The following is a 226,088-nucleotide window of genomic DNA, read 5'->3' as shown; positions in this document are numbered from 1 at the left end:
CCTGAACCACAACAGCATAAAGCAAGAAGTGACAAGAGGAAAAGTCATCTGTGACAGTGAAAAATGCACAGCTGTCAGGACACAGCTGCCTCTGGAGAGTTTAGCTTCAACGTGGCAGCTGTGACAGAGTCCTGAGTGCCCTAACAAGCCCCATCTGGGACGTCCACCACCCATTCACACCCACCCATGGCCAGGGCTCCATTTAAGCTCAGGCTCCTGTACCTCCTCCTTCTTTTGGGCCATGCTGTAGCTGCTTTTGGATCTGTCTTTCAGAGGGCCTTCAGGTGCACTTCGCAACCTCGTCTCTGGCTGGATATCCTGAGCCTGAGTTACTGCCTTGTGTAGAACTTTGCTCACCCTGTTCAGGTATGGTGGGGCTGCACCCTGACTGGTGAGGGTTCTGCTTGCACTGTGGTCACTTGGTTTCTGGCTTGCCCCTCTTCTGCTCTTGCTGCTTCCTTGGTGCTTGGTTGGAGCAGCCCTCTGAGGACTCTTCTGTAGCTCCTATCCCCAAAGAAAGACAGGTACCCAGTGTCCTCCTGGGAAGGAGACATTTGTTGAGTCCCCTTCACTGCACTTTTTCTTGCAATGCTTCATAGTTGAACAGAGCCTGCAGTGGGGCTGGGCAGAGCAGGGGCCTGCTCCTAAGCAAACCTTAAGGTAATACATGAAGATCTTTCCTTCAAAAACAGAAGCTAGAAGAGGAGTGTCCTGAGGTCACTCAGGAAGTCTATGACAGAGAAAATCAGTGGTTAGCTGTTAAGATGCAGCTTGAACTTAAGGTAGGGTTTTAGGCTGTAAAAATCTTGCACTCTGTTATGATGGGGCACTATTTTGAATATGTAGATGGAAGATCATAGCCTCTTTTCACAAATGTGGGAAGCCCTAAGGACTGGTCTGTGCAAAGCATGAAGCATGGGTCTTACATCTCCTGGGCAGCTTTGCTTGCCACTTCTGCATGCTCGATAGCTTTGTGAGGCCAGTTGATGTCTGGGTGTTGTCTTCAGCATGGACAGGCAGGATCCCAGCATGGCTGTGAGGTGGGGACCATCTCAGTGTCAGCAGGCTGAGATGTTGGCTGTCACCAGGGACTGAGCTTCTGAATCCCTTTCCTAGCAGCCTGCTGGCACAGGACCCTTCCCCCTGCATCCTGCAGACAGGCTGTGAGCACAACCCTCAGTGTTTTTCTTGAGGACATGTCCCCTGGATTTCTGTGAGTGCCCAGCCCTAGCATGGAGTATCCCTCCTGGCAGGGGAGGGAATCCCGCTCCTCTGCATGGGAGGAGGGAGGCTGCTGTTTTTCTATACCTCCACCATGTATGCAGGGAAAGAAATCCACTCCAGCAGCTTGTCACTGCGCCAGGACCAATAGTAGGTGGCAGAGGGAATCCCCTTGCAGGGGAAAGCACGGCTAAGCCCAGCCTGCTCCTGACAGGGAGCCTCTACAGAGCCCCTGTGAGCAGTATCCTACCCACCCCTCCTCTCTGGAGGAGCCCTGTGAGCTTCCCCTCTTCTGTTCTTTTCCATCTCCCCCAGCACAGCCACCTCCCTCTCCTGCATTTCTTCTGCCTCACTCCACACTGCTCTGCAGCTTTCTCTGCTCAAAATAATTTCTGCTCAGGGAATTCCTCTCCCTCCCTCTCCACTCTCCTGCAGTATTTCTCCCTGGCCTTTGCCCTGGGATATGTAGCTGAGCATTAGCACAAACATCATCTCTCACTGGTGATCTGGAGCAGACAAGATGACTTTAAAGCCTAGTGAAAAAACCCTCTTGCAAAAATATCTTGTTGCAAAAACAGGACATAGGAGAGGAAGGCTCTGCTCTCCAGGTGGGGTGTTTGTTAATGAATTATTCTAAGCATTGGTCATCTTAGAAAAGTGCTGTGTTCACCTGGGGCTCTCCCAGTCCAAGCAGGAACAAATGTGATCCTGGGAGCAGCAGCCCTGGCTGCCAGCATCCATCTCCTCTCCAGCCACAGGGAGGTGTAAGCCCCCAGCGGCATGCCCACCTGTGGTACTGTAGGGAGCCCCTGGATCCACCCCACAGACTGCAGTAAATCTGCAGTCAATCACCTGCTGACCACAATTGGAGATCTTACTTGATTGTATGGTGGTACTATGTTATTTTTTTGTTTTTGTGGGAGGTGTCAGGCTGGATTTAGTTTCTTTGTGGTGGGCCTGTGGAATAAGGAGGAGTACACCTAGACCTGGATTGAGGGACCCTGTGTCAGCAGTGCAGCTACATATCCTCAGAGGCAGGTGTCTGCACTGCAGAGCCTGGTTTTAGCCTTTGCTCTAGCTAGGTGCTGTTCCTTGCTTCTGCTTTTCATTTTAGACTTCTTCCTTCTGCAGTGAATCAAGCTTTGTGGTTCCCCTGCAAAGTGCTGAGGGGACCTGAGCTATTAGTGCCCCATAGCAGATGTATTATGTCTGAGCTAAACCTAAATTTTGACTGAGCCCTAAAGGCAGAATTGCTATGGTGTTGTGTATGCACAGCAGCTGCTGATCAGGAATTCGGTGAGGTGAGGGAAGGAAGCTGTATGTATAGCCTTTCTTTTAAAATTCTCCAACAGTCTAACCTAAGTATCTGATGGGGTTAGGGAAGCTATTTTTAGCAAAATGCTTCAGGTGAGTTGAAACCTTCCCCTTTGTGTCTTCAAAGCACTACTTTCAGCCTGAAGAAACAGGGCTAATATGCATCTTGCTTTTTCAGTTCTCCTGGCAGTGAGTCTGTCTGAGATGCAGCTGAAAATTTGAGCATGGTGTTCCAGCTACAGGCTGTGTTGCTTTGTGTCATGATGCTAGGTACTAAAATGAAGAGGAAATTATCATGGATATAAGAAAGCTGGCAAACCCTGTATGTGGCCTTTCCTTGAAAACAGGCTGGGATGTGCTAGCAGCTGTTCCTTGGGGTTTCTATGGAGAGTGACCTGGATTAGTTTGACATATTGCAAAGCAAGGGGATACTGAAGCTGTAGCTGCTGTGGAGGTGTGGGCTGTGGCAGGGGAGCAAGGAGGGCAGTAGCCTTTTCTTGTGGTGTGCCCCCACTCACCCTAGGAAAAAACATGGGTCTGAGGGTGCCATCTGCCAAGCTGGTGCTCCTGGCCAAGGAGGGAAGCTGGGTTAGTAGAGGGCTGTGATTTTAAAAATGCAGTGGGTAACTGAGAATTATTGAGTTATATCTAAAAGATACTTCCCCCAGGTGACTGGCAGAGCCAGCTCCTTAGGGAGAACAGTCCTGTCTAACCCAGTTTTATACCATGCATTTAAGGCAATGAATCTCCTTGCTTTCCCAAAGATCCTCACTTAAAACAAGCTCTCTTGGCACATCCCTGGGTCAGATGTAATGTATCTCTACGGAAAGTCTTGCTGCTGTGCCTTTATTGGGCTGCTCTTAAACCTGGCACAGATAAGCAGCATGGATAAGAGCTGTTATGCAGTTTGCCTTCAGTTAGTAAATATTAATGCACTTTTAAGGTGAGTGTCTTCCTATGTTGTTGGTAGTTAGTCTGGTAAAAGGAATTGCTTAGCAGCTCAACTCTTGATAAGAGTGCAAGGCTTGAGCTCTTGGAGCTTGAGGCCAGAGGTGATTGGATAAGTTCTATTTAGTGGGTCCTTAAATTTCAGATTAACACTCATCAGCTGAGACCAATAACTTCATGTGGATGAAGGTAGAGTATGTTTGGCAAGGACAGTTTAGATTTGCAGACCTCTCATAAACACAAACTCATGCAATCAGGTAAATAGGGAATGCAGTTGCAGTGAATGCAACACTTAATTATCCTTGCCATTAAAAATGCTGGCTTTTTTTTTCCTTGTCTAATTTCAAACTATGAAGGCTAGTTTTGACTTCAGAAATGAGGCAAGCAAGTATTGTTTCTCTGTGGGGAACTAGAGGAACAAACTAAGTTCACTGCTAAATTTAGAGGGCTCTGAATTTGAAACTTAGCTTTACATGATGGTGAGTACCTGTGGTCTAGCACAGGTGCAAGGTGTGGGAGCAGCTTAGCTGGGAGAGCAGGTCTGTAACTCATGGAGTGTTTATTTGGCACTTAAGCTCTCCTCAGTGGTAGCTGATAAGGATGTCCTGTGTTGGACTTGAAGTCCAAGGGATTACAAATGATCCTGTGGGAGACCTAGGGTGAATGCCAAGTAGTCTGTGCTGTCAGAGTGATGGGATATTACAAATGCAGCTTATCCTCACTCTGACTGTCTGGGGCATGATGGGTCAGGTAAGCATAAAGGGGCTGAGGAAATCTGTAGCTAAAGCTCTAACCAGAAGGCAGGTGCTAACTGTCAAGGCTGCCACAGAAGCAGGCCCTGACCTACAGCAATCCTGGGGCCTCTTTGCGGTGTCCTTGCCCTACCTGGGCTGGTTCTGTGCAGCCAGAGCCTCTCAGGGCTGTGAAATAAGGCTGCAGGAAACTGTCCTGTCTGTTAGCAGGGCAGCTCTGCCTGCTGGGGTGCAGCAAATCTCCCCGGGTCCTTGGGCTCTGTGTCACTGCACAGCTGCTGCTGCTAAAGCTTTTCTGAACCAAGCACTGGGCTTGCTCTGTGAACACTAGAGCATATCCTCTGTATGTTATTAATAAATATATGTGCACTCAAGGCTTGTCTGCTGCTGTGTTGCCTCTGCTTGAATGCAGTGGTTATATTTGTGAGGCAATGTACTTCCCTTCATGTCTTGTGCCAGCTTTTAGTTTTGAAAGGTCACCTAAAATACAGCTTCAAATTGTCTTGTACTGTCTGTTCTGTGTGAGGGAAAGTTGGGGTGTTGCATGCCTGGTGTCTTCCTTTGAATCATTAACTTAAACTGTCCAGACAGATTGAAGATTTAAGCCAAAGTCATGAAACTGAAAGCACTGGTTGTTGCACTGGTTAGGTGTGTTCTGACCTAATTATGCTTTGCCAGCAGTGCAAATTGGACAAAAGCCTCTCCAGTTAAACAGCTGGGTGTTCTCTTATCCTAAGATAAGGGTCTTGGATCAGTAGGGTCATAGGAGACACCTTCCCCAGGCACTGTTTGTCTGCAGCAAAGTTGTGCTGTGTGTGGCTGAGGGATAGAGGCCCTGGCAGTTGCCTGGAGGAGGTACAGGCTCTATCAACTTGAAGAATAGGGGGTTTATCTCACTAGAGAATCAAAACAAAACCCACTTTTGCTGTATATTACCAATGTGCCTAGGTCAGATAGCTTGTTTATGGTAGGGCATTAAGATGGAAGAACTTGAGTATTGATGGGATTTGTGGTTTCTGCTATTAAGAACCTTGCATATTTCTAGGGTGCCTCTGGGAGATGAGGGCAGGAGCTCATGTAGCACTTCTGGGACATGGAACTGATTTTGTGGAGCTGGAGAGCCATGTAGACTAAGAAGACTGGGAAATAGGGTCAGAAAAGGCTTTCCTTTAACAGACTAACTTCTGCTTTCTTCCCTCCCTCCTACTCAACTGAGCACACTAACAAAGACCAAAATCTGTTTCTTTTCAGCTAAAGAATTTGATTTGCTGTTCAACAGGACACTGAGGTGAACACAGACCTTCTACAATTTTCCCTAAATTCCTGACCCTTGTCTGAAGGGGTTTTCATGGCAAGTTCAGTGCAAGGCTGCCAGGCAGGTGTAAAAGGTTTCTTAGTCCTTCTTTGCAATCCACCTGCCTCTGCAGGAACCGCTGTTACTCAGACCAATCAAACTGTAGTGAACAAAAAAGCTGGGCTTGTCTGAGATGTTGTGACACTTTCCATGGAAATATATATAATGAAGGCAATTTATGCACCTCTATCATACCTGGTAAAGTATATATACATTTGACACAGGAGAAATTGCCAGCTCCGTGGGGACTGAGGGCTATGTTTGGCAAAGTAACCACTCTGCCATCAAATGAAGAGATCAGCTCTGCTTGCTGGAGCCAGCAATCCTCCGTTATATTTAACCCAGCAGTTTTCACACTGAGAGTAAGTACACTCTTTATACCTCATTTCTGTGCTGGGTGCCCTGTTGCACTGCAGCTGTGACAGAGGTGATACATTCTCCATTAACACCTTCACAGGCTGCTTAGCACATCTGATGCTCCTGGAGTGGGGGAGAGGGAGATAACAAAGCAGCTGTGGAACTTGGAGCCTCTAGTCCTGGCTTACAACCAAGCTCTCCTCCCCTCCCTCACTGGCTTTCTGACCTCCTTTCAGCCCTGCAGGTAATGTAACAGCAAAAAGTTGAGTTCACTCTTGGACTTGAAGAGTGGGTGGAGAGACTAAGAAACTGAGGAGGAAGAGGTGTGACATCCCTGGATAAGAAATCTGGCAGCACTCTGAGGAAGTGCTGTCCTGCCCCTTGGCTTCAGCCAAGCAGTTGATCTCCTCTCAACCCACCTAGTTCACTTTGGGAGTGACCTTGTGCAAACAAAGAGCAAAGAAGCAAGCAGAGCAGCAAGCTCTTACTTATGCAGTTGCCTCCCTCTCCTGCACTAAGTGCTGCTCAGCTGACATGGTGCTCCCAGCATAGCAGGGCTGGAGACAGTGCTGCTCCTCTGAGGAGTGTCTGGCTCTGCTCAAGGGCTGCTTTTCTGAGAGCAGAAGGGCAAGAAGAGGGGTGTGATGCCTTGGCTTGCAGGAGGGTTTGTTCCAGGCCCAGAGCAGGAAAAGGCAAGAAGTGAAGGCAGGGGGATGCTGAATCTACCTCACCCCAGAGGTGAGCTATCCCCTCAGGTACACTGCTCTAACAGCATAGGCAAAGGGGTTCTCAAATATACTAGTTACTTCTCTGTACACTGGGGGGAAGATGTAGTGTCTCAAGTCTTCATTTGACGTTAATCAACACCCCCTTCTCATGGAGAGAGCAGAAGTAGAAGCTGACAGGGAATTATGAGCAGACCTGGGGTGTGGAGAGGGCCAAGACTTTCACATGCCTCCTGCCTCTCTCAGTCCTGTGGGATATCTGGGATGAGCAGCTTGGTGTACAGGTGTGTATGGTCAGATCAGTCCTTTATAGGAGCAAGCCTGTAGCATCAGTCCCCTAAAACAAAAAAAGGGAGGAAGACAGGCATTCTCTTATAGCAACATGTTTAATATATTAGGAAGTCTGACAGCCAAAAAAAAGCATGGACTTCATATGCTTTCCACACTAAGCTATGTTGGAGTGGCAGTGGCTGTGAGCAGAGTCTTTTAGAGCTTGTTGGAGCAGGGCAAAAGGAGCGAGTAGGGAATAAACATGCCATCTATACCACAAAGGCAGTGTGTGTGTACTGAGGCCTCGGAAGGGGTGTGAATGCAGGTGCGGAGGAGGCAAAGTAGCAAGGTCTAGAAGCCCTGGTAAATGGGATGCTGCCCAGATACATGTTGCAAACAACAGCATGTGTCCTGGCTGACAAGGAATTGCTATCTGAGAAATGGGATTTGGGGCATGGGGTGGAAATGGCGGGGTGGGAAGCAGGGAAGGCTGGCAATTTCATTTCAGGTTAATGAAAATATGATTAACAGTTGTAATTAACTGAAATGGTGGCCAGATCTCTGCCCCCTCCTGATGATTTATGAGGTGCAGAGGCTGCCTGTGTCTGTGGTTTCTGCTTATGGCAGCACTTTACAACATCTCAAACTTTTTGCCTTAAATCCCCTTCAGGCATAAGTTATTGTGGCTCTAGCTGCTGAGGTGTGTGTGGAGCTCCCCTGCATCCCTGGGCTTATTGTCCCTGCTCCCAGCCTTGTTGGGAGGCTTGACAGCAATGATAGAGGCGCTGTGAGTGCTGAGGGAAGAACTGAGATGGGACATCAATCTGACAGCTGCTCAATGGCAAGGCTGAGAGAAGTGCAGACTTGGCCTTGGGTCACTGGGGACTGAGCTGATGTGACATCTGAGTGAGGTGGTATTTCCCAACCACAAGGAGGTGCCTTTCAATCTCATGCCCTGGAACTGTGAAAATTGACAAGCCTCAGATCAGAAGAGCTTGGGGTGTGCTCATGGGCTGGAGTTGATGTCTCAGGCTCCCTTTGTGGGCTGGTCTGGCAGAGTGTAAGCAGCTGCATCCTCAACAGATCTTACAGGCCCTCTGCTTCACTTTCCCAGTGCTAAGGTTATACTGCCTGATGGGGAGGATGTGTGACCCAGCACGTGTAAGTATCACCTCACCAGTTCAGCACTTGGTGTCTAATGCTGCTGCTTCTGCTCAGTTACACTTTCTCTCCTTTCACTGGCACACCAGTGGCAAAGTTACCCCTGCAAAGTGCCAAGAGATCCTAACCATCCCTGTGCCATGTCCAGGCAGTGGTTAACAGGCAGTATGGAACAAGAATAAAAGAATGAAGGAGCTGGACCAATTTAATCATCTAGGTGGTCTTGTACAAATGCGAGGACCTTACTTAGGGAAAAGGGAAACAGGAAAGCACTGTATGACCTAATATGAATAGGGCAAACATAGCGGCAGGGAGACAACTTCCTTTGGCTTATTTCAGTATGAGTATAGCATTCTTCCCTACAATGAAGACAGATGGCACTTCTGGTGTGTGTGCCCAAGGCAGATCAGAAAGTGATCCCCTGTCCGATCTGACTGCTCCAAAGAAAGTAATAGCTAATTGTTAAGGATGTGGTTTTGGCTGTGGAGAGCAGGTGAGCTATGTATTGTTTGTCTGATTGCATATGTATGATCTAAAAAAAAAGTGACTATCCATTTCTCAAAGGATACCTGATGAGCATTAAAAATACAATTGCAAGAATAATCAGGTCAGACTTCAAACAAATGCAGGGAAGCAGATCTGCTGAAGAAATAGATGCTCTGTTATGCCATTTTCTGAGTAGTTCTTAAAAACTGATCTTCCTCTTGGACATCAAACTAAGGTTCTTCAAATGAGGGATTGAACCCAGTGGTTTTACCTGCAAGTTGTGAGTAGTAATTAAAGTCCTAATATGAAAAAAAAAAAAGCAAAACCAATGGTCTTATACAAACTCTGGAGAGGTCCTGGTAATAAGCACAGAAGAAGCAGGCTTTTAGAGAGGGCCTCTGTGGCTTATGGTGGGCACAGACAAAGGTTAGGGCCAGAGTGGGATGGGGGAACTACCCATGTGCTGGGCTGGGGGGGCGATCAGCAGTTCTGATGGCTTTAGCATTTTTGCTACTGGGCTGATTTACAGGCTGAGGTCTGCCCTGTCTAGGTTAGTGGAGCTTGTAAGTTAAACACTGACTGTCCCTGAAAAATGCTAACAAGCTACCAGTTAGCTGATCAAGATCAGCTTTAAAAACCCTGGATACAAAAATAGCATCTTATGGTCATTTTACTGATAGAGGGACACTTGCATGCATCACTGGCATGTAAATGTTTGAATAAGCTTCGCTTTAAAATGGAATTTAATCCAGGAAAGCAGAGGTCTCCCAGAGATGTTTCCAGTTACCAGAAATGCACTGTCTGACCTGAATGGCTGTGGCACGTGTCTGCAGGTGATGCTATTATTGTTCTACAGTTTTTCTTCGCTTTGGAGCAAGTGGCTGGTGCCAAGATATTCTGGGAAGCGTGTATAAAGAGCTGCCAGAGGAGCTATGTAAAAAGAGAGGGGTGTGTGTGGGGAGGTAGTCTTAGAGAGAAGTTGGACTGTCTGTTTAACTGGAGAACTGGGGCTTTGCTGGATTCTGGAGAGCAAGCAGTTCTCAAACAAATCTCATCCCTGTTAGGCAATGACTTCCAGGGAACAACCTGTCTGCTTGTTCTTTGGTCACTTCACTGCAGGAATAAATATGCATAAATAAAAATAAAACGAACTGTGCCTTTGTACACCCACATCCCTGCTGCTTTTGTTCTTTGGTGCTCATCTGGTAACCTGCTATCACCAGGGGACCTGTCAAGGTTTCTGTTAAACAAGTGCCTTACTCTTAGCACTGGATGGGTGTTTTGTGGCCTGGCTGATATGGTGGTTCTTTGAGCGGGTTCTCTTGCGGGGCGGATGGGGAGGGACGAAGGTCTTCCTGCTGGATGCTGCTTTGGGAGTCTGTTCTGGCATAGGGCTGGCTGTTCCCCCTAAAGTGTCCGGAGAGCACCGGTTCTCCCCGGCCCCGCCGCAGCCGCGCACTTCCCCGCGGTGGCTGGCAGGGGGCAGCAGAAGCCGCGGAACGGCGGCGGAGCCCGAAGGGGTCGGGGCGGGGCGGGCAGCACCGCGCCCCCTGCGCCCTGCCCGGCGGGGACGCCGCTGCCCGCCCGGCCCGGGTGCGGGGGAGCTTTGCCCGGTGGGGGCCGCCAGACGGTTGCTGGCAGAGCCTGCTGCGGGGAGCCCGGCTGTTTGCTGAGCTCCTCCGCTGTTATCCCGTGTCCCTCTGGGCTCCTTCCATATGCAGGCCCGCGGGCGGGTGCTATTGGTACCGGTGATGCCCCTTGTCCTGGTCTCTGTGCTTGTTTAAAGGGTTGGTGCTATCTGCAGGAGGCGTTCTGCTCGTGCGGGAAGTGACACGGTCTAGCGCTTCTGTCCCGTGTTAGGAACTGGCTTCATGGTAATGTCCTTCCCCAGCGGGGCAGTAGCCTGGCTGGCTCATTGAGGCTGTTACTGCAGTGGCTCCTGATACAGCTGTAATTTAGGGGGCTTTCCTTGCATGACTACAACTTCCCCTCTCCAGCCTTCTCAAGGAACTGGGGGGAAGAGGCTGTTTTTCAAGCAAAACAAACTTCCCAAACCCTGTCAGCCTGTGCTGTGATATCCAGGAGGAGGTCTGCTGCTTCCTTGCAGATGACACTATGTCTTTCTGATCATGGGCTACTCGGACCAGGACACAGACCAGTCCCTAAGAATAGGGGTGAAAGGCTGTGGGTAGAGCCTAAGTGAAGCAAGGAAGAGAGCAGAAGGCAGGTAAACAGGGGGAAAACTCAGTGCTGTGGTGAAGGGAAATATGGAGCAGCCCCTCTGGGTTCCCTTTGGTGTGCTGCTCCCTCCCCACAAGCCATCAGGGGCCCTGGGACACTGCTTCTTAGCCCAAGATGGTACACAGAGGTTGTCCTGTGCTTGGCTCTGGATAGAGCTTTTCCTCTCCAGAGTAGTTGACTCCAGCCTTGCATTGATTTCCATTTGAGTCAGACACTACTTAAAAGCCCCAGAGGGAGCTTGCACAGCGTCTGTATCTGCGGTTTCCAGAGAGCATCTTGCCAAGTATCTCAGTGCCTCAATAGCTGAGGGAATCCCTCAGTAACCTTCTCGTGGATGCTTCTCTCTAGGTCTCCTGAAACAAGGCACTCTGGTGCCAGTCACTTCCAAAGGATGGCAGTCCTGCTTGGAAAAAAGCCATGATCAGCACACCCCAAAGCCACTCCAGTTGTCTTTCCTTCCCTTTTTGTGTTAGGAAGGCTGTTCTCATACAGGCTATACTCTCACAATCTCTTGGTAGCTTTTATTGGTGTTTAACCCCTCTGTGAAACACCTTGTGCAGTTGGTGTTGCTCTTTAGCCCTGTCCTCCTGGCCAGGACAAGGGCTGGAGCTGTTCTTTGCAGTGTAGCCGTCAGTGTGTAGTACTGCCTGGTTCCTGGGGCTCTGAGTTCCTGTGAGGTGGTGAAGACAGATTTACTGTCTCTGTACATCATAAGGCTTCGTTTTACAAGGTTTTACAGATTTAATTGATATTGGCCCAGGTTAAAAGTATTTTTAGCAGCAAGTACTAAACCCTCTTCTTTAGGAGAATGCCTTAGATAAAGAGCTGAAGATGTTTTAAGTGAGTGGCTTCTTGATGAGAAATAGGTTGCTTTCTTTGAATTTTCTCATCTCTTTTCACCTGATAAAAATTTTTTTATTCTGATTTATTTATTTATTCTCATTGGCGGTCTGATCAGGCCTTTCAACTTTCTCAGTGATGGGAAACACCACATTACTTTTGGTAAAGTGAGAGTGGGGAAAGGGGCTAAGGCAGTAGTTACTCAGAAAATATTCTGACTTCCTTGTGGCTCAGGTGGAGACAGAATGATGAAAAGGAAGAAAATTGTTTCCTCTGAAAAATGTTTTACTGCTGTTGTAGCTCTGGGAGACAGCTTAAACTAGAAATGTAAGGCATTAAACAAAAATGTTTTTTTGGAAACTTTCATTTTATATTTCTAAAGCCACTGAGATGTCAGTTTTTTAAAAGGATAGAAGATCCCACAGAATCTAGTGTAGTGTGAAGAAGCTGCCAGCAACACATCCTTTTAACTCTGGTTCTTGCTAGCAGGGCAGTGCTGAAGCCCATTGCAGCTGATGTGCAGTGAAGTCTGTTTGGTTCCTGGCAGTGACTCCTCAGCTACATTGCTCCTTTGCAGAATGTCTTGCCCTTCCAATCCTTTCTCAATGTCCTTACAAGGGATTAGGAGCACCTGAATATAGGAAATAGTCTTTCTGGCCCAACTTTTCCTTTTTCTTAACTTCATTTTTAACCTTCTTTTTAGCAACCCTTTTATACTTTGCATGCTGATGTTACTGAGAAGTTCAGGGAGTGAGTCCTAATGTTTGGGAGTTGAAACAACTTTCTTTTTACCTTACCCCCACCCTACGGTGTGCATATATATCAATATAGGCCAATTACCTGACCTCCCCATAGGTTTTCTCTGAAGCACCTCTGCCTCGCTAAGGATTCCCAGTACTTGTGCTCAGTGTGGTTAAGTCTCTTCTTTCCCCTGTTATAAGATCTGCTTCTTTGCCTGTTCAAGTGCTGAGCAGTAGTACTCATCCCTGTTGCATCACACATGGTACTGAACTTAATTTCACACTGCTACAACTAGAAGTCAGGTTATTTTTTTTACATTTGAAAACTGACATGCAAAACTTAGAGCGAAAAAAAAAAAAAGTGAATGCTTTTGGCTGTCAAACAGAAGATACGTAGGGTCATGACTTTGGAATACTTAAGGTTCTCTGCAGTGAAGCTTCTCCTGACTTACGGTAGTGACTGTAAGGCAGACCCAGGAGATCTTATGCCTCTGGAGACCAAAGAGCACGGTAACTGTATTTGAGTGGCTCCCCTAGTAATCTACAATGGGCAAAGGCAGAACCTGTTCCTCTAATGTCCCTTCACTAGATGAACATCTACTATCTTTTCTGCAGCTTTATGGCTACCTGCTATTTATACCTCATTATCTGTATTAAATAACAGTTCCATGTAAACAGGAACTGCTGTACTTCATTGTGCTAATTCAGTCTGGGATAGATGCATCTGGCTGAAAGAGCTGGAGGTCCGGTAGTGAAGTAAATAGGATTACATAAGAGCAGCAAATTATGGACAGTTTAATTATGTCTGTATGAGGGCAGCAGGGCTGCTCTGAATTCTGGCACTGCTAATTGAGTGCTTGACTCTGCACCTTTGTGGGTATTGTTTCTGGAGAGACTTCACAGACTGTTGGCATCAGGCACTTGTGGCCACAGCAGTTCATGGAATCTGATCTCTTCCCTTCATGCCCTGGCTGCTTTTTACAGACTAGGGTCTTATGTCTTCTGCCAAGCATTTTTTTCTATGTATTCTTGTCACAGTTGTTCCTAGCTCCCCATCCCTGACCTCATGGGTAGAGCTGTTGGCCTACTTGACCTCCCTCTTGTTCCCTTTAATCTGAAATTAGGCATGTTCAGGATGTGCTTAAGCCTTTGTTTTTTATAGGGGACTCAGGAATGTTGCTTGGGGGATGAGTGGAGTCCACTTCTTTGCAGCAACATGGGAAGTGTTTGTCCTTCACCTTTTCACTTCTGCTAATACAGATATTGGCCAATGCTCCATCACCAATAAGGATGTGCAAGACAGATATGGACTTCAATACCATGGGATTACTTTTCCTGTGGATAGATGGTTGGGCTCGCTCAGCGTCAGAGCTATGGAGCATGCATATGAGCAAGAAGTGGGAGAGGAATGCAAAAGAAGGTAGGAAGGTAGCATTAACTTTCACGGCTTTCTAAAAGGGCAATTTAGTCAAAGTGGACAGCGGTTTCCCATCTTATTTTGGACAGTGCTTCCATCATTCCCTCCTGATCGTGCTGATGCTAAAAAAACACACTATCTTGGGAGGCCTATGTTACTACAGGGGTGTGTGCAAGCTCTTTCTGACAGGGAGCTGCTTAGGCTTTGGGAAGAAGGTGAAGATGAGCAAGGGGCTTCTGGAGACTATTAGAGTGAAGTCAGGTTGAACCTGCCTCCTCTCCAGCCTCCCCTAAGTGTCTTTTCCTTTGCTGATGGGTTGTTCTACTTTCTTGTCACCTGGTTATTTTTTTCTTGAAGCCTTTCCTAGTCTGTTACGGGCAACTCCTTTCAGATCCTCATCAGATTTAATGTGCTGCTAATTTCCTCTTCCAGATCAGTAATTATGATATTTCATAAGGCTAGATCTAGTCATGATTTGTGCATTACTTCCTCTCAATATTTCCCAGTTCTCAGTGTGCTGTTACGTTACAGCTTATAGTGATGCAATAGCTCATCTTTCCTTGTGAGGAAGTCCCTACCAATTTGGTCAGAATTGCTTTCTTTTCAAGTAGAGAACAAAAGGATATTGGACCTAGACAAGGAGGCCTTTGCTTGTACTGCTAAACAGCAGGTGGAGAAAAGCTGCTGTAGTGATTACTGTTCCCACTGCAGCTTCTGGCATCTTCAGATCTGCAATCCACTGAGCAAGATCTGTTGGGCTTCTGGAAAAATGTGAACCTGCTCCTTCTATGTAAGTTGATTGTGGGCTCTTAGAATTTAGCGAAGCTTTCTTTCCTGCCTTTCTAATAATCTCCACATCTGCAAATTATTAGGTTTTCATCAAAATCTTGGCGTTTCATATGTGAAGAAATTTCTGCTTATGAAAGGATGTCCTATTGAAAACCTTTGGGTGGAGACCTTTCAGGCTTCCTCCTAAACACCACCTCCACATCCTGCCTCCAGACGACTGAAGTTATCTGGGGGCTGTGTATCTAATGTCTAATGCTTCCCACTGATCACTTACCCATTTGTACAAGAAATGTAACAAAGTAGCCTGATTAACTAGGATTGAGGGAATTAAGCCTGTGTTTGTGGAGATAACGATCAATGAGGTCTCTTAGCACACTTGTTACTCTGGGCTTCCTTTGATTGGCATATCAGCAGCTACACACCATAAATTACCTTGATGGATTCCCCTGTGCATCTGAATTTAAAAGAGATGAGGCAGAAGGTTATTTTAGTTAATATTCTGGTGTGTGATTTTTCCAGGTGCTGTACAGCTTCTGTCTTGATTCATAACCTCTGTTCTTCCAAATCTAAAGTCCTGTCCATGCTAATAGCACTACAGGCCATCCTTGAACCTGTCCCCAGGTTTTCTGTAGCTCCCATATTCCTTGACAAAGATTTTTCTTTAAACTGTGTACGCTCATGATGCCTTGGGGTAGTAAGAGCTGAGACTGAGGTGGTTTAATTACTGACACGATCTCTTGGCAGGACCTAGCAGGTTCTCCCAGGTGACAGACTGGGGCTGCTGGCATGAATCCTGGAGAGAATTAGCTAAAGAGGTGTTCCTGGATGCCTGTGGGTCCACAGCAGAAATTTTGGTACTCCCCACTGCAGCCCATTAGCAGCAAAGTGAGAGGCTGCATGCCTTGGATTAGAAAACACTTGAGGATGTCATTTACTCAGGCAGATTTCCCAGCTGACTGAGCATTCCTATTCCACTAATTACAAATCAAGAGGGTGTTGTGTGCAGTGGCTCCCAGACAAGAGGAGCTTTCATCCTTAATGGGGGCAGGTTGGGAAAAGCAGAATGGATCCTGCTAATTCTGTTATCCTTTCCCATTCTATGCAATCAGTTGAAACAAAATAAAGCTTGCTCTGGTAAATCCTGAGAAATTTGGTGCTCAGATGCTGCAGCTGGCTCCTAACAGCTGGGATCCAAGTCAGCACTGTAGATGAAGTGTATCAGAACTGGGGACAGCTCAGAGCCAGGATTCTCGCTCAAGCTATCAGCTTTTTTTTTTGAAGTCATCTTAATGCTATTTAGTCCCCGTAATAGCCAAGGACCTGGGACTAGGGGGCGTATGAAGGAAATGACTACCCTAGATCCTTGCTAGGTTTTTGACCAAGCTAATATAGGATCATTTAGTTCTGTTTCCAGCTGTTGTAGGAGGGAGAAGACTTAAAACTTGCTCTTTCAAATTTCCTGGAATTGAAGGGTGAGGTGTGGGGCTGAGTGGAAGCAGTGACCCACACTGCAGTCCCACCAACCTCAGGGCTTCCCTCTGTAGGCTCATGCAACCTCATCTCAGTACCACTGCTTTGGGGCAGTTAGAGCATCCCTTTTCTCATATCGAGTGTCCTTTGAATCCCTGGGTCCATGTGTTCCTATTTGGCTCAGGCTGACAGGCATTTCCAGAGGCTCTGCATCCCACTGCCAGACAGCTGATAGCAGCAGCACAACATCTGCCTGCCTCAGTGCCCTGTGGCTCTTCCTCCTGTGCATAGCTGCTGTGCTCTGCCGTGTCTTCCTGTCATCAAATGCACGACTCCTTTTGCTGCTTGTCTCTGATCTGTTCACACTAAAAAACCTGAAGGAGACAGGCCGTGGGAGAGCACTGCCTGTTGGTGGTACGTTTGGGAGAGCCACAGGCAGCTGGATACTCCGAAGCACTGTGCCAGGAGGAGTCCCAGCTGCCTGCCCTGGGACCTGCAGCCTGATGCTGTCTGCTGGCATGGCAGACTGGCAGGGGGTCAGGGTGAAGGGGTCCCAGAGGGCTCTGATTGACAGAACCCTGTTCTTGCAGCCCATCAGGCTTATCTAAGCCTTGGTGTTGCCCCAGTTCTTTTGGGCAACTGGTGCAGTGGTTTCTATCATGTATATACATGAAGGTATTTCTGAGAGTGAATGTTCACTGTCAGTGGTGATGTAGTTATGGACAGAGGAGACTTGAACTGGTGGCCAAGCCAGTGCTTCTTCATGCTTCCACCCCTGGCAGCAGCACTGCAGATAGTGTATGTGTGAGAAGCTGTGTGAGTGACAGGGAGACAGCCCTTGAGCATGCTTTGACTGTCCCTTTTTTGGTTTGTTCATCCTATGCCAGGAGAAGGCTATCATGCAAGCCTTTCTGAGCAGTTCTTTCTTTCACTAAGTGCTGAGCTTCTGGCTCAACATCGGCTTCCCATGTGGCTGCCTCCAGGAGGCAGAGATTGGAATGTCCTGTCTCCTGCAGCCACCACTCACCTTAATATCATGAAGAGCTCTTATTACCTGGGTCTCTGCTGTTTTGTTTCAGCTAATTAGCACTGATGAGATCCACTCGGTGCTAGGCGGTCTCCCGTCCCTCGGCTTCCTGCAGTCCTTGTAAAGTTTACCAAACATGGCAAGATATTAATCCTTTCAGGGACCATAGCACAAGCAATGTGGTGACATTTAGAGCCCTTGTTAAAATAGCAGATTCAGCTGATGTCTTTAGGAAACTTCTGCTCTCCTGCTGACAGGCTTTATCTACAACCATATCGTGTGGCTAACTATCTTGCTTGATGGAGAGGATCCTAAAATTGCTGTTTCAATGAAAGTACAGCCAGTCTCCAAATGCAGTAAGTTCTGGTGTACACAGAGTTCATACTTCCCTCGGAATTTATTGATGTAATGGCCTTTGCACCCAAAGCCCAGCCATGTCTTTCAGCCAGGAGCTTTGCTGTTTGGTGTCCAGCTGTGAAATAGCTTATTTCTATCAAGCTGTAATGAGATCAGGATTTCCTTCAAAGGAGAGGCTCAAGCTGATATACAAGGCTGAGGAAGGTACCTATGAAGGGAAGGGGAGACCTGGAATAATATTGTATGTAATACAAACATAGGGTATTTTCCAAAGACCTTAGCTGATGCTATCAACTCCTGCAATTTGGTGTGAATCTTCTGTTGTTTGGCCCTGCTTCAAGCTCCAGGTTTTGTCTTCATACCAGTCTCCAAGTTTTTTGAAACAAAAAATGAGTTCAGTTTTGTAGGTGCAGAGAGAAACAGGAATCCAGAAGGATCCAGATGAGAAAAACAAAAAAGCCAGCCCCTCCCTAAATCTAGCCTTCCCATAGAGATGATTTAGATGAGTATTTAGGTACCTAAAATGCTTAAGTAATTTGGATTTCACAAGCATGTGTGGTGTTAGAAATAGAAATGCTGAAGCATCTAAAACCTCATGACTCCACAGGGGGATTTTTGAACTGATGCTGCTATTGTAACTGCAAGAGAGATGAAAGTCTGTGACTAGGTCTCTCTCCAGGTTTAGTTTTGCCCTTGCCAAGGGACTGCAGGACAAATACAGTCTCTTTCAGGCCCATTAGTTTTTATGAATTTGTTCTACTGCCAGCTTATAGTTCTTGAAATTCAAGACGGTGAGCTAGCCCTGCTAAAAGAGCTCTGGTACTTCTCCATGGAGTTGGGTCTGCCTTCTGGAGATATGGATGGGCACACTTTGTCGTAGAGACAAGAGTCTAGCTCTTTTGTTCTGTCAGCATCTGCTAGGACACAGACAAGGAGTTCAACAAAGTGCTGTGAAGTTTTTTGGGGTCTTTGATTTGTTGGATGGATATATGAGCTGAGCATCTATATAAACTGAAGGTATATGGCCATCCCAACGGCCTCTTTGGATGTCTGGCCACTTCTAGGCATGTCTGAGCTTGGGTAAAACCCCAGATCTTATCTAAAGGAGCAAGGACTGTGATGCTGTGTACAAACATTGTGTTGTACCTCAAGCATCCCTTGGGATTATGGAAAAGTGAGGGGAAAAACAACCATCTTCTTGCTAAACCTATCTATTTTGTCACGGATTATCTTCAATCTCAAGTGAATTGCTAGAAAACTCTGCCCTGGCCCATTGCCCTCCTTTTTCCCACCAGCAGTGCTGCAATGCACCAACATCTACAGATGATGCTTCCTTTCTTGTCTGCTTTGCCAGTTTTCTGCAAACTAAACTCCTGGTGGTGGAAACTACCTTTGTGTTTATTTCCAAGATTTATTCCCAACATCAGGTGCTTGAGATGTATGGGTGAAGTCACAGACTGCATAATATATTATGTGGGGTGTAGAGATAGCTGTCTCCTTTCCTAAGGTCTGATATTTAGGGTTGGAGAGTTTCAGCAGCAGGGATGTGTTTTCTCTGCTAGAGAGGATGGAAAGATCAGTGTGTCCTGCAATCCCTTTTTAGGGCCACAGGGAACAAGTGTGTGGGAAAGTCTGCTTCTGGCAGGGACAAGCAAATTCCTGCCTCCCACCAACTCCTAACTGCCCAGCAGAAACAAGATGTCAGGCAGTGGGTTTGCTGGAAAAGTGGTACCCTAAGGGCAGTGCTGATGAGAGCATGCTTTGAAGGGGAGCCTCCGCTTTGCATAGGCTGCTTTTGCTCTGTTTCTGGAGACCAGAGTGAGCATAGCATTGCAGGTGGCTTTTTGTCCCCTTTGGGGGCTTTACCCTGGATATGGGGAGTTCTGTGCCCTTGCTGGCGTGGAAGAGGTAGGAGGCTTTCTTACACTGAGGGAAGGAGATGCTGCCTTTCTGCCTCAGCCCAGTGCTGTGCTTGCTTCTTAGGGAATGGCCTTCCTGCATGCTGTAGGAACTGGACCCCAGTTCTGCATGACTGCACCTGGCCCTAACCCAAGGCTCTTCCTCCTGTCCAAAGGAGAACGAGTACCAGATCAGTGCTGGTTTGCATGGGAGGTTCCAATTTGCTTGCAAGCTGGGAAAGCCACCATCTTCTTGGTGCTGCTTTGTCTCACGGCTAGACTCTGCCTGAGGGCTGCAAACGTGGTGCAGAGCAGCTCTGCTGTGCTCACTGCCTGCGTGGGGCAGCCCCAGCGGGGAGGCTGGGAGGGCAGCAGCGGGGCCGGGCAGTGTGCGGGGTGAGCGGTGACCCCCGTCCCCGACCGAGGCTGCAGGCGGGTGGCTGATTTATGGCTGTGGTGAGATAGGGGTCTCTCGGAGTTAAGCTGTAGGCGAGTTGCCATGGAGACAAGCTAATAAAGCACCAGGCAGCAGCTGGCTCCGATGGCGGCCCTGCTACGGGTGCAAGGAGCGGGCGAGCGGGTGGGTGGGGAGAAGGGGCAGCTGATTTGGTGGGGAAGGAGGCGAGCACTGGGATAGCAGGACACCAGGAGGGTTTTTGAGAGGGTCTTGGGTGCTTTGAGAGGGAAGGAGGTGAAGGAAGGAAGATCCTCCCTCTTCCAGTCCTTTGGGGAGGGGGATTTCAACATGGTGCTCCTTAGGGATGTGTGGGACTGGCAGCCTTCGGTGGAGGAGCTGGCCCCATGTGCAGCTCGAGCACTCTGTTATGGCCTCCTGCCTGCATCAGCAGCCTGCTCCCTTAATGCCTAGGGCTCGGTGCTTCTCCCACAGCACGAGTGGGCCTCAAGGTGGCTGGGAATGTCAGCTGGTAGAGGCTGCCTGGTGCAGTGCTGGCACATAGGACTCATAGCTGTGATTAGGGTTGGGTTACATGTGGGGTTATGTGTGGAGCTGTGTGTCACTGGGCCATGTCTCCATCACACACTGCTGCTTCTGCCTCGCAGCACTGGGGAACATCACCCGTTCCCTGGATCAGCCACCTGCCCTGGCTGCTGCAATGTGACTGCTCCCATGGGTGCTGGGCCTGGGTGTGAGCTGGGATCAATGGGGATGGCACAAGATTGCCTCCAAGGAGCTGAGGACATCTCGAATCCCTTGCTCCAGCCTGCACCTACAGAAAGACCTGTCCAGTCTAACAGCTTCACTGGGCTGGCGGTTATTAAATCTGCAGCTCCATTCAGTTCAAGGGCACTGTAGCATGGACCTAAAACTAAGCACACTTTTATTCTGGCTGGTTGAGCAGGGTGGCAGGAGGAAAAGGCTTAGCTAATTATTAGCAAGATATTCCCAGGCTGCTGTACTCCCATTTTGAGAGATTACTCTTCAGCAATATGGTGACAGCCTTAAGGTTTAACCTTGATCACTTTAAGAAGGGTTTTGCCTCAAAGCAGTCTCCTCCTGGAGTGTGCCAGAGTTCAGGTAGACATTCCAACAAGTAAAGGAGGATTTGAGGGTGTGTATAATATTTTAAGGAAATAAATACACCAAATACTGATTATTGAGGCATGCATTAAAAGATGACTGCTTACTGGTTTCACAGGATGTTTTTATAACTCTTACATGGATGGATGTTCCCCACAGAGACTGATGCTCTCAGGTCAGGGTTACATATCTTCCAAACAGGGTGAAGATCAAGACAATTCTGGCTAGCTAAGGCCAGCTATTGATAAGGCTGCTTTCCCTCTGTCTCCCAGAAAAGGTCTCCTGTAGCTGGACTTCCTAAGCTAACTAATGACTTCTTCCCTTTCTAGGGCCTCCTGTGATGTCCCTGCAGGGCTAGCTGGCAGGAAGGACTGGCCAGCCCTTATCGCTGCAGCCAAACCAGAAGGGGCACAGGTCATACAAAGCTCTGGAGCCTGCCCAGGAAGGGTGATGGCTGGGATTTGGCTGGTGGAGATTTTGATTGTTGCTGTTTGGCTGGCTAGAAGCAGGCCTTGCTGTGGAGCACAAGTGCCTGCTCTGCCAAGGATTTGTGTGAGCCAATATGGCCTGAATCCAGCACATCTGGGGGAGTAGGGAGGGCTGCAGTGTGCCAATCCACTGACCTTCTAATTTAGGGTGCTTTTAGGTATGGTACCTCTTGCTCTGCTGGCAGCAGCTCACTGTTCGTATGGCTACATCCCTGTAATTTTTCAGCTTGTACTTTTGCCTGACCCAGTCACAGCCACTTCTCTCTGCCTTCGCAAGAACTTGCTGCATGGTATGGCTCCAAGGGGAGGGACTTCAATTGATTTTGGACTGATAGAAAAAAAAAACTGCAACAACTTTCACTAAAGGGCCTCATGCCCAAGACTATTTCAGGCTGCTGGCAGTGTCAGAGGAGACCTCTGAGTGAGCTGAGGAGGCATGTCAGAGTGGTGTGAGCTATGGTGTTCCTGGGGCAGTCTGTATTGCTGTTGGTTGTGGATGAACAGGCCTCAAGAGAACCATGGTTTCCATTGCCTGTGACTATTGTTAGCACTACTTAAACCTGTAAATCTTGGAATGTTCTTCAATATGAGCCATTTAAAATCCTGAGTCACTTGTCTCCGGATATGCTTGTCTCGCTGATTCTGTTTCATGCCTGTTCTCCTACCCAAGGCAGCTCATGCCAGCAGCTGAGTCAGTTTGGAAAGGAGGGAGAGTGAGTATTAGGGCCTCCTCTGCTCTGATCCCCTAGGCAATAAATGTTCTTGAGTTAGCCAGGTCCTATGCATGGTCCTACTTCTGGGCATGGTTATCTCAGCAGCGTTCTCCAATTGTTCTCCAATGGAGCCAGTAGGAAGGTGGTTGACCAGGTCCTTGGGGTTTTTTATTAAGTGAATGGCTGTGCCTTGGGTCTTCCTCTGAGCTTTCCCTGTTCCCTTGCCAACGCTTGTTTGCAAGCCTATAAATCGGGAACAGAAGGAGATGTGCCTTTGAAAAAGCCTTGAAGTAAACAGAAACTTGGTGTGAATAAGTATGGCCAGCTTGTGTTGCTCCCCGGGCTCTTCCTTCGCTGAGTGTGCTTTGAGTAGCAGATTAGACTGGATGATCTCTTGAGATCTCTTCCGATGTGAATTTTCCTGTGATCCTATGATTTGCCACAATTGTGGAGAACAGCAAAAGCGCCTCTGCTGGCATGCACGCATAGCTCACTCTTCTCTGGAGTGATGCTTTAGATAATTGTAGGAGGACTCCAATGCAGAAAAAAGATTTTTTAAAATGGGAACAGCCCCGCACCATGCACTGGTTGCTGTCATTCATGCAGAAGTAGTCTAAGGACAATGAAATGTTAGCTGTCTGCATGGGATCTCAAAGGCAAAGGTCCCTGCAGCTCAGACAAAATACATATCAGACCAGAACATAAGTTGGAGGCCTATTTGCTTCAAAATTGTCTGCTTCTGTTGGCTAGGGCTGGGTGTGGTGTTGAGGGCTGGAGAAACTTGATTGCTTATGGCTTGTGGTAGCTGGAAGGCCCTGTAGGAGATCCAAGTGTTGCAATAACACTAAGGGCTCTCCATCCTCTGGTCCAAGAGGTGTCACACTTGATTGTGGGGGCACTGTGCTGGTGCAACCTGAAGTCCTTGGTCAAGATTTTGGTCTTCAGATCTGTGTCGTGAGGCTTGTCAAATCTTGCTTATGGCCCCTATCTAGTAGAGGAAAGCTGAACTCTGATGGCATTTGAACTGCTGCTAACAGATGTATAGATAGGTACAGGCATATACGGACTAGCAAAAACTGCTCAGATCACAGGGAACTGACTCTTTGCTTTAAAAGAGTCTGTTTTCTTCCTGCTGCTCAGGAGCACATAAGAACAAATGCTGCTATCTTACTGAAGTCGGGATGGTCTTTAGGAACAGGGTAAAACAGTGATTGTGTCTAACTTCTGGGTAGCAAGGGCTGGGTCACTTTCTGATACAGAAATGCAGAGAACTGACTCCTAGACTGGATTTAATTGTTCTTGTGCCCTCTTTCAGGGCTCTTGCTGTGAAGGATGTTTGCACGTTACTTTTGATATTCAAAAATAAGTGCTAGAGGTATTTCTGAGGTTGTCAGTGGTGCTTGCAGTTATGAACCTTTATCTCATCCCAGCTCCTCCGCGCTGGGTGGAGGTTATGTACCAGGCACAGCTGCAGCTGAGTCCTGCAGAGTGCTTCACAAGGAGAGCTCTGCAGGGACAATATATTTTGAGTGCGCTTTACTGTCAGCTCTCGTCTGCCCAGCTTCAGTCGCGGGGCTCCACAAAACCTCCCGAGCCCAGCCAGCCCTGGCCAGTGCGTCTTGTACCGAGCCTCCTCGGGGACACTGCCACCCTATTCTTTTTTTTTTTTTTTTTTTTTTTTTCTGCCTACTTCTTGCAGCATTTTAACCTCTCTTCCTCCTCCTCCTCCCTTCCTCTGCGTTTGTTTTCCTCCGCATGCTGTTTTATTGCGATATAAACCTCCGCAATCCCAACTTGTGCTCCAAACTTCCCTGCCCCGCCGGCAGACCGGGGCTTTTGGCCGGGCCTTGCAGCGAAGAGGCATTTTGGCAGGGTTTGGGTTGCGGTGCCCTTTGGGGTGCGGTGCCTTTTAGGGTGCCGGCCCCCTCCTCGCAGAGCAGCAGCGCCTTGGGGAGCTCCCACCCTTCAACAGGTAGACGCTGCGAGCAGCCAGCCGCGCTCTGCTCATCCGCCGGTGCAGAAAGGATGGCGGGGACCGGGGCCGTGCCGAGCTTCGGCGGAGAGCTCCGGGGCACCGCTCGGGGCAGGGAGGGCGGCAGGGTTGGGCTGGGGTGGGGGAATCCGCCGCCCGCGCCGCGGGGTGGGCAGCTCGGCACAAAGCGGGTGGTTAAACCCTCCTCCGGGGCGCGGGGAGGAGGAGGAGGAGGAAGGCGGGGGGATGCTGCTTCCCTCCCTCCATCCGTCTCTCCCTCCCTCGCCGCGGCCGGAGGAGCGCGCAGGCGGCGGCTGGCAGCCCCGGCCGGGGGGCTCGGGGGTGCGGAGCGGTGCGGAGCCGGGCGGGCTCCGTCCCCCCCCGCTGGGGCAGCCGGCGGCGGCGGTGAGTGCGTGCGGGGCGCGGCGGCTCCCCCCCCCAAAAAAAAATCCCGGGGCTCCCCCCTTGAGATGGGTGGCAACCCCCCGGCAGGCATCGGGATGCTGGGGGCGGTGCGGAGCCCCCCAGCTGGGGGAGACCCTCGGAGCTGCACCCTCCCCCCCATCGGTTTTCGGTTTAAGGGGTGGGGGGAGAGCGATGGTGGGGGCTCGGGGGGGGTGGCTGGGGGGTCGGAGCCGCTCTGCTCCCGCAGCAAGTCCGGAGCGTGGTGGTCCGGGGCGAGCCGAGCCGAGCCGAGCCGTGCCTCGGCACCCGCCTGGGGAGCGGGGAGAGGGGCAAGAGGCAGCGGGGGGAATGTCTGCAAAAGGACGGTGTCGAGCTCGGTTCGGAGAGTCGGACGGCAGATGTAGGGGAAGGGCTGATCGGGGAGGACGGCGTAGTAAAAGCAAAGTCAAATTTCCCCCTGAATCCTGCAGCCAGGCCTAATGGGTACTGATGCTGACTTGGGGTGGGGAGGGAAGGTGGGAGGGCGAAAGGAGTTTTGTGGGGCTGCGGTCTCTAAGGCTGCTACGGGAGGAAGGGGAAAAGAGCTCCAGATCCTTCCCCCTCCCCCCCGAGTTACTGGGACTGAGATACGGATCATTTAAAGGGAGTAGCGTAATGCAATTAAGCATTAGAGAGTCCCCACTGCAACGTTTATCCATTGTTCTTCGCTTTGCCTTCTGCCAGAATGATTCTAGTCTGGATGAGGGAAGCATAATTGAGCAAATAGTTCATTTCCCTGGCCAATTGCATCCATAGTCTCTCTCCTGAATCCGCTGGCTGCCTGCATACACAGCAGCATCCTCGGGCAGAACGGGGGATCCGGGACCCTCTGGTGAGACTGCCGCTGTCGTGGGCCAACTGGTAAGAGCAGCTCTCATCCCTGCTCACCTGAGGTGTTCTGACAGTGGCAGCAGGGCACGCTTGTTCCCTCACCTCTTGATCCTTGGGGGAGGTGTGAAGAAGAAAAATAACAGGTGGAGAGGCAGGTCCAGCCTACAACTACGAGATGCTGCGTGTGGTTCAGGCAAGTCATCTGTTTTGTCTAGTCTTTCTTAACTTTCTCTTTACCCCGGCGGATAAAGGATCTCCGGCTGTTTTGAGGTGATGCTGTTGTTCTGGTGGAGTTTGTCTGCCTGTCCTTCAGCCTGGGTCTGTGGTGGCTGGGTGCCCTGCAACGCGTGCGCACACAAGTGCGGCGGCAAGGGAACGCAAATGCTCTGCTCCTGCTCTTTTTTTCCAGAGATGCAAGCAGCTGGAGCAGTTGTGGCTGCACCTGGGCCAATGGCACACACTTGGCTGGGGGCTGCAACCTTTTCCCTATCACCTCCTCCTGGTTCACAGCAGAGCTCTGTGTTAGGGGTATGCACACACGCATTTGCTGCACCGCTGCGAGACCTCCTCAGCACTGGGAGGCTGCTGCCTTTCCTCGCTTCTGGAGCTTTATCAGTCTGCATCACGCGGCTTTCCTCCTTCTGTTCTCTTCTCTCCTCTCCTTTCTTCTTTGTCTGTAGACTGCCACCTGTCCCACTTCGCTGTCAGCTTCCCCTTCGCCTTTTTCTGCTTAATCCATTCTTTCACCTACATTTCTTTTTCTTGAAGTAGACCTCGTCCTCTTCACTTTGCTCCCTCTCAACACTAGAGAAGAAGCCCAGCTCCTCATCTCAGTAGGAGCATTCCTGCCAACTGTTTACAAAAAGTAGCACAATACCCAGGCTGAATGCTGACATAATTGCATACCCAGCCAGAGAGTGTAGTAAATAATCCTGCCTTTCAAGCTTTTGCCCAGTGGTGAGTCTTTTGCCATCTCCTTCACCCCTGGGCTAAATGTATTATACTTGGTTTGCTTTTACTTATATTATGGAAACACAAAGTCAGCACAGTTAGCACACACATATGGTATCGAAGTAGACATACACTGATGTCTTGCACTGTATGCACTGTGCACGCATGCATTGTGTGTGTGTGAGTGTGCATCACACAGCTCTGCTCCTGGGTCCAGCCTTTGACAATACTGCTTGGCAAGCAGGAGGTCAGAGAGGAACAACAGAGCCGTAGATATCCTTCCACTGGGGAAGGAGAGATGGCTGTGGGGTGAAGGTCAAGAGCACCAGCAAAAAGCAAAGGGTTTGCCTAGCTCTTTGCTTTGGTTAGGGTGCGAGCTAGTTCTCCAGGGGTTTGTGTACATACAACACGATTGCTGACTGTGGATATTGTCAGCGTGGTTGTATTTCCAGTAGTGCTCGGGAGCTGGAGTCTGTCTGCAGTTGCTCTGATTGTGAGTCAGTCTGTCTGCAGTTGCAGTAGCCGTGAATCAGTGTCTGCCTGTAATTATGTGGGTGAATCAGTGTTGGCTTGTTACACTTGTGAGTGCAAGCGGTTTCCTGTAGCGGTTGTGGGTGTGAGTCACTCTACAGTCCCTCTGGATGTGTTTTCAAGCAGAGAGCTGCAATACTGGGATTAGTTTTGTTTTGAGAAATTGTCAAGCGGCTTCCCATTTTGAAAAAATTAAAGCTGGGCTGAGAGTTGGGCATGGAGCTTGCTCAACATCACCAACCTTCTGCAGGAGAGTCCCAATTTAAGGCTTGCTTTCAAAATTTCTGTGTTGATTTGAACCTTTACATTTCCTTCCCTTGTGCATCTGGATTTGTGTCCTCTTAAGCTGGTGTCTCCTGCAGAGCTGCAGACAATGCGTTTGGTAACCATCACGTGTGCCTTGTACCTTGTGTGGCAGATTGATGGGAAGGTGATTTATGGCTTGTGCAGTGTGTGTTTATAGGACTGCTCAATGTGCACCTCTCGGGTGCATTTTCACGTTTGAGTCAAAGCCTGGTTCCTCTGCCATGAGCTGCCTGCTGTGTGCCAGCGCTGGCTCTCTAAGATGGCAAACAGCAAGTTTGATTCAGGTAGGCAGGGGCACCGCTGCCTTATTCTTGTTCTCACATTCTTATAAATGCTGTGGTAGCTTTTGGTCTTCTGGTGGTATATCTATTTAGCACAGAGCTGAACTGAGAGCCAAGTTGGATGGAAGCAGAGTCCAGGCTGACAAACCAAGCCTTCCTCTGCACTAGCTGGTGCAGGTAGAGCGCGCTGCTAGTGGGGCTGGACTGCTTCCAGTACAGGCTGGCTTGGTGTCTGCACCATGCAGCACATGTGTGCATCCCAGCGAGCTCATCTTGCAACAAAGGGATGTGAAGAGCCTGTGGGACCAAGGTCTTGTGAAACACCACAGTGTTATTCTACTGTTTCCAGTAGAATACTGTTTCCAGGCTCCAAGACAAAATATGTCTGCTCACTGCTAGCCCTGCACCCCAAAAAAGGAGAGAGTTTTATTCCAAGGAATCCTCCTTTTTAGCTGAAATGATTGAGAACTGAAGCAAACCCACCCCAGCAGGGACACAGGGCAGCGTGTGCATCATCTGCATTTTTTCTGCTGCACCGAGTGCTTGCTGGCTGCCCATCGCTGCAGGAGGGCTCGGAGCTGTACCCAGAGCAGTGCTGGAAGAGGCATGGCAGCGACGATTTCAAGGCTGGGGTGTCTGCAGAGGATCAGGGACAGCACAGCCTGTGCAGGCTGGATGCTTCTGGAGTCCATAAAGGACGTCAGAGGACCTCTCCTGAATACCCAGGACCTGGTCTGTGAAGGCTGCGGTGCAATGAGGGAGGGAGCAGCTCTGAGGAGCTGCTTGTGCACCTGATCTGGGGGTAAACCTGCAGGTGCTGAGGTCGCATACAGCACTATGCTCAGTTGTGCAGGTGGGCGGATGGTTCAGCACCAACTGGGGCTGGATCACCCCCTTCCTCCTGTGCTTGTATCTGAGCCATCGAACTGCGGCTGCCTCTGCTTCCCAGCTGGCTTCCCAGCACCAGCCCTTCTCTGCTCACATGCCCCTGAGATACCTGATTTGGCAAAGATGCCAAGCAGCTGCAGGTCCTGGGGGCTGGGGGGGAGCTGTAAGCGTTCAGCACTCCTCTGGCTGATGCCACCGCTATGGGTGCGCGGCACGGCACGTGGGCACGCCAGCGGTGATGCTGCAGGCACGCTGCCTCCTGGTGTGTAACAGGGGCAGATGTATCCTCTGGGCTGCTGCTTCACAAGTGCCACCTGCATGATGAGACTATTGCTAAGTGAATCAAATTGCTCCCTTGGCTGCGCGTGTTTCAAGGAGGCAGTAATTTGGGAGAGATACTAATGTGACTCTCATAAATGTACCCATGTGGGTTTTTGGGACCCTTTTCTTCATTTACTTTCCTTCGCCTGCATTCTCCTTCTCTGAGCTCTACTCTTTTTTTTTTTTTTTTTTTTTTTAAGCTTTACCTCTTTCTCCACCTCCAGAGCTTTCTTTTCCTTGTCAGCACTAAGCCTGTGTTAATCACTCTTTCCTAGGAAGGCATTTCAGAATATTTAATGGCTCCTACAGTAAGGATTGCTGAAAGGATCAGACCTGGTATACAAAGTCAGGAGAGCCCCAATGTTAACATCAGTACTAGGGGACCTTGCTGATCCAAAAGATACCAGCATGTTTTTGATTCCCAAACCCACCTCAGGAGGAACAGGAGCTGAAGGATGTTTTGGGGAAGCTTTTCCAGTTCCTCTTTCCAAAACTGCACAGCCAGGAGGAAAGCTGTTTCTTGGGAGTCTTGTTTCGCTGTGGTGCTCTGGAGATTGGACAGACAGCATGTGCTGGAGAGGAGTGGGTATATTTACAATGCCTTTAGGTATCTGGTTGTAAAGAAACCTGCCAAAATCCAGAGTGTACTGAATTGTAAACTTCAAGTGTTGCTTAATCCCAGCTGCAAAATGTTAGCAGGGCTCCTTAGAAAATCTGCATTTGATTCAGCTGGGGAGGTTACCAGCAACTGCAGAATTAGTGATGAATGCATTTGCTAAGTGTGCCATTAAGAAATGAGCCATGGGCAGATGGAATAGAGAAATGAAGAGCAGCTTTGAGCATACACCATCCTTACAGAGGTGATGCTGGGAGCTGCAGTGCTATGGGAACCAACAATACTGGGCTCTGGCTAAGGTGGATGTACAAAGGAGCTTTGAAAGAGCCCCAGAACTGTATGCCTTATGGAAAGGAGTGAAAACCTCCCCTGCAGTGGCTTCCTTGCATCCTCCAGAGATGGTGCTTGTCTAGTAATGGGGTGATGAGCAACAGTGCTGGGGGGGAACTGCTCCTTCTGTAGCTGTCCTAGTGCTGCCTGGCCAGCCCTGGCTCTGTCTCAGTGCTACCAGGGTTCATCACCAACAGTTACAGACCCTGTGTTAGTCAGGAATGTCAGTCATGATCCTCAGGACTGGGTCTGTTTTACAATCCATCTAAGTGTAACAGACAAAGAGCAAGGAAAATGCAGCAGAGCCTCTTCTCTCCAACTCCCCCAGGCAAATATGGAACAAGAACCAAAGGAAAGAGGTAGAAAGCAGTGCCAAGCTATTTTTTATGCTGCACAGTCCTTCCTGAGTCCATAAGAGCATCCATAGCAAAACAGGCATGTCTGGCAAAGTAGTCACTCAGAAAAGTGGTGAAAACAGAATTTGTCCCAATGCAGGTATGCAGAATTGGTCCTGATGCTTAAAATGAGACCAGAGCATGCATTTAACTTCTTTTCAGGCAGCCCTGTTATTCTTGGCTCACACCTTCAACAGAACTATCCAAAATACAAAATTAGCCATTCATCTTCACATAATAATGAAGGAAAACTGCACGAACAAGGTCTGGTGGAAACATGGCTGTCGTGAGCTTCTTGGCTCAGACACTAAGAAGTGGCTTTTGTCACTGTTCCTGGCCAGATCTCTTTCTGCATTACCTCAGTGCCTCATTTTCTGGTCCTCTTTTCTTCAGCTGCTCTGTCCCACACTTGGTGTATGATCTTCCCAGCCTGTGGTCTCACCAAATATGAGTTCCTGCAGAACCAGGAGGCACTGCTGAAAAATTGGAGGGTCCTGGTTCATGTGGATAGTACTGGTCAAAAACTGCTGGCAGTGCGAATCCTGCCAAAACAAACCATTAATTTAAATCCACATTTGAATGGGCAAGTGTTGATTTCAATGAGTCTTTTCAGTGGTGGTGTGGGGAAGGGAGGGGGAAGAGAGCACTGGATTTCTGCTTTTGGCTACTGCTTGAAGCTGTCTCAGAAAGAAGTGTTTAAATCCTATTGTATAATATGCAAGTTTAAGAAAATTGAAACGAAATCTGTTGAGCTGCTAATTTAAGGACTTCTGGATTTGCCTCGTAAGAAACATCAACATTTTAGCTGTCCTTGTTCTGACTTGGAACACGCTTCCCTAAACTGTTGGAATTTCCCACGGAGCAGATGTTCAATCCCTAATTTGTGCTTCGTCAGCAAATACTTGGATTCCAAGTCCATCCCTCCCACCCTGCTCGGTCTGTATAGGATGTCTGCTGGGGGATCCCATGTCTGCACACCCCTGGTGTTCAGTACCTCTCACAGCTCAGCTGTCCCCTTCACCTTCGGGCACCTTGGCTGCTCTGGGAGCTCATGGTCGTGCCTGGCTGCTGCGGCACTGACCAGCCTGTGCCAAGTGGAGGTGTTATTTCGGGCAGGCATCACAACAAGCTGTATTTATACAGGCTGCTGCTCCAAGGTGCATCAACATAATGGGGTACATAAAAGGGGAAAGGTGGTTAAATGTGTAATAACATCACAATAGAAGGAAAACTGAGCATTAATGAAAAATCTGCGTGTGCTACGCGTGGTACAGTTGAACACTCCCACTGCTTGGGCCTCAATACCCAAACTTTATAATAGTTTCTGGTGGCGTCATTACCAGAATTAAATGAGGACCTAACTGTCCAGAAAGACATTTGGGGAAAAAATGGGTCTTAAGACTTGTTTCTGCTGTACATGTGTCTCCAAGCAGCATGAGGTGAGGGAGCTGCTGCAAGGGGGCATGGTGGTTGGGTGTATGGGGTGAGGAGGGGAAATAAATGGGTGTAAAAAGAGGTGTTGGAAGTGAAACTGTGCAGTGACTGGAAGGTGTCAAAGCCCCTGGAGAGCTCTATGTATGGACACCCCTGGCTCTGACCCCACACAAGGTTCTCCAGGGCCAGCAGTGCTGCAGGCAGTGCTGCTGGTCCCTGTGGGGCCTTTGGGACTTCACGTTGGAGACCCCAGAAATACTGAATTCTGGCCAACAGGCATGAACCGCTGGGAAAAACAGAATTAACATGATCGTTTTCCTGCCAATAAATAACATCTTTCCTCTTCTCTCCTTCCCCTCTGTGCCCAGGTTGTGAAGACCCAGTGGCTGTGTGCCGAGACCATGGCTCCCAGGCTCCCAGGAAGGGGGTCTGTCTGTCTCACTGGCCTTGGAGTCCTGGTCCTGCTTGCTGCTCTCCCTGCCGATGCTGGGTAAGGTGGTGAGAGCCAAGGCCCTTGGCTAAGGCTGCAGTCTCCTTGCTATGCTTGAATATATCTGAGTTGGTGCCTGGATGAAGCAGTCCAGGGTAAAATACTAAGAAATCTGTTTCCTTGGGTGCCCTAGTATAAATGCAGAGCCTTGCCCCTGGTTCCTCCGAGACCTTCTGGCTTTGGACACTGCCACCAGCCTTTCTTCTTGGCCTCTAGGGATGGGTGAAAGGCTGTTAGACTGTGACAAGCCTGGCAACCCTCCTCCTGTCCTGCCTGAGCCTCTGCTGAGACTTGGGGAGCCTGGAGAGCCCTTTGAGGAAGTGTGGCAGGTCCCTCCGTGGCACAGCTGAGGGGGAGAGATGCAAATAATTTGTGGCTTCTATAAAAGAACTAGAAAATTATCTTCAGAGTGTACAGACACAAATGTCTGCTCTGTACAAGTCCAACAGCACTCAAGGACTTTCATGCAGGAACAAATGTCCTGGTTCAGTGCTCTGCCCGTGCCCCCTCTGCATGCAGCTGTTTGCCCAGCTGCAGGCTCTTACCACTTCAGCTGCTTGCACCCAATTTTGCATAAACAAATGCATCCCGTGTATGCCTGGACGTGCAGATGCTGACCTTGGTATCGTGGTGCTGGCCGCTGGGGGACAGCTGCAGTCACTGCCTCCCCCTTCCCTCCTGCTGACCTTTCGCTTCCAGTCGTCTGATGGCTGCTGCTGTTCCCTTGTCACCTGCCATCCCTGCTGCAGGATTCATTTCCTAAATCACATACGAGGGGCCCCTTCTTCAGACACTAACCTGCCAGCGTGGCAGCCAGCTCTCAAGAGAGCATGTGCACGGGGATGAGCGGTGAGGCAATGACTTTTCCTCGAGCCTCTCCTAATTAAATTTGCTGTAAAACTGTCTTCTCTGCCTAAAGGCTTTTAATTGGTTTTAAACCATGAGCCACACACCTCTGCACAGCTCCTCTGAGTTTTTCAGTGGGGCTGGTGGCTCTCCCCTGCCGGAGCCCCTCGATCCTCTCCTTGCCTGCACCGTGCTCCCACGGTGCCTCCCCAGCTGATCCCACGCTGCTCGCGTTCAAGTCAAAGCCTCAAATGTCAGGCTAAGCTAAAGTGGCTTTGAAATTTGTAAACTCACTTTTCCCATCGCTGCTGAGCCTCTGCCAGGAGTTCCTTCACAAAAATCTGTCCTCTCCCTCTTTATATTATGGGTAATTTTTAAAGATAGCTTATAAAACATTAATGAATGAGCTTTCATGAGCATGCTAGCTATTCATAAGTTATAGATGGTTATATACCCATCAGCATACTCTGGTACAGATTGCTTTTAACCATGACATCTAGTGAAAGCTGACACAATTGAAACCTCACTAATTACTGTAGACATTTGTTAAATTCCTTAAAATCCTCCTTACCTTCAGGGAGTGCAGATCCTTCAATTCTGCTTTATGATCAACTTCAGGTGCAAAGCCAAAACCGTGTTTTGATTCAAGTGAGTCTAAAAAGGCTGCAATGCAGTTCATAATAGCAGGGGTGTTTTGATGTTTCAGAACTGATTTGGTTGCACTGGGGCTGGGGGATGTTTCCCCACCCTGCCCCGTGCTTATGGGAGCTGCAGTTCGAGCACTTCACGCCTGCTTCTGGAGGCTGAGCTTCCTGGCTTGGCCACTTCTCAACATGAGAACAGATAGTGGTTTGCCAAAAATTACAGACTGAGAAGCCTCAGGAGAAGAGGGATCTGGTCCCCAGAGAAATAAACCTCAAACACTTGGAAAGCAATTTCCCACAGTGTTTGGTCATTGACTGATTAATGTCAAAATCGCCCCAAATGAAATATTCAGCACGTTGTCACTAATTGAAATAACATTAATTCAGCCTGACTCTAAAATTACCCACACCCTTCCCTCCTCCATTTTCTTTTTTAAAAACATTTTTTTAGTCCCTTATCTAACAGAAGCTTGGTTTTCTGTTAGAACATTTTGACAGAGAACTCCAATCCAGCTTTGCTTCTTGTCACCCTCTCAGCCCTCTGCAGAGTATTTGCAGATGGACCCAGAGTGTCAGGGGTGGTTGGTCTAACCAGATGGGATGCTGCAGGATTAAGCTCTGAACTGGTTCACTGACATTCTCACCCCCACCCCCTTTTCTTTTCTCTCCATAATTACTTCTCGGTCCCTGCTTTTTCCTGCTTAAACCCGTGGCAGCACCCCACAAGCTGCCAGGGGATGCTGAGGCAGCCTCGTGGGCTGGAGTGAGCTCTGTGCTCTGGGGCTGCTCATGCCTCCCATACAGAAAAATGGAGAGCAAAATCTATACCTGGGGGTTGGCTGGGCTTCTTCCATTGTCATGTAGGTTTCTGCCTTTTTTTTATTTCTTTTTTATTTCTTTTTTTTTTTCTTTCTTGTTTTTATTAATCGGTGTCTGTTTTATTCCCTTCTCCATCTTCCCTGCAATCTCTGCATCTCTATAGATTTTTACTTCTTTCGGTTTTCTGTTGCTTAATTTTCTGCCTTTCCATTAGTTTTAGTCCCAAAAGCTACTTCTGCTGGGAAAAGCTGTGCTTGGAGCTGCAGCACTGATACCCTGTGCTGTCCAAAATCTTTTTTAGAAGCAGCTGTTTTCACTAGGCTCCATGGGCTCCTTTTCCGTTGATTGAGAGGGAGACACAAAATGCAAATTTACTATTTGAGCCCTTTGGGCTTGCAAAATTGCATTGGATATTTTGTTTGGTGATATGAGTTTTGTTTGAGAAATTTGCTGCTTATTTTATTCCACCCGGGGCAGAAAATGCCCCAAGGAAATCATCTTATTTGGGGCTCCTGGGCTTCTTGGGCTGAGTGGAGATAGGTACATGAGAACTCATTTGATTTTATAAACAGGGAAAGTTCAACAAACTGCAGAAACGGTTCACAGTTTTAATGATGGACTCAGCCTCCCATCCTGCTTTACCGATTTCAATTTTTCTGCCTCCCTTCCCTCTTCCCAGGAGCAGAGTACTTGGAAGTGGGCTGATAGGGTAAATTACTGGCACCTCTTACTCTGCCTCCTACAAGGAGAAACCAGGACTCGGGTAACCCTGAGGTTTTGGAGCCTCTGTTCCTACAACATCCTTCTTAGGGGCAGCCTAAGGCTGGGCAGGTTGGTTTGAGGAGCCCTGCAGAGGGTCCTGTGCATGTGGTCCTATCAACAGATGTGCCACATCCTGCAATTTGGGGCTGTTGCGGTGCAGGCTGGGGAACAGATAAGTGTCTTTTCATTTCTATAAGTGCTCGGAGAATATAAAGAACGTTTCTCTTCTGATCATGGCTTTTTTCTCTCTCCTCTTTTTTTCCCCAAATGCACCAGGCTTTCTCAGAAGCATGTTTCCGACGTCATTGATGACAGCAAAGATAACATCACCATTTTCACCCGCATCCTGGACAGGCTGCTGGATGGCTACGACAACCGCCTCAGGCCTGGACTCGGAGGTCAGTTGGGTGGAGCGATGCCGTGCTCTGCAGCCACATAGCTTCAGGACAGATGCCCAGGGGGCTTGAACAGGTCTGCCCCTGTTGGGAGAAGAGTCTGGTTCAGTGCTAGAGCCAGTCTGTTGCTGGTTTCCCCAATTTCGGTCTGTGCTATCTCACTGGTGTTTTGTGAGAAGAGTGGTGCAAGTCTCCATGCATGTTGTGGCCTGCTATGACATTACATTGATAGGCCTGTAGATGGAGCAAATAGGATTTTATTTATTTCCACTAATTTAATAGATATTGTGATGTCCTAAATTATGACACTACTAGTCTCTAGAACCTTTGACTCGTGTTGGTATTACGTTTTAGACCGTAGGCTTTGCTGCACAGCCTCTTTTGATGTCCTTTCAGGTGTTTCCTATGTAGCCACTCTCTAGGGAGCTCTTTGGTGTGCTGTGCTTTAGAAAGCAAAAACATTGGTGGTTAACTTCTAATGCTTATGGCACGCACCTAGCATAGCATATGGAGCGAAAAGCTATGGGAAGATGTTGCTCCCGGTGCATTGCTGGGCTGCGATTCCCACACAGAGCTGGACTTGCAATGTGTTTGCCATTCCCTGAAGGCCAGGTTGCCAAGGGGGGTTGGGAATGAGCTTTCTCTCTCCCTTGCATACTGATGGGGGCTCTGGTGATGTAGTAACAGGCTGGAATTGCACCAGCTGCACCTCTGCCCAGTCCCCTCTCCTGCCCTTGCCTTGTCCCTCTGCTCACATCTCTCCAGGATGGCTATGGCCCCAAGCAGCAACCATGCATAATCTGGGGAAGAAGGGTTTTTTCCAGTGAGCATCCTTACCTCTGACAGGCTGCCATGCTGCAGAGCCCAGCCAGGAAAGGGTTACAGCATCTGCATAGGCCATCCATCAGCTTTATTGCTTTTGTTGCTTGTTTCTTTCCCCCAGAATTAACTGCGGTCCCACTAATAGCTTTGCTTCCTCAAGTCTCCCCGATGGCTGTATTGATTTAACTGAAACGAGTTCTGAGAGGGGACTGAGGGGGCATTTATGTTCACTGTAGGCTTGGTTGCAGACAACCCTGTGCAAAGTATTAACAAGAGGACTCCCAGGAGCCCCCTTGCTGGGAAAGTTAAAACCTTTCTTGGAATATCTCTGCTCTGTTGCTTTAGATCCTTTAATAATGTGCTTAACATAATAAATTGCCTTTGCCTGAACCAGACATTGCACGCTCAAAGAGTGCTTTCACCTCTGATTTCCCCTCACGGAGCACTCTGGCAGACCCAGGTGGGAAGTTTTGACAAAGGTTACAGGCCTGGGGGGCTCTGGAGGCCAGAAGGGCAGAAAGTATCTTGCTGCAGGCTTAGGGGTCAATTGGCAGTTCTAGGGTGATTGTTAGCATGAGGTGAGTTTCTGTTGTCCAAGGTTATGTGAAAACTGGGAAAGGGACTGCTTTCCTCCAGATTAGCACAACTAGCATTGTGTTGCTGGGTGGTTTGGTGACTTGCACAGTTCCTTGGCTTGCCTGTAGATAGCAGGGGGCAACCCATGTTGACCCAGCACCAGGCTCTTGCTGTTTCCCTTGGGAATATCTTCCACTTGCTTTTCTTTGTGAGGACTTCAGGAGGAAGCATCTCTTAACACCATGCAGTCTTGCTTTGGTATTTGAAAAGGGCAGATATGGTGGGGTTGTGCCGGGGCCAGGCTAATGGAAGGATGGACTGGCCTAAATAGCGGGTAACAGGGCAGCAGGACATGCAGGCTCACTTCTTGGCCCCATTTTCCCTGCTTCCTGTCACAGACCTCCCTGTGAAAAGGTCAGGATATGAGCAGGCTGTGGGGCTGGGTGTGCCCAGGCACCTGCCCCCGCACCCAGCAGAGCCTCCTCCACGCACGCCGGGAACTGAGCAATGTTTGTTTAGGCTTTGGGAGAAGTCTGTGTAAGCAACAGAGTGTTGATGTGGTGACTTCTCCCCTCAAGATAGCCTCTTTGTATTTATTTTCCTATCCCCTCTGTTCTCACCATCTGCTGCCACCCACTCTAATAGCTGCCATGCCAGCGCTCCCCTGCCTACCGGGATGCCGCCGGCACGGAGCGCAGCGCAGCGGCGCTGAGCCTGCTCGGAGCACCCGGGGCTGCAGGAGGGTGTCCCCGTGCCTCTGTGCTGTGCCTGGCCCTGGGATGGGGCTCAGGGCATCCTCTCGAACCAGCAGTCCTCGCAGTCTTGATGGCACGCTGAGGTTTGTGAGCACACACTGAGGTTAGAAGAAGAGGGATGCTTTTCCTGGCCAGGAGGGAGAAGGTATCTGTCAGCCCCCTCCTTCTGCTGGACAACCCTGTAGCAGTGGGGACACCACCACTTGTGTCACCAGGAGGTCTTATATGGCTGGTAGAAAGTTTCTTCCCTGTTTCTGCCTGGTGGCTTGCTCTGATCAGGGCCGAGTCCTGTGCTGAGTTTGGTCCCACAACCACTGAACTACAGCCTGGGTTTGGGAAAGGGGCAGCTTTATAAACAGGTCACATTATGGGGCTTGGAGAGGAAGGAACTTTCAGCAGATAACCTGTCTTTCCCCTGAGAAAACACAGTGCAGATGGGCTATTAAGTCAGAAGGGGAACAGACAAGGACCCCGAGGGGATGCAGACATCTGCTGTCACGGCCAACCTTGCAGGAGAAGAAAATCTCCTGCTGAGAGAGTTTCTGTGGGCAGCCTTGGCCTCCCCTCCTGGTCCGGATCTGTGCGTTCATGTGGATCCTGTCCTGGCCCTGCGGGGCCGTGGCGAGGGGCATCTATTTATAGCCCACAAATTCTCTTTGCTGCTGGGGCTCCCTGCAGAGCCGGCGTGCAGAGAGGTCTCTGCTTTGAACCCAGAGCTCGCCTTGCTTGTGAGGGTTGGAGGCAGGAGATGTGGCCAGGAGGAATAGGTAGAAATGGCAGACAAAGGGAGAGGCATCCTATAGCTGAAAATAAAGGGTGCTCAGGGAGTGGGATGTGAGTGATGAGGCACTGGGTGATCCACTGAGAACGATGCACAGAAAACCCTTTATGCTCCTGTGCTGCTTTCTGCAAGGAGTGATGTGCAACCCTTACACAGCCAGATGGATACCTGGCACCATGAGAGGGGATGTAGTGCTTGTGGTTGGGTGGTTTGGGGTTCAGCGATGATCCCTGTGCAGCTCTCACCTCCTGCAGCCTTATTTCCTAACTGGTGGAGTTTGGGTATGCTGTGTTGTAACCTAAACACACCTACCTTGTGTGTGTCTAGCTCTTTGCAAAGCAGGGTAGGGATTTCTCTTCTCTCAGCCAGAGGATCTCTGCTTTGGAGAGGGTGTCAGTGTCTGCGGTGTTTGGTGTGAGGCTGAGGTCCTGAGAACATGTGGAGCAGCGCTGGACAAAATCTCCATACTGGTGACCAGGGAAGCCTCGACTCTAGAAAGCTGTTGGCCTTTTCCAGGGGCTGCCAAGGAGGAAAAGGTTCTGCCACAAGGAGAGAGTGGCTGGTCATTTTCTTGGAAAAGATAGGCTTCAAACGTTCTAGATGAGCCAGTTTCTTTGCTGCAATTAAACGGCAATTTGTAGCAGCTGAGCTGCTACTGATGATTGTTGTTCCTTCTGGATGCAGCATCACCTGCAGCATAACTCTCAGTATTTGCCTGAAAAGCTTCCACATCTTTCTGGGGCCTGCAAATGGCTGGCCTGGTCCTGCTGGAGGAGCAATGGCAGGACAAGCATCCTGCTGCCCTGTGTCCCAGTGCTGTGACAAGGGTTAGGAGCCTTCTGAAGATCGTGGGGTTTACCAGGACCAGCAAACATGGGCAACTGGATTAAAGCAATGCACCTGCAAGGAGAACAAGGCATGTGGCCCCCTTGGTCCCTTCTCTCTTGGGGACAGGGCACGGCACCCCTTCCTTGGCCTCAGGGTTGGCAGCGAGTGGGTCCCCCAGCAGAGGGGAAGCCCCACGTTGTGTCTTCACATCTGGGTATACCAGGATGAGAGAGTAGCCTGGGCTCATGGCTGCCGCCTTTTCCTTTTTCTCACCTCCACCAGGCTGCTTTTCATGGCACTGTGTCAGCATTTCCCTGCCCTTGCTGGGCTCAGCACAGACACCCTTTGGGTAAGGCAGGATTTGGGCTCTGCCAGTAGGACTCAGATCAGGGCTGCCCACCACGGGCCTCTGGTGCCTTTTATCTGGGTTTGTTTCGTCAGCTCTGCCCTGTGAGTGGTTTTGATCTGTAGCCACCTGTTAATATTTATCCTGCTGATGTATTCCCTTTATTCTTCTGTAACTGAAGTGCACTTCAACTGTTTTTTTTTTTCCTGTTTTCTTTCCGTGGTGTGGTGTCTTCTCTTCTTTTGATGATGGTGTAGTTTGCATGACGGCCTCTAAGCAAGCAAGAAACATCTGGATCCATGTTCTGCCACCTGTGTTTCCCTGATTCAAGTGCTGACAGCCAAAAAGTTTTGGTCTTGGGTTGAGAGTGGCTCTCTTTAGGTTGAGAGACACCTGAGTGACGTTTGGTGCTCAGTGTGTTGCATCCTCATGCCTCTGTTATTTTGTCCTGACCTGCAGGTAGGAGCTTGTCAGCTGTGTGACCATCAAAGAGGAGGGGTTGAGACAGAGTAGGAAAATTCCCAAACTGCTCCTTGTTGATGCAGAGCTGATCCCCAGTAACCAAGGCCCTCTGGCTCCTCTGCTCACCAGGATGCTGTCTTTTCACCTGTGTTGTGAACTTACATACGGTTTGCATCATAAACAGTTTCCTGATCTGCTGTTTGTGCAAGAGAAACACCAGATGACAAACCCAGTGTGTTTCGTTGTGATTTCCAGGATTTCAGGACTGTGTTTACCCTGTTTTTCTCTCCAAGTGTTCACCTCTCCGAACTTCTCATCTTTTCTCTCTGATCTGACTTCATGCCTTGCACTGATTACTCCAGGGAGGAATTGGATTTTCTCTAAGAAAGAGTCAATGTCTTATCTCAGATTTTTGTCTTTGGCTGAGATTCCTTGATGAGTTTTAATTTGAAGCCAAGGCATAGCCTGAACAGCAATTTCTTCTATTTACCTTTCTGGGCAATGGGGACCCTGCTCTGTCTTGTCGAACTTCTGAAGTTAAGATCTATGAACAAATACAAAAAAAAAGAAAGGTTGTCTTCCCCTCGAGTGCAGTTCTCTGAAGGCAGCTTTGCTGTGGATTTGCGCAGCCCCTGATGCTCTCCTTTCTCATGTAGAAATCCCTGGTGCTGCTGCTTAAATCCACAGAGCAGAGGGAGAGGGAGCTCCGCGCGTAAAGGCATGTACACATCAGAGGGCGAGTGAGGAGTACAGGCTTGACAGCTACGCCTAAGGGTGAAAGTCTTCTTTTAAATAAGTTATGAATTTGCTTAGGGCAACAAGCTTGTATCAGAGCTTCAGGGATATCACAAACATTCTGGAGGGGTCAGAAATCCGTTGTGAAAAGATTGATCATTTCTAGCATGAAATGGCACCTGAGCCTCAGGTCAGCGCCGTGTCCCTCAGGACCATCAGAGCCATCGCCAGGTGGAGGGGACAAGCACGGCATCAGGTCCCTGAAGGAGCTGTGCAGCCGAAGCTGAGCATCGTAGTGAAGCTGTCCTTGGGCTCCTGGGTTCTCCGGAGGGGAAATAACCAAGTCCTTGGGCTGCAGGGACTGGGGAGGGAAAGATGTTTATCACTCTGCTTTGTGTGCCGCTCTTTAGGTAGTGCCTTAGCTTGCTGTGTGTTTTCAGTGAGGAGTCCATCCCACTAACCCCTCCATATATCCATGTATGTGGGCAAGAAGAAAGATTTCCACAAAGGGTGAGAGTTTTATAGGAGGATGAACCCCTATGGAGGACTTCTAATGCCAGAAATTTGTACTGGAGTAACTCAGAGCTTCAGTCCTACATCAGGCACCTGCACCGAGCCATTGCCAACGTCAGGCAGCTCATCCCTGCCCTGAGGGAAGCTGGTGGGTATGTGCTGGAGACAGGATGATGCTATTTGTTTGTAATGACTCCGGAAGGCGTGAGCCGACATTTAAGCATGTTGAACATGTGTTAGATGGCTCTAAGAACATTAGTAGATGGTGTTATAGATGGCCATAAACTGCCTGCAAGGATGTCTTTATTGATCTGTTGGACTATGGCAGCAAGTCATTTATTTGAATTTCCATCCGTTTAGTCAAATGTAAAGGATTTATAATGTGTCTTTAATTCAGAGTGTGAAGTAAGGTTTTCTATTAGGTATTACTGGGTTTAAAAACAACTTTAATTGTTTTATTCAGGGAAGCCGATGGAGAAACAACTGGTCAAATATTGAGAAAACAGCAGGTATTTTATTCATTGAGCTAGAAAATAGTATGTCTGCAGCCATTCATGTACCTATACAGAGGCACTGATGGCGTCTGTTGGAGGATGTTTTGTCATTGATTGTGTTGGTGGATTTCAGACTGGTTCCATCTGGAAGGAGAGATCAAATCACATCTATGTGGGCCTCCTGTGGCGGGGGGATTAACGCTGCTGATTCAGACCAGTTTGTGGTAATGCTGTTTCATTTATTTAAAGGTTATTGTTGGATTAAATAAAAGTATTGGAACGGTCGTGAGGCTCTGGAAGATGCAGGGGACTTTGGGGAGCGCATTGCTGTTAAGGCTGTGCAGGCTGAATGGTACAGGGTCCCTTGGCCAAACACTGCTAAAAGTCAGAGTGAAATTCTCACCTTGTTGAGGGTAAATGGCAAGCCTTACGGACTCTGGTGGGGCCAAGAATGTAATGATTTGTCTGTGCATACTAACCTGTAGTTTACTTTAAAAGCGTGTCTCTGAAAGACATACAGTTAATATTCTTTTTTTTTTTTTTTTTTTAAGCATGTTTTGTGGAGTACTGGGAATTACAAGCACAGAGTATAGCCTAGAGAGTTTTCAATCTACAATTTGCATTGTGAGAAAGGGACAGCCTGTTCACTTTACCTTTTGGGAGAACATAATTCAAACCAAAACGATGAGAACAACAGGCTTGGAAAAAACAAGTGATTTTTTTCCCAAGCCTACTGGAAGATCCTATTTCTGACAAAGTTCAGACTGAATCAGTGGATGGGATGATTCATGACTGGAGGAAAATAAATTGAGAATTCTGCAGACACTATTTCAACCCTGTAAAAGTCATTTCAGGTGCCTCTTTTCTAGAGGATCAGTTGCAATTCTGATAGAAGAAACTTGTCAAGGAAAGGAGCTGATGACCATAAAGAAGACACTGCAATTTGCAAAGGGGTAGGAGGCAAAGGCTTTGCACAAGGCTTACTGCACCCATCTGAACTCTTGTCAAGGAAGTTATTTGTATCCATACAGACCAGATAAGGTTTTTGCAGTCCTGAATTCCTATTTACATGCAGACACATTGCCTGTAGAGCTGTGAGTGTCACTTTAGCCAGATAAAGCCCCTGTCATGCAAAAAATGAAGGTGCAAACTTCTCTTTCCACAAGTTGCCCTTTCTGTAAAGGGACTGTGTGTATGTGTGAATTGAATTACAGGTATTTGTTTGAACGATTAGAGCCCTTTCTGTTGGACAGATTCACCTGTTCACATGTTGAGAATTTGGTAAAGTCTTTTCCTAGGAAGGGGTTCTTTCTGCTTGTAGAAGGGTTAAAGAACGAAAGCATGAAACCTTGTCTCTTCTTTCCTCATTGATCTTGCTGTCATTATGAGAGAGGCTTTCTGATTGCTTCCCTTTGTCATGTAACACTAATACCATTAAGTCCACTTTGGCAAAGAAAGGTAAGCATAATTAATTTGCAAATCAGGAAAGTAGATGTGATTTCTGTACAAATGAGATGGGCCTGAACTGCAGAAGGCACTGCCTGGGCATGGGCATAGTGCAGGTGGGACCAGGGGTTTGCAGGTGCCTGTGACTATGTGTGGAGAGAGTTGCTTGAGCCAGGTGAAGGTATTTTAAGCCTCTGCCTCCAACTGGTCTTTTTTTTTTTTTTTTTTTTTTTTTGTGAGCTGCAGCTCTATCAGAATTATTATTTTGATGCACGATGCATTAAAAAGGGAAAGAATAAAACCCCTGAACCCTATCCTGACTGATTTGTTCCCAGAAAGATGTTTAATTTTGTATGTACAATTGAAAGGGGCTAAATATAGCTGTATTAATATTTATGGGCCTTCTGTTGGAGTCAATACAAGAGTTGCTGTTCAAGGCAATTAAGCTTTACCTTTTCACATCCAGGATTTCAGTGTTTAGAGATGACATTAGTTGTGTGACCTGCATCCAAGAGCGAATAAACTAAAAGCATGCCATTATCTGTTGAATATGATACCCTATATTTAATGCTGTTTGCTGACAGGCAGTTTGTCTCCAGCAAGGATGATCTCCCAGAAGAAGGACTGCTGCTTTAACAGGGGCGAAATCAGAGAGATCGGAGGGCTCGGAGGTTTGCAGGAGAGCTGTCCATGTAGCAGATGTGGTTTTGGAGGAACTAAGTGACTAGATTATCTCATGGGACTAAGTGAGTAGACTGTCTCATGCCCACCTCTGCCCCAGCAGTAGCTGCTGGGATGAGGGGAAGGAGTTGTGGTGGTTCTTCATGGGCTGTGTTCATCTTTGTGTCATCTCCAGCCTGGAGCTGGGCCATAGGAAACGTGACTGTCACTAGCTCATGAGGATGTGTACAGGGCAGGAATGCTCTCTGCACCTTTTTCTTGGTCTTAGACTTTCTGTGCACATCTCTGGGGCTAGTCACAATCTTCATGTCATTAAAGCCCAGGGAAAGCAAATCCTGTCCAGAGATCTGAGCTGCTGTAGGGAACGTGTGCACAGGGAATTAGGTCGAGGCTGTAACGATGAAAACAAGTCAGTTTGTGTTAATAACAAAGGCAAAATGATGATGCATTTGATTTCTAAAGCACTGCCTTTCAAGAGAAGGGTATCACTAGGATAACATGACAGGAGTCCTGGCAGCGCTTGAATTGCCCTGCATTGCCGCTTTTTGGAAGCCACAGCTCCTCACTGCTCCAGTTAACAATGAAGCTGTTAGAAGCTGTAAAATCTCTTGCTGATAAGGGCTGTCTGAATCCTGCCTTTCTACTAAATTTGATCAGTGTGTCAGACTTTACTTTCTTCCGTCTGGACACTAATAGCTGCCTTTGAGGAGAACTGCAGAGAAGAGCCTTGGTCACTGCTGCTGTCCTGGCTCTGCAGGCAATGAGGGCCAAATCCAGAGCAGATGTTTCCCTCAGAGGCTGCAGAAGGGAGATCCTCTCCGTGAGGGTGAGCCTGGTGCTCAGATCTTCTCCTGGGACTCATATCCCATGCATTTCAAAGCTTTGTGTGGGTGTATTTCAGTCCTTTCACTGGCCTGTTAGATATTTTGGTTGGTGGAAGCTCCTTAATCTCCTTCAATAAGCATCAGGAAAAAGCATTTCCCATGGTGTCCATTTATTTGCTTTTGGAGCGCATGAGGTTCTTAAACAGTGAGAGAAAAGCAGAAATCAGATGGTGCACATCCGGAGGTTGCCACATACTCTTAGGGGCTGGAAGTGAGGTTTGAACTCCAGGTGGACATCTGAATTCTGCTGTGGTGCTGGGGTTGCAGTGAGCCCAGCAGACTCCTATTTCCAATTACAGATGACAGCATCCTTGCCAAAAGGTGTTGGCCAGAGAGCAAGGGATTGTTCCTTGGTGTGCTTGAGAGTGAGCCAGCGCAGGGCCATGTCCCACCTCGCGTTATTCCTGAGCGTCCTGACCAAGGGCAAGCCAAGCTGTATAGCTTGGAACAAGGAAATTGCACAAGTTAAATTTAAAAAACTCATTTAGCTAAAGCAGCACAAGTCCCCATGAATATTTATCCGGTGTTATGGAAGCATGTGGACTCCCACCTACTTTATTAAATTGATTTCCAATAAAAACGCCAGTGGAAGACATTTGATTAATGGCTGGTGGGATGGTACAATTAACATGAAGTCTGGAGTCAGCAAGAAGTGTCCCCTGGGCCTGTGTGTCCCTTCTGGAAGCTGGGCTAAGAAAACATGTAGAAACTTCTCTGAGGGACGACGGGACTGTTTATCTGCATGGTGTCTGCAATGGGGTGAACAGGAGGTGCAGCTTTGGTGCTCTTTGGCTTGTGTGCAGGTTCATTGAGGGCCAGTGTCTTGGCCTTGAAGCTGTTGCTCCCAGTTCTCTGCCTTATTCTGTGTTTTCCATGCAGGCTGCACCTGAGAATCAGGCAGAGCAGCGAGCTTTAGTGATCACGTAGGGTTTGAGTGAGACTCCCTGGGCCTTTGCATTTAAACATGCCTGGGATTAGCTCCATCAGCCTCCGGATCCGCTCAGCTCCCAGCAATTAGCTTGCTTGGATTTGTCTCCTGAAGGAAGGCAATTTGAAGCTGTGATGTTACAGCTCTATTAGGGAGCACTAGCATGGTTTCCAGCCGGGGCTGGCGCTGCCTCTCTCTGATCTGGTGGGAGAGGTTCAACACGGCACAAGGGAGGTACCCAGGCAGCAGCACTGCCACCAGCTCCTCTCCCCTCTCCTATCCCTACCCCAGTGGGACAGGGATACCCCAGAGGCCCTGCAGGTACCTCCAGAGTGTGTGGAACTGGGCAGGCACCCCCCAGGCTAACAGAGAGCTGGGCTGAGCCTGGGCATGAGGAGCAAAGGGAACAAGGAATTGAGGGAGAAGAGGAAAAAAATGCAAAAGAGTATCTTCTAACTAATATTTATGTGGCAGAAAAAAAGGGAGAGTTCTGGCTGAAGACAGAGGCTGAGAAAAGGCAGCTTGGCAGCCAGCATATTCTGGAGACAGCTTCTCCTCTGTAGGCTGTGAATTGCCTAAGAAACGTGTCAGCAAAGCACACTTGTACGCTCTGACTCTAATAAATATATATTTGAGAGACATTTCTTCAAAACTTCTGCTAGGAGATGTCTAATTCCGAAGGGATGGGATGAAAGATGACATCTAAATGGAAGCAGGGAGTTGCCATGGGAACTGGAATGCTTTGAGTGCATGTCGCTGAAACAAGAAAACATTCCCCCCAGCAAAGGAAATTAAAAATCACATCTGGAGGTATCTGCCCTCTGCTCATCTCTGATGGGAGTGTCAGAGTACGGTGCAGCATGTCGTAATTCATGTAGTGGGTAGGACAGAGAACTTGCTATTTATTGCCTTGTGTAAGTGGTAAACGAAGAGCCTCCCTGTCCGTGGGACAAACAACGCTATTAGCTGGAAACTGCTGTGGAGTGAAAGATTTACAGTCATCATAGAACTTACTCCAAGAAGGTTTTCTTCATGTGGGGATGAAGCAGCAGCCCGAGCACACAAACAAGCCTGCTGTGGAGCACCTCAGTGCTCCTTGCACAGGCAGCACTGGGAGGCAGTGGGCTGGACTCCAGCATCAGGGAAAAAGCTCCAGTGAGCAGCGCAAAGCAGTGCGAATTAGAGATTATTTGCACTGCATATCGGCGTTGCTGCAAACTAAATGAGCAGTGACCATGCAGCCAAGTGACCCATGCATCACGGCCGGGAGACAGCTCGGTGGAGGCCTTGGCTGTGTGCACAGCCCAGCTTTCCAAATGGCACAGAAAGCATCGGGGTGCGCGCAGACAGGAGCGCGCCGTCTGCCATTGCCCTGGGGGTGGTGATGGATGCCAGTGGTGTCACCAGAGGCACGCCGCTGCAGGAGCTGATAAAGTTCTCCTGCTGATGGACATGCCAGGCAGGAGCTAGCAGGCGAGATAAGGGAACCGGTGTGCAAATTACTGTGTTGCTCCCTGCTACGGTTTTCTTGTATCTTCGTCTCACTACCTGGCATTGGCCTCAGGGGACAGGCTTGAGAATTAAATGGACTCTTGCTCTCAGCTGTACAGCAAGCCCCAGGAGCCGCCTTTATTTTTATGTTTTTAACTTCTTTTTGCATGCTACTGTCCATCATGCAGCCTGGCAGTCCCCAGCCTTCAGAGCAGTCTGGGACACAGTACATCCAGAGGCATGGGAAGGTGGTGCTGAGGCTGAGAGACAGGGAAACTGAGGCACAGCAGAGCTGCACTGTGCTCTCAGGGCAGGTTGGCGCTGATGAGGTTGGAGCTCAGGGCTCAGCCTGCAATCCACATGCTCTAGTGGGCTTGTTTATTCTGTCTTTCTCTGCAATGACATAAAATTAATGTAATGCAGCAAGTCTCTCTGATTTTTCTTGCATTTCCCCGCTTGTTTTCCAGTGTTTCAGTGATTTTCTATGTATCAATGATTATCAGGTTAGAAACAGCAGTTTTGTATTGCACCCTAGTGTTATCTTTTCTCCTGGAGATCTGCCTTGAGCTCTGATGAATTACAGAGCTCTGTAATTGCTTTACAAAGCGAAGGATTTTGCTGGCAATGATCTGTAGCTTTGCAGCTCCTATTCAAGCATGTGAGTGGCCTGTTGGGACTTCAGAGGTGATAGTTTGTGTTAAAGAAAGATTCACTGAGACCGAGTTAGGAAGGGAGTGTGTGATAACCTGCCAGGGCTGGTCTGCACGCTCCCTGATGGAGGAACCCGAGCTGTGTCTGCACGGGGGTTGTCTTCCCCAAGCGCCTCTGGCTTAGCTGTCATGGGCAGACATCAATACTGAGTACGCTTAATTATGTATGCTAATTTATATTCACACATCTTCTCATCGTATTTATAATATATAACAAACATGTTTACGTAGCATCTCTTCCATTACCACAGGGTCTCAAAGAGCTGTAGCTCTCAAAGCACGCTCGCACATACGTATTCTTCCTCTGTCTTTACAGCATCTGAGGGTGTCCTAAGTCCTTAAAATAGTAACTACAGTAGCTTTGTTCATTCTTTTTTTCATCTCTGTCTGTAGCAAAAATAGCTCAACTAATTTGTAGTCTCTGTTTGTAGTCTGGATGTGTGAGAACGAGGGGTGTGTGTGAAGCCTCCATGACTGCACATCCTCGCGCAGTTGCTGCTTCTGACTCTCTCATCTCCTCTGCCTGGACTTTGTTTATCAATAGCTTGCACCACATACTGCTTTTAGCCTCTGGATGTGTATTTAATGTCACTCACTTAACCCAGTAATAAGAATATGTGTATGTCTGCATGGAGCAATGAGGGAAAGCTAAATTAAATTACCTGAGCTGTAAGCATGGTTTTGTTGAGTCGTGTGGTAGATTCTTTTTTTTTTTCTCCTGGGCTCCTAATGGGGCGAGGCTTATGTCTTTCCTTCTGCCTTTTGTATTCTAAAAGCTCTTGAGCTGGTTTCCTGATCTGAACAAAGGCTGACTGAAAAGTGGATATCAAAGATTTTAAGTCCCTGCAAGATTTGTGAAATTATGCAGACGAGTGGGAAAAGATCTAAAGTAGAGAGAGGGTTGCTGGGTGAGATCAACTGGTGTTAGGCATCAGGAAAAAACAGGCAGGAAAAGCTGATCTGCAGGCAAGCAAGGTTTGTTGGTCCCACCGCTGGTGGAGCAGAATTGCTCCTAGGCTGGTTGGAGCCCCTGTCTGTTCGGGGAGGCTGCTGGAGCTTCTCCAAACTCTGCAGCCAACATTGCACAGGTACAGGGAGAGCTCAGAGCCACGAGCATTTGGAGACCACTTGGTGATTTCTGTCCCGAAGACTGAGCTGATCCTCCCCACATAGCCTGAGGAGTTTGATCCCCAGGTGGCAGCAGGGGTTGCTTGGGAATGAGACAACCACCTAGGCATGGTGGTGTCATTAATCCCGGACAAGCCATGCTCAAGGGGTGACTGGGTCACTTCTTGGTCCCATGTCTAGCTCCTGCAGAGGACACTAGGTGCAGCTGGGTCACAAAGCTGCCTACACCATGAGCTGTGTGTGACAGGACATAAATCTCTTTGTTGCATCAGCTCTCCTCTGGCCCTGCTAAGCAGGAGAGCCAGGGCAGCAGGCTGTCTCCTTGAGGGATGTGACAGGCACCACCTTGCTTCATCTGGGCTGAAAAACTGAACGCTTGTAATTGCAGGCTGCGCTGGCTTCATTGTTGTCTGTTTCTTGAGAGGTTCCCTGAAATTCTTCTTAACTTCTTGCCCCTCCTGTGCTGAAATATCTAAGCTGGGGGGTAGAAAGGAGAGAACGCTGCTGGCAGTGGCACCACGTGCAGATCTGTGCTTACAGATGCAGTGGTTTGTCTCGAGCCTGGCTGGAGGACGTGCAGCTGCCATCGCACCCGGGCACAATTTGTCACCGCAGCTCAGGGAGCAGCATCTTTGTAAGGAGATGTGCAGGAACTGCTGGTGGTCCCGGGGGATTCGAGCAACAGCTGTGGGTGATAAGGCATCCCTGTGAGAAGATGCCTCGGCACCCCAGGACAGAGGGACAGGCCTGATGTTTTCAAGGAGAGCAGCAATTTTTCTCGTTTTCTCTACAATTGCAGTGCCTTTTTGATCACAAGGCTTCAGAAGACCCTGGGAGCGTAATGGAGGGGTGTCAGATCTGTTACGCAGGCTGTTATCTCAGCTTGGTGAGACGGGGAGACCACTTCTGAAAACAAGCAAATAGCTGAGCAAAACTGCATTAAATAAATAGTTCATGACATATAGGCAGAGCCAGATACGGATCTGATCCAAAGGTCTCATTGGCAATCCCCTGCAGGCTCTTACTCACCCCTGCTTTTGCTGAGATAAGGCATTTGTTTCAGACATTTATATTGTGTCTTTCCTTGCTCTGTGGTTTATTCTGCAGGGTACAAATTTCCCCATGCTCGGTCCTTGGCTGACCCACTCTCAGTGGACAAGCATCCCATTATCTTTAACCCCATGCCCACTTGCTTTTTGCAGGTGGGAGCATGAGGCTAAGTCCAGCCTTGATCAGCAGGACCCTACTCACCCTCATGTCCCCCCCTGCTCACTAGAGAGAGGCAGATGCCACCAGAGGGTGTGAGGTCTGGGTGGCCTTCAGGATTACCATCCCTCCATGGACAACACGGAGTCAGCAGGGTCTCTGTTGTCTCTTGATGTTGTCTCCTCCACCCAAGTGAGATTTCCTGTGCGTCTGATGGTGTTTTAGGTAGCTCAGGGAATTAAACTTGACGCTGCTGTTAGCTCTGTCCGGTCAGCAAAGCACGGGCCAGCTGCCAGCCCTGCTGGTGACACTCTTGGCTGTGATGGCTGCTGTTCTGCATGGGCTGTGCAGGCTGTGTGCTGTGCTGCTGAGCACCTTGCTGATTTCAGACGGCTCAATTCTATTGAACGTCTCCTGTGATGTTCTTGTAAGAGATAATAAACCTGCCCCATCCTCTCCATATCCCTCTGTGACCCATTGCTGGCTATGGCCAGTGTTGGTGTCTGCTGGGCTCTGCAGGCAGTGGGAGGGAGCCCCAGGGGACCTGCCCTGGGCTGAGGCTAAAACTGAAAGGAAATTAAATCCCTGCAGTGGGAGACTGAGAAAACGAAGTCTGAGACACCCAAAAAGTTTGCGTGCAGCTGCAAAAATTAGATAGTGTGGCAAGTGACTGGGGGAAGGCAGGCAGTGGGGGCTGGCTGTACAAACTCCTCTTCTGTGGTTCCCTTCCTGAGGATGTTGTGGTGGCTCTGATGCCCCATCCTGTCCCATATGCTCACTCTGGATTGCCTGATGTGGGACAGCTGTGCTGTGTCCCCTCTCTCTGCATGGTGATGCTGCCCTCGCCACAGGCTGGTGGGAGTCCCTCCTGGAGGATTTTGTGTGTTTGAGGGGACACTGCACAGGTACTTGGAGGAAGATCACTGAATAAGGGACCTCATCAAGCTGAGAAAGTCTTGAGCCAAGGATAAATGCAGCCTAGGAGAGCATTAAGGGGCATTGCCAGCCTGTCACTACTTTTCAGGTTGTGGCAGTTCGTAGGAGCCTGGTGCAGAAACATCAGCATCCAGACACTGCTCTGGAGCGGATTTAGGGTTCATACCCCTGGGTGCTGCAGAGCAGGGACAGCACCATCCTCCTCTCCAGCCCCATCCGTGCCATCATGCTCAGAAACACGGCTACCGCCAGGCTCGCAGCCTCTGCAGCCCATGGAGATCCCCGTCCCCTCGCTCACCCAGCTCGGCTGCGAGACAGGGCTGCGAGCCTCCCCTACGTCAGCGCCGCAGCCAGGAATCCCCGGCACGGAGCCGCAGCAGCTTTGCTTTGCCCCTGTTTCAGCAGCACGCAGCAGCAGGGAACCTCCAGTGCTTCTGCGAGCCTGCGGCACAGCCTCTGGGAAGCCCCGGCTGGGAAAACGTGACCGCGTTCGGCACACCCGCAAACCTCAAGAGCTGAAACACAACCGACCGAGTCGATTATATTCCGGCCCAGAATCTTAAATAAACAGCGCTTGATGAGTGCAGCGGGATGTTTAATAAGAGCTTTCTCGGTCTCCCCCGCCCCGTGCCCCCCTGCCTCCTGTAATCACTTGTCGAGGCAGCCCTGCAATCGACAGCCGGGCTGGGAGAGGCGGCGTAATTTGTATTCCAGCACCGCCGCTGCTTCCAAGAAGAGAGTAAAAATAGCACTCGGTCGTTTTGTAAATAATAACGATCTCCTCGCAGGCCTAGGGAGTCATGAGCACTTAAAAGGGGGATTGGAGGAAGGGGGGTTCTGCCTCTCCGCTTGCAGAGGACTGCAGGGAGCCAGCGCCAGCAGGAGGGGACAGGGGACTCTGGGCAGCAGCAGAGGATAGGGGGGAGTGTGTACTGTGAAATGGGAACCCCAAAGCACCCCCGCAGCAGCCTGCACGTGAAAGGGAGGCAACCCACCCTGCTGGCATGGGGTGGCAGAATCCAGCCCTCTGTGCAATGCTAATAGGGATATTTATTGCCTGCACAAGCAGCTAGATGCGGTGTGGCAAATTCCTGGAGAAGGAGAGGAGCAGCTTTTAAGGAGCAGGCAGGTGTAGGGAATGCCATGGTAACACTGTGGGAAGGGATGTTGCAGCTTTTGTTTTACATTTGCATTGCAGATCTGTCTGGCAGTGGGGGATTTCTGCAGCAGGAACAAGCACGGTGCTCGGCAGGCAGGGGCCAGGCTTTGTGCCCTGTGAGCAAAGGGGCAGCTCCGAGGGACCTGCAGAGCCTCACTCCTGCTCACACACTTTTGGAAACCCAGGTGTGCCAAGGCTTGGGAATAAGCCGAGCCTACAAGTGGGCAAAGGCACAAACAAGGGAACCAGCCTTGAACGGCTTGGGAACAGGATACACCACCTGGGTATTGTTATAAATTAGACCACACAATTTACTGGTCTATTGAAATTATTTTATTAATCAAGTAAGCAGACACAAGCAAAACAGCGCTGGGCGGCTGGGGAGTCTCCGCTCCGCAACAGCACGCAACTTCCCTTTCCAGTGTTGCTGTTTTATAGCAGTTGAATTCCGGCTTATCAGGACTTGTTGAACTGGCTGAGGCTGCGCAGTGTATTGTTGAGAGGGGGGGTCGTTATTCCTCTGCTTTGTGTTCAGGTGGGGGTAGTGAAGCAGCAAAAAGGATGTCTTGTGATAAGGAATTTCACAGAGTCTGGTTTAACTCAAGGATGTTCACCTAACACACCCTCCTGCTTCCTCCCTTATCAAGGCCATTAAATTTTACAACCTTCTCTCCCCAGCAGATTCTCCAAATTCCTCAAAGACAATGAACAAACCCCCACTAATTTATCACAATCCCTCCTTTTTCTTTTTCAAACATATTTTGTTCATTGAATTTTTGCAATATCTGCTTATTGAGCATCAAAGTTTCTGCGTTGTCCTCCTCCTGCTCAAGAGATTCATACTTAGCACGCACAAGCATAAGATGAGCAGCTTCTAATGGACTTTTCACAATTGCAATTACTTGATTGAATATACATGGTCCAAAAGTCAGCGTTAATATAAGTAACAACAAGGGGGCCCTGCTATGGTTGATAGCAGGGTAGTAAGCCAAGGTGAGTAATTAAACCAGGATTCATACCAATTCTGATGAGCCTCATTTTCCCTTTTGCGTTTTTCTAATCCTTCCCGCAATTTAGTCATTGTATCCCTTACCACCCCAGTATGATCTTTACCAGATGGTATTCAGCCACTGTGTGATGGGTATACATATACTCTTCAGTGTGGTATAGAATCCTTGGTATAATGACCACCTGTACACAAAAATCATGAGATATGCTAAACAATTTTAAAGATAGGCAAGGAGTGACTCCCAACAATGAACATACCCACCTAGTATTATTTGCAGGAATTAACCATTTGTGTGTTTGGTCCATTTTTTCAGTGGCATGGCATAGATCATTTTTATCTCTTGGAACTGTGCCGATACATCTACCTTTTCCCGTAACTTGAGTCAAAGTTATCCCGATTTCCTGACTCCAATTGCACTTGGAAGAATTTGAATATGGGGGCTTAACACTTACACATAGCCAGTACCCTTCGGTTATCTCCTTGGGTACAACCCCTTTCTTTTTTTCACAATGCTTGGAAGCAGTGTGGGAAAGGATAACTCTGTCAACTTATTAGAAAACACTGTAGTAGGTTGGGCAGTCCCAGGTATATTTACAGTCTGGACAACCAAACCTTCCCCTAGTAACTCTTTATTAGGCCCGACTACCTTGGAAGTCTCGGGTTTTCCCTTCTTTATTAGGATGAGTCCTCCCCTATCTGTTCCGTGTTCGTAAAATCTGACATTTTTCCTAGTACCCAGCTAGTATCGTCCGAGTTTGTTATATTTATATATAGAACCTTGCAAATTTCTTTATTTCCGTGGAAGGTTCCTGTATACCCTATACCATGGCCTCACCACCTGTAACGGGGATCCAATTGTCGGTTACAACTTTGCAGCCCATATCCCACTTGTAAGAATTTATCCCGACCAGCCCCAAGTGTCCAGTCTGTAGCAATGGTTTCACACCCCCGGTATGCACAGTAATACACGTTCAGGCATTTACAGTACCCCTTTCCCGGGTTAGAACTTGGGCAGAAATAAAATCCCATATATTCCCAGCATCGGGGCCTCGAGATCAGCTGACATAGTGTAGAAGTAAAGCTTGGCCCCCCCCCGATGTTATCTGGGTTGCAATAACCTGTTGATCTTCGAATCAACTTAAAGTCCATTTAAAAGGTTGGTGGGAGTGGTGTTGAGTCGCTATGCAGGATGAAATCAGTGCGAGAACCCCCAAATACCGATAGGAATGGCTGAGGCCCATTTCTTTCCCCACTTATTCACTCCTCTGCCTCACTCGTCAGTTGGGTTGCAGCCAACTACGAGGTTTTAGTTCTTCTCGGCAGCAGTAGTGTTCTTCAGGGGAGAGCCTCTACCTTAACCCACGGTACCTATCGAGTTTGTCGCAATGTGAGCTCCAGGTCTTTGTTTCCTGGAGCGATCTCCCACTTCTCGTCACAGATGGGTCCTTTAACACGGCTGGCATGTGTCCATCCTTTCTCCGCAGTCCAAAGGGCTGTTTCTGTAGTAAGCAAAACAACATAGGGGCCTTCCCCATTGTGGTGTTAAAAAGAGTCTCTTTCAAAGTCTTCATTAGAATTGAGGGTGATCAAGTGGCAATTCCAAGTCATAGGGCATACCATATAGCATTTCAAAAGGAGAAATTCCTACATCAGTTCTGGGCTGCATCCATATGTTTAACAGTGCAAGGGGTAAGCATTTTACCCAAGAAGCCTTAATTTCCAGCATAAGTTTTGTTAGTTGTTTCTTAATTTCACCATTCATTCGCTCTACCTTTCCAGAAGAAGAGGGGTGCCAGGGGCTGTGAAAATCCCACTCAATCTCTAAGGCCTGCTTTAATCCTTGCAGTAAAGCTTTACACTCATTCAGTCACATGGTCAATTAGGACAAACAAGTAACTCAGTAAAGTCTACCTGTATACTTTGGAAAGGTCAAAGCCCTGGCTCCCGTCCCCCTCTAGATAGGTTACAGAAGACCTTTTTATTTACCTTTTGACATATAGTACATCCTCTGCATGTGTGCTTCCCTAAAGTATATATTTCTACACAGACATGCTTTCTTAGCACAACATCACACATTGCTTGCACCTCCCAATGACTCTTCTGATGTAAAACAGTTAATATTTGCCTCATTATCACTTTATTCAGCATTTCACTCCCATTGGGGAGTATCCATTTTCCTTAAAATGATCCACATATTTGTAAGATTAATACCTCCTTGGGAGGTTGTAATTGCTCCAAAACCTTTTTTAGAATTTACCCAAATAGATAGGTGGCCCTGTAAACCCCTGAGGTAAAATTGTCCACCTATATTGTTGCTTCCACCCCCATTTCAGAGTCTTTCCAGTCAGAGGTGAATATACGTTTGCTCTCAGGGCCTGAGAGCACTCCATTAATAACACTGTTATTCCAGTCTAACAATTTACTATTTGAATGCCCAATTTAATCATCAAATCCCTTCCCAACAAGTTAGTTTCTGCCTTGGATACATACAATAATTGCCCAGTGATCATTTTATCCCCTGGTCTCAGCTTAGTATTCCCCAAAAGTGGCACTGTTATCCCAGTACCTTCTACCCCCATCACATTTAGGGTTTCATTAGTTAATTTAATCCCTGAAGCTTTACAAGTCAGTAATGACTTAGCTGCCCCAGTGTATTGGGTTTGCTGGCAAGGTTCGGGGGGGGGTGGGAGTGGGAAACTGCAGTGGCAGCCCCCGTGAGAAAAACCCAGAAACCTCCCCGTGGTAGGTAAGGGACAATTTCATCTGGCCCCAAAGGGGCCCACTGCTGCCCAGAGCCAAGCCATAGCAACACAGTCCGTGCCTCTGTGAGAGCACATCCACGAAAACAAACAGACAAACAAACGAACAAAACCCTGCTGCTCAACAGCAGTTGGGAGAGCGAGAAACCCCCCCGCAGACACCAAAGTCAGTGCAGAAGGAGGGGGAGGAGGCGCTCCAGGCGCTGGAGCTGAAGCCCCCCTGCGGCTGCTGGAGAGGCCCCTGGTGGAGCAGGCTGTTCCCCCCCTCCCCGATGCTTGGGAAACTGAACAAACATCACAGCAAATATGCAAATATACCAAAACTTCTAGACTGTTACTTAGATAATGCCTACATCACCTTTCCCTGCTCATTCAATTTCAAACAGCTCTGTTAAATACTACATGCCACACCTTTAACACCTTCAGCAACCCTTTTAACACTTCCTTTATCTTTCTCAAGCCCGTACTTTTCTAATACCAACACCAAAGGCTCAGTCAGAGTCCAACTTAATTCCATACCTTTTCCCTCCAAGATACTGAAACAACATATCAATCAATATACCATATTTCATCCCATTTTCCTTCTTTCCACAAAAAACAACATTAACTGTAATATGGTGTTATAATTAATAGTTCCATTTAGGGGCCACTCCGCTCCATCCTCTAGTTTATAAAGTGGCCACCATTGATTACAATATTTGATAAGAGTTCTTTTACTTTCTGTACACTCTCACCCCACTATATCCCTCCAATGTGTTAGTATACACCCTAGGGGGCTTTTCCTCGAGGTTTCTTTGCTTTGAACATTTCCTATTGTAATCTACAGTGGTTAATATTCCACTGTTTTCCTAGAAGCTCTTTACTAGTCAATCCCAATCCCTCCAAAATTCACAATATATAGATACACAAATAAAATCAAACCACTGTAAATTAACTGCCTGTTGACAATTACACTGAGGACATTTAAACCTGATGAGCCGATAATATGTATGGGCAAATTTTGTTCCCTTAGACATACACCTCAATGGCAGTTCTTATATTTACATATTTACATATTAACATATGAATAAAAGAATACTTTAACAAAAATGCCCGGGCTTTTATATATACAATATACAATGTACAGTTATTATTCCAGTTAGAATTATTCCTCAGCAGCTGCAAACACTATGCCAGTTGCCATTAAAGCTTGCTTACCCTCCTCCTGTCCTTTTCTTAAAATCTCGGACATCCCCAGAGTTAATGGGGATGGCCACATATTCCATTCCTGGCTGGGGTCCCCCCATCGCTATTTCTCGTAGAGGATATAATCCCTCCCTTAAAGCAGATTTCTGATTTCTTGCCCTGCTTCTGGTTACTGGCCCCTGTGTTTCATGATCCGATTCCGATTCTCCTGGATTAGCTAATTCGGGGAGTCCATTAAGGACAGGAGCCGTTGGTGTGGGCGGTGGAATATAGGGCGGGGGTGATGTCAGGACTTCCAAGTCCTTTCTCTTTTTATCCCGCCCTCCTTTTTCTTTTAGAGGATATAGATGCGTCCTCGTATCTGAATTTATCCAGAGGTGCGCATACTCACTTTCTTCCAGACTAAAGGGTTCCTTTGACTTTACATAAATATTTAGGCCTGACAAACCCAATCTTCAAAAGACCCAAATACAGGCCAGTAAAGGTGGTCTCCTCGAATCTGTTTACCACCCCAAACTTCAACACAATAATGTATCATTTTTACTTTATTCCTTCCCCGCCTAAAAGGGGAATCCTCCCAATTTTTAATCATTAATCCCGGGGTAACCTAACATCAGACGTTACCCCACCCATGGGACCAGAAGGCTTACTCTTCTTCTGTCCCATCTTCCAGAGTGCCCTCACACGCACACACACATGCTCCCCCTTTTCGTGGCCCAGTCCCTCGCGGGATGTGGGAACCGCACTACCGAGGGGTCCGCTCTCGCTTCGTCCGCAATTGGACGTCTCAGTTGTCACACTCTGGGAAACCCAACCCCAACCGAACGGAACACCGGCCTATACTTACCCACCCCGTGGGTCTTCGTTCGGGCTTCGTGCACAAAGGTTGCCTGGGGTTTACCGGTTTTATTTGCTTGTGTCTAATTTTGGGTTCGTCGGTGAAGGGTTTGATTGAAAGTAGTCCTAGCGAAGGCCGCTGAAATCAGCGGGGCGCCCCCTCCGAAGGTCTTTCAATCAGATTGCCTTCATCCGAGTCACGGCACCAAATTGTTATAAATTAGACCACACAATTTACTGGTCTATTGAAATTATTTTATTAATCAAGTAAGCAGACACAAGCAAAACAGCGCTGGGCGGCTGGGGAGTCTCCGCTCCGCAACAGCACGCAACTTCCCTTTCCAGTGTTGCTGTTTTATAGCAGTTGAATTCCGGCTTATCAGGACTTGTTGAACTGGCTGAGGCTGCGCAGTGTATTGTTGAGAGGGGGGGTCGTTATTCCTCTGCTTTGTGTTCAGGTGGGGGTAGTGAAGCAGCAAAAAGGATGTCTTGTGATAAGGAATTTCACAGAGTCTGGTTTAACTCAAGGATGTTCACCTAACACACCCTCCTGCTTCCTCCCTTATCAAGGCCATTAAATTTTACAACCTTCTCTCCCCAGCAGATTCTCCAAATTCCTCAAAGACAATGAACAAACCCCCACTAATTTATCACAGGTATCTAAACTCTGCCAATGTTCAAATGCTGAACCTGAAAATCCCTTGTTCTTCTTGTTTCATATCTGCTTCGAGGCATTTTCTTTCATTCCCAGTCCCCAGGTGTCAGCTGCAGGGCCATCATGGGGCTTGGCCGTGGGGCTTGAGGGTGCGAGTGCCAAGAGGCACAGCGCACCCTGTGCTGGGCAGTGGTGCGGCCCCCAGGGTTCTGCTCTGTGCTCTGCTCCAGCTTCCCACCTGAGCCAATCCTCTCCTTTTTTTTTTTTTTTTTGTTTCCCCAGCGATAAAATAGGGCTGGCAGCATCTACCTGCCTCCCAGCGGGCTTGAAGGCTCAATTCACCCTGCATATAAAAAACTTCAAGCGGTAAGGAATAGCAGTGCTAGGAAAGGAAAAACACCACTTAACGTTCTGCAGCAGGCCCAGGGAATGCACCTAACTACAGCACAGCCCTTAGTTATCACATCTTTGGTGGGAATTGCAAAAAGCAGCCAGGCTGGGGATTAGGGTGTCCCTGAACTGAGGCAGGTGATGCTCTTCTCTCTGCTGCCGCAAAATAAGTGAGGTTTCCCCTTGTTGGGGCTGAGGGGGGAACATGCTAGGGCAAGGAGGAGAGGCTGGCTGAGCAGCTCCCCATCGCTGCAGCAGAAGGCATCACCATCATGGGCTGAGGTGCTCAGAGCAGTGTGGGAGCTCCTGGGTTGCAGCACCACTCAGGAAGGGGAGCTCTGCTGGTGTTTTACCGATCTCAGGATTTCCCTGCTCTGTTGAAATCCCTGCTTGCTCAGGGACGATTTAATTTCAGAAATCCCTCTGGATCCCGGCCAGTCCATGCCCTGCTTTAGGAGCACATATTAATGGGGAAGTTCTGTGAGGCTTTTGCCACAAAGGGTGCAGGCATCCTGCTGGGCAGGAGAACATCCGTGACAGTCTGGGTGAGCTGTCTGTCTGTCTGTCAGTCCTAGGTAATGTTTTTTTTTTTTTTTTTTAACACAAGATCTTAATAAATATCATCTTAGATTGGGTTTGCCAGATTGATGGGGTGGGAAAGGGTCTGTGGGCTCTGTGACAGCCAGGTTACAGTATGATAAGGACATCATCATCGTATGTAAAGGTGCCCCAAACTAGTCCTGCCTTTTCACCTCATTGTTGCTCCCCAAATCCCTTCCACAGAGCTTGGATCCTGAGGGTCCCTTTGTAGAGTGGGGGTCCTTTCACCTCTCTGCCCAGCTCAGTTCCCCTTGGCTGCATGGGCAGCCATGGGTCTGCTCTGAGAGCCGTGACTACAAATTATTTATTGTAGATAAGCTGAATGCTAGGAAGGGAGGAGGGGACGGGAGGGGAGAGAGATCGAGTTTTCTCTAAAATATAATTAGTTTTCTCGCTGCATGTGTTAAAGAGCCTTGCTTCACTAGAGTTTTCTTCTGTGTATCTCATTTGAGGACTTGCTTGGTGGGAGATGGAGAGAATACCCTGAGTCTTACAGAAGTAGCTCATTTTGCTCAGGATGCTGTCTCATTGCTTTCTGAGTGTTTCAGAAAGTGTACCACATACATATTTCTCTTTAACCTTCTTTTTATCACATCGAGACAAGATCAAGGGTTACTTATATAGCACAGCAATATCAGCCACAGGCTGCATCAGATGCTTTCCAGCCATAATAACTAAGGACATGTATATGTATATTTTAGCCATTAAGGAGAAAACTCTGCCAGAATGCATTATCTTATTTTTGGATACAAAACTTTGAAGCATAAGACTAAGCTTCGTAATACTGCAAAATAACTGTCAGGGGATGGAAGGATTTCCATAACTGAATTGAGCAATGGGCCATCCAGGCTACCTGCGAACTGCTGCGGTGGCCAGAATGGGATACTACAGATAAAACATGAGCTCTTACTTGTGGCTCTAATTTGATTATTCAAAAAGCAGCTCCGAGCCAGCTAATGCCACACAAAAGGAGCACAATTGCATGATCTATCCCTAAAGCAATGGGGATTTATGGTAGCATAGTGCTAAGCTCATCTCATTCATCATTTTGCAGCATAACCCAGTGGGCAGAGAGCGTGGGGCTGTAAACCTGGAAAATGACCCACTCTCTGTGCCTTCATTTCCCTGCAAACAGAGATATTTTGGGGGGGAAACACACTGAGATCATAATGAAGGAAGCTAGAATGAGAGCTGTGTGTGCTGTTTTGGCCATGTTCTGGGCAGCACTTTGGTCCGTCTCCACCTGAATGCATATGAGTAAGATTGCCCTGAGTTTCAGGGCTCTGGGCAGGAACTGGGGCTCAGGGCTCTTGCTGGGCAGTGTCTGGAGGTCAGCACCCATGGGGGCAGTGTGTGTCGGCATGTTGGTGTTTGTGTGATGCACGGGAGCAGCAGCTTTGCAACAGCAGCTGCTCATCAGGAAAACAAGCGCAATGGGAGTAAAAGGCAATCAGAATATTGATTCTTTTTATGTACAGATAAGCCTGGAGCTGTAACAAAACCAGGGTTTCCTAAAACCAGTGGAACATTGCTAGGCTATTTATCAGGCTGGGAGACACAAAGGGATTGCAGATTAAAAGGAGTTTCAGAACATCAGGGCTTTACCTCTACATTGAAAATGTGTGGATCTGCACCACGTTATGTACTGCATAGCTGTATGCATTTTGCAAATACACGTCGTCTGTCTGCGTGGGACCTACTCATCCTTGGTGTAAAAGTGGAAAGCAGCAGAGCTGCTCAGAGATGAATTTGCCCAATTACAAGTGATAAAATCAGCCCTTGTTCAGGGTACAGCAGAAAGTGTGATGCCAGCTCACCAAGGGCTTCACTAGGGTGGCATTTGTCATGAAAGTGCACCGTGTCAAAACCTTTCCTGGATAAATGAATTCTGTTCTCTAATTACTTTTTAAACATGCCCTTCCTCCTCCCCCCCATCCCCCCCCTTTTTTTTTTCATTCCAGACAGCGTAACTGAAGTCAAGACAGACATTTATGTGACAAGTTTTGGCCCCGTCTCGGACACAGACATGGTAAGTGCTGCTGGCTGGTTGCCTCACATGGTTTGTCCCATCAGATGTTGATAATGGCAAATGCAAACTTGAAGAGCTGATGTCATTGCACTATTCAAGAACACTGCAAGGGTCTTTTTATCTCCTGTAAACACAGTTTTCTTCAGCCTGACGGTGTGCGGAGGAAGGAAGGTGCTCCATGTGAAGAAGGGAGGATGCCAGAACCTTGCTTGTTTTGATGGCAATGCCAGGAGAGAACAGGTTCCACCAAGAAATGGTCCTTAGTGCTTGAACCAGAAAGGAGGCAAAATAGGAAAAAGACCGAACTGATTGCAGTATTTTGACATGTTCAGGGAAAATTATTAATGAAAAGGCCTGAGGTCTGAATCTAGGCTTGTATTCCCACAACAGTTTGTCTTCTAATTAAAACAGGACTGTGGAGCATAATTAATAGTGAGCTTTCTCCACAGTGCTTCTTGCAGCTTGTACTCCACACGCACCCAGCCGCTCAGGGAGGAGCTGGCTGTTGGTGGCTGCCCAACATTTCGGGGCTGCCCCACGAGGACGGTCTCAGGCTTGGTGCTGAGCCACTTCTGCACGCTGGTCCCAGAGGGACTTGGTGCTGGGGTGACCCAGGTGGGAGGTGGGCAGCGCTGAGACTGGGGGGAGCCCACCACAGGAGGGGGAGCAGACAGTGCTCTCAACAGCTAGGGCAAGTAGAAGCAATGTCCTGCAGCTCTTGGAGCCCCTCGGAAGCCAGGAGGGTTTCATTTTCTGCGCCCACAAGGTTGTGAACCTGGGGCTTCCCTCACTGACTGTCCGGTGCTAGGAAGTGGAGGAGCTAGTGGAGGATTACATCTCGTTGCAGTGCTAGCCCCACCGCACAGCCTCATGTGGCTTTGGAAGGAGCACTCCTTCCAGGGTGAGAAGTTAATGTCAATGTAGCCGAGAGTATTAATCTCATCTGAGTTCTCTCTCTATCTCACTTGCTTTTCTACTGCAGCGGAGACCCATAATATATTCAGCAATCTCAGCCCTTGGGGAGTATCTGATAATTACTTCCAAGGTGGAGCATATTTGATTAAGGGAGCGTGTATAATGAACTGTGAAGAAGAAATATGAGGTATTGGAAAGAGGAAGGTATTCTCTGCAATGTGATTTGACAAAATGAATTTAAAATTAGGAAGACAGTTAAAGAATAATAAATTATTTCCCCCTTGCATGCTTTAGGTCCGTGTATTTTGCAAATGCATAGCGAATGTGTTTTAGCGTGCCATTCCGGTGTTAAATGCACTCGGATGTGTGAGAGAGAAACCCCATCTCCTAGGGAAGCGTGGGGAGAGCCTGCTCCTCTGCGGTGGTTCCTTTCATCTCGGAGTGGGGAAGTCCCTCCCTCCCTGCTCGCATCTGCCTGCTGATCTGGCTCCTGTCCCTCCCACAGCCCTTCCTCACTGCCATGGAGAGCTGCTTGTGCGTCCTGGTGCAGGCAGAGGCTGTGATGATGGTGATGGAGCAGAGGCAGGTAAAGCTGCTGTGCAGCATGGAGGAGAGCAGCTGCTTACAGAGCACGGAGGAGGACATGAGCGCCTTCTCCCTGAGATGCTCCAAGGGCCTTCTAGACTCAGTTTGGTTAGGAAAGAGCCTGATGGGACCTGACATGTTCCTGAATCTGCAGTAGTGAGCTCTTGCAGTTTTGTCTTAGTCCCCAGGAAATAAAAATAAATAAATCCCGGGAGTTTTAAGCTTTGATGGATGGACTCAGTCTTCATGTTTTCAGCCACTTCTAGAAGGTGGAGGAGAGCACAGCCTAGAACTAAGCGTGTTCCTTAGAAGGGGTGACCTGGAAATGATGCTCTCATGGAAATAAGGATAGAAAAGAGGGGAAGAATCTGTACACAGTTTATCTTTTTTTTAGGAATCTTTCCTTAGCATAAAAGAAGACCTGCAGGAATGTATCAGAAAAGTATTTTATTTATTTATTTATTTCCTTTTATAAGTAGGAACAGAGAGTTCTGAATAAGATAGCTTTTCTCCTGATCAGGGCTTTTCCCAAACCTACCTCCTGGAACTAGACACAGGCTCACTCCCTTGGGTTTGTTTTTTCACTGAGCTTAAAACCACTAAGGGATAATTGCCTTCTGTGAAGGGACAGAATATCCTCACAGGGCAGAGCCTGTGGGACCACGGGGTCTTTTCTCTTTCCTTCCCCAAGCCAGGCTCCAGAAACCCCACATTTGGGCAGAAGTGGCTCTGTGGTCAGGGAGCAGGGAGGAATTTCTTTACCGAGATGCTTTCGCTTAGCTGCCATCTGCTGCAAAACCTGCAGGAATTTCTATGACCTATAGGAAACTGATGTGCAGCAGCTTTTAAATGCTGCTGAGAAGAGCTGCAGGAAAGAAATCACTCACAATGATAAGTTTAGTTGGTTCTGCAGCCTCCAGGAGCCCATAAATAAAGACTGTGAAACTGCAACGGCAGGGGAAGAACAGCTGGGACAGCTTTTCCAAAGTCCCTGTCTCTCTCCACAAACCTTGGGAGCTAACGAGATCCTTTGTTAGCCAGATAAGGTGTGTGCCACAGAGGTGAGCAGTGGAGCAGCTCACGCTGACGGGGTCAGGCAGTTTTCTCAAGGGCCGTGAGCCCCAAGAGCACGCCGAGTGGCTTGGGTCAGAGGCCCCACGTGCCAGGCACCAGAGACTAATTTAATTTTACCTCGGGGTGGCTGTTGAGCCGCAGTGCCTTTTCTGCTCTGTCAGGTGGCTGCCGAGGCTGAGGACACTGTGAGCCTGGCCTTGGGGACGTGAGTCTGCCACCTCGGTGAGGTGATATTTGCTGGGGTGCATCCCGCTACCTTGCATAACTGCTAATAAAATGGTCACGAGGAGCATCCTTGTGAGGTGAAACCTGCTCATCACCACAGAGCCCTGCCTCCTGCACAAAGTGCCCTGCTCTGGCTTCGTATGGCTTTGCACCTCTTCCTGTCCTTCTGCACCCAACTTGAAAATAATCTCCCCAGTTTTTCCCCTCTCCTCTCAGAAGGACTTGAAGACAGTCCTTGTCTTGTGCTCAGAAGCATAGGGACAGGGCTGACCCTTCAGCCTCTGCACACTTGATTCCACCTTGCCACCGTTTCCGTGGTACAAGAGCTGCAGATAAGTGAATGCCCCGCCACTGGGAGAGGGGCTGAGGCATGGAGGTAACTGCTGAAGTTATATTTCTCCAGCACCCCCTTCAACATTACGTTGTTACTGAAGGCTGAGGTGTGTTTGGTGTTTATTTTTCTGGCTTTCTCCTTGGATGGCAAAAATCCATTTTGTCAGTAACACTGAGAAACTGTGAGCTGTCTCTAGCTGCAGGATTTCAAAGAAATAGCTTCTAATTGCCCCAGCTGGAAATAAGCCTAGGAAATGGGTTTCTACATTAGAAAGAAAAAAAAGGAAAAAAAAAAAAGGAAAGAAAGAAAACAGAAGTCACTGAATCTTGTATAATGACAAGTTTATGTGGTCTTTGATTCAATGTTTTGCTGGAGATGTTCTGGGGAACAATAGAACATTAAAATGATGTCCTGAAACTTTATTTGTATGTTTGTTTTAGGAATAGGAGTAGAATTACAGGCATCCTTGCCCACTTGCACATCATGGAACTTCATTTTTGCCTGTTCAAACTCCCACACAGCAGCACACAATGGTCCCCTCTCCTGTGACATCTAGATAGAAGTGCAGCAGTGCGTCCCCAGGACTAACTGCTTTGTGCTGCAGGCTGAATTGCAGCTTGTCTGCAGTCTGTCACAAACACTGAGACGCAGGTTTTGGCATCACATGTAAAACACTTTCCAAAACGCAGCAAGCGCCTGTGATCCTTCACAGTTTTCCCCCCTTCTCGTTGCATCAGGCTTCTTATCAACCGAGGACTGCCCAAACAGAACCTGCTCAACGATCGAAGTTGTTCACCATTTCTTGAAGCACTTCGATGAGAAGTTAAGTAAAATGAGACTTATTTTTCTCTCCTTTCTCCACAAAGGAATACACCATTGATGTCTTTTTCCGGCAGTCCTGGAGAGACGAGAGGCTGAAGTTCGACGGTCCCATGAAGATACTCCCCCTGAACAACCTGCTGGCCAGTAAGATCTGGACCCCTGACACCTTCTTCCACAACGGGAAAAAATCTGTTGCCCACAACATGACAACACCCAACAAGCTGCTGCGCCTGGTGGACAACGGCACCCTCCTGTACACCATGAGGTAAGCTCGTGCCATGGCCTTCCAGGTCCCCGCACACACGACAGTCCCACGCAGGCAGGTTTGGATCTGTACTTTATGCAATTTCTTTGCCACCAAAGTGATTTTTGTTCCTGATCTCTGATGGGATATGAAGTCAGGTCGTTGGTAATGGCAGAAAAACTTTAGGATGGAAGAATTTGGCATTCTCCAGCAGCTTGAGAGCAGCTCTGAATTTGTTAGCATATATATATACTCCAGAACCCTCCGAAAGATCTAACAAGATCTAACAAGCTGGGGCCTTCCTTCCAGTCACAGGTTGCTGTTGGGGAACCATGCCTGGGGGATCATGGATTTTTCAAGAACAGCCCTGGTACATACACTTGCCACTAAACTGCAACAGGCAGAGAACATGGAGGAATAACTTTGGGTTAATTGTATGTTAATTCAGGAATTACTGAGTTGTTCCTGTATGCTTGGAAGCTATTCACCCATGTAACTAAAGTTTGCCACCTGGGGTTGATGTACTAATCTGCCTTCCAAGGTAAATGGACCTATAAATGAAACAGCAAGATACTCAGAGATGCAGAAGAATGGTACTGAGTTGTTTATGGGAAGGTGTAAATCCTTGTTTTCAAAAATTATTTTCTGTGCCTCCATCTTCAAGCCAACCCAAACTAATAACACGCTTCATTGTGGATGCTGTGTGCCGAGATGCTGCACTTTCACCTCTGCTGTTCGAGGACCAGACAGGATTTCATCTCTTCATAGCTGAGCTGGCTGTGAATCTACACAGTGTCAGCAAGTTTTACAGCCTACATTGATAAACAATGCTCTGCTCTTGTGCAGCACTTCTCAAATATGAGCTAATCCTGCCAGTGCCCTGGGGGTGGAGGTCTCTGAACATCAGTGATCTCACGTTACTGAGGCAGATGGGGTAAATGAAGGGAGAAGCCCAATTTGACTTAAGGGCTCAGCTCTGCTCCTGGCTGTCTGACCTGCATGTCAGATGACTAACACTCCCCCAGTTTGTATCCCTGTCTGACTGCAAAGCATTATAGGAGCTACTGGCATAAAGCAGCAAAAAAGGACCCAATTTCAGGGCATTTATATCATTTCACTTGCTCTTTATTTAGCAAATAACCATTACCTTCTTCAGCAAGTTTTGTGTGACTGGGGAAGTATTGAATTTGCTCTTTCGTTTAGAGCTGGGAAGGTGCCAGGGTGCCAGCATCACGAGGCTCTTGGGAATGAGCTTCTCAGAGGGAGTGGAGTCACAGGGGGTTTTACATAAATTCAACACATCCTTCAGTGTAGCCGTCTCCCAGGGAAGGAGGGGGGACAATGGTGACCACAAAGGGACCTACCTTTGTTTCTGCTTTTGCCCCCCGTAAATGTACTTCCAAGTCTTTGCAGGAGGTGAAGAGCCCACTCAGAGATACCCAAAGGTGAGGACTGGATATGTCATGTTGCATTGCTCAGTACCAGGAGGCACAGTGCATGTAGACTTTTTGCTTGTCCAGCAGAGCTTGTCACTTGCAAACTTTCCTGATAGCATGTGTGAAACTATTCCAGTGCGGCCCCAAGCAGTGTTGGACCAGCCTGGTGCTGGAGATGTGGTCACAGCTGGCCAGAAAGGCATCTGGAAAGCACAGCTCTGTACAGGACAGTGTCTTAGGGATGAAAGAGGTTTTACATGTATATCATTTTTTGGTTTGCTGTTTGATACATGCAGGACAGGATCTCTGTCACAGCACAGCTGACGGTTGTTCTTCTCCCTGCTGCTGGAGAAAAAGCTCACTCAGGGCCACGCAGGGTCTTTTGGGTGGGAGCTCAGAAAGAAGAAGATGTAAGGGCACAGGCTGCGCAGCGTGTGATCAGGCTGAGGCTCAGAGACCAGACCTGGCTTTGCCATGGGCTTGTAGATACTCATAGGCACCTCAGTTCCTCTGTAAAATGATGGTGATGGCATTGCCCTCCCTCGTTAGGTGCTTTGAAACCTCCTCCCAGGAAAGGGCTGGAAGAAGACTCATTTTATGTTGTGCTTCCTTCATCCCAGACTAGCTCCAAGTGGCACACATGCGTGTCCTTCTGAAAGGAGGGAGCAGGAAGGCAGTCTCAGCCACAGAGAGCTGCCATCCAGCCAGGTGCAAATCCCCAAGGCCCACACTGTGCTGCTGGCTGGGGAGTGAGTTTTGACCTCCATCAGCTTTTCCCAGCACTGTCAGGGCTGCGTGCTGCCTGTCCCATGCAGTCCCTTGCAGGCTCAGTCAAGGCTGGTGCATTGCCATGCAGTTTGACTCCTGAGACGTATCTTCCTCCTTTACCTTGTACCAGCCAATATCCTTGAGGGATCAGCTCTGCTGATGTGCAATTAGAGGCATGTCTCTTGCTATTTATCCTGCCGTGAAAGCCCACTTCTCTTAGTCAAGGCTTACATTTATAGATGAAGTTGCTCTGGTGGAACAGCAACTCTGACACATGCATCCAGCAAAATTACACCGGTGTGACAATATTTATGGCTCCTGGAGAGAGCCTCTTTATCACTGGCCTGAGCTTCAAGGAGCTGCACACCAGCTGTAGCTGGGCGTCCAGAGATTTCCCTTAGTCACATCACAGCGCAGATCCCTTAGGCACCATGGTTCAGACATCTGATCCCTGAGTCAGGCCTTGGCACCTGGGTGACAAGATGGCCTTTGTGACCGCAGCACAAAATTGTATTTCTCTCTTCCCTTCCTTCTGGCTGCTGAGCAACGGACAGGATTACTGATCCTCCTGCCTCTTCCCTGCTGCTCTGGCTGCCGTAGAGAGTGCGGGGAACACAGCTTTGTCATGTAGCCCTGCCTCTGCTGTCTTGTTTTTGGAGCTCCTACAAGATCTAAGTAGCTCACAAAAGCCCAGTTAAGGCCTCAAAGCTCTGGTGTCTGAGCTGAACACAACAAACCAGGGATTGCACGTGGATTTACATAAGGTACAGACAAAAACTCAGCTGCTGCAGCAATCTCTGGATGTAATCTCTGGCTCAAATTGTGTGGGGCACATCGATAATGTTCTGGTTCTTCCTGGCCTTGAAACATGAAAATAGCAAAAGCTTGATGCTGTGCCAATGGGATTCAACTTTGTGAATCCAGGTTTTAAAGAGCTCTTCTACTTTTCACGGGCACTGTCAGAGTGGCGTGTTGAGGCTTTGTGGTTATTGTCAGAGTGTTTCCCAGACAATATGTGCTCAAGTTATGCACTCAGAGGATGTTTTCTTTAACTGCCAGGCTGACACATTCAACTGCATGCCCAAAGACTTTGCCTCAAGAACCAGTATTGCTGAAGACAATGTAAAGTCTTCAGCTGCAGTGCACGAGCACCTGGAAAGGACAAGTGCAGCCCCATGTGAGGTGGAGGAAGAGCGTTAGGGAAAGATGGGCACAAAGGCACCCAGGGCATGTGGAGCCCCAACGAGGTGGCTGAGCCCTAGATAACAAGCCCCATACCTGCTGCAGCATGCTTAGGGGGTTGTGACTCCCAGGCTGCTGTTTGAAATTGCAGTCTTGCAGGATCTCTCCCAGCAAAAGCTTTGGGTTGCTTTACCGCCTGTTTTTTGTTTTAACCCCTGGGTAATTTGTGATAACTGGAGGCTGCATCTTGCAAAACCCTCCTGTACGGTGGAGGTGCAACCATATTTCTCCCTTCTGCAAGAGGAGCAGCTCAGGCATCTCAGAACCAGCTCCTCTGCATAGTAGAGTGCTGCAGCTATTTGGCTTCATCCTACCTTGTGCTTGGTGTAGGCAACAGCATAAAGGGACCCAGGCAGACCAAGTTACACTGCTAGCACACAAGCCCCTGAATAGATGAGGTGAGATGTTATGAGTCAGTTTGAAGCTTCTCCCTTCCATACAGTTTCCTGAGTGGATCCAAAGGCAGAAACGACCTATTTTCCAAGTTTGCTTTTATGCAGGCACACTTTCGTAAAGAAGCTGTCCCAGGAGGGAGAAATCTTCAGGGATCGCCTTATCTCCCTGCATTTCTGCCATCATGGGCTGAAATCTCCGGGGGATGGCTGCAAAGTGAATTCTGTGTTTTCAGATCCAGCACAAGGATCCTAGAAAAAACTTGGCTTTCAAACTCAAACCCCAGCAATTAAACCTAACCTAGATTTGCACACAGCCCAAACCGCAAACACTACCTATTCATCCTGACTGTGGTTATTAACAAACCTCCTGGAGGAGAAATCAGGACAAAACTCAAGCAATCTCCCCGGCATAAACAAAGTTGGCTCCGCTGTGCGGGGTGCTGTCATGTTTTTGGAGCACACGTACACCGAGGGATTATTGCGTTTTGCGTCCCAGAAATTGGACCGAGGCTCTCCCTCATCCTGCAGCACGAGGCAGAGGCAGGTAGCGACGGGGGCTCTAATGACACATCAAAGGCTCTGCTAAGCTGCCGGTAACCATGAGAACGCAGCTGAAGAGGTTTGTTGTACCGCCAGCCCTGGGAGAGGTATGTTTAGCCTGATTCACGCTTCTTGCCATTGTGTTGAGCAGTTCAAAGGGCTCCCCGTGACTTTAAAGAGGAAAAACATGGCTTCTCCACTGGATGTTCTACTTTTGGTGCTGCCGTGGCAGCAAAGCAGAGGAAAGCACGAGGAGTTGGCAGTTTGATTCCAAGACAGGTCTGCAGAAGTTGTTGTTAGTGACTGGGATGGACGAGCCAAAGGATACAGCAGCTGGATGATGTGTTTGCTGGCAGTTTGGCTATTTTTTCACATGCTGCCGAGGCTTTGCAATGGCATTTCAGGGCTCAGATGTCCAGACCTGAACAGGACACCAGGGCAATGAAGCAAACCTCTGTGGCTATCTGGCCATGAGCTCTCTTGTACAAGGTCAGGGGCAAAGATGAGAATTTCTGTAACAGGCTCTTTAGCACGAACGCCGCAGAGGCAGTGGTAATTGTCTGGGAAGCGAGGTACATTCCTCTTAGCCTGACATTTTGATGTTTCATTAGGCAAAGCATATGGTGCTGAGGAGCCCTCTTCCAGCAACAGGAGGCTGTGGGGAGAGCTGGGGGGATGAAAGAGGAATACAGGCACTTCCTCAGCGGTGATTGATGCCACAGCTCACCTAATGCTGCTGCTAATTAGTGCTCTGAACGATGAGTGTGTGCGAGAGAGGCTGCAGGAGAAGAGGGCACAGCAAAGGGGAGTGAAGGATAGCTGAGGGACGTGGGGGGTAAGGAGGAGCAATAGTGCGTGGGACAGAGCACCTTGGGGCTAGCACACACGGGGCAAAGGCAAAGAGGTTTCAGGCCAAGGAGAATAGCTGTGAGGGGGAATGCCCGTGCTCCATTTCTTTTCAGCAAGGAAGCTGACTGCCTTCACGTGTTATCCGTGAATGTGCTGACTTCAGGCTGGTTGAAATTGCTGAACCACGCTCATCTCGCTGGGATGATACGGCATTTTGCTTTTATTTAATTTCAGGAGACTTAAAAAAAAAAAAAAAAGATAAAAAAAGACCCAGCTTCTTCAGTTGTGGGTGGAGGAGGTGGTGGATTAGGTTGCTTTTTTCAGTAGTTTGTTGATATATTTATTGTGTTCTGTTGTTGCTTACTGGCTCAGCTAATAAGACACACTTCAGATATAAAATGTGACTGCTGCTTTCCCACACAGCCACGGAGTCATCTGGCATTGTTATAAAGTTGTGTCCTTCTCTTGATGACAGTTGCTCTTGTTGGCCATGGCCTGGAGTGGGCAGTTGGGTATGGCCAAGGCCAGCTTGTGCCCAGCTGGTCTCTGCTGCTGTCCTGGCCCCCTCTGAGGCTCTTTCTGGCTGCTCTAAATGGCACTCAGCAACCGGACCCACAATCTGTGGTCCCTTGAGCTGTCCATGTTCAGCTTTATCCCTAGTAGCTGTTAATCACAGCCAAAATTTGCAGCCAGAACAGTGGATGAAAAAGGCCATTCTGGTTTGGGGGAGTTCAGGATAAATCAGAAGGAAAGCACTGACTAGGAGAAGGCTTTTGGAAAAGCCGACTTTGTGAACACCCTTTCAAAAAGAGCTTTTTGAAATGATAAAGCAGTTAGTGAAGCCAAGGCAGCAATGGGAAGGTTAAAAGGAAGAGTCTTGTGTGGCCTCCTGAGGGAAACAGGTGGAATGCTAAATTTTGCATGCAGAGGCATCAACATTTCCTTTATGCAAGTGACAGTGACAAATACTAGAAGCAAAAAGTCCACTGCAGTTGGAAAGGAAACAGAAATAATTGAGTGGTAAAATCAGTGAGGATATGCTTGACATGCTTACAAACAACAAAGCTCCCCAGGTAAATTCCAAGCTGGAAAAAAGAAAGCATCACTCAAGAAACAGAACAGGAGGAGCAAGACTGTTTAACTTACGCCTTGCTACCAGGTTTTTATACCCACTTCTTGAAACCTTAATCTTCACCCACATTATAAAAAAGCAACATCAAAGTGAAAGAGCAGTTGGTGGTGGCATGTGGTCCCCAGCAGAAAGTCATTGCAGCAATGTGCTCATAGGCTTGTTGAAACTAGTAAGTCTTGGCTGACGTCCTAAAGCTCAGCCCTGCTTTTCTCTCATGTAAGGGCACGTATGTTCAGCCCAGAGGTGAAAATGCGATCAGCAGGTCAGATAAAGTGATTTGCTTTCAAGGAAGTAATGTTGTCCACACAGTGGTTGTGGGGTAGGCTGAGGAAGCTAAGCTGGGGTCAGACAAAATGAAAGTAGGAATGTCATTATCAGCTCTTTCAGTAGAACAATTACCACAGACATGGTGTTCACCAGCCCCTACTCAGCAAGGATTCACAGACAAGGTAAGGTCCTTGGTCTTTTGTGCACTCAAAAGCCTAAATGCAGCCTCTGAAGCATGGTAGCTGTAAACCACCAGCTCTGGGAGAGGACAGCAAGGAGAGACTTGCTCAGAACGCACACGGGTTTTGTACTTCCCCATAAGCACCTCCTGGCCTCCTCTACTAGACATGGAGTCTGTCTGTGCAGACACGTTAAACCCCTTCTGACTAACATGGCCAGAGTATGGAGCATCGTATCAGTCATGGCTGGGCTGAGAGCCCTTGAGACCCAGCAGCAAATGTGACCTTAACAATCCACACGGGGTGTATGGGGCCACATCCTGCTGAGACCTGTTTACCAGAACTGAGCCCGTCCTGCCTGGGGGAGCTGCTGTTTTTATAGTTGCCCCTGGCTGGATGTGCCTGGTGGAGATAGGGCAGTTGTACCTGGCCCTGGAAAACGTCAGAAAAAAATATTTGCTGCTGTTGCATTACAGAGCAGGGAGGTATCACTGAAACACGGTGGGGATGGATGCAGAAGACCTGCAGGAAACCACTTTCCTCACCTGTTTCCTTTGCAATCTCATGCAAGAAAACCCAAAGGCTGGGTTTGCAGGGTTTGAAACCCCTGCTGTGGGGGCTTCTGGTCACACAGGAGGGTTTTGGCCACCCAGCCCTACCCCATTGAGGTTATGCCAGCTTCCAGCTCTGCTTCTTGATTTAACACCTCTGCCTGGCTGAGGATGCCAGCTTTTGCAGCTCCTCGAAAAGGAACTGAACTGATGATACTGGATGTGGCTCCAAAATCATGAGGTTCGTTCCCTCATGGTGGCAGAGCAAACTTCCTCGCTGGAGGGGAGTTTCCAGGATACAGCCGCTGACGCGGAGCAGCTCTGCAGGAATCTGCTGCTGCTGCCCTCCCTGGCACAAAGCTCGTGTCCTGCCTGCCGCAGCACCATCTGCTGCCTGCGGCCACCATCGCCGCCGCCTCCATCCTCTCTGGAGGCCCCAAGCCATGCTGCCACTCTTATGCTTCCTTACAGAGGTACTTGGAGTGATTTGGGAAGCGTTTGCTGTCATCCAGCAGGACTCTTTGATGATAACTTTAAAAAAGTCCTTCTTTTTTTTTTCCTTTTTTTTTCTTTCTTTTTTATTTTTTTATTTTTTTTTCCCCCAGAATCATTTAAGGCTTGCTCCTATGAAAACAAAATCCCCCTTTTTTTTAAACTTTCTTTTTTCTCTCTCTCTCTCTCTTTTTTTTTTTTTTTTCCTCTCTTTTTTTCTTTTTTTCTTTTATTTTTTTGCTAGGAAAAATCTGAACCCACTATTATTTTTGAGGTTTGTCTTGCATTTGACAAATCCTTAATATTTCCTGTGGAGAATAACTGACCTGAACATATCCCATTGGTTAAAAGGCCATTTTCCAGCTAAAGGAAAATGTCTTGATAGAAGGTTTCCACCATGCCTCCTGACCTGTGTTTTCCACAAGCCACCTTCAGCCTTCAGTCTGTGCACTTGCCCTTTGCACTCACCCCTTGCTCCCATCACGGATTATTTGTTCCTTGTTATTTTTCTGAGCCATCAGAAGTGGGTCCATTTTGACAAAACTGTTCCTCCAGAGGAGATCATATTAGAAGTCCCCGGGGAAGCCATCTGTTCTGGCTCTCCCTCCTAGTCCGCAGGCTTTTTGGTACTTCAAGGAGGAAGAAGAAGAGCTCAGAGCTTCCTTTTTTAGAGCCTTTTATAACGGATCCTTTCATGCCTGGCCCCATGTTCTGCAGCGTGCTGTGATTATGCCTGCGCCTCCCTGATGAAACCACTTAGTGATGAGGCATCCCGCTGGGATTTGGTGGATGCACAGAGCACAAAAGCAGTCCAGCACTCCTGCCAGCATCCCCGGGATGGGCACTTCTACATCTGCCTGTGTGCATTCTCTGCAATGCCACCACCACGGGAGGTGGGCTGTGGTGCCCCACACGCGCTGCGGCCTTGTGCCCTGCAGTGCCAACTGCGATCTCCTGGCTCTCACTTTGCTCAGCATGCCCCTTAATTCTTTGGCTTTGGTGAATAATCTGCCAGGCCTTGGCTCCTCCCAGCCCATCGGGAAGAAATGGACGTGTTAGGTGTCCCTGGAAGCTCTTCCTTCTGCTTTCCAGCACCATCCGTGAGGTGTCCCCTGGCACCTGGCGTTAATGAGCTCTCTGCACAGCACAGAAGCAAACACACATCCTGGCCTTTGGCAGATTTTCTGATTGCACTGAGTGGATAAAGATGAACTCAGTCAATAGTGCTGAGTTCAAAAAGTGGGAAAGGCGGCCAGATCTGCATGCCTTCTGCTCTCTCCACAGCTGATGGCCTTCTGCCTGAAGACCTAGGAGTTAGGGACCACGTTAAGGCCTTTGATGGATGCGGTGTAAAGATGTCATGGCAGAAGGGCCAGGTGGGAGCCTCTGCAGCCGTGTGTTTCTGATCATGCCCTGTGTTTTGTCTTGTAGGCTAACGATTCATGCCGAGTGCCCCATGCACCTGGAGGACTTCCCAATGGATGTGCATGCTTGTCCACTGAAATTTGGGAGCTGTAAGTACCTTGATCAGTCCCTGTAAGGTGGTAGCTTCAGAGATAAAGAACAGTCCTTTGCGTGGCCAGTGTCTTCCATGATTTTATTAATGGTGTTATTAATTGTAGCATAGTTGCTAATGGTAACATGACTAAAAATTTGTTTCTGGTATCTCAAATGCAATTCCTGCCATCATCACAAATGAGCAGGGAGCAAATCTGTGGTTAAATCTGTGGAAAGTGGAAGAATTTGATAGACACCAGAAAAAATCATGTTTATCATGTGCATCTGCCCCTCTGTCTTCTGACAAAATGCATCCATGAAGCTGGATTGTTCAAAACTTCTAAAAAGAAGTATTTTCTTGGGTAGCTTCTATTAAATGTAGAACTCATTGCCACAAGACATAACTAAGTCCAGTAAATTAGCAAGCCTTAGAGAAGGATGAATTATTAATGTTAATTGACCTTGTGAGGAGGGATATAAAATCTCATACCTCAGGCCTAAACTTTGGGATTATTACAAGACTTTCAGGAAGGCAGATTACTCTATATCTAATTACTTTCTTGGTGAGGAAAAGAGACTAATGTGCATATTCCTGCTGGAACACCCTTTGGGGTTCTTCTGGGCATTTTTTTACTGATTTGCCCTTTAAATGATGGGAGTTTTGACACAAGCAGCTCAGAAAGCTGCCCTTGATTAATGTTACTATGAATATTTCTAAAGCACCCATTTGCATAGCATGTGAGTTCACCTCTCTTATGTTGGAGTAGGATTAAATCACTGTTTGCACCAAAAAGCTGCCCACAGCTGGAAGCTGCTCGTTTGCAAGAAGCTTAATGTGGTTCAGATTCTGTAAGTACAAGGGCAGTGCTAGTGCCAGATGTGCTGTTCAAAGGATAGCCAAATTTGCCTTGGTGACAAGTGATCCCTCAAGCTGAATGGCTTATCAGAGGCCTCCTGTCCCTGTGCCACAGTGGCATGCACCCCGAGTGGGAAAGCAGAGAGCTTGCAGGAGAAGTAGGGTGATCAGCCACTTCAGAGAGCCACAGTTGCCCAAGTGCACACCGTGTGCTCACTTCATTCCTTGGGCCAGAAGTGTAGTGAAGGTGATGGCTTTACCTCTCCCCACGCTCCCTAAAGATAGATGAGCACAGCAAAGAACAACTGTTTCTAAGCCAGTCATAGGAGATTTGTATAGCAGCTGAGACTAGGAAAGCAGAAGATGTTGCTAGACTTATCAGCTCCACTAAGTGTTACAGAACTGTCCTTGGATTGGACTAGACTGCATTGCAAGTGGGTCATTGAACAGAACTAAAACAGATTCCTGGCATTAAATAGGTTCCAATTATCCGTGCCGTGGCTACATGACAGCAGGTATCACAGGACAACTAGGTGAGAAGAAACCTGCACTTTCACGTATGAAGCAAAGTGGATGGTGCTGAAGATGTGGACAGGTTTCCTCTGCAGACTGAGAGTGGTGGTGGGAGAACCGTGACTGCCAGAGCAGAAGGTGCCGTCCACCAAGGCAGAGGAGCACTGGCAGAGCTGTACAGAGCTAAACCTGAAGGAGGAAGGTGCTCTCCAGAAGCATGTGGAGAGCTGGAAGGAGGGGCTGGAAAAGCAGTGTTGCACATCAGATGAGAAGTGCCAGTCTGCATCTGAAGTGCTTAAGCAGCACCGTGGCATGCTGAGAAACATTGGCTGATCATCAAAACCATGCCCCCTGCTTCACACAGTGCCTGCTTAGTGTTTAGCAGGTTTGCCAAAACCCACAGTGCAGGGATAACAATGGTTGTTTTTAAAAGATCAGGGAGATCTAGCTGATTTAGGACACAATCATCCACAAAGCATGAGCTGAGAAATTTCCATAGTAGACTTGACCCAATGCTTGGCCTGACCCTAGCCGGAGATGTCTTAATATCTTAATACAAGAAGCTGGTGGTAAAAATGAATGAAAAACACATGTTAAAATGGCTTTGCAGATAGTGAACATTGTTTTTGCCTAGAAAATTACTGCAGAGTGGGCCTGGACAGGAAGCTTGAGCATTACAGAGAGTTGTAGCACCTAGTAGAACCTGGAGAAACTTAATTTCTAGATACTGGAGGGCTGGCGACACTGAGAGAACAAGTGGGAAAGAGAGCAGTTATGGGAACAAGCAGGGTTTTGGTCACAAAGGCTTGTGATGGTGATGGTGACCATGTGTTTTAGGGAGGTGTTGGGCAAGGATGGAGAGGGGAGCTTGCAAGTCACTGGAAGGCTGCCCTGGCTGCGAGCCTGGCACTGCCCCTTGCAGCAGCTCAGCAGCACTTGCCTGCTGTCTTCTGCAACGTGCAGGCAGGCTCTTCCCAGCACTGCCCTGCAGGCATGGGGTCGCACAGTGCACAGAACACACTGGTGGGAGGGCACACCACCTCCAGGGCTGTGAGGCTGGGGACAGCTGTGCCTGAAGGTAAAGATTTACATTTATTTATTTTAAACTAAACAACCTGAAATTCAACCCCGTTTGTGTGTAACCCCTCTTGTCAGCCGCTGACAGAGTAACTGTCCCAGCCCCTGGCATTGCAGGGTGGTGTTCGTCCTGCTGCCCCAGCACCATGCTGGCCTGGATGCCTTCCTATTTTGCCTCTGCTTGGAGCCAGCCCTTGCAGAGCCACTGTGTCAAGGCGACAGCATTTTTCAGAGACATTGCTCTGCCCCTATATTCCTTCCAGCTCCCTTCCCAAAACCCTTGTTCCCTTTTGCTCATTCAATTAGCAGTTGCTGAGCTGCCTTTGTCTCTGGCCATGCTTGGCTGTGCTCAGCCATGTGGCTCTGAGGAATGTACAGCAAGGAGGCTGCAGGCTACAGGCTAATTTTGGTATATTTTAGGTCAGCCAGAAGCACGAACCTCATTTTTCTTTCTCCTCTGCAGATGCCTACACAAAGACAGAGGTGATCTACACCTGGACTCTGGGGAAGGATAAATCAGTGGAAGTAGCAAAGGGTGGATCTCGCCTGAACCAGTATGACCTGCTGGGCCATGTTGTTGGGACAGAGATGGTTCGATCCAGCACAGGTACGTGTGGGACTATGACGAGATGTATGGGCTGAGCACACTGTCAGGCAAGACAGACCCATGGACTTTGAGTACCATGATTTTGCGTAATTATGCAGGCAGTACATGGAGGCGATGAGGACCATGGTGCTTCTCAAGTCCTGTGATGTTGGAGAATATGGCTGAGGACATCTGGGGCTGTGACCTTCAGGCACTGAGATGTTTAGCTTCTAGTGGGTTCTACCGAGAGAACCTTATTACCTGTACCTTCTAGAAAACTGATCTCAAGCATCTAAAATGACCTGATGTGCAGAAAATTTGCCCCATCTTGCCCAGCTGGTCCTTGGTACTGTAGACTCATTTGTCTTGGATCCCTTTTCAGCCTGTCAGGACAGCACTGTGGGCAGGGGAGGTGAATGCAACATGATGTTGTGTGATTTTCACTGCATCTGCTTACACAAATATTATCACAGCTAATAGAAGATTCTTCCAAACAAATGTTTCCTCTGATTAATGACCAATATTAATCATCTTTCTCTCCCATCTGCTGCTCCTCCCTTTCTTTCTGAATTCAGGTACTGATAGCTTCTGTTATCTCGTGTGTTTCTCTCATCTTTCTTTTCTTCTTTGCTTTTTTTTTTTTTTTTTTTTTTTTCTTTTTCCTTCTGTATGCACCAGTAATTCTCTCATTTGAGAATATTTCCTCTCTGGTGCACTTGATTTTAATAGTGTCTGTCTGTAACAACTCATATCACCTCCCTTGGGGAAATGTAGGGAGTCCAGAGGACTAAATGTCATAATATCTGGCCCATCTCTCTACTTAAGTTGTAGTAAAATGTACAGATGAATAACCTGAAATGGCAAGAAAGCTGCTAAAGGCTCCTGCGTGTAATGACTTAGCAGAGCAACGCTCACAACAAAAAGGCACAATAACCCAGCGAAATATCCAAAGCTTTGGTGCATTGCTTTGAGTGGAGGAATAGGGTACTGGAGGAAAATAGAGACGGCTGCTCCTTTGGTCTACAGCCCAGACCTTTAATAACAGAACTTGCCCTGATTTTTTTTTTGAGATGGTTAAAGTGAGGAGAAGCAAAATATTGTCAGGATTGTCAGAAAAAACAAAATCGTGCCATCCAGCACCAATACAACTCACAGACTGGAATTTCATCTTGGAGTTTGCAAGTTTGCTCAGGACAGACCGTTGGTGTTTTGTAGAGGGACTGGTGCTCAGTCGGTGCCATCCTGGAGCACAGTGGTGGCTCTGTGTCTCTAACCGGCTGTCTCTGCAGGGGAGTACGTCGTCATGACCACACACTTCCACCTCAAGAGGAAGATCGGGTATTTCGTCATCCAGACCTACCTGCCCTGCATTATGACTGTCATCCTGTCCCAGGTCTCCTTCTGGCTCAACAGGGAGTCCGTCCCTGCCCGAACGGTTTTTGGTGAGTCTGGGAGCATGTGGGGTTTGTGGTCAGGTCAGGGGAGAAAGGCAAGCAATGGGAAATTGCTGCTTTGTCCAGATTCACAGCGCAGAGCAATTTGATGTATGCAATGAGCTCTTCGCCTCCCCATCCCATCCATGCCTCCACCATCCCTTTGGTGGACAAGTTCACCATGCTCCAGAGCCAGCTCCCCTTGCCCTGGTGGCCTGGGGGTTTGCAAGGCAGCTGGCACCAGGCTGATGGAGCTGGTGAGGTCTGGGGCCCAAACACCAATGTCCATGCCCCATGCAAGGAGAGGAGCTGAGGCAGTGTAGGCTGCTGCCTTACAGAGAGTTTCTGGCTCGTGACCCCAGTGGACAATTTCTCCTTTCCTGGGATGCCTTATTAATACATAGCTGGCAGAAAAAGCTAAATTATCAAGAATCCTGATCTCCAGCACACATAGGCTGCCACAAGTTGAGTCAGCGTGTCCTGCTTGGAGCACAGCTCAGAGGGGAAAATGATTCTTTGGGAAGAGAAAGGCTACAGAAAGAGGCAGGCTTCAGGGCTGGCTGGGAAACAAGGGGAGGAAGGACCAGCCATCAGAGCTGGTCTTCTCCAGCCTTGACTGGCATCAGTGAAGCCGCTGGCCATTTCCCATAATAGCTCTCAGTGTCTTTCCAGTGCTCCGATTTCCACGGAATCTCTGTAAAAATACTTCTGTCCATGTTTCTGCTACAAGCCAAGCCATAAATATTAACAGTAATCAAGGTATTGATCATCTAATTATATGCATTTGGCTGTGTCTGCTTATCTGTATGAGCTTTTGAGTTGAGAAGAGGGTGGGTACATGGGGAGGCATTTAATGCTCTACCTTTGAAGTTGCTAATGTGCCCCTGGTCAGACTCCACGGAACAGGATCCTGAGCTGCAGCAGTTTAACTGCACAGTAAATATTTTGTTATTATTTTCTTCAGCTGGTTTCAGACCTTCTCTCTGAAGCAAAGCGTCAGGCTGGCGTTGCACATGTATTAATAGCTTCAGCAAATACATAATAACAGAATTTCTCCGTGCTTTCCTGCCAAGACCTGGAGTTCAGGATCTATACTCCCAAACCATCACCCCACCATACCGCACTGCCAAGGGGCAGACAGAGCCTTGCAGAGCCTTGGCACTGCAACAGGGAAAGGCTGGAGGGGAGGATGCAGACCTGCACATCATAAAGTGAAGGATGTGAAGCTCTGTACCACCTCAAAGAGCGTTTCTCGAAAGAAACTCCTGCACCAGCTCTGGAGCACCTCTGCTCTCCCGATGCCTGGGCTGAGCCCTTCTATGAGGTTATTTGATTCCCTCTCATGTTACCCTGATATTTGCAATTAGACAGGTTTCCTCAAGTAGCAGCACAGATTCGTCAGGAAAAAGCTGATTGAAAAATTAAAAGCTACCTTTGTGAAAAATGTCTTCGCTCCCAAATTGCTTTGCTTTGCTATTAAGAGAATAATGAGAACTCCAATTGTTTATTCTTTTTTTTTTTTCCCTCTCAGAAAGTATTACCAACAATATTACTGAAACTCTTCAATTACCAGGAGTATAGCTTAAGGGAAGTGAAAATTAGTCAATATTTTTATAATGTTTTTAATGCATTTTTAATTGAAAAGCATATTATTGAGGAAAATGGATAGCAAGGGTTGCTTGCTTTAATGAAAAAAGCTTTAATAGGCATTTTGCTACAGATTATTTTAAAAGATAAATCCTTGTGACACTTTTTCTGGCAGCATGGGCCACTGATGGGTGCCTGGCCATGCAGGCAGGGCCTGCGGTCCCACAGTTCATCCATGTAGCCCACAAAACACTTCTTCCAGAATATTCTGAGATCTGCATTGTGAGAGTGGCCAGCTCCTGCTCCTCCATTAAATCCTAACTATTTAGCTGTACCTTATTATTGTTATTGTTGTTGTTTTATTTTATCACAGTAGCAACAAGAGGCTTCTCCACACCAGCCTCCATGTGAGGGAGCTAGGCCTAGTGTCAGGGAATTCACAAATGAGGAATTAAACTCCCTGAATTAATGTGGGTGCCCAGCTTTGAGCTAGGACTCTCTTATAGTGAGCAGAAATATATTCAGTAGAGTTTGGGTCAGATTCCTCTTACCCTAATGTGTGTGCCATTGTTTATATGAATTAGAGATATTTGGAACTGGCCCACAGAAGGCCTTGCAGTTGGCCCGACTCAAGCAGGGGATGGACTAGTTGAGTTCCCTTTCAACCCAAACTTGTTTGTTATTCTGCAAATTGCACCATGGACTGGTGTGGCTAGGGGTCCCTTAATTACAGCACATTGTGCTGGCTAGGGGTCCCTTAATTGCAGTGGGAACCTGGGCCACATAGCTTAGAGGACAGCTCCCAAAAGAATGTGATGGAAATGCCAGCTGTGTGTTTTGTGGGGAAAGTGAAGCACAAAGATGTGAAGTGGTTCACCAAAGCCTGGTTTAACGTCAGTGGCAGAGAGGGGAGCAAATTTCACTTCTTAAGCCTGCTCTGCTCCCTGCCCTCTGGGCAGTGGGGATATTTTTCTGATATATCCCTTTTGTGGCCAAATCACTTTTGATATTGGTAGATCCATATGCAATGGAAGCACCTCGGGCAGGAGCCTGCTTTCTTCAATTCTTGTATCCCTGTCCATGTGTGTGGTGGACAAGTTGCCACCCTTTCTCAAGGGGCCAGTACATCTGTGGGCCAGGCTGGTGTGACCCGTGACAAGGTTTCTTGCAGGCTTTTCCCCTGAAAGGGCAGGGCACAAAGATGATGGGGGTGGGTGAGTGCAAATGTACGGTCTGACAGCATCCTTGCCTCCTGCTGTGTTCCCACAGGTGTCACTACCGTCCTCACCATGACCACACTAAGCATCAGCGCAAGAAATTCATTGCCTAAGGTGGCGTACGCGACGGCCATGGACTGGTTCATAGCCGTCTGTTACGCCTTTGTGTTTTCTGCGCTGATTGAATTTGCCACCGTCAACTACTTCACCAAGCGCAGCTGGGCTTGGGATGGCAAGAAGGTGCTGGAGGCCCAAGAGATGAAGGTGAGCCCCATGGCCAAGGCCGGGGATGGTGAAGAAACGTTGCACGAGAGAGCTGCGCTGGGACCAGGAGTGGGTAGCATGCAGCCCCACAGCACTCCGGGAGGCTGGGTGCTACTTACTGGGGTTCCCAGCTCAGGTATCTACTGCAGCGGTTCTTGGGGAACGAGGGTAGGAGGGCTGGTCACTGTGCTCAGCTGGAGAAAAACACCCCGATCAGACTGCTCACCCTTTCCTGTGCCTTTCTGCATGACTGTTTGCAGGTGGGAATGAGAATGCGTGCATGTTTTGCTCTTACTCTGGTGGTGGTCTCCTTTCTTCTTCTCCCTCAAACCCATAAATGCCCCGCTCCATCTTTCCTGCATGCTACCCAAGCCCAAATACACCATGGGATGCCAGCCTCACCAATGGAGATGGTTGCACCCTGCTGCAAGTACCTCCCCAGCACGGGCAAGCATGGTGCAGCGAGGGGCAGGCCCTAGGGCTGGTGCTGTTGCCCACGGCTGCTGGCAGCTGCTGCTTTGTATGCTCGGGCAAAGAGGATGGGTGGGAAGCAAGCAAACAGAAACGGCACCTGGCAGTAAATTAGTGCCTGGCATCACCCACATTTCTCCTTCTACTCAGGATCAGCCTCTCTGGCAGCATCCTTCCTGACAGCCATCACTAGCCCTGCCTGTGCCCCCTCCCTCCTGACTGATTTAATCTGGGCTGCGCAGAGAAATCGCTTACTGTAGCATGCTGCTCCTTGTTTATATTTATTGAATCAATTTGAAAATCACATTTGTCCTTGTTCTCGGTTCTGGAGCTTCTATATTTTTCTCCTTTGCATTTCAATGTGTTGTTTAAAATTGTTGTGGGGCTCTATGCAAATACCTGGCAGAACTGCAGTAACTTTTAGGAGGACGACAGCCAGCCATTTCTCTGGTATGGAGGTCACAGCAGAAGAACGGAGGCCTTGTGGAAAACCACAGCCATCACTGGATGCTGAATGCCTCTGTCTTGTGATTCTTGGACTCTTTCTATCCATTTGCTTTTGCAGCTGTGGTCTGAGTACCAGGCTCATAGCAGAAGGGCTCCAGAGGAGGACTGTTGGTTGTCTTCCACATCCATCATGAGCAATAGCACTAGCTGGGCCTCTAGAGATGAGAGGAATCTTTCTCAGGTCATTGGCATGAACAAAAAATCAGAGCAGGTCCTCAAAGCAACCCTATCCCTTTCAGGGATGGGTAAATCAGCACAAAGTCAGGATTCACAAAGCCTTGGGCAGTTATGTGAACTGAGCACAGCCAAAGAAGCAACAAAGGCTTAAAAGCTTCAATTTATGATAAAAGAAGCAGTTTCCTCGATTTATTTATTGACCCAGCACTGCAAAACCAACCATGCTGAAGCAATAGGGTAAAAACAGGCAGAACGTTTGCACACATGGTAATTGAACAAGAAAACAAAGCAGGACTGGAAATGTTTCAGAGAAAGCGCTCCTTAGGAGAGTTTGCTGCAATTGGTGTCAGCCTGAAGAATTGCAATGGACTCCAGATTTGTGGATTCTTTTTCAAGCCAACCCTCTTCCTTATCTGATGCAAACTCAAAAGGCTAACCCACCCTGGTCTCTGCAGCTCAGAAGCTCTCACTCTACCTCATTTTCTCTATTTTGCTTTTATATATGCTGCAAACAATCACATCTGAAATCACATATTCAAGGATAACATCCTGAACAGTCATGGACTTTCAGGGAGCTTGTGAATATGATGCGTCACCATATTTGCTTTCATCTCTATTCCACCGAATATTTCCAAGCAGTGAATTTGCTACGCAAGAAAGGTGCCACATTGGCTCAGTTCCAGCCTTTAATTAGCTCTTCTTGAAACAATTGACAAGCCAGGTGGTTGAAACCACTAAAGAAAGAGGAGGCAAAAGAATAACTATCGGCATTTTAAAGTGTTGATACCAGGAGAGTAAAACTGCCAGTGACAAGCCCAGGCTGAGCCTTGGTCTCTGGAGAGCCTTCCCCCAAGCCAAAAAGATTGTTCTTTATTGATGTGATGGCAAGGACCCTCATTCCAGGTTTGATTGTTTCCTTGCATGAACAAGAAAAAAAAAATAAATCAATAAGTGTCAGCCCTGCCCTCACCTCAAATTCAGGCAGCAGCAATGCTTCCCATCCTATTTAAAAGAAATCCCTATTTTGCAAAAGCTGCGGGTTGCTGACAGGCACTCCCAGCATGTTCACTCTCTCATGGCAGGTTCTATTCTTCCTTTGTCCCCTTCATCCATTCTACCAATTTAGATGGAGGATTCTGGGAGGCAAAGCAGTTTTTGGGTAGAACCATGATGGGTAGATCTTGGTGAAAATGTTAGGCCCAAACTTTCTATATTTTTTTTTCATATGTCTTTTTACTGAGGAAAAGTCACCAAGGAGCATCCTTCAAACCTCTGTGTTGATACTATCATCCTTGAGTTTTCTTCCTTGTTTTTTGGAGGTGTCTGACATGCTTGCCATTTGCACCAGGTAATGTATAGCATCTTAGTTTCAGTCCCCTCCTTCCAACAGAGAGGAGCTAGAACCAACCTTCATAGACCACAATTTTCAATCAAAGACTCACAGGGTGATTCAGACCCTTTTTTTCTGCCTCACTATGGTAAATATGTTTTAATGTGACTCTTTCCTTTGCTGACCATGCTCTGCAACCCAGTCTTCTTTGTCCTGCTGCATTCACATTCACCTGTGGCTCCCCGTAGCACTGCAAAGGATTTATGCTTTCAACATCTTCACTAGGTTCCATGTAACATTCATTGACTCCATTTCGCCCTCTTTCTCTCCACGCTGTCCAAATGGTGTCTGGGGGTGATACAACCTCTGAGTTTTTGTCTGGAGATACAGAGAGTGTAAAATCATTGAGGTCAGCTCCACATAAGCAGAATGAAGAAGAGATGGGAGGGGTGAGTGGTGCACTTGGAATACTGGGTTCGGTTGGGGCCTCTCACTACAAGAAAGATACTGAGCTCCCAGGGAGGAGGTGCAGAGAGCTCAGTCTCCAACAAACCATCAGCAGAACCAGTAGGTCCCCTAATTTCAGATGTTCAGCCTTTAGCACCTCAACAGAGAGTCTGGGCACAAGAATATTTAATGAAATGCTATTGTACTCCACAATGTGTGTCTATGGAAGAACTTGTCAGACTCCAGTATCTATCCAGGGACCGTATTTATCTTCAGACCAGATTTCATAGCTTTTCCCTCGGGAGAGCAGCTCAGGAAGATAACTTTCTGCAGCAGCTTCAGTCTCCCTGAGCCTAAACTGGGACATAAAAACAAGAATAGCTTTTCAACATAGACATTTTAACTAGGCCAGTTTTTCTGGTGTAAATATGGGGTTTCCTCTTGTTTTTCTGCTCTTTCTTTCTGATTCAATACAACATGGAACTCCTCATAGATAAGCGTGCCGGGTTATTAAAGCTGAGGGCTACTTTGCAGCTGACAGCAATAAGCAAGTTCTGCTTTATTTGATTGTCAAAACCTTGCCTAAAACATTTATTTATAAAGCATAGTCTAGTATCTTCAGGCTGAACCATTTTTTTTGACATCTCAGGAGCCTGTTTTCTTGCACGTGTGTGCTCTGATGAGAAACATGTACTTTGCTTGTTTAGCAAAGACTGCCCAGGCTCCCAGCACTGACCAGGGCAACTGTGGACAGCTAAAAAATGTCTCTGGTTGTAGGCTCCCAAGCCTCAGCACTACCTGAACAGCCTGATCGGAGGTCCAGAGAAGCAGTGCAGAATGTTGGGGGCCTCTGAATCACATTAATAGGAGCAGTTGCTTTCTGTCAACACCCACAACATTCACGTTAGCCTGTATTTCCTCAATTTCAGCCTTCTGTTTTCAAATGCCATTGGCTAGACAAGACAGATCCACTTTGCAAGCTCTGGGGCAGAAAAGCTAGCCAGGTTGAAAATGTCATGTCACTAATAGTCATCTTATTCACATAACATGGCTGATTAATACTCAAATAATCACAGTGCACTTCAAATTACATTCTGCAAACAACAAACAACGTTTTTCATTTCATTGCGTACTATTAATTATTTTATTACCTCCTGTAGCTATGTTAATAACTAATCATTCTAAAGCACATTTGAATGTTTTAGAAGGTGAAACATCTTTAGTCCTTTGTTTGCTTCTTATCAGCTCTTTAGCAGGAAAAGTTCACCTGTGCAGGTGGTACCAGCTAACATGGCTCTAATGATTGCAGAAATCAGTCACACAGTTTATCGTTAAAGATCATAACAATCTCTCCCACATTATCCATAGAGGACTATGAATATGGTCTGATCAGTGGTTTAGTCAGATCTGGACTTTTCTAGACATTTAGACCTCCTTCTAAGAGCAGGTTAATTTCTGTAATTGCTGGAGTTGCTATGAGGCTGCATTCAGAGCACTGATGTTACTGGAGAGGGGCTGAAAGATTGTGCAGAAGTCTGTTTTTTTAACATCCCACTGAAAATTGCTGTGTAAAATGCATTTCCTAAGGTAACCAGAAATATCCCTGATGATTGTGGGCACATTTACAACGGAAGTACAGCCTGAAATCTAAAGCCCTTGGAGTATCTCTGCAGGTCAGATGGTCAATCCAGCCTTTCTGGTTCTCAGGCTAGGATGCAGAGATGAACACATCCTGCTGGCTGTGCACTCTCCCTTTCTCCCAGCCCTTACTTTGCACGTGGTGTCTGCATGCCTACGTACATAGAAGACAGTGCCAAGCACCATTGGGAAATGACTGAATGAACGTTATTTTGTGTTTCAGTTGCTTTTGAATGGGAAATGAGATAAGAAGTCACACCTTGTTCTGAGTTTAGATTTTAGATTCCCACTGTGAGTGATTGCTGTGTCTAGCTCTGACTCCTGGTGTAATTACAGCGGACACCACACAGACACACACAGGTGCTGGGCTATGCCGGGTGTCTGATAGCTGCACAGGAAGAGATTTAATTCAACAGGCATCTCCTGGTAGACCTAGATTGCTTCATACAATATGGCCTATGGTGCAGCTGGTCTCAAGTCCCTGACAACAGGAAGATCCCCGGGGTGGGGGAAACATCCATCATGACTCTCTAGCTCTGTCTTCCCATCCACTCATCTTCATTAACATCAGAACTGTCTGTCTTAAGCATCCTCCTTCATCCTTTAGTGCACCATGTCAAACACAAGTGTGTCTTTTCCATTTCCTGTGCAAGCTCTCCACCCTCAGCAAGGACAGCTCTGCTCTCCCTGGAGCCCTGGGGGAGGGCTGCACTTTTCTCCCTTGATTTGCAGCAACCCTTAGATATGAAGGCAAGATGAAAGGCTCCCCTCTGCCCTTATAGCATCTGGAGTTCTGAAAACCAGAGCTACTGCAAATCTTTTCTGTCTGTTCTGTATCTTACCTGGGTAGGTCATGAGATGAACTAAAATATCCCAGAGGCGTTGTGGACTTCGTGACGTTAAATTCTGAGGTATTCCATGTGAGACGTTCAGGGCACTGAGGCAGTGTAAGATATGGCCTTTCAGTATCATGGTTCAAAAGCATTGCAGTGCTGTCACCCACATTCTTAAGGCCACTGGTTTTCTGCCTAAAAAAAAATATAAAAAAAATCATCTGTGATGTCTCCTCCTCTCACCTGATTCAGGAAATGGACCAGCTAAGCATAAAATCAAGTTCTTCCCCTAAGATGACCACACTGGGTCTCATGCTTTTCTAAAGAACACGTTCCTGCTTCGTCTCTCCGTGGCTGAACCTTACATACAACAGAAAACAGAACGAGCTGAGGGAGAAGTCAAGGAGTCCATGTGTAGTTTGAGCTTGCATTCGCTTGTACTGGCCTAGCAATATACAGCACAAACTTGGTAGCACTCAGCAAGTCAAGGAGTCACCCATCTTGGGCAGCTACTGCTCAAGTGCAGCTGCACGCACCATTTTATACCTCTGCTCTCATCTAAGAGGTTGCAAGGAGGCTAAACCCAGCTGTGTGGCTTCAGTTGTTTGACTTGCAGCCATGCCTAACAACTAGCTGCCAGTCCAGGATCTCTGTGCCCCGTGCCAAGCTTACACGGAGCAGCCGGTGTACTTGAAGGAGACCCTAGACCTGCACATCCCACTGCTCCAGCTGCCCTCATGTGGCAGATGTCATGGGTTCTGGCCATCTTCTCACCACATCTTCCTTCCCTTCCACAATGCTGCCTTCTCGGTCTCTTGCTCCTCGCACCCTTTTCCATCTTCTCATCCAGACAGGCAGGTAAACTCAGAGGACAAAATATTCTCTGTGCAATTCTACAGTCACTTCATCTCTGTTGTGTTTTTCTTCCACCTTCCCTAGAAAAAAGAACCGGTGGCACTAGCGAAGAAAACCAACAACACCTACAACATAGTTGGCACCACATATGCCCTCAACATTGCCAAGGACCCTGGCCTGCCCACCATCTCCAAGAGTGCTGCTGCCACCGCGACGGCCACCAACGTGCCCCCCAAGATGCCCCGCTTAGAGGAGAAGCTCCCAGAGAGTAAGAAGACATACAACAGCGTCAGCAAGGTAGACAAGATGTCCCGCATCGTCTTTCCAGTCCTCTTTGCCATTTTCAACTTAGTCTACTGGGCTACCTATGTAAACCGGGAGTCAGCTATCAAAGGAATGATCCCCAAACAATAAAACCGGTCCAATAAACCTTCCATCAGTGAGCACCACCCAGGCAGGAATTCTCCAGGGCTTTCTTCTTTCCTGTTTTGTTTAATTATTGTTCATTTGAAATTACTATTAGATCGTTCTTTTATAATGTAAACAAAACTGTGATTTTAATTTAATCCCGTATGCATTTAGTTTTGTTTTATTTTGGTTTGGTTTTTCTTTGATGATGAAAGGAAAAAAAAAGGATCATAACAAGTTGTGCCTCTAACATCGTGAATCTGATGTCCCCACCCACCCAAGTCACCCTGTGCTTCCATCTCTCCTCCTCCACGGTCTGCATGCCACTGCCATCTCACGCTCCTCTCCGCTGGGGGCTGCCTCCCTCCTCCTCCTCTGCGATGGACTGCCCTAGCGTGGTGGATACTCCTGGTGGCATGGGCTCAAGGATGTGGAGGCCTCCAGAGTCAGTCTCTGGGCTGGTCTTCAGTGCTTGGCACTTGTGCTAGGCTGTGCTCCCCTAGGGGCAGGGAGCTGCTCTGGAGAGGGAGTGGTGCTGCATGGGCCAGCTCCTAGCCCACTGCCTGCTGGGGTGAGCCCCTAGCTGCCAGGGGCTGGTAGAACCACGGCAGGTGTGGAACAGGGTGACAGCACCTTGTAGGTATCTACCAGGCTTCCTCCTCTGTCTTCACCAGCTGCTTCAACCAAGCCCAGCTGCTGGTTTCCTCTATGCTTCTCCCCAGATGAGAACAGGTGAGAAAGGTCTTGTCTGTCTGACATCCTGCACTCTTGGGGCAATTCATGTTAGAGGATGGGGTATTTCCTACCAGAGAAATCATTTTTCTCAGGGTCAGTGAGTGACTGAGGTCAAGACTGGAGCTTTCTAATGCCTAGGAGGAGATAGGAGCTGTGAGGCTACATGCATTCAGCATCAGGAAGCCATAGAGCTCAGACAGATGGTTTATCACTTTCTCTTGGCCCCATCCACTTCTCCTTGACTTCTCTGCTCCCCAATTCATCTTCCTTTGGCTCCTGTGCAGCCCCCAGTAACAAAGATCTTGTTGCTTGTGGGTGGATTTAGGCAGAGAAGCCCCTGCCTCCCAGGGGAGCCATGCTGCCAGGGAGGAGCACAACCCCAGGACATCCAGCTCATGGTGTGTTCCTGCTCTCATGCACCTGAGCAGCAGCAGTGCTGGTTCAGGCCCTTTCCTGCCCCAGCACATCGGGAACCATTCTGACACCTGTGGGGGTGCCTGGGGCTCCAGTCGGTCCCCAAGAACCCCCCTGTCCCCTGTGAATGCAGCTGAGCATCCTCATCACCAAGGGAAAACAGAAGAAGGGGATCTTTGAAATGGGGTGGTGGTGGTGATACTGCTGTCCCAGGGAGATGTGTGACCAGATGTCATCTCACAAACCCACAGAGATGAGACACAGCTCTAATACCTGCAAACTCATCCAAGAAAGCCCTCCAGCGCCTCGGAGAGAGGCTTTTTCTCTCTTCATGGCCCTTCAGTCAGGGTCCCAAACCAGCAGCTGCCCACTTCCCAGCAGCAGCACAAGTTGGTGGCATCCAAACCCTGTCCCTCCTACCCCTCCCTGGTGCCTGGACCCCTGGACACACTGACCTGCTGCAAGGAGCAATGTCCTCTGTCTGAGTGCCCATCCCCATCCCACAAGTGGCACTGATCCTGCCAGCAGCCCTGCTCCTGGGGCGGGATGCGCCACCTCTTTCCTTGGTCACTGGCTGCCCCCTCCACCTGCCCCCTGCACATTTTGGGTGCACACAGCCAGCTCGGGGCCCCAGCATCCCCAGCTTGATGTCTTCAGCATTGCTTTGAGCCTCTGCGCCGAGCTCGGCACCCCCTGCCAGCGCAGGAGCGGGGCTGAGCATGAGGCGCAGGACTCGCCCCACCTGGAATATCCATGGGGACGGCAGGATGGAGCGGGGCAGGGCAGGATGCTTCATCCTGCAGCGTGTGTGTTGTTGGTGCAGGTCCTGCCTGTCCCTCACCTCTCTTGCTGGCTCAGCAGCAGCGCACAAGGAGAGGAGCTCGGAGACATTCAGCTCAACCCCCGGCGTGTCCCGTCCACCAGCAGGCAGCGTGGGGCGAGACGTGGCACATCCCCCAAGCAGATGGGAAGGAAACCAGCTCTAGCCATGCCATCCACACCCCAAACCGCCTGCGACATTTCTACAGTGCCTTTCATCCCCAGGGCTCCCCGCCAGGCAGCGAGGAGGGGAAAACCCCAGCATTGTGCTGGAGGAGCAGAGGGAAGATGCGCTGTCCCCAAATCTGCTGGGCAGGGGGGGCATCCCCTCCACTTTTGCATTGCCCCAGCACTGCCCTGCACCCCTGTGCCCTTTTTGCTCCCCCCATGCCAGCACTGTCCCCTCCAGCAGTGGGTCCCCCTGCTGCCACCCCACAGCTCCCCGGCTGTAACCGCTGAGCTAACCGGCCGTCAGGCTGTCTGTTTGGGAGACTACTTGGATGTCATTTTCTTAAATCAGCTAGATGAAGTGTATCTCATAAAACATTCATGTCACTATAATACTCAGGCCTAAGTGAATGAAATAGAAACCCTATAAAAAGCAAAACAAACACAATAAAATGGTAACAAAGAGGATATTGTGTTTACTAACGGAATTATGTTAAAGCCAAGCTTAAATATGGGATCCAGTGACTTCGCTGACTTGAGTCTCCTCCTCAGCCCCCTCCACTAGCCTGGGCATTCCCCAAAATCCCCTCTGCCTGAGGACAGCCCTACCTGCTGCACAGTCAGGGTGAGCCTCCTGCCTGTCTTCTTCACTTCTCCTTCCCTCCTGCTGGCCCCAGACCCTTGTTCCTCTGCAGGACACAGTCCGCCAGGCTGGCTTGCCGGTGGCACCCACCTGCTGGCCCATCTTTGCTCTCCCCAGCTCTGAAAACTCTGCTCCCTGCCGGATAAAAGGCTCCCTCCCTGGATCAGTGTTAGCACGCCTTGAAAGCCAAGTCTATTCCCACCAAAGCCTGGCACTGGCCCCGAGTCTTTTTGCCAGCTGGAAGCAGAAATACCGGCATCCTTTGGTTAAAGACAACAAACCAAACAGGATTTGTAGTTTGGCTTCCAATCAGGGAAGCATTTCGGGAAGATAGTTATAAATAAATGGTTTAGCATCTCCTGCCAGCAGACATCACAGAGAAGATAATGTTCTTTTTTTAAAATCTGTCAGAGGCTCAAACTGGGACATTTCCCTCCCAGCTAACACGAGGCTGCTCATGGGCCCTTCTTCTATGGGGCCCTTCTTTTATAACTGGGCTGTACACAGCCATCGACAGTTTACAGAAAGCCAGTTGTGCACCGAGTGGGCTCTGCATTTCACTGTGAACCTCGATGCTTCAATATTTCTTTTATTTTTGCAAGGCCCAAAGCCCCCTGACTTGATGAGAGTCTCCCAGGAAGGAATTAGAAGGCGTTAAGAGTGACCAAAACAATCTGTTAGCCTGTGCTCCTGCTTTGTAGTCCCAACCTGCAGTTGCAGTCCTCCTGACAATGTCAGGTGGGTGTTTTGGCACTGGCACCCTGCCCCTGCTCTCCTCTGAGACCACACATGGGCCAAATCGGTGTGTTTTTGGGATGCTCTGCACACTTGGGAAGGCAGGCGATGGTTGAGTTGAGGTCCTCCAGGTGGTCAGGGGAGCCAGCTTGTGGTGGCTGCAAGCACCAGGTCAGTGCTGCAGTGTGAGGGACAGGGAGAAGGGGTCACTGGGTGCCACCCGTGCTTCTAAAGGGCTGATGGGGCTATCCCCATATGACTTCTCTAAAAACGCTCCTTGAACATCACCAGCCAGGGCCATGACACCCGGGGCACAGCTGCCCAGCTCTTCTCCACACACCAGGCTCTCTGTGAGCAAAGGCAGCTTCACTGCTCCCTAAGTCCTACAACAAGTTGTTGAAGCCAACACAGCTCATCCCCTCCTGATCTCCACCAGCTCAGTGGCACTGGTAGGGACCCTGTTCATTTTCTGTAGGACCACCCCGTGTGAGCAGCCCCCATGCTTGCTGACCCCAGACACAAGCCTGGCATGCCAACAAGGGTCCGACCAGCCTGTTTCTGCAAGCAGCCATCCTGTGGATACAAGGTACATCCATTTCTCATCTGCTGCCTTGATTTCTTTTATCCACATCTTAGATTCCTCTCAGCTGCCCCCTGGGGGAGAGTTATAGGGCTGCATCACAGGTCAGGAAGGTATTTCTCTTGCTGCAGGTCATCTTGTCTGGGAGGACCCTCTGTTCTGCTGAGAAGCTCTCTGAGACCTTCTAAAACCCAGAGCTGTTGCCTCTCCCAGAGGCTGCTATAAAAACAGCCTCTTTGCAGTGCTCCTTTGCAACAGCTGGGGGAACAGAGCAATCTAGCACACGTTAACCCACCCCGCCAAGTATCCACCTGGGCTTTGCAGACCTCCTTGGTGGTGGGGAGGGCTCAGCCAGGGCGAGAGGCACACTCGTGCAGTGTAAATGCTCTATTGATGCTGAAGTAGGGGGAAAAACTTTGAACGGTTCACCAAGCCTCTCTCTGTATCAAGCTAAACTACCCCTGAAGGCATTTTTGGCTAGATGCCACGGCGCAGATGAGATTGATAGCTTCAAGGTATAAATATTTACGGTTTGACCTTGTAATTGTTCAGTCAGCCAAGGTTTTTACATATATATGTGGGAGTGTGTGTATATTTATGCCCACAAAGTCTATCTAAAAGTCAAGCTTTTTCTCTTTGAAAGAGAAAATGGCAGCTTTAAATTGTTTCACTTCCCTCTCGTTCTCTTTGCTAAATCTTCTGCGAAGAGGTTCATCCACCTCTGCTGGTCCTCATGTGGCTCTGGGAGGTCTGGGGGACACAGGGAACAAGAGGAACAAAGGAGAAGAGTTTCTCTCTTGGGACCTGGGACCAAGGTCACTGCTGGCAGCACCACCCAGCACCTTTTGGGAAAACTTTGTGCCACACATCACAAATTCTCCAATCCAGCCCTTTTATGCCTGCCCCAGACACTAGGATGTTCCCAGGGAGGCAGCTTTGTTTTTTCAACAGCTGAATCCCACGAGCCATTAGCCCCACACAACAGCGCAACCAGGGGGTGTGTGGCCGAGCATCGTGAGGGGTTTTGAGGTCCCCACCCTGAGCCTGCTTCAGGAGGGAACACAAAACCTGGCTGGATCCTGATGGCCAGAGGAAATATGCAGGTAGGAGCCTCTTCTGCAGAGCAGCTTTTAAGATCCTGTCTGCCTGGAGAGGGAAACCCGGTCCTCAGTTTGCTACGTGAGTCAGGATGCTCTCGCTGTCTTCGACGGCTCTTGGCTCTTTTCTCCCCTGCTGCTTGAAGGTCCTGTCAACTTTATAAGTCCATTGGCTCACGTTACACTGCTGGCAGCTCTCTGTTTCCTCTGAAAAGTCTGTCAGTTCCTCCTGTCTCTTTGCAGGGAACCCAGCAAACATAAAGGCAATCATATATAGAACAATTTTGGTTTTTGCAACCGCGAAAAAGAGCAGAGCTGGGAAACCTGAGCAGCTGTCACATTGCCTTTGTGAGGATGTGTTTGGAGTCGAAGGGCTCCTCACAAGTATCCCCATGTCAAGAACTTCCCTGTCAGCTGGCTCTGGGTCAGTGAAGGTGCCTGCTGCTTCTCTTGCTGGAGCCCTGGCATCCACCGCTGGGGAGAATTGCATTAACATCACACTAGGGCAGCCCATCGAAAGAAAGAACACGTTGCAACAAAATGCCAGAAAATACGCTCATTTTCACTGCCTCAGGTTGAATCCGTGCCCCTCGTACGTCTTCTGTTTTGTTTGCCATCTTGTGAGACTCTCTTCACTTCACTATGAGAAAGAATCTAGCTGGCAGCAGTTTGATGCATGACAATCCTGTTATTACAGCTGTAAATAATTAACGACTAGAAAAAAAATACAGTTTTTAATTTTTTGTTGACTTTATTTTCTCTATTGACTAGCTGGTAGCCACTTTCTTAAGGGATTTCTCATGGAAACTGTGACCTTCCTCTTTCTCTCTTTCTCTCTCAGTGTTTTCCCTTTCTTTCCCTCTCTCTTTCTGAGATTTGTGTTTCAAATGCTTTTTGGTGCACTGTTCAATGCCTGTTTGTATTTTTGAATCGTATTTTTCAACCTTTGCTGGAAAAAAAAAAAAAAAAAAGCCCATTCTAACTGGCAGGATTTTGAGTCCTGCAATTTTTTTCAGCTTTTAGCTTTTTCAGTGAGTTAAAGCAACAGAAAAATGTCTCAAAAATTTACAGTGAAGTTCTGAAGAGAGATTAGAAAACATCAGAAACCAGAACAACATGAACAACATCGACAAGCTGAGTGGATGAGGAGGACTCTTCTGACCACCTACCAGCCTCCTGGCCTAACACACCAGGCAGGACTAGACCTTTTCACTGAACTAAATCACTCCGCTTTTCCACTCTACCCACTCTCTTGAACTCTGATCAAAACAAATAAAAAAATCATATTTTAAAAAAGCACTGCACTATTGTTTGTTTTTTTCCAGAGTCTGTTTCTCAAAGGCAAGTGATGGGGAGCAAGCTCTCTGGGCGTCAGGTACCTGCACAGCTGGAGAGTTTGTCCCAGTGGTGAGCAGGAAAGCTACCTGGGAAAAAAATAAGTATTCCTGGAGAAAATATTCCCTAATTTCCATCATATCATGTTTAAAATATTTCCTTTCCAAAGGCAGGGGAGCGGTGGGCACAAGATATGGTTGAGGCCGGTTGGATGGGGAGCTGGGGGTCTGCCCTGAAGCTCAGATGATGGTGTGAGAGGTGGGCAGGGGGAGAGCTGGGGGTGTGCTTCTTCCCCCCAGTGCTGCCTGTGGTTAGACTTTGTGTTTTTTGTTTTTTTTTTTTTTTAAGTAAAATTCTCTGGCATTTCTCTGTGTACAACATGAACAAAGCTTTCTGCCACTCTAGGGGTGACCAGAAGAGGTCTTGCCCAAAACCCAGGCTTATGCCACCCACCACGTACACTTCTTCAGCTGAATCATCCCTTACAGAGACCCTGGTGGGAAGAAGGACATGGGAGGCCCTCAACCCAAATGTCAGTGGCCATGTGGTAGAGGGAACACGTGGCAAGGACAGGTTGGGGGCAGCTCAACCCACACTACTGCGCTGCTCAGCTGCTACAACGACTGCCAGCATCGCTTTGATCACCCACACAGCTTCCAGGCATGACTTAGGATTCACCCTGATCCAGACACCTTTGCAGCAGGGAGTTTTGGTTGTGGCAATCCTGGTTCTGGAGATTTAATAGCACCTAGCTGACCGTGCCATGGCACTCAGCCAGCAGCTGTGTGTGTCCAGGGGGCTGTGCTGTTTGCTAGCGAGGAAGTTTAATGTGTAGGGACTTCATTTGGACCTCCAATTACCAGTGGGAAATAGCAGGAGAAGGAAATAATGTCAGTGCCATAGACAGCTGTTTTTCACTCCTGAAGGAGTGAAACTCCTTCCCCTCTTCCCTGGGTTCCCTGAGCACCAGCTGGAAGCTGCACCAGGGACTTGCCGGCAGGACAATACCTCCAAACATACTGCAACCTTGAGCAGGAAAGTTGCACGCTTGAATTTGCTGTTTTCAGCTGAATCCTCCCTCTCGCTTAGAGACTCAGAAGACAGAGGAGGCTTGGGAGCAGCAGCTCGCAGCTGCCGTGGCAGATGGATGGTTATCACGGGTCTTGGCGGTACAGGCTGCATACTTATGTCTTCCTGAGGAAGGGGCATATCCTGTGACCTCGTCGAGAGCATGCGAGGAAGAATCCCACTATGTTTTCAATGACAAAAGCTGGGACCTGAAGCCTTCACCCCTTTCCCCGAGTCCTCCCTCCACCAGAACTGCACAGGGTTGGACCCAGCCTGAAAAGATCTTCCTGACTCAGGAGACAAAAATAAACAGCGATGTAAAAAGCTTCCCTGCATTATCACTTCTCTATTTGAACCTGGAACAAGGGCCCTGAAGAGGAACAGAGTGTAATTGCAGTGTCCACAGAAAAGAAATACTAATGAAAACAGGCAGAGCCAGGAGAATTCGCAAAGAAGAGGCATAGCAGAGCAAGTATTTATTACCCTGGCACTTAACACTCCGGCTGACAGGTGTCTTAGTGAAGCAATAGCCAGCTTTTATTATTAGGTGCTTATACCACAGCAGTGCTCAGAGGGGGAACTGTTGATGTACGGCTCCTGCAGTGAAGGACATTTGGGAGCAGATAAATGTGTCCCCTGTGCCCGGACAGCCACACAGCCCCACTCAGCCGGATGAAGGAAAATGTCCCCTGGGATGCAGTGCTCTTCCTCTGCCCTTCAAGGGTCCTCAGCCTCTGTAGCTATTCCAGAAGCCTCCTCCTGGGGTGGAGTAAGAGCCCCAAAGCCAGCCGGGAGTTAGCATTCATGCATTTGGGTGATGGGATCAAAAATCCCAACATCAGCTTGGGGTTCCCCCTGTGAAAGGAGCTCTCAGCTCTGCTTCCCTCTCCCCATAATGTGAGTAGGTCTGACACCGCAGGATTCCCACTCGTGGGGCTCTTCCATCGCTGTGCTGCTGCCTGCGAGTGAATGGCACTTCTTCCTGCAAAGCCCAGTTCCTCCTGACCGAGCTCATCCATCAGCAGCTTGTCAGCAGGAACATGATTTGAGACTTTGCGGTCGCCCCACTCCACAGAGAAAGTTTGCGCTTGATGGATTTGTGGCTTGCTGGGATTCACTCTCCCTTAAGCTTTCACACGTTGGCAGGCTGCGGGGGCCCTGTGGGGGGTCCCGGGCTTTGGCACCTGAAGCACACGCTCCTGAGACCTGGAGGTGGCAAAAAGTGGCTGGGGCTTCTCTCCTGCCTGCCCCCAGCACCTTCCCTTTTCATGTTAGGGGTACAGGTGCAGCAGCTCGAGGAGCAAGACAGGCTGCTTCCCAGCACAGACTTGCTCAGGTCCATTTGTGGATGCTCACATCCCTTTGTCAGGTGATCTGCCCGGAGCTGTGGGCATGGGTTTCGACCACACGAAAGCTCCTGGTAGTGGGAAAGCCACCCTTTCAGCTCCCAGAGAGAAAATGTTTGAAAAACAGCACTGGGTGGTTTCCTTTGGAAGGGAAGAGGCGTTGGAGCTAGCTGAGCATTAGGCATTTTATAAAAGCACTTTGGAATCCCTGATAAATAGCAATCTAGGAATTGACAGGAGTGGTTTCAGCAGAGGTGGTATTGCAGCCGTGATAGTCTAAGGACGTAAGTGAGGCAAGGCTGGTAGGAAGAAGTATTTTTTTTATTACCCAGATAGCACAGCCAGGGAAAAGAAGCCAGGCTTTCAAGACCACAAACTCCTCTTCTGATCTGGTGCCATAAACTTCAGGCTTAGGCCTGTGAAGGGCTGGGCTGGGCTGGCTTCGTAATGAGGCAATCGGGGAGAAAAAGCTCCTTGCTCCATGCTGCCTAGCGAGCCGCTTATGGGGGAAAAGGTATTTCTTAGGCTTTTGTGAGGAATGGGGGAGAACAGGAAACATAATAGAACTGCTGAGTTTATTCAGAAAAAGAAAAAAATCGTGCAATGTTCATGATTTAAAAAAATAAATAAAAGAGGGAGATAAAAATACATAGGGTACAGACAGAAACCTCCTCTAAAGTTAATGTGCAATTTTTTCAGCACACATGGGTTTTGCATTTGCACAAGGAGCAGTAAGTCTCTGGTCGGATCCCAGCTCAGCTATACATCAGCACAGCCCTGTGCTGGAAAGGACTGTAACTCATCAGCCTATCTCTGGCACTTGAGGGCGGTTGTTTAGGCTCCTCTTACAATTCCTCCTTGCTGTTGTGAATCTTTAAGTATCTGCGCCAGACTGTAATCCCCAGTTTGACCGTAAAGCTGGCCTTTACCTTCACACTGCCTTATTACATCCAGTTTAAATTATGAGGGGCATTGAGACAGGGTTGATAAGGAGGATTTATTAAGCTTGAATGACCATCTATAGCGATGCAGCACTGAGTGACTCCCACTCCAATTCCAACTCCAATTCCTTTTTCTTCTCCCTCTCCTGGAGAACAGCTGCTGCCAGAATACACTCGTTACCAAGTGTGACCCCTCAAGCAACTGGTGTTGGAAGGCTTCACTCAGGGAGGAGAGGATTGGGTTCAGCTGACTGTGGTTATAAAGGGAGGCATCTCTCCAAGTAACTGGCTTGGGAGAGCTCTGCTCCAGAGGTGTGGGGTTTGTAAATGGTCCTGGGCAGGGGAATTCCTGGAGGTTTGTCACCTCATGGAGGTGGTGTGGTGGCCTGGGTGAGGAGTAGAGATGTGCAAAGTCTGGGTACTGGGGTAGGAACATTGGGTGGGTTATGTGGTGGTCACAGGAGCTCAGGGTGGTGAGGAGCAGCAAAACAAAAACCAGCTCCTGAGTACTGGGAACACCAGTGGCTGTCTGCTGGGATGTGCAGGTAGCTGTGCCACATCCCAGGGTGGCAAGCCTGTGGCAGAGCAAAGCTACTCCTCTTCTGCACCCCATCAGGGGTGCTGGGAGGAGGTCGGCCTCCTCCATAGGGTTTTTAAAGAATTAATGAGTAGGATTTGGGTGACATTTCCCTTCCTGTGCTAAGTTTGGAGTGTAATTGTTCTGCTGCTTGTTTGGGCTTTTTGCAGCCCTGCTGTCTGGGGAGCTCGTTTGCGTAATTTTGTTGGGTCCCAGCTAATAATGACGTCACTTAAAAACAATTCATTTTGCTGGACCGAGAGTGGGCTTCGTTGTCATGGCAACCTTTGATTCGGAGACTTGCAGGAAGGAGACAGGTAAGTGCTTGAAATTGCCATATTTCAGCATGGTTTCAAATGCCTCAGAAGTCTAAGACCGGTTTTCCATAAATGAAATTTCAAGTCGTGTTGAAATACTTTGTAAACAAAATTCATTTATTGCCTGAGGAAAATGGGGCGGAATTTAGTTGGAGAAAACACTTTTCTAAAAATGAAGGTTTCATGAAGCATTCTGCCAACTAACGGGAGTTTAATGCAATCAGGGTGTGCTAATGCTGCTTTGCTCCCCAAAACAGCTTGGTAAAGATGCCCTTTCCCTGCAAGGGGTGACAGTCCCCCCTACAGCTGCTCAGGGAAAGGGATTTACCCTGTGTGATGTGGTGGGCAGCACCTGCAGAGGTCATGGAGAGGGATGGATGCAGATCTGATGAGAGAAATCTTTAATTGCTTTCAAAAGCAGCCCCATGTTTGTTGTGCATTATATTATCTGGATCAAAGAAACAATTTGTTCCCAAAAATTGGATCAAAGTGTGTTACCTTAGCCAAAATACTTTGGAAGGCTCCCTCATAGCTAGATATCTACGTGCTTATTACATATTATTCTGATCATGAGTGCTCATGGTTTCTGTGAAAATCAGACCTGGACGATGTAAGCCCCTGTGGATATCAGAAAGCCTGAACTGGGGTTTTAGAGAGACATTCCAGCCTGGGAAGGGCTGGGCTTCTGGCGAGAGACTCCCAGTTTGGAGATGCCATGTGCCATCAGGGAAAGCTGTGTTGTGCTGACTTCATTTCAAAGTGAAAATCATGTTGGCAACTTGGTTGGGGGCTTTGATTCTGCAAACTCCTAAATATTGTCTATGGGGGCACCCAAAGGTCTGCGAGTGGAGTTGTTTGTGTAAGGAGAAGCTGGTGCACTGCCACCACCAGGATGTGGGTTGAATGCTTATCTGGACCCTGACACCTGCCTGAAATCCTGCATCCCTTTCTTTGCCTGGAATAAGGTGGTCATTTGGGGTTGACTTTCCTTCAGAGGTGAAAGAATCAATTGGCACCTAAACTCGGGCACAGAAAGTCAGCCTTTAAGGCACAGGGCAAAGGCACAAGGTGCTATTTCAGCTGGCATCCCCAGGGAGCAGAAGCCACTGAATGCAATGTCAGAGCTGGCATCAGCTCCTGCCTGTTCAAGACCCTTCCCCAACCGGATGGATGCTCAGGGCAGCTCCGGAGAACTGCACTGGCCACAGCAGGATGAGAGCAGGTCCTGCGGCAGTGGTGAGGAGGGAGCTGTGGGGGCACGTAACCCCAGGGAGGGCAGGGAACTGGGTCTGCACTTCTCATGCTTGCAGGGAGTCTCTTGCTGGCGTATATAGACAGTGCCTGAAATAGAAGCTTTTTTGGAAATAGAAAAAAAAAAAGCATTTCGGAAGGACTCCAACCCTTTTCCATGTGATTTGCCCAACCCTTCAGAGCGGTGGTTGCTTTTTTTTTGGTGGTGAAAGCTATTCAGGGAATTTGACCTGGATTTTTGCATCACTTTGGGTGCCTGGAAATTGCATGTATATAAAGTAAATAAGTCATTTGCTGAGAAGTTATTGCCCAGCTATGTGTGGGGGGAAGGCAGGTATTTCAAAACTTAGCTCAGCTTTAGTGCAGGTGATTCCTGTGCTCACAATTTACGGGCACAGAAGAGCTGATATACTGGGAGAGCCAAAATGCTTGTTGCAAGAGTATCCAGTTTCTGATAGCAGTCAAACAGCAGATGCATGACAGTGAAAGCCTAAGATTATAGGAAGCATCTTGCAGAGCTTCCCTGGGGTTCTTTCTCAGCTTCCAGCAATCTGTGGCTCAGGGATTTGCCAGTAAAAGATGTGTCCTTGTGCTTAATAGTTCTCACTGGATTTCCTGCTGCTGTGCTGTGAGTTGGCCCAGTAGCTTTGTAAACTCGTAACAGCCATGTCCACGTCCTGCAGAAAGGAGTTTTCCTGCTGCTTTGTGGCATGAAGAACTTTCAGTTAGGCTTTGGGTCTGTTTTTCCCCCTTTCATTGCATGTCCACTGGTGAGTTTGTGTTAGAAAAGAAGGTGAGCCCTGGATCCTTGTCCATCCTTTCCCTACCTCATGCAATTATACACTTGGACTTGGGGCCCTTCATCCCCACGTAAGAGCTCTTCCAGCTGGAAGAGTCATGGCTCTGGGGGCTGAGGGAGCTGCGAAGCCACGGCTGCAGGATGTGACCTGGCATGGACAAGCTGTGCTGAGCATGGCAGGCAAAGGCACGATGTGTTTTCGTCTCTTCATACCTCCATGTACAGCTGCTCCTGAGCAGAAGCTGAGAGGTGTGGAGCAGCAACATGACGTACATGTGCCCAGAAAGGTGGGGTTAATGTGGTACATCTGTGCCCTTCAGATGTGTGCCTGTTGCTCAGTGTCTGACTTAGGGCTTCCCGGAGTGCCCTTGGTGATGTTTGCTCCACGCAGAGCACCTGGGTGCTGCCATGCCAGGACCCTCTTGTGACCAGTGGGGTGTGCAGTGCACCTGAGCATGGGTTCTGTGAGCGGCAACATTTCCAAAAATCAGACTGGATGACTCCAGAGTGTACTGAGACATCTCATGTGGCACATGAGCTCAGTCCACAGGCTGCAGGAGCTGTGCCTGTAGCACCTCGGTGCTCTCCACCCCAGAAGGAGCTATAGGAGCCTGTTCTGCAGAGTGCTGCTTTTCGCAGAAGCTGACTGAGAGTGCTGTCAGGCTGCAGCTCTCAGTTAGCAGCACTTGAAGTAAATGAGATTTACATAAAGGAAGGACCGATGAAAGCTCCATGGGGGCAGCAGGGTGCTTGGAGCTGCCATCTCCGAGCCTCCCTCTGCAGCTCTGCCCTGACCCCAGCTTCCCTGCTGTCCTGGCTGGGGCTGCTAATGGTGCTGTCAGGGCTGTCAGGCCCCTCCGTCCCCATCAACACCCAGCTCTTCCCATCCTCCCTTGCCCTTGCTCTGCTCAGCGGGGGCACTTCCATCTCACACCAGAGGGTTTTTATGGTTTTGCTCCCAGCTGCTGGCTGCCAGTTGTGCCCAACAATAGCAGGGAGTTTTAATGATGTAGATAAATATTTCTTGAGAGCAGAGAATTCACTTTATTAGTGATCAGGACAGCTTTTCAGGGACAAAACATGGATTTAGAGCTTAATCCCTGGCTCTTGCTGTGTTGCGAGCGCTCTCTAAAACCTTTGTGGACACCAAGGCCATTTTGGAGTTTCAAAGTTAAACAATCCCTCTCTCTCCTCCTTGTAATCACCAGGAGGAGGATTGGAGAATCAAAGCCTCAGATGTGAATATATTCAGCTCTTAAGGTGTCTCTCTGCCTTGAACCTGCTTGTATGGCCCGTCTCCAAATCTTCCTAGCTTATTTCCTGCGCAAAGGGCTTGAGCCGGTCAGAGAAGTTCAATCTCTCTGATGCATGGTTATGTTGCAAATAAAAGTAATGATGCATTTTAGCATAAATAAATATTAATTTGTTTTTTTCACCATTTCATTTATTTGCCATCTGTGATTCTCCTGATTAGAAAATCATAGCGTCATCTAATCAAGGACAGGAAAGGATGAGCTGGGGCTTCACTGGCCCATCCTGCAGCACAGAGATCACCTTGCAGATGGATGAACCTGGTGGCTAATCAGTGGCTGAACATCGGTTATCCCAAGTACTGGGCAAAGAGTTAAAAATTTGCCCCGATGAATTCCAGTGATGTGGTCCAGCTCCAGGGCAAAGAGAAGTGGGGGTTCAGCTCCAGAAAGCCCTGGCTTTGAATGGCCCTCTCCTGGCCAGCCCTAAAATTCTGGAAACCTCCACAAAACTTAGTAATGAGATGCTTGGGAAGAGAAGGGAAAACACAGAAGGTAACCAAAAAGTAATCTGCAAGGAAAAAAAATAAAAATCAGTGGACAAAAGGCTTTGTTGTGCCAGCAGTGGAGCCACTCAGGCAGCTACAATAGCATGCTCCCTCCTCATTCTTTGTGCCCCAGCTCTGTACTTTTGTGGTTATTATCTCGCCTGGACCAGATGGGTGTTGACAAACAATAGACCAGGTAGCTCTGATTTTTCCTTGTATGCATGGTCAAAGGGAAGGAGTCATCTGCCCTTCGGAGTCTGATTTGTCATTGTCCTCACACTGCTTTACTCTCTCCGCTCCACAGTGCGGAACAAAGACCTGAATTATGGCAGAAGATGAATGGGGGCTTTGGGAAACTATTAGAACAATTAGGCACCAAAGCACAGCATGGAGGGAGGGCAGAGGGTTGCCACTGTAAGAGCCTGAGTCTTTTGAGATCTGGGAAGGTTTGGAGCTGCTCCTCCAGAGGGAAAGCAGGAGAGGGAAGCAGAGGAAGGTCTGCAGTGGTGGCAGCAGCTACATCGGCTGTCCTGTGACCAGATGGATGGATCAGGGAGCCTGAGGGCAGCCTGACTGTGCTGGGTGCTGCCCTGAGATATTTTTGGCTCTGTACCTCCATCCTGGGTGACCTGAGCCATGGTGGGAAACATGGCATGGGGGGGAAGCAGAAAGAAGGAGGCAATTTGCTGCTTGAAAAAAAAGCAGTGATGATGAAAAGCTAGAAAAGGGAATAAATCCCATCATAGCTCTGCCATTAATTTTTCTCTGATGTGACAGGAGATGGAGTGGTGTACACGTTTCCCTTCTGCGCTATCCGCAGGATGTAGCCTTCACCTACTAGTCCCAGATTGGAGAAGAGGTTTTATTCCCCCCCAAATTGAACTTTGTGACAATGGAAAATGAGCTCACGACTCTCTGGCTGGCAGGATGGTGTGAAAAAAATAGTGATATAAAAAAAAAAACAACAGTAATCTCTTTAGAAAAGAAAGGCCTGGTCTCGCTTGGCAGGTGTTATTTATTTTTCCTAGCAGAGGGAGCAAGGAGTTGCAGCTGGAATCTCTGGTTGGCTTCCCAAGATACTGCTGTGACATTTTAATGATCCAATTCCCCTCAAAGGTGGCATTTTCACTTGTTCTCCTGACCTATCGCTGTACATTTGGTGTGAAACAAACTGCGCCGCTATCAGCCCTGACATCTCAGGCCCAGAGAAAAAAAAAATAAGGCTGCGATACTAATGCGGTGGATGGACTCTTCACCCTGCTAATCCCTCCGAGGATGTCTTCTCACCGTGCTCGGCAGCCACGGGCTCTTCAGGAGCACATCGGTGCGATGCTGCTTGCCCTTGCAGCTTCCACTGGCAGGGGCTGTGGCTCGGTGCATCCAAGTGGTGTTTCCTGGCCCATTTACACCCTGCTCCTGCAGGGCTAGTGGTGATGTTTGTGCTGGTGAGACCCTTTTCTCGCTCTGTAGCATGGCTACAGAGGATGAAGATCTGGGACTTGCAGGACATCCTACAGCCAGCCTTCACTTTCCACTCTCCTGAGATAAACTGGTTCACACGGGTGTAAAGTGCGTGCAATGAATAACACAACTGCAGCAAAATAGTTTATGTAAAGCACCGACGTGGGAGAAATTTCATAAGAGGTTTCATACCTCAGAAAGTCCTTTTGTCAAAAATAGAAGCATTTTCTCTAAGGAAAAAAAAAAAAAAAAACAACACTCAAGTTTCTTGCACAGTCTTCCTGTTGTGCTGGTGCTCTTCTGACTGCTGTAGGGATCCTTTTTGGGAGTGCGAGCCACTGTCACTGCTCTTTTCTGGGAGCAAACAGGAGCACAGCAGAGCTCTAGGATGGGGTTGTGGTGCTCCCGCTCTGGAGGCATGGGGCGGTGGTGGGGACCGGGAGAATCCAGGCGGAGAATCCAGGCCATGGAAATCAATGCAAATGACTCTGCTTGCTGAGTTGCAAGCCCATTTGCTCTGTAGGAAGCACGGCTGTCAGCAGGGACAGGCGGCGAGAGGGGTGGGATCTCACAGCTTGTGAGATGAGATGGGGAAGGCAGCAGATGCAGGTTTTTCTGGCTTCAGGGAGGGCAGCAGCTCCAAGCGGGCAGGCTGGGTGCAGGGGAACACGAGCAAGGACACGATGGGTCCCGCTGTGAACAGCAGTCAGCCCTGTGGGCAGGGGGACCAGTGCCTGCAGGCGGGCTCTATGCCCTGATAACTCCCCTTGTGCTGGGAAAAACTCTGCTTGTGTTGCAAATTAACATTTCTAGGTGTTTTTAACAAGAAATCCCTTTTAGGAGGGGCTTTGTTTTCATCTGGAGATGCATGTGACGGGGTGTGTGCCTCAGTCCTCAATGTTGTTATAGGTTAATTATTGTTAGCAATCAGTGATTACCGCTCTCAGAAAGGCTTTTCCCTGCTGGTCAGGGTGCACACGAGGCATTCACAGCTTTTTACTCAGGGACTTCTCTGGGTCCAGCAAGTGCCTTGGATTGCGGCAGGTGGTCTGAGCAGTCCTGTGTGGTGTCTTTTAAAATTTATAATCTAAATACAGCTAGCTAACATCTCTCCATACTCATGTGAAGCTTTGTGCAGGATCTTCTAGACTAAGTCTTGTGGGTTTTCTCCTTTTTGTAAGTTTCTCATGCAGTGAGGCAGCTGGAACAAGCCCAGTGAGGTGTCCAGTGGTAACACATCAGTTTTCAAAGATGCAGCTGAAAAACCTAACACCTGTAGCTATTGCCTTTGCTATGCTTACAAAAATGAAGAAGAGGGGGAAGGAGGCATCAGGAGGTCCCTGGTGAGGCCACTGCAAGGATGGAGAGCCCCCAGGAGACCTGCTGGCCTCAGAGCCAGGCAGACTTGGGCATGGCCATGAGCATCCCCTCCTGCCAGGAGACACTTCCAGCATTGGCCTCTCCACAGTATTTTTTTCCCCTTTTTTTCCTTTCCTGGCAGATCCAGTCGCCAGCTCCTAAAATGGGGTCAGGCATATGGGATCGTGGCAGGAACGAATCCGCCTGGCTCGAGTTCAAGTTCATAAGAAACTCAGTTGCCTTTTCATCTTTTTTCAAACCAAATCCCAAGCATAAATGACGTGGACTAGGCGCTTCCTGGCACCTGCAGCTGCTCCCCAAAATTGACTTTCCTGTCCCCATTCCTGCTGGTGGTGCAGAGCTGCCAGCTGAGCGCCGGCCCCCGCCGCAGCCCCGCGTTGGCACCCAACAAAAGTTCAGCCAGCTCCGAGCACTTCAGACTCAGCGAATTATTTTCTGACAAAATGTTGGTTTATTGGGAAATTTCTGGCTGGCTCTAATTGGGACAGCTGTTGAGGCGGCAGTTTTCCCGAGAACTAAAAGTCGCTTTCAGATGAGCGCAGCTCTTAAAACGGCTGCTGCTTTGATAACTGCTCATTGCCTTTCTTGTCTGATTATTGAGCTTAGTATCTTTCTGCAAGCTTAAAAAAAAATCCACTTTGCCTGTTTGATCTTTTTTCTTTTGTAAATATTATCTTCAGCCCCCCCTCCTCCTTCAAGGAGAATGTGTCAGTTCAGATTTTACCCTAAACTTGAGCTTTGCAAAAATTAATGTATGTAGCATTTCAGATTAAGAGCTTTTTTAACCCCAAGCTTCCCAGTGTTCATAAACACTGTGGGGGGGGGAAAAAAAGTCAAACCAAACATTTTCCTTGTAGTCTTAGCATGGGAGATCCTGCCAAGGAAATTAACGGGGCCTGTCTCCACAAAGGGAACAAGCCCATCTCGGTCTGTTGGTGGTACTGAGATGCGCAGCCTGCTAGTTTTCTGTAATGACATTTTTTTAACGTAATTGTTTTTCCTTTCTAATTCTACATGCATTTTTACCACCAAACTGAAGAAGTTGGTTAGAGCATGCAGAGGTTCCCAAATAGCTTGTACAGTCCCGGAGTCTATGAGCTGGAAACTTGGTATTCTCTGGGAGTTGGGAGGTGCAAGGCTCGATTAAAGCCCTTGATAAAAGAGTATTATGAGTCTTGCTCTGATCTGCCAGCTCTCCCCGAGCTCATGCCAGGGACCAGATTGCCCCAGGCACTCTGCCGAGTCGCTCAGCTGTCCCCTTCATTCTCACACCAAGGGGCTGCAGTGAGCGGCTCCCTGGGGAATACCCATTACGGATGTGGAAATTGCTCCAGAGCAGAGTGAGGGATGGAGTGAATTTGGTTCAGATTGATTCAAAAGCTTTTTCTTTCTTTCCTTTTTTTTTTTTTTCCTTCCCCCCTACATGGCTTTCCAGTGAAATGGGAAAAAATGAAAAAAATTCATCTTGTCATCTTGATATTTTGTTCAAACCTAAACAGTGGTTCCTTTTCTCCCCTTTTTATTTAAAGAAGGTCACGTTTTAAATGAATAATGGTGTGCTGATGTGGAAAAACTTGAAGCAATTCATTTAGAAAAAGGATTGGTGAAACGTTTTGGTATTCTTAGAATGTTTCATTTCGAAACAGATTGGGAAAAAAAAAAATGTTTTGCTGCTCTTTTCTCTTGGATTGTGGTTCTGTTTGTTTTGCTTTTAGCTTAAACTAATTGCCAAATTCTGCTTAAGTTTGCTAATTGTTCAAATGCTGCAAGCCTCTGTTGTGCACCAGAGCTGTGGTTCTTTTAAAACCACGGAAATGTCTGACTGCAAACCACATGTATGCAAGGAGCTAAGAGGAGCCTCCTTACTTTTGGGTCCCTTGTGTTGCTTGCACAGAGAATCATTACCTGACAGTACTGCAACCTTTAATTCCCCTACAGGCAATGCGCAACGTCGCCCTTGTTCCTAAGCAGGCTGCTAGAAGCCCGTGCGATGCCATCGCCACCTCCCTGAGCCCCATGCTGATGCCCCTGCTGCTGTGTTTCTGTTTTCCATGTGGAAAGAGCCCAGCAGCCTCCCTGGGGTCCCCAGCTGGTGGGAGACCCTTCTGCATGACCCCAGGACCTATGGGACACACACAGCACCTTGTGCCCAGCTGCTGAGCACCGTCCCACCGTTGGTGGCAGAGGGAAGGGATTTAAATGAAGAGGAGGGAAGTTTATATTTAGAGCCGGAGGATGCTCCTTCATCAGATTACGACAGTTTTAAGTAGGTCAGGCTGGAGACCCGAGATACCCGAGTCCCCTTCAAAGGCATCCGTCCGTCACTTATTATTCCAGGCATTTCCCTTTCGCTCTGCCTTCCTTTCACAGCCCTTTGTCGCTGCTTCTGGGCTGTGCCAGCCCTTGCCGTGCGTCCCTACACTTGCTCCTTTCATTGCCTTTCCTGTCCCTGTGTCCCCCTTGGCCCTGGGGCCTGGGACTTCAATTCAACAAAGATGAGAAGGGTTTGCGGGGGTCGCATTGCAAAGCTCCTAACCCCATCCCTATTGCTCTCATTTCTTGAAAAACCTGAAATCCCCTCTGCTTTGGCAATTGCAGGTCTCACACGGGTGCATGGCTCTGACCCTTCTGTTCTGGCACCACAACCAGCAGTGAGCAGCACCCGCTTGTTTTCATTGAGCCCTTCCCTCTATCTCAGCCTGTTACATTTTTCAACTCTCGGTGGGATTTATTTTTTTTAATTTTATTTTTTTTTAAACTCAAGGCCTCCTTCGAGCTGATCACAAGGGAACGCTGAGTGCTTGTTTTTTAATATTCTGACAGGTGCTATTTTGCTATTTGCTTGTGATGATTCAGGACATTTGCATCTCTTTGTCCTTAATTAAAAAGCGCTTCACCCTTGCTGCAGGGATATGGCAGATTTCTCTTGATCTATTCATTTTTGGGGATTTTTAATCAACATATCCACTCCATCAGTGCGGGTGCATTTCTGACAGGGGGGTGAAGCTTAGCGCAGTGTGTGGAGAGCTGTGTGGGTGTAATTATGGCTTGCTTTTTTTTTTTTTTTTTTTTTTTTGGGGTGGATTTGACTGCTGTTGAAAGGCGTTCTCTAACAGCCTCCTGGAAGGCAGGAGTCCCCTGTCCACCAAACCCATGTCTGAAGACAAGGGGGAAATTTGCTGCCAAGCTCCCCCAGGAGCTGATGGTTTCCCTTCCCAGGCTTCCCAAAGTACCCGTGGCAGGTGATGAGTACCTGGCTCTGGAATCCACCTCTGCTGCAGAGCACTGGCTGTTTGGAAATACCCAGAGGGGAGGCACCCCAGCACTGCACCCCATGGGGAGCCTGCCGTGTGCTCCCACACCTACTTCTCCACCCCATAACCCCACTGCCCGGCCCGGCGTGCTTGGTTCCCAGTGCTGCTTTCCCATTCCAGCCTCAAATCATCTCTCTTACAAAATATCAGGCTAAGAAACAAGCCCTGCTAGGCTCCGGCTGCTTTTGCAGTGTTTATCTGTGCAGCTCATGCAGGTCAGGGTGTGCGGGCTCGTGGGAACCTTTGAAGATTATTTCTCTTCATTTTTTGAAGAGACTTCAGTTTCCTCTCGAATCTTTTAACTTCACCTCCTTTCAGCGCATCGGCCCAGTTTCCCTGAGACTTAACAGCGACGAACAAGATTAAGATTGGAGCTTAGCGAGTATTAGGGGAAGATCTCTCATTGCCGACGTGCTGGCAATTACCAGGTCCAGCAGCCAGGCAGCAAAGGGCAGCCACCTCCCCGGAGAGCTTTCACGAACCCCTGTTGGGGTGGCTCTGTGAACGCCACCAACCCAAACACTGCCTTAAGGCATGACAAAATCCAGCCCCTCCTAAAAGCATCCCTCAGGTTCAGGCACTTGAGAGAAAAGGGCATCAGGACATTTCCCTCCTGCTGGTGTGATACCAGAGCTTCTCAGGGAAGGGAAGCAAAGAGACCCTGCAATCCCTCGGAGCTTCCAAGAGGAAAAGAGGTGTGAGAACATGGGCTCGCTGCGGGCAGCTGAACCCTGCCACAAGTGAGCATTATTTACTACTGGATAAACATTCCTGAGGCAGTGTGGAAAGAAATTCCCACATCTCTGGGCAGAAATGCCCTAAAGGTATTAACAAAAAATGTAACTGTGACTCCCTCTGCCTTTCTCAAAGCCTGCCAGGCTGGCGGATGATGGTGTGCCTCAGCTTCCCAGCAGGCATGGAGAGAGTTGGTTAGGGTTAGGGACTGCATGGGATTTGGTCCTGAGCACCATCTTCTGTCCTTGACCTTCCTGGTTCCTTTTCCCCTCCCCTGAACTGATGTTGACAAGGAGCTAGCTTGTCTTGATCCAGAGGCAGAAGTGTTTCTGCAGTGATGAGGAGCAATCACTCCTGTTCCTGCAGCTGCTTGTCCCCAAGGTTTGTGTCAGGAGTTGCAGACCGTTTGGAATATCCTTCCTGGGAGTGATGCTGGTGGTTGCTCATCAAACTACCAGCTCGTGGTCCTGTGCTGGACATCTGATGGATGGATGGCATAGCTGCAAATTCCTCTTTGAAACTGCATTGAGGCACCTCGTGCTCAATTTGCTGAGATTTTTTCCTTTTTTATTTTTTTGCTAAGTACTGCCAACTCTCTCCCCCTCCCCACCCTCTCCTATGTGCATTTTCTCTTCTCACGTATTGATCCCGAGGAGGAATGTAACATTTTAAGCCCTGAGCTGGGGAGCCTGCCAAAAGAGCAGAGCCATAAAGAAAAAGCAGGCAATGGCATCTTTCCCATCCAGGGATGACAGCGAGAACCGTTTTGACACCCAGGATCAGATCACATATCCATTTGGTGATCTCTTCTAACAAAGTAGCTTGAATGAGGGACTGTCCGTGGTGGAAGGGGATGTGGAGGCTCCTTCAGGCCCGGCCTGATGTAGCAGTCAAGGCTGAAAGCAAAGCTCTTGCTCCCATTAGCGCTCCCATCGCCCTCCAGGACAGCGTGCAGCAGCTCTTGCTATGACCTGGGCTGTCCTCCCACTCCTTTCATTCTCCTTGGAAAACATTCACATCACATTTGTTCAGGATCCAAGCACTTCTTTTTTATCCGCAAGCACTGCCAGCTCACTCCTGCACCCAAAAATCAAACCGTGTCCTGTCTGCTTCATACATCATCGCTGTCCATGTTGGTGGGAAGCCAGAGCCCAGCTGGAGTGGTTATTGATGTCGTGTGAGCCCAGATGAGCATCTGCTGCTGTGCGTGGTGAGCCTGAACAGACAAAACCTCAGCGGTGTCGAACAAATGCCCTGGTAGAGTAAACAAATGTTTCTGGTGTACAGGATGTGCCCCAGTTCAGAGGAGAGAGTTTAGGCTTATGCGTGGGGTTTTATCATAGAAGTTTTCCAAAGAGGCCCTGTAGCCAGCTTCTCCTGGGACTTCTCCCATAACAGAGGGAGGAGACCCACTGGAAGTCCTGGTGTGGGAACCTGCGTGGCTCCAAGAGGACAGCACACGATGGCCAGGTCACAGCACAGCCCCGTTTTGTTACCATGAGGAGAGCGAGCACCAAGGACAGTGGCTGGGACTGTCCAACAGCACCAGAAGGGACAAAAAGTATTTTGAATGAAATATTTCATCTCCTGTTTAAGTTTGGAGAATCCTGTGACAAGACCTTGAAACAAATGTCTCTTCAAAGTGGAAAACAGGGACTCTTTCCTCCCCAAACACTGGTGTAGGACATCTTGTGCTTCTCAGTGTTCAGACTGAGGGTGGTTCGTTCCTGTCCAAAATAATTTGCTGAATTTGAAAAGGCTTTCTTCCTGCCTCAGCCTACACTGTTGGTACATAAGGTGTTTGTCTGAAAAGCAGCGCCCTCCTTTTGCTTTCCTCCAAGCCCCATCGATGTGTTTCCTTCTTCCATTTGGTGCAAGTGAAAACCGAAGTGGTGCAGTGAATTTCCCCACGTGCCACTTCACATCCTGCGTCTTGAGGGGGAGCTGAGAGCACATGTACAAACCCCTGGGTTTTCTGTGATCCGTTCAGGACCACAACCTTCCAACAGCTACATCCTCCCCGCGGCTACCGGTGCATCTCTCCCAACTTCAGCTTCATCCAGATCCCCGCAGAACTTCTGGGGCAATCGGGTGCCTCGCTTTGAAGTTTAAAGGGTTCTTTCACCTTCGCCGTTGCTTTGATTTCGTTATTTACTCTTTTGACATGTGCTTCCTATAAACCCACCATCCCAGAGCGGCTCCTGTGCTTGCACTAAAAAGAAACATCATCTGCAGCTGCTCCGCTACAAGGAAATTCCATCTCGGAGCGGCGCTGCCTGCAGCTGGCTCCTACGGCTTTGATGCTGCTCAGATCTCATGCTCGAGGGCTTGAGGTGATCATTGCTAGAATCGGCAAGGGAGAGCCTGTGTAGGAAGAGCCTTGAAAAATCACCCAGGTGTGCTGCTGTTATTTACTGTTTGTGCTGCTGTAGCCCCCTCGTCCCCACCGAGACCAGCCCTAGCTATTAGACACTGAATGCGTGTGGGGAAGGGACATCTCCCTGTCCTGCTGAGCAAATGAGGCAGTGGTTAGAGGCACAATGCAGAGAAAAGGGAGCGATTTGCTTGTGCTTGTGTGAGAAAGGCTGTGGTGGGGCCAGGAGAGCCACTTGTCCATGGTGCCACTGCAATACATCCGATGGCATCAAGTCCCAAGCTGTGATCGATGGTACCAGGTCCTCTGGGAGAGGCAGGACCGTGCCCCTCAGGGGACAGGCTCCTGCAAAGCACGGGCTGTAACCAGATGGTGAAGGGAAATTCTTGCTCCTGCATGTAGCTGTAACAAAGTTGGGTCCCAGTAACTCTCACCCAAAACGTGCCAAGGAGGAATCTGCTATCCCTGTTTACAAGCCGGATGCCAGCAGTGAAAAGAACTGCCCAAGGCTGCTTGGCAAACCGGGGAAAGCAGCAGCAGAGAGCTCAAAAACTCACAACCCACCCTCAGCCCCCTGCAGCCCCAGCCACCCCCTGCTCCTACCCACACACTCCCACCCTTTTCCCACGGGCCAGCGGCCCTACAGGTGGGAGAGGACCCGCTGCCGGCTGCAGCTCCTCGGCAGCTCAGCGGGGACCGCTGCCTTGCGTGCTGTAACAATAATTACCCTCAATTATTTCTTTAATTAGCCTTCTTTCGTACGTATCGATGGCAAACGACGACTCCTGGCTCCGCAGAGGGGCAGGGCGAGCACCGTGCCACCCGCCGCTGCTCGCTCCCGGGGGCGCAGCGCTGGCAGATTTTTTGGGAGGGGGAGGCTCAGCGCTGCGCACCCCCCCCTCTAAGCTGCTGCCCGGCCCTCCGGGGGCGGGCACGGGCCCCCGAGCGTGGAGCTAGGACCCTGCACGGAGCCCCTCCTCCCCTCGCCGAAGAGATGCCCAACTTTCCCCTGCCTCCCCGGCGGCGCCGAGCGCGGAGCCGGGCGGGAGGCGGCGGGGCTGGAGCGCGGCGCAGCGGGCACAGGGGGGGCCCCGCCGCCGCCTCCGCCGCTCCCCCCCCCCCCGCCCGGGACCGGCCTTTTCCTCGCCGAGATGTCCGGGACGGTGCTGCTGCTCTGCCTGGCCCTCGGGCCGGCTCTGCGCCCCTCCAGGTGAGCACCCCGCCGGCCGCGGTGCGCCCCGCTCCCTGCCTCAGTTTCCCCGTCGCGGAGATTTGGGGGGGGGGTCTCCGGGCTCCGTGCCCCCGGCCGCTCCATCCTGCCCGCCCCCGAGGCTCTGCGCCTCGCCCGGGGGATGCTTTGCACTTCGGGTCCCCGCTTTGCGTGCCCAGAAGCGAGGGGACGCCCCTTTTCCAGCACCCCGTTTCCAGCACCCCGCCGCCCCCTCGCCGGCCCAATGCTGCCGGGGGCTGAGCCTCGTCTGGGGGCAGCCGGGACACGGCCGGGGGCGGCTCGGCACCGCGCACCGCCGGGGCATCCCCACGCGGAGCTGCGCTGGGTGGGAAGGAGCCCGTAGCCCCCCACTCGCGGCACCCCAGCCCTCGACACCTCAAAAGCCCACCCCAAAGCCGAGGCTCCTGCCCTGCTCCACAGGTTGGCCCCGGGGCGAGCGGCAGCGTGGGGCTGGCACGTTACGGTGCTCGCCCAGGGCCAGCGGCTCGGAGCGCTGTAATGCAACCGGTGATGAAGGGCCCCACGCACAAGGGTTTTTTTCAAGTTTCGGTGTTGTTTGTTTTTTTTGTTTGTTTGTTTGTTTATATATATATATATATATATATATATATTTTTTTTTTTTTTTAACAATTGCCAGCCCTGCTGGTGAGTTTAATGGCTGGATCGGGGAAAGAACATGTTGTCAGCAGATTGTTGCCCCCGGGGCTCCGGGGAAGAGGGATTTCACTGGCTGAAGCTAATTGGCAGAATAAGCCGCCTTAAAACCGATCAAATCCCATTACAAATGCAGGCAGGGGCAGGGAGCATGAATCCTGCTACTAACGGTCTGCTCTGCCAAGGCTTCCCCGAACTCGGGTGCGAGGAGCCCCGTCCCTACCACTGTCCTCCAGGGCACAGCCTCGCCAGCGTGGAGGCAGCGAGAGCTGCCCTGTGGCTCACACCCTGGTCCCCAGCCTCTCCATCATGCAGGATTTGGGGGATTGAGGGCAGCGAGGGGTTCATGGTGGTCCCGGCTCCTGTGCCCTGCTGTCCCTGCAGCACAGTGCCACCTGCACTGTGTTTTGATGGGGTGAGTTGTAAGCGGTAAAATCACCTGGAGGTGCCCTTAAGTTCTGGGTTCGCATGCCTTTGAGTGGGAAGCTTTGCCCCATAACCAGCCCAGGTTCCCTTCTGCCCTGTCCCTTGTGCCTGCTTCTTCACCGAGCTGCCAGGAGCAGCGTCTGTGTGTGGCGTGGGGGTGATGGAGCAGCAGAGGAAGCCTGGGGGAGAAAAAGGAGAAAAGGAGCGAGTTGTACCACGGTCCTGTCCTGGATTCGCTGCCTTTTCCTGCGTGCAGGCTGCTCTGCACTTGGGTGGGTGCCTGGGTGAGGAGTGTGGTGCAGGTGCCACACCGAAGCAGTGTGTGCAAGCTCTTCTCCAGCATGTGCTGCAAGACCTGTCCCTGGTGCTGGGGTGGGCTGCACGCTCTGTGCTGGGTGACTCAGCACTCCCCAGATGATTTCCCCACCACAGAGGCTAATTCACCAGCGTTTCCAAGAGCTCTGCCTCGGCTGGGACCCAGGCACCCAGCTCAGAGCCCTGAAGGCAGGATCCTGCACAGCATCACACCACCAAAAAGCTGGGCTTGATGGATGGCTGGGGCTGTGCAGACTTGACCAACAGGGCTTCACTGAGCGAGCTGTGGAAGGAGAGGTACACTGACATGTGAAACAGGTAGAGTACTCTTTAGTGAGCCCTCTGTCCCTAATTTTTCTGCCTGCTTCTAATTTAGATTAATTTGCCTGAGCATTCCTGTGTCTGCAAGCCCTCGGAGGCATTGGTATGGGTGACAAGGACACATTAGCATGCAGTAATTGGGATTGAGCACCGTGCTTTTCACCCAGGTGAAATGTCCTTGCTTTTTGTCGCTGTCTGTTCCTGTGGAGCAGGTGAGGCTTTGAGCTGTTTGCAGAGGGGCGGCACAGTCACAGCCCGAGGTCAGCATCTCCTCCCAGACCTTCCTGCCAGGAGGAGGCTGCCAGCAGGGACAACTTCTCTGGCCCTGCTTTTAATCTGCCCATCGGTGTGCTCGAAGCCCTCAGTAAAACAGGTGCCTGCTCGAGTGAAACACAGTTCAGGAGGCAAGGCAAACAGTGATGTCTTGTAGAAAAGCCCAGGGCTGCCCAAGGAGGGTTGTCCAACCCCATCTGTGTACCTGGGCACATCCAAAAGGACACCTCTGTGCCATGCTGCCTCGGCCAGAGGCAGTCCCCAGCCCTGCCCTGCGGTGCCCCAGCCCTCCCGTGCCTGCTCTCCTCCCAGCTGCATCCCAGCCCCGGGGCTGCGTGCAGCAGCAATGCAAGGTGTCTGTTTTGACATTTCCACAAGCAGAGGTGAGGAAACACTGCTCTGCCTCGCCTCCTGACTGCACGGAGACATATGGAAGCTGGCTTTCCCCTGTCACCTAGCCAGTTGCTTTGTGCAAGGGGACAGAGCCACCCAGACAGCAAGTGTTCACAGGGCATCGCTGTGGGTTTGCAGTGTGACATTCCCAGATGCAGCTGGAGAGGCATGCACAGCCCTCTGTCCCTCACTTCTTTTCTCTGCAATAGCTCCTGGACTCTTCTCTTCCTGATTTGAACTGGGGAGGAGGCAGGAGACTGTGTAGGGTGGCACGAGAGTTGCTCCTGACCATCAAGAGTTGCTCTCTGTGTGTCTGTGCGTACACCCAGAAAAGCATATCTTCTCCAGCAAAAGCTGGCTTGCTTATGCTAAAATGGCTTAGTGTGGTTTAGTAGCCCAGGATTAGCTGCATTAGCAAAAAAAAAAAAAAAAAAAAAAAAAAAAAAGCATATCTTTGGTAGTGTCACTGCATCTGTAATGGGGATGTGACTCCCTGAAAATGCTACTTCAAACCTCAAGGTGTTCAGCAGCAACGAGAAATTGAGGGAAATCCAGAAGGCTGAGGTCAGAGTAACCAGTGCATTTTTTTTTCAGTTCCAGGGGATATTTAGAGCTCTGCCACCGCCTTAGGGCTGCAGGAGCTGGATTTTGGTGGGACGGCAGGACAGGCAGAGTTCAGTGCTGGCAGGTAACATGCCCTGGGCTGGCTTCCAGTAGGGTCAAGCAACCATTAAAATGAGGTTTAGTTGTAATTGTTCCCACTCTTCTAGAGGCAGCGAGGAAACGGAGCTAGGCTGGCTTTCCCCTGCTGGGCTGGGGGCAGAGACGTGTCCCTCCTGTCCCTGGAAGCCAGCTCTGGCCAGGTTTGGGGTGGGCACAGCAGTGGTCCCTGTGCCTCCTGCTGCCCCTGGGCACAACGGAGCTGTTGGCTCGGCTGCATCCTGAAGGCAGTGAGCCCGCACTGCCACTCAGATAGGGAAGTGCATCCTGACAGCCTTGCTTAAGACTCCTTAAGCCTCGTTAGGAAGTGCAGCACGCAATCAGAGGGGAAACAAGAGGCTGATGTACCAACACCTAACGTGCAGCGGCGGGCGGGCAGCTGTGCGCAGCCCAGCCCTTGCCAGGAGCCATGTCCCAGCGCCTGAAAGCTGGGGAGATGCAAAGAGTCTTAAAGTGGCTGTGAAAGCAACTTCCATCTGGGGGTTTAGAAGAGGAGCTTCTGATAAATTAACTGCAACGTGTCAATTTAATGCTCGCTTCCTCTCTCCCAGCGCCTTTGCCAGGCTCTGCCTCCCCTGGTGCCAAAGGGAGCCGTGCACCCGCGGTGCCTGCTCGGTGCTGCAAGGCTCCAGCTGGGACGTGGCAGCTCCCGCTGCCAGCCCCTTGCAGGCACTGCAGCAGGCGACACGTCGGCACAGCAGACGTTGAGGGGGGTGCCGGGTGCAGGATTGCTCGGCATCCTCTGCCCCATATGGCTGTGTCTTTCCAGGGACGATCCTGTGAATGAGCTGCCCAGATCGGCTGCAGGTGGTTGGAGTTTCCCCTGTGACCATGTGGACCTAATTTAATTAGGGGGTGTAGGAAGACTTCTTTAGGAAAACTGGAGGCACAAATGGCTTGGAGAGGGTGTGTTTAAAAGGCAGTGGGAGAAGCTGTTGCTCAGTATGTTGCATCCGAAGGAGGACGCAATTTTTCTGGCCTGGAACTGGATGATCAGAAAGGTGGAGCATCTTTAATTGGGAGCTGGCTGTGGAGGAAGGGTTGGTGAGCACGGGAATGGGTTGTGGCAGATCATGGCCCAAGGGCAGAGGAGTTTGCATAAGGCTTTAATTTCCCAGGATCTGCGCAGGGCAGATGGCTAGGTGCCTGGCGAGCCAGACGTGCCTGCTGTCTGCTTGGTAGTTTTAGGACCCCTTTTCTCTGAAGTGCCTCTATTATAAACGCTTTGCTCCCCCAAAATGCTATTTGGTCACTGACAAGAATCCCGCTTCAGGTGCAGCAGCAGTGAGAGCAGCTGAGGTTTTGGAGCTAACAGGCGGCCCCCGTCTGGGGGGCTGTGAAGTGAGCAAAGGTGCCAGGTAAGGTCTTAGAGCATCGCTGTGAGGAGATCCCTGAGCTCCTCACGCTCAGCTCCTCCTCCCCCCTTCAGGATCTCTGAAAGCCAGCTGTGCCCCCACTCCCACAGTGCACCGCAGAGATGTCACGGTGATGTCTCTCTCCTTTTGTCTCTCTGCTCCAGGTGTGAGAGCACAGAGGAGTATGATTACGATTACCTCAGCATCAATAAAACCTGGGTCCTCACCCCCAAGACACAGGAGACTGATGCCACGCAGATCCTCAACTCACTGCTGAAGAACTATGACAACAAGCTGAGGCCCGACATTGGCAGTAAGTGTCCCCACTGATGACCTGTCCAGGCTTTGTCCCACATTTTCCATACTTTTGTGGCTGCTGTAGGTGGGATTTTTGGTCAGGTGGAGCCCCTCTGCTCCCTGATGCTCACCTCCATCTCCCCTGGCCCTCCACCCTTCACTAGCCAGTGATCCTGGCCCTGAGCTCATCCACATCTTTTTTATTTTCTCTGCAGTCAAGCCCACGTTCATCGATGTGGATATCTACGTGAACAGCATCGGGCCGGTGTCTGTCATCCAGATGGTGAGTGGTGGCACCCCTGCTGCGGGGTCGGAGCGCGGGCTGTGGGGGCAGCTGGCCCGCCACTGGTGCCGTGTCCTGGTGGTGGCGTCACAAGGAAAGGTGGATTTATTTGCTTCCCTCGGGAAGAGGTGCAGCTGATAGCTGGAGCTAGGAAGGCTTGGCGGACGTCCCGGGTTAGGGGCAAGGTCCCTGAGTGCCCTTGGTGAGCTCAGTGACCGTCCATCCCCAAAGGCCTGGGGAAGAGATGCTCTGTGTCCTCCCCCAGCGACACCTCTGCCTGCTGGCTCTGTATTGCCCAGGTAGTGCACTGGGTGATGCTGTGATAATTGGGAGAGAGGGAGCAGTGGTTGCTGTGGCAATGGTCGGAAGGTGCAATATTTGGGTGTCCAGGCCAGCCCGTAGTGCTGGGAGGTGCAGGCAGGGTGCCTCAGGTGCAAGAGCTCTGCTTCTGCTCCTGCTACCCTAGACTGATGCCACCATGCCTGTGATGGCTTCTGCATGTGGCTCAGGCCCCTGCTGCACTGGGAGCACTGGAAATAACCAACAGAGGCACTCTTTGCTCTGCAGAGCCTCCAGGCCATGACAGCAACTATTGTTTGCCTTTTTTTTTTTCTTTTTTTACAGGAAACTTCCATTATTGTTTTCAGTGTGAAGTCATTTTTCATGTTTTCTAGCAGGAAACAAAGCTGACTTCTGTCAGCTTTGGCTCACAGGACAGTGGGGTAGGGAGGCTCTCTTTCCTAGCAAGATGGAGCAGAAAAAAAAACAGCCTCTGTTAAGCCAAAAAAAAAAAAAAAAAAGAAAAAGTGAAAACCTGATAGGTATATCTTTGTTTATTTTACTTTCCCAAGTAGAAAATTTCCACTGAGCAAAGTTCTCTGGGGACGGAGGAATGGTGCTGTAGACGTAGTGCCACTTTTGCTCCAAAAAGCATTTGAAGCAGCCCTTGTTGTCTTTGTTCCTGGGGGCCTGGTCTCTGAGAGAAGACCCACAGCATGCGGGTGTAGCCCAGGCTGGGTGGGTGCCATCCCTGGTGCCCGCAGACACCTGCTTTGCACCGCCCAAGGATGTGCTGAGAAAACCAAGCCAAAGCACAGTGCACATCCTCATGCCTCCTCTTTCCTCCTCATCTGTTTCCCTTCCCCTCTTCCACCCCTCCTGGAAACTCCGCTCCTCCTGGAGCTCCTCACGACTGTGCAGGGGGGCAGAGAGTGGCTTAGAAATCCCATCCTTGCATCTGGAGCTTATCCCTTCTCCTAAGCGGGGCTACCAGACACTGCTGCTATGCTGGTTTCCTAAGAAACAAAGCTTATGCCATGGTGATGCATATGTGAGAACGTATGTACATCCATCCCAGCCCTTCAGTGGTTTTTGATCCACCGGGCTAATACCAGTCGTATGTGGCAGCGGGGTTTTCAAGCGTATTCAGTTTCTCCAGTATTTTGTGAAAACAGGTGGAGAGAGCAGCCATTCCCTCCGAGGACTCAACCCTTACTAGACACCAGAGAATCGCAGCAGAGTGCTGCTGCCCAGATTTACCCAATTTACCCAGCCGCAGCCTCCCCACCTGGGGAAGGTGTCAGTGCACCCAGCACGGCAAGGAGCTGCTGGGCAGGGCAGGAAACTGCTGGGCACGGGCACTGAGGGCTTGTGGGGTCCTGTGGTGCTGGTCACAACTGGCTGCAGTCGTGGCAATGCACATTTCCATGGGAAGGGAACCCGAATTTGACTCGGAGCTATATCTCTCCAGAGCCCACGGTGAGATTTCTTTTAGGTGCGTTGCCTGAGCATCTGTGGTGCCTTCCCCAGGTACAGAGCCTTGGGAAAGCTGTAGGTCCATTGGAGGGCACGTGTCCCATTGATCTTTTTCAGGTCACACTTAGCCAGGCCACAAAGAAGATAAAAATCCAGTTCTCCCTTTAAGAAATACGTCACCATGGCTGTGGCTACTGTTTTAGGTTAGTGTAGTCCAAAGCTGAATGCTGCGGGAGAGTCCTGATGCCCAGGTGAAGGGAAGGCTCCAATCCAAGCAGTGTAGTTTAGATATTGGTGTCCTGCCATCTTCTGCTCACCCCTCAAACAGTTAACCACTCGCGGCTGCCTTCGTGCTGGTGATGCTCTGTCAGTGCTTGGAAGCTGGTCCTGCGTAGCCACTGCTCAACCTCCCCATGATAAATCACGTCAGGATGCAAAACTGATTCCAGTCCTTAAAAATGAATAGGTGATTTGAAAATGTCCTGTGCCGGGTGTGGATTCTGCATCCCCATCATCAATCACTTGTCATAAATAACATTAACATTCAGGAGTCAGCAGAACACGGGCAGGTTTGGAGGGGGGAGAAACAAAGTGATTTCCTGGTATCTCTTGTAGATGAGAACAGTAGTCTTGTTCCCCATTTAGGTAGCCAAGTAAATTTTACGTTCCCTCCTCCCTGTGTAAAGGACTTTCTGTGCCAGCCCTGGGGCGGTTATCAGATAGGAGGCACAGAGATGGTTAAATGGCAGGAGAGTGTTTTAGGAGCTTGTGGTCTATGGAGGGATAGGGCTTGGCTGAGCAGAGAGGATGGGCTGAGAGCAAAGGGCTGTAGAAAAGCTGATGTTTCCTCCAGGTTCCAGTCACTGCATGGGCTGGGGCTTGCAAAGGGGCATACACAGCTTTCCTGTGCCCTTGAACCCGCTGTGGTTGGGTGGCACTGGGGAACCTGGGGATACTTGGGGCGATGGGGAGCTGTACTTGTGCCCTTGGGGAAAGGAGGTGCGTGGCCACAAGCTCTTCCAGGGCTGCCTGCAGCCTCTGGGTGCCGGCCAGCAGCACCTCAAGCCAAAAGAGTTATCCCCCACAGCGCCGCAGCTTTCCAAGCTGTGCCGCGGGTTTGGATGCCCAATTAGATTCCCATTAATGCAGGCAGGTTTTAGGTGTCCTTGGTGTATCGCTAAGCCTGGTACAAAAACCCGCCGTGGTTCTCCGAGCGTGTTTGCGGGAAGAGGCGCCAGGGAGGGCTGCGGTAGCAGGGACCAAGGGAGGAGGCTCTGGGTTCAGGTTTTTTGCTGACTGGTTGTTTGCTGGAGGGATTTACTCCTGGTTTTGTTTTGTGATGGCATTATGGCCATGTCAAGGGCACCTAGAGTTCTTCCTCTGGGGATGACTCTCAGGAAATGACTCTGTAGAAACAGGGCAGTTGCCAAATGCTGGGGCTGTGTCTTTCAGTCCCGAGGACGTCCGTGAAGTGTCCGTGAGAGTCAGCACGGGTGGGATTGAAGAAGTGCCTCTTTTCCTCGCTTGAGGATGGAGCAAGTCCTGCTCGGAGCTTCTCCCATTCCTCCCAGAGCCCTGACTGCAGTTGTCCTTTTCTTCCTTTCTTGCACAAATCCAAGTGTGAGGCTCAAGGACTGCAACACAGAGAAGCGTGGTGCCTCCTGGCCCATGCGAAGGGACACGTGCTTCTCAGCTAGGGACTGACCTTTGTCACTGCTTCGAGTGTCCAGGATCAGAGGTAGTTTCAGGACTAGAAACTCCTCTGTGGTATGTGTGGGGGTGTTAGAAGCAGAGGAGATGCCCTAGTGTGCCAAATCCTGTAGCCAGACTTGATGACAGCCCCTCTGCTGGGGTTGTGCACCACCTCAATCCCATTACTTGGTGATACCAAAGACAGAAAAGTCTCTGGCATTCACCAAGGGCCAGGTTCTGTTGCCCTGTGATTTCCACAGGGTTAGACTAAGCTCCTGTCCCCACTACTGCAACATACGACCTTCACAGCCCCCCCTCCGAGGGGATGCCTGGAGCCCGAGGAGGGCGAGACGTCCAAGTGCACGTGTTGAACATCCCCCCCCTTCCTTCCCCGGGAAGGAGAAGCTGCGCACTGCTAAATTCATGCTGCTGAGCCTGGCTGCAGTAGTTACCATGCAACACGCTAACGAAATCGAGAACGAAGAACGTATTTTCCCGTGACTGAAGTATCGCAGGGTAGATTTAATAGATGTGCATGTGTGGTGCAGTTGTGAAAACCCTGGGAAATAAGGGCGAGGAGGGGGCGAGGAAAGGGGGAATGTTTATTCGTTATCAGCTGATGAATAATTAATTTACAAACGTTGTCTTGTTAAATATAAATTAAACCCTCGTTTGACACACTTTATAATTTAGAAGTGTAAGCACAGCGTGAATGAGGAGAACTCCCCACTGACTGCTTTCATGTAAATCCCGAGGAGCCGGTGAGGGGCAGCGCTGTGCGGGGGGCTGCTGCCACCGTGCCTCCCTGGGGACCCGGGGCTCTTTGTCGAGGTGCTCTCCATGCAGGGCTGCTTTAGTGGAGTGGGAAGGCTGGGGCTGTCCACACAACCCCTTCCAAGGACGGCTCCCTCCCCGCTTGGAGCTGCGGGTGGTTGAGAGGCTGGCTCGCAGCTCTTTGAGCAAAATCCCCGGTGGTGCCGCGTTATCGGAGCGTGCGGCACGTTGGCAGCTGCCTGTGAGCGGCTGAGCTGTCCCAGCAAAGATCTCCGAGAGGGGAGCTGGGCTCTGCAGGGCTAAGCCACCCTTGCTGAGAGCCCTTAGGCACTTAGCAGCAGCTCCACGCCAAAGCAGAGCCGCATCCCGAGGAGTGGCAGCCGGGCTTTGTTGGAAGGCAGCGAGGGTAGGAGCTGCCGCAGGAAGCCCCGGGTTACAGCCCTGCTGTCCCGCTGCAAGGCTTGGGTTAATATCTTCATTTCTTCTTAATAGATGGGGAAACCGAGACCGGTAATAATTGTCTGGCTCTGAGGAACACTTAAGTCTTGATTATACTTAGCTTCGGCTGCTTTGGAATAAGTAGGGAGGAAATGAAATGAAAATGGCTCACTTTTTAAGATGCTTGAATGTGTTGCTCTGGAGCACGAGATAAGCCTATAGGTAAAGGAAATTTGTTACCTCCCCCCTCCTTCCTCGATAATAATAGACTCCAGCAGTTGCACAGCACTTCTCAACTGAAAGGACTTAAACACGCTTCGCAATTCATCTGTTTAGGAGGCAATAGCCCAGAAGCACCCACGTCTGGGATGGATGGCAATGCCTGAAGCACGCAGCAGTGTTGTGCCGAGGGCTGTGCGCTCCCCTCGGCCTGCCCAGCACACAGCGAGGGCCGGGTGTCAGCATAAATCCCCCGGAGTCGCACGGGATGTGCACTCGTGTAATGAGCACGGTCGGGTTTTGGTCCGTGATGAAGATGTATATCACGGAAATTTAAAGTGGTGGGAAATGGCTGTGAAGGGCCCCGGGGCTTTTTCTGGCCATTGGTTTCCACGCCTGAGTGATGGCCCCGCGCAGCTCCCAGCCAGAGCTGGAGGAACATTTATAGCGGCTCCACAAATACTCGTGCTTGGAGAGGGCTCGTCTCTCTTGACTCCTTGACATTTGGGAATGGTCACCTGAGCCCAGTCCTGCATGCCCAGGTGTCAGGAGAAGGGACCATTCCCCATGTAGCTGCTCGTATTCATGTGGTGAGGCCAGGCATGCAGAGAAGGGCAGCATCCCTCCTGTAGCCAGCGTTTGGCATTGCCTTCAGAAAAAGAAAAAAACAAACAACCATGAGGCCAGTGAGGAATAGCACTGATCATGTATGACCTGTGGGACAAACCAAGAGCCACACAGTAGGTCTAATGAAATAAATGAGTTTCTCCCATCCTGAATGTACCCCAAGAGCTTCCACAAGTTTCAGGGTCTGCTCCCAAACCAGAGAAGAGCTGATTTATTCACTATGAATAATTCAACTGGCTCCATTTATTATCCAGAACATACACTAATCCCCTCCAGATATTTTCTGTGTGACATCCATGTTGGTATTTTATTTATAGGCTGTTTATTGTGCAGAAGACACAAGGAGTCTGTTATCAGGAAGATGAACAAAAAGCTATTTTTTTCCCCTCTAAAATTTGGAGCAAAATAAAATAAGAGAATGTGGACAGCTTGCTCCTGGGGGGAAAAGTGCTGTTCTTCAGAGGCATTTCTGGAGAGCAAAGCCCCAAAGTTAATTAACATCTGTGCTCCCCAAGCAGGTGCTAAATGGGGATGGTGGCTGTTCTCAGCCAGGTTCCTTACACTGCAGCATCAGCCCTGGCAAAGAGGTGCCTCGCACAGCCCCTCACTCCAGTGGCCTCCGGACCTCGGGCAATGTGGGGTAACTCAACACATGTAATTAAGTGAGTGGCTTCTGTAAAGTCTTCCATGGATATGATTTCTGGCCTTCTGCTGGCAGCAATGGCTCATTTCCACATTTATTCAGTGCCAGCCTCTGGATGAAACTCCCATTTCTTCAGCCAGTCTTAATATAAGTTTTTTTTTGCCCGGAGCCCTCGCAGGCAGGGAAGGATGCTCGCTGCGGTCAGCCTGAGTGCTCACAGGCACGACCTGGGAGTGTTGTGATATGTGATTCCTCACCCTTTCCCCCAGAAAACCTTTCTAACTGAGGTTGTGACTGCAGCAGCTGCATCTGGGTCTTCTTTTCCAGAGGTCCCCACCCACACTTTGGTTTATCTTCTTACTGTAGCCAGGGCAGGGGGCTGCAGGGACATCCCCTGTGCTGGCACCCGAGCTGCAGTGTGACCTGTCTCTCGGTTCAGTAGGAGCTTTGCCCTCTGCCAGAACATCAGAAGAGGCTTTGCCAGGCTGCACAGGCATGGGTGATGGCCCCCATGTCCGGGAGGTGGGAATGCCACCTGCATGTGCCTGGGGGACATGGGCTCAGGGCAGCCACGCAGCCGCAGCTCATGGAGGAGAGCACAGATGCAGCCATCATCATTGCAAACACACCAGTGTCAGCTGATGGAGTTGCTCTTCAGCATCTCAGCACCGAGACGTGTATTTGTGGCCAGGCCAGGAAGGATGTGTTTGATTCTGGTACTGATCTGTGCTCTGAACCTCATTAAATTGATTCCTCCAAGTCAAAGGGAAAGTGCTACTGCGTCAAATTTGAAAGATATAGGCTCTGAGCTGTACCAATAGTTGTCAGTTGGTGGGCTGAATTATTTTTAAGGCAGGGTTGATTTATCTGAGCTGAAGGCTTTAGATCTCTGCACAGGAGAGCTCTGGGTATTTAAGGTGTAGGAGGTAAGAGCAAAGTCAGAGTGCTGCTGAGAGGCCAGGGTTTCTGGTAGGGGGTGCACAGCCACCATCTGGGGAGTATCACTTGCTTTCTTCCCCCAGTTGGGACAAATGACCAAAGCTCCTCAGCATTTCTGGGGGAAAATGGGTTTATGGACAATCAAAACATTTACGTCGTATCCTCAGATTGTTCTGATTTGATCTCCGTATATTGATAAATGGTGTCCTCTAACTAAAGCATCAAAATGAGTGTTTGAAAATAGAAGTTGACATGAACCAGGTAAGGGCAAAATATTAGTTTAATGAAGGGGAAGAAAAAAAAAAAAAAAAAAAAAAGCTTCTAAATGAAATGATACGGTTGAGGTAATTCATTTTAGGTTTTGACGCTTTTAGTTTATTTTCAGCAAAACTTTTTTCAGTAGATGAAGCCGTCCTACCATCTCCCCTAAAAGGCTGGTGTGAAATCTGCCTGCAAGAAACGTGCAGGAGAGGCTGTTCCTCGGGATTCAGTGTCTGTGGGTGACCAGAGGCAACACGCATCAAGAACCTCTCTGTGCCTTGGTGCCAAACACTGAATATTGTGCCTGTTACATCCCATCTCCGTGCGCAGGAAGGGCCGTGATTCTGCGGTAGCTTGAAAAGAAGAACTGAGAAAGGACAAACTAAATGAAGCAGGGAGAAGGAGCTAAATCGAGGAACTGGCAGGGCCAGAAGAGAAAGCTGGCAAGCACAGCAAGGGGGCATGAGAGACAACATGAAACAGGTTTCCTTGAAAGAGTCAGTGGAGCAGAACACGCTGCCTCTTCATCCTGGGCCAGCAGAGAACAGCGTCAGGAGTGACGCTCTGTGCAGAGGGCACAACCCCTCCCGTTTTGTGAAAGCAGAACTTCCACAGATATTTTTTTGATTTATTTATTTTTACCTGGAGGGTGAGGGGTAGGAAGGGATTTTTACAGGCCAACACTCTTTTTCCTCCTGGCCAGCACAGGTGTTTCTGTACAAAGAACAGCATCCCAGGGACGTGGGCAGCAGGGGTGCACGGTGCTCTCCAAGGCCTCTTTTGGTGAGAGGACAGTGCAGCATCAGGGTTTGGGACATGCACCTCTCTCTTGGGTGCCCGACATTGCCCACCCATCCTTACCCCCACTGGTTTTGCACCCTACTGTGCCATGTCATGCAACTCCTGTGCTGGGAGAATGTTCCCAGCTCTGATCCACAAAGCCCTTACAGCTCCCTTTCCCTGCCACCCTTTCCTTCTGTCTTGGCCTCAAAGCACGGCTTCTGAAGGGATTTCTCATCACTAAGCCTGGAGTGGGAGGGACTGCTCTTTTTGCATGACAATTGGCATCCAGCTGAGATCATTAGGCATGTTTCAGTCCACAGAGAGAGCTGTCCCTGCTCTGGAGAGCCTGCAGCCTTACAAGATGAAGCAAAGTCCCATAAGAAGATAGGAAGGGGGTGGGAAACTGTGTGATGCTTGAATAGGACCGTTATAATTTGTGCTGTTTCTGTTCGTGGTGGAGCACGGGCAGGGTGGAAATGCCTTCTTGCTGAGGCAGGGTGGTGAGCTACTGGCTGAGGGGGGCCTGGAGAGGAGGAAGGAGCAAGAAGAGTAGGATGGGGCATAAAGGGACAAGAGGGAAAACCCAAGAAGCCCTGGGAAGATGAAATAACAGCAATGGGAACTGGACAGCAGGTTTGGGCCACTAAGTCTCTGACCAGACAAGGGAAAGGTGCTGAGACCTTTACAGAGGTCTGTAGTGGACTTCTCCACCTCTATAAATTTTTAAGACAGGACACCCCGGAGGATTCACGGGACCTCCGCCCTTCCTTGGCTTGGGGAGGCAGCGCTGCAGCAGCTGCTCCCCCATCCTGGGCAGTACCAGGCAGCTGTTTGGGTGTTTCTTTTTTATCATGGTAGGTGGCATGAGGATAGGAGGTGCTGTTAAAGGAATTCCAGCTTCTCGGCTGAATTTTGCCAAGCTGTGCTGAAGGAGCAGCCTCGGGGAGTCGATAGCATGCAGTGAGGTTTCTCTTCTAGCCCTTTCAAAGGAAATGTTTTTGTCTTGTCAAACACCTCATCAGCATAAAGGACAAATAAACAGGAGCACTTGCTCAAAGTGCTAGGTATTCTCTTCCCATTATCCTAGCTGCCTCTGTCCTCACCTCTTCTCCCCCCACACCTGCTTTCTTCTCTGGCACGCAGTTGCCTCAAGCAACCTCATCGTGGGGAACATTTCAGCATTTATCAGCAAGGTTTGATGGGCAGACAAGACTTTGGGTATGTGTGGCATTGCTTTGCAAGCAGCCCAGGCATTTTCTGGAGATCACAGTAACTGGACTGCGTCCTGGTGTGCATCAGGAGGTGTTCACACAGAACTTTCCACCCAGACCATGTTCTGTCCTGAGGGTGGTGGGAAAAAATTGAAAGGAGGCAGCTCCTTCCCTGTGGTGCTTTGCATAATACTTCACTGAAGTGTTCAGTATCTTCCCCTGTAATTAATTCTGCCCCATCTGCATACAGCATCCCGTGTCTGTGCCTCTGCCTTTTCAATAATAACCTCGTCAGGGACAGTGCAGACAGACCGTGCTTCTATAAACCCGAGTCTGGCTGATGTCATGTCTCGACTCAAGGACTTTCCTTGATCCTTTGGGTAATGACTGTTAATCAGATGCTAAAACGCACACGTCTAGGTCACACGCCCCTGGGGCTCACGGTGCCGGGCTCCGTGTGCCAGGCTGTGCTCCCACAAAAAGAGGAACAGGCACCACGGAGTTCAGCAGCTGTCTTGGGGGTTTCACGTGAGGAGACAGCATTGCTGAAGGACAGTAAGTGGCGTTACAGGGGAACAGCTCAGGAGGAAGGGTTTGGGGGAAAGAAAAACTCTGGGGTTGTTGGCTGTTGGTACAAAAACCTGCTTTTCCTGGTTAGCACTCCAAAGCAGGATGGCCAGCAAGCAGCTAGCGTTCAAACATGCTCAGAGCACTCTGTGCCAGGGAAACGATTAATCTGCCAGCCCTGGATGCCCTACAGCACCACAGAATGTCAGAACCCCAGTTACGTGTTGTGGAGTTGGTACCTCTATGGTTCATCCTCACCTTCTTTGCTAGTTTTATGTGAAGGAAGCTTTAACAGGACAGGGAGCTGTGCCATGGAAAGGGTGTCTCAACATGTAGGTCTCTCTGTGTCGAGCAGTGACTGGGAATGCTGTCCCTGCCTGCACGTGTGTGGGAGCAGCACGAGCAGAGGTGTGGGGGGCCTGGCAGGCAGAAATCTCAGAGGGCAGCCCTTGGATGTGAGAGCCCGGTCCGGTTCCCATCTGCAGAGACTCCAAGGGTGAGCAAGCCATGACCATGGAATATGCAGTCAGCAGCATAGCATGTGCAGCAAGTCCTGTTTGAAGGCTCCTGGCAAGAGCGCAGGACATGGTGATGTTTTTTTAACAGCAAGTAGGTATTATAAAAAGAACAGTGTCTCAACTGAGATTCCCTGGGCAGAGGCGAAAGACATTCAGACAAGGACAGCACTGCCAGTGTTGCTGCAGAAGTGAAACAGATGGGAAGTTCAGCGTGTCACCTTGAAAACACAGACCAGCAGAGCTCTGCTCCTTTTGTCCTTGTGAGCTCCCCCAGTCACCATGGCGTCACGGTCAGAAAGCTCTCCGGGGTGTCAGTTGGAGGGAGGAGGATCTTGCAGGCATAATGGAACTTCGACTCTCATTCTTTTGCTCTTTGTGTTGGGAAGACAAAACTCAGCCTCCCTGCATGCTGAGGTTTGTACAGCCCTGTTGCCCCAGAGGCTGATTCCTTCCTTTCCAGCACACCCTGCATTGAGGAGCAGCACCTGTCCCAGAGCTGGGAAAGGGATGCTTTCTAGGGTGTCCTACATCTCTGGCGGGTCTGTGGCAGGACTGAGAGAAGCCTGACACTGCCTCTTGCTGAAGAGCTCAGTGGCAGGCATTACCTGTGCTGTTAGCATATGTACTTTGTGCTCACTGCCTTTTACCAGTGCTTGCATGTGTCATGCCAGAAGCACGCGTCTGCCCACACCCTGCATGGACAAGAAGTTGTGCACCAGATTCGAAGAGTTTTCTGAAGTGAGGTTATTTTATTTAGTTCTCAGGGCGTGGAGAGTTTCTCTAGACCATTTGAGTGTTCCCTGTGACGTGGAGCTGGCTGCGGCGAGCAGCCCAGGTGCCGTTAGATCTGTTTGCAGGCAGGGAGGGATGCGTGGGATGTCGTGGAGAGGAAAACGCTCGCCTGCACAAGGCTGTGTGGGTGGGGAGCTGCTCAGTGTGGTTCGGCCCAAAAGAGAAGCTTCCTCGCTTGCCTTGAGCTGCTCAGGGACACCCACCAGCCCTTGAAGGAAATATATCCCATTCCTGGGTCTCCTCCAGTAACTCCTGAGATATCAGTGAACTGCAGCATCCCGAGGGGTTTACATGAAATAGTTGCTTTGTTTAGCAAGTGTTTTATCAAGTGACAGCACGGACCCACCAGGTTCACATCAGCCCACCAAAACACTCGCCGTGCTTCCCAGGCAAGCAGCCTGCTTTATTGCACTGCAACCAGGGATTTGCTTGGAGGTGCAGAGGGAACTGGGTGCCATGAACAGAGAAAAATATCAGAACAATAAAAGCTAGAATGAGACTGGCTAGGGTATTAATCTCTCATCCTGGCTGGTATTTAGGATTTTTTCAAGGTTTCTCTCAAGTAGAGGAAAATGAAAGAACCTGTTTCCAGATTTCTGTCTCCTCTATTTGGAGGTTTTCTTGTTGCTATTAAATGAAAGTACAGTAGAAAAAAAAAATCTTTAAATCCTTAACTTTATCCTTATTTAGGAAGACATCTTCATCTTGTGGCTTTCCTGTTCTCTTTGGCATTTCTCATAAAGTTGAGCTCTTAAAGAAAACAGAAGAATCTCATAGATTAATACAGGGGGACTTTGTGGTGCCAATTTCTCTGCACCCCATTAATTGCACCCTTGAGGGGTGGCAGCTGGATCACACACACAAACTTCCTTTGAGCCATTTGCAAATTACACAACACAGGGATCTTCTGGCACTGTGCAGCTCTGTTTATTTGGTGTACGAGGTAACCTGAAAAAACAAAACACGGATTTCAGGTTGTGTCGTGCTAACCCTGTGAGTTGAAGCTCTTAGTCTGAAACTGGATGGCCTTAACTCACATCATCCCTGAACGCAGGGTGGGACTTGATCCCAAGTAGAACTGCTGGGAATGAAAATGTCAGGTTTTTCTCTTAAATGGCTTTTCACAATTAAATTCCATAGCTTTTCACTTAGACTTTTTTTTTTTCTTTCCCAGATTAAATATTCCTGTATTTATGTGACACCCCCTTATGTCCCCAAATGCTCTTTTTCAGGACTGATTTTTTCCGTTGAATGTTTTTGAAATTTTACCTTTTAGTTTTGAAACTGGGCTTCCATCAGCATCTGTGCCGTCCACATGAGGAAAACGAGGACTGATCAGTGATGTGCGGCAGTGCCAGGTGATGAGGGTGCCCAAGATCCAGCAGGGACATGCTGTAAGGCTGAGCTGGATCCAGGCCCGCACAACCAGCAATGCTGATGCTGCAGGGTGTTCCTTGGCTTCAGATAAACTCACGTGATAGTATTCAGGGTAGGCAGTCTTCAGTGTTTGCCTTACTGGCAATTTGTGTTATTTATGACTGAAGTTTGGTGTAAGATGGCATGCATGCCAACGTGTGCATGCTACTACACACGTGATCCATATGGCACAGCCTAACTCCAAAAATGATCCCTCTTCTTTCTCTAGTTCCTTCTGTTGAAAGAACTAAAAAGCCCATGCTGTTACAGAGAAGTTAACAGCCTCCATGTGCCACACAGCAGATGGTATGGTAATGTTGGGGGCGTATTTGACAATAACCTTTTTCCACATGGGGAAATTGAGGCATAGAGAAGTGTCCTTCTGATGCCTGAGAATGAAGCAGTGCCAGAGAGAACTCGCAGGTGCAGGAGTTCAACAAACAGCACCTCTGTAAGTTTTAGGGCTGAGCTCATCCTGCCCTTGAGTCCCTAGGAGAGCAGCAGGTTGCTTTCTGGGTGCGTAGCTCTGTGGAGTGCATCTCACCGAAACAGTGTGCGAGATCTCTGAGGCAGGATCTGTGCAAAGGAAAAGCATCTCTCCAAACTGTTTTTGTTGCCCAGGGCTGGTGCTTTGGGCAGTTTGCAGCCAGCCATGTAAGTGATAGACTTCTGATAACACGGAGATAAAGTCAGAAGGTCCTCATACGACCGTAGAGTGCCCCCCTCAATAGCCAAGGTGTCCACAGAGGCCTCCTCAGAAGGAGGAGGAATATGGCAAGCACGTTATCCGTGGGTCAGAGATCTGGCCATCCAGGGAAGGCAATGAATTATGAATAATAATAGCTAGAAGGAATTACTGCCAAAAGCCAGGGCATGCATGTATAAATTTTGCCTTGGCTAATTCTGAATGAAAATCCATTTGTAAATACCAACATCTCCCAAAGGATTCCTCACATAAAGGCAAGGCACCTACCTCAGCCAATAACTTCTTCCTCGTGTATAACTGTGCTTATAATAGCCACCAAAATTAGATCAAACGACAGGACAGTGACAATAACAGCTCAGATTTTACAGAGGAGCTGAATGACTTGTGTGCTGTGCTTTTTGCAAAGGCAGGCTATCAATGGCACAAGAGGAGCTCTTTAATGCTGATCCCTTCTGAAAGCCTGGGCTTGACAGCAAGTGCTAAAACCCTGGGATATCTGACCCTCAGCTCTCCCAGGACTTTAGCACTGGTTATCCTGGACCTGACTACTGAATTTCACAGCAGGGCCTCTGACCTGAGCAGCCAGCTCTGAATTGAGCTCTCACAGGTTGTTCCAGTTAAGAGGTGAAAATGATGGTGGCGTCTAACCTGGATTTATCGTTGCAGTTTTCGATGCTTTCTCCTACACCAGAGGTGTTCCTGAGGAGGAGTGATGTAAGCTTATACTGGCTCAAGCAGGGTTTGCCCAGGTAGGGGAGAATATGTCAGGTGTTGTGTTATTTTGGCCCCCACAGCTGGCAAGAAAAAGAAAATGCCCATAAGCAGAATGAAGTCAGGTTTCACCTTCAATGTCATGCTCTTGGGCTCCTACTATGCGATCTTGTCCCTGCTGTTCCAGTGTTTCTTTGCCCACCTTTGGGCTCTATCTCACTGTTTCACATCTTAAGACATGCCTCCGTGTCCAAGTAGCACCCAGGACAACCCAGAGCACTCAAATGCAGGAGTGGGCTCTCCCCACCTCCTGTGTTTGGAGGGTGGATGTGCGCCTGGCTTTGAGGGCTGTCGTTATCCTAGCTCTGTGCCTCAGAAAGGGAGTGCTGTGCCTCCTCACGTCTGTTTTGAATCATTTGTGGAGACAATGCCGTCACTTTTATTATGCTTTAGCTTAATGTGCAGCATCTGTTCCTGTTTAGAGCTACATTAGGACCTCATCCCCATCACCTTGGCTCATCCCTATGTCTAACCAGGGTGAAGTATCAGCCTAGAGAGTGAATTGACCGCCTGATGGCAAATATTATTTTCTCATGATCTCATTTCTATGCAAGGGACGTTTTTGGTAGCAATCACTCATCACCGGTTGGCTGACAGTGGAACGAGGGCAAGGAAAATGAAGCAGGAGTCGTGCGCTGCCCTGCTCTGCCTCCCCCAAGCAGGACACGATGTCCAGGGGAGCGTCCTAAGAGCACCACATCTATTTTAATGGCATGGTTTGAGAAAGCCAGCTCCGAACCAGCAGTGAGGGCAGCGGAGGGAGGACATGCTGCAGTCATAAAAATTCCGCGGAGATAAATCAATAGAGGGTCGAGGAGAGTGGGAGGGAGATGGCAAGTCAGGCTTTGTTCGTCTTTGCACACAGGAGAGAGGAAAATGATGCCTCTGTGGTCATGGCTGTTTAACAGGGGTGAAAGGGAGCAAAGTCCAAGTCAGAGAGGAGCTGGCAGAAGCAGGTGAAAACCTTCAGTATGGGCTGGTGGACCTGGATTTGGGGGTCTGCTTCAGACAGTCACTGAGTGCCAGACATGCTCCTGCACGGCACTAATTAGCACCTTCTCAGGCAGGCTGGAAAAGAGGGGAAGGAGCAAATTGACTCGCAGCGGCCGCAAGCAGCAGAACAGTGGGCTAATGATGTGGACCAGTGCCAGTCCAATCCAGACGGGAACTAGTGAGCCAGTGCTAGCTAGGTGAGCTCAGACACCCTGCCTCTCACCAAAACCAAAGGTTCTCAGTCTGGTGGAAACTCTCTTTTCTGCCTGCAAAATACTCAAGCAAATTTTGAACTGGTTGCACCAAAAAAAAAAGAGCTGGGTCCATAGCAGCTCCTCCCCAGCTTTCTTTTCTAATCTTTAGCAAGGGGTATCTGCCCAGGATCCCTTAGTGCTTCAGATTTATATAAAAATGATTTACACTATAAACTCTGTAAGCCGTGACTCCAAACCGGTGGCCTGTGACTCCAAACCAGTGGCCTCCAGACCAGGGGACAAGGCCCTGCTTTGCCTGAATCCCTCTCAGAAATGTGTTTTTTTTCCTTCTCTTCCACAGGAATACACCATTGATATATTCTTTGCTCAGACATGGTACGACCGGCGTCTCCGTTTCAACAGCACCTTGAAGGCCCTCACGCTGAACACCAACATGGTGAGCCGCATCTGGATCCCAGACACCTTTTTTAGGAACTCCAAGCGGGCTGATTCCCACTGGATAACCACTCCTAATCAGCTCCTCCGCATTTGGAATGATGGCAAAGTGCTCTACACACTCAGGTAGGTGCAGCAGGCACCTCATCTGGCTGTGGAGGTGAGGAACCAGGGAGATGATCAAGGCAGAGGAGAGATCCAGCTGTCCTGGGGCAGAGTAGTGGAGATGCCTCCCAGGGCTGATGTTCTCATACATTTAGCACTGCTCACAGAATGGGCCTCCTCTTCCAAGACAAAGGGTCCCCCCCAAAAAAATCAAACTATTTTTCTGTATCGTACCAACAAAGAGGTCAAAAGTATTACAGGTTTCCCAAACCAAAATCCTTTAAATATTTGTGTTGGTCACTCCAGCTATTTTGGTTTGATGATAAACTTTTGGCTTTAGTTCCCATAATTTTCCACTCTTGTAAATGAATCTGAAAAGCTCACTAAACAAAAAGCCTTTTTGAATGTGAAAATTGGATGTTTTTCCTCACTTTGAAAATATCCAAACATATGCTTGGTTTTGCTGCTGTTTTGAAATGTTCCTGCAAACAGACTGATCTTCAACAAATTAGTGTCTCTCTTTCAAGGAAGCGAGAATCCCTTTGTCACATTATGGTGTTGAAATCAAACCACCTTCACCAGCACGAAATCTCAGCCTTCTTCTCCCTCTCTCTCCTTCTTTTCTCTCTCAGGCTGACGATCGAGGCTGAATGCCTGCTCCAGCTGCAGAATTTCCCAATGGACACTCACTCCTGCCCTTTGGTTTTCTCTAGTTGTGAGTATCCATATTTCAGAAATAGTTTTAGAAGGCAAGTAGAGAAATTTGAGTAGAGTAAAACTCTCGTCAGAGGAAACCAACTTCCCTTTTAGCTACATTTTCACCTGATCTCTATGTCCCTCTTCCTAGGCCATTGCCCACCTTTCCCTGGAGCATCCCCACAGTCCTGGGCCAGCAGTTATTCAGGTGCAGATTCACAGACCTCTGAGTTTCTTCTTAATTAGGACGGACAGTTGGAGGTGTTTATTTCACTGACCTTCTGGTCACTCTGACCTCCTAAACGTGATATATCCCTTCAGCTGGCAGACCAACAACACAAGTGCTACATTGCATCATCACTCCTCTGCTCCCCAAGGGAACAGCTTGGCTTTCCAGACCAAGGGAGACACCACCCTCAGAGAGAAGCCCACTTGCTGTACCAAAGGCAATTAAAAGGAGGAGTACTCACACACACACACACCCCCTCAGTCCCCATTTGTATGTTCTCATCAGTAGACAGGGCTGCTGATGTTGGCGCATCTCCACTGGTAATTTTGCCTTTCTGCACCAAGAGATTCCTGCCTTCATGCGTTGGCTGGAAATCTGATTTAGTCACTGTGGCCCTGTTTTGGCCACTCCTGCTTCCCCTGCCACTGAAGCGATGTAGCTCACATGGCACTGAGGTGCTTCAGAGGGAGGCAGCATGCTGAGGAGATAACACCACCGCATCTCCCGCCACCCCTCATTCTTCGCTAATTAACAGTGCATGCCATCCATTCTTGATAATTAGAAGCACACTTTTAGTTAGCTGCCAAGCTTTGCTCCTTCCCTCCTCTGAGAAGCCTGCTTGTAGGTGTTGAGGTCCCTGCCTGACAGTAGGTTCGTGTCTTTGCCAAGAAAGCCAAAGCCAAGCTCCATCCCACAGGAGCCAGGTTTCTTTCCCCATGGAGCAAATCCAGGGTGCATTACCTCTTCTTCACCTTACAAAGATCAGCTCCCAGGGGGAGAGGTGCAGAGACTGTTGGAGCAGACCCAGCCATGCTTCTTCTCATGTTGGCAGCTTTGTATTCTTGATGTGCTCATGCCTGGGAAGGAAGGGTAGCCATGAGGACTGGCAGCCCCTTGCTGCCTCAAGATGCAGAAACTCTTAAAGATCTCAGGCTGGGAGTCCTTTTACACAGCCCGAGTCTACTTCCCACCATTGCAGTCCTTAGAAAGGCTCAGTTTCTAGCATTGCTTCATTCTTAGGAGTAACCTAGGAATCAAAGTGGCCCCCAAAGGGAGCTGCAGTCCCTGCTTCCATTGCACGTGGGGATGCCTAAGGTAATCTGACCAAAGAAACACCTGCCTGAAAACTTCATGTTAGCAAAGCATCTGGAATGAGATGCAAGTGCTCGTGTAATCAGGGTTTGACTCGAACTTTGAACTTTTATGGTTGGACTCGAAGATCTCAGAGGTCTTTTCCAACCTACATGATTCTATTCTATGATTCTATAATGCACTCTGTGTCCTTGCCCCTTTTCCCAGACGGCTACCCACGGGAGGAGATTGTCTATCGCTGGCGGCGCTATTCCATTGAGGTCTCTGACCAGCGCACCTGGAGGCTCTACCAGTTTGACTTCACGGGGCTGAGGAACACCTCGGAAGTTCTTCGGACTGGGGCAGGTGAGGCAAAGGGAGACAGCCCACAGAAACAGCACTGTGTCAGAGACCTCGCGGGATGCAGAGGAGTCACCAGACAGCTCTGTGGGTGGGAAGAGAGGTCACAAGAGCACAGTTAGAGGAACATGGGAATGAAAAGACGGACCTTTGCTAGGAGGAGCAGAAGTAACGGAGATGAAAGGTGAGGGGAAGCTGAAGCAAGTGTAGGTCGGAACTACAGACGTCTGTGAACTGTAGGGTGACGATGCTTATGTGAATTAATCCCAATCAAAGGGTCAGAATGGAGAGGAGATGGAGTTCAGGTCCCCTCTAGCTGGAGTATGGGCATGCTATGTAGATCCCTGGGTGCCTGTAACTGGAACATGGATGGAGAAATCAGAACTTGCAGGTCTTAATCCTGTCTCAGTCTTTCCTTATGTAAAGTGGTGTGGGGCTGATAAACCCCTGAATTTTAATTTAAGAGCCAGAAACACTGTTGTGTGGGTTAAGAAATGAGGGGATGGGGGCTCTTCAGCTCCTCCTCACAGTAGCTCACATCCCCTTTCCTTCCCACAGACAACTGAGGAAAGCCTCTTTGGGTTCCTTCAGGTGGGCTCGTATTTTGGCTTATATTTTTCAGCCTTCTGAAGGAGCAACTTCAAGTTTCTCCCATCCAGAGAATGTTGCTATTGCCAACACTGGCAGCCAGCCTTTAACTTGGGCAGCACAAACAGAGACTAGGAGTGGTGCAGTGAAAGCGTCTTGAATGCATTAGTGTTTGTCTGATGTTTGTAATTCTCTTTCTTGGTAATTGCTTGCAAGCTCCATCTTAACTCCAGAGCTGTCGGGTTGCTTTCTTTCAATACACACTATGAGCCTCTGAAAAAGAGGAAGAACCTCAGCTGTAAGTTGCCAAATGAGCAATTAGGATGTGTAGCACCATATGTCTTTTCCAAGGGTAGAACCAGAGTCAGTGGAAGTGATTGAAGGACGTCTCCTTTGTCGCAGCTCAGGTAGTTAGTTGACAAGTCAGGCCATGTAGTCTGCTACAGCTAAATAGCTTTCTATAAAAAAAGAAGCCCTTGCAGCGATCAGCTGAGGTTGAGTACTCTCTTCAATTTCTTCCCTGAAACTTTCCCAGACAGTGTGCTGTTCAGTGTGCTTGGATACACAGCAAGGCCAGCACAAATGCAGCCTTGTGGCCACTTAACCAGACAGTTAGGCAAGCACAAAATCAGTTCTTAAACTGGTCACAAAGCCAGAAAGTCAGGCAGGCACAGAGCCAGCCTGCCAGACAGGTGGCCACTGCAAATTCTGAAGTGTTCTTATTCCTGTGTTTTAGGAAGCCACGTGGTATGATTCCAATGTCTCTGTCACTTTTTCCTAGGGGAGTACATGGTGATGACAGTTTCTTTTGACCTAAGTAGACGTATGGGTTATTTTGCCATTCAGACCTATATTCCCTGCATCCTGACTGTTGTTCTCTCCTGGGTTTCCTTCTGGATCAAGAGAGACTCTACACCAGCCAGGACATCTCTGGGTAAGAGACAGACTTTTGCATGCTGACTGCTGCAAGGCTAGCAGACTGACAGTGTTGGAGTACGGAAACTCCTAAAACACTTGAGCATTATTCAGCTTAATAAAGGGTACCGCTCCTGCATCTTTCTGTTTGTAGCAATGTCCTCTAATTATATATTAAATAATGACTCCCATTTCTCGATCTGAGACCTGAGCACAGCCTTTTCCAAGTTGACAACGTGGTGTTCTCATGCTCCAAAAGGGAGAGGGAAGGAGTGTGCTGTGGCATTACAATGCTGGCCCCTGACACATGCATGTGTTCTGTGTCTCCTTGTGACTTCCCAAGGGCTCAGTAGGTCCAGTGACATGAAGGTTGTAGGGTAATGAGCAAAGCTGCTCTGCCATATCCACAGAGTCCCAAGCTCTGGCATGAGCTGCAAGCCTGGTAGGAAGATCTACCTATTGCTTAAATCTGCTCTGCAATCTGCTCTTTGAGGTAGAATAAAGCTTATGTTGATTGAATCCTGCTCTGATAGGAGCCAGAGAGGGCTTTACAAATCTTTAAAGCGCTTTGGCTGTATCTGAATTTTGCAGCAAGCTCTGCTTCCCAGCGCTGCCCTTCCCACCAGCCCTGCTGACTTTCCCTTTAATTGGAGGTTGTATTCCCATCCCGCCTGCAGGCTTCTGCAGGGAGGGAGAGGGGCTGTCAGCATCAGGCAGGGCTATTCAGAGTCCATCCATTCTGACCAGCCCTCCCCACCTCCCCATCAAAACCAATTCATTTTGTGTCCATGAATAGGGCAGGAGAGGATCTGGGGTGTTGTTTCCAATGGAGGTGAAGGTATGTCATGGTCCTTGGCTGGGGAAGGAACGAACAGCAAGAGGCAAAAAGACGCCACTGTGGTGCCCGTCTCAAAAATCAGAGGCAGGCTCCCCCAGAAGGCAGGCCCTCTCGGTGAGAAGTGACCTCCGCACATCAAGAGTAAGGTATTCTCTCAGCAGCCCCTGTTGTACTTTATACAAATGATCCCCAGCACATTTGAAGCCCGTCAGCCTGCATTAGGGAGACATAAACCGGACCAGTTCCATTGGCATTTCAAATGTATGGGAAGTCACAGCGCAGCTGCTAATGCAAATACCTCATGAAAATACAGAAAGCTCTTGCTGTGCTCCGACCCAGAGCCAATGGGGTGAGCACAGAAATGGGTGGCAGATGGATTTAGAGGAGTGCTAGAGTTCAGGAAGAGTTACTGCTGCTCCTCCACATCCTAAAAACAGTGGAGCCTGGTCAGAGGTCACTGCAGGACCACAGTCTGGTTAAGCAGAGCAAAAAAAAAAAAGGGACAAGATAACCAGAAGCATTTCTCTCCCCCAGGAGAAGGGAAACAGAGGTGTCCTGGGGACTGGGTGCATGCAGAAGACAGAAGTGCTCTTCTTCATTACCCAAACCAGCTCGTTTTTCCTCTTAGGTATTACCACTGTGCTAACGATGACCACTCTGAGTACCATCTCCCGCAAGCATCTTCCCCGTGTTTCCTACATCACAGCCATGGACCTCTTTGTCTCTGTGTGCTTCATCTTCGTCTTCGCAGCTCTCATGGAGTACGCTACACTCAACTACTTGGTGGGAAACAAGAAACCACTGGAGCACAACAGCAGGAAAGCCAGGCTGGTAGGTTGAAGGGGCTAGCAGAGCTGCTTATTGTTATAACCCCAAGCCATTTAGCAATATCCCTCCTGAGCCTGTGCTGGAAACTGATGAAGTTGTTTAGTGCGTGGGCTCTGTTGTGTTCATAGAGTCCTCAGACCAACCTGTGTGAGGGGTCAGAGCCCCTGAAAGTGAGACACAACAACAACAAAAAGCAACACCAAAACAACAGCGAGGCTCCCAAAAAACAAGGAGGTGCCCCCAAGCAGGTGAGAGCAACCAGAAGATATCTGCACTGTGTGCTCTGCCTTCAGAGATAGCTGAGATCAGAGGAATGAAGGAGGAGGCTAGCACAGCTGAAAACAAACAGCCCCTTTGCTGACTATCAGTGGCAGAGCTGGGGAATCAGAGCAAGTAGCTCTTTGCTGTCTAAAGCCATGCCCTAGGATGCCAGGAAGGAAACTCCTGTTCATGCAGGGAGCTGCCACGTCTTCACAGCATGCCAAGGTGGTTATCTGCAACCAGGTGCGGAGATGGGGGGTGATCAGTCACCTCCCTCCATTGAACTGTGCCTATGTTATGAACTGACTAATTGCGAGTTGGATAAATTTGGGTGTCTAAAATGTGATCTTTTGCCTTTTTCTTTAACCCACTTATCTGTCTTCATTACAGCCACCTGCTGGCGCACAGGTGATGCCATCCTTCACTGCCATCAACATCAACAACATCATGCACTGGCCCCCAGAGATAGAGGATGATGAAGATGAAGACCCTGGCTCCCCATGCCTGGAAGGGAAGGAATGTGAGAGGTTCTTCTGCTGCATTGAGGACTGTCAGACAGGGATGTGGCGGGAGGGGAGGGTCCGCATCCATATCTCTCGCCTGGACTCCTATTCCCGTGTCTTCTTCCCCACCGCCTTCCTGCTCTTCAACATTGTCTACTGGATTGCATATCTCTATCTCTAGCTGTCCTTTCTTCTCAGCTGGGATGGACTAGAAGCCAGAAGACAGGCTTTTCAAGGAGCATAGAGAACAGTGTCTCTTCCATGTAGTCGATTGTCATTCTGAACAATCCAACCTGGTGAATTCCTTCATCCTGCTCTCTCATCTCTTCTGAGAAGAACCAGATGGCTTTTTTTTTTTAGCCCCCGATTATATCTTTTTAGATAATCTTCCCTTCCCCAAAACCCTCTCTCCAGCACCACCAGCATTTTACTCCTTGTAAGATTGCCCAGAAAGTTCTATTCCCCAAAACAGTAGGGATTTTGTCAAGAACTAAATCCTTAATGTTTAATTTTTTCATCCACTCCCACTGCAAAAATTCATGGGAAATGATTATAAATGGAGTTTTCTGCATAGCTAAGTCTGCAAAGGAAATAAAGCAGATTTTACAACTTCTGAACCATCTCAACCAGAATAGACTTTGTGTTAGAGGTTTGCCTGGGGGCTTCTAGGTCAGAAGGAGAGAAGGGTGAACAAGGGTGGCAACACAGCTTTCCCACAGTAGCTGGGCTTGGTGAAAATGTTTTGAACCTGCCCATAAAGCTGACAGTGGCACAGACAAGAATGGTGTAGCTGAAAGCCTCCACCAGCTCCCCAGAGGATATCTGTGGAGCACTGCTTGTGGATCGCTTCACTTGTTGTACCAAGTGGCAACCAAGGCATCCACTCGGTGAGGCATTTTCCTCAGACAGTGGTGAAAAGCACCTCGTAAGTTTGGAGTGCCTATCCACCTTACCGGAGCAGACTTTTACCGGAGCAGGGCCCATGGTGGTATTCTGCTTTGTGATCAGGACTTTGAGCAGGGGGTATGCCACTTACGTTCAGCGTAGCCAAAACATGTAGAAAATTCCTTATGCTGTGAAGACCAGAAGCCGTCTCATAAGTCCATTGAGTGGTAGCTGTCTTTGGCCTGTCTAGTGTGAGCAGGGCCCTATTCTACCATGCATCACGGAGAGGCAGTGCTCTCTTTCACAAGGACACTTGTTGAAACCATCAGATCTGTGCATGATAATAGGTGCTAACCTGAGAAAGCAGTACTAGAGAAGGGAACGCTATCAGCAGTGCTGCACCTACTAGTGGCGGGGAGAGAGAGTTCCTGCAGCTCAGATATCTTCTTTTTTTTTTCTCTCTCTCTCTTTTTTTTTTTTTTTATATATATATATTTAAAAGAAAAGATAGACTTCACTAAAACTATATGGCTCCTTCCACTTGGAGGGTTACCAATTCCTACACCTTTTTTTTTCCCAAAGTCAGGAAGGAGAGCAAGTGTTAATGTGGTAGTTCTCAGGAAGGTCAGACAGAAAGAGATGGTTCCTAGTGGTCTCGCTTGCTTGTCAGGACCCTGTCCACTGCAATAGGATTCATCAGCAACCCTGAGGAAAAGGGCTAGAAAAATGCAAAATACTGACTCAACTGTATTTTGAAGCTGTATAATGTGGAAAGGCAAATCCAGGTCCAAGGTCCATAATGTGTACATCAGCTGCCTCCCCATTGATACCAACTGCTGATGTGGCCCACAGCAAGATTGTGAAAAGCAATGTGACATTAATATTTACTAACTGTGTAAATTGCAAACAAAAACATTCTTTTTAAAACACACATATTAGAAACAATTGCTACTTAAAAAGCTTGTCGTGAGAAGAAAGCAGGCATGGCTGCAGAGAAAAGTTAGGAGTGGCTCGCTTGCAGGACATCTAACAGGGGCAGGAGGTTTTATGTATTCTTAGACAGCAATTTGATCTGTTTTAAAGATGGATTTTGACACTGTTAAATCTGATCTGAATAATGAAGTGTCATGTTTAATTCATTCATAAATACAGCTTTACCTTGGTTGCAGAGGAACAGCTAGAACGCCTAATTAAGTATACAATAGTACAACACTCAGCTAAGTATAACCTAATGGGGTCAGACCAGCATAGCTCTGGAAAGGGAAATTGTGCCTGTCTAACCTGTTACAGTTCTTTTAAAATACCGAGTAAGAGATAAAGGTTACCCAGAAGCATAATTTGCTTAGCTACTCCGACAGCTTTTGAAAGGATGGAAAGAAATTATGGCGGGTGGTTCTAACTGAGGAAATTGATTTAGCAAAAGAATTATTAAGGAGGTTCTAATTAGAGGAAATTAACTGAGGAGAGGGGGAAAAAGAATTGTTAAGGAGGTTCTAATTAGAGGAAATTAATGTTTTAGAGAGAGAGACACAGAGAGGGAGAAGTCTAAGAAAAGAATCAAAACAACTTCCAGACAAGGAGGGCTGCTGGGTGACAGTGCCGACTCCCAGCCAGGCGGGTTGATGTTCTGCTCCTGATAGCAAAGTGCTATTAGATGTGGCAATAGAAAAGCCTCCTATGACTCAACTGTACACTGACAGGGAGCTGGATTAGAGAGGGACCTGTGATCTCTATGGGGAGCCAAAAGGAAAGAGCATCCTAGATTAAAATTGGCTCACATGACAGCCTCTGAGTGAAGCGTGTCTCCACATGTAAGAAGGCAGCTGCTGGTGTGTGTGTGGGAGGGGACGCCCTGGCGGTAAACCAGGGCCTGTGCCAAGTATGCTCATTAACAGTACTATGGCATAAAAGGTGTGCAGGCAATGTAGGCTGCAGTGAATGCAGACAGCAAAATCTGGAAAGGTAACATGCAAGAAGGGACTGCTGTAGGGGAAATTCAATGTACATGTCCAAAAGAGTCCAAACATCTCCAATTCGTTGGAGCCTTAGAGCACTTGGGAGCCTTGATGGATAGAGATGATCGTCGTGGACACCAGAGGAAAGACTTCAGCCTTGAGAGCAGCCTCACGTTGAAATTAGACCTTTAACAAAATGAGTCAGGAGAGAAGCACAGTGTACAAGCAACCTAAGAGGATGACAGGGACTTGGGCAAAGTAGACTTGAAAGATTATAAGATTTCACCCAAAAAAAAGATAAAGCCAACACACACCTAGGTAATTTAACCAATGATGGAGGCTTTGACAGAGGAAAATAGCCTAGCGTGGGCTGAAGCACAAGGAAGCTGATTACTAAGGCTGAGGAAGGAGGAGGGAGGGGGCTTTTTGGCTTAGGGAAATCTGTGCCCATCATAAATAGCTCAATAAATAAAGGCATGCACGAATTCAAGCATGTTGTTAAGTTTTAACAATACCTCAAAAAAGGAAAGCCAAGAAAAGACAGAAAGAAAAATCCACCATTTTTTGAAATTACTTTGCAAAGCCCCAGTCTTCTGAAAACAGGTGTAGGGAATTCAGGGCACAGAGACACTCAGCAGCCACACATGACCCTGCTCAGCCAGGCAGGGGGAGCCGAGCTCCACTGCTGCCTTCCCAAAACTGCATCAGCCACCTGCCTTTCCCTGCATGCTGTAGCTTCTGCCATCACAGTGGGGTGGGTTGTGGTATTGTAGCATCTTTCAGACCGGGACAGATGTTGCCTTTTTACCAGAGTCTGACTAGCTCGCTCCAGGGGACACAGCCTGAGAACATCTGGCTAATGAGGGGAACTGGAAATGATTATCTCAGCATTTATGTTTTATGGCTTTTGTTTAGAAGAAGAAATAAGTCAGGGGAAAAAAAAAAAAAAAAAAAAAAAAAAAAAAGTTGATTTCTCACATCTCTGTCTTCAATTCCTATCCTTCCCTCCAAATTATACCAGATAAGGGACCATTTTTAGACTGTAAGCTCTTCAGGGCAGGGACTCTCTTATTGTATGTTTGTACAGGGCCTAGTACTCTAGGGCTTGATCCTTAACTGAGTTTTTGGGACGATATTTATTATAGATAATAAACAACAGTATGGACTATCTGTCTCCAAGAATACTGTCTATCCACATGGTGCAAGAAGACTACAGGTTGTTCCCCATTCCCTCCCATTGTGATTACAGGAGCTGATTAATATTTTAATTTCCCCGGGTGTGGGGGTGTGGGGGGATAAAAAAATAATAATTAAAAAAAAAAAAGTTCTTACTCTAAATTGGGGAAAAATGTTGGTTTTGGGGGGAATTTTGAAAGAAAGGGAGTGTTGATGCTAATCGAAAAGCTCTCCCCCCAAAACACTACAGTAAAATCATCCTAACACAGAAAGCATCACATGGGGCCTGCCTAGGGATGGGTCTTGTTTTCTGGCTTCCTTCCTGCCCCACACTGCTCCCGGGCTGCCCGGAGTTTTCCTGGTACGTCAGTGTGCATTTTGCCATCCCCAGGACAATTTCTCCCACACGCGGAGCAGGGCCACGGCAGGGCCTCCCCATCGTCATGGAAACCATTAGGCCCAGGAGCTGCTGCCACTGCTCAAACTATAAAATCATTGTGTTTCTAACGTATTTTTTTTTAATTCTTTTTTTTTTTTTTTTTTTTTCCACCTTTTGAGTGCTAACAGGAGGTGTTGTTATTTTTACTTGAATTGCAGCAAGGGAGTGCTGAGTCTCTGAGCAAGGCCAGGCTGCCCACGTGCCCTGGCACTTGCCAGCGGCCTGCTTGCCCCAGCCAGGCCCACGTAGGACAAAGGGTCCCACAGCTCTTGGCCACTTCTCAAGTGAATTTCTTTTTCCCCTTAATTCCAGGCCAGCATGGCAGGGCTGCACAGACGGTGCCTCATACAAAGGGAGGTCAATGATAAAACAAGATGTTCTTCTCTTTCTGCTGAAATGCACCATTTTTCTGCCCAGCCCTAGAAAAAGTAGAGCAGGCACAGCACATGGTCCTTACTTGCCAGTGGTCTTTAGCTACGTCTGTTCATGATCTAGCAGGACTGAGAAGAAGGGGAGAAACTCTCTGCAACCTCAGTTCTCACCATCCCAGAAGGGGAAAACCTCCTTTCTCTCACCCTGGCACACATTACATGACTTCAGAACTTCAAGCTTTGACAGTTCTCTAAATGTTAAAAACATGAGATTATGGGGGGGAATCTATATTAAGTCGTTACTTTTTATATTGCTAAAATATATTCGTAATGTCTTCCTCTTAATATCTCAGATTTATGGGCTCTGGGAAGATTGGATTTAGGAGAATGAGCACAGCCAAAATTTTTCAAGCTCTGTACTGCAGGGCAAGAAGGCAGACAGAAACAATTCCACCTCTGCAATCCCAGCAGGGTTTGGGATGGGTGCTGCCAACCCAGACCTGTGTCCAGATGACTGTTACACCAAAGCATTATATTGGTTTTCTCTGCTGCTATGTGTCAGTGGAGAGAGGTGGCATGACCTCTTCTTCCCAGCAAGAGGAACTCCTCTTGGAGAAATGGCATTCATTGCCTGACAGCACCACACAACCTACACCAGCCCATTAGGAGCAGGAGGTGCACTCTGAAGTTGCAGGGAACATGTCCAAGCTCCCAGTGTTCCCATCACACTGGGTGAAGAAACCAGGAGGAATGCTTTATTGCCTGCATACCTTCAGTGAAGATGTGCATTTAGGAAAAAAAAATGGTTTTTTGAAAAACTTGTGCATGAGAAAATTGACCCATTTTTTTTTTTCCAGAGGAATCTCAGTTCTATGCAGCTTTTTTTTTTTTCCTCCTCCTGTTGCAGATTCTTTATCTCACTGTCTGCCATGACTTTTCGCCTCTTACTTTTTTTGTCCCACTTTCTCCCCACATCTTCCCAAAAAAAAAAAAGTAAATAACAGAGGCCAGGTCTCATCCATCCCAGCCACACTTCTGGCATCATCTGAGCCCATATGACAGTAACAACACTCCAGGATGGGAGAGAGCAACCGAAACCTTAATAGTCGCTGTAAGCAGGTCGGCATAGCAACATCTCCAGAGAGAGCTCTCCATGGGGTCATTTCCATTCACTTTAAAGCCCACTTGGGCTGCTAGAGTGGTATAAAATGGACTCAGAAAAGCTGTTAATTAGGATTAGCAGCTTCAGGAACATCAAGCCACAGTGCTCCAAGCTGAGCCATTTATCTGAGAGGACTAAGGCCTCTTGAGTGCCTTCTAAATCAAGGCACAGGACACCACGTGTCAAGGCAGACAACTTTGGCATGAAATGGCAGAGCCATCTGGTTAACCACAGCAGAAGGTTCCTACCTTGGCTCCTGAATGACACTGCAGCACATCTGCAATCAGATCATTTTGCTGAAGGCCATCAGGTCTAAGATGTTCCAGCTAGCTGTACAGGGGCAGGGGGAAAAGCATGGGCTTTTATCAATGCATATTGCACAAGGTGTGAAATCCACAGGGCATATGGTGGGTAACCCCAAATGAAGTTTCTAGATGATACATATGTCATAACAGGTCTGTAGGGCTCCAAGAGAAAGCAACCACTGTGGACAAGAGAGTGCACCCATGGTTGTCAGCATGTTCTTTCAAGCCCAGTCACAGACTCCAGGGAGAAACCAGGTAGTGACTTGTGTTTCACAACTGCTGGAAAATGTCTTTTTTTTTTTTTTTCCATAAGCTTCTTGCTCTTCATCAATCTGCACCAGGAAAGGCCCAAGGAAGGTGATACGTGCCTTATGTGCAACGATAACACAGAAAGCCAGCTTTGCAATAGCTTCTGTCACACATCACACACACGAGTAAAACAGGTTGTGGGGAAAGTGAGCCATTCCCAGGCTGTCGCTGGGCTGGTTTGTGCCTCTTATGTGTTACTGGCCCTGACAAACATCCTAAGGCATTCTATTCTGACACTTCCTCTTTCCAGATGCAAGGTGAAACACAGACATTTCCCTCACATTATTCTGCTTTTCTTGGTGTTTACATCCCCTGCAGGGTAAATCACTACCTAAGTCAGAGCTGAGCTGTAGACAAAACTTCCCAATTGGGAGAGCAGTACCAGCTGCCTTGCATACGTCACTCTTCCCGGAGAAATACATGAGGTCTGGTCAAAGACATACCCATGGCACCAAGTCAGGCATTCACACTGCAACCTGTCCTTGCCATAATGGAGATCTTCTGTTGTTCCTCTCACGTAAATGTCCTTCACCAATCATTTTATCACAGTTTCAGCCAGCCCCCAGCAGCATCCAACAGAGATCAACAGCTCAGGGAAGAAAGCCAAGGCAAGGTGTAAGAACAAAAAGCTGCAGGAGGAGTTTTGTGAGCTAGAACTATCACACCTTAAAAAAGGAACATGTACAATGCAAGGTGACTACATCTGTGAGTCAGACCAGGTGTGAGTGCTTTGGCCAAGTGGGTACTAAACCAAAAAGCAAAACAAACCACATAACTCTTGTGGAACCATCTCAAAGTCCCTGCATGCTTCCTCTGACACCTCTGACACTGTGATACAAAAGCCTACAGCCCAGTGGAGAAACATGCTAAGCTTATTCAGGTATTTCCCATTAGTTTCCCAAGATCTCTCGATATTCTGTTTTCAATATATTCATCTAGCAACAAATTATAGATGAGGGAAAAGCATCTCTCCCTAAACCATCCAGAGAACACAAAACAACAAAACAAAATTAGACAGGGAAACCTTTGTGAGTCATCAGCTTTCCTTTCCCTCTCCCATTCCAACACTGCTGATAGCCCCAGGACTCTTGCATGCAGCCTAGAGCCAGAAGGTACCTATTTCTGCCGCAGGCACAAGCCATTTCATTCCAGAGGAGAAAAGAGATTTAAAAAAAAAAAAAAAAAAGTTAGAATTTACTTTCATTTTATGTAAGTAACAGAAGAAAAGAGCAATTGCATACTTGTATCTCTCTACTTATCCACCTTGTATATGCTCTTCTGAGTTTGATGGCCCACTTATGCCAAGTGCATGAATTAAAATAACTATCCCTTTCCCTAAACATTTGCTGTTGTGCCCAATGTTAAACAGACAAACACCACACAAGTGAATACAGCAAAGAGAATACAAAAGCAGTTGTCAGCAGTGCAAAGCAAGCCAGGGTGGCTACATATATATGAAGTCAAATGAAGAACAGTGCAATATCTGCAGAACAGACAGCATGCTTTTGTCAGAACTTCAGATCCATGTGTCTAAACTGCAAGGCATTTTCTGCAGCATTGATTTTACTATACCCTATCATATATTTCAAATTTTGGCTTGGTCACCATGTTTTACTGATCAAAAAGGAAGATAAAAACTTACTCTGGGCTGATACATTTTAAAGAAATATTTCTGATTTCTTTAGCCAAGTTTTTGGAACAAATACATTTGTCCTTGAGGTAAGTTTTATTTGATCTGCATTGATATTCACAAAGTAGCCCACTTCTCTCTGGCTGAAGAGACTGAATTGTTTGCCACGGAGACTGCAGATAAGTCATTAATTCATGTTGCTGGTTTCAGGGGTTACAGAGTCACCATTCTATGTGGACTATACATAGCCAATATTTTTTCAGTGCTTAGGAGTTGAATTTAAATTCAGCACCTGTCCACATGTTTATATTAGGTGAAAACTTGGCAAGCTGAAATATAGTTCAGCATATTTCTAACATGGTTTCCTCACTAGGTTTGTTGTCTCCCAGGAAACCTCCAACTTTGGTCTAAGGGCAGGATGAATGTACCTCATCTGAGGAAGTTCTGCTATTCCACTTCCACTGAGTGCATAGAGACTTCAGGCCCATGTTAAGGAATTACTTGGTGGCTCCTACAGCTCCCCAAGTCCTTATAGGTGTTGGTATTCAAGAATCAGATAAAAACAGATTTTATATTGGATTAATTTCAGTGATAGGTCTGTGTGCCAACATCATTATCAGACTCAATAGCATGAGTCTCCACAGCCATAAAAAGCAAGATCATGAACTGTCACCTTGTAAGCTGAGCTAGCGGTATAAAGCCCTGCCACTTTATGTTATAAAGTCTCATAACCAAACTTTTATTGACTTTGTAGGATCACAGCTCCAGGTGTGACACACAGTGATCCCTTTTCTTCATTAGCTCAAGCAATAGACACAACCAGTTTGGAAGTCTTGGCTTCCAAATGTACAGAAAACTGGGTCCACATACACTGTCCCACTAGTGAAAAGATAGGAAAAAGCAACAGGTTCCATGCACAGCATTCCAGATAAGGAAGCCCATAAATTCAGCCTGTCCCTAGTGCCTGTCTTCTTTCTCAAGGGAACAGAAATGTATGTAAGTTATACATCAATTAAAGGAAGAGCAAAATATGAGTTCAGAAGTTTAACCCCAAAAGGCCTCTGGTAAAAGCAGTTAAAGCATCTGCTCTTACAGGTAGTTTATGACTTTGGGTGAAGCACACGGAGAAAAAAAAATACCCCAAAATAAAGTAAAATTTTAACCATCTAAAAACATGTCAGAAGAGAAGCAATTTCTCACTGTGATCTGATTCTAGGGCAAATCCAGGCCTCTCTTTGGAAGACCAAACTCTTTGTAGGCTTCTTAAAACAGACTTGTGAGTGTGAAGAATGGGGACCTCACTTTCAAACAAGTAAAGAGCCTGCTGACCCTAGGCTGCACAAACTAGCATGCTGTGATATTTCCTGGACACCTGGACAGAAGAAGGCAGCAAATACTACCCCATCCCGCTGCACGCAGGCAATTGAAATTTGTTCCAGAGACCACAAGCACCTCAGAGCAGGTGTTTTGTTTTGTTTTATTTTGTTTTGTTTTTTCCCCAGCAATAGTAGCACAGGTCCACACTGTGCTCCAGGGCAAATCTCTTAATCTGTACACTGTATTCAGGCAACCTGACCCAAAGCAATTAGATTGTCTGCAAAGGGTCTAGATTGAAGAGAAAATATTAGATTTGGGCTTTGAGACCCTGCGTTAGGTCATCCAGGCATAGTACTTCCTCTTCCTCCATACAAATAGCATCTAACTTCTGTCGGGCAGCCAGAGGTGGGACACGGTCCTTAGCAGGACCTGCTCAGTGCCTTCTCTCCTCATCCCAGTGACTGCTGCATCGTAAAGGCAGATTACTATATTGCAAAATTTATTTTAGCTATAACTGGGAAAAAGTAATCAAAGCAAATGCAACAGCTCAGGAGGAATCAGAGTAGGATTAGACATTTGTATGAATAAGAATAGCTTCTGTACTTTGACTTGCTGTGATAAAAATAATAAGAACCTCAGTGTTCATGCTGCAGGGCAAAAACCTGATCTCTGAACAACATGTTTGAAAGAAATTAAAGAAAATTCCTCTCCCAGTAGTAGTTCCCAACTGCCCAGGCCACTGCACTGGCTGCTGCCTCACTAGCCACTGTTAGTGGCCATGGCTAGGGGCAAAGCTGGCTGGGTAGCCAGCCTCCCCACCAGTGAGTCTTCAGTGGATTGCAGGGATCTCCTTGCTTTGTTTGGTTTGTTTCTGTGTGGAGATGGATCACTGCTGCCCCTCTGCCCCTTTGCAAGCTGAGCCATTAAGCTATAATGGCCTTAGCCCCAGCTGATTAATAAACTGGCTTGAGACTGCTGATCTCTTTGGACCATTAAACCTTTCCCCAGCGACTAGTCATTAATCCCCCAAAGAGTCATCCTAGATGAGGTTGTTGTTAGCCCCATCAATCCTTTTTAAGGCTTCAATTTGCAGCAGAAAGGAGCAGGGAAGAGGGGGGGACAGTCTGCATTTGTCAGGCCAAGCCATCTGTTCCCTCAGGTTACAGACAGCTACACCAGCCCCTGCATGCTGGAGCTTAGCAGTTCCACTGGGGCGAGGGCTGTCACTGTGCAGCACAGACCATCTACCAAAGAGCAAGACACGGCCGCACCAGACATCTGGAGTATTAAGGAAGACCAGGAGAAAAAGACAGCATTTGTTTCCTTAATTGCAATGCCTCTGGCTGGGGCCAGAAGGCACCATAACATATGGTTACCATAGGAATACCTGCCGTATCAATTTCAGCAGAGTTGCTTTCCAACAAACAGGTTTAGGACACGAATTACCCAGAGCATTGCTACTTATAGTCATGAGCAAGTCCTCTTGCTTTCCCAGCTTCTGTTTCTAATCCCAGTGTCTTCATTATAAAACAGCTCACATCTTCAGTCGGAAGACTGGATTTGCTTTATTGATGACTCTGGAAGTGGCACTTCCTCCATCCTGGGCATAGTCCCTGCACACTTTTTCAGCCTCATCCCTGAGTGTCAGCACAGTGTCCACAATTATCTTTCCTTACCTCTTCTGGGACTTTTTGCTATCCCCAAATGTTGTTACCACAAGCCATGCTTGCAAGTTTGGTAAGGGAGTAGTAGGAGCAGAGGTGTCAAACTTCACATTGCAACCTCCAATGCTCATCCTGGATGCAGCACAGAAATCACACCTGCAAAACCACAGTCAAATGTTTTTGGCTTTTCACCTACAAAATCACAGCTGTTTTTTCCTCTCCTGTTTTTGGGAAATCACGGCTCTTGAACTCTGGATTTTATGTCATTGTGGGATTTTGAATAAATGAATGGAGTATGCTTAAGATCAGATTTTACAGAGATGCAGGTGGAACCAAGCTCCATTTGTAGGACCCCAAACAGAGCAAACCATGCCCCAGTCTGGTAAGTGCTACTGCACATCGTGCTGCTGTTAATGGCCTGCAGGAGCAATCACAGAAGTGGAGGGAGGGAGGGATGGTGCTGGTACAAAATTTATTCTCTGCAACTAGTTGTGTCAAGGATGGGAGCTGCTGAAGCCTAGCATTCAGGCAACATCAGAGAGGACAGATTGACAGAAGAGAGAAGAAAGTTTAGAATGGCAGCTTGAGTTAACCATGCCAGTTCTGTCATTTCAGTATCAAACTTCTTAGGCTGTGAAATACATCTTACCATCAGCAAGCAAAACCTTTACATGTTCTCATCAGAGGTCTCGGTATGCTCCTTTACTACCAGCACAGACTATGATTTGGCTCTCTAGCCAGCACTCACCAGCTTAATGTGAACACGAGTCTGCAGAAATCGTTTGGGCTTTAGCAATGACTTGGCTGGTGCTAAGTGCACCATACACAGCCAGCAACAGCTGGGCTCCGTGGGGAGTGAGGAGAAAAGAAAAATAACCACACACACATGTAAAAACCATCAGTTGAGCTCCTGTTAAATGATTAATGTGGTGCACAGAGGAAAGCTTTTCAGCTCTCAGTTCTTCACATGGTTATATAAACCTTAACTCATCCAGCTACCGAGGGCCTGTGTGTGTTTGTGGGCATTAATAGCTGCCGTGGTGCTACAATTAGACCAGGGAATGAAGAGTCCCACAGGAAAATGGATGAAACCCCACATTGCTCAAATCATTTAGACATTCACAGAGATAAAACACCATGGAGAAGTTCTGAAGGGAGGGAGCAGTGCTTGGGGGAGGGAGGACTTACAGCCACCACAAAAATTGTTTCCACCCCTCTTGTGTCCATGCAATTAACTATGACCATTAATTATTTAGGATGCTACAGTAATAATAAGTGCAAAATAATCTTCTCAGCCACTGAAATAGCCTCTGAAGATCTTACAGGGCCTCACAGATTTCCCATGCAGGACAGAGGGACCCTGAGGGACTGCGAAACCAAAGCCCCTCTGGGAGCAATGGGGAGCTGTGGCCTGGTCCTGCCAGCCCTGTCCCCCAGCCCTCTGTTGGGCACCTGTCCAGAAGATCTTGCCTGTGATCCCAAAATCATCCCCGGAGAGTGGCTCTCCCCAAATCCACCATCCATTTTTATGCTGGTGACTCCCATGGCCTGTCCTAGGAGGGCTCACATCAGTAGCATGTTGCTGTGAGCTCTCACTCTGTCACCCCTAGCCATGGGCCAGGGAATGCCAGTGGGCATTGTGCTGATGAGAGTTTTTGCACCATCTCAGGGCCTTGTCAGCAGCTGTATTCCTCAGCAGGCAGCCAAGGGCTGGAGGTCATGTCCCAGCCCCAAACCTCCCACCCAGAGCTTCCATTAACTGGGCCCTACAAGTACAGATTTAACTCCACACAAAATTAAAAAAGAATCACAACGCCCACACCCTGAAGAAACACTGGTGGGCCCACAGCATCAAAGAAAGTACTCTGAAAACCAAGAATCCCCTCTTTTTCTCCACATCCAGCCTCTCCATCCTCCCCCAGGACAGGTCCCAGCTGCTGCTCAGAGCACCCGCAGTGCTCGGAGCGAGCCCACAGGCCTCCTCGCCCAGCCTCCCCGGGACTTGCGTAATGGGAAAGTGTCAGAGATTAGAGACAAGAGAGCAGCGACTGCAATATAAAAGCAAACTGAATAATTAAAGAGAGGAGCTGTTCCTCGCAGAGAACAAAATGAAAGAGTTGTGTGATTTGAGCAGAAGTGACCTTTACACTTCATTACAAGGAGGTGGCGTCCTTATAGGGTTATTAATATTTCCAGCTGAATTAGCTTAGGTTAAAAATGGCTCAAAGGAATGAAGAGGGAGAGGGAGAGTGTGCACAAAAATACATCATTCTGTCTTTTTCTCCTCCTCTTTGCTTTTTACCTCTTTTGTAATTTGTTGGATTGAAAGCAGAAGGGCTGAGTGGCCATCAGGAACAAGGGTTCATTAGTAAGGGTGAGAGCCACAGGATGACCTGGCTGAGAGCTTTTCCCTCCCTGCTGGCTGTGCTCCAGCAAGCAGTCTGTGCGATGCCTCTTGGCTGTTTCCCCACATTCTCACCTAGGTTGCAGAGCACATCTTCATTTACCAAGGTGCAAACATCGTGGGCCTGATGGCCAGGGTTCTTCTGAGCCACTGGTGGACCTTGGTGCTGCTGCGGTTGGGTCCATGTGGAAGATCCCCAGGATCATCTAGGGCATTGCAGGTCTCTTGCCTGCTCTCAAGGTTACTGTTCACTTCCCTCTGGACCAACTGATTTACCATATTGCTGTCCCATGAGACACCTTCCCACCTTCATCAGTGGGAAAACAGACAACTCTGCTGGGCAAGCTTTACCTCATCAGACTCTGGGGGTATTTACTCTCTGACATAAGGAAGGGATGCATATCCTCCCTCCCAAATGGAGATGCTATAGCTGACGGAAGGTCATACACACACAGACACTTTTTCTCCCCAGTGTGAGCACAGAAAAGGACCTTTTCTTCAGCACATCCCAGCAGACAGAGGCCCGTACAGCTTTACAAAAGCGTGACTGTCAATAATGTCCCAAAGCACTGAGTGAATTAGATAAGCAAAGCTGAACTCAGCAATCTGAACTTAAATCCAAGCTGCAATTTTGCTGCTTGGAGCCTCGAGATGTACACAGTTCTGCTTTTTGCTCAGATCACTCGCTTTCGCACTAAACCCATCCTTGTCATTGCAGACACAACAGTGCTGCTACCTCCAAAGCCCATCCAGATACCTGTTTGCTCCTCCCCAAGCCTGACCTAAACAATTTCTTTTAGTGCCTCTCTCTGCCCAGCAATCAGAGGCATCAGGAAAACCCATCTTGGCAAACAAGAAGAAAGAAACATGAAAGCAGGTGCACATCAATAAGGAATGAGGATGCTGTGGTGGGCCTGCAATCAGTCCCATGGGCTGCATCGTTATGTCAGTGGTTACCTCCACACCGTCCTCCCTGGAGTCACAGCAGACCTCCTTCCCTGCCCCACATCAAAAAAATCATTTAGGGTTTTGAAGTAATCATGAAACGGACATGGTGGCAGCTGCTGCTTCTCCAGCTGCTGAATCACAGCCCCTCACTTATTTATAGGTCTCCCCTGGGTGCTTGCAGCGGAGTAGATGACAAATGCCAATGAACATCTACTTTCACCCCCACAAGGTGTTGTGATCCTGGCTGTAAGAGAGATGCAGAGCGACTAAATGGCACGCCGTCAGACACACCAGACAGGTGTAGCAGAGGCAGGCAGCAGACCCAAGACAGACCAGGCAGTCCTTCCAGCATCATCTGAGTGATGCACAGCAAATGCTTAGGCTCTGGTCTCTCACACCACAAGATTTAGCTGGTGCCAGTTCCTGCAGCTAAGCCCCACAGTTTTTAAAATTAATTTCATTCTGATGAAGAGCAATGTATTTGCAGCAAGGGAAAAGAGGATGCAGAACAAGCAGAGAACTTACATGAGCTCTGAACCAAGCAGGGAAAAATCCCAGGGATGGAGACCAAGATGCTGATGATGCAGAGGGACAAGCAGAAGGAGATACTGAAGCCCCAAAACAGCCAAAGTTTTCCACTTTTAGCTTGAGACAATTGCACTTAGGCCAGGCAGTGAACACTTCTGAAGGCAAGAGGGGAGAAAAATCAGCTGGTCTTGGCACCAGGAGAAAGCATGAATGTTTAAGAAGGGAAAGAGAGAGGCCAATTACTCCCCAGGCTGGGACAGGGAGGCAGGAATGCCTTCCAGGCACAGGAAAGGGAGTTGTACCACCCTGCTGTCCATAAGAGCATCCCTCCAGCAATCTGTGCTCCACAAGGAAGAGACCTTTTCCATTGCCTGAGCACCAGGGAGCTCTCCCTGCCTCACTCTTCCTCAGGCTGTTCTTGCAGTCTTGAGCATACGGGGAGCACAGCATCCATGTAAAAACAGCCTCACCTTCTTCAGAAGCTGTGCCCCCAGCACAAGCATGGGTGGATCCCCAGCTCCTGCTGGTAGCAGCATACTACATACGCCCATATTCCCACTATTTGCCTGCCCTACATATATTAAAAGAGGAAGGTAAATGCTCTCCAGACTTCTGCCACAGCCCCAGAACTGTTATCCAGACCCCAGTTAGAGGAGAAGTAGGTGTGAGGTGTATCCACCACCTCTGGTGCTGTGCAGTTGGCAAAAGTCGGAGTCAGCCAGCAGGATCGCCATTATCAGTGATGATTCACAGGACATGGAGATCACAGCTTGACTTGGAGATGTCACTGGGACATAGCAGTCAAGGAAAAATATCTTATTTGTAAACTGGGGTGAACTAAGATTGCTGAGGTATAGCCCACATGGGCGCTGGTACCTGCTTCTCAGAGCAGAATGACTCTGAACCACACAGGAGGCTGCAGGACCCCTCTGTAGGGTTGAGAGCTGGCACAGGGCCACCGGGGCAGGGTGTGCAGAGCCCCATCTCCCAGACCAGGTCTGGCCTCTCTGATCAGCTCCCTGGGGTTGGCTGGGACGTGCTTCTGTAGCTGGTGTTTGTCTGCCTTCTCTCGTGTAATAAAACTGAAGTGGCTATTTGGACTAGGCATGTTTTCTGTAAGAACTTTCTCAAGGGCTGAAAAAGCAATGCGTTCTATAGGAAAAAAAACATGGACTTGTTCCAGGGAAACATAACTGTGGAGCAGTGGGAAGAAAAAAAGAAGAAAGGGTTAGGATAGGGAGATATGAGGTGCAGAAGACCCCTTGTTCATCTCAATATCCAAGCCAATAACTTTAACTCCACTAACAGAGAAAATATTAACAGCAGTAGCTCATCATCTGAAAAAAATGTGACATGAAACTTATCTTTTCTCCTTGCTTTCACAGCAATTTTGCACAATGTTTGATAGCTGATGTGCTTACCCAAATTCATGCAGCCCTCCCATCCCTCTCTCTCTGCCTACTCACACTCACCCACACGCCTTCCATGTGTGAATCAGGATGAAAAGGGATTTAGAAAAACGCAGGGAACGTTTACAAGCCACCCACTACCTCACCCTTAACCTGGATGGCCACATTAGCACCTCCAGTTTGCATTTAGAGGCCAGGCTGGCCAGCATTTGGGATGAGACCCTGGGACAGGCACTTCCCCTCTCCCCAGCCCAGGCAGGCACAGAGCAAAGACACACAAACTGTGTTTGCTGGGCATTGCAAGGTTGGATTTGCCTCCAGACAAGGCAAGTGTTGTGACTTCTGGCTGCACTGTCCATAGGCTGCATTGCAATACTCATTCAAGAGTGGTCACTGCAGCAGACCCAGTACATCTCCTGAATATGGTCTCAGGATAAGGAGGTACCTCTGTCACCCTGGGAACTGTAGGAGGGTGAGAGACATACAGCTCTGGAGAGCCACAGCCTGTGCCTTTCAGTAAAGCTGGGATTGTGTAAACATCTGCAGTTTTTTTCTGGGCTGCCTGAGCGAGGTGTGAAGACCCGATTCTGTGAACTCACCAGGAAAATACCTGCAGCACAGGAGCTTGGTGCAGGTGTCACCGGCACAGAACAGGCAGCAAAAACTCCCCTGGCAGCAGCCGTCAGGGGCTGACGGGGGACAAGCTAATCAGATTTGGGTGAAAAACTAAAGCAAGGCTCCCCCCTCTCAGAGGGCTGCCAAGCAGCCGTGCAGGGAAGCGCGTCACCGCTAACATCACCGTGTTTCCATGGGGACCAGATTAACAGCACGGCGAGAGAAACCGCACGCCTAATCTCTTCCAGAGAAAAGAGCTTGCTGATACAAGAGATTTTCAAATGTCTTTAATCCAAACTCGGGGTTCTCACTTCCATGTTCTCTTTGATCCTGCTGGAGGTTACCACCCCCTTGCAGCTCCCAGCCCAGCTCAATGGCACCAAGCAGCCCAAGTATCCCCAGCCTCCACAGTCCCATGCTACAGTAAAATCTGCCCTCCATCTCTGCAGAAGTTCAGCTGTCTTAAAAAATGGCACATAAGTACCCCAGCTCATCATGGACAAGTGGCCTGCAAAAAGATGTGTGTGTTGGTGCACTCAGTGCACATTCTGGTGATGGGATAAGGCACTGAGGGCAAAGAGATGAATGCACCACCTCCATCAACAAAAAGAAAAGGAAAAAAAAAAAAAAAAAAAAAAAAAAAGGAAAAGGAAAAGGAAAAAGAAAAAGAAAGAAAAAAAAAAAAAAAAAAAAAAAAAAAGAAAAATGAAAGAAAAAGAAAGACCCAGCTCCTGTCTTCTGTATAGCATCAGGCACCTTTGATTGACTTTCTTCCCCTGAGCTTTAGCCCTAGCTGTGCAGCATCCCAGGTAAGAGCAGATCCCACCAGAGTGCCAGACAGTTTGCCCAGTGTAGTTTGCCCAGTGCAATGGTACACAGCAATTTTAGACTCATAAAATCAAGTAGGTTGGAAAAGACCTCTAAGATCATCAAGTCTAACCTTTTAGCTAAAGACTTGCTGATAATGACTTCCACAAAGCTACGTTTGATCAGTGTCTCTACAAAAAAGCACCCTACTATACCTATAGTCACACATGCGCTTTGGTTGTGTTTTCTGGGGGACTGGGGCGGTTCCCAGCCCAAGCATTAAGAAGACAAAGCCTCTGATGAGATGTCAGGGCTGGAATAGTGAGGGCTCCTAGGCCCAGCCTACATGGGCCAGGAAATCCTCCTTCCTAAGCCCTAACCTTCCCCAGAGGAACACCCACACCCCAAATTTAATTCCAGTTTGGGAGGTTGGAAGATAGTTACCGTGTCCTCTTCTTCTAGTGGCCCTTCAAATTTAAGTACAGCAGAATGAAGTCTGCTTCCCTTCATCTGTTTTTGGTTTGGTCCAACCTTTTCCTGACAGATAGCTTCATATCTCCAAATTCTTTGGGAGTTCTTCCCAGCCCTCCCTCCCCAGCCAAGGCAGGCACACACATTTTCAAGCCACCAGGAAGGGTCTTTGCCACACAGGTTTTGATGATTTTATTTATTTTTTTTCCAATGGGTTACATGGTGTTTTAGCCTCAGCTACTTCTCTAAAACCCCACGCAGGTAGGACATTGCACACCTTTTTGCTTTTCATCATGGGCTGCACTGAGCAGATGTGGCCCATACTCTGCTCCAGCTGTGTTCAGTCAGAGCCGTGCAGAACAGCTCTGGCTGCTGAGCTGACCAAGACATTGAAGGCTCTGCCCCCTTGCTGTTGCCTTCAAAAGTTAAGAGGAATTTGACTACTTGCTTTCTCTTCCCTTCACCCCAGTACCTTGTCAGGAAGTTCCTGACAAAGTCTGACAGTGACAGAAAGAGATAAAGGAGCGAGTGTGACCAGGAAAGTTCAGTTCAATCTCAATTTCATTGTCATTCCCCTCGCCAGAGGGGTTGATGGTGTTCTGCACATCCAGAGGTATCGTCATGGTTATGTGTTTACACAGCCTTGTCCCAGAGGGCTGGAGCTTGTAAGTCAGCTGTAATACAAGGTCTCACCTGAGTCAGCCCTCTGGCCTTCCCCTGAGATCCCGTAGGTGCTGAAGTTTCTCTTTGCAGACAACCTATAAGCAAGCCCAAAGCTTCCCAAAAGCAGAGCTCTGACATAGGCACAATGCCTTTGGAAAGGGCCAGGCATCAGCAGCTGTGTCCTACAGCTGTGGGCAATGAAGGCTTGTTTTCCTCTCCAGCCTCAGTGGTAGCACATCACAGAAGCACCAGACTACTTCTGATGAGCATCTTTGATTACAGATGAGAGCTGCTGTGGGGTACCGCTGGCTTGCAGGACACGAAGTAGCAAAGTTAAATGCAGCATATTTTGGGGCAGGGTTTAATCTTTCTACTTCCACAAATCCTTTGTCTTAAGGGCCCCTGCAGTTTAGCTCATGCCTGGGCATGGTGGCTGGAGTGCAGCAGATGTGGAAGCAAGGGGCGAGTCAACGCAGACAGCTGCAAAGGCTGTGTTTGTGGCAGCTACATCCACAGGTGATTCTTATTTTTGGCTGGCCAGATGATGGGCCCCTGGGCTCTGCCTTGTATCCGCAGCCCCTCTGGATCTGACAACCAAGACTATTTCATCTGAACATGGCTTCAAACTCCTCCAGCTCATCCCCTTGGCCAGTCTCTGGCAAAAGCCCTGATGCCCAGCACAGAAGACAAAAATGCAAAATGTTCCTGTTTGTGTACAAACGGGTTGTACCATCACCACCAAGGCTGCGTGTAGAGGCCCATGGGCCACAACTGAGGACTTCCAGGAGGATGATCTGCAGCCTGATGGTGTCCAGCGTGGCCAGCACCACCCTGTGATCTGCCCCTTCAATCCTTCAGTGCAGGCAGGACATCTGATGTGTCCGAGGAGCTGGCAGGGGCCGGGCACCTCGGAGCTCCCTCCCATGCCCCGTCCGGGTGCTGGGGGAGCGTGAGCGGGGACCGGCTTTGCTGACTCGGTCCCGGCTGTCGGGTCCGATGTGTCTCCAGCGGGGTCTGTCACGCTCCGCCGCCGAGGCTTGTTTTTGCTGGCGGGCAGGAGCTCAGCAATGGACAGGCAACCAGAGGCAGGAAAGCGGGGAGAAGAGGGGGCAGATGAGATAAATAGGTACTGTGAGGATAATAAAGGAGGACAGCTGGCCTAGAAAGCTCAAAAGAGAAATCGGCAAGAAAAAAAAAAAAAACGAAGCTAATTCCGTAGTGAGAGGCTCCTGCTGAGCCCACAGGAGAGAGGCTCCCGCTGTGCCTCCCTGCTGCCCAGCGGAACCACGGCCTGTGCCTGGCCATGGCTGGCAGCTGCCGAAGCCCCCCATGTCAGCATGGTTTGCGGCCAAGGGAAGCAGGTGGCTGCACGGCCTTCCTCACGAGCAAGGGACCTTCTCTGCGGGACAGAGGTGGCTGCTGGACAGGCAACGTGCTCCCAGGGCACGCTCAGGGATCTGGGCTGTACCAAGCCTCTGCATGCCAGCAAACAAGGCGAAATTGGGCTTCAGGGTCTTGTGGCTTCTGTACTCCAGCCCTTTCCTTACAGTGTCATTATCTGAGACACTCGGCTCCTCCAAAGGAGATAGGATGGAGTCTTGGTACTACCTCAGTGCAGCACTAAGCCCCACAAAGCCCCACAGAGGCCAGAGATGAAGGCTTGCCACCCTCATCAGGGCCGGTGTGGCTGCATGAAGCACTGAAGCAATTCACCAGCAGTCACCCAAACAATTTGGGCTAAAGGATTTATTATCACTCAGGCCCCCTGATGCACCACGGCACCAGAGGCAGGCACCAGAGGCTGTGGTGCCGAGACAGCCGTGTCAGTGCTCCCTAGGATCCCACAGGGAGGTGAGCCCACATCTCGGCTCAGTGGTTTCCCTGTCCGGGTGAGTTTTGCTCATAAACACAGAGCACTGGCACTTTCACCGATAGCATCGGCAAGCTAGGTCGTTTTGCAAGGTTCCAGACAAAGATGAGGGAAAGTTAGGGAAGAAACAAGGGAGCGGGGAACAGGCTGTGCTCCCCAGATTGGTGGAAAAGGGGCGGAGGGGCTAACAAAGCAACCAGAGCCTTGCTTTAATTCCCTGCCAGCCACCACGTCCACAAGCCTTTCTCTCCCAGCACAGGAAAGGCTGCTCACACTTAATCCTCCCCACACGTATTCACACCCCTCCCCTCAGAGCCTGGAGCCTGACTTGGAGAAGTGAAAACAGCCACTGCAAAGTCAAAACTAAGTGGCAGCTTCCCATTTAACCAGCTCTAATTGCCAGCTGAGCAGACGGTTAATCTCCGAGAACGTGCTGTGGTACGGGTGTTGCTGAGTCCCCGTAATTGCTTAAGAGCAGCCATTGAGGACGCCGGGAATCGGCCAATTATTCTGCCTAGTTTCTTTTTTTTTTTTTTTTTTAGTTTGTTATTTTTTCACAATGTTGTGAATTTGCAAAGAACTTTTTTTGCCCAAAAGCAGCCAGCGCAGGATCTCTCAGCAGTTCAGCGAGGATGAAGAGATTATATCTGGGCTGGCTAATCCTGTGTGGGCAGGAAATGGGGGCAGCAGTGGGGACCCCACTCTCAGCTGTACCCACCACAGGGAAGGGGGGGTCTGCTGTGAAACCCTTCCATACCATTACTCTGGAAGTGAAGGGGAGGGAAGGCGGCAGTCACAGAGGTGACTCCCTGAGCAGAATTCATCCCAGCAAGCCACTGCTGGCCCTGAGTACAAATCACATCCAATTTCCAGTTCCTCAATGGCTCTATTGAGCAATAAATCAGCTTGGCGTCCAAGCTGGCTGAAACACTCGAGCTTGCGCAGTTATCTTATTCAGCCCTGAGAAGCTAAAGCCTTCTTTCTTGCCAAGGCCAGCAGGCTGGGGAGAGTCAACCATCCAAATCCCTTCAGAGCTCACCAATAAAAAATAAAACAAAACAAAACAAGCCAAAAAAAAAAAAAAAAAGACAGAAAGCAAGTCCCTGAACTGCAGATCACCTGCACATCTCCATTTGTTCAGCTCTTTTTCTCCACACCAGAAGAAGAGATGTGTTTGCCAACCCCTTTCCCAGCAGCAGCCAGTGTGACTTTCCTGTTCCTGCTGTGAGCAGTGGTACAGACACGTGGCACTCAGCTGCCCAGGGCGCCCTTTGCCTGTCCCTGGCCAGATGTAAAATTCAGCATCAAGTGATTTTCTCCACATCCTACAAGGGTCTCACAGTGAAACCCAGGCACACATCCTAACCCAGCTGCAAGCTACAGCAACCACAGCATCTGCAGCTCCACCACCTTATATCTATATGCGGCTCTCCATCTTGCAGCCCATCCCTCCTATTATTTTCACCCTTGAAGACACCAAGTGGAATCTGTCACTGGCTTAGTGTAGGGAATTTCTTGGTGTCCCCCCTCAGCTGGGATGGGACTGGGGAGCTAGCACTGACCCCCAGAACACAAATCCACCCCACCCTACTCATGGCAGGCAGGAAAGCTCCCTGAGAGCTGAAACAAGAGAGGATGTGGAATGTCAGCGAAGGAAAAAAAAAACAAAGCAGAGCAGGAGAACAGATGACTTAAAATCCCCCGGTGCACCTTCAACTCAAAGAATGCCAGCTATGGTCCTAAAGCCATTATCACAGCAAATCAAGGAAGGCACCTTCGGTAGCACGTCTGATCTCTAAGCAACATTAAAACGTGCCCTACAGATGCTGCCAAACCTTCTAGGCAGAGATGGGGGAGGTCCACCCTGCCAGGGCTGGGCTCTGCTCGTACCCCCCAGCCAGCCTCCCAGCAGGGGCTCTGGGGAGCGAGGCTGCCCTGGGCATGGGTCTGTGAGTGACCAGGGCTTGTGAGCAGCCACAAGCACATCTCCATCCCGCCTTGCATATGGATGCAGCAGAGACAGCATCAAATGATGGACCATGAGCACAACAGCAAGTGACAGCCTTCCTACGGGAGGATTTTGTGCTTACCCAGCACGGCCTCTGTTGTGTTGGAAAGTGACAGTCCTGGGGCTTCCCAGAAGCTCTCTGAGGACAAGAGAGAAAACAGGGGAACATGAGAGCAAAGGTCTGGAGGGCTCCCATCCCCCAAAAAAGGCTCTCTTTACCCACAGCACGCCCCTAATCTCTGCATCCCCTCCTGGGCAGCCCTCTCCTCCTCCTGCATGTCCCTGGCACCCACCTTGCTGTGGGGCTGCTCACTTCACCCTGCAGACGTGATGCTGCATGAGCCCTAATCAGCCCTGAGACACCTCGTGCATCCAAGCCCAGTGCAAGGAGGAGGGAAATCATACATCACAGAAATGAAATAACAGAGGGGTGGTTTTCCATCTGAAGTCAAATTGATCCCATCTGTTAAGTCTCTCTCCTCCTGGGGAAGAGCCGAGGGGAACCGGCCCAGGGCATGTGCTTGCCGCACAGCCTGGGGAGCAGTGACTTCTCCTTTCTCCACTGCACACATTCACAATTTTCATGCTGACACGGGGACTAAACACCCTTGCAGGTGCAGGTCCCAGCCCCACTAGTTACTCTGTGGTCTGTGCAATAGCCCCATGATGTCTTTCACTTGACACCTCCCCTTGGCTCCAGAGAAACCAAGGACAAGCTGTTCGGGCAGGGTTGAAAGGCTCACAGCACTTTCATTTTGCACAAACACGAAGCCGAGCCCAGCAGTGAGGCCTCCTCCTCCCCCTGCCTTGCCCAGCCCTGTGCCCATGCCACCTTGCTGCCACCCTCCTCCCCAGAGGCAGCTGCACTCCGACACCATCGCACCTGGACAAATAGTGGCAGCCACACTGGGGCTGCAGCAACGCTTCCACGAGCTGCCCCTGCCCTCCTGCTGCCTCTTCGTGCCAGCTGTCCAGCTGCGGATATCACATTTGGCTGTCCAGGGGGAGAACCGCTAAGCCTTCTCACAGCTGCTCCTCGTGCAGAAACCTTTGCACGGGGCAGCGGTAAGGCAGGCGACCATATGCTCCAGCACGGGGGACAACGAGCCACTCGCTGCGATTAGCAGCACCATGATGAACCGTTGTCATGACTGATGGCATGAGTACTCTGGGGGAGCGGGGAAGGAGCAGATTTTCACAGCAGATAAGGCCTAATGAGCAGGGAAATAACCTCAGCGTGCTGTGGGAGATTTACAGAGCTCCGACAGACATGTCCAGCCTTGCAAGGAAGGAAACAGTTCATTGCAAGCAAGAGCTGGGGCGGAACAGCCAGGGGTGTGAGAAAGAACACTTTTCCCTGGGTTTGGGAGTGGGGGAAGAAGCAAACCCTTGCATGGAGGAGTGGAAGTGAAGGAGGATGCTGCAGGGCATGACGGGTGTGCTGGGAGCAGGATGGGGTCTCCAGGTCTGGCCAGGCACCTCAGCCACCCTGCTGCAGGGAGAGCAAGAAAACCGTGCGGTTAAAACACATCCACACAGCACCCAGACCACCTTACAGAGGGGAAACCAAGGCACGGAGGGATACAAAGCCAAGCAGTCATCCCTCCAGGGCACAGCACCCTTGTGCTGGGGAGAAAGGAAACTTCAAACCTCAATATTGGCCTTTGTACCTTGCAAGCCCGTTCCCAACAGGAACCTGTGTTGCCTATTACTGGCTCAAGTGCACGGCACAGCCGTCCCCACCGCCTCGGGGGAGCTTCGCCATGGGAACTGCTGCCGAGCCACCTTGGATTAGAAGTTACTACAGCTCTGCCAGGAAGCCTGCCCCGTGCTTTCTATTTTTAGCTGCAGGCAGACCTATTCATATCAGTCACTGCTGAAACACAGGTCTTTACGCACACATTTGGTGCAGTAATTCAGGACCATGAAGTCAGTTCCTCGGCTTTGAACACATCTCACCGAGATAAATAATAAACCTACGAGCCGAGTGCTCCCCAGCCCGGGGGCGATGCGGGGGGAGCAGGGCTGCACATCGCTGAAGGTGCTCCCATCACACACATTTCTTCCACGGGATCACACCACTGCTTACGTGCAGAGTGAGGCACAGGTCTGAATGTGATTTACCAGCTCAGGGCCGTAAACTGCAAGGGAAGCGGGAGAAATGGGATGAGAGACAGGACGGGTCCTGAGGGAAGCATAAAGAGATTCACAAGGCTCCAAACTGGTGGTTGTTTTCCTGCTTTTTAATTATTTCATCTTAAAATGCTTTTAGAAGGGAAGTGCTTCATTTGTGCTTAACACAGTACAAGTGAAAAAGATGTCTGCTTTTACAGCTATTCACTGTAAAAATATGGAGAGCAAATCTCAGAGGTCCGCAATAAGTCAGAGTTTCTTGAGTAAACCAAGGCAGGGAGAAGATGTACGCGCCTGGTGCTGGAGCTCCCAGTCAGCCAGCCCTTGTTCTGATGATGCTTTATCGTGCTTCCCCCTTTCACATGCACGATAGCACTTGCCAAATCTAGGCAGGTAACATGATTTAAAAAAATGAAGAAGCCTTCAGCAGTGAGACTGCACACCTCCTTCCCAGGAACACTGCCTCTGCCCGCCATCACCCTGCCCTCTGCCAGGGGAGGGGCTGCAGAGCCCCCAAAAAACAGTGGCACCCACATCCCTCCACTGAGGGGGTGCTCCCCCAAAACTGTCCCTATTTCTTCCTATATAGCTTTCTGCTTCTCTACCTTCTTCTCACCCTGAGTGGGACATCTCACCCTCTGAGCCCCTGGGCACATCACCATGGGCAGGCAGTCACTGCAGGAGCACTGGGTTAAGCAGCACGGCACCCCACGCCTCCCAGGGCAGAGCCCTCAAGTCAAGAAGCCTCTGAGTGAAAATCTACAGATATTCATAATTAACATCCTTAATTCATAATTAACGTGCTGAAAGTCTCAACAGGTCTAGAAGCCCCTGCAGAGCCAGGGGCCGCAGCCCTGGTGCAAACCTGGGGGAAATGCGAGAAGCCCTGTGAAGGGGAATGGGACAACACCGACTCCAAATCCCCATATTTACGGTGCTGACTTCTCTGTAGCTGCCTTGCAGCTGGTGACAAGATGCTGGTTAGCAGCGTCTCTCCTTCTCTTCCCCAATTGTTTTCTGAGTGACAAACCAGAACATGTAAGTACTCCCATGAGCTCCTAACTATAACTCTGTACTTGGGGAGATTTAATCAAGAAATCTTCTGTCTGATTTGATTCAATTTTTGCAGAAAATGTTACCTGGAGCTTGCTAGCTATTTTGGGGATGAAACGGGCTTTCTTGTTACACTTTTACAAAGGAAACCTGAGCATGTTGCTCAGCCCAGAGAGAGCTCTTCACCCTGCAGTGCCCTGGGAGGAGGAGAGCCCCAGCCAGAAATCACCCATCGCCCAGCCGACAGGCATTTACGTGGTCCGTCCCTGCAGATTTCACCCTACCACTTTCCATGTGAAGGAAACACTGCCTAGAACAGCTCGTTGGGACTCATCCTACCTGGCCACGCTGCCAGCTCGCTGCTGGCTGTAGCAGGCAAGAGCCCGAGGCACTTTGCTGCAGGGTCCTGCAGTCAGGAGGTGGCAGGAGAGGGTCTCCTGCTTGCATAGCCAGCCCCATCCCCACTGGGGCCCTGGGTCACTCAGCATGGGAATTGCTGCCAGCAGCCCCAGCCCTGCTGACCCGAGGTGTGAGCAGAGCAGATGGGACAAACGGACAAAATCTCCTCCCATCGGCGCGTTTTCCAGGAGGAGCACTGGCAAATAAATGGACAAAAAAAGCCCCAAAGCAAAACAAGAAGGAGTGCGAGCTTATTAAGTCTTTTTCCATCCCCAGTTTATGCTTCAGCTGCTACCTTGAGACCGGCACAGAAAGCAACGTGCTGTTTGCTTCACGCAGCTCCTGGGACCTGCGTGGCACACTTTCTGCTTGGGTACCTTCACTTCTGGAGGCCATTAGACAGGGTAATTTCACCAGTTCCTGAGCAAATGCCTGGAGGGGTCCTTGCAAAGCCAGTTCAGCACAGCTGAAATATGGAGGAAATGTTCGTTTGAATCCTAAAGAGAAATGTAATGACTGCTTTGTAGTAAAGCGCATTAAAATCAGGCCCATTTTGGCTGATCGAGGCATGATCTCATCAGCACTCTCCAAGAAGAAATACTTCTGATCCAGCCAGTGAGCTTAACACCTTTACAGAAGAGTTTTCATCAGCTGACAACACCCAATTTGGGAAGAATTAGCTCACAGCATCGTTCAATCTCAGACTATAAAAACAAGTGCATTTAATCTCTTTTTTCTTTTTTTTGTTTTGTTTGTTTTTGGGAGAGGTACTTGCGGTTTGATGGGCCCGGCTCCGCTGAGATGACATCTGGCTGAACTCCCCAGCAGAGGTTTGCCCTGCCGCTTCGCTTCGCTGGGGGCTGTGACCCGCTTGCTCGCTGGCACGTTGGTGCAAATAACTGCTGGTGCAGGTGCTGTGTCCTGAGCAGGGTGGCCAGGAGTGAAATGAGACCTTGGTAACACTGCTTGGGGAGCTGGAATGAGCCCCTGGAAAGGCAGCAGCACAGCCCTGAGGCACCCAAGCCCACCAATACACCACAGAGGGAAAGGACATAGAGCAACCTTTTTGGGGAATGAGCACCAGGGCAAAATCATACCAAGCACTTGCAAAGGCTTCTTTCCTCTTGCCCTGTCTCATTCCAGACCATAACACTGCCACCTGTGCTGAAAGAAAACATTGTAGGGAGGAGAGGTTAGCAGACTGTTAGAAGCTGGTTTGGCAACATGCAGGCTTGTGAATACCCAACTGCATTTTGTTAGGGTCTGGTGGTCTTACTCATTAAAAGGAGGGAGGCAGGACTTCCACTGGGACAAGCACGCAAAAGGTGCTTGTGGAGCAGGCTGCTGTTACACAGAATGCGTCAGCAAAGGGAAGGAAACGGCGAGCTGTCAGCCCTCCCCAGCGCTGCTGGATGCAGGCACAGCCTCAGCCTTGGCAGCTGCAAGCACTTGCCTGTGCTCATCTGTGGTTGTGTTCCTGTGTGGGATGGTATAGAGATGTTAGGCTATCAAGGGATTATGTATTAGCAAGCATTTGCCCTGAAACATGCTTGTGCTCCTGCAGAAACATATGCTGGCAGAGCAAGAAACAAACCCCAAGAAACGCAGCTCCCTCTGGCCGCGTGACGGAGCACGGGGCTGCCTCCTGCGGGGCTGTCCCCAGTGCTGGGAGGCTGTCCCTGGGCACAGCACCCCTGTGTGTGCCATTGGCACGGCGAGGGGGAGCTGGAGCAGGGGTCCCTGTGGATGAACCTGTTCAGAGGGCAGGCACGGTGCCAGTATGTGAGATCGGGGGAAACTCAAAACCTCAGCTGGTCTCCTCCAGGAAGGAGGTTCCTTCACCGTCTGCCCCAGGCTGATCCTAAGAAGCCCAATATTTGTTAGTGAGGAGCAAATGAGGAAAAAGGACTTGGCCCCTGGCTTCCACCTCCTCTCCCAGGTATCAGTGCCATGCCACAACCATCCACCATTTCGGCATCCCGACAGGGAGGGGGTGCTTATAGGGCTGTTATAGGGATGTATTCTGCTCCCACATGCTGCTCCAAACGCAGCACTGCAGCTGATTTCCCTTCAGTGATTCCCACCTGGTGTCCCCTGGTGTTTAGGGACATGAGCTGCTTCATCTACATGATTTTTTCATCCCTAGCACTGACAATCCTCTGATACTGCTTGGGTTTTGTTGTTGTTGCTGTTGTTTTCAAACTAATCAGAGCCCTGGTGTTGTTTCTCATATCAAAAGTTCCCAGTCAATCTGATTTTCAGAAAACATCGCGTGTCTGGGGAGAAACCTGTAAAATATGGAGCATGCTCTCCATTTGCATCCAAATGTTGAAAAACCTCGTTGCTCCTCTATGATACATCATATCAGTGCTACTCCTGCCATGAAATATTCATGGCCATTTATTATGATGTGCTTTATTATCCCTGTAAAACTCTCCAGTGATCAGTGTCTCTGTTTGCCCAGCCTCCAGCCTGGATCGGTGCTCCTGTCCCTCCCTCAGTGCCAGCAGGGGCTGGATTCATCCCCGTCCCCACCAGCTTTAAGGCTGGTCTTGCTGTGTGCCGGGGGCTCTGGGCATCCTGGCTGCTTCCCTCCCTGTGGCATCAGGAGGGAGACCAGGACACACTCTGCCTGCAGTAAGTTGAAGGAAAGGAATGAAATTAAAACCAAGATTGACACCCTGAGCCCAGTGTGACAGTGAATTAAATGGCTTTGCAGCTCCTGCCTGTGTTGGGCCGGCAGCAGGGAGTGCAGCAGGTCTCGCTACCCCTGCACCCACCGTGTGATGCTAAAAAATAAAAAATAAAGGGAAACGCTCCATCAGGACAGTTCTCAAATGGTTTATGGCAACTGCTAGACTCATTTTGTCATTATCTACTAGATGCTTTTCAAACGGGTGTCTCTCCATTTCCTCCCACTCCCTTGCAGGGTCTGGTGCCGGGAGAGCGGCGCTGAATTGTTCACACCCACCAAGCTGCCCCCGGCAATAAAGCAGAGGCAAAGGCTGAACCCAGAGGGAAGGTGGGAGAAAGGCAGGGACAGTTTCTGGAGCAGATGCAGCTTGTGATTCAGAGCAGCCCTTTATAGCAGGACACTTTATAAGAGTCCCATTCTGCAAACCTTTTATTCTTCCTGCAAGAGCTTGCTAGACCTGCCTTTTACGTGCAGAGGGGAGTAAAAAAGATCTACGAGGACGCTGAGAGCTCTGCTTTCATAGAGGCTGCAAAGCTGGATCTCAGTGGGGTGACCTTGATACAACCTCTTGCTTCAAACACAGCAAACAGTTCTGCGTCGAGCAAACTGCTGCAAGAGGACTCGGGCTCCCCGCTTGCCAGCATCCTGGCACTGCTTTTCCCCAGAGCAGCGCCTTCCAAAAGCGAGCTGCATCAGCCTCAGAAAAATAAATAAATCTACTTTCCACATCATTTCATCTTCTGATAACAGTAATGAACTCAGTCCAAGGCATTACTGGGAATTAATGACTGGCTGCCTCCTGACTCACCAGCTCGTCCCATGATCGCATAAATTCCGAGGAGCCGTTATGAACCACGCATCAAAGAGGAAGCCGAAAATAAAGCAATTGAGCAAAGCCCTGGGATAGATATACAACATGCCAGTCCCACCTGGAAGCCTGAGAATTGAGATGGGCTCCGAGAGGCACGTGCTTGCTCTGCCCACATGGGGACGGGACCCCACCAGCAGCTGCAGGGCAGCTGGGGCTCCCATGCGACACATATCCAAGCTGCGTCACTTTCCCAAAATGAGTCGAAAGCAGCAGACATCGCCCTTAGAGAACCGCTCCTCTGGCTAATTAAACTCACATCGCACGCTTTACCTTTAACCTTTCTTTGTGGCCAGCTCTCCGGTTTCACCGTGCTCTTGTCTGAGAGATTAAAGAGCCTCCCAAAGGCTCCCCCTGGATGTGGGTACTTCTGGACCATTATCACATCACCTCTAACCTTCTCTTAATAAACTAAAAGAAGATGCCTCATTACTGAAATTAAGCTTTGCAGCTTTTACCTGCTTGGCAATTAGAAAGCTGGGTACCTCCTGTATGCAAGGTCACTCGGACTTGTCCTCCCACCTCACAGGGCTCTCTGCAGGGAGAAGAAGGGTTAACAAAATTGACAAATGCTTGTTTAAATACCTAGATTTCTTGCTTTCCTAGTTGCAAATGTAAATTTGGATGTCACTAGCTCCAGTAATTAGATTTAATGACTAAAGAGCATTCGGAGATTATGCAATTCATGAAGTTCTCCATCAGAAAGGACAGATTAGATTTGCTGCTCTTTTTGAAAATATGAGTTATCGTCATCATCTTTGCGTTGAACATGTCAATCCTGCCTGCTTGTCTCAAGAAATTTAACAAAATTAATACGTCATTTTGTTACCATTTTTTAAGTACAGTCCATGTGCAGGTCTTTATGTACCAGAGCATTCAGCTGGTTGAAGAGGCAGGCAGAGGTATGGCTGATAACAGAATACATTTTAATTTGGAAAAAAAAATACAGCTGTTACATTAAACCGAAAGGCTGAGCAGACCCACTCCAGACCACAGCCGCATTCATTTACTGTTGGGGCTCACTGCTGCTGGAGTCACACACCCAAACTACTCAGGCTCCAAGGACAATCACTGTAAAATACAGCCCAGTGCAGGAAAGAGACTTGTCTTGTGATAGATTATCCCCAGGCGGAACTAGCACCACGCTCCAGGTGCTTGAGAAGACAAGCCCTGAAAAACAATCCTGCACTAGAGATGTGTCCTTCTGCTCTGCCAGGCACCGGCCTTGCCCTTGGGACCCTCAGGGCAGAGTGGGACACATGGGTGTCCTGGGACAGCAGTCATCCCGCGTTGGGAGCCAGGCCACAGATGCTGCAGAGGCATCTCTCACTAGCCCAGTAGCTGCGTCCCTCCAGGTCTTTAATTAAGGCAGCTTGGGCTTCCCAAGCCGTAGGGTGTGAAAGCAGCACCTCGTAAAAACGTCCCAGCCCCAATAACACTTCTAAATCAGCTTCTTGGGACGCAGCCGTAACAAGCCACATGGAGAAGCCACAGCAGCAAGGGGAAGGTTTTACTGGCTCTTAATTACGAGGTTTGGCACCAGTGTCTGCAGCTGGTGCTCTGGAAAACAGCGAGGAGGAGCGCTCCGGCACCATCCCTCCGCCTGTGGCAGCTCCCCATGCTCCTGCACCTTCTCCGTAGCAGACCTGGAAGGAAGGACAGAGGGCCCAGGTCCCCAAGAATTTGGGTGGGATGGATGTGCACCCACCTCTGGGGCAGATGGGCTGTTACACCACAGAGCACACATCCCAGGCTCTGTGCACCAAACATATTTCGCACACAGCTGTGTGTTGGCACGTCTAGGACTGCACACTACAGAGATGGGGACCGGCAGGGTCCCTGAGAAGCTGGATGAGACCCATCCCAGCACACAGCCACCCTGCTCTGCCTTTTTCCCTCCAGAAACTCACTCCTTCATCCCCTGAGTAACACATAGGCGCAGATGCTGCAACACCAGCATCCCATTATTAGCTCTCCAAAGCCCCACAAGCCGGCAGCGCCGACTTTTTCTCTTTAGCAGACCTCTGATATTTTCCTGGTGGTGACCTACGTGTAATTAACTGAAACCTCCTGACAGGCCGGCCTCTCCCAGGTTCCTCGCTGAGACCGTCTGAGAAAGGCCCCGCAGGTCAGCAGACTAAAAGCTGCTGATGTGAACAAGTCCCCAGACGGCGAACCTCACGATTAAGAGCTCTTTAACCCAGCTGAATCCCTGCCTGCAGGATCAAAGGCTGCAGCTGGAAGGCTGGATGCGTTCAGAAAGACATGGTTAATTGTGAGAGCAATTAGCCTCTGCGAGAATTCACCAAGTACGTGACAGATTCTCTGTGCCTGGAAGTGTTTAAACCTCAGAGGAGATCCTTCCGAAAGATACGGCTGTGTTCAGCTGGGGTGGAAGGGCCTGATACAGAAACGGCCCACTTTGTGCAAGAAGCCAGAAGAGACGAACAGAATGGTCCTTTGAGCTGGAAAATCTCTAAAATCTATGAAACTATTAATAGGGTGAGACGTTTCCAGTGGGTTTGACAGCTAGATGACAAATCTGTGTTAAATTCCACAGGATCCAAAGAAACTCTGCTCGGCCTCATTTTCTGATATCCTCCAAGGGCTTTCCCAATAGGGGATTTTAGTTTTCTATTTTTTAGCTTCAAAATGTTCTTCTGAACTGGAAAACTTCTACAGCTCCAGTCCGCTTACCTCCTTCTGCTGCTCCATCCTCTCCTGTGTCCCAGCAAGTATGTGGGCAAACCCCCGGAGAGGTGGCAGCAGGGAGCTGCTGTAGGAGCTGCCCTCCTACCCATGGCACAGTCCTCCCAGGAGTTTCCCTTGGCCACTCTTGCATCAATGATTTTATTTTGTTCCTGTGAATGTTGCAGATGAAAGCCCCAGGAGCTCTTTTGTGCTGCCCACCAGCTGTGGAGCCACCCACCACGTCAGCCCCTCATGAGCATCTTCGGTTCCCCTTGCAGGTGCTGTTGCCCATCCCAGCCACCGGCAGACCTCTCTTGCTCACCTCTGTGGTTTCTGCAAGCCACCATCACACCTCAACATCCAGATCAGTCAAATTTGGAGAAGGAGGTCTGAAGGATATCAATATCCCACTTGTGTGATGAGCATGGGTGGCTGGGTAGAAGGAGGAGACCCTACCTTGCACTTTCCCATCTCCAAGCCAGGGCACGACCACATTTGCAGACCCTGGAGAATCCCCCTGGCTTGCACATGTTCTGCTGATCCCAGAACAGCTTGATTTAGCATCTCTTTTAACTGCTCTGCAGCTTCATCCTCCCAAATTCAGCGGGGTTGCTGCAGCTCTCGGTGTCTGCTGCTGGGGCCGTGCTTCTCATGCTGCCTGCTCTCTCATCTGCCTCGAACAGTACAAGCAGTCGTGAGGCACAGTACATGATGCAAATGATTAAGAATTAATAACTGCTTCTCAGACCAATCATTTCAGCCAAGACTACTGAGAGTTTATTATTTTATATGTATGTTTTGAGCAAGATGACAGATAATTGAAAATGTAGTATTACTCCCAGTTGTTCATCATCTTCAGTGAACTTACACACACACCCCCAAACATAAAAAACCTCGTTTCAGAATGCTGCATCCTCCCCTCGCCTTCCTTTGCCATGCTTGCTTAGCAGGGAAGTTCTTCAGGGAAGTCTGACTTACAAGCTTGTGCTGTGCCAAGATAACAGCCAAAAGGCGTAACGGGAAGGAGACTGACAATGCCTTGTTTGCTGGCAAGGAGACTGCACTCGTGTGCGATCACACCTGCTCCTTCAGCAAGATCTGGGAGGGGAAAGCAAAACCAAACCAAAACACCATCCCTGTGTGAACAGGTATAACCATAAGTATACAAGCACTAAAAATGAGAGTAAGCCTGAAGCATGGCAAGACTGGCAGGGCTGTCAGGGAAGAACGAGCTATAGGTAAGTGAGAGAGGTGCCAGCCACTGCCTGAGCAAAGGAAACCACAGAGCAAATACTCAGAGAGACCCTGCAGAGGTTAGTGGGGGTGCTGCAAGTCTGTTGGGGGTCACAGATCAGGAACCAGAGGATTTCCTTGTGGGTATTTCTTCAGTAGGAAACAGCAACTGAAAATGGAAGAAATGCATGAAAAGCTGGGTAGGTTTACCAGTAATAACAACAACAATAATAATAATGTTTAGGATGTGGAAAGTAGAAGCAGGCAGACTCTGAAGCCCTGAATTCTGGTAGGGCTTCCTGACAGGCATGAAAACAGTACCCTGCACTGTGGAAATCTGCTCCCTTATGAGGCTGCCAGTCCTTCAGAAAGCAAAGAGGTTAACAAAACAGAGGCAGGAGAGATTAAAAGGTTTTCTGCACTTTTGCATCATTTAAATGTGTGCAGGGGACTGCATTCTTCCAGAAGTCCCACTTGGCAGAAGGAAAATAAAAACCACTTGGAGGATTTAACCCAGCAGTCCCCAGTTCAATGCATATTTATAATATGAAGTTTGTATAAGGCTGTAGAAAGCTTGGGAAAAAAAATACAACAACAGCAACCAATTTACTGGAAGAGAAGTAATTGGCAGAAGGATCCCAGGCTTGTTTAAACCCTGGACATGCTTTTTGAAGATTTCTCTCTTCCTTCTCACAAAAGGGGCTTCCCCTTGTGCTCATCCTCCATGCACAATTCAATGCGTCACAGGGTGGGCAATGATGGCAAAGGGCTCTCTGCGGCACAGGGCAGGATTTCAAAAGCGTGCTGGCAAGGAAGATGCAATCTGGTGCCTGAGGATCGACAAAATCTGAGAGATCTCCAAGCAGCATCAGGGCTCAAGGTTCTCAGACGGGTCTGATCGCTGCCTGGGGGAGCAATCAGCACCTGCTATTCTGTCCCCAGCCATCCTCATGATGGTGCAAAGCCTTTGGAGAAGAGGCCCTCTGCTAGTCCTGGGTTTTCCCCAGTGCCTTCTCCGTGCAGACAGTCACCACCCAGAGGGGGCTGTCACTGCCCATCTCCTCTTCCTCCCAGCGCCTGCAGATGGCAAAGCATGGAGCTGCCAGGCAGAAGCTTGCCTTGCCTACTAGCCCAGCCAGTAGTGCTGCCCTCCAGAAACCTTGCCTTCCTCCTGCAGGAGATGTGTTTTGTCAGAGTTTCTCTCCCTCATTTCATAGGATCAGTTCCTGCCCCAAGGAAGAGCAGAGAGGAGAGCTGAGCACCAAGACACAGTGGTCCAGAAGTGAGAAAACCACACACACACAGCTCCCTGCATGCTCAGACTGCAGCTGAGATGCTGGTTGTTCCTTGCTAACATCGTCCCCTCATGCCACTTGATTTCCTGGCCCTGATAGCCCTTGCAAGATGCTCAGGGCCCAGATGTGCTGTTCCCAGATCCTAAAAAGTGCAAACACCTTTCCTTTCTTCTCCTTCCCCCTTGTGCCTCCTTCTCTTGGCTCCTACACGGTACTGAGCACAACCAGGAGTCTGCAGGGGGGGGGCAGGCTGCAGCTGGTACAAATCAACGCAGCATCCCTGATTCAGAGTGACCGAGCATCTGATACGAGTCCTCCTGCATCAACGACACGTTCCTGGGGACTACAGGCACTGCAGAGGAGGAGGCTGCACGGAAGGACCCTCCCGTCACTTTCCATCTCTCATCCCTCTCCGTGCAACGCGTGGCCCGGAGCCCCAGCGGCAGCCAGCCTTGCCCAATGCTCCCAAACACCTCGAGGACAGGGTCTGGTCGGGCAGAGGGAGAGGCAGAGGTGGCACCCTGCCCTGGCAGAAGCACAGCACCCTGTCCCAAAGGCAGCAAGAGATCCAGGACCAAAGGAGCCTGGAGAAAACCATGGTGAAGGCTGTGTCCATCCATCCACTGCAGTGTTGTTTCCACATCCATCTGCCTGTCTGCCCTCTCCCTGGGCCAGCCAGTGCTGAGCTTGCAGGAAAACATGAAATTTCACGTGTGCTAAGTGACACCTGTAATCCAGGGCTTTCCCCAGCAGATCCTCCTCATCCTTCTCCTCCTGCAGGAACAAGGGGGGTGGTGGAGGTCAGGCCTTTCAAGCCAGAGGACGGTAAATCCGTGTAGCACTCACTCCATTGTCCAAAGATTCATGGCTTTGTTCTCTGAAGGTCAGCTCCGTTTGTTCTAGTCAATTAAGGCTAATCTATGGCTTCTCCCTCTGCTCCTTCCCTGTCCTTATGCTCCTTGTCTGCAGGAGACCATTGGTCACAGGAAAGCTGGAGATGTTCAGAGTCCCTGAGAGCCACAGCAGGAGGAGGCAGATAGCTCTTCATCTCACAAGGGGCTCCCGGGGACCCCAGAAAAGCTGGAGACTGGCAGAGAGGAAAATCCCAGTGATGTAAAGGCCCAGGAGCCACCTGCAGCCTGGGGATAGATGAGGGTCCCTGCTGCAGCAGGTCCATTTACCCCTGTAGGGCAGGGACCAGGAACGGGGGCACGTTCTCCATCCACGTTTTCCATAGGAGAAGGTGGAAGAGTTCCTTTCCTCTTGGCCCTGGTTGTCCTTGTTTGCTTTGTCAGCCAGCTTTGTTTGTCTGCCTTGTTTCTGAGCAGCCCTCGGGGCTGTGTTTTGGAGAGAGGGTTTCATCAGGCAAAAGTAAGGTACAAAGATGAGTTAATGAGAACGATTATTCAGTGACAGCTGCTGCCGCTCACCTCCTAACAAGCGTAAGGCACAGCCTTGCAAAAACAAGGCTTTCTCTGATGATTATGTGCAGGGGGATTAACTTAGGAAACTTTGCTTAAGACCTGCAGTGATCTTATTGAAAATCTAGTCGATGAGCAGACAACTACAGGGGAAAAATACCTTGTTTGGAGTGCAGCTGCTGGGAGCAGAGAGAGCCCGAGGCTGGGCTAGAGGCAGACGGGAGATGTGCAGCCCTTGTGCTGCCATCCTGGGTTTGCACACCCTCATCCCCAGCACACACCGCTGAAGGCGATGGCCCACCTGGGGCTTGGCAAGGCAGAGCCCACTTCCAGAAGCATTTTCTCCCCTGACTGCTGCAGCTCACAGATCAAGCCCTCGGTCTCACACCCAAACTTCCCCTGCCACGAGCTCCCGCGACGAGCACGGGCTGTTTCTCACCGCAGACAGTCTCCTCGATGACTACAGTCAGCTCCGCTAATGATTATAGATGTGTTCATGCCCGAGAACTACTCTTCATCAGCTTCTCCACACAGGCATGAAATGCCCAAGCCTGGCACGTAACACCTGCCATTTAGTGTCCCCATCAAGCCACAGGGGAACCAAATGGAGTGGAAAACTGGCCCAGGATCCACGCTTTCCTTCCAAACTGGCACCCCCTGAATGCAGGACTCCTCTTCTCCTCCTACCTTTCCCACCAGCCCCCTGCCCAAGCTGGGCGAGCAGCAGTGCCTGGCGTGGGTGCCTCAACCTGTTCTGCTGGGGCGTTGTGCACAGAGCAGGACCTGATCCCTGGGGTCTCTGCCCTGTTAGCCCCGGTGCCAGCCTCAGCTCTGGCCGGACCCAGCGTGGCAGCCCATCAGACAGATGGCGAGCGAGCCCTGCTCCATCTCCCGGGGCTGTTTGGCCACTCCAGAGAGCTGCCCTGGCCAAGCCCAGTTTGGCTGGCAGGTGCCCGTGCCCCAAACGGAAACGTTTTGGCAGGATGGGGAGGGAGAGGCCATGAGCTGAGTAGATGAAACCGCAGTCCCCATCCAGGCCAGGGAGGAAGGCTTCCCCCACACAGCTCCTGGGCCTTCCTCGCCTGGGCACACCAACCCCAGTGCCCAGCAGCTCTTCCCTTGCTGGCTCCCATCCCTGCTCCGTTTCAGGCATCGGTGACACCACACTGGCCACCAGCGCTGGCCCTGCTCCCTGGGCAGCATCCCCAAAGCAGCTGCCACAGCTCTCTGTGCTTTCCCCACCATTCCCTCCGTGAAGCCCTCCTGCTTGATTCACACTTGTTCCACCTCCCCCTGCTGACCCCTCAGCCCCGGGGTCTGTTAGCAGTCAGTGCTAATCAGCTCCTGCCACCGTCCCTTCCTCCTGACGCTCACACGGCAGCTGCTCCTTGTCAGCCCCATCAGCAACGCTGATTTTCCAGAGCTGGCTCTTAGGGACCTGCAGGGGTCTTACGGCCACCTCTAAACACCAGTCCCTGCAAACCACCATCACTCTTCCCTTACACAAACCTCGAATACATCCTCAGCCATAAAACTCCTGTACTCATCCACGCTGGTTTGTTTCCCAGGGAAAGGCAGAAGCAGGGTTACCGTCCTCTCAGGGGATGAGGAAACCACTGCGGGCTCCTCCACAAACCCCAACCCAACCTTCATCAGCCCGCACTGAGGGCCAGAGGTCTGCAAAAATCAATGCTCTTAAAACGAAATAAGAAACCTTGACAAACTTTTATTTGCCTTCTCCGCTCACAGGCAATTAGAGGAGTAGAACATAAGGTCTGATTTTATGTGATGTTTTTTTTTCCCCTTTCTTTCTTTTTCCAGTTTGTAGCTCTTGTACCACAGAAATGCATCTTGCATGATAACTATATACAGGAAGAACTCTCACGGCATAAGAAGTCCAATCAATACCACCGGGCAGCTGGAGCCAAAAACATGACAGAAACGAGCTGGGAATTGGAAGAAAGTAAAAGATACCATTCAAACCCCCAGGGAGCGATGAAGGGCCAAAGCGTGCCCTGCCTGTCTGAGCAGCCCCAGCCTGATGGGGTTCATGAGATCAGTGCCTGGGAGAGGAGAACTGGTGGCCACCAGGCACCGTGGTGTGGGGGAGCGATGGGCAACAGCAGGGGGAATCACCCCAGCACTGATCCTGCTCCTGCAGAGTTTGTGCTGCCATCGGAGAAACAAGAGGGAGGGAGATGCCCAGTGATGGAGGGCGAGAGCAGAAACTGCACCTGGAAATGGGGGAAATCTCTGGGGGATAGGGGTGGTGGGAGCCAGGGAGCAGGGGAGGTCCCCGCCGCCGCAGACAGAGGCTGGGCGCTGTGTGGGAGATGGCAGCAGCCCGCCCCAAAGAGGATATGGGAAGGATTTATGAGCACAGCTATAATGAAAGCCAGTTATCCGTGACCATCTTAAATCTTGTCAGGGGGAGGATGAGAGGGGCCATCTCCGGTGTGCAGACGGGAAGATTTAACGCTGTTGTTCCGCAGCATGGGCACGGAACAAGCCCCCCGCGCAGGCTGCTGCTCGCGCTCCCGGGGCTGCTCAGGGCCGAGCATTGGGTGCTGAGCTCCAGCCCAGCTCCCACAGCCCTCACTAAGTGCGGCACTGCCAGCCTGCTCTGCTGCTGCTTGTCCCGGCCACGGGAAGGAGGAAACCTCCTGTCCCTTCCCTGCCCTGCAGCCTGCTCCCCTCGGCAGCATGAGGGGCATGAAGCAGCTGCCCCCTCATCAGGGAGCAAAGGAAGCACCAGGGTGCACTCACCCCACACGGACCATCCCCACTGCCCCAGCCCAGTCCTTGCAGCCCCACCAGCTCCAGCCAGGGGATGGTGTTTCAGCCGGGGACAGGGGAAGAGCAGCACAGCCAGTGCAGCCTCAGTGTGTCCAGCCGTAGGAGCTGCCCACGTCCCCCTCTGCCTAGCAGCCGAGCTGCGCTCTCCCAGCAGGGAAGGAAATCAGGTAAGCAATGTCTACAAGCACATATGGAGGGGCTGGGACGCTGCCCAAGCTTCAGCTCAAAAAAAAAGTGCACATCTCATGGTATAAATATTTTGGTTTGCCTCCTCCTCTCCAGCCCACAAGCTCCAGCACAGAAACCACAACAGCAGCCCTCAGCGCAGCCGTCTTGGCACTCGCTTCCCTCCGATCCCCACAGCCACCAACGTCTGCCGCGACAAAAGCCTGTGCAGTCTCACCTGGGTGCGTGATATCACCCCAACCCCCTGAGTGACCCCCTGCTGCAGAGATGCTCCTGGCAGCATGGATGGCTGGGGGGCACCTTCTGGCCCCAGGAAGACACAGCTCGTGGAGCTGTTTGGCTCTTTTCAGTCCCTCCTGAGCAGAAAAGAGCCAAGCCCACTCCCTTTCCTGTTAGGATGAGAGCTGTCTTCGTTAACAATCAGAGCATCTGCAGCTGTGGCCTGCCATGGCTGAATGTGATGCCACCTCCCAGCGATTTGCTCCTCAGTGGCAGCCACAAAAGTTTCTCTAAAGGCTCAGGGAGGTGGGATAGGGATTCGGTGGTTTGGGGATACATTAATTTGATTCTGATGGGAAGGAGAGGACTTCCCTCAGGGGCTTTCTCCGCTGATTCCTCATGGAACAAGAGAAAGAGAAGGACCACATCTAATGAAAAATATATATATTAAAAGCAATTTTTCACCAGCTTAATGGTTCTTTCTTCTTGACCCAGCAGAGGAATGAGGTGGGCTTTGTTGTGAATGCACCCAGGCGGTGCCTCCCCCTGTGTACACCCCAAAGCCAAACACCCAGTGCAAAACCTGAGCTGGGGCCCTGCACTTACCTGGGCAAACATTTGTTTTGTGCTCTAATAGCAAGGCAGATGCGCTATTCCCCTGTGTAAACATCCACTCTCCAGACATAAGCACTTCCGAGCTGTGCAGCACTCCTCTGTTCAAACAGCCACTTTCTAGGTGAAATCTGCTGCATTCTCCCGTGTCAACAGAGCCTGCTTGGGGCTGTCCCAGCCTCCTCCAGCCCCCCTGTTTTCTTGGCTGGGAACACTCCAAGGGCGGCTGTTTATCTGTGCAAACACATCCTCTGCACGGGCAGCCTGTGGGGTGCTCTGCTCCTTGCACCCTCTCAGCATATGGGGCTGCAAAACAGTAGGGAGGTGAGCAGCATCAATATAAAAGGAAAAAAAATGAAAAGGAAAATAAAAGAAAAAAAGTGGTTAAAACACATACTTGGTATATATTTTTTACATATGCAACCGATTACAGAGGTGGCATCACACAAGATCCCAGCTGCTGTTGTTTTGCCCTGGAAAACTTGTTGATCGTGGCTTTTGCCCCAGCTTAAAGTCTTTGGCAGGACCCAGGATGAGCAGCAGTGTGTGGGTGAGTCATTCAGCCTACCCTTGGTGCTTGTTTGGGACTGCTCAGGTATTCTGTGGCTGCCTGCAAGGGGCTGGGACAGGATTCATGCTCCTGCTGAGATGTAGACGCACAGAATATTGGATGAGCCCCCCGAAAGGTTCAGCTCTGGGAAGGAGAAGGCTCCTGCACTTGCTATAGCACCCAGCCCACCCCATGCCACAGGATGGGGCCACTGCTCTGTCTCTGTATGTAGGGAAACTGAGGCAGAAAAGGTGACATGAGTTGCCCAAGGTCACTCTCACTGTGGTGGCTCAGCCAGAGGGCTGCCCACTTTAAGGAGGAATAACGAGGAGCAGAGAAGGGCTGCTGGGGAGCCAGGGGATGGAGGGCACACGGTATGGCAGGAGTACAGAACAGAGCTTGCTTAGCCTGGATGAAGCAAACTGGCAGTGATGTGATTTTTTTTTCTCTATAAATACATCTGGAGGGTAAACATCAGGGAGGGGAAAAAAAAGCTATTTAAGCTGAAGGACAATAGCAGCGCAAGAAAACATCCATATTAATGCTTAAAGGAGCAAAAGAGCAGGTTGTGGAGAGAAGGAAGGGAGGGACTCACAGCCTGAAGTAAGGGCAGAGGGGATGCAGGCTGTGCCCACCGCATCCTGCCAGAGGGGGGATGCCACCAAGCTGAGGTCCACACGATGCCCACAGGACAAGGTTACATGGCAAGGCAAAGTTAGGCAGTCTTTGGCAGGTGGGAAGAAGGAGGGGTGGCTGCTGTCCTGCTCCCCAGGAGAGTGTCTGATCCCTCCTGTCCCTATCCCCCCAGGCTTCCCAGACACACTGGCAGGCTCTGCAAAGAGCCAGGGGACCCCAGTGCCACGCAGGGACCCCACGGTTTCACCCACCAGCACAGCAGCCCCAGCAGATCCCTCGCACCCTGCTGCCTGCTTGGCTTAGAGCACGGAGCCGGGCATTGCTTCCTCACCCCGCTCCCAAGAGCGAGCCGGGATTTCCATAACTGTCAAAAACAAGCCTTTGTTATTAGCCCTGTGAATTATTTATCCTATCATAATTAATGCAGGGCTGTTAGCGACCATGGCAAAGCTCCTCCACTCGCCTGCCTGCAAACACCGCTCCACTTCTGCTTACCATTTCAGCATTAAATATGCATCAGGACTGATAAACGGTTCCAGATCACTGTGAGCCCACTGGACAAAGTGCCCTGAGCACAGACACCTCCCTGGGGAAGGGCCACGCTGGAGGCATTTCCAGGCAGGGCAGGCTCACCCCCTCCACACCCTCACCTCCATATGGAGACCCCCTCCAGCCCCACTGGGCTGCCCCAGGTGCATGAAGAAGGAGCTGGTGTGTTCTTGGCGTTTAAACAAATGCCCAGAGAGAAGGAGGGAGATGGGGAGGGAGCGTATCACCTAATTAACGAGAGGAAATGAATAGCTGCTGTGGAGCTGCTGAGCTTTTTCGCTCCTCTGCCAGACCAGCCCTTAGGAAAAGAGATGAAGCAATGCCAGAGCATGAGGCTGCCTCAGACTCGGATGTTTCCTTTGGGTAGAGAGCCATGCTCAAAAAATACCTGAAGAGCAGGGTCCCATGTGGACAGGTATTATAGGATGCCTCCAGGACTCGCTGCCAAGCTCACTGGCCATTAGATTGGTGACAAATAACCAAATCCAGCTAATTCCAGGCTTAGTGCAGCAAATGAACCTGCCAGAGATCAGCACCTGGAAGCCTTACTGCCCACCCACCAAACTCCCCTCCGACGAGCATCCCTCTGTCCTGCTGTGTCCTGCAGGACCCCCATGACCTGAGTGCCCTGTGCTGCTTGTTCTCTGCCTTCCTTCTGTCCCTGCTGGCTGTTTTGCAGCCCAGCTCCATGAGATCTCTCCGAGCAGCCTTTCAGGGGCACTCAGGACCATCCCAGCGTGGAAAAGATCATTTCGGCAGGTGCCACGGGCTGGCGCTGAGATGGATATCTGAAAGGGGGCTGCTGTGCTGCTCCTGTCCTGCCTCTCCGGGGGGTTAAAACAGGGAGAGAAAAAAGGAAGCATTAGCCGTGTATTGTGTGGGCTAATCCTGGCCCTAAGTGAAGTGCACTTAGAGTGACCCTTCTCAAAGCCTCGGCTCTCTCATCGATGTTTCTCTGATTCGAGGATCTTTCTGGCTGCAACATCTATTTCTCTGTCAACAGCCCTCGGTGCACCTCGCTTGCTATCTTTAGTCTCGCTTTATCGATCCCTCATTCCTATCTATCCATCTAATTCTTTTGTGCTTATTTCTGCCTGCCACTCCATTTACCGCAGTACACCTGTGCTGCTTTACCATGGGCAGCTCACCTCGGCTCCCAGGCAGGGGCTGGGAGCTGAGCAGCCCGCTGGACACTCAGCTTTTTGTGGAGAAGAAACCCCCTCGGCAGACACCGCCGCATCCCCCTGGCTGTGCCTGGGCAGGGAATAAGCACAGATCAGGCAGCAGCAGCGTCGGACCCTCTGCCCTGCTGTGGCACGCCTTATCGGAGGAGATTAGTCAGAGCCTTGATCCTAATGCCGTCTCCGAATCCGAAAGGCAAGCCATACCCTTGCAGATAAGGGCATCCTTGACAGCAGCAGCAGATCTCAGCGCTGCCTGGATCGGGGCATAGCCGGGCACAGCAGGGAGCAGGGAGAGGTGGATGAAAGGGGAGAAGAAGGGCTGAGAGAAGGGGGAGGGTGGAGGTGTGCCCGCTGAGCTGCTCTTGTTTGATTTTCACCTTTCGCATCTGGAAAGGTGAACTGGGAAAAAGGGAGGCCAAGAAGAAAGCCCTGTCGCTTACCCCGGCTCGTTAAATCACTACCATCAATGCAGGCTGTGGTCCACGAGTGGAACAGGGGGAAAGAGAAGGGTTTCAAGAAGATTCATGCCTCCAACAAAAACTGTCCCCACGTTGTAGCCCCAGCACCTCTGTGCACCGAGGGAGCAGCCCTGGGGTTTTCCAACGTCCCTGCAAACTGAGGTTTTGAGGGCTTCTTGAGCTGACCGAGTTGTTTTACATTCTGCTGTGGTCCTACAGGGACCATGGCTGGTTTATGGCTGCCAAAAACCAGGGCTTTAGGGGCAGGACAATTTGGGACCCAAACACTCACCCACACTCCTGAGAGAAGAGCAGCAGAGAACAGGGGAGCAGGGCAGTCATTCAGCCTTAATTAGCCTCATCAAATATTCATCTGGTAATTTCCCTGAATTTACAGAGAAAATTAGCATCAATACAATTCATTGACTCTTGGAACATCCCACAGCACAAAGCCCGTCCCCTCCAAAAAGGGAGACCAGGCCGAGCACAGAGAACTTGGGCAACGGGAGGTGCAAGGCATTGGGATCTGCTCCAGGAAAGCCTCCAGAGATGCTGGGCCCATCCAGCAGATGGGGTTCCCCTCCCCTGCACCCCAGGTTTTTGGAGACGTGGGGCTGGGAGGGCACGGTGGCACGAGGAGAAACCAACAGCCAATGTCCCTCGCTGGAGCAAGAGGGAAGCTCAGCGGGTCAATGCGCAGCAGACAGCAGCTTGTGTAGCTCACTGGAGATCCTGAAGGTCCTGACCAGAGCTGGGTTTGGAGGCTGTGGCTGAGAGAAAAGGGTTTGCAACCCAGCGCTGCTGGGAGGGCTGGGAAATGTCAGCCCCGGGTTTTACAGCTCGGGTTCAGAGGAATTTGGGATGACCACATTCCCAAATGCCACATAGAACTTCCCCTCAAAAACTCAGGATGCCAGATCCACCCAAGGTTTTACCAAAAAAAGGCTGGGGAAAAAAAAAAAAAAAAAAAAAAAAAAAGGATTGGGGAAGGGAAAAGGAATAAAAGCCAAGCGGTTTGTGCAAACGGGTCCCTAAGCCTGAGCTCTCACAGAAAGCACTCACTTTGCCCTTCGTGTCTGACAGAAAGCAATCAAGCCAAGGCCAGCTCGCAGGGAACCTTTGCCATTGCTTTGCAGTAGAGAGATTTCCATAAACTGCTGGTCGGTTTGTTTTTTGGTGCTTTTTTTTTTTTTTTATTCTCCCATGAGACATTTTTCCTCAATTTGTCTTTCATAAAAGGTCACTTTTAGAGACAGCAGCCCACTGGCGCCCATCACTCAGAGGCTCTGACAAGCCAAAGGAACTGTCAGACCACATTTTGCCTCCCAGCTACGTTCAAGGTTTTGCATTCAATGTGTTTTTTTATTATTCTCCTAATGGAGTTTCCCCTCCAAGGCCGCCGCACTACCTAAGAGCATCAGCACCAGGCAGGACTTCACACAGTCGAAGCCTTACAATTAAATTTATTCCCAGGGAGAAGCTACAGCAGCAGTGGGAAACCTCAAGGCAGGCATCCTCCAGGTAGCAGGACAGAGATGCTCAGGAGAGCATCCAGGCAGTGGTGAGGTTTGCAGGGACCACACTGAATAGGAAGATTGGTGGTGTCCCACATGTAGGCAGGGCAGAGATTTGGGAAATGGTTGGACTCTGGAAGCTTTTTCTGGAGGAGGGAAGGTCTCCGGGTCCCTGCTGGCTGGGGACACGGTCTCCATGTCCCTGTTACGTGTATATAGGATAGCAATCATGCCAGATCCATGCTCCAGGTGGCTGAGCCACGTCCCTACTGCTGCCCTGATCAGAGGCAGGCTTTAAAAGTCTGCTAGGGATGAGCCTGCCCACGGGGAAGCGCCTCCATCCCCATGCAGACAGCAGCAGTGCCACTGGTTCAGATCAGCTCCTGTGAGCTTTATACCACGCTGAACCCCTGGAGCAGCAGGGCCCTTTGGTCCCATACACAGTGATCAGCAGGGTCCCTTTTTGGGGTGGAGGATTGGCCCCATACACAGCGAACAGCAGGATCCTTTTTGGGGGCAGAGAACATCCCCTGTGACTGCTGGGGCTTCCCACCTGCAGACACCATGGCTGCAGCATTTTCCCAGCTCTGAGCAGGGCTGAAAGGATGCTGCGGGGCCAGGAACAGGCTCCCCCAGCTCCTCTGCCATCCCCCAGCCCTTCCTGCCACCCCCAGCCCCTGTCCCCAGCCCTTGGCAGCCCCCCAACCCCCCCGGGGCAAGCAGCAGCGCCTGCCCGCAGCCCGCCCCGGGGAACCGTTCACCACAACATGCTGGCTTTTAATTTGCTTACCCAAGCAATAAGGCGGAAATGAGGAATGGCAGCTAATTAAAAGTATCGATTCATGCGGCATTCAAAGCTACCCAAGAGGGCCAGGAGGGATGAGGAGCCCGTGAGCAGGAGAGGGGACGAGAGGGCTGCAGTGCCCCTGCGACTGTTTGCCATGGGGAACACTCTTGTCCTCCAGCCATCCTGCTCTGTGAGGCAATTCTCCAAAACACCAGGTCTTTTCTTTGCCAGAGAAGCCCCCCAGGTTGCCATTACATAGCTCTGTACCAACACTCACCAAGCTCAGCATGCCCTGTGGATTTATGAAATTAGCTAATGAAAGGCGGGCAAAAATCCTGACATGGGGAAGGGCAGAGCTGGGCAGCAGCACGGCTCGCTCAGAGGTTACCACCTGCAGCCCCCTCTGACCTTCACGTCCACAAATTCAGCCAAAGGCAGCGGTACAGTGACTGGGGAGAAGCTGCTGGGAGGCCAGCTGGCCTCACGCGGTGGGAATAGAGCCAAATAGAGCCAAAAACCAGGACTGGAAGCTCCCGGCCCCTCTAATCCCATGTACCGAGCAGATGCCTCACCGAGCAGGGCACCCACCTGCAGCACCACCACCCGAGGACTCAGGAGGGTGATCCTGTGGGCAAGGACTTCTTGGAGATGCTCTAACAGCTCCTCTGAGGAGTGCTGGAGCTCCTCCAAAACTTCCCACCTTGGGAACCTTCTTTTCCCAGCCAGCAGCATGCAGTGGGCTGAGGGGAGGAGTGTGTCGGGGAGGCATCCCGGGGCTTTCCCTCCGCTGGGTGCCTTCACCTCCTGCTCACCCTGAGCTGCTGTCATGGCAACACAGACTCTGATTTGGGGAGAAACGAGGAGGAATGGGTACTTCTGCTTGTTTAACCGAGGAGGCGGCAGCACCCAGGTGTTTGAGCAGGGAAGGAGCAGGGGAGAAAGCACAAGAAAGGGCAGACCCGTCCTCAGTGAATCAAGACTCACCCAAACATCTCAGGAAGTTTTCTCTATTTTAAAGCCTGCAGACACCCACCAGGGGCTGCAAACACCCATCAGGGTGCTGCAAACACTGCCCAGCACCACCGGAGACCCTTGGGCAGAGCTCGCAGCTTCAGGAGACTCCGGTTCAGCTGAGCCCCTAGCAGACACAGCTCTTCATGAGCAGCCTGAGAAAGGCAAAAAGCAGGTGGACAAGAGGCAGGAGTCATCACTGCTTTGTCCTGCCAAGATGGCTCCATTTCCCTCAGCTCTGAAATGTGTCCTTACATTTCCCAGAAGCCCACGAGAGAGCTTTTTCTGGGTATCATCCAGTGATGATTGCTTTCCTAGAAATGGTGCTCAGAGAGGAGGAGGGAAGCCCGGTGCCACACAGAGCACTTACGGCTGATTCACCCAAAAATCCCAGTCCTTTTCCTGCATCTCTGGTAGAGGCAGGCTAGGGCTGAGGAGACACCCTCCTTTGGGAGCAGGTTTGCAGAAAACTGCAGCAGAAGGCAGGGGGCTCCCCGGGCTCGATGGCACTGGAAGGGGCAGCTGCCTGGTGAGGCACCCCCAAATCTCTCAGTCTGCCTTCTCTGGAGGCAAAACTGCAAAACTGGCTCCATATTTGATGTCTCCCACCCACAGCACACAGCTGAGAACGAGCCTCCATTGTACCGGGGATTATTTTTTGCAATGAGACATCTAGAAAAAAAATATATATGGATAATATAAAGCCAAAGCAGCTTAATGCACCACGGTGCAGGGGCAAACCTCCGCGGGGCGCTGAGCAGACCCTCGCACCCTCAGCTTGTCCCCCCAGCTGCCAGCCCCCAGCAGCAGCTTTTGGCAGCTCCTGCTCCCCATCTCCCGGGGAGCCTTACACAGCAGGGGCTCGTACTGAAGCCACCTGTAAAACGGGCAGCCCCAAAGCTGCATCTGCCGTGCCCCCTGTCCACTGGGCTGGGAATTGAGGCAGCCCAGAAGCGCAGCTGTGCCATTGTCTGCTTCTCGCCAGCATCTGCCTGTCCTGCTCACTGGAAAAATCATGGAGCTGCTGCTAATTTCATTAGCAGGCCCATCAAGCGGTTCATCAATCTATGATTTCCTGGCTTGCCGCCACGAGGAAAACAAGCGGGATCTGCTCTGCATTTGCAAAGCCATCCTCTGGGGTAATTGGTCTGAAGGCTTCGAGTTTCCCGAGTGGATTATTACCTCGGATTAAACCTGGGGAAGGAAGAGGGGTTTTGCCCTTTATTTATTTATTCTCTCCCCTCCTATCCCCCAGAAGAAGCCGGGATATCCCCCGAGCTGCCAGCAGCTCCCCAAGCCGGGGAGGGGGCAGGAGCTGGGCACCCAGCCGGGGCTGGCTGCACCCCGCAGCACACCCTCATCCCCTGCAGCAGAGGAGCAAAACCCTGGGATTTTTTGCCCAAAGCCGGTGCCAGGGCAATGCCCGGGAGCTGCAGCCGGTTCCGCGGTTCACAGCTCCCTCTCCCGGCCCCGTGCCGCCATCCTCGGGCTGCAGCCCGCGGCCGCAGCGAGCAGCCCGGATGCCGGTGTCAAGACAGGGAAAAGGCAGAGCAGCAGCCGGTTCGTCCCCCAGCCCGCCTGGGTAGCAGCTAAACGGAAAAGCCTGACATTTCGGTGACGGGCAGCAAAGGAGTTTTGATCTCGCTCCACCTTCCAGTGCTGGGAATTTAACCTTCCCTCGCCCAGCGATCCCAAAAAGCAAGGGTGTTTCATTTTAAACAGAAAAGCCTCACCCATAACGAAGAAAAGCAGTCTCTTTTTGAGGGAAAAGAAAGGACAAAGCAAACCCCCTCGGTTTTCTATCATGAGCCTTTCTGGGTTGATGTGCTCCCACCCCATTATCTTAGAAAACTATCAGCTGAGTTTGGCCCAGAGCACGAATTTCCCCCAAATTCCCTTCTCCATTGAACCTCCTCCTCCTTGTAAACCATCCCACCCCATGGACCCGGTGGGCAGGAGCAGGAGGTCCCAGAGGTGTGTGTGCAGTCACGGCGGGCTGCGTGGCAGGGAGGTTGCATCCCCCGGTCCCAGCACCTGCACAGCCCCCCTTAGGCATGGGCATGGGTAGCATTAGTGCTTAGGATGCTGTGCAAGGGGGCTGGCAGGGATTTGGTGGCCCTTCCTGCACTGCACTCTTGCCAACAAGTTGCTTGCACCACGGAGCCCGCGGGGCTTTGCCTGGCAGAGCTTTGCCAGTGGCTGTGCTGGTGCCAGGATTTCGCCCTTACAGGCGTGTCCCCGTGACTCTGCCGTTCATTTCTCCTGCAGTCAGCAACTGGCCTGCAAGGCCCCAAAACTCCCACCGAGTTCAAGAAAACCTCCTGCCTAAGAAAATAAATGTGTTCTGCGTTCTTTCCGAGCTACCAACGGCAAAGCAAATATGGGCACAGTTGGGTCCCATCACTGCTTTGTTCCTAAAGAACGAGTCGGTTCAGCCAAAGCCTTCCTGGCACATCTAGCCATCATTAGAGAGATGAGAGAGACAGTTATTGTCGTCCTTCTGCTCATGGTGTAACAGACATTGTCGTTCAGCACGGAGAGGTCTCTACCTCCGTATTGTACTTGTCATCTGAGTCCTCCGCAGTCCAAAAGGAAATCACTCCACCTCTGCAGCAGGAGGGCTCAGGAATGCTGTCCCCCAAGATAGTGTGGTGCAGGGTACCCAGCTGCTCGTGCCGGGGCAGTTTGACAGCTCGAGCACTGAATATAGCAGAAGGGAGAAGAGTGGTGGGCAGGAGAGCAGCTGCCTGCCCTTCCAGCTGGATATCCAGCCTCAGAGTAGGAGGTGAAGCTGACCTATGGAGTCACAGTGACCCAGACAGGCTTCCTCATTTGCAGACATCAGAGGCACAGATCGGGCTTTCTTAGCTGAGTTTGGGTATCCTGCGGGTATGGAGTCACTCTGTGCAGACCGGGTGTCTGCAGGCACTCAGTGGAGACGCTGTATTTACACAAAGTGAGTTATAAAAGCCAGACCTAAAATGCTTTTGTAAATATTTGGCCTGTGGTTTGGTCTCTCTCAGTGGGGTGTTTTGTTATCTGCAAGGAATGCAGCAGCTAGGCTGCCTTCCCTGCCCTGGTGCACATAAGTGGGTGGCACGTGGCAGGTTGTGTGTGCACTGAGACTCTGATCTCCCTGACACACAGGGGAGGGCAGCACCTCCAGGTACCCCTCCAGCGAGGGTCATGTCCCACCTCCTGGTAAGGCAAGTGGTAACAGGGAATTGAGTCAGGCAGAGACCATTTGCTAAGCTGGGAGGAATCATTAGCACTGGCATTAGCCGTTCCCCTCTTTGTACTGATCCAAGCCCAAGGTCTTGCATCAAGGTGATAAGAACAGAGACAGGCCTGAGGAGGAGCTAGGACAGACACCTGATTTGGAGCCACCTTCCGAGCTGCCACTGAGGCAGTGGCAGCAGCAGTGCTAAGGACCTGAGGGAAGTCCAGGCAAGGCAGCCAAAGGCGCTGCCATGTGAAATAACATCTCACACAGGGCAAGACATCACCTAGCTGGTCTCTGCGCCCCGCACTGCATCCCACCAGGTGTGGCTTCTTCCTTAGCCTAAGGCAGACTGTCTGAGCTGTCCGAGAAGAAGTCCTCCAGATCCTGCTGCCTCAGCTGGGACTCCAGAACAGTGATGCGTTGCTTGAGCTTCATCTGGGCATCATTGTACTCTGTCAGAAGGCGGCCGAAGCGGGTGTGAAGCGTGTCCAGGTTCAAGGCCAGCCTGTCCAGCTTCTCTTCCACACTCTTCCCTTCCATGCTTGCCTCTGCAGCTGACTCGTCCAGCAGCCCTTCCTTGGTCAGGATCTCCCGGCCACGCTCCTCCAAGACCTTTTTGGCATCAGGATACTCCGTGACTGCTTCCATCAGGTCTTCCTTTGACAGGCAGAAAAGATCAGAGTAGCCCAAGCTACGGATGTTGGCCGTGCGCCTGTTGCCCATTTTGCTCCCTTTAATGTTGAGGATGCTGATCTCGCCAAAGCAGCCTCCTGCAGTGAGCAAAGCATATTGTGTTGTGCCATCATCCGCCACCACAGCCAGCTTCCCCTCCTTGATGATGTACATCTCTTTCCCGATATCTCCTTTACGGCAAATGTAATCCCCTGGGCTGAACACCTGAGGGCGAAGCTTCAGCACCAGCTCCACCAATAGACCTGCCTCACAGTCCTGGAAAATCCTCACCTTCTTCAGCGTCTCCAGGTGAACGTTGATGGCAATCTCTGCCCTTAACTTATCAGGGAGATTCTTGAGGACTTCCCGTTCGTCCACCGCCTTCTTGTTTGTCCACAGGTAGTCAAACCACTTGATGACTTTAGTTTCCATGTCTTTGCTCACCTTGCGGAACTGCATGTAGTGTTTAATGGCATCGATTTTTGCCTGGAACTCTGCCCTGGTGGCGTTCATATTGGAAATCATGGAGCCCACGTTCCCCACAATGGTGGCAAAGATGAGGACACCGATGAGGAAATCAAAGATCACAAAGAGGTATTCTTCATCACGCACAGGCGGCGGGGTCTCTCCGATGGTAGTCAAAGTCAACGTAGACCAGTAGAGACAGTAGACGTACTCCCGGGTGAGATACCCATATTCAGGGTCTGTGACGTTGGGATAGACCCAGCTGTCCTCCCCAAAGCCTATGGCCTTGGAGATGGCATAATAAATGCAGGCATTCCAGTGGATGATGACCAGGATGTAAAGAACCAAGTTGCTGATGCGGAAGATGTTGGGGTAGCTGGTTCTGGTCTCCGTCCTGTCAAAGAACTCAAACATGCGGGAGAAGTGCAGCAGCCTGTTGAATCGCAGTTCAGGACGATGCAACCCCACAGCGAAGTAGGCCAGGTCTGTGGGCAGGATGGAGAGAACGTCCAGCTTGAACTGTAAGGTGTGGATGTAGTTATCCCGTAACTTCTTCAGGTCCTTAACCAGGAGGCCCTGTTCCAAGAAGCCTAACAGAGAAGCAAATAATAGAATGATCTTGGCTTACGTTCAACTCTTCTACTGGCTTTGTAAGTGCTTCTGATAAATATTTCAGAATATGCCATGCATATTTGTGCATATACACAGTTATCCAAACATTACCAGTTGCACCTGATCTACTCTGTTTACAAGCTTTTGCTATCACGCAAGCTCCTCATCTGGCAAAAGCCATGCAAAGCTATCACTTAAGGATTTACTCTGTTGCCATGAAGTAATAGGGACACAAAGGTTTCCTTCCTCCGGTCATGAATTACCGCTGTTCTGGACAGAAAGCACAGCCACCTGCCCCATTCCGAGAACATTAAATTCTACCATTTTTCCATGTAGATAATTCATTAGCTGAACTTGTGCAAAATCAGAGATACAGACCTTCAACTATGCCCAAATACTAATAGTAATGTGGGTAATTTTGTACAATTATTCAAAGGTGAAGTTGAAAGCTAGGATGATTAATCTTTCATTCTGAAACTTACTCCATTTCTCAGATCTCTTAATTAGATTATTTCTCTGGAGACTGCTTCGTACAAGCGAGAGCCAAGGTAGACAAAACCCTCCTTCTAATGGAGCTGCAGATTAGGTCCCTCCCTTGCAGTTCACCTCCACCTTTAGGGCACCAAAGCAAAGCAATCGCAGGCCAGGAGGCTGCTGCTGCTTACCTGTGCGCAGGCGGATCACTACGTCCCCTATGTAGATGCAGTCTGAGATGTAGTCCAACACCAGCCAGAGGACAACGTAGGTCTTCTGTAGGTCACTGAAGCAAGCCCTGGAAGAGGACCATACAACGGGGCAGTGAGACCAGTAAGTCTCTGTTACAGCTGAATATAGGCTGATTCTGGGGCTTGTAACTCTGCAACAGAGCTTGGCCACTTGCCCCTCTACTCAGAGAATTTAAAACCATCTTCTCTGAAGAATCTGCCATGTCTTGACCTGTATAAAGCCATGTCTTGAAATCACATCCCAAAACCTCTGCAAGCAACTTCACCCCGAGATGACAGTCCTTTCCAGCCAGGGCCAGATGAGGGGTGCTCTGCGTTTACACACCACAGCCACTGTGAGACTGAAGGTCCCTTTCTTTAGGCACCCCCAGGCCCTCTCCCCCCTCACCAGCACCAGTTGTCTGATCCTTGCTTGAGCCACAACAGCCAGGTGAACATGAGGATCAGAGGAGACAGGAACCCTACAACCTCCAAGCTCACCTGGCCACCAGCAAGCACCAGTTATAGAGGACAGGAATGGCAATGACAGCCAGCCAGCGGTAATACCAGTCCCCCGCAGGGTCCACCACAAAGATCTGCCATTTCTTCCTGGAAGCAGAGAGAAGGCAGAGCAGGCAATGTGTGAATAAAGGGCTAAACATAGAAAACAGGTTTGGAAGGAACCATCTGAGTCATCTCCTTCATCCTTTGCACTAGACTGGATCAAACATAGCTGCAGCTCGAGTGTAGTCTGTAAACTAAAACCAATCCCAGGAGTGCTGAGCAAAAATGTCCAGCACTGTTTATGTTCCTTTATCCCCAAAACAGAGCTTATTAACGTACCAGAAGAGAGACTGTAGTGTGGCAAGACAAAGCAGCTGGCCTACATGCACCTCAGAGGCAGAGCCAGACAGATGTATGAAAGAGGCTGACCAGAAAACTTCTTGTTAGATGGCATCGCCTCTCCCAAATGAGGCATGGATTGGTGCCAGACAGATCTGAGAGAAGAAGATTAATTAGAGCAGGAAGGAAAACATGCTGCAGATCAGCGGGAGCACCAGGAGGGGCTGCCCAAGCCCCAGAGCAGTGGCCGGCGTCACAGGGCTGCCATCGCCACACTGCCTGCTTGCAGTCAGTGCTCAGTCTGGGGTCCAGCCTTTGAACTGCTCCCAAGCATTTGATCCTGCTCGTCTCGGGGCTCTGAGATAAGCAGCCTGTGCTCCCATGTCCAGATCTCACCGGAGAAGCAGGGGAACGGCAACTCTGCAGCTTGGCTGATAGGCACGGCTGCTGCCACCTGCCAGGGCAAAACGCCTTCTCCCTTCCCATCCTCCCCTCACTCCCAGCTTTTGAACACGTAAAACTCCCTCCAGCGCTAGGAAGAACAGCCCACTTGCCAACACATTCCCTGCGCTCACCTCACCACTTCCAACAGCTTCAAAAGCAAAACCTCTGCCTTGAAGCCTCCCTCCCCAGCAGCACCCAGGCTGCCTGCGGCGTGGGGACCAGCGCTCGGAGCAGAGCCAGCGGCGCTCCTTCACATACACCCTGGGCACAGCCACAGACAAGCAGGTGATTCAACTTTCCCCTTACAAGTGGGGAGAAAATGACAGCGTTTTGCTCAGATAAGGGTTGATGTTTTTTTGAGACGGGGACACCTTGCTCGCTGGGACGTACAGCACCTGCCACCAGGCAGTACTGTTGTAACGCCGCATCACAGGCACTAATAACCTCAATAACAGCGTTAGTCAGGTTGGTAATTTCAGCTTTAAATCACCAGTGCTGCAGTCACTGACATTATGCCAATGCATGCTCTGGCCACAGGGCCAGGGCTGGAAAACCCCAGACTAGCTCAGCACTAGCCCAGAAAGGGGGATAACCGCCCTAAAGGCTCTGTGCCCCACTCTGCAGCCCTGGGGGCTCCCCATGCCATGAACACACTCATGCTCAGCGTTACCAGACCTGGGGCTCTTCTCAGCCACTGCTCTGAGGACTGGGAAAGCAGCAGAAGTTGCCACCATCTCCCCAGGAGCTCATCCCAGTGAGCCACGGTGTTCTCCTTTCTCAAGTTTGCAGGGCAGCACCGAATAACACAAACCCCAGTGCAGGGATCTTCATCCCATCCCTTAGATGAAGCCAGGCTGGCATTTACTGGCTGTAAGGCGACAGCACTTGGCTCTGCTCTTGCTTCCCCTGCAGACGTATCTTCAGCTCAGACAGCACAGCTCCTCGCGAGGAGCCCACTGAAGCTGCCCTCTGATGGCACACTCAGTGCCTTTCCCATAATTAACAAGCTCCCCTTAACCCCGCAGGGCAGAGCACTTTTTTGTCCACGACTAGTAAAAACCCAGATACAAGGCTCAGATATTTTCCTCCTATAGAAAACAATCATTTCTTGGTGTTTTAATTATTGTGTGTAATGGTAGGGTCCAGGCTAGTCCGTGAGCTCTGCCCTTTAATTAGCCAGCAGAAGAAAAGCCAGGTTATTGCTTTTCACCGGGAGCGGGAGCCGAGGAGATGAAAGGGCTGGATTTGAAAGGGCCTTTTCAGAAAGCTGCCGTCACAGTGTCTGCCCTTGGAGGTGGAGGAAACAGGCAGCAAACGCAATCCCTTCATCTCCCTTCCTCCTGAGATGATGAATGAGGCTGGAGAAGCCCACAGGTCTGTGCTCACTGGGGTCTCCTGGGGGGCGACCCCACTTTCCTCAGCTTCTCCCCAGCTCCACGTGTGCACAGGCTGCAGGCACACCTTTTCAGGGACCCAGGTCTGGGTTCAAACACCAGCCTTGGTGCTGAGTTGTGCCAAGATCAGGCAGAGCAGGGGGGACCCTTCCCACAGCTGCTGCCCTACCTGCCCCATTTACCATCACTGCCAGGAGACCCCAAGCACCACGCATGGTCGCAGGGAAGGGAGCCTACTTTTTGCTTTTCTCCTCGGTCTCCTCATCCTCTGGATCACTGCTGGCGTCTGCAGCCACCATCTGGAGCTCTGGGCCCTGGAAGCGCTCGAGGAAGGGGTCAGGCCTCTGCTGCTCCTCGTGCAAGCTCTTGCTGGCCCAGTCCCTCAGCACCAGCACCAGCCGAACTATCCTGGGCAGGGAGACAGGCAGAATCAGGTGCAGCCCTAAAGTCCTACACAGCAGGAGGGGATCCCGACCCCACACACCCCCAGCGTGTCAAAGCCAGGCACAAAAGGCCCAGGCTCAGCCAAGAGCCCACGCAGCAGCTCTCCAGCTTCCTCCCCATGCTCTGGGAAGGTTGCTCACGAGCCATCCCCACACCCAGGCACCCAGCCCAGCCGCACACACGGGTACCTGGCCAGAGCTCGCCTGCCTTGGAAAAGGGGGGCAGCCGGCTGCTCCCCCCCAGCCACGGGAGCCCCTCTGTGCAGCTCCGAGGAGGCCTCATCCTGGGTGGAGCAGGTCCTGTGGTGTGGAGAAGGGGGGTCACGGCCATGCAGCATGTCCCACTGCCTGCCCACAGCCATGTGGGATGAGCCAGAGGATGCAGGCAGCTGAGGGTCACCAGCACAGCCCTGCCCGTGCCCCCAAACCCACACCAGGGCTCGGCACACCCCGAGCTGGCCCTGCCAGCACCACCCTGCTGTGTCCATCCTGACCTGGTGGTGCTGAGCTCTGTCCCCTCCTCGTCAGGCCCTGCAGGGGCTGGGGCGGGCGGGCAGGGGCTGAGGGCAGCCGGGGAGCGGTGCAGGCCATTGCTCTTGGCCGTCATCCTCCCCGCGAGGAGACCACGGGCACACGCCTGTGCCGGGAACCTGGAAGAGCAGAGAGCAGCCAGGAGTGCCCGGAGCAGGACACGATGGTGGTGAACAGCAGCCTGAGGTCCCAGCTCTGCCCGTGGCCCCTGAAAGGTGCTGTCCCCATCCCCAGGGATGCTCGGTCATGGCCAGGACAACAGCACCCACAGCGAGTACCAGCACTGCTCCCACTGCCTGCCCCATGGCGAGGACAGGGGGGTGAGCAGGGAGGGAAGGACCAGGCAGCCACGTGGGGAGATGTCAGGCAGCAGTACGAGGCTGGCTGTGCATGTACAAGGCTGTTTGTACCCCAGCAGCAGCCTTACCTCATGGCCAGCACCCATCCCTGCACTGGAAATTAAGGTTTGCTCTTTAAAAAAAATAATAACATCAATAATAAAGCACCTGGCTGAGGTTCCTGCTGGCAAGTGCTACCGTCTGGTTTCAGAGAGCATCAGAGGAACTCAGCGTTTACACGCAGAGGCTGCTGTGGAGCTGTGAAGTCTGGGAGCTGATTTCTCTAAGAAGTGCGAGATGCCCTGCGGGCTCGTCTGGCCCCAGTACCCCTCGCACCCGCTGCCTGACACCCGCTCAGTTCACAGACATGCACATATGGAAAGTCCCAGCCCTGCCTCGGGGAAGAAGAAGATAAAATTCCCCCCAGCTAGCCCTCCGTGCCCCGCAGCGGGGTGACCCCCACATGGTGTGCCCACAGGTGATGCTCTGCGTGGGTGCAGGCAGTGCCTTGCACGCCCCAGCCCACATCCCCGCTGCACTGACACAGTGCTGGGAACCCCCCACACGGAGCTCCCTGCAGCCCAAGCCACCTCCCTGGGGTGGCAAAAGCCACCACCAAGCCCCCACCGCCGTCCACTTACGAGCCTGGTGTCCTCTGAGGCTTCGCTGCCACCTCGTGTGGGCTAGCAAGGGATGGGGAGCATCCTCCTCCAGCAGCCTCCTGGGCTGTCCCCAGTGCCACCCCTGCTCCTGCCCTTCTCCCCAGCCCAAGCAAGGGACCTGGCAGCAGAATGTCCCCGCGGTGCCCAGGGAAGGTGACAGCGTGTGCGCGTCTCCTCGCTACGGCACGCACCCGGCCCCTCAGCTCCCTCGATGCCCCGAGCAGCTCGCTGCACGTCAGAGGAGTTGGTTGCAGCGGCTGCGAGCCCAGGGATGAAAGGGGAGGAGGGACACGCGCTGCTCAGGGCTGCTCCGCTTCCCTGCGCGTCCCCTTCGCCCCCGCCACCCCTCCTTCCCTCTGTCCCGCTACCTCTTGTCGTGCTCAGGGAGCAGGGGTCACGTTTGCTGCTCAGGAGTGCTGGAGAAGAGAGCTGCAGAGTTTGATAACGATCATGAAGCGTGCCTTTCACCAGTCTGTTTTCTTATGTTGTCCACAAAGCCGTTTTGATAACCAGGCGGCAGAAAATTTGCATCCCCGCAGCCATAAAGGAGTTAATTTTTACCCTCTTCCACCTGCATCCAGTCATAGGCATGGGATTTGTGCACCCCGGGCAGAGCTGATCTGAAAGCACCAGCAGCTGGAGTCCCTTCACTACTAAAAGTTTACCTTTCCTTCCTTCAAAGCCTTAATTTCCACTTCTTCTGATCTCACTGCCTCCTGGCAGCAGGGAGCCTGAAGAGACAGGGAACTTCTGCAGCCTCGGTCGGGGCTGTGGGCAGCGTTGGGCAGGAGGGACACATCTTGCTTTTGTCCCCATGCCACAAATCCAGGCAGTGGCAGCAGCACATCCCCCTTCCCATCTCTCTTTTTGCTCCCTGCCTGCAACCACCTCCAGAAACAACACAGAAACTCCGGGAGCCACTCTGCTTCTGCCCCTTTGGTGCTCACCACACAGCTCCCTCGGGTGCTGCGTTGCACACGATGCTTCTTTTTGTACGCACATTGTTGTGGCAGCCACCCGAGGGGGCACCCAGCCCTGCCACATCTGCTCTCCCTGGAGAGAGAGGATATAAATAAAGGCATTGCCCCTGGGCAGGGCTGCAGGTGGACAGCAGGGAGCTGCTTTGCAGCTCCAGATCCCCAGCTCACCCTCCTTCCAGCCACAGAAGAGCTGTCCCCAGGCTGCCCAGCTGGCGAGGTGTGATTAAAGAAGCTCGCGTGGCGCAGACAGCCGGCACCAGGTCAGAGTCCTGCTGGCGAGGGAACGAACCTCACCCATCCCCACCCAGCCGGATACCACGATCAGGCTCCACGATGGCACCAGAGACACATCCAGCACACAGAGTTTATTAAAATACACATTTCATGGGTCAGTGGTTCCAGATTTAAACCACGACATACACCTTATGTAGCAGTCACCTTCTATCCTCTCCAGCCCACCAATAATTACCCTCCGGGAACACCTACAGTCTGACCACCTCCAAATACTTTCAGTCTGACCACATCCCTGAGCTGCAAGCCACAGGAACCAGCTCAGCACCAGTAAATCCCGGCGCTCTCCTCAGCCCAGACACCAGCCACAGGTTCAGACCTGCAATTACTTGTGGGGCACTTATTTATCAGTGAGCGTCCACCTGCCAGATTTATGGGCACGGATGCTTGATGCAGTTGCAGGCAGGAAACACCTCAGCACCCAGGTCTGTAAATAAGCTCCTGGGACACGCAGGTGACCTGCAGATCCAGCTACGATCATTTATAGGTGGCACAGAGAGGCCCTGTCGCCAAGACCAAGCACACAGGCACAGCTCCAGTAGTTGTACTACATAATCCACCGAGGGTCTCAAATCCCCCCCAAAGCCAGGTGTTCCTGGCCTCCAAGGAAGACAAGGAGCAGCAGAGCTGTTGAACAGCGCTTGTTTTTAGCTAAAGGGCATCTGGGCCGAGACTTCCCCTCACCTGTCTTGTTCCACCCTTGCTGAAATTGCAGCTTGGCAGCAGACCTGGAGTGATCCTGTCCCCTGGCACCAGCAACCTAACAAACACCTACCTGCTGCCCAAACGGGCACTTTTCCACAGCCTGGCTGTTGTTACGAGGTGTAGAGAGTCACTGTGGGGACGTTTCCCATTCCAATCTCTCTGCGAAAAGGCCAAGCTTCTGGATAAGCCCAGAGCTCTGCAGTGCTGGCGGTCACTTTGGATCTGAACATTTGCAAACCCACTGCTGGGCAGCCTCCAGCGTGCTGAGAGCCCAGGAGATGGCACAGCAGGGGCTGCAGGGATGGGAGCGCCCAGCTCCTCCACGTCCATCCCTCCTACCTACTCCTACGCTCCTTGTCTCACCCCACCACCCCCCGACACCCATCTCCAGCTGCTGCAGCACCAGGTCCAGCTTCAGGGTTTCACTTCTCCCACCGCTGCTGCTAAAGAGTGGCACCTTGTCATCAGGGCCCCAAGGACACGGGTCCTGCAGGGCCTCCAGTGCAAAAAGCAGGTCAAGTTCAGAAGAAACACACGGTTTTACTGTTTGCAAGTAGGTGAGCAAGGATCTTCCCCTGCTCACGGTGGGCCGGGGCACAGAAAATCATCTCCTCAGCCAGAGCCATGTGTTGACGAGGCAGGCGGAGATCAGCACGGAGTAGACGATGGCCTCCTTCTGCTGCCAGGCGTTGCACTGCTCCTCCAGCACGCGCAGCCTCCCCGAGATCCTCGTCAGCTGCAGGGAAAGCAGCGGGGCCATCAGCAGCCCTGCGGTACGGCACAGGAGGCTGGCGCAGGGACAGCGACGGAGGGAAGGAGAAATGGGGGGCGGCCACCTCCTTCGGGTCCTCCCGCCTGGCAGAATTAGCAGCCCTACCTCAGCCCATAAGGGGATGCTTCAGGAAAAGCTCCTGAACCATTCCCCGAAGGCAGGTGGGGGGTCTGGCCATCTCCTGCAGCCCCTCAGGGAGGAGCTTGGTGGGTCAACACACGCCAGCTTTCCCTGCTTCTCCATGAGGAGCATCACCCAGGGCTGGCTTGGCAACGCCAGCAAATCGAGCCTGAGCAACAGATCCCTGGAGCGCCCTCATCCACCCTCTTGGGGCTTTCCCAGAAAACATCCACATCCCTCCACCTCCTTTCTCACCTGCTTTCTCATTGCTGCCATCTCAGCCGTGCCGACCTCCTCCAGGGAGCTCTCCAAGGCTGGGGCAGCCTCCTGGGAGCTGCGGGAGAAAAACAGAGATGCAAACACTGCTCGAGAGGTGCAATTATCTTCCTGCACACGTGGCACAGCCCCGGGGAGCCGAGCCATGCAGGCAGTGCATGCATGCCCAGGCCGTGCCAGCTGAATGCAGCTTCAGGAGAGAGGAAACAGCACTTGCACAGCATCTCCTGATTCCCTCTCACCCCCCATCATGCATTTTTACACCCCTCCACCATGCACCCCGGGGTGACCACGACAAAACATACAGCACATGCTACAGCAGCCAAGAGCAGAAACACATGCTGCTATTTCTTTAGAGGCCCAACAGAGAGAAAACACGATATTTACCCAGCATCCATTTTCTACAGCCAGAGGAATTCACTGAGGATTGGATAAATCAGAGTTAGAGCGAGACAGGCAGACACAGACCACAAGGCCAATGCCAAACTGGAGGGATGGCATCATTTCCATCAGCAGGTGGGGATCCAGCTGCTGGGACGCAGCCACCAGCTGGGGGTACCTATCTGAACACGTGTCAGCGAGCAGAAAAGGGTCCTGTGTTTGCTGAGACAAGGATTTGCCCTCTCCCATGCCTCCCCCACAAAGAAGTGTTGCCTTCTGCCCTCGTAGCAAATCTTACTGGAAATGTAAATACGCATCCCAGCCATGCAACACTTCCCCCATCCCTGTGAACACCGGGGCCACCCCTGGGACAAGCAGCTGCACTGGCAGAGGCTATGGATGAGCACCCCGGAGACACAGCCTTGCTCCGGGGCCCACAGCCACAAAATAAAGAAGGTGCACGGTGAAATATCCGACCTGCCACGTTCAGTCTGTTGTTGCTGCCATCATGGGCTAGTGTTACCTGAGCTGGTCTGTAAACCAAATATCCCCCACAGGCACTCACTGACACGTTATGGGTTACCAGGTGGCAAACACCACTCCTCTGGGGAACTCATGAAGGGGGAAATTTATTCCTGTTTGCAACCTGATATGCATCTCACTGAAGGGAAGACAGAAAAGCACGCAGAGATCAAGGAATCTGCCTGAAAATACATTTATGAGATAACACCTCCACATAATGTAGCCACAGTATAATACGAAAGCCACAACAGAAAGAAAATCCAATTTCCCCCAGCACAAAGCCATTAAAACTGGACACATTCTGCAGCTTTTAATTGAAAAATCCCAGCTGACACAGGTGGCCACCCTTTACAGTAGAGACTAGAAATTACCTCCCGATGACTCATACCCTTCAAGAGGTCACTGTCGTGGAAATATTCCAGTCTCCAGCCAAGGCCAGAGTTGTTGTTGTTTTTTTTTTAATACATATTTCAGGATAAACAAGTCAGCTCAGTGACTTTTTATTGCTGTAGTTGGGGGTACGAAAGAGACACCGTATGTGTGTGAAACGATGCAAAGTACCAAGAAGAGGTGTTTCAAAAGGGAGATGGAGAGCTGGGGAGAGGCTCAGGGCTCGCCCCGCTGTGTTACAGCCCCTCCACAAGTTACCTCCTGCCGTGGTACCACGGCTAAAACTCCTCCACAGCTGACAGGAGGAGGGAGAAGGCGCTACGTGGCCACTACCCAGACCAGATAGCATGGCCAGACTTTATTTAAAAGGCCACATTTGAAGGTGTCCCTGCTTTTCAGTGTGTGCTGGCTGTCCCCTGGCAGTGCCTGCAGCTCCGCTCCAGCTGGGGAGGGAAGGAACGACGTGCCGGAGTGGCACGGATGATGGATGCTCCCTCTCCTCCCTGTCTGCCTGGAGGTTTTGCTCAAGGAGAGTTAGAAGGATTCAGCCATCCCTCCGGACTGCTGGGTGCTCAGCAGCCTCACAGCACGTCCAGAGACATCGAGGTCACCGCAGACCTGTTCCAGCGAGTAGGCAGGCGTGCTGCCCCCCGGGAGATCCTACGGGCTGGGGACCTTGGTGCAGACAATTCACAGAAAAGGTTATTTTAACCCAGACACAGCCACTGGTGCTGTGAGTCTGCAGGAGAGGGTCTGGATTGGGCCATTTGTCCTGGATTTCGATTCCCTTCCCACACTTCTCTTCGTCAAGCATGCCGAAAAAGCAGCACCGCAGAGCAGCTGAGACCCAGCAGTGTCACGGGTGATGTTAGGTCACTCGGGGCAACCAGAGGAACGGTTTTAAGCCAAGCAGGAGGTGCGAGCCCAGCTGGGTTAGCGGGGTGCACCCAGCCCGACCACACCGGGCACCCAAAGCTGAAAGAACAGGCGAGGAGAAGAGACCAGGGCAGGCGTGCAGGAGCATCCTGCCCGCGTGGCTCCTATGAGGGTTACAAAGCTCAGGCCTGGCTGCTGCCTCTGCCAGGCAAAGGAAGGTCCAGGCAGAGCGGCTGGGAGGTGGCTCGGGATGAGCCCAAGTCACCTGGGTGGTGTCGGGTCTTGCAGGGAGCCCTGGACACGGTGGAAGAGCACCTGGCCCAGGAGGTACATGGTCTGGAAGATGTTCTGCACGGAGTAGATTCTGCCCGTCTCAGCGAAGAGGGGGAACGGGGCGCTGCGAGCGGGCAGGGGGCACACATCTGGCCTGGGGTGCACAAAAACCACGCCGGTTACTGCCTGGCTTCCAACAGCAAAACCAAAGGGTGACAGGGCCCTTTGTCCTCGTGGCAGCTCCAAGCATCTCAGGGCAATGCCATCGGCAGCCAGACCTCCATATCACCAGGAGGGAGAAGCCCCTCCAGCAGCCCAGGCACAGAGGCAGTCTCTGGACTCCTCCAAAGCCAGCCACGGCTGCACGAGAAGCAGCATCACCATCACGTCTCCTGGACAGCCCTTGATTTCTTGATGGCTCTGCCCTGGATTAAGCTAAAGAATTTTCTCCTCTGAATCCAGAGCCCAAGACTCACGAGGAAAGGACCAACTTAAACACTTTCCTGCTCAAAGAGCTGAAAAACAAACGTGCTCTTAGCCCACCCTGGCTGTAAGGCACTGCAAGCTCCAACAGTCCATGTAGAAAGTAAATCAATGGCCAGGCAAGGACCAAGAGCGCTGCCCCGAGCTGCAAGTGGGGACACGTTGTCCCGCGTGTCTCAGAGGGCAGCAGGTCACCCCATGGACCAGCACAGCTGCCTTCCAACGCTGCCTGGCACGAATCTCTCCGTGCCAACACCAGAAACCACTTTCCTCTTAACCAGCTTCATCCAAGAGCGGGACCAGCCCTGATATGGACCTGCCACACCTCAGGGCACCAACAGGGAACATCAAAGCACCCCGGACCCCAGAAGACGCTGCCCCTGCCCTCCCCAAACTGCTCTGGGTTCGTGCTCACCGCTCGTGGCGCGGGCCCGGGCTGTGCAAGGCCAGCTGGGTGTAGTCACTCGGAATCCTCTCCCGCCGTGATCTGCTGCTGCTGTGGCCCTGCTGGCATCAAACACAGCTGCGTTAGGGCAGAGCCTGCACAGGGGGAGCTCAGCCCCACACCCCAGGCAGTCTGCAGGGTGAGGACCCCGTCAGCACGAGGGAAATGCTCAGTGGCACTGCACAAGCCCCAGCCCGGCTAGATGATGCTGGAGCAGATGGGAAGATGTGCCCTGAGCAGGACAGGGTCAGCAAGGAAGGTGTATTCTGGAGAGAAAGACCTGAACATGATACATCCAGGATTGGCTCTTAAATTTTAGGGAGGTGAAAGCACTTGAGAAGGCAGAGCAGCAGCTCCAGCATTCCAAACAAGCCTTCCTCTCCTCACGGCAGAGGCATCTCTTTGAATTAGTTTCCCACTAGATTAAAATCTGCTTTCAACTCCAACCCCACAATCCTTTATGCTGCAGCGATGAAACAGCTCCATCTTACACTTCATCCAGGAGAAACAGTGATTGAAAAGGGATTTCAGAAGTACCAGAAGGAGGTTGCAGGGGACTGCACCTACTTCAGCCCAACTCCTGCTCATAAAATGCAGTAGATCTGGCTGAATTGATGACCCAGTGTGGGATTGTGTACTGATTACGGGGTAGGAACAGGTCCCACCATACCCTTGCAGCTAGCACCCTCTGTGGGGAGGAGGTAGCACGCTGGAAAATGGCTCTGGCTTGGGCTGGTAACAGACCTCTAGAGCAAAACAACCGCTGGGATGCCCCCCACCACCAGCACAGGCAAGCCCGGTGCTCTCGGTACAGTACCAGTCGTCTGCGCTTCTGCGAGCTCGGTCTGGCTGCTACGTGCTGAAAAGGGATCTCCCCTGGGGCGGAGAGCTGGGCTGAGGAGCCTGCGGACGCGTGCCACACAACAGAGGGGACCTTCCTTTGCTGCTCCAGCAGGACGGGCCTCAGGCCGGCATCGGATATTTCTATAGAGAGGAGAGAGGGAAGCACTAAACAAACCTGAATGTGCCCCGTCGTCCTCAGGGCAGGAGGGAGGAGAGATCCTCCTGTGTTGGAGAGCAAAATTACTGTGCAGAGTTAGCAGATATATATCAAAAGCCACATCCCACAGATATGAGTAGTGGGACAGCCTGGAGAGGTGAGGACTGGAAAGCAAATGAACACACCGCTCCAGGAAAGCAAGTTTGGGGAAATGCTCTTCAAAGCAGGGCCATATATCTCTGCATCTCAAAGCAGGGAGTCCACCAAAGACCAAGAGGGAGCTGTAAGAGACATGGAGGGAGGGCTTTATAAAACAATCCTTCCCCCTAGAATATTAAAGTGCCTCACCAAACTTCAGCCACCCCAAAAAATAAAAAATAAAAAATAAAAAGGGACATTACCTGCAAGAGAGATCCTCTCAGGGATGTGCATCCGAAAGGAAGGAGGCAGATCCTCGGCTGCGGGCTCCTCGTCCACAGGGCTGTAGCTGTCCGCCACCTTCAGCCTGTTGGGGACCTGCATCCTCTGATTGATGGCTTCGGTGAAGAGCAGGTCGCAGCGGGCTCGGTCCAGTCCCCAGAACGGCCACATCTTCTTGGTTTTCCTCAGCTCGCTGCCAGCGCCTGCCCACGGCCACGCGGGATGAACCGGAGGGGCCTGGGGTTAAAGAAAGGAGAAAGGGGAGAAAGAAAGCAGCAGGCCTTCAAAACCGGCACCCGCACGGGGACAAGGCTTTGTAATAATCATTGTAAGGCAGCTAAACACAGGCAGAAACAGCGATAAAGACAGCTCCCGTGGGCTTTCCACCCAGAAGTAAAGGGTTTTCGAGAGCTGGGAACACACTTGCGTTCCCACACCTTAGAAGAAAAACGAGATTTTCTAAAAACAAACCACATGCTTTGGTGATGAAATCCCAGGCTACCACGGGAAGACCTGAGGACTAAACTGTCCTCACACAGCCCCCAGTCCCGTGGGAGGGGGGATTTAATCCTGGGGCTGCACCTAAAAAGGCACCGACCCCATAGGAGAAACCTGCGTGGGGCACCCAGCCCCCTGCCCGCTGCTGCAGGGAGGGGAGGGAGCGAAGCCGGCTCTGAGCGTCTAAACCACTAGGGCCAGAAAAAAAATAAATAAAAGCTGTCAAAATCCGTCCGAATAAAGCGCTTAAGGGGCCGGGTTCCCCTTCCCGGCCTCAATTCCCCTTCCCTGCCCGGCGGAGGGGCTGTGGAGGCCGCCCCCCCCCTCCCTGCCCGCCCCGCTGGGTGCCGGGGGCAGCTCGGGGCGGAGCCGCGGGGCCGCTTTTAGGATTTATTCTTTTATTTTTTAGCCCTTTCAGCCATTTCCCAACCTGGAAGCAGCAGCTCTTCCTGCCCGGCCGGCCGGAGGGAGGCGGGACGCGGCCCTGCCCCTTGGCAGCCTGCCGGGGCTCGCTTAAAGCCGCCGCCGGGCGCTGCTTCCCCGCCACTGGCGACAGGCGACAGGCGACAGCCCCGATCCCCGGGCACCCTGCTGCTGTGGGACCCCAACCCAGCCCCAGCACGTCCCCACAGCCCCCCAGTTTCTGCGGGGAAGCCGCAGAGGCTGTGGCCGCCCGGCCCTGAGCTGTGCCCGAGCAGAGCGCTTCTGCCTCAGCGCAGGCTGTGGCGATGAAAATATCAGTTTGGGATGAGCGGTGGGCTTCAACGCTGCTGAATGGGGACGGAGAGCAAGGCCTGGCCATCCAAATCCAGTTTAGAAAGGGCTTAAAATAAATCCCTGGCCGCCCTAGGCTTGCTATTTAAAGGGGATTATCTCAGAGGGTTGGGAGCACGCAGAGGAGCACGGAGACGAGCCTGTGCCCAGCCTGTGCTGATTCCCCTCACAGCCTTTGGGAAATCCCTCTGCATGTCCCACAGGACGGCCTCCAGCTCCCCCTGCCCGATGTGGGGTGCCGTTCCCAGCCCCACAGCTGCACACCCCGATCTCCACCCCACAGAGGACTTGTTTGGGGGACCTCGGTGCCACCACCCCACAGCCACCTCCATCGCCCCGCGTCACCCCCGTCCCCGTTTGGGGAAAATAAATCACCCCGTGCCACTCGGACAGTGAGGGTTTTTTAATAAATAACCTTTTTGCACAGAAATATACCAAGTTTTACAGAATACAAACCGAAAGGAGAATGACCGCACATCAAAGACAGAGGATCCCACAGCTCCCCTCTGTCTCCCTCTGGTCTTTTCCAGCTCTGCCCCTGGCGCTCGTGCCAGGTCCTCCCGCAGCCCCCACACACACCACGGCCAAAAGGCAGCGTGAAGGCTGGGGAAGGGACGAGGTGCCGGCAGCCGCAGCCCCCGTGGGCTTGTGTCCTGCCCCAAAATCGGCCACGCTGGGCTGAGGGACCTGCTGCGAGACAGCGCTGGGACCCAGTGGGGCACGGGCGGCCTTTGGGTGCTGGTGGATAGCGGTGCTGGGGTAAACCCCACGGGGTGGCAGTGCTGGGAGCTTCTGGGCTGGGCTGGGGGGCTGGTGAGCAGAGCCCCCTTCCCAGCCCGTCAGACATTGCTGGGAAATTAGAGACGTCAGCGGACAGCCCCGCTGTGTGGACCCCAAAAGTGGCTGCCTAGGAATAGGGGACGCGCTGGTCCCACAGCAAAGCACGTGGCTGTGCCCTGTCCGGGCACAAGGACCACCGAGGGGTCAGGCACGGCGGGGTTCAGCCCTGCTCCTGTCCCACCAGCACGTCCTCCACACCACAGCCACCGCCACCACGTGCTGTGCCCACCAGAGCGGCTTGGAGGACAGTGGGGTCTCAATTCCCCCGCCTGCTCTGGAGGAAAAGAGCCCCAAAGAGCAGGACAGAGAGGTTCAGGGCAGGCAGAGGGGAGGTTTGGCACGTCCACAGCCTCCTGGTGCCTGCATGCCACCTCTGGGGCAGGCACCAGGCAGGCCACCTCCAGGAGGAAGGAGCATCCCCACTGCTTAAAGTCCTGCGAGCACCTTTGGTGGCTCCCAGGTGACTGACCTCACCGACAAGACCACCAGGAGCCTTCCTCAAATTCCAAGGGGATCTGGGAGATCACAAATCACCTCCCTGAGGGCTCCCTCCCCCTTCTCCCAACAGCAACCACCACTGCAGGCACCGCAGGAAGGGATGGGCTCCCTGCTCCCCCCAGGCAGCAAACACACACGAGGGAGGCACTTGCTCCCCAGTCACAACCGGGGGGACAGGCAGAAATCAGCACCACCCCTCCTGCATCCCCGGCCCCTTAACGAGAGCACCAAGCAGCAAAACAGGACCCGGCGAGGACTGCGGTCGCAGCACATCACGAACCAGCCCTGCTGACTCGGGCATGGAAAGGACTGACACCAACACCAGCCCCGCACGTGCCCCGGGTCCGTGAGCTGGTGTGCGCGCAGGGTAAGGCTGAGCAGAGCCCCGGGGAGGCAGTGAGGCTGTTTTAATCGTGGGAAATGTTACGTCTGAGGGCAAGTGAGGAAATCAAACGCACCATGGGGAGACCCCCGCGTTGAGCCAGGAACAAGCTGCTGCTCTGCCCTGGCTGCTGCAGCACTTCTGTGAGCGGGGAGCGAGGGGAAGGAGACGGCTGGTGAACCTCAGAGCCATCCCCGCATCCCATCCTCGCCCTGCCTGGGGACAGCTGGTTTTGGTAAGGAGGGTAAGGCTACTGTGTGATGGCACCAAGTGACGGTACGAGTGAGATGGGGAGCCAGCTGGCACCTGGAGGGGGTCCCGGGCACGGCAAGGGGTGGGGGGTGAGTGAGCGTGAGTGTGGGAAGAGGCAGCGGGGGCGCGGCCCCGCTATTTGGCCGCAGTGGGGGCAGCAGCCACGATCTCTTCATATTTCGGCGGCGGGTCGCTGTAGGAGATGCTGGTCTCCTCGCTGCTGCTGCTGCTCTCTGGCTGCCCCGTCACCTCCTCGTAGGAAGGCGGAGGGGTGGCACTGGACAGTCTGGAGAGGACGGAGACCGAATGCTCCGGCGGGCAGAGGGTGCCATCCTGCTGCGGGGTGCCTCCTGCTCTGCCATCCCCGGCCCCCCGGCTGCTCGCTTCTCGCTGGTTTTCCCCTTGGCTTTGCGACCGCTCCCGGTACACCATGACCCTGGGGAGGCTGCGGCCCGTTCGGCTGGCCAGGTAGCGGTTCTGGGCGTAGGAAGGGCGGTGGCGGGTGGCCTTCTGCAGCTGGCACCTCCAGATGATGAAGAGGGCGATGACAATCAGCAGGGCCACTCCCAAGAGGGGCACCACCACGTACATGGCGTCTGAGCGCTCTGTGCTGTGCCCGGGGTCCTTGACAGAGTAGACGGAGTTGGTGTAGCCCTTCCAGAACTCCATCTGCAGCGGGAAGAGAGAAGGAACAGTCACGTGCTGGCACACGGGACGAGCAGCCCCTGACCATCCCCAGGCCCCAGAAAGAGGCAGAGGTTTCTTGGCTGCTTCATAGCACCCTCAGCGGGGCTGCGAGCCACTCTGCCACCATCCGAGCCACACGTGGGACCCAGCTGAAAGCGCCTCACGCATCCAGCGAGGGGCAGGGGGGCACAAACTCACCGTCTTCTCCTTGTTCTCGAACACTTCCTTGACCTCCTCATAGCTGCAGACCTCCTCGATGCACTCCCGCTCGATGGTGCCCTGCCGAATCTCCTCCAGGAAGCCGTTGGCTCGGGGAAAGCGCTTCAGGACCGAGTGGGCATTCCTGGCCCCCAGGAACACTGCAAGACACGAGGCACAGATGCTGAACGGAGACAGCCCCGCGCCTGGCCTCTGCCCAGCCAGGCTTCCCCACCTGCGGGGCTGCAAGCACGGGATTTAGGGGGAACAGGCACCCCAAACACCACCCAGCCCCGAGCTGCAGCTCAGGGTGCCCGCTGAGACAGGGCACAGCCAGCGGGGAGCTCCCAGGGGCTGCCCAGAGACACAGCACCGGGAATGTCCTTCCACCAGGGCAGAGCCGGGGAGGAACACGGGCACCCCAAAGCAGCAGAGCCCCCGGCACTGCTCCAAAGTCCTCTGCCTCTCAGAAAGTCATTGCCTCTCAGAAGAGGCAGGCCAGGGGCCAAGCAGATCTTCAGCAAAGCAGAACCCCAGGCCCAGGAGCTGGCCACCACAGCCAGACCCGAGCAATGACTTGGGGCCAGCACCTGCCCACCCAAAGCTCAGGCTTTAGGAGGTCGTCCTGCACACCCAGGGACAGCACGGGGATTGTGAGCCACACTGAACGGGGCTGAGCAACCTCTCCTCACGCACAGCACCACAGAGCACATGCTCACCAAGTGATCAAACCCAACCTTCATTAGCAGCCTTTCACCAGAGAGACTGACAGGTTCCCTTCTGCTCCATCTTCCCTTCATCCTGCTTCTCAAACGAGGCAGCAAGGTGGTTGTGAGAAAATTTGTAAATGTCAAGGCAGGGACAGAGTAAGCAGCTACTACGGTGCTGTGCCATGCCGTGCTTGGATACCGTGCTCCCGTTGTGCTGTGTAGGTGCATTTTCTCCCCTGTGATTTATTAATGGCCTGCTCCAGTGAGAGAGCTTGCAGAGGGCTGAGCCACTGAGGTGTGAATGAAGAACAGCATGAATGATGTGAGTCAGAGACTTTCCCTTCAGAATCGACTTTATTATGCCTTTTTTTTTTTTTTTCTAAATAACAAGGACAACCAAAAAAAGCATCTTCAAGAGGAACAGAAGGCATCTCGCAGGAGGGCAGGGACCAGCTTGCCTTGGCTTTCCCAGTCAAGGAGCGCTGTCCTGGCTGAAGAGCGAGCGGGTTGGCAGGCCAGCCTTCTCTTGAGCCTCTCCAGAAATAGAAGAAATTTTACAAAGATAGTATCAGTCCTGCAAACATCCTGTCTTTCCGTGGAGAAGTCCAGCCTCACCTCCTTGAGCTTCTTTCTGGCTTCCTCAGCACCCCTTGGAGCAACGAGCTCGGCTGCAGATCTCACTTGCAGGTTCTCCATCCCCGCAGATACCACTTGAGCCCTTCCCTGCTTTGCTGAACTGGCCACTAGGACAGAAATAAACACAGACACACAGACAGGCAGGTATCACGAGCAACGTCCCAGCTGACAGCACGCTGCCATGGGGGCATGTGCCTCTTCCCACAGCCAACCTCCCTCAGGGACCCAGAAATGCCAGGAGAGCAGAAACTAAGTCATTGCTCCCTCCTCTTTTACGTGGAAAGTGCTAATAGCAGAGCAGGAAAAACAACGTCCTTCAGGAAACAGGAGCCTTGCAAACTCCTTCAAGCAGCCTGGGTTCCCCAACTCACACGAAAAGCCCAGCAGGGGCTGTCCTGACTCCTCGTGCCTCTCCAAGCCTCCCCACACCAGTGGGAGCACCGGTGCCCAGGAAAGATTGGAGCTTTAGGCAGGGGGAGCAGGAGCTCGCTGCCATCCCCGCTGGGTTTCCTAAGGAACTGCTGGCCCCTGGCGGCAGGCAGGCTGGGCCGTGCCTCTGCCCACAGCCCTGGGGAACCCCAGAGCTGCTCCCTGCAGAAGGACACACGGCTGCAGCCCCGGCACGCTGGGAACGTGCCGACCACCACGCAGCACTCCTGCAGGTGACAGCCCTCACGAACGGGACCACTCGGCAGGGGGCAGTGCCACCGCACGGGACACCTCCCAGGGACAGCAAGTGCTGCTAAGCTGGTGCCCAAGCTCTGGGAGGGAGAAAGGGCAGCAGGGCAGGGAGCCAACTGGGTACCCTCATTAGGGCAAGGTTAAAACCGCCTTTTAGAAGCACTGTTTAGAGCAGAACTTTTCTGGTGATCTCTGCTGCCTCCCCCACCTAGCAGAGAGCAGATAAAAAAGCAGACGTACCTGTCATGCCGGAGTCCTCCTCCTCCTCCTGCCCAGCTTGGACACGGCCTCCACCTTCACAGCTGGCTTCAGCAACACCCCGAGCAGACCCTGAGATCCCAGCCACATCTCCAGCATCTCCAGGCCAGTCCCTGCGGCCACCAGCCCCAGCTGGCCACAGCTGCCAGGCACGGGCTCCTTCGGATGCCAACACACAGCGTGCCCCAGCAGGGCTGTGCTACGCAGCTGCAGCAGCTCTGGGAGTGCAGAGCCACAGTGCCCCTGGCCACGAGGGCTTCAGGACAGCGTGGCACAAGTCACGGGCCACCAAAAAGCCTCAGGGAGGGCTGCAAGCCTAATGGGAATAACGAAACGCTGCAGCACGCAGGCACTCCTGGGGAGGTCAGCCCTTCTGCACCTCCTCTCAGCTCCCACCTTGTGCAGAGAGAGGCACAAGGCAGGCTGGACCTCAGACCACATTCAGGGACAGCAGTCACAGCACCTGAGCCCCCAAAAAAAGCCCAGGCAGCCCTTTGCTTGTGAGCTGACCGCGAAGCGCTGCCCTTCTCCCCTCCAGCACCACTGCCACCTGCAGCGGGGGACACTTACTTGCCATGCTGCCTCACTCGGCTACGGGGAGCTCCCACCTACCTGCAGGGGGAAAAAAATAAATAAATAAAACAAAAATAAACCAAACGGGAGAGTCGCTGGCAGCTCACGCTGCAGCCCAGCAGCCCCAGCCCTGCCCCACCCGGGCCAGGTTCCCGTGCCAGCGGCCAGCCGGGCGCTAGGAACCCCCCCCACCAAGTAAACCAGGCCCAAGCTGCAGCCGTGCCAAGCTCCTGGCTTTATTGGGGTGCTCAGAATTAATTAACAGAATTAACAGGATTAGGGGTGCGCCGAGAAATGGCCCCGCACCCGGACCCGCGCCGCCCCCCCCCCGGCCCGTACCTCATGGCGGCCCCGCGCCCCGCCGCCGCCGCCGGGCAGGAGGGATGCGGCCGCAGGCCCCGCCCCCTCGCCGCCCCCGCCCAATCGCGCCCGCCCGCACCGCCCCCTCCTCCTCCTCCCGCCCCTGCCATAGGTGGGTGGGGCGAAGGGGCGGGACTTGCTGCCGCTGAGGGCGCTGGGAGTTGTAGTCCCGCGGTGGGGCTGCCGCCCCCTGAGGGGGGCACCCGCAGGGCGGCTCCGGGCCCCCGCGGAGCCTGGCGGCGGCTGCTCGGGGCGCTGGGCTCACGCCTGGCCCTGCAGCGGGACGGCCCCTGTGGTGCTCACGGCCCCTGTGGTGTTCACAGCCCCCATAGTGCTCACGGCCCCTGTGGTGTTCACAGCCCCTGTAGTGTCATGGCCCCCACTCATCTGTGGTGTTCACAGCCCCTGTGGTGCTCGCAGCCCCTGTGGTGTTCACGGCCCCTGTGGTGCTCATGGCCCCCGTCCCGTCCTCCATCCCCACACCGCTCACGGCCTCGCCCTCTCCATCCCCACACCACACACGCCACCCTCACACCGGCCGCACCGAGCCGGCTGCTGGCAGCAGGGAGCCAGCCCCAGTCATAAGCACAGCACCCCCGGCATCGCCCTCCTCTTCCTCCTCATGGTCCTCATCATCATCATCCTCTTCATCCTCCTCATCCTCCTCCTCCTCCTCCTCGCTGCCCGAGTCGTCGTACAGGCAGAGCGTGGCCTGCACGGGGAAGTTGCGCAGCAGGCTCTCCCCCACGCCATACAGATAGTCGAAGCACTTGGAGCGGGGCCACAGCAGCCTGTGGGGGGAGACGGGCGATGGATGAAGGCCTCCCCCCCGCTGCCTGCCGCCCTCGGGCTCGTTAGGGGCATGGTGGCGGGGCCGTACCTGACCGGGTGGTGGAAAAGCATCAGCGCCTTGCTGGGGTTGCCGTCCCCCGACGCGTCTGCCACATCCAGAGGCTGGGCCTGAGGAGACAGAGCCAGGGTGGGAGCTGCCCCCAGGGCTCCTGCTGCCATGGTGTGGGTGGCAGCAGGGGCATTTCTCCCATTTCTCTCCCCTCAGAGCAGGATTACATCTTACAGCCCCCATGCAGAGTCCCTATGGAGCCAGGCTCCTCCCAACCCTGCTTTTCCTCACTCCTCTTCCACTGGGATTTAGGTCCCTGCGTCCCCACAGAGGAAGCTGGCACCTAAACCCCAGACAAGGGCCTTTTGCCAGAGTAATCCCCCCCGCTGTGCCCAGGCGCCCCGCTAACCCCCTGAGGAATGCCCGCCGGGCTGGGAACAGGCGTCCCTTTGAGGCCCCCACAGAGCAGCCGTGTGTCCGGAGAGGCGATGTGCTGGGGGACGTGGGTGCCAAGGGTGTCCCCTTCTCACCCCCTTTTCCCTAGGGACACAGCCACCCCCACGCAGGCTCCAGCTAGCTCTGGCTGGGGACAGAAGGGATGTCAGGGTGAAGGGACATAGGGGTGAAGGAGTGCGGGGCCACCAGGCTGCTTTTCTGCCTTTTTTTCTAGGAAAAGGGGAGCCCCAGCAGGGAGCCCAGCACTCACAGTGTCCGTCCGTTCCCTCTGCCGCCCGGTCACCTCCTCCTCCTCTCGGGGCAGCCACGGTCTCCAGAGAGGCAGGGGCCTGGGTGAGGACAGCAGCTTGGTCACAGTGGCTCTGCACCCCCAGTGCCGGGGTCCTGACCCAAGCCAGGAGCAGCGCAGCCCTCACCCAAACCCAGCCAGAGCCCACCCACCCCGACCCAGGCAGGCAGCACCCGAGGTACCTTCCCCTCTGCTCCAGCCCCGGGGCCGGGCGAGCACCGTCCTGGGGCACCGGCAGGCAGCGGGGAGGCAGGCGGCAGGCAGCAGCTTCCATATGGGCAGCGGCGTGTCCCCTCCGAGGCTGCGAGCCCTTGGCAAGGATGCTTTTATAGCCCTGCCCCGGCCAGGGACTCACAAATTCTTCAGGGCAGGGGAGCGCGGGGCTGGGGGCAGCAGTACGGGTGTGAAATTTGTCCCAGTTGTGTAAACAGAGGGCTGGGGGGGACTGGGAGCGGGGTGCTGGGAGCTCCGGTGGAAAAGCAAAACACAGAAGGGAAAAGTTAGACACCGTTTGTGAGAAAATCACCAGGGGCACCAGGGGGGCAGCGGAGGAGGGCAGAGACAATTAAGGAGGATGATTAAGTGCTCGTTGTAGCCGTTTGCGTAAGGCAGAGGGGATTTGGGAAGGGCTCAGGAGTGCTGGGACATCGCGGCAGTGTGCGATGGGCATGGTGGGGCAGCGTGATGGGCTGAGCACAGAGCAACCAGGGTGAAAGGATGCTCAGGAGAGGACGGGGGGAAGACAGAAGACAGGGGATGACACGGTCCTGCCCAGGTTTGTACCCCCCTGGCACCGCTGCATGCCCTGACCCCCTGTAACGCCCCTGTTCAGGCACTCGAGGCGAGGTGCTGCTGGCGGGCAGGTCACCTCCTGGTCCTGGGAGAGTTTCAGTTTGGGACAAGGAAAGAAAATAGCAAATGGTCCCTGCTGTAGCTCTGCCAGTGTCCAAACACCGGCTGGACCTGGCCGGGCTCCGAGTGCAATTTGTCACCGGGGGCCCCCCCTGCCCTTCTCCATCTGCAGCAGCCGGGGAGCGGGAGGGGGCACGGCGCGAGCGCAGCCCTCATTACCGTCCCCATTTGCTCCTCATTTGGGCCAGGAGCCTTGTGATAACAAACCCCGCGGAGCACGAGCAGGGCCGGGGAGTTCAACCTGCCAGCAGCGGGCACGCAGCCCAGCACGGATCAGACCTGGGCACAAGATGAAACCAGCAGCCACCCGTCGCTGGGGGTGCCGGGGTGCCACGGGACACCTCGCCTCCTGCCCCACGGCAGCTTCCAGGGGCTGCTGAGCCCCACAGGCAGCGACAGCCCCGATGTGTCCCTGGCCAGCCGGACATTGCCACCAAAGGTGAAGGTTCCTGGGAGCCCACAGGGTGAGGGAGGAATTCGGCTTTCTCTCCACAGCTGGTTCTCCTCCTCGCTCTGCTCCCTTCGCTCCCCCCCTGCTCCACGAGCCCCCCGCAGCCTGGCATCCCAAGCCACTTAGGCAAACCCTGATAATTAATAGAGAACAAGCAAAACAAGGCAGCCCGGCTCCCCAATCCTTCCTGATGCCGAAAGGGTTTAATTCTGATCTGCAATAAGCCTCTGATCCCGGCTGAGATTTGTAGATGGATTTTGCAAAGCCACCGCGAACAACTCGCGGTCCCTGATCCCCGGGTCCCCAGCCACTCGCCCTGCCCCACCGAGCCCCCTCCGGTCCCGTTCGCCTGCAGCCTCCCTCGGCCCCGCATCCCCAGCCGCCTCCGTAAGTACCGAGCCCTTGCCTGCCTCAGTTTGCCAGCCCCACGAGGGTCCCGGGGTGCTAATTTAGGAGCAGCAGCCCTAAGACGGAGCAGAGGGGCTGGTTAGTGCCTGGGAAAGGAGACAGGAGTGAGGGAACTTTGGGAGCAGACCTCGGAGGTGCTGCAGGGGCTGCACCCTCAGCCGGCAACTTTCCCAGGGCGCGAGGCCAGTGGCCGGGCGGCACCGTGTGGTTTGGCGTTTCGCAAGAACCGCACCAGGGGGAATTTTGAAACAAGGTGAAGGGAAAACAAACCTGCGCCTGCCAAAACCCCGCTGCCCGCTCCGAGGTGGGGAGGGGAAACTCCCACCACGGCACCAGCACCCCCGCAGGGAGCAGGGGCTGCACCCCACAGCAGGACGGGTCACCCCGCTGTGCCCGATGTGTTTCTGTCCTCCACGGGTCTCTGGGCTCTCCTGGGGACACAGGTGTCACCGGCACCTGCCGTTCCTCCCTGTCACCGTGCCATGGAAGAGCTGGCAGCCAAAGTTCAGCCTCGAGAGCGCATCCTCTTGTCCCAGCCCCACTGGAGCACAGGGTGGGCAGGCAGCAGCAGGAGCTTTACGTGAGCCCCGATGGAACAGGAGCAACCCCCTGCCTCCGGTGGGGAAGCCTCAGGGGGTCACCACCCAGATCTCCACCGGCAGGTCCCAAACACACAGCACGCAGCTGCAGCTTTTTGGCTTTTTCCCTCCGGACAGCGGAAGATAAGGATTAGCTGAGCCTGCAAAAGCAGCTCGGGGCACGCGTGGCAGCGAAGAAATATTTCCATCCCATACAACACGGGGGGGCAGGAAGAGGCAGGGGGGGAGGCTCGCACCAGGAGACGCTGCTCTCCTTGCCCTTGCACCTCCTGGTCCCGTGGGAGATGGCCCCGCGGGGCCGGGCGGGCTCCCCATCCCTGCCCACGGCCGCGGCAGCAGGGAGAGCTTTGGCGTCCTGCCCGGGCAGCGCTGCTCTGCCTGCCTCTGAAGCTTGCCTGGGAAGATAACAGAGGTGAAAGGGTGCTTGGCGCGGCTCCACGGGCTCGGGTCAATCGTTAATCGGGGAGGGATTGCTCTCCACTCTTGCAGGTAACCTCTCCTCCCCTCCTGCTCCCACCCACACGCGGGGCCCGCACAAAACTGGCGCCCAGGGGAGCGGGGCGAAGGCTCGGCCCGGCGAGAGGAGCCGCCAGCGGGGCCATGGCAAGGTAAGCGCGCGGGAGGAGGACAGGCGACGCCCGGCCCCACCATGGTGTCCATGGGGCTCCAGCTGGCCGGCTACACCATCGCCTTCCTGGGCTACGTGGGCACGCTGACGACCACGCTGCTGCCCAGCTGGAAGATCAGCTCCTACATCGGCTCCAGCATCGTGACGGCCGTGAGCTTCACCAAGGGGCTGTGGATGGAGTGCGCCACGTACAGCACGGGCATCACGCAGTGCGACATCTACAGCTCCATGCTCAACCTGCCCTCCGACGTGCAGGCGGCCCAGGCCCTGATGGTGAGCTCCTGCGCCGTCTCCTCCCTCGCCTGCCTGCTGGCCGTGGCCGGCATGAGGTGCACCGTCTTCGGCCAGGGCTCGCCGGGCAAGGACCGCGTGGCGGTGGTGGGTGGCGTGGCCTTCGTCCTCGGGGGGCTGCTCTGCTTCATTCCGCTGGTGTGGAACATCCACGTGGTGCTGCGGGACTTCTACAACCCCATCCTCCCCGACAGCACCAAGTACGAGATGGGGGAGGCTCTTTACTTGGGCATCATCTCCTCCTTGTTCACCCTCATCGGCGGCTTCATCCTCTGCGCCTCCTGCCCTTCGCGGGACTCGCCGGTCGCCTACTCCAACGCCTACCCGTCCCGGCTGCTGGCGAGCAAGAGCCCCCAGCCCTCCGTCAGCCCGACGCAGAAGCCCAAGAGCGAGTTCAACTCCTACAGCCTGACGGGATACGTCTAGCGGCGGCGGGGCCCCTGCCTGGCTCCTCTCCCAGCTCTCCCGAACGCCTGGGCTGGCAGCGAGGGAAGGCAGAGAGAGGAGAGGACGCGGGGGCACCCCCCCTGCTCAGCCCGCTCAGGTTTTGACTCTGGTCACTTTGACTGCTCAGAAACCCCGGCTGACGGTGAAGGACTCCGAACCTGGCTTCTGTTCCCACCGTGGTGCCGCCAGCCTGCAGGAGCTGCCCCTGTGAGACAGTGACTCTGTGCCCCCCCCCAGGGCTCTCCCGCTGCCACGGTGGGGTTGTGGGGGGATCGGGGCACCCCCAGGGGCCCTGAATCACCGCGGGAGGCGGGTGGGGGCGCAGTGCTGATTTCAAACCGATGTCGCAATAAATCTGTGTTTCTAGCTAGGCTGTGACTGAGCTTTCCTCCGGCACCAGGGGGCCAGAAGCCCGCCCCCCAGTACCTCACCTGGCAGGGTGGGCTGTGACGGGGCTGTGCTGGCTTGCCCAGTGCCCGTCACACACAGGGAGCCCCATCCCTTGCTCTGGGTCTTACAGGAGACAAGAAATAAAACACGGCGGGGGCTCGCAGGCGGGTTCTGAGCCCGGGGGGTCCCTGCAGGGGCTAATTTGGGATGGGGAGGCAGGGCCGAGCCCTCCCCACGCAGCCCTTGGGTCCGGGGTGGGGGCTGCCAGCAGCAGCGAGCAGGGTGCAGGCAGCCCGTGGCGGAGCAACGGGTACATTTACCTCCCGTGCCAGCTCCGATGCCCGTCGTATCCTGCATCCCACTGCCAGAGTCGTGATAACCCCTGCCCCCCGGAGGTTTCAGTTCACCTGTCAGCCCCTCGTAAAACGATTTAGATTAGGCTCCGGCGAGGAGGGCACTGGGTTCCCCACTGAGACGTCACCACTAACCTTGCGCCAGTGAAACCGTGTGTACCCGCGGGGCTAACACACTCCCGATAACAGCGTGAGTCACGCTTTCTCCCCTTCTCCCCGAGGAAGATGCTCGCGGGCAGGGACCGCTGTGATTTCCAGGCACGGGCCGTGCCCCCTCCCCACAGCCCGGGGACAGGGCCCGTGCCCAGCGGAGCCGCTCGGCGCTGCCCTGGGGAGGGAGCCCCAGGGTCACTGGGGCCGGGGGTGCAAAAGGAGCAAGAGCCGCGGCTCCGGACGGTGCCTCAAATGAAGACGGGGGGCAATAAAGTATTAACGTGCCCTTATCTTCTGAAGCAATAGAGGCGCTATAAACGCCCGGCACACCAGCCCGCAGCCACACCTGGGCCACGGGCTGCAAACTCCGGGGACAGGCGCAAGAAATGGGGTTTTCAAGCATGTCACTCTGCCCCAGCTTCCTCCTCAGAAGGACGCTTGCTCGGCCCCAAGCCTTCTGCAGGCAGCCCCCACAGAGCTCCCTCCTGCCCTGGGGACAGGTACAGGCGATGCCACCTTCCCCAGGCATCCCGCAGCACGTGAGGCACCTGTTAAAAGGGGCAGCCCCAGCTGGATCCCACAGCACCGAGGAGCCCTCCAGGCAGGCAGAGTTTACCGCTTCTGCCACCCCACAGCTGCCTCCTGTTCCCTCCTAGGGCAGTGGATCCAAAGCAGCAAATAATTCGTACAGCCTCTCTAAGGAGTACGGGACCAGGTGCTGGGGGAGACCGTCTCTGCCCCCAGTGCAACCCAGGGAAGCCCTCGGAGAGGAGAGAAGGGAGGGGAAGAAAATTGAGGCCAAGTTCCTGATGGGCCGAGGCACTTGGAGACGGCCTCCGCATTCCTCTGCCCTCCTCCTGCCCCCAGCTGCCTCCCGTGCTGTGCTGCAGCCTGGAGGGGCACCCGTACCTCACCTCCAGGGGCTTCCTGCCCTCCCAAAATCTTGGGGACGTCTGTGGCTGGAGGCACAGAGCCGGGACACCGAGGTGAGGCTGGTGGTGCCCAGCTCCCCTGGTTTTAGTGGGAGGCTTTGCGGGTGAGGAGCCAGCTCCTCCTCAGGGGACACCTTCTGTCAGAGGGAAGGCCTGTGCTGCACCTCACGGCCTCCCATGTTCTGCAAAGTGACCTTTTGGGGAGCCCTAAAGGATCTTTTGCTCTTTACAGAAGAAATCTGAGGTAAGCAAGGCGGAACAAACTCCATGACACAGAGGGGAAGTGGACCTTTGGGTGCACCACAGCAGGCTCCTAGAAAACACTTTCCTGGTTGAGGTCGAACAACAGCTCAGAAATTTATCAGAAGAGCTATAAAAACTGTTAACCTTGAAAAATCAGGTATTGGGCCCATGAAAAGGACACAAGGGTTCGATCTTCATGGCATTACATTAACATCACAATCGCATTTTTCCGTAATTTACGTCTAATCTACCCTCGAGGAGCTCCAGGTTAGCCATCTCAGCAGAGCCAGCACACATGCAATCTGCAGCAGCAACAATCTTTTATCAGCGCAGCCTACACCAACTCAGCCAGCAAAACAAGCTTTATCAGCAAGATGCACTCGTACAGGAGTGTAAATCGAAGCTACACCAGGGATTTTACAGAAATATCATAGAATCACAGGATGGCTCGGGTCGGAAGGGACCGTAAAGCCCACCCAGTCCCAACCTGGTCTTGGACACTTGGAGCTTCGCTGGGCAGCCTGTGCCAGGGAAAGCGGGCTCGTCTCCAGACAAAATCCATCCTGGAGAACTGGTAAGTGCCTGCAGAGCTGAAGAGAAGTTGCACCGCACCCTGGGCAGCTCCCCTGCCCACCTCTGGTCAAGCAGCAGTGTGCTGCAAGGAAGAGAGAGAGGCCAGAGGGTCCTGAACACCTTGGGGTGAACAAACCGAGCTGCAACCACGCTAACCAGGCCGCAGATCATCCCAAACGAGCCTGTTGTCCCCATGCTCAGGATACACCGGGCCATTTGAGGCCTGCAGTCCAGGGGCGCCCCTATTTTGGCAGCTGCTAACCTGTAGGTTACTTCTAGGTAACTTCTGTAGGTACCTTCGAGGTCTGTACCTCGAAGACACCCAGCCCGAGAGGCAGCCGAGCCCCTCCAGGCTCTCAGCGTGACCCTGAAGTCATCCCAGAAGCACAGGAACCAGCCCCGGGGCCGCCTCCTGCCTCTGCCCAGGACTTCGAAGGAAGGGTGTGCTTCAGAGCAGCTTTTCCCACAGCGGGGAACTAATCTTTCCTTGAGCAGGTGCCTTTTTTCACAGAACCTGCAATATCCTCTCTATTTCTGGGATGTCCAGCTTGCTAAAAAAGGCTAAAACCAGGACAAAACCCACGTCACAGAACAGCATGACTACCCTGAACTCGTTTCCCTAGAAAACCTCTAAGTTTCTTCAGGTCATCAGAGCAAAGTCCCACAACACTAGCTACACCTGGCAGACACTCCCAAGATTGCCACAACGGATGTATTGTTACCCAAATTTTCAGCCCTTTTCCTTTTAAAGGGTGGGTGGAAGCAAGAAGAGAGCTCTTCCAAGCCTCCGAGACACCCAAGAGGTCTGCAGGTGTCACAGAGCCGAGGCCACCACTGGCTCCACAACCTCGATGCCCCCATGCCCTTTGAGCTGCTGCAGGGAGGCTGCACTGGGATGACCACGCTGCCCTTTGCCTTTCAATTTTCCCCTGGCTGCAGCAGAGGCCAGGGGACAGCCGTCAGCGTGCGGGGGAGAGATCAATTAATCTCTGATCAGCCCTACCTTTCCGGCCATGGCTCATTTCCTCATTGGCCTCCTGCTCTTCCCAACCCACCTCGCTGCCACGGTGGTGCCGGGCCGCGAGGCTGCTCTCTCCATCTCCCTGCCGGCACCTGGGGCAGGGGGCACCGATAAGAGGCAGGAATAAGGTGGCAGGAATAATTAACTCCTCCTTTGCAAGGCAAGGACAGCGGGCACCGCAGGGCTGGGGACTGTCCCCTTGTTGCATTCCCAGACTTACAATGCCCCTAAGTTGTAAGTCTGCAGCTGCAAACAGCTGTTGCTGCACAGAGCACAGGCAGGTGCAGCTAATTCCCCCAGCTCCGGGACTCCTGGCTAAGAAAAAATCTGACAAGGGGAATAATCCCACCCTCAGGCACTCCAACGGCAGCTCCATCATGTTGGAAGAGACGAGTTTATCCTCGGCTGTCCCTGAGCTACCCGTTCCCACGGGAAATCTTTGTAAAACAGAGGGAAGCTGCCCACGAAACGCAGCGCTGAGCCCCCCAGCTCACAGGTGGGATGGAGCAGGGCACCCGCACGCCTCGCCGGACAGGCTGGGTTCCTCCAGAGCCTCGCCAGGGCCGCCTGCTGCAGCTCCAAGGCTCCAAGAGACATAGCATGGTACTGCCAGGGAGGACCTGGAGCACTCCAGGAAGAGAAAGCTTTGCCAAGTGGTCTTATCTTTTGAGATGCTTCACTGACCTCCTCACCTGCAGTAAGGATTTATCTTCACCACACAACTTAATTCCCCCAAACCATTACGGCATCGCAAGCTGTTGGCACGGGCGCTACGCTGCGTGCTGTCGGAGATGCAGGAGGGAAGTGCCAAGTTTCAAAATCAGGTACTTTGATATCAGCTTATCTAAGGGAAAATAAACAGCTGCACTGTTTGCCAAGTCGCATCCATTTCGGAAACACTCCCTCGCGCAACCATGTTCTGCGTGATTTCTTTCCTCCGAGGAAAACAAAGCAGCTCGAGAAATGTCAGGGACCCACATATCACCATGGAGAGCCTGTATTTTGCCTTGCTGGTAATGCGAGACGCAGAGGTGAGAGTACGAAACCCGCTAACTGCTCACAGGCTGTTAAACATCTCTGTAGGCGCACGGATCTCTGCCGATCGATGCTTGCATCAAAGCTGCCCTTTCCTCACCACCTCCTCATTCAGAAAAGCTCGTTCCTGTTGCTAACGCCCAAGCGCCTTATTTCTGTATGTCATGCGAGTACGGGCTCCGTTCCCTGGGCGGCAGGAATTAAACAGGAGCAGCTCTGAGCTGTGCAGGCTCTGCCACGGCTCCCACCACGGCAGCAGCCAAGGTCCTGGAGACAGGGTACAGGCACACACGGCACGACAAACATCGGGGATGTCTGTAAATAACCTCCGAAAGAAATAAGGTCAAGTACTATTAGGGATAAACTTCAGATCCCAGAGCTAGCTATAATGGGATGGAATAAAAAAGATGCAAAGAGCAGCAGCAACCAAGATTACTAGCTAACACATGTGGAGAGGCCACAAGCCAAAAGGAGGTGTAGACATTTCCCGCTTTAGCAGCAGCTTTGGAGAAGAAAATAAAGCTCCGTCTCTTCCCCTTCCCACGGCAGATGATTCAAAGGATGACTCGCTTATGGTATAAAACTTCCCAGCACGGCCAGAAGCATGACAGCTCCCCACGATCTCTCTGGCTATGCAAAACTGCACTTCATGCAACTGTAAAATTAATGCAAGCGTCCCAAACGCTGTGAAAGGAACCTTCAATTCAGTGTGATATCCCAGTGGAGATTTGATCTCCTCAACAGCTCTATTGAAAATGAAATGCCACGGGGGTGTTATCCTGTGGTTTGAGGACCAGCTGGCAAGATGTCAAAACAAAAAAGAAAAAAAAGCAAACATAAATGGAGATAAGAAACGCTGCCTTCAAACCATGAATGAAGGGAGATAAGGGAGCTACCTTCAAACTCAAGTGTTACCACCTGCAGTACTGACCTGAAAACCCAGCAGACAGCTCAATCTGAAAATGTCAAGAGAGCTCATAGACACAGATCTGAGATCTGGAAACATGAGCTAGACACAGAGCAGGACTCAAACAGAAGGACGGGAGATCAAAAATTGTAGACAGCGGCACAATACCTACAGACTGTAGGGGAAAAAAAGCATTTGTATTGATAACATCCTGCCTGCCTGCACCAGCAACAGTGAAAGTTGTGCAGTGCTGCATGCAAGCCCAGCCACAGGGGAAAAGGAGGCTGCAAAGTCCTCAGCACGCAGGATGAGGCACGCTGTGTGCACACAGCCGGGTTGCTCAACTCCCAACTCTCAGGCAACACAAACACCTGACTGGTGACACCACCTGAGCAGTTTCTGTCATGTGGCCTCACGCCTTTGCAAGACAAATGAAGTGCTTAAGTCGTGTCAGAAGAGCCACAGTGTGCTGGCCACACACACACACGCCCTGCCCTCCAGGCCCACCAGGAGAACGTGCCCGAGAAGGATGTGTCCCTTCAGCAAGAACTGACTGCGGGAA

General features: G+C 50.9%; 6 protein-coding genes and 1 long non-coding RNA gene across 22 annotated transcripts; 3 read left to right on the top strand and 4 right to left on the bottom strand.

The window, feature by feature from the left end:
• The first annotated feature begins 200 nt into the window (after positions 1-200).
• LOC311444157 (gamma-aminobutyric acid receptor subunit alpha-3-like) lies at positions 201-92,056 on the top strand. Of its 6 annotated transcripts, none has more exons than XM_084535110.1 (11): positions 232-366; positions 1,657-1,829; positions 31,777-31,898; positions 35,246-35,367; positions 61,642-61,709; positions 65,709-65,929; positions 75,191-75,273; positions 78,166-78,309; positions 79,578-79,730; positions 82,578-82,789; positions 89,132-92,056. In XM_084535110.1, exons 3-11 carry the CDS (start codon positions 31,810-31,812, stop codon positions 89,459-89,461), a joined length of 1,422 nt encoding a protein of 473 aa, XP_084391236.1. In that variant the 5' UTR covers positions 232-366; positions 1,657-1,829; positions 31,777-31,809; the 3' UTR covers positions 89,462-92,056. The 6 variants fall into 6 exon arrangements, with proteins under 6 accessions (XP_084391234.1, XP_084391236.1, XP_084391237.1 ...); XM_084535111.1 differs by having other exon boundaries at positions 252-284; XM_084535108.1 differs by lacking the exon at positions 1,657-1,829 and having other exon boundaries at positions 201-366.
• Positions 92,057-99,552: 7,496 nt separating this feature from the next.
• Positions 99,553-145,765, top strand: LOC311443933 (gamma-aminobutyric acid receptor subunit gamma-4). Of its 4 annotated transcripts, none has more exons than XM_084534622.1 (11): positions 99,553-99,648; positions 100,084-100,230; positions 118,949-119,033; positions 119,195-119,343; positions 119,543-119,610; positions 135,271-135,491; positions 136,103-136,185; positions 137,695-137,832; positions 139,196-139,348; positions 140,796-140,998; positions 141,647-145,765. In XM_084534622.1, the coding sequence occupies exons 2-11, from the start codon at positions 100,191-100,193 to the stop codon at positions 141,938-141,940; spliced, it is 1,434 nt and encodes a 477-aa protein (XP_084390748.1). In that variant the 5' UTR covers positions 99,553-99,648; positions 100,084-100,190; the 3' UTR covers positions 141,941-145,765. The 4 variants fall into 4 exon arrangements, with proteins under 4 accessions (XP_084390748.1, XP_084390746.1, XP_084390747.1 ...); XM_084534620.1 differs by having other exon boundaries at positions 99,631-99,726; XM_084534621.1 differs by having other exon boundaries at positions 99,643-99,691.
• Positions 145,766-169,371: 23,606 nt separating this feature from the next.
• LOC311443932 lies at positions 169,372-181,814 on the bottom strand. The gene is made up of 4 exons (XR_014697568.1): positions 181,683-181,814; positions 172,302-172,378; positions 169,557-169,757; positions 169,372-169,439 (listed from the first exon to the last, which is right to left on the bottom strand). It is a non-coding gene; the product is annotated as an uncharacterized lncRNA (long non-coding RNA).
• Positions 181,815-192,301: 10,487 nt separating this feature from the next.
• On the bottom strand, positions 192,302-198,748 carry CNGA2 (cyclic nucleotide gated channel subunit alpha 2; the record flags this gene model as incomplete). Its single annotated transcript, XM_084534447.1, has 7 exons — positions 192,302-193,935; positions 194,623-194,729; positions 195,163-195,270; positions 197,580-197,750; positions 197,975-198,085; positions 198,280-198,435; positions 198,744-198,748. The coding sequence occupies 7 exons, from the start codon at positions 198,746-198,748 to the stop codon at positions 192,548-192,550; spliced, it is 2,046 nt and encodes a 681-aa protein (XP_084390573.1). The 3' UTR covers positions 192,302-192,547.
• A 1,898-nt stretch (positions 198,749-200,646) lies between these two features.
• On the bottom strand, positions 200,647-208,535 carry LOC311443930 (mitochondrial fission factor homolog B-like). 5 transcript variants are annotated; one of them, XM_084534610.1, is made up of 7 exons: positions 208,179-208,535; positions 207,232-207,487; positions 206,648-206,814; positions 205,801-205,892; positions 204,895-205,056; positions 202,440-202,518; positions 200,647-202,028 (listed from the first exon to the last, which is right to left on the bottom strand). In XM_084534610.1, exons 2-7 carry the CDS (start codon positions 207,419-207,421, stop codon positions 201,897-201,899), a joined length of 822 nt encoding a protein of 273 aa, XP_084390736.1. In that variant the 5' UTR covers positions 207,422-207,487; positions 208,179-208,535; the 3' UTR covers positions 200,647-201,896. The 5 variants fall into 5 exon arrangements, with proteins under 5 accessions (XP_084390736.1, XP_084390738.1, XP_084390737.1 ...); XM_084534612.1 differs by having other exon boundaries at positions 205,801-205,889; XM_084534611.1 differs by lacking the exon at positions 208,179-208,535 and adding an exon at positions 207,722-208,079.
• A 375-nt stretch (positions 208,536-208,910) lies between these two features.
• On the bottom strand, positions 208,911-214,638 carry PRRG3 (proline rich and Gla domain 3). 3 transcript variants are annotated; one of them, XM_084534607.1, is made up of 4 exons: positions 214,577-214,627; positions 214,235-214,276; positions 211,380-211,540; positions 208,911-211,163 (listed from the first exon to the last, which is right to left on the bottom strand). In XM_084534607.1, exons 2-4 carry the CDS (start codon positions 214,239-214,241, stop codon positions 210,630-210,632), a joined length of 702 nt encoding a protein of 233 aa, XP_084390733.1. In that variant the 5' UTR covers positions 214,242-214,276; positions 214,577-214,627; the 3' UTR covers positions 208,911-210,629. The 3 variants fall into 3 exon arrangements, 1 of the variants encoding a protein (XP_084390733.1); XR_014697567.1 differs by lacking the exons at positions 208,911-211,163; positions 211,380-211,540; positions 214,235-214,276 and adding exons at positions 212,425-212,621; positions 212,705-212,832; positions 213,647-213,980; XR_014697566.1 differs by lacking the exons at positions 208,911-211,163; positions 211,380-211,540; positions 214,235-214,276 and adding exons at positions 212,425-212,832; positions 213,647-213,980 and having other exon boundaries at positions 214,577-214,638.
• A 4,245-nt stretch (positions 214,639-218,883) lies between these two features.
• Positions 218,884-220,290, top strand: CLDN2 (claudin 2). Of its 2 annotated transcripts, XM_084534609.1 has the most exons (2): positions 218,884-219,454; positions 219,667-220,290. In XM_084534609.1, the coding sequence occupies exons 1-2, from the start codon at positions 219,203-219,205 to the stop codon at positions 220,021-220,023; spliced, it is 609 nt and encodes a 202-aa protein (XP_084390735.1). In that variant the 5' UTR covers positions 218,884-219,202; the 3' UTR covers positions 220,024-220,290. The 2 variants fall into 2 exon arrangements, with proteins under 2 accessions (XP_084390735.1, XP_084390734.1); XM_084534608.1 differs by having other exon boundaries at positions 218,904-220,290.
• The last annotated feature ends 5,798 nt before the right edge of the window (positions 220,291-226,088 follow it).

This window comes from Aythya ferina (genome assembly GCF_964211825.1).
Source record: "Aythya ferina genome assembly, chromosome: 13".
Lineage (NCBI taxonomy): Eukaryota > Metazoa > Chordata > Aves > Anseriformes > Anatidae > Aythya > Aythya ferina.
This window is presented reverse-complemented; position numbering and strand designations above follow the sequence as displayed.

Coding starts and splice junctions, on each gene's coding strand:
- LOC311443933 (XM_084534622.1), top strand. CDS start 100,191: ATGGCAACCTTTGATTCGGAGACTTGCAGGAAGGAGACAG. Junction 100,231..118,948: donor GACTTGCAGGAAGGAGACAG/GTAAGTGCTTGA, acceptor ATCCCGCTTCAG/GTGCAGCAGCAGTGAGAGCA. Junction 119,034..119,194: donor GAAGTGAGCAAAGGTGCCAG/GTAAGGTCTTAG, acceptor TCTCTGCTCCAG/GTGTGAGAGCACAGAGGAGT.
- LOC311444157 (XM_084535107.1), top strand. Junction 61,710..65,708: donor CCGTCTCGGACACAGACATG/GTAAGTGCTGCT, acceptor TTCTCCACAAAG/GAATACACCATTGATGTCTT. Junction 65,930..75,190: donor ACCCTCCTGTACACCATGAG/GTAAGCTCGTGC, acceptor TTTGTCTTGTAG/GCTAACGATTCATGCCGAGT.
- CLDN2 (XM_084534608.1), top strand. CDS start 219,203: ATGGTGTCCATGGGGCTCCAGCTGGCCGGCTACACCATCGCCTTCCTG.
- LOC311443930 (XM_084534610.1), bottom strand. CDS start 207,421: ATGTGGCCGTTCTGGGGACTGGACCGAGCCCGCTGCGACCTGCTCTTC. Junction 206,815..207,231: donor TGAGAGGATCTCTCTTGCAG/GTAATGTCCCTT, acceptor TCCTCTCTATAG/AAATATCCGATGCCGGCCTG. Junction 205,057..205,800: donor CCGGGCCCGCGCCACGAGCG/GTGAGCACGAAC, acceptor TGTGCACCCCAG/GCCAGATGTGTGCCCCCTGC.
- PRRG3 (XM_084534607.1), bottom strand. Junction 211,164..211,379: donor TCGAGAACAAGGAGAAGACG/GTGAGTTTGTGC, acceptor TTCCCGCTGCAG/ATGGAGTTCTGGAAGGGCTA.